Source organism: Falco cherrug, chromosome 7 (assembly GCF_023634085.1).
Source record: "Falco cherrug isolate bFalChe1 chromosome 7, bFalChe1.pri, whole genome shotgun sequence".
Lineage (NCBI taxonomy): Eukaryota > Metazoa > Chordata > Aves > Falconiformes > Falconidae > Falco > Falco cherrug.
This window is the reverse complement of record NC_073703.1, coordinates 66,787,394-67,020,636: the sequence shown is the minus strand read 5'-3', so window position 1 is coordinate 67,020,636 and position 233,243 is coordinate 66,787,394. Positions and strand designations below refer to the sequence as shown.

Sequence of the window (233,243 nt, the reverse complement as noted above, 5' to 3'; positions counted from 1 at the left end):
GGCGCCCTCAGAGGCGGAGGCGCAACGGCTTGCCCCGACCGTTTCTTCCAGCATCTTTGCAGAAAGGAGGAGGCTATGTAAGAGCAATGCTAAATCACCTGGAAAAAGCAGGGAAGTTAAAACACCGAGGAAAAACTGACTAACTGCAAAGCAGACACGCGCTAAACGTAAAGCAATTTAAAAAAGCCACTGAAACTTCAAAAAGAGTTGTTTTGAAAATGAGAGCAACATGAAGAGGAGAAAGCAATGCTTTCCACATTATCAGAAAAGATAAAATCCTTTCACCAAAGAAAAAAGAAATCTAACCTTAAGAGAAACAAGGTGGAATTATTGTTGCTACTTCAAGCAACCTACTCCAGTTACTGTTAGAGACAGAGGTTTACAATGGACATGGCACAGAGGTTCCCACACCGAAGCAGTCAGATCCATGTCTGACAGACATACTAAAAGCTGAAAAAGATCGGGTTAATAATAATTTAATTCTGGTTTTCTTCACAAACAAGAGTATCTCTTGCTATAAACAAATATTTAAAAGTAGTGAGAGAAAAATGAGATATTATTGTTTAATTCAGTGAGTCAGTAAAGACGTTTCTTTAATACTTTGCCTCAATTCCTTTATTTTTTTTCCCCAACTAAATGCCAATGTGTTCTCCTTCATGTAGATTTTGTGCATGTATAGGTACACAACAAGAAAAAGGTCAACAAAGTGTCAACAAAAATGTTTGTAACCTTGGGAGTGGGAAACTTAGAAAAGTAACCTACTCACAGTAGAAAATTAGACCGCAATCTTCTTGGATAGATAGCTCCCCTCCAGCTAGATCAGTTACCCAGAAGTTAAGAGTACAACACATCAGATATTATTTTGATCTAACTCCTTAAAAGTAATATGTCGGTTCATTAGCATGTGCTTCCTAAATATAATTAATGCCTGCAACATATATTTCTAAGGTGAGCAAATAATACTATTGCCCATAAAGAAATACAATATAAGTCCTGATCTTGCAGATATATGTTAGTGCTTAGATCTTGTGTGAGGAATCCCATCAGACACATTTATCCTGTTTAGGATAGGGGTATCCTTAGCGGTGTCCCACTGAGGGGACAAGCTGAAAGCACCTACCACAGAGTGCCCTAGACGACTTCACACTGCATTGCACGGAATTCCCTTGGGAATGCTGGCTGTTCCACACCCCCCTCAGTTATGTCCCTGCGACACGCTGCTCCTATCTGTAACTCCCCCTGCAGCCCTAAGAGCCACCACCCACCATCACTTTTTGGTGTCCATACTAAAGTGAGTAAATAGAAACGAAGCCACGGGCAGGTCACTGGATTTCAAGGCGGATGAACACAGGAGCTGCACACTCCACCGAGGCACAGGCAAGGGACAAGGTGTGACTCAGTGCTGTCAAGTCAGGCACAGAGCTCTGTAATTGTTCATCGCGTTGGTCAGCACTAAAGGAGGTCCCCAGTACAGCGTAAGCCAGGCCAGTTTGCTGGAGGCTGCTACCAGTATGTTCAGGCTTGCCATCTCTGAGCGGTGGGATCATGCTCTTTCCCAGACAAGAGCTAATGACAAATTTCATGAAGAAGGAAGTCACAAGCTAGTGCAGGTTCTCAGGGTGGAAGCACACCTATTTCTGGGCTGCTATCCCATCCCATCCAGTCCAATCCCATCCTGTCCCCTGTGGAAACTAGCCACACCATATTCTGTGTAAATAGTAATTCAGGGTCCGCAACTGCAACGTTACTACAGTGCTACCATCCACAAACCAACTTACTGGTTAGTCTGCCCCCTCATTGCTGCCCAAGACATCCTGGGGACCACAGACCGAGATACACAGTCTCATCCATCTATCGTACCAGTTGTGGGACACAAGTGTATCATTTCATAATACTCCAACGTCTTACTAACATCTGAGGGCAACTCATAAGAATGGGGGCCAAGGTCGTGGTGAAGGCTCAGGATTCTTTACTGTGTGCTCCATAAAATCCCACTGATCCTTCCCAGATCTGGAAACACCACCTCAGTGCCCACCCATCCTGCAGGGAGGCACTTGCCAGGATCTGCAGGACTTGCCTCCTTATTTCCTCTCATGCTGTTGTGGTTTCCATGATTTATACTGCTGTAGCCACATAGCCATAATTTTTAAAAATTAAATGCAGATACATCAGGGACTAAACAAAAATAAAAGTTTAGTGGAGTTAGGCTTGCCTTGGGTCCTCTACACAAAGGGAGTAATCAGCCACTTAATGAACTTCACCTAATGTGCTACACGTTACAAAATTCAGATGCTGGTACAGCTGCCTACAGGGTTTTCCCAGGATATCAAAATTCTTCGCTGATTTTCTTGTCCTTACTGCCAAAGCACCCAGCTTGTCCTGGGGACAGTGTATGCTGTATTAAAAATTGGACATTAAAATCTCAGTTCCTTTTGGCTGTGATTGACACAGGCTAACACAGTGGTGTACAAAGCCATCTAGCAAAACAAATCTATCACCGATGGAATCTCAGTTTTCTTTTGGACCAAGTCTCTTCGCTGTAAGGAGTCTCTTCTACACCTGACTTCCAGGCAGTGGGTACAAGCCATAGTTGTTTCATCCAGCAAACGACACTGCCTTACACTGTCCAGAGGCAGCTGGTCAACTCTGAGCAGCAGGAATAAAATTCTCTTGCAGCTTATTCTCTGTTTTCTCACAACCAATCTTGATGACCTAATAGAGCTCGGAGCACAACAGGGGATTCTTTACTTTTCACGACATGGCCTCGTTAGCAAGAAAGAGACTAGGGATGCGTATCCCCTCTCTCTGTAGGGATATCTCTGTAGGGATATCCCCTCTTTATTGGCAGTACTGCTGGGGTGATATGTTGCAATCTGTTGTGCATACTCTCTTGCAAATGTCCTCTCCTCTGCTTTTATTCCAACTCCAGCATTGTTTTTTGCGTATCCCTGTGTGTGGACTAAGCAAAGGAATAATAATTTTATTGGTGGGCAGATCAGCAGTCCCAAGATTTGAGTAATTTCAGTGGGTTTTCATAAACCAAGTCATACTCATTCATTTGGTGTACTGAAGGTATCCTTATGCTATTTACCTTTACTGATAGGCTACCTTGCATTAGCTACTCCATAGTAACTGAGTTTCAGGCTCTTAAACTAGAGGAAGGGTAATTTGTTTTGCTGCTCTTTCACTGAGGACAAAGTATCTTGAATTACCTTTTATTTAGTAGGAAAAAAAGCATGCATGTAGATATTGGTATTAGAAGCTTTGGCATGGGAACTGCTCTTTGGCAGCAGTAGTAATCCAGAAAGTGTAAATGGAAGGTGGGCTGTAAAAAAGAACAATGATCAGTAGTTCTGACCATATCAGTTCTGAAAAGTGATGGCATCTAGCAGTTCAGAGTGACTGGCAGCTTTCCACTCTGTGCAGTATATTAATACATGTTCCTTTTTCATATACTAAACAATATTAATGTATTAAAAGTATCATTAACGTGTGTACATCCACAATTATAAACATAATCCTAAGCACAGACGTTCAAAATACTGTATGCCTTGAGGATAGAGAAAAGAGGCAGTTTTAATCAATCAACATGGCTCATGCTCTGATCCCAATAAGCATATAGGAAAGATAAATCACTTGTAAATCCGCAGTATAATGCAGACTATTTTTTCCAGGTGCTTTTTCAAACACCCCTGCAGGTTCCTATTAATTTAAACACAGCAAAAATTGACAAGCATATTTTTCCACTGTTACAGACACTCCCTCTAGTGACAGCCACGGTTGCTCATTTAGTACCTATCTTCTCAAGCACTGCAAGGCTCAGAATTTCATTGGTTTTGGGGTGATTTTTAAAAAGTAACTTTATTCCTATCTGCCAGATCTGGTATGCTATCTTGGGTATCTTTGCACTGCTTATATGGTTTATACACAAATCAGATAAACCACAACAGGTTCTAACAAAGAAGCAATTAGCTCTAATTGGTGTTCCACATAAACTCCTTGAGGACTTACTAGGTATCAACAGTTAAATCTTGTAATATCTGTATGAGGAAGTGTTCAAACTGGGAAAATAATTCAGTAAAGAGTAGAATAAAGACTTGGGGTTTTTTTCTGATTAATCAACATGTTCAGCCATTCTAGACACTTGTAAGATATGCCAGCTCCTACCTGTTTCTGTTTCAGCTTCTGAAATAATTTCTGGTCTATCAGAAAAAACTACATTAGACATACTGCTTTGACACAGTACCATTACAAACCAAATGTTCAAATAGCTACACAAAAGAATGCTATTCTAGGTTCTTGAAGATTCATGTCTATATAACCAATTCAAGTTCATGAACAAGTAGTTATGGAGTTTTATGTCTATGTGCTTCTCCTTTTGCTGTATTTCATGAAAAAGCCATGAAAAAGCTGTGAAGATTGAAATATTCCATTCTTCTTCAGTTGTCTGAAGACTACATAGGAGGTACTGAATGTGTAAAGCCTTGTACAACCTGAGGTTGTCAATTGTAAGAGTGCTCAGAGAGAACAGTAAGATAAAACTATCCTTTGGACTTAAACAACTAGTTAAGCTAAGAACCATGAAAACTGTTTTCAGACAGGTATGTTTGTACCCAGAAAGGATTACAGAATCAGAGTCACAGAATCATCAAGATTGGAAGGGACCTCTGGAGGTTATCTGGCCCAAACCCCTGACCAGGCAGGGTCACCACAGCCAGTTGCCTAGGACTGCGTCCAGATGACTTTTGAATATTTCCAGAGATGGAGATTCCACAACTTCTTTGTGCAACCTGTGTCAGTGTTCTGTTACCCTCACAAAGCATTTTCTTGTGTTAAGACAGAAGTTCCTGTTCAGCTTATGCCCATTGCCTCTTGTCCTGTCACTGAACACCATCTTCATTACACCTTCCCTTCAGGTATTTATACACATTGATGAGATCCCCCAAGCCTTCTCTTCTCCAAGTTCAACAGCCCCAGCTGTCTCAGCTTTTCCTCACAGGAGAGATGTGCCAGCCCCTTAATCATCCGAGCAGCCCTCAGTATGTCAGTAACTACCTCAGCATGGCTGGGTACATCCCACCACAGCCCGTGGACTTATGTATGTTCAGTTTATTTAAGTATTCTCTTAAGTATTCCACCAAGGGTAATTCTTCCTTTCTTCAGACTTTCCCCTGGGGTTTTCTTGCTCCAGACTCTCCCACTGGTCTCTGAGGACTTGGTGTCCTAAAGGCCACTCTCACAAGCAAAGACTGAGGCAAAGAAGGCATTCAGTACCTCAGCCTTTTGCATGTGTCCCCTGTCACCAGAGTCCCTGCTTCCATTTAGCAGTAAGCACCACATTTTCCCCAGTCTTCCTTTTCCTTATGTGCTTACAGAAGTCCTTCTTGACATTGCTTGTCAGGCTGAGGCACAAAATAGAAGATAGTTGCTTTATTTACAATTACAAGACCTTTTCTTCCTGTCTACATCTATCCTAAAAAAAGAGCTCTCAGTTGTTTTTTTTTTCCCTCAGGCTTATATTGCCTGTGCCTCTTCATGTAAAGTCAGATTTCTAGTCATCTTTGTCTGATTTAATTCTGCTCTGCCTGCGTCTCTTGCATAGGCATCTAAGCTCAGAAATAACATAAGCAAAAGCTTATCTGCCCTCATAATTCAGATTTCAGACAGATCTTGCACTTTTCTTTGACTTGGGTCATGGCACATCCCTGCTTTGATATGGAGACCAGCATGTTTAATAGAGGAGCTTGGCTGTTTATTACAATGATCATAAATCAAAACTGGCTTTTAAGCCCACTGACTTAGGTGACAATTCATCTAGCCCACAGTGCTCCTCCTTCTTGTGCATCAGCAATACTTGTTCATAAAAGAACTCTTTTTCTGAGCCCAGTAAAAGATGAATTTTTAAGCCAGTTATCTATTTAGGGTTGTCTTGTCTTTTCTTTTTGATAGCCCTCTGAAAGAAGTACCTAAACAATCTCCTGAAATCTGCAAGAATAGTGGCTTGTCATGGATGACAAGTAGTATAGCATGAAAAGATACCACTAGTGATAAAGCCAAGGATTTAAAATTTTCAATTTAAGCCTAAACAAAAAAAAAATTAAAAAATTTTATAGTCTTTCTGCATTTTCCACCCTCTGGGTCTGTGTCCTCAGGCTCCCTATATATTTATTTATATAAAGTAATGGTTCATAATAATCTTTCCTTTTTAAAAAAAAAAAATGATCCTCCTTAAGTGTATGAGTCAAAGGCACAATAGCATTAATCAAGCAGCACTAGCCTTAAGTAGCAAGGCTACATGGGCCCCTCTAAATGCAGGCAATGTCAAGTAATTGTCTCAACACAGAAATTTAGATAACAGAATGCCGGGATATATATTTTTGATTTCATATAATAACATGAAAGCATTCTATGCTTGTAAAGTTAAACAACTTCTTTAGAAGTATGTCTATTAGTTTATTATGCATAGTTCAATCATTGATTTCTCATCCATACTCATTCCAAACTGAAGAGGTGTTTTGTAGCAATCCTATGCACTTACATTTAACATCCTTATGACAAAAGTAAACCAAGAAAATTAATGACAGTACTGTTCAATGTCAAAGAAAAGAGAATTACAGAAATATGAAGATACTTGTTAAAAATACTAAAAGGGGCAGACAAGGGAGTTACCTTACATGTCTGATGGTGAACCTTTAAGGACACCAAATTGCAAGCGCATACCTAGTAAACAAGGCTTTGCGAAGGAAGCCAGCATTGTTAACACTAGGATAAGGTCAGTTATTGAAAGCAATAAATTATCCTTCAAAAAGTTAATGTCTTGTTTTAGGGTAGAACACAAAATGTTCTTTCAAATGCTAGCAGGCTAAATATAAAATACGGTAAAATGAGCTTATAAGCAGTTGAGGTTGAGGAACAACTTACAAAACCCAAAACCTAATAATCCTTTTTCAAATTCAACAAAACAAGGAATGCTGCCAGACTCTATAAGACTAGTGGATGAATTAGCATATAAAAGGAGCATGTTGAGGAGATAAAGCCATAACCCAAAAAGGAATGCTGTTTTTTTTTTTCTATGGTTACTGTAGAAGAGCTTGGAGAGATTCTCAGACTGATATTTATTTGTGGACAGATAAATTCAACTGGAGAAAAATAACCAGTCAAAATCTTATTTATTTGGTGACTTAAACAGCAGGACTAGTGACTGTGGTGTACTTCTCAATTAATTAATTAAACAATTAACTGATTAATTAGTCAGAGGACCAATTAATATTATGCTAATATTTACCAGAGATTTTAAGGAAAATAAAGGAATTTTAGATTTATATTACAGAACCCAGAATGACAAAATCCAGAGTCAAAAATACAGTTTCAGCTCTGGCAACTGTAGAGGGTACATTAGTAGAAACTATAATAAAAAATAAAATTAACGGATGCATGTATAAATCCAGTGGTGGATGCTGTCTACCTTGACCTCAGCAAGGCTTCTGACACTGTCTCCCATAACATCCCCATACGTGAGCTCAGGAGTGGTGGGTTAGATGAGCACACAGGGAGGTGGATCGACAGTTGCCTGGACGGCAGAGCCCAGAGGGCTGTCATCAGAGCACAGAGTCCAGTCGGAGCCCTGCAGCCAGCGGTGATCCCCGGGTCAGTGCTAGGTCTGGTCCAGTTCACCTTACCCGGCAGTGTCCTGGCTGAAGGGGCAGAGACCCCTCAGCAGGGCTGCGGGTGGTACAGGACGGGGAGGAGTGGCTGATACACCACAAGGCTGCGCTGCACAACCTGAGCATGCTGCAGCTTGCAAGAGGAAAGGCCAGGGCAACGGCCATGCATTGGAAGCCAGGGAAGACTTATTTCTTCACTAATGCTTCAGCTCACAGTGAGGTAAATGATGTCATTGGATTCCTGTTCTGTGTCTCACCTGCCTTTAGAGATGAGGATAATGCCTCTCAAGCACAACCACAGATCACAGACACAGCAGCAGGGATCAGCAGCCAGTGCGTGGGCTGCTGGTCGATGCTGCCAGTGGGGAAGGGGGGTGGCTCACTCCCAAAAAGCGTTGTGACTGTATGGCGCATGAGCACGCTTGCTGCGTTAGGGACTTGTGGGAAGGTGAATGAAACAGTCCTGTGGGACAGGAACAAAGGCCGGCAGTACGGATTGTCAGCCATGCCTTGTTATTGTCCCTAAAGGCCAACAGTCACCCCCTGGAGCAGATCCCAGAGGCAATACAGGCATATTGGCATTAAAAAAACCAACCCACTGCGTTTACCTTGGACTCCAGCGCTCACCTACAGGGGGTTTGCAGACAAATATTCCAGCGATTTTAGGACTTTTGCAAGTTCTGCCCAAGTGTCAGAGGCCTAGGTGATGCTTCCTGTGATCGCTCGCAGCGCTCATACCCCTTTTCTCTCTTCAAGGCTGGGGTGGTGGCCTGTAGTACTTGGTCACTTTTACTGCAGACAAGGATGATAGCTACAGGGGATGCCTGGCTTAAAGAAAGAAGCAAAGTCAAGAGACAAGAACGGAGGCGCCTCCCTCGTACGAAACAACTGCTTCAAGCAGCTCGCACACTCCTCTAACCAGCAGAGCAGCCAGGTGCCCAGTCTCCTCAAAACTGCTTTGCCAGGGCAACATATTTTGTTTCTGCTCTTCACATCTATTTATCCGCGGCGTCTGTAAACACCGACATGGCTTTTGTAAAGATTTACTTTTTAAAACCGCTCACATCCCGCCCTGCTCACCCGCGCCCCGTGAGGCTCCAACGGCCTCCCCGCGGGGCGGGGCCGGCCTGCACGCTCCGCGCCTGCGCGCCCGCCGCCGCAAAGCCTCTCGGGAGTTGAAGTCCGCCGCGCCTGCCCTCCCTCGGCGGGCCGGCCGCTGGTGAACTACCGGTCCCAGGGCTCCTGGCGGGGGGGCCGGCGCCCGGAAGGCGGCCCTGGCGGCCCTGGAGGGCGGCTAGTTCAAGTTGCCATAGCGGCGGGGTGAGGAGCTGTGCGGGGCTGTTAGGTGTGCCCGGGGAAGGGCTCGGCCTCGCCTCCGGGAGGCGGGGGGGCCTCCGGTAGCTGCTGTGCGGTGAGGGCCTGGGGCGCGGGAAGTGCAGGGTCGGGGGCTGCGGCCGGAGCGGCGTGCGGGGCTGCGGGAAGGGCGGGCGCTGAGGTGAGAGGTGGGGAGCTGCGGGGCTCCTGGCGGAGGCCCGGCAGTCGGTGTACCTGGCGCTTCTCTGGGGCTGCCTTGCTGCCCCCTCCGGGGCTTTCGCCGCCCTGCTCGGGGCAGGGGACCCAGGAGGCCCGGAGGCCCCGGGGTGCGCTCCGTGTTAGCCGAGTGCGGTACGTGCAGGCAGAAGGGGGTTTGCTCCCCTGCTGCGGGCGCCACGACGGACCCGTTTGCTGTGCCGTGGTGCTGAAGGCGCCGGGAGCTGTCATGGGCTGGCGATAAAATGTAGCACCGGTGCCTGGAAGCGTGGTGGTGAAATGTCACCCTGTTGGATCCCTTCCTGGCTTTTGGCAAACCTCTCCTGTCTCAGTTACAAGCACGGAGGGAAAGGGCCTTTCAGGTGTCGTGTTGTCCCTTTCTGGAATGGCTATCGAAGTTTTTTTGTCGTGCTCAGCCTTAACTATAAGGTTTCAAACACGCCTTTAGCACTAAGGTAGTTACCTAGTGCAGAGCTAAACAAATAAAACCACCGGAGGAGTAATCAGGTTGTGTATACTGAGTTCATCTTTTGTTTAGTTGAGCTGGAGAACTTGTTGAGACTGTCAGCTGTCCTTCATGTTTGCTTTGCCCTGCAGATCTCTGAATGAGAGGGCCCTTGGTGAAACTGAAATGCCCTGTTTTCCACGGGGAGGGAAAATACTGAGTACTGATGTTCTTCCTCAGTGCAAGAAAGGTTGGCTAAACTAAAGAACCAGTAAAAGACAAATTATTCTCACTGTCAGGTAGGTTGTATGGTCATGTACTGCAATTGGTCTAGATTTTTGGAAAAAGTGATAATAGGCGCTTTTTTTTGTCTTAAATTAATGGGCAGACAGGCATACAGAATATTTGTACAAATTCCTACTTTACTATTATTTTAGTCGAAGATGAAACTTCTGTAATTCCTTTAAAAATGAGGATGTTGCTTTACATGAAACAAAACTTCTTCAACTTAAAAGTACTTATGGTTCCTCTTAGGTTGCTCATGAGAGCAGAAAGGAATGTTACTTAATCATAAATAGAAAGTTTTCTTCAGAAAAAATGCTCTCCTGTGTCTAGCATTTTCTGTTACGATTGCCTTGTTTACTAGCCTTTCAGTGATTTGGCCAGTAAGTATCTTAATGAGCCTATTTTTAGACAGTTGGAAACAAACCCATTAATCTTTTCTGCTGTAGATCTTAGTTTCCCTTTTGTTTTCTCCAGTGCCATAGCTTTTCAGTAGTGGGGGCTCTTGTGATTGATTTACTTCTCAAAATGTTTTCAGCAGATATGCTAGCTACTGTTTTTCGTTGATTTCTGTCAGTGCCTGTCTCTTTCTGACATTACAAGTTGCCATGCTTGCCCAACTAGGGGTATGTGTAGGGCTGTGTTCAGAGGACCACTCTCAAAAGAGTTTGAGAAATTTTTGAGATTTTAGCTTCCGTCAGCTGAGGTGAAATAACTAACCTTTGGAATTTTGCTGGCTTATACCATTTCATCTGGGAAAGAGTTAAAACAGTTTCTGTCAATTGAATGTTATGTGTCTCATTGTTCTTAATTTCTCTGTCTACTCAAGTATCCTTAAAAAGCCCTCTTTCACTACTGTGAAACTGGTAATGCCCTAAGTGATGCTATTTTTAGGCTCTCATCTTCCAGAAAAAAATGTGACGTGGTGGAATTCATAGTTAAGTCTAATCTTTCACTTTCACAATCTTTTGCACAAACATATAGCTTGTTTGACTTGCAGACAAGCTATGTGAATTGCATAACGTAAGGTTAGTTTTCTAGTGCTCATGGGATGCTACTTTGCAGTATTTTCCATACAGAGGAAATCCAACACATGCTTTTCTTCCCAGTTTGGGGGGAAAAGATAATTTTCTTCCTGTGAAACTGTTACTGGAGTTCTGAAGAGTCTAAATTACCAAAACGACATTTACCTTGACTTTGTAGTTGAGATAATATGACAGATACAGACCATCAGCTATTTGCTATGATCATTAAAATTAAATGTGTTAGAACTGTAAGGATGATAAGTCAGGAAAAATGTGCTGGTGTATAGGTCCATGAATAGATGAAGAGTAGATTCCGGTGGATTAATGTCTCAGGGTTGAGTTTTTGATTCCTAATAAGGCTGATCTTATGTTTAATTCTTAGTATGGCATTTAATGGGGTCTCCCCTTCACTTGATGTCTTAAAGATATTTTCACAAAATGCTTTGAAACTGAAAACTTTTGTTAAGCTTGGAAGAAATCGATCACTGAATCGGTTGCTTATTAGGTTTTGAGTGATTGTGCTGCTTGTCGTTCTTGGTAAGATCAGAAATAGATGTTTTACCCCAGAGAACTGACACTGCAGTTATAGAAAGAAATCAGAATTGCTCTACAACAGGTGATGTCAAACTTGTTTGATAGAAGTCTCATTTCATGCTTATTGGTGACACCTGTGGTCTATGTGCTGGAATATGGATCTTGCTGGTGTCTGCATGAGGCTCTAGTAAAGATGGAAGGACAAGTACAGCTTGATGTAGTAGTGTGCAGGACAGAGTAAGTTGTTTGTGTGTGTCTGGTTTTTTTTTTTTTACTGATTTATGGTAAAAATGAATGTTATTCCATGTTGTTATTTCTATTGATGTTTTATTTCTTTTAATCTGTCTTTGAAAATACCCCATATTTCCTGTTTCCCAGTGCTTAGTGTTTGTGCTTTCTCAGCCTCATTTAAACTTCATTTCAGCTGACTAGAATGAGAGGCACTGGAATAGTGAATCCTGATACTGGCAATAAAAATGTGCTTTAGTGACATAAGGGGAGGGAAGATGAGATAAATTCATCATTTCAGAAAATGTAAGAAATAGTGGTGTACCTGAGCACAGACAGAGTATGTTGATTTACTCTTCTTTCATGTTTGAAATATTTCTATCTAAGTCTGGGGGACGCAAATTTACAACCTTTTAAAAATGAAATATTAGGCTTTGGAAAAGCATCAAGTTGCCTCTATATAAAATACAATATAAGAATTGAATCTCATCTGTGGTTTCTTTGGGAAACTTCAGCTGTAATGGCTAGAAAAATGACACCTTTACTGTGCCTTTTCTTATGTTGACTAGGAGACCAAAGTATGCTCAAGAGTTTGCCAATCTATTTCCCCTTCCTCAAAGTAGGCTTAGACTGTCTCCCAACAGATACTGTTAAAACAGATCTTACAATGGTGATTCCATGACCTTTGGGCAAACTGTTGTTCTGTGTAATAGTCTAAAGAAAAAATTTCTATTTAACCTACCTTTTGAAGGTTATAATTTTAATCAGTTACTATATAATTTTACCATACCAGTCATAGCTGTCTGTAGCTTTTAATAATTTTCCCCTGTCTGGTGATTGTTATCCTATTTTACCACCTCTACCCTGCTGCTCTTAAGACTCAGTAATTCCCATTCTTTCCTCACAAGCTGTGTTTCTTCTGCCTGGAGTAATTTTTGAATTCTAGTCAAGTGAATTGCCCCAACATCAACGTAACAAACAGGTAGTCTGGGTTATGTTGAAGTAACATTGAATAAAAGAAATATTTCACAATTTACAAAATTACCCTTATTTTTACATCCTGTAAATCCATTGTTTTTCTTTCTAAAACATGATATTGTTGATGCATACTCAATTTGAAATACTAAAGTTCTTGAACAGCCTTTTCCTCTCTCTTCTTTGTCCTACCAACTTCTGTTTTCCTTGCTGTATTTGTACAGTTGGACAAAGTGTCAGCTGAAAACTTAGACACATTACATTGCATTATCAGGGCATTTAATGAAAATGTATAATGGATTCATTCTAGGGTCTCCCTTGATACTGCTCTCCAATTTGATGATTTCTGTTAATTGGTCTATGAGTTCTGATACCTAGTTTTGCTTCTATTTTAGGAAAGCTTAATTTAGTTCATGTTTCTTTAGCTTGTTTTTGTGAATGTCATGTGTGTCCAAGATTTATATATAAAAAAAGTGACCTCTACTATTTCTTCCCTGTTTAATAAATATAGTTACTCATTACTAGATTCTGTTGGTATCAAATCAATCATACGTTACGTTTTATTTTTTTTGGAAACAGATCTTTTGTTTGAAGCTTAAAATAGTCTTGTTTTATTTTTTTCCACATATTTAAATTAAGTTGATTAGTGTTTAACTTTTTGGCCACAGTTTTCTTTCCTTTCCCTTCTTTTTAAGACACTGCATTTGCTGCCTTCCATAAGATCTCCAATTCTCCTTGAGTCATTAAGCTACTGGTTCTTAGACTTGCCTCAGATTAATACTTGGAGTTGTCTTAGCTGGCGCTGGCCCATCTGAGTATAGCTTAGGGGCAATGGTTCTGCAGACCAGAACAACTGATGAAGCCCTGATGCTTCATCTACTGGATGTTTTGGAGAGAGAATTTGCTCTGACCTTGTCCCGGGTGCTGAACTCTTAGAAGCAATGAGACCGCCTGCATCTTTTGATTTAGTTCTCTCCTAATGGGCTCTGCCTCTTGTGTCTTGGCACTGCTTCGTGGTGTGAACAAATATAATAACTGAGGAGCAGTTGGAAGATCAGCTTCAAAGTTACATCCTGCTGACCTGAACCAGAAAGGCTAATGTAAATGTAGCCTAAATCTATGAAATTGCTTTGTGCCGGTTAGGGACTGTGCAGTTACAATCAGGGTTTAACATTTGTTACTTTTTCTGGTCTTCCTGCCTAGGTTTCAAGATACTAATGGCAGATTCATCCAGTGATTCAGACAGCTTTTTTAGGGGTCGAATAGGAAGGCGGCCGCCTTTGAGAGCATCCCACAACAAAGCTCGGAACTATGGTGCTGAAGAAGTTACAGAGAAGATCCATACTTTAGCAAGCACTTTACAGGTTGTTTACAAAATATGGTTTTAAAGTATTTATAGAGTCTGCAGTTTTGTAACATAGGGTTAAATTTTCATTTCTGAAGTTGTGGAAAATACTGTACTGATGTGAAACGCTGCTTTCTGTGCAAACTGAAAAGGTTTTGGGAAATTTATCACATTGGCTTTGAGCTGAAAGTGTGCCGCTTGTTACACTTTTCTACAGCTGTTATTTCAGACAGTAACAGAATGTTGTCAGAAACGATGACCTGTTTGGTAATACTGTTTATAAACTTAGCAAACTGAGTAATGCCAAATAATTTTTGTCAGATTCTCACAAGAGGCATTACGTTTTGTAGCAGTAAAGTTGCAGCCCCATCTTTGTTGTCATGTACTATGTAAAATTTCCCAATTCCTGATAGTCAATATGTAGGCAGTCAATTCCCTCATGATAGAGCTTGCAATTCAAATATTTCCTAAATGTGGAACAGCACAGTGAGAAGCAGTATTTGTAAACTTGTAAGAGACCAATACCTGCACAGGAAAAAGCGTCCATCTAATTCCTGCTTCTTTAGTGGGAGCAGCAGAGGAAATCTCTGCATTTGTTTTGCAAGTGGGAGGAGACATTTAGCTGTGTTGACACCATTTATTGTTTGACAAGTCAATTTTCATTCTTATCTAGCTGATGGTTCTGAATACCTAGAGTGGGTGGGCTGTTGCATTACCATTGGTGTTGAAGTATTGTTTGGCTGGCAGTATTATTATTCTTTTTAATATGCGAGAAGAGAAAAATCTACACAAAACACTGAATTTAAACTTCAGAACTTCTTAGCTGGAAAATAATCATAAACTAGGAGAGATGAGTTAATAAGTATGTAATCTGACTGTTTGTTGTTTTGTTTTTTTTTTTTTAAAGGAACTCTTCGGTATTGTCCTGTTTCTATCTAATCCCTTTCCAGCTGCTCTTCTGAAATTCTGATCTTAAGATAATTGCTTTTTATGGACTGCTTTTCAGCAGATCTTCTATCTGGTCAGAAGCTGCTCATGCAGAGACCTTAACTAATCTGTTTATTGATCTTCAGAAATTAGTTATTTCTTAATTTAATTCTGTTTTACAGGCAGGTAATGTTAAGGTCTTTGGATTAAAAAGGTTTTTTTCTACAAAGTGGCTGAAACTTATAAAACTTTTTATTTGAAGCTGAAGCCTTCCTATTATACTGTAAATGATTGCAGTGTTTGGTGGTGGTGTGGGTTTCTTTTGGTTTTTTTTTTCCCCTCCTTACTTTTAGCCATGCTGTACCTGTTCAGGTTCTGGTTAGTTGAGTAGGATTTTGAATACTTAGACCCTTTAAAAAGTGATGGTATTATCAATTTACTCTTCTAAACCAGGAATAATAAAGACAGCAGTGATGTTTGATTAGGGGAGGTTTCTGTTTTGACTTTTCTTCCTCAAACTTTTTCTTTAAGGATACCAACAGAAATCTAAGACATGTTGACCATTTGCTAGGACAATACAGAGAATACAACAAGGAACAAACTGAAGCAATAGCAACTGTAAGCAAATTCCAGTTTATCTTAACTTTTTAAATCTTTTGTGCTAATAGCATTCTTAGCTGAAAACTTGGTAGTAGTGGGGAGAATGTATCAAGAGTTAAGTAAATGGAAACTTTCCATATTTATTTGAGCAATCTAAATCAAACTGTAGTAATATGTTATATAATGAAACTGGGAGGTCTTGTAGGTTCAATACTTTTCTGGTTTATAAGCCCCAAATAGATTGCTATATTGTGATACTATCCAAATATAAGGTGTGTTGGTGAAATAGAGTATTAGGGAACATGTTTCTTTTGCATAAGTGATAAGATAAAAGCTAAATTATGACAGGCAATGAGATTGTCATTCTACTAGTGTAGGATTTTTTCCTGTCATTCTACAACAGGTTCTGAAATCTGTTGACTGGCTTTCTCTAAATTGCAGAAGGGGTGAAATTCTTATAAATATCAGTCTTCTACAACTTTGATATCAGGTTTCTAGACAAAGAAAAGAAATTAGTGCTGATAGGGCAAGGTTTATAACTTGGTAACAAACAAACTGCAGCAGGTGTTGCCTTGAAAAAGATATACATGAAATGTAGGAATAGGAAAATTTTTGCATGTGAGGGTAGAGTAAAAGAGAGAAGTAGTAAATATGTAGAAAAAGTGTATTTTCTTTAGACAGCTTGCTTTCTAGATCAGTGCACAAGCTCTGTGTATAGCAATTGGGGATATTATATGCCCCATAATTTTTTTCATTCTGCTTGAATGCTGTTTGTGTCTTTAAGCTGTACTTAGGTATTGAATTTGTGGAATTTCTGGTGGGCACTGGAACCATTTAAGGTTGTCTGTTTTTAACAAGTGCTGATACTAAATGTAGTTAAACTTCATTATTCTGAAAAGGTTTTCTATTGTGAAACATCAAGGTGAGTGAGAAAACACTCAAATTTAATTTTGACTTACTGTCCATTCTTAGTTGTGCTAGGTGGCTTTTGATTATGGCTCAAGTGTAGGAGAAGTCTAGAGACTCTAACAATCTCCTACTTGAGCTTTAAATAATAAACTGTTCCTCTGAGTTCCTGTTCCCTTTCTGAAGCGGAAGTTTCCACTTGCATAGAATAATGTGTGTATTTGGCATGTGGGAAGAAGTGGCTGGGATCAGGAAGTAGTGAATCTGTTTTTCTTCTAGAATAAATATTTACTAAAAACTTGAATAAATTTCTTATTTGGATGGTGATTTTTTTTTTCCGTAAGGATAGTCAAGCTTTTCTACCACATTAGGCAAGATTGCTTATCTAAGAATATTTCGCTCCAAGTGGGCTATGTGTTTAGGTTCTGTCAGTTATGTTGCATATTGTAATGTCTGACCCTTGAATTCTTTCTGATCTTTTCCTTAAAGACACTCCTCAGACCATTGTATAGCATATTTGCATTTATGAATTGGAGACTGTTGGGCTGCTGAGGGGTTATTTTCTGTCTAATTTATAAACTAGTCTCACTACCCCACTTTGAGGTGCCTGGTGTCTGCCTGTGTGTGTGTGAGTGAATGCAAAGCTTGCTACATAATTTACAGGGTCAGGAAGGTTTGCTGCTCAGAACTTTATTTCATTGTTGCTATTGTTGATTCTCTAGTGGTGGGAACATTGTACTCTCCATATGTTTCCAGAGCAATGTTACTCTCCTTGCTGGCCTTGAAGTTGCCATGTGATTTCATTATGGTCCTGGAGGACAAGAATGGTAGAGAAGAAGGTTCCCTTCTGCTCATTGGGGTGGGGAGGAGGGAGAGAGAGGGAGGACAGGATGTTTTGGGGTGGAGTTTTTTGCTTATGTGAGGTTTTGGAAAGGTTTAAAAGCAATTAGCCTTTGAGAGAAGTCTTTTGTTTGGGGGTGGGTGCTTTTTATTTTTTCTGATGGCACTGATTGTCTTTTCAAATAAATAATTTAAAAAAGAAATAGGAAAAGGCAAAAATGTTAGGCACTGTTTTGATGGGATTTAAAGAGCTTATACATGAAACATCAAGGAATGGAATTAAGACTGGTGAATACTGAGGATATTTTATTCAAATTTGGTGTTTTTTTAATTTCTCTGTTCTTCTGTCACTAGTCTCTTCACTCTTTTAATAATCAAGTTTGGTTTTTTTTTAAGAAAACACAAATACCTTAGAAAAATGATGTTGATGTAAATTACAACTCAAGATTTTGAAACAACTTTTTGGCCACGGTTCTGTTCTAAAGAAATAGACTTAAGAGTAAGGTGGTTAATTTTGGAAACTGTCATGGTTCTTTGTTTAAAAAAATAAAAATAAAAAAAACCCCAGCTGTCTGGTTTCATGTAGTAAGGATGAAAATGAGTGTTGTTAAGCTAAAGCATGCAAACTGAGAACCTGTAGCTTAATTCAGGTTTTTATTGCTCTATTAAAGATGCAAGATAAGTCTTTGACAAAGTCAAGTGAGATTTGAAAATTGAGTTGTTGCTGTTCTTTCTTTGATTGTCTGGCATTTTCATTATTTTTTTTAAGTTTTAGCCTTTTGAATACAAAAGCGATCTTTTGTTACATGCATGCATTGTTGTATCTTTTCCCCTGCCATAGCCTCTGTCTTTTTGAGAAAGCATTAGAAAATCTGTAAAGTTTTTGGTTTGAGAGTTTGTTGGCAATAACAAAGTTGTTTTAATAATACCATATAATGAAAACAATACTTTATAAAGATCCTAAGCAAGCATTGAAAGATTCAAAAAAGATTTAAAATAGTGTGTTACACTCTGGAGAAAAAAATATTGTCCAGAGGGAGATACTACACAGTGTGTATAATTCTGCAAGAATTAAGCAGCAGTTTAACCACTGTGTACAAGCCTCTGTTAGCGAGAGGAAAGGCGAACCTTTAGAAACTGATGTTTTGTGGATTGTCAAATAAAGGTGTGGCAAAAGCAAGTGGCTAAGAAAAGCTGTTATTAATTCATACCTATACTTTGCTTAAAAATAGTTTTGATTCTCTTAATGACTTTTTGGAAAAATGTTATTTTACGTCCTTTTTTTAAATCAGTATGTGATCATATTTCAGTAAATTGTAATTTCTCTGCAGTTAAAAGAGACATTGGAACAATCTATAGGTCAATTAAGGAGGCAACGATTAACCCGAAACTCTGGAATAAGAAGTGCTTCTCTCTCAAGCTTATACCCTAGTGACCTGGATGGAGAAGGAGTGTCAGGTAAAATACTTAAGGTGCTTGAGTGAACTTAAATTATGTCTTATGGCTCTTGTATGGGAAGAGGAAATTAAGAAGAAAAGCGTGTAAAGATAATGGTGTGAATAGTCTTCATTGATTACTTCAAAGAAATTCGGTTTAGAAGTTTAGATATTTGGGAGACCTGCATTAGGTTATGCAGTTGTTTATTTGGTGAAGTATTATAACTTTGTTATGTAGTCTTTTCTACTAGTATCCCAAGAGATCTGAAAGAACCAATGTTTCATTTAGTAGAGAAAATTCCTTGTCCACTGCATGAGTTGTAGGTACATATGAGTTAATGCTAAATCCAAAAGACATAGCAGCTTCTGAAGCTTACTTCACAGCAAAACAGAAAGTTAAAATTTAAGTGCATGTGTGGATGAACTTATGTAAGGCTCAGTGGAAAAGGAAAAACTGAACCAATGCATAACCTACTGAAAACTACTGTTTATGTGTCTGCAAATTCATTGTATTTCAGGAAAAGGTATATTTGAGAGGAGTAATCCTCCTAGAAGTAACATTTAATGTATTTTAGTACAAGACTCCAAAACTTTCATTTTTCTAATGTAAAAGCTGTTAAATACTGTAGTTTGAAGCTATAATGGATCCAGGTGGAAGAAAAGTTGTTGCTTGGACAAATAAAATTTGAGGGAAAAAACTTGCTTAGTCCTTGGAGGAACAAAGGAAACTTATTTCATACTCATCACATAAATGTATTCCCGAAATATTTAAGTTGAAGAATCCTGGGAAGGGCTAAACAAGAAGTATGGCTGTGCATTTTATGTAACTTTAGTAGTTGTTTTGCCTGTCATGTGGCCTATAAGGACATTGGTAAGGTGAAACATGTTTTTTGTTCAGCAAAATGAAAATTTTCTATATTTAGTTTTGTCTTCCTACTTTTTTTAAATATATTTATCTCATAAAGGGAACCGCCACTTCCTGCCTACTTCTCCTCTCAGGGATTACGGAGACTCACAAGGCGATAAACACCGAAGGTCTAGATCTGCAAGTGTTCGGTTTGTCAATGAGGCAGATCATTCAGACCAGGTACAGAGCACTAATGGAAACTGCTTCCCCAAACAGCCAATATGTGGTCACCAGACCCCTTGCTTTTACGTCAGATGAGGTTATTCTGATGAAGCTAAGAATGTTTCAGCTACGAAGCGTGCTTTCAATGTTATGTGCCATTCTTCATTAGGCAGTCACCTCTTGTTTCTCTGTGTCATGAAGTTTCATGCAAATCTATCACTAGAGAGAAAAAGATGCAGATGGTAGCGATATCAAAAGAAATATATGAAAACAATCTGTACTTTTTAGGCCGTATATGAGAAAACACATATTCAGAGATGATTTAGCTAATATTCACCTATATGCTGAAATCCAGTGTGGCTATAAAGGGGGTGGTTCTTTATTTAATGGCAGATGATCTTGGTGTGCCTGCTGTTTTCTTCATTGTGGCCGGGACTGCTTTTGAGCCAGCTAGTTTTCCATCTTTTTTTCTTTTCCTTCCATCTTAATTCTGGGTCTGACCTGCGAGTGGGATAATTTGACCCTGTACTTCAGGCAGATGATGCAAGGAGATGATGGGTATGGCAGTAGTAATTTTCATACCCCTCAACTTCTGTCTACTTACAGACTCTTCAGAAAAAATAAATTACTTTAATGGATAAGATTAAAAGCTTTCTACGTCCTACAGATAGAGGAGGAGATTTCAGTATCTGGTTTTGCTCTTTTAGATATAGTGGCTAAACCTGCTTGAGTGAATCCCTCTGTGTGTACTAATATGTCCAGGAGAAATGTACTATGACTGATATTAAAGCAGCTGACTGTAAGGTGTTCATATTGACTTTATTAAATCAGTCTCAACTTCCAAATAATTAATTTTAAACTTAACCACCATACGTTCTCTCAGTTGACTTTTTGGGAAGTCTTGAGTGCTACAGAAATTCCTAGACTTCTATTTAACCCTGTTCCATTGTCTTTTCAGTCTGCTTCTCCCCCAGTTCCTCCCTCAGGGTTAGTGTGGGACATAATCCCTGGAAGGAAATCATGTTATATGGAAATCTTACCTCCTAAGCTTCCAAAAGGCTTGGAACTATCTTAAACTACTTCTACATATTATATAAATATCTCAGAAATTTTATGAGTCCCTGCAATGCATACAAAATTCATAGTTTAAGTAACTATGTAAGCAAGTAGCTTTTTTCCTGTTTTGATGATAACTGCTAGTTTATTCCTTATTCTTGCTTTTAAGGGAGAGAATGTGGCTTTACTCCATCACTATTTTGTAAGAAGAATATAGTGCTTTGAGGAATGATGAACTAAAGCAGCCGTTGATCATGTCCGTAGGTAGAAATTGGTGCAGAGATAAAGCACTACTGATTAACTGAAGCTTTGGCATTTTCTTCTCTCTGTAACCACAGTGTCTTTATTCCCATTTTGATTGCTTTTAGCTAATGTTATTTTCAAGCTGAATGGGCTTTTAACACATTTGAGTCTTTCTCCTTCTTAGGCTGATTCTGAAAATATCTATATTTTTTTGAAGTCTTCTGGGTCAGGTTGAAATTTCTGGTTAGTCTCACAGCAGGGAGATGGTAGTGCCTGTGTCTGAATGTTGAGGGCAGTCAGCTGGGCTGTGCAAGATCCAGGTTTTAGTCTTGGACATAGAAGAAGGGGATATTATAAACCAGTTTTTTTTTTTCATAATGATGGTCCTGGCCACTGAGCTGTTGACAGCTGTAGGTTTGATTAAGATGGATTAACTGTTGCTTTTTATCCACCTGAAGGATGGATGACCTATTAATATTTTTATTTTTTTCTCTTAAAAACTTTGACTATAAAGTGGGGGCCTGCTGAATGGGGGAAAATGGGAGGTTTTACAGAGGAAAATAATGTGCAGGGTTTTTTGTCCTTTGGTGTTTTTTTCTTTTGATCTCTGAAAAAAGCATTCTAGTAGAGTATGTAGAGTCTTGGGCAACATAAAATACCTTTGCTTAGTGCTTTGGTAGTGCCTGAGTACATTAGTGTTCTGCTTGGTCACTTCCAATTTCATATGTCATCTTTTTATAGTAATATATATAGTTGGGCAGAACATAATTTTTTTTACTTATACTAGCCTTTATTAGCAGGAAATGTTTTACCTGATCAGATCTTTCAACTTGTTTTGCATTAGTTAAGAAGATGGTGCTGTGTCAGGTAACCACAATGACCAAGCTCTGAAACACACTAAAAAAAAATCATAGCTGGGAAACTTGGTTTAGCAAATAATGTACTGATAATTAAACTTCAATGAGCAAGTGCTGTGAAGTGGTGGTTGAAATTGAAGCCTGCAAGCCTCATCTACTTATCCGGGCTCATCTGCAGTTCATGGAATTTTGATATTTTGTAGGTTATTTTTTATTTATTTTAAAATGTGTTTATATGTATGTACTTATTTTTTGAATATCATAAAGGGTTTGTAATTCTTGGCTTAATTTGTGTACTTTAATTTACAGCTGCATTCTTTCCACCAGTCTCTTCGAGATCTCAGTAGTGAACAGGTTCGCCTAGGAGATGACATCAGTCGGGAGCTTTCAAGAAGAAATCGGTATAAACAGAATATAACTCCACCTGAAGAATAGTGTGGAAAATAATTGTTATACTTCTAAATAATTCTTAAGCCCCTTTGTTCTTTGGTATTTAAAAGAAATATTTTAGGGGGAGTGGGGGATTACACAAGTAGATGAAAGCAGTATTACAATCTGCTTGTTCCATGCCATCTTGTGCAGTAGTTAAAATATAAATAACACTCATAAGTTCTGATTTGTATGGTGTATGTGTCTGTCCCCCTTTTTTATGTATGGACAAAGGCTTGGGAATTTCTTTTATTACAACTTTGCTCCTTACTTGTTCTTGGTGCTGGAGTCTCTTGAGGGCAAGCTCTCATGCAGGTCATAATGTTTTTTTTTTTTAAGTATGTACTGTCTCAACATATGGTTCTTTGTCTAACAACAATAACGGGAATTAGTCTGCTAATTCCTAGTAGGAACTGGTACTGTGTAGAAAGACTGTGTGGATGTGTTTGCAATTTGAACTTGTTGACCTGATACCTAGTTTTTCAAACTAGATACTCTGTTATTTTCTCTTGAGGAATGGAAATGCTTTTTATCATTAATTTTCCACTTGAGGCCTGTCTCTAATTATACTAGGAATTTAAGGTTGTAGAACAGACTGAAGGAGCATTAAAAATCCAGCAGATTGTTACTGCTTATAATTATCACAATTGATACTTTTTTTTTTGCATTGTAGAATGTTGTCTTACCTATATGTTTTCTATGAAGGACTGATGCTGAATTAAGAAAAACTCTAGAAGAGTTGTCTGAAAAGCTCACAGAGTCCCAAAGACAAGAAACGGTGAGTATGACTAACATGAAAGGATGATTTATATTTAGCATTCTAAGCAGGATGTGGGCTTCTAATTTAATGTGTGTTGGTAGTCAGTACCACATAAGATCATGTTCAGATACGCATACTAATATCTAGGCTGCTGTAGGTTGTTATAATGTTACCCTTCCATAATGAAATCAGCAAAATGAGTTTTTATATTTCAGGGACTTGTTTAAGGTAAGAGTGTGTTACAAGTATGTAGTGAATTTTTCTTTTTCAAAATTCAGTCTTGGACAAAGCTGCTTTTTAACTTTGAACATTGATTTGAATGCTGTTGAAGATACCTTTTGAAAGATACAAGATTTCCCACGTTGTGATGATCAATAATACTGTTTCCTCTTCCTTCCTCTCTGTCTTTTTCAATCCTTATCGTCTGTGCAGCATAAGGAGAAGAGTCTCTTTGGGCTGCACTCTTCTCTGAAGGCTTTGTGACAAATGTAACGAGGGAGGCAGGTCAGCCATGATAGTCTCTTCTTTTTTGCTTCTTGTGTCTGCTGGAAACAGACTAACTGCAGTCTATATCACTTACATACGAAAGAGATGTGTTGATGGAAGGCAAACAGTGTATTGCTGCAGGAACAAGAAAAGGAGAATTGTGTAGGTAGTTCTTGATGCATAAGACTAAGAGTATGCTTTATGTAACTATTAATGTGGTATCAGGAGCAGTACTGACTTCTCAGAGCAAATGTTGTGCATCCTTATTTTCCCGTACATGATTCATGTTGCCCTAGAATTGCATGAATTGGTACTAAGTGCTCTGTCAAGAGCTTTAGTGATGTGTTTGTCACTAGTAACAATATTGTGGGCACAGACCACTTGTTGGCAGCAGCAGATTTAATAAATGTACTTGTGTGAGTTCCTGACTTTAGATGAAGTCAGGCAGGGATTCAAGAGGCTATAATCTATCAGTATCAGTTATACATTTGATATAATAGAATCTGTCAGTGGAGAAAGACTTGCCTTGTCAGCCTTCAAAGAAAAATATGACAGACTTCCTTTGTTAGAATGTTAGCTCTGCTTTCTCCTAATAGCCTGGTAGGATGAAATAAATTTATCTAATAAATAATTCTTGATACCTGCAAAACTCTGGGTTTTTCTTGTTGTGGCCTACTTGTCAGTATATTTATTCTTTTTCTCTTTCATGTACCAGGAAATTAGCAAATTCACTAAGTTTTAAACAAGATGTTTCTTATGAAAATAACTGCTACTACTGGCTGCGCTATAACTGTTCAGTGCCTATGAATGAGAGAAACAAACCTTCCTCTTTAACAAATGGGAAGGCTGGCAGCCACTGTCTTTTCATTAGTGAAAGAACAAACTAGCTCTTGTGACCTCCTATATAGCAGAATTTCAAGATTTGAAATTGAATGATACAACTTTTGACCTGAGAGAAGCAAAAAATGAGAGATGCAAGGTGTAAAAAGGAAGCCTTCTATGCTTTGTTAATGCTAAGTGGAATACCAGAAGAATAATTCTCTTAGTTGGGATAGAACATTACCATCCAATAAAATTATGAAAGATGAAGTGTTTAATGGCATTCTTTTAATGAAGACACAAATGCTGTAGTGAGATGGTTTTCATGTGCAGGACTAGTAAAGACTTCATCTGGAATATTCTGCTCACTGCTGAATTTATCTTTAGGAAGAACATAGGCCAAACAGAGAAGACTGGAGAAAGGAGGGGAAAAAAACAGAAAAGGGGAAAAATAAAGAAGGCCACTTACTGCTGGGGCTCAATTTACAGAAGAATTATATAGTTAGGGAAGATCTAGGCATGGATGAGGAATGGTCAAAAAGTGGTGGTTTAGCGAACGATTCTGGAATAGGAAGGCATCTATCAATAATTCTGCACAATACTAGTCTAATTACTTCTGGTTTGGCAGCTTCTTGGGTCTGGAGTTGATTTCTGTACTTGATAATCTCTCTGTAGGTTTCTTTTCTGGAACTTGTGTGGTCTGTTACAAATTTCAGATCTCTATCATCTTACTTGTCCTACAGCAAGGGGTTCTCTGGATAGATTACATATGGTGAGAGGAGCTGCCATTTCTGTGGCAGTTCGGGTTTTTTTTTTGGTTGTTTTGTGTGTGTTTTTAATATGTTTTTGTTGGTGTGTTTGGATTGGGTTGTTGTTGTTGTAGGGTTTGTTTGGTGTTTTTTCTAACTTAACTGCTTTTTCATCCCTAATTTTCATTGGAGGAGGTTGTTCAGTTTCTTCAGAGGCTTTTCAAGAGGATTCCCTTTCTTTCCAGGCTTAATCACTCATCATATCCAGGCAATTCCACACCACTGAAAAAACATAGTGGTAGCTACGTTCTGCTCTGCTTCTTTACCTGTGCTTTCTGATACTAAGTGTGGATCTTTTGCCCTTTTTCAAAGCCTAATGATCTACTGTTACACTGATGAGGCTGGCAGAATGGGTGAGGTGAGGTAAATGCAGAAGAGGGGATGTTTAGTATGGATGTTGATTAAAAAAAAGAGCTCTAATGGTGAGCATAGCAAAGCATGAGATTAGAGTGCATGTAGAAGCTGTGGTCTGTAACTGTAGATTTCTGAGATCCTTTAGTACCTGTCTGTTTTGGAATTCTTCTAATGAGATTGAATTCAGAATTCATTTCTAATTGGTTTAAGTGAGTTGGGTAGGTGGGAATACTTTATTCCTCACAACTGCCTTATGCACAGTTGTGTTGGGAACTTCTGTTCTTAGTGCCTTTTTGCTTTGGAGCGTGTGTTTATCACTTCCAATGTTGCCATCCTTGTATTTATATTCTACTGTATGATTCTTGGTGACAAACTGACAACTTGAAGTCTTGATAATTTGACAGGATGAGTTCATGATAGAAACATTCTTTTTAGCTCAGTATCCTTAAGCCTTCTTTTATGTAAGGACATATATCTAAATTCTTACGTCTGTACTGTTCAGTATGTTCAGTGCTGTTTGAAAATTGCCTGTATATAGATGTGTGGTGATAAAGGCCTAGCCATTACAGTTCTGAGTCAGTAGTTCAGAATTAATTTTTATTAGAGATTCTGGTTCTTAGAGCCTTTTTGATGCTGAATCTGAATACATTTCTAAAAGCCACACAATACGATCAATGCATGTTAAGTTTACCTTTAAAGTGAACCTTTCCCACCCTAGTATAAAAAACAGAGGACATCTGAGGTGGTGACACAGGCATAGTTGGATGCCTTTTTCAAATCAATCACTCTCTGTGGCCTTGTACTTGAGACTCGTGCAGTTTTGGTATAAAGACCACAGTTCTACAACTATTTCTATATCAAAACCTCTTAGCTAGACATATTGTGAAATTCCTTTTTTCTTGAAAAGAGTTGGGATGGTTGCTAAAGGAATGTTCAAACAGGCCTATAAACAACTGAAAGAATGTTTACTTACTTCATGGTTATATAAGATAACCCTCTTGGATATTCTTTTGCAGTCTCCTGGTATAGAAGTGCATCCCAAATAGCACAAGAATCTTAATATCTTAATGCATAAAAAGCTACTGTACTAAAGCACAGATTTGTTCAAATTATGTAGATGCTTAATTGAGATTGTGCCATTAGAAGGTTAGTGTAGGCTATGTCTGTGGAAAAAGACAGCAGTGTCAAGTGAAAACTCTTATGTGGCGTTAATGTGGTTACGATATCTCAGACAGCCAGTATTACTCCCAGATAGGGATTTATGGTACTGCACAGGTGACTTATAAAGTGTATATCACACCTATCATTTGCTGTGAGGGAAAAGTTTAACAATATTTAAAGTGACATCGGTGGAAAGTTTGCTATTTTTGTGGTTTCAATACTTCTATTTCAAGTCCACATCGATGATAAAACAGGTCATAACCAGGAAGGCAACAAAAATCTGTGGAAATAGATTTCAGTCAACCGGACTTGTGCACTAGAAATAACAGTGGAAAGATGAAAAACAGGAGGGAAATTAAAGAAGTAGGATGCTGGTTTTTACAGTTTAAGCATCCAGCATCTTCAGCAAGATTATATTTAGCTGTGTGATTTAAACACCACCCTGGTTTCAAACAGGACATTCTATTCTTTGTGTTTAATTGGTGGTGAGGGAACTTCCTGATAGCCTAATCCATTTGCATACATTTTGCTGCTACCTGAAAGCCTTACGCAGAGACACAGCTCTTAAGTGTCATAAGTATCATTCAGGTAGTCTGTGTTGCTAAAAATGCATCCTTGAAATCACATTCCAATATGTTGTGAATGCAATAATTTAGTGTTAGCATTTCATGTCATTATGTAGACCATCTGTATTCTTTATATTGGTCTTCAGTGAATCACTTGTCTCCACAAAGGCTTCTGGTAAGATCTGGAGGACAAGATACGTATTCTTATGGTAGAAATGTTGTCCTGAGTCAGAGTCATTTGGAATGAAGGAAGAGAAGTGAGTTTTAGAGTTTCTTCTACATGCACGGATTAATGAGTTAACACTTAACTGCGTCTAATTTTTCTTAATCCCCATTGTGTGTCACAGCCTCTGTGACAAACTGGGGAAGGTCAGAGAGGCTACAAAACAGGGAACACAATTCTTGTGGGAGATAATGTCTACACCAGTATAGACTGGGTAAATGTTATGTTGGGGGGAACGTTTTTAGGTGGTGCATTAACTGTCTTGTGGAGCAAATAAGCAGAAACATTCCAGAAGAAGAAAACCCAGTTATTTGTTGCAAACAAGAATGAAGCCATAGTTATCTGTATCTTGGTGCAATTTTTTTGAGTTTTTTTAACAGAATTTCATATACTGTTCTAATAAGCTTTTCAGTAAAATATGGTAATCTGAATATAGTCTAGAATACACGCACAACTGTCCAGATAGCTGTTTAGCTAATAAACTGTTCACTGTTAAAATTAGTTAATGAAGTGAATTTTACATGTTGATATTCTTGATCTGATTTTCTTTGAAGGTTTCATTAATTGTCTAGATGATGCAATATAGAGACGCTTGCTATGCTTGCAGATGGACTTCAGGTATGTTGGAAAACAGACCTGAAATCCAGTATCCAGTCTTGAATATGGCTTAGAGGATAGAACAGGGTTAACAATTGTAAAATTCAGCAAGGAGGACTAAAATTGTACTTCAGGAAAAAAAGTAATTTTAGAGGTAATGGAATCAATTGTCTAGGGAGTCTGTAAGTTTTCTGGGAATGCTTTTGAGCAGGCTGGATAAACTTGTAGAACGATATAGATATAAAAGGTCATGTGTTTAGCCAGGCAGTAAGTTTGTTACCCTTTGAAGCCCATTCCAGCCTTTTCTCTCTCTGCTCTGTGGACCGAGAATATGAGCTAATGATTTGCTATATATGCTAACTATAGCTTTTTTGATAGAAGTTTTTTTTTTTTTTTTTCCCAGTGAGTTATAAGTGGCATTAAAATCTTTGGTGGCTTGTGTTGGTTGGTTGGTTTATTTTGAAGAGGGTTGCATCAGTAACTCTGAAATTTTTGTGCACCTGACAAGTATGATGATGAACGTGTCTTTTTCAGTACCTTGTTAGAAATCAGGTAACAGTTGTATTCTGGAGGGAGCTGAAAGAAGATGCTCAGCAAATCACTTGTTATCTTGTAGTTAGTAAAAAGTTACTTTGTTACTCTTTCTGCATTAGTGATAATACGCAGTGAAATCTGAAGCAGGGATCTGAAGCTTGCCTAGTGCTGCCTTGTCACGTCATCTGCAGTACATGCGGTGAACTAGACCCGTGTCAGTGAGGAAGTCACTGACCTTTTGAATGTCTGCTTTGGGGGTGATGTTACTTTGGGATCTTTCATCAAGTCTGTTACACAATTATTTTTTTTTTCTCTGGTTACACATTTTTTTTTCTGGATAGTTGTAATGCTCTCTTGCATAAGTCTGCTTGAAAAAGATGTGTGAGAGCACTGAGAAAGCTTCTGCCTTCAAAAACATGTAGCCGAGATTATTTTTTTTAAAATGTAAAAACATGATTTTGTATCATTTGTGTACTTCAGATATATCTGGAGAAAAGGATGACAGCTGTTTTGCAGTTTTCAGCAAAGATATAACAAGTTTAATGACAAACTGTTATTTTCTGTTCCTGCTACATAGTATCGTTGTTTCTGTTAGCCAGAGTATTTTGTGAATTAGTAGTCAAAACAAATACAAACCTGATGTGGTGGGTTTTGTTGTTTTATATGTTAGTTTTTAGGAAGTAATTATTCTGGATTGTGACTGCAGAGATTTCATAGCTTACATGAAAGAGCATGCTTTGGCAGTACTTTTTGAGCATCCTCCTGATGGTTTTAAGAGAAAATCCAGAATTACAAATTGTGAGCTGACTTCATCTGGCTGTGCAAGCAAGGAATGTTTTCAAACTGATGTATTCTGTTTTAAAGAAAGACTCTTTCATTCTTTAAACCTGATATATATACTTGTGAAACTCAGAATATAAGTTTAACTTCAATTATGTTTCTGTTGCTACACAACTGTGGTGTTAATGTTCAAATTTTCTATCCAGACATATGCCTAGTGCTAGCAGAGTGCTTAATGGTGAAAGTACAGATGAAAACTTGTTCCTCTTCACATAAAACACCATTCAACTACTAGTTCCTGATATGTTTTTTTCTTTCTATCTAAATACCATTTGGTAATAGATATATTGCTTTCTAGTGATTGTTTAAAATAGTTTTAGGGTAGTGAGGAAATGATACATAAATATTTTCCTTGCTAATCTTCAACTTTAGTTTTATAAATTTAATTTGCTGCCCACGAGAGGGTGCTGTCTGCTAGCATCTTAAAACGCAAAAATGAAGTAGTGCTGGTATTGTAGTTTAAGACTGAATTGCTGTGTCTATAATCCAAACTGCTTTAATAAATAACGGGTGTTACTGTATTGGTTTTTACATGGATTCACAAAATATTAGGAAATAGTCTTAAAGGGATGTAATTTTGTGCTACTATAGTCATTCTTATGTATGTAGCTCTTGTTTACTGCTTTTCACTTGCAGATTTCATAGTGTGAGTCAAGCATTGGTCTGTTTCACTGGAATGAAAGATTCACTGGCTGGAGATGTGAGAGAAATGACTCTCCAGAGGTTAATCAGGCCTGTGGCAGAGAAGCTAACAGATTTTTGTATTGCAGCTTCCAGTCAGCACCAAACTTGACACTGAGGTATTTAGCACTTGAGTAGGACAACTACTGTAGAGAAAAATAGGCATAAACCTCAAGGAGGATATTGCTAGCTGGGTAGCAGTTCAGTTCCCTGCTTCAGTACTTCTCAGGTACTTGCTACTATAACGAGTTATTTTTTTGTGCCATTCTAAATCTTATTAAGTAGAAGTTGTGTTCTCTTTTCTTTCTACCCCATACTCTGTTTATGTCTTTTGCCATTGTTTTCTTAATATGTGTTAAAAGACATGCTAATTTCCCGCAGGGTGGTTTTTTTTCCTTTTGAAGGTATCGGATCGAGTGGAGAGAAGACTTCAGGAGCTAGAACAAGAAATGCGTGCTGAAAGACAACTTGTAGAAAGGCGCCAGGACCAACTGGGACGTATGTCCCTTCAATTACAAGAGGTATGCAAATGAAAACTTCCCGTGTATTGAGTAAGGAACCTGTGCTGCTGCGTTTGTGAGCCTGTACCTGTCAAATTGGCAAAAGTGCTGATACCTTTAGCACAGTCTTTTAACTCTTACCAGTCCAGGTCTGCTTGTTTTGGTGACTAGGTGATAACAAGTACAATCTCTGTTCTTCATGATACTGTCTTGTCTATGTTTAGGCCTCTTTGGTAAACGGCACAAACATTCTTTAAAAGAACCCACCCCCTATGCCCTTCCTCAAACCCAAAACAAATGAAAGAAAGCTGTTAGCCGGGTTGTCTCAATTAAAACATTTTGTTTTCTAAAATGTAAACTTCTTGCTTCCAGTGAGCAGTTTATTTTTAATTTATTTCAAGAAGCAGTCAAATGCACCGTAGTGGCCAGACAGCTTTTCATTGCTTTTTAAGCAGTTTCATTCGACAGCAGCTGATGAAGTATAAAATTTGTTTAGGAGACAAATACACATGTTTATATTATGAATTAAAATTGGAGGCAGCTAGTAGCTTTGTTTTGCTTATGTTTTAGGAAATGTATGAAAAACACATCTCTCTTTTTTGAATTTAACATAAGTGACCATATACCTGCTTTTTTGGAAGGCAGTTTTTTTATACTGTGCACTGATGTTGAGGAACCTTAGTTTAGAGGGACACTTTGTATTTGATGTAAGGCTAGAGACTTTTTCAAAGAGGTCATATTTAAGAAGATGCTTTTCTGATACAGGTCAGGTTTAGTAAAATGCTTGTAGTGCTTCTGCTGGTCTTGCAGAAAGAGTTACTGTCTCATTTGTCCCCCTATTGATGTCCTAATGGGTGAAAAGAACTAGAGTGCTTTATTACAGCTTTCATTGCTCTTTAATATATTTGCGTGAATTTCTAGATTCTTTGGTTGTGCCATCAGTCTGGTAGAGGGATGCTTAGTGAAATGAGTTGGTGTTATCTGATAGTGTTATCTGCAGATTGGAACAATTTTTTTTTTTTTTTTTCATAATGTTACCTACCCCTGCTCTACCTTTAATACTGACCCATAAGCTCTCGGTTGGCTCCTCATGCATCCCCAGGTGGGGCTCCATGCATTCCAGCTTGTCGTTGACACAAAGGGCGGCACACCTTCCTCATCTCTCCAGCCTATCCTTCCTAAAGAGCCTGTATCCTTCTATCCCAACACTCCCATTGTATGAGCCATCCCACTGCATCTCCTTTATGCCAATTCAAGTGAACGAATTAAAATGTTTTTCAAAGAGTTTTGTATGATTGGTTATGTGATCGTGAGCCCTCAAGCTGGATACCTTTTTGCCTAGTAGCTCATCTTTTGAAGTTCATACGAAATGAGTATGAAATACTAAGCACATCCCCAACCTCCCATTCCCCATAGCTTTCCAGCTGTAGATGAAGGTGTTTTAATTCTTTCTCCAGAAAATTCTATTTTGTTCTGTGCACGTTTTTGGAAATTATTTTTCCTGATGAGCCCTTTTCTATTTACAAGGTTTTTTTGACACCACTGTTCCAAACTTCAATATATAGTCCTCATTCTCAGTTTGCTGGAAAGCTTAACACCTATTAGTCTGCTTGGTAAACTTTTACTATTGGGAATTTTGCCAAGTCAAGATTCAGAGCCAATCCTGACTGGAACAGGCTTATTCCACACGGCATACATTCATAGCTTTTGCTACTTGGAGGAGAATCACATTCCTGGTGATTATCTTCACTTTTTAAAGCAGGGGGTCATATTTTCAAATTGTCCTTCTGGGTGTCTGATACCAGTTATGACTGGATTGTTTGGACTGGGCTCTTGTCACTGTGTTTGGAAATCCTAATAAAACATAATTACCCCTGTTGCAATGAATTATGGATTTTTCAGAAACTTCTAATGTCTAGCATGCATAATAGAACCTGGTGGTGTCAGATGACAAGTATAGAAAGGAGCTTCTTTCAATAGGTATTAGGCAATCTTTCTTTGACAGATTGCACAGGAATATGGAAACAGTATTGCCCTTGAAACAGATCTTGATTACATTCCCAGCAGCAACAAACAGTGTGTCCTTTTCTGGCTGTATCTTCTCTCATAGATGTCTTAACGGCTTGGAGAACATCTTTGTGACAGAGTTGCAACTTCCTGCGTGCCAGATGTCTTTAGACTCCAATGTTGCTAAGGTCCTTGGATCTCAGACCCTTATTTACAAGCTTCCATCCAGCTGTCCCATCTTCTTTCCCCATTGAATGTTCATATTAATTTGTCCTTTTCGAGGTGGAAAATGGTCTCACTTCTGGATAGTGTTTTTATTATCAGGAATGGTTCAATGTCTCTTGAACAGTTTGCTAAGCTCTTTAGCTCTCACGTTGGCAAACTGGACCACCTTGTGCCTTTTGAAAAACACTTTTGAGAGCAAAATAGTCTGGATCCTGTACACGCTGCCTTTCAGTGTACTATTGTCCTGAGAGGTGTGGAAAAGCTTTTTGAAGAAAATTATTTTGTTATGGAATACAGGATATAAAAGAAATAGGAATATGAAAATATCTAAGGAGGCAAAAAGTTTAGAACTGACCTAATCTTAAATTTAAAACCAGGAAAAAATGCCAATGCCAAAACAGTATGAGATTTGGGTGTACGAGATTTGAGTTTGAGCTGCTTTCAATTCTTTTTTTCTTGTATGTGGTGTTGCAGATGAATAGATTCAGTATGGCAAACCAAGTTGAATGTATAGTGTAATTTATGACTATGAAGTCTTTAAAATTTCTGAATATGAACAGTTTAAAAAGGTTCTTATTTCGACAATGTATTTTCAAGCTGAGTAGTAGGTGGCTTCTTGTTAATTTCTTCATTACTTGTGTCGATGTAATTGATGTATTTTTCATTTTCCTGTGTGATAGACAATTAAATTTGGCTTTAAAGATCTGTAAGCAAAGTTGTAAGAAAACCTCAATAGTTTGCACAACTTTTAATGTGTGTTTTTATCTCCTATATTTTGAGTAGGCCATTTCAGCAAAGCATACAAGGTGATTATATTAAAAAAAACCAACAAACCCTGATAAGAATAATTAGATTTTGTGTAAAATATCTGATGTAATTTTACTTTTTTCTTACTGATCACCCATCACTTGGTGGCATTTGCCACAGATTGCTTGATAGGTGAGAGAATTTTTAAGAATGGAGATTCTCAGACAGTCCTGTGTGAAAGCTTACTTATTACTTGACTGCCTTACAGTTAAGTATGACTACCGTGTGCATTAAGAACAGCAACTTCTTAACACAATATAAGACACTGCTGGTTTTCTTTCTTATTGTGAATACGTTCTTTCATGCTGCTTTGATACTCGGCTATTGCAGATACTATTCTCAAGTCTGCAAGAGTCTCGTCAGTGCACTCCTTTGATCTCTCATGGGATATACAGAATGATGCTGAAAAAGGTGGATCTCTTCATTCAGTACATCCATACAAGTGTGCACTCATGGAGATTCTTAGGGGACGTTGTAGATGAAAGTACTCTTGATTGAACACAATCAATATAAGGGAGAGGCTTGTTGCCTTTTTCTATAGCTTGTCTTTTTAATCAGCTGTTCCTCTTGTGGTGGCTTATATTTGGCCTGAAGTATCAGAAGAAGCAGCCAAGCTGCTTTCCAATAAATGACGTGTAGCTTAAGCTGCTGTATGCTAGAAAGAATGTACTTGAATGACTTTGTGTACTTTTGCATTGCCTGGTGAGATCCAAATAACAATTGCACCAAAATATTTAGTTATTTTAATGAAGAATGTTTCTGTGTAATTTCTAAGACGGGTTTTTTACTTTGCCGTTCTGTTTCTTATCCTTTGTAACTTGAATTGTGAGTTAGATTGACTGTTAGCTCTGTCAGTGGCCTTGGGTTTTGTGGTGATCATTGCGTGGTTGTAATGTTCTATTAAAGCCTTTTTATGTCCTCTTTTATGTCTCCAAGATACTTCCTAAGTAACATTACTGGAAGGGAGGGGAAGGTTTTGACAGCATTCTGAAATACCATTATTTAGTACAGCCTGAATGATTTACGAAGAAATGCTATTTAAAGCATTTGTGGCTATTTAATGAGACAATTTCTTCATTAGTTTGCCTGGTATACGTTTCACACCAAGAAAAATCAAATTTGACTTTTGGATTTTATCAGTACTTGCTGTATTGAGGAAATCTTGTGAGGTTTTAATGTTAATAGTTACAATTTTTAAAGGAAGGTGCAGTGCCCATAACTGACCGCTAATCGTCAGTATTTTACCACCTTGAGAATCATCTTCCTAAATCTCAGCTTTTAAATTTTATGTTTTCAGGGTCTAACTGAACATAATACATTTGCTTCAGTCTTTCTCTTGTCTGTCTTATCTTTCTTTTGTATGATGTGCAGACTTTCTATTTGTATTGCGCTATTAGTATGGTCATAGACTGATTATTAAACAAGATGATACCTAGTTGTATACTGACCATAAAGAAAGCTTGACATATAAAATTTTGCACCTTTAACATCTAAATTTGCATTATTTTTTTGAATCTTTAGTGTGTATGTGCTGCATGTAGGTGGATAAAAATTATTTTCTCTACATTTTTATGTATCTTCTGACTTAGTATGTATTGGTGTGTTTAAACTCTGTTTAGAAAATTGCAATTAACTGCTGTTTAATTTGCAGTAGCAAAAAAATTCATTCATATCATACATCTTCACTTTTTTCTGTATTCCTGATACAAATGCATTTCTGATTAGAAAGGAGAGTAAATATGCTCATCTGGCCAGTGCAACTGACATGTATACATGGGTTCCTTTAACAAACTGAATTTGTTGTGTCAACTAAAACCATGTTGAGATTCTTCAATACTTTATTTTGAACATGAAGACACCATCACATTATACTGTTTGTTTTCATTTATGCATCCATTTCCTAAGACAAGATCAAGTGTCATTCTTAAAAGATGGGCTTTAAACAGCGTTTGAATGCATTGGATCTCCTGGATGGCTTTACTAATTCCTGTGCTTGGCTTCCTGGATTTCGGTGAAATGAGTCTGTGTGTTCATGCTTTGCACACTTTAGGTGAACAGAATCATCTTTGTAGAATATTTTGAACCCACTGACTGTGGTAAGGTAATGACTATAATTATGTCTTAAGTTGATAACTTAAATAGGCCAGGAAGCTTTTTTTTTATATATACATGCAACTGGATATTTGGATTCCATTTGCCTCCCACTGCACATACTGTGAAGTGCAAGAGGCTGGTGGACATTCAAGAGAGAGTGGGGTAGATTGACAGGCAAAAGCATTATTGAAAATTCTCTTTTTGCATGTCTTTATCTCTGATCCTTTTAGACAAACTTAAACCTGATCTATGTTTTGAGCCATCTGGATGTTTTAATGCATGCTTGATACTTGCTCCTTGGCTCTGTGCTGTGCCACCTGTGGCTAATGGTTTCTGTTTAGATTCTAGTTTGAATGAGCAAGTCTCAAACCTATCACTGTAATATCTAGGTAGTCTGTCTATAAACACCTGATGGATATGTCTAGGTAACATGCTCAGACCCATGCTAGCTGCTAATGTAGCAAGTTAGGGAAAGAATTTTCACTCCGATTAGGATGTAGTACATTTTTGCCTTATTTTAAAATACAGTATGTGACTGGTCTGCTTTTGTGTATTTGTGCTAGTATGGATAAATCACTGATCAGTCTCACTTTGAAACAGCAAATTTCAGATTGTTGTCTGTGCGCTGCTTTCAAATAACTTGGTTTTACTTAAAAAAACAAAACCAAACAAAAGTCAATACCTAAACCCTAAGAAGAGTTAGTAGGCTTAAATTACAGTGGGAGTTATGATTTGATACTGGAAGTTTTTCAGAAGTTGGAAGGATTGAGACCTATTGTTAGAGGCCTCCACATAGTTTTCCCTCTATATATAAGGAAAAAAATACCTGGCTAGCAGGGAGTAAATTAGTTTGTTTGAAGTTTTGGGGTTTGATATACTATGGATGGATGAGATATGTTGGGCTGAGATATACCAGGTATGTTAGTATTCTAATACCGTCTTATGGTAGTGAACTCTTTAAAAACACCTGTAAGAACTGCTCTGCTGAGTCAAATCAAAAGTTAATCTAGGCTGTCAGGAGCAAGGGCCTGTTTCTGCCCGCGTAGGCAGGCAGCGTAACATCCAGCTGGTCCATCTCGAAGCCACGATGTGAAGACCTCTTTACATGGAAGTTACATGTTTTCTTGTGGCCTCCTCCGTGCCTGCCTCCTCCAAGGAGTCACCAGCCTCCTCCTGGCCAACCTGGACATTAATGCTTTCAAAAGGAGGATCCTGGTGTGGGAATCCTGTTGACTGTAGGGCTGTTCCTGGTCCTTGATCCTTCAGCATTGCCAGGCAGAGCACTCCTGGGCAGGATCTGCCCACTGCTTGGTAGCCAGCAGGGAGGAGTGTGTGTTGGAACCCTTGTCCTTGGCATCCCCTTCCTAATTCCCATTTTTGATATTTGACTCCCCCAACCCCTTCTTCGGAGATACATGAAATCAAAGAATTAATTGAATCTTTACATGGTTTTTCAATTTTTTTTTCTTTAATCCTCCCTTTTGTTAGAGAAATCTTACATAGAGAAACCCTTAGTGGAGGAAGAAACAAGTGGTATAAACCATATAAACCAGTGAGAGAAAGGTATTAAAAAAGGAGTACAAAAAGGAGGGGAAGCCTAGAATTAGCTTTTACCTATGCAGTTTCTGAACGGTCACTAACAGCTGATGTTTGGCTGTGGGTGACCAGATGCTTCCATTTCTTAATGATGTCTTGGCTGGTTAACTGATTGCCTGCCTAGCACCTGGAAAAATGTATGTTCCACATTTGAAGCAGTGTGCACGTGGTATGTTTAATTTGTTGTAACATCATATTCTTTTTGTAGTAATTTAACTCTGAGATATATATATGAACTGTTTTCATTCTTAAAAATGAAACAGAGGCTATTTTTATAATATACAGAAAATAAACCTGACCATAGTTGTAGTATCAGTGATAGGAAATACTGCATTTTTATTTGAAATTATTGCTGTTTAATAGCCTAAATATTATTCGGTAATCCTGATAAGTTGAAATGGCATATTAATTTCTGTGGTTTCTTCTAGGGACTAGGAAGCACTACTGATGCAGAGACGTACTGTATGCCTTCAATAAGGAAAACCTTTGAAAATTTTCTTAGTTTGTTTAATTCCAACCTAGCTTTAATATTTTCCTTATGATGCTGATACCTCTAACAAAATCTGCACATTAAAACATGCATTTTTGGTCCTATATTAATTATTAATTAATTATTAATTAATTCAAAAAATAAGGTTCACATACAGTTGACTGCATATAACAGAGCTTCTAATTTTGCTGGCAAAAATGAAGCTCTGTTGCAGTTAGTACACATCATGTATACCTAGTAGACTGTTCTGAACTGGTACTCCTAGTCATTCCCCCCCACCCCCAACAACAACAACAAAACTTATGCAATAATGGCATTAGTGGAAGTGATGATCTTTGATTTTTTGTTTATGTTGCTTTTTGGGAGCTCTCTACAGTCTTTTTGAGTAAAATGGGAGTGTCAGGTCTGTGTGTGGTGTTGAGTTTTACAGTTGGCTGGAATGATAGCTTTGAAACTGTACTGAATACTTAAAGAAATATCTTAAATATATTACAGTCTTACAGTATCTGATTATGAATCAGTAAGATTAAAAGCTTAATTCTTTATGTAACATAATATTTTCAGTGGCATAGTTATGATAAATGTCTTCCACAATCTCAGTTTTTAGTGTAAACTGTTTAAGCTGGAGAGTAGTCCAAACTATACTGAAACCCTTATGTTTCCTGTTGCGAGGGTGTAAGACTGAGATAAGTATATAAATCCATTTATTTTCTCCGCAAAACTACTTTTAAAAGCAAAACTTCTAAAGCTGAATGCCTGGCTTTGCTGAGCTTGATTAATATCTTGCCTTTTGTTTTCATACAGTGAAATTATTTCCCAATATACAGTGAAAAGAAAATGTTCCAAACCTGAATGAAATTCACTAATTATAGGGGCAAAATTCAGGGATACTTGTCTAAGGAGATATTCTTTTAAATGTAAAATAAAAATACCGCTCAAGAAGAACAGATTGGGGAAAAAGACATTTTTTTTCTGGACCGGCTATGTGTTAATTGTTCTGTGGTAGTTTTAGCAGGTAATGGAAGGAATAGATGTGCTTATGCTTCATTATATTGGATGAAAGTAAAAGGTGTATGCTAAGGTCTCTCATTGATTTGTGGCTGGTATGAGAACTGCTGGGTCATGTGGCACAGCAAAGAAACAAGATTTGTTAACAGTTGCTCAGATTCATGGCAAATTCTGTCAGTATGGCTAGTGAGCGCTCTCAGCTGGTGTTTCTAAGTGATATTTAAGATGAGCCAATGACACTGTTATGGCTTGAGATATCCAAATTTGTGTTATGTATGTTGCAAATTGTACGCTATTAATGACTGCCGTGTCTAATGCATTCCTTTGCTAGTGGTTGGCTGTGTTCCCCAAATAGTGTCGGTTTGAAGAGGGAAAAGATTTTTGGAATTGATAGTCAAAGCAATTGCATTTTTGTAAGATGCTTTAGAAAATGTATGTAAGTGTTTTTGGATACTTCAGTTTGGGGGTTGGGTGGGGAGTTGTCACAGGAGAAGTCCACATGGATTTATTTAAAAATATATATATATTTTTTTTCAAAGTAGAGCACATGCATGTTGTAACTTTTGATCAGGAATTTTTGAGCTGATTCTATCTTAATACTGTTATTCTAAGCATTTGTACAGATTCAGATAAAAATACCTTTCTCACTCTTTTGCCTTCCAGCACCACCTTATGGTAGTGTGTTCCTTAATACAGTGCATTGTATTTCATATCATGCATATTTTATATTAGAGAGTATATTCTTTTCACCTGATGCTTTCACAGCTTATCTGTAGGGGATCTCTTGAGCCTCTTAGACCATCATCTCAAAGTGCTTGGGGTCAGCCTTGGGCGGCTGGAGCTCTATACATCGGAAGGATGTTAGTGCTAGCTTTGACTTTGTATTTGGCCCTGTTCTGTGCATGGGTGTGTTTACATATGCATGGACTTATATTTATTTTTTCATAACAATATACATTGGCTCCACATGGAAATACTAGACAGACAGAAAGCATTTGTCTAGATCTTCTTTCTTAAATATTTCAGCAGATTCTTTCATTTTAACAGACTTACGAAGAAGACCTCTGTAACTTTTATAATGAAGTTCACAATGTATTTTTCCCCTCTAAAGGCTTTAAGGAAGCAAGATGCTAAAGCAGATGAAACAGAAGAACTCATGAAAAATAAACTTGTGAAATATGAAAGTGAAAAGATTCAAGTAAGACTTAATTTTATCCTTTCTTGTTTGGTTTTAAATAAGTGTGTAGTGTCATGTTACAGTATATGCTTCCTTTTTCAAGAAACCAGCAGGATAATATTTTCTTTACTCTTCAAGGTAACAAGGGGGTTTATTGCATCAGAGGCACTGTAAATATAGCTATGCTGAACTTCTGTCTTTCCTTCAAATTCTTTAGTTATAGTGTTACTTCTAACAACTCTTACATCCTGCCAGGCAGACCAGTTTATAACTTGGGGATTATCCTTGATTTCTTTCTCTGATTTGTCTCTGAATTTATAAATAGTCTGCTGTTGCTTATTTGCAGCAGCTCAAAAATGCAGCTTTTCTCCATCCCTGCAACTAACGCAGGCTAGTTATGTTGCACAATGGTTACTATTAATTATTCTTATTGAGTTATCTGTTTCCATATTGCTCTTTTCCTGTTCATAGAAAACCAGATTTCTTTTATTTCTGTTCTGGCACATACTTTTTCTAGCTTTTTTCCTCTTACATCAAGTTTAGCCTTTTTGTCAATACTTTCCAAGTCATACTCCTTTATGCTAAACCATCTATGTAATGTGTTATGTTACTTTCTCCATTCCATTAATGCTGGTCCTGTTTACTTTGCCCATTTGCCAGCCTCTCAACATCCTCTTTGAGATTGCTATCTTTGCAATAACAGTTTCCACTGTCAAAAATGATATTTATTTTAATGTAGATCTTTGTGATTTTTGAACTATTTATGGTAGAGCTCTGAAAATATTTTGTAGCTTTTATTTTCTGTGTTTTTTTTTTTTTAAATGTTCATCAGTTTGCTGGCTATTTCTGATTAAATATTTTAAAATTCACTTAATATTATTTTTTTAAGGAAAAATTCTAACTGTAGGAAATCATGGGCACATCAGTTTTTCAGTCATCTTGTTTCCAGAAAAATTCAAATATATCTTCTTGCACAACACAGCAAAACCACAGAATTTAGCAATTGCCAGTTGTACCAATGCATGTAATCTTTAACACTTTTATGAATGAACTGTGTAATAAAGGTGACTTCAAATGTTAAATCATTGTTAATTTTAATTTGAGTTTGAAGATATGTTTCAAATCCAGGGACAATGTTTTTGAATATTTTTTTCTTCCTTTCTTTTATTTTTAATCCAGTTAAAATTTGCTTTTGTACTTTTTTTTTGGTTTATACACACCACTTTGTATATAGAACATCTGTGATATAGAACATTGTACAAAATTTGCAGACTGTAAGTTAAATTCTTTTTCTGTAACTTAAATACATCAGGGATTTAATATAAATGAAAGTTTGCTTTAAAATTTTGGACAAATAAGAATATTCTGTATATTGTACTTCGTCTTAAATAGATGTTCATATCTATTAGTTTGTGCTAGAATTAAAGAGATAAAAACCACTTTTGTAATATGTTGTGTACTTTGCTTTTCATCATTTTCTGTAATGAAAGCTTGAGCAAGAATTGGAGCAGTCCCGGAAAAAGCTGAATCAATCAGAAGGCAGTAGAGAAGTTCTTTTGCGTCAGGTAACTGCTTTGACGTGGTGAAAATCCTAAAATTTTCATATTAGGCTGTGTCTGAGTCTTTTTTGCTTAATCTTCTTATCTTTAAGAGTCTAAAATTTGTGGATGGAGCTGTCATCTTACTTTTTCTGTTTTCCAAGCTTTTATATATATATATGTGTTCATGTACAATAATTATAGTAGTGGTATTAGTTATGGTACTTTTTATGTACATAAACACGTTATTGTAACTGCTTTTCATAGTATGCATTAGAACAATGGCTATCTTAGCAATTATTGTTATGCAAAGCACATGCTATAATCGGTGAATTCAGATACCTAGAAGTATTTGCTGTATTGGTTACTAACATGTTATAAAAACATGTGAAAAACCAACACCTGAAAAACTATTTAAAGTGTGCTCTAAACAATACCGGTTGATGCACATTGATTAAATCTAGAAGTTGCAGGAACCTGAACCATAGCTTTAGAAAAGTGTTGTTTCTCCTAAACATTTCTAATCCTTCCTCCTTTCAGAGGAGCTGGAGAAAAAGGTTTAAATAAATAGGGAGGGGGCAATTGGCATATTAATGTTAGCATTAGTTGTTTGACTTCTGTATCTAGTGGAAGTCTGAGTTGCTGTATTACTTAGCATTATATTCCATATACAGCAAGTTAAATTGAATTTAACTTTTGAATTTTTTTTAATGTCACATACCGATAATATGAGTTAGAGCAACATTCCTTCAATTCAGTTTTAGCGTGTCATATTTTATTTTCCTGTATGCAATATCATCTCTAAATGCTAGACTGTACATGGTAGAAAGGAAAAATGTAAAAGCTGTATGTTTCTTAAGAACAAGTACATTGTATTTTTATTTAGTATAATTTAAATATACAAATAAGCAATATATTTTATATTTTTTCACTAGCAATGTAAAAAGACAATTGCAATATATAAAATGGTAACATTTCGTTTGATCCAGAGAAATTTATGCTCATCTGTGGTCAACATAACAAATGAAAATGTTTTCTTTAATTTTGAATAATCACTTTGTGGTCTGCAATTAGGGAGTAATTTGTCTTTTTGTTTAACATCTGCAGTACTCTAGAGATTGATTTATAAATATACTTGTCTATAGTCTTTCTTGTTTTATGTAATGTTAAATAAGTATCCTATTTACTCTTTCGTTCTGTTTTTCATTAATCATTTGATACTTATACATGTGTTTTAGGTTGAGGATCTTCGTTCCCAACTTCTGAGAGCAGAAGAAGACCGTGTAGAGTTGCAACATCAAATTTCTCAGGTTGCTGTGCACCGCCAGAGCTACCAGGATGTACAAGGCGATGACAGGAGTATTAGAACAGGTACAACTCTCATATTTTGCACTAGAGGCCTGCAAATTAGTTAGCCTGGACACTAATTCTGTCTTTGAGTTTCAGTCTAATCCTTCTATTTTTTCAAAAAAACCAGCCATTTAACTGCTCAGCTGTAAGTTAATAAGTACTGGTACCTGAATTTTAAATAATAAGTAGCAATGAGAGTTAAAATTTAGGATAAAATACCATGATTTGCATGAGTTAAAAAAAAAAAAGAAGATTATTAGACACTATTTCAGCAAAGTGGATAGTGTTTTTACAGAAGAAAAACATTTGAAATGTTTCAGAAAAATTATTTTAAAACCTCACATTTCAGTCCATGTGCAGTTTAAATTCTGCCATCTTGAAAATCATATCAAAAGTCATTTATACAGCTGTTTAATAGACTGATGAATCTCTGGTAGTATTTCTATGGGGTAACAACACGTTCCAGAGAGGTTAAGAAAATTTTCCAGTATGATGCAGGCAGGGCTTCTGGTTGCAGTGTGTTAGAATTTCAGAGATGGAATAATGATATTTAGAAGGAAAATACTTTAAACAATTTCAAGATGTAATTGCATATTAAGTTACCACTTTAGCAAGGTCTTCACTGCATTGTTAGTTATCCATCTGTATTTAAACTTTTCAGACTTAATCAAAAAGGCATTAAAGAAAGTCTTTATCTTTCTCCTTATTAACATGGAAATGTATTAGTCAAGATAATAGAGGAACAGTGACTCCAAGTCCAGTGTGTCTGTGAATGTTTAATTGGTTTGGTAAATGACTTATTTTTAGATTTTCATACTTCACCTACTGAATTATCTTGCTTATTAAAATAGGACTCTGACTCTGTTTTACAAAACTCAGAGAGGACACTGGAAAATGGCTGGGTTTTGTACGTGGCTTAGCTTCAGAAATGTAACTCAAAAGAATAATTTTAATAGTTTTTCTCTAGTCATGTTAATGTATCTGCTTAAAGATGAGTTTATTTGCAACAATATGCTTTTCATGTTAATGAAAGCATATTTTAATTTTTTCATTTGTTATACAATTATGAATCAAAACTGTTGTAAAATTATGAAGAAAATAAAAAAAATGTACTGGAGCTGTTAAGATATATACACATATCATTATATCACTTATGCAGTTGTGTTTCTCCTTACTGTGTTATTTCTGTTTCTTCAAAGATGCGCGGGAAGAATGCAAATGGAAATTTTCTTTGCCTCTAGTAGTTGTTTATGACTAAAGGCCTTTGAATTTCTGGTTGAGGAAATTTAGGCTTACTCTCATCCAGAACTGCTGTAGTGGCAGGATTCAGACATAAAAGTCACACAGTGTGTAACTTCCAAATCAGGAGGTATTACTCTGGTGGGATAAAATCCTGTTGGCTTTAAAGTTTGTGGCCAAGTTTTATTTACACCAGTCTTTCCCCATTGTTTCTTCCATCCTATTTTATTTTATTGGGTTTTGTTGGTGGAATTTGGCTTGTTTTGGGGTGGTGTTGTCGGTTTTTTTTGGAGGGGGAAGAGAGGAAAACCCTTATAAAATGATCGAATAAACAGAAATACTGTCTCAATCAGTAAAAGGTTATGATATAGGTATAGCCATTTTTCACAGATAATTAAATCAAAATCAATAGTTACAGAATATTTTCAAGTAGAGAAGAAAATTGCTGAAAGAAAAATGAGAAAAAAATAATTCATCACAAGTTGGTGCTTCTACTGGGCTTATTGTTCTGTTCTCACTATCTTATAGTAGCTGAAAGATATGAGAGAGAGAAGCAAGAATTGGAGAAACATATTTTGGAGCTTAAAGCAAAGCTGAGTCATGATGCTGTAATGTCAGAAGTAGAAGAACTAAAGAGATGCGTAGAGCGTAAGGACAAGGAGAAAGCACAGCTTGTAATGCACATACAGGTAACTTGGTTTTTTGTTTTTCTTTTGTTTGTTTGGGTTTTAATTTCCCATATGTTTAAGGTAGGTGACATGCTGGATTAAGGAGTAACCTTTAACACTAAGAGTAACTATCATAGTCTTATTGGTTTATTCTGTAAATAACTTTGAAAGGTGATCCAAGTTTGCAGAGGTTTTCCTCCCCCATCTTGTTAATAAACCAAAAAAGGTAATTGCTATTGCCCATGAATTCGTGGTTTAGATTACTCCTTTTTCACATGTGCAATGAAAAGGTGATCTGATTTTTATCAGCATTTAGCATTAATAGTTGTTTCTGGAACTACTTTTATAAGTTAGTATTTACTTCCTTATTCCCCCTTATATCATACCTCAGAACTAAAGTTTAACTTCAAACAAACTGGGATACCTTGTTCTATGAGAAAGTGCAGAAGAGTAACAAAAATAGATCATAACTACTCTTTTTTTTTTTAACAATTAGATGCAATATAATAATAAGTATTAGTATTCTTATTTATGGTAAACTATTTAAAGGGATTCTCTGTGAAAAGAATAGCAGCAGTCTTTGACACTGGAATTTTAATTAAAAGACTTGAAGATGAAATAAGATATAAGGAGGCAGTAACCTTTTTATTTAAGACAGGAGACTTCTGTATTTTTGGATCTTGTTTAGATTTGTCATTGGTAGAATGATTCCTGAACAGTAGCTGTTTTCTTCTGTCTTTCATGACTGTCAGAAGAAAAGGGGATATTTTCAAAACCCTATGTGGGATTTCAGTAGTCAAGTACTTAACATTTGTTGTACATTTATTAAAGCATTCGGTAAGTCTGGTTTTGTATGTTGTGTTTAGTTTTTCTAATGAAGGTACTTTTCATTAAAATGGTGTTGCATCACTTTTGAAACTCAAAAGTAGGAATTACTTTTTTTGTCTTTTCATAGATTTACAGGACTATGCTGTTCAGTTTACTTCTGCTACTCTTTTCCCTTGTCAGCTTCAGTGCCTATTTAAATCAAACTAATATATCAAATTACATTTGGAAAAAATTGAGTCTCAAAAAAGTTCTTACATGCTTTATAAAAACTGATTATTGAAGAGGTTTAAAAAGACCTAGAGTGCTTCTATAGAGGGTAAGGCAAGCAGAACTCATTTCCTGATGCCCATCAGCATTTGTGTTCTAGCTGGCCAATACAACTCCAGAAAAACCTGTTCTTTTGTTCTGTGGGGCCTGAGAAATGGAATTACTTTGACAGGAGTTAATGGGATACAACCCCATAGAAAACAAAATATTTTTGAACTTCTGCTTGTAGAACATGCTTTCTTGAGGGTCAGAATGATGTTAAAATACTGATTTCCTGCTCTATGAAAATACTGATGGAAGAGTGCTCAGCTGGCGTCATTGCATTGCTCTGAGTTAGAAATCTTTGACTTCCCTGATTATCTCAACAAAAAATACTTTGTACTTCTTATCTGCTTCCCACTGCCATTCTCCTACAGAGGCAGTAACAGGAAAATAGCTTGTGTGTTTTTCCTTTAATGAGACATCAAGGAATGTAAGGATGTGAATTTCTAAACTTATGTACTAACAAAGCATTTTGTGAAGCCTGTTCTAACAGCTGCTCCTATCAGATAGTCTGATTCTCAGTTGGAAGTGACGAGTCATGTTTGGCTTGAGTGTAATTTATCTTTGGTTAGTTGGGAGGATGTAATTGCACTTGCTTCTGGTGTACATGTGATATTAGAAATTTCTTTTGAATTATTTTAATGTCATTGTTTTCCACAATTTGAGTTGTGTTTTACATTTAGTCCCTGACAGCTGCCATAAGATCACAGTATGATGTAAAACTGAGAGGATGAAAAAGATTATAATCACATTCTTAAACTAATGTTTAGAAGTGAGTTCAATCTTAAATTTTTTTCTATTAAATTTAGAAATTAATTTATTTTGGTTGCTATATTTTACCTGAGGATGCTTCTATAAAATCTTGCAAATGTATACAACTATTTAAAAAATATTTTTCTGCATGGAACTATATAGATATGGGGCTATAATAGCTGACTATGATGGCTAAGAAATAAACAAAGTATGGAAATTATAAAGATGCAGTACCCTGGTTTCTCTGTAAGGATGTTTAGACTCTTGTGAAATTGTTTGATTTACTAATGACTTCTCATACTAATTAGGTCAAAGTAGTCTTATAGTATTGTACAGTAGAGTGTAACAGTGGTCTGTTTGTTAAAATATTTCAAATTTTCTGAAGGAAAGTTATTGATTTGTTTATTTAAGATCAGAATTCATCACTAATGTAGGTCTTTCAGTCTTATGAAGATTGATGAAGATCTTATTCTCATTAAAATTTATTTTATGGCTTTTTCATCCTCTAAAGATGAAACTCGTATCCAATTATTTTCAATATATGAGCCAATTAAGATATCTGAAAATCAATAGGTAACACATTTCTAAATTTAAAGAGAGACTCTTACAAAATAGGAGGAATCAATACCTCTGCAGACCAGCCTCTGTGGAGTTCAAATGCCAAAATAGTGCTACAGATAGATTTAAAATGTACGGATGCTATTCACTTTGATAAAGTTTGTATTTAAAATCACATATCAGCTTTGGGGTGCGGGGAAGGTGTTCTACCTCTGTCTTTATTTGCGTAAAGAATTACCTGTTAGAACGAGTAATGGTTCAAGCTTTGGAAAAATATGGAGAAAGCATCACTTTAATAAATTTATTTTTTTTGCAATGTACCTTTTACTGAATGAATACACTTCCTGACTGATTGAATGTATGCATCTTTGATTATTCAGTTCACAGAATTTATGCTTGCGTGAAAAATCTAAACCTTCTGGATTAATGGTTCTTGATAGTTAGGTACAATATGATTGGCAAGAGATGCAGATCAGATTGTAATAAATAAATATTTGAGGTCTACATTCAGGAAAAATGAGTAAGAAATAATTGGGTACATGGTTTGGATGGCATTGTTGAAAACTCAGTGACAAGGACTATGATGACGTAGCATTAGAATCTGGTGACTGCGTTGCTGAGACGTAGGGCAGAAGAAAAAAGGATGGAGAAAAGTACGTATAGATCCACTTCAGTTGACCCCTAATTTTGGTGACAGTTAGTGTGGTGGGGTAAAATGTGGCTTTCTGTATTCTTATCAGTATAGACTGTTTGCACATAACTGATATAAGGCATGAGTTCTGTAAATTGTAGCAAATGAGAGATCCTCACTTGCCTTTTAATGTTCATATAAGTTTTAAGGAAAGTTGCACTGAATACACTGTGTTATGTTTTCTATACCTAGAAAGAATTTTGTTTTGCGCTTTGTGGTGATTTACTTTAAGTTAGGTGTTGAAAATGCAGGTCACAACTCTGATATGTAGTCAAGCTAGGGACTTTTGAAGTCCGAGCTACATGAGTTGCTTGAATGGTGGCAGAGGTGCATGTGGTGATTAATTTACACTTCAGATAAGTAACCGGGCTCTAACTGGAGAATGTTGTCCTCTTTCTCTGCCTCCAGTTTATAATAAAAGTTGAAAACTAGATTACGTGTTGGGATGTTGGATATGTAAAACACTAGATGCACAACTGTTTTACTTGGGGCAAATGCTGCATCTGGTTTTGAGTTTGTTAAACCCCTCTGTTCTGTGTCATCTCTCACCAGAGCCTGTCAATTGAAATGTCTGCAGTGCTGTTGCAGTCTGAGGGCTGATACAAACTAATCGGTTCTGAAAATATTTGCATTCATATCTCTGGAACATTAGTATGCTGTAACCCAGGATTTAGTAACTAATCTTAATGATGTTTTTTAAGTGTTCCACAAACGTAATTCTCTTTTATAAAAGTCTTCAGTTATTAAGGCCAGGAGGTGTTTGATGTTTTGTTGGTGGTGAATAGTTGGCACAAGTATTCTAATAACTTGCCCTTGGTTTTGTTAGCAGTGGAACTATGAAAATGCAGCAATAAAATTAATCAGGTTAGAAAAATTGAGACCCAGACTTGTCTTCTGTGAAGACGAAGAGAAAATGTGCCACAATCAGGTTTTTCTATAGTAACAACAGTGCAAAACATGCTAACAATTGCTGTACATGTATGAACAATACATTTCAACAATGAACTATTCTGCATATCCTGGGTTGCTCCTGTCAGAACCTCCATACTGTTGTAACATATATTGCAGTATATTGTCATGCTTCTATTGCCTCCAGAGCAGCTCACTGCGTTCTCTGTGTGATGGATCTTCAGCCTGCAAAAACACCAGGTGCTCCTTGGAATCTGGAGTCTTAATCTCATCTGCATGGAAATTTTTTTGGAATGACAGGTGCTTAGTGATTTGCTACTTGGAAGAGAAACTCAGATGTTCAAGGAATGTGATTTTATTTTTTTTCCTAGAAGTGTAACCTCCTGATATTGTTTTCCTTTGTCTTCTCACTCTTGTTTACTACAGTCGCAATTGAGAAGGAGAAAATTGGATGAATATTTAAAAAAAATCACCCAAACAACCAAAATAAAACACACACCCACTCTCCACAAAAAAAACAAAACAACAAAAAAAACCAACCAAAAACACCCAAACCAAAACCTCCCACATCTCTATGTTCCTGTCTCATAGAAATCCTTAAAATATTTAAATTCTGAATTACCTAGAAGGATAATTCCAGGGTAGGGATGTGAAAACTGGGGTATATTCTGCAAGGTCTAAAGTAAGCATCACTGCCAAATTCTCCTGCCCTAGCAAGATACCTAGAAGGATAATTCCAGGGTAGGGATGTGAAAACTGGGGTATATTCTGCAAGGTCTAAAGTAAGCATCACTGCCAAATTCTCCTGCCCTAGCAAGAGGGCAGCCTGCAAGGTCAGGAGGCAGCTGTACGTGGTGGAACCCATCAGTACATGTACTGACGTGGTTGGACATTGAGCTTGTGGTCCAGGCTTCAGGGATACAGAACTGAAGAGCATCTCCTCAGACACATTCCGTTGGATATGGGCCTGCTGGTGACTTCAAGGACCGAGTTTAAACATGTTCCCCAGACAAAGATGGAGACTGACATCTGCGATTAATTCCAACTTTTCAAGCACTAACAGGGCTCTGAGCACTGTAAATCTAAACAGGCCTGGGAGCTGGATTAAGGTTTAGTCAGTGGTAAGGACTGATGTTTCTCTTTGATCAGTTCCTTCAAATGCCCCAACTCTGAAGGCTGAGATCAAACTTACATTAGTTATGTTAAATTTTTGATTTATTTTTCTTTTAGTGGCACTTTCTTTATCTTCTGTGTGCTGTGGCATCCTAATGGAGGGTAGCTGCTTCCCCACAGGTAACACAGTATTTCACCCTTAATACAAATGAAAAAAACAACAAACCACCAACCTCCCAAACAAACAAACAAAAAAAAAACCCCAACCAAAAAATCACATAAACCCCCTGTGGTACAACATTTGATTATAATACCAGAATAGGTCCTCCCAGTGTCTGACCTAGCCCCTATCTGAGTTTCAGCCTGTGCTGAATTTAGTATTCTGTACTGCTCTGGCCACAGCTGCGGTAGAGTGTGCGTACAAACAGCTCTGCAAAGGGAACAGTCAAGCTATATGCCTTACCTTAATGATAACATTTTATGATGTATTGTCTGCATGCATATTTAGTGTCCTTTGCAACTGAGATTCTGTGGCTGAGGGGAAAATGAGGACTTAAAAGGCTGAAGGGAAACAGGATTGAGACTCCGACAGACGTCTGTATACAGAGGATGTAAAACATGATGGTGAAATAAGGGTACCTACACACTCCAGGTGTTATTTTAATATTCAAGAATAAGCATATGTACATCCATAGTAGGATGCAGGTATAAACATTCTATGCAAGATACTTTGTTATTTTAAGAGAAAATAGGTGGCTCTCAAGACTGAAGGCCTTGACAAACTTAGGAACATTAAACATGGTATTTATTAAAATTTTACATATTAAACCTGAAGTTTTTTGAAAATACACTAAAGTTGAAAACTGTGATGTTAAGCTTTTAATTTCTTTCTAAACAATCTTTACAACCAAAAATAACTGATAATTAAGCTAGATGCATAAGTTTGTAAGATCATCAGTATGAAATGAAGCCACAAGGTCATAACAGCACACCACTGCCAAGTACAATGTTCTTCCAATAACAACAGTAATTTGCATAATTATTTCTTACTATCAAAACAATCTTAATTCTAATTAAATCAAAATTAGGCATTAAAAGTACATGGTAGTGTAACTTGCTTAATGGAGCTGTGTTGTATTAACTCTTTACTATCTGCTGATAGTACAGTTCCATGAAAACTAGTAATCGGTTATTTTCTGAGCAGTGTTTGTCTGAATGGGGTATCGTGTTTAACAAGATATACCCTGCTGACCCTGTTGATTGTTATTTCTAATCATTAAATGACAGCCATGACTGTTACGATTGTTCTGATAACCTCCACATGTTCGTTGTTGTGAAGGGTTGCTTCAGATCAACCACAATGTTGACATGTATGCAGGCAGGTAATGACAAATGGCAAAGAGATTACTTGCCTGTAACTGCTCTGTTAGAAATGTTATTTTACAAATTGTAAACGATCACTCATCCTACTTTGTCCACAGAATGCCTAGAAATTGGGATTGTGTGTTGGGATTTTCCAAGGAACCAAAAAGCAGGTCCATAATCTTTGTTTCTTATAGACACGTGGACAGTGAGGTTTGAGGTGTGCTCTTACAGATACTGAAGCAATAAAAATCTCTAACAAATAGTGCTTGTGTATGTCTGTCCTCCTCGTGTGAATGTATGTATATGCCATACCTGGGAAGAGGCATTTACTTTCTGTGAAACCTACCTCTTTATGTGTATAGATAATAACTATGATTTCATACCTGACTCTTTACTTATTTTTATGATAGCCTGTGTCTGAAAAGCTGCTTATTTAATGTTGTAGATACCGATAGGGTGAGCCCTTACAGGTCAGACAGAATTTTGACAACTGCATACAGTACATTTGGGTGCCCTGTTATAATGTTATAAAAATGGAGAGAGGAGACCCACTGTTTCTCTATCCCCTTGCTCCATAGGGAAAGCTGCATGAAATGTTGATGCGCTATGCTGCTGTTTTCCACCTGAATCCAACTGTTTTGGGTCTGTGCTTGCTTAACTTTTCTAAGCAAAGCACAAACTATTTGCAAAGACATATCTTTCACAAATTGTAAAAGTAAAACATTAGAATTCACGTTTATATTGGCACATACATGTCAAAGTTATTTTTTCCTCCTCATGCAAATAGCTCGTGTTGATAAATTAGTTGTGCTTCAAGATAAACAAATGTTCCTATTTTTTCATTTTACTGTAAATCAATAAATTGGAGAGTAAGTTTTGCTTCTACATAGTGAAATAAATGTTTACAATTAATTGAACATTGCTTTCTTTGTTTAAGCTTAGACTCATTTCATTAAAAAGTCTGTGGGAACTGTAGTTGTATTAATGGAGTGTGTTCTCTGGTGGAATTATACAGAAATAACTATTTTATTTTTAATGATGCAGAGTTGAATAGTGCATCAATTTAGGCTGACATCCTCTGTGGTGTCTCCAGAAAGACATGAAATGGGAAATGATAATAGGATGTATAATGATATGACTGAAGAAATAATGATCCATTTTAGAAAAATCTGTGGAAGGGTAAATGTAATGCTGACTGTACCTTATCAGGATATTTTTAATTTCTGCTACATTCAGAATTTAAATCCTTATCTGTAAAGTAGTATTATAATCTGTTTTCTTTTGAAATTAAGCTCATTTTGATAAAATGTTGCTACTTGTAGCTTGCAAAGTTTTTTTTGGCTGGTTTTGTCTTATGAATCAAGAGTTTTTTATGAGGTTAGGCCTGGCTGTTTTGCCTGATGAGCTTGAAAAGGCATGCTTCAATAATACTGAGGCAGAGTATATGTGGGTGTTTTCTAATGTATAGAATTGTAAATCTAGAAAGACTTTCCTGTTTCTATTTTGCCACCTGTGTAAAATTTACTCCTGACTATCCTGTAATGTATTTATTGTTTTGTCATCTATATAGCACTTGTGTCTAAGCAGGAATATTCATCCTACAGGGAAGCAACTGATTGTCCAGTGGATAATCCTACTCCTGTTTTGCGTCATGGGTCGGAGCAGCAAGCTGGACTGTCTGTTCAAGTCTAGCATCAGTCTGTGTGTTCTGGCAGTATTGCAGTCTGTCACATGCAAGGGTGCACATGCAGTCGTCTTTTCTGAACAACTAATGCTATTCTCAAAAGACTGTGAAAATTTATTGCCTCCCAGGAGGCAATGGTCGGGTTTGGAGGGAGAAAAAAACTGCAGCAAACCCACAAAGAAAAACTCAACCAACAAACTGAAGCCACTCCTCCCACCCCCACCTTGAGGAAGGAGCTTTTTCTAAATAGTCATTCCATGTGCATCTGTGAAGTCACTTTTTTGCCTAGGGAAAGTATTTTTCTCTCGTCCATTCTGAATTGCACCCTGTTTATTTCAGGCTACGTCTCTAATTTGTTTCAGTTGGTCTGAAATCTAATCCTCTTCTCTAAAGTACTTCCATCCCTTGAAGCTTGATAGTATCTTTGACTGACTATAGAGCAAGCCTATTGAATTCATTTAAGTCATTAATGAAAATACTGAATGGTATGAAAGCAGTCTAAATAGGCCCAAAATGCAGAATACTAATTTGAAATTCTGTGTGATGATCTCAATAAAATTCAGTTTAGCTACTGAAGCTTCAATAACTGGTTTCTGAATATGCCCTTGCAGAAGGTACATGGAGGACTTTTTTCCTGACTTGCTGATGAGGCTGTCCTGAGAAATATCAGATTCGAGATAGACGTCGCTTGTTATCTTTAAAATATGTGGTTTCAATTGCATTCAGTATTGAAAGGCCAACTCACGTTGGCTCTAATACGCTTGCTACATTTTCAAACATCTTTGCACTTTCTTCTAGAAATATCTACCAAACTTTTGTGTTCTCTTTGTATTCATCAGTGCTTTCCGAAATGCCCTTATTAATCATGCTGTTTCCATAAAAGCAACCAGCATAAAACTGGGTAAAACTTAGCTCATATAGTATAGGTTGTGGTGAATACTACTCTTTGCTTGACAATTTTCTTTTTCATCTGTCATCTATTTATATTAATCTTAGATCTTACTATTTGCTCTATTCCATATTTGTCTAGCCTGTGACATATGAGGATCCAGGTCAATGATTCCTTCTCAAACTTAAAATAACAAGAACAAGCAGAAGAGGAACAGATGCAGAAAGTAAAATATGGCATGGAGTAACCATGTATTTTATATCTTGGGTTGAAATCCTTTACCATTGCAGAGGACATTCTATGGGCTAACAGGGCGTTTCCCTGCTAGTCAAGGACATCTCTTATGGTATTCATATTTTAGAAATTTGATTTAACATCACTGTATGCTGTTTGCTAAGTTTTCATATCTTATCTTTTTAGAGTTGAAATTTTCATATTTTCCTATGATGATTCCAGGTGTTAACATCAGACCTGGAAAACAGGGAGAAGCAGCAGGAAAAAATGCTGGACCAGCTGAAGGAGATAGAGAGTTGCTACAAGGCTTGTGAGAGTGGACGTAGACAAACTGAACTCCAGTCTGCTGAGTTAGCTCAACAGGTTGAAGAGAGCACCAAGGAAGCGGAACGGTACCTCGCTGAATTCAAGCATTCAGAGGCACTCAGGCTGGAGACTGAGAAAAAAAGAGAAGATCTGAAGGTGAGAGCACAGGAAACCATCCGCCAGTGGAAGCTGAAATGTAAGAAACTGGGTTGTGAGGTGGAAAAACAAAATGAAACTATCAGCCAACTGATGGACAAGAACAGTCAGGTAAGATTGACTGGGGTGCGTGTGTGTTGTACCCTTTCCAATTTTTTTAGAAATGAACTCCTTATCTTCATTTATGCAAGCTGTGACAAACTACTTTCTGCTTTAAGTTTGGGATGAAATTTTCTGGGATTGCTGTTTCTCTCCAGAACTGTGTTCTACCAGCACTCCAACAATTCATTCCATAGTGATCATCTTGTATTGATTAATCCTGGCAGTTGTCTGAGGCAATAAGGTTTACAAGCCTGTAAGAAGCTGGTCATCTCTCGCCTGGGTAAATGGATGTGTTAAGGAAAGGAAGAAAACCTGAGTCATCTAGAAATTCTGTGTGTCTCATAACAGACAAACGAGAAGCAAAAAGTAGAGGACAGTTGTGAGTAACAAGCGGGAGAGGAGTGCCAAAAGGTGCTGAGATTGCTGTTCATTTCAAGGTGTGGACAGGTCTGGGCAGTGACAATTGGTAGCACTGTCCACAGTAATGTCCTCTTTGTTACATAAGACTCCTTGACATGGCTTTTACCTCTTTTTGTGTGACAAATGCATAAAAATGCAGTCACTTTGGTTTAAGCTCCACTTAAGAAATGTTGTCGCTATTCGTTCTTATTTTTAAAATCATCAGCATCTCGCCAACAAGTTTGAGGTGTCACTCCTGAAGAAAATCTCTTTATTGGAGGATACATAATGTCAAATAAACTGTGCATCATTGTGGAGGAGAAAAAAAAACAGTGTTTCATATTTTCAATACAAAGTTGTAAACAGCTTCTATATGAGGATATAATCAATCTAGATGCAGCATTTGTGATAAGCTTCAGGGAACCAGAAGAACATTTAACAGCTTTGAAATATACAGACAATTAACATCTGAGACAAAACCCTATAAAAATAAATAATAAAGAAAGAGGAGAAATGGCAGTCTGTTGTCTTTGCTTTCTATTATAGGACTTCAAAGGGCTGATGGCAAACTTTCAAAACTGGATTACAATCAGCTTGCAATTCTATGAGATGTTCCAAATGTTTGCGGACAACGGGTGGGCTATAGAAAGATTGTTTAGGTTTCATTCTTTTGGAATTATTGGGATAATTTGGTCAGTCTTGCCTATGTGGTTATCCTTGATATTTGTTGACCGTGGAATCTCATGTTGTTGGCAATGTATTTTCTTCAAAGTATGGAATGTAGAGAACATACTTACACTGTAAGCAAGTTACTTATGGGGTGTTTTAATGAAATTTTACTGGTGTTATTTTAGCCAAATCATGGAACTAGAATTGCAAGACAGTTTTAGGAAGGTTGAAATACTGATTTATTTATTTATTTTCTCAGAAAAAAAGCGTGATGGTCATTACCCCATATTCTTGATTTATTTTGTATTTTGTTTTGCCATGCTTATTCTTCATGTAATTACAAATTATTTCATTATTTTTAATCTTCAATCTGTTAACCTTAATTGCCTTTTTGTTCTGGCTTATTCCAGGTAGTTTTGCTATATCTATAAGAAATGTGTACTGTTTGTGGAATTAGTGGAAGTAGTCAGTAAAATTCAGTGTAAAATTTATTTAACCCAGTTTAAAGAATCCAGTAGTTTGTGATACATCAGGAAAATCTCATGTTGTCACTTTATATCACCCTTTTTCCTGTGGTGTAAGTTGTGTGACTCATGATAGATGTACTGTAAATTCCTTCTTATTTTAAACAGAATGTTAAAAATAAATTATAACTTCAGATAAGTAGGTATTAGGAGTGGTGTGTGTAACATGATTTGAATGAAATGCAGTATTTTGTAACATACGTGTACTCGCAGTACTAATTTTTCCTGTCATTTAGCACATTTTCTAGGATTTTTTTAACCTGAAATGTATCTGTGTTGAAAAAAAAAACCAAAACCAACACAACCCTTAAGCTCCTTAGGAAAACAGTGAAAATTTATTATATGTGGCTGCTTTTTTATGTTGAAGATGAAGTCTTCGATTCTTGGCTTTGATGCATGCGTGAAAGAGGCTTTTAACTGCTATCCATTCATCTACTGTGTGCAGTTTCAAAATAGTTTAAAGTTTATATATTTCATATATAGTATTTTAGAAAATAAGCAAAATAAGTCAGCCTATGAAATGAGCCTGTAGGTAAGGGGTGTGTGACCAACAGTCCTACCTGTATTCTGTTGCCTTATTGTATTGCCTCATTTCCTCCATCTCCCTGTTTCAAGGAACCAGCAGAGACCCATCTCAATCTGCAAACAGGGTGAGAAAAGCAGGGGATTAACCAGAACTGTCCCTGCTTTGGAGGCTAGATCATTGAAGGACAAGTATACATTTGAGATCACAAATGTTCTGTGTCTAAAGAAACACTGAATAAATTTCAGCTGAGTTCATAACAACTAAAACTTTTTTATTTTCACAGAACAAAGTGTGCTAATGATTCTTTAGACATTCTTAATGAATATCCTTCCAACAATTTTCTTTAATTACTTTAGGTTGCACTTTTCTCCTTTCCTAGGTGCTCAAAGAAAAGGATGACCTCAGAAGTCAACTTCTCTCTGCTATACACCAAATAGAAAACCTTCGAAAAGAGCTGAATGATGTGCTTACAAAGAGAGCCCAGCAGGAAGAACTCCTCCACTGCAAAGAGGTAAAACTGAGTGAAATGAAGTCTCACCAGGTATCTCTTGAAGAAGAAATGAAAGAAGTTCAAGCTACTGTAAATAAATTGGAGAATGAGTTAAAAAAGCAAGTCTTTATACAAAATCAAATGCAAGCTGAAAAGGAGTACTTGGAGACAGAACTTGCAACTAGTAACTTAATCCATAAAAAAGACCAAGAAAGACTCTTAGAAATGCAAGCAGATGTAAAGAACTTAAGCTCAGTACGTGTGGAACTAACAAACAGAATAGCAGAAGAGGAGAAAGTCAAAAAGGAATTACATAAGAGCCTCTCAGATCTCCAGAAACAGCAGGAATCTAAGCATGAAGAGATGACTTCGGCTACAAGGCAGCTGAAGATGGAAAGAGAAGTTCACCAACAGGAGTTGGCAGATCTTAGATCAGAGTTACAGAACGTTAAAATGAAACATGAACAAAATGTTCAAGAGCTCATGAAACTCCTTAAACAAGAAAAGGATGATGCAGAGGCTCAGATTACAGTGCTAAAGGTACTTATTCTGAAGAATTCCAATGTCAGATTGGTTATATTTTGGGGTTTTTTTTGCCTCTATTGAATGATGAAGGTAATAAAGCATGGGCTTTAAAACATTTCGGACATGTTTTATTGCAGGTCATCATAAAAATCTAACGTTCAGGGTAAAAAATGTTAACAGTAACAGACTTAGGTCAAAAGCTTTTCTTCAAAAGCAGAGAAAATAGGTAAGTCTGTGACCAGAACAGAAGGAGCAATATGAGGCTGTAGCATTAATTTGACTTGATACTTTCTTCTTCAACTGTTATTTTTATAATTATTGTCATGGCCCTATTAAAGAACTTGCAGTATTTTGAGGATGATGTGTTTTTCTAAATGTTTAAATTACATGATGCAGAAATACTATCATTCTATCTGGAAGCATGTTCAGAAGGTGAATAATGATACCACTTGTTAAGATTAATTTTAATAGTTCTTTTTATTTCAAAGAGTTTTTAGAATTTCTAATTTCTGTACAATTTCTCAGAAAAGTGACTATGTTTATATAGTAAGTGATGAAATGCAGCATTTTATTTATGAAGAAACAAGTTAATGTCCTTAGTTTACATTATTTGCTCCTGATTCAAGGTTATGGCATTGGAATGAAAATGAGCATTTTAGTGGCTTTATAAAAGTCTAAATACAATTGAAAAGTTCAGTTGAAGTGATCTAAACTGCACAATTGTCAACAGTTGTATAAGCTATACATTGCACTTTTATTGAAGCAATTTTGATTACATAATTAAATATATATATTTAAGATGGTATTTTTTATATCCTAATAATAATTTGAGTATAGAGGCAGTAGTTTTCCAGATAGGTTGTAAATCACTAACATAACTTGAATGCATTTCTGAAGCACTATAAATATGCTTTCCACCCCAGCCCCATCAAATTAAAAATTTGCTCATGTCAAAATTCTACCAATTCAACCATAAAAAGCTATAAAATCCTTAATCAAAGCTGTAGTAATTGATGATCTACTTCATTGTAAGTAATATAAGCATGTTCACTTTCTTTCTTTTCTCACTAATATGCAACCAGTTAAAAATGCATATTTTCCACTTTTTTGCAGTTATGAATTGACATAACTAACCATCCTTTTCTAAGTAATTTAATAGATCAGTCATGACATAATAATTGACAATAATTCTGAAGCACTTGGTAACAAAGGTATTTAATGAAGATAGCAATTAAAAAGAATCTAGATGGTTGTTGGTGGAAGGATCACTAAGATCAAAATGTTTTGACAGCAGTGCTTAACACTGGGGGAGATTTAAGTTGTAATGTGTCAGTGTTATTTAAATGATCTGGCCAGATACATATTGTTCTTTTGACAATGACATTAAAATGAAGACTGTGCATTTAATATCAAGGGGAAAGAAGGAAAGTATATTTTGTATGGTAGTAAACAAAAAATGGGTAGATTGTGAATGTGTTGCTTTTATATGGAAAGGTCAATCTTACAGTAACGGCCTTGATATTGGTACTGGTTGTCGTATCTAAAGAGAATATTTACAAAAATCTTTTACTACTTTCATTTCCAGTGCCATGACTTTCCCAGAACCTTTGATATACATACTTCTATTTTTTACAGCTTTGTGTGTCTGAAACACAGAGAGGGCTTGAGGGAGATGAGTTTTGTAAGGTATTAGGGTAGGCAGCTTTTTTTAGGAGTACACAAAATGATAATGCAAAACATTCCTTTGATTCAAAGACTGTAAGTGCAACAAAACAGATAATCGTATCAATCTGTAGGAAGATATGATGAGAACACGTCATTGTGCAGGTGATTTGGTTACTTTTTGTCTGAACTCATCATTACATTGCAATGGGGTTTCACTGTTATGCACATACTTTTCTTTCGAATTAAGGTAAAATAAAGCGTTTTATCAAATTGTATTGAAATATTTTGGGTTTAGGGAAATCCAACATAAATGTGTGTTTTTACGTATTTTTTTTTTTTTTTCCAGGCTGGTAAGTTTTTGCGCTCAGTAACCAATTGTCTTTTACTGTTTAGGGTAGTAATCTTGATGTTGTTTATGCCTCAGCCTTGTCCAACCTTTGTAACTGCTTTTGGGAAAGAATATGTGCAACACTGTTCAAGGGTTGTTAATGTTAAAGTCTTAAAAATAAAGATCAGTTGGGAGAGACTTGGGGAGTAAAAGGAAATTTCAACACGTTTATTAGGAACCAAAGGCTTACACTTAACTAGAGGAGGAATTCTGAGTTACTTTCAGGACATCGAGGGTGTAGAGCAATGTGTTTTACAGAAGCAACTGCGGCAAAGATTGTAAGAAGTGACTTTTGATCCTTATTGTTCTTCCCTCTCTTGCCTCCTCTCTGTGATACTTTCTGCTTCATTTTTGTCTGGCTTTCTGTAGTGCTGCACTGAATTGAAAAATTATGAGGTAGTTCAGGATTTTTTGGGGTAGCAGGGAAGGTACCTTAGGAATCTTGTATGTTGCAGCCGAACTGGAGAAGAACAGAATTTTATATGAGATGTCAGTACTGAGAAGGATCTTACTGTTTCAATACTGAGATTCTGGTGCTTAAGCTTTTAATTCTGTTTATGCTAGAACATCCTAAAGGATTGCCAACTAATATCCCTATAATGTCTTTTTTTCATTATTTAAAATGATAGATAAATTAGACATAGGAAATTAAGTAGTTTGCTTAGTGGTCCCCAGTCAGCTACGTGTTCAGAACCTCTAAATCTGTCCCCTAATTTTACTACATGCCCTCATTTGCTTTAAAAACATCCTTGTTCTCTTAGAATAATAAAATACATAATGTCTTCATGCCTGACAGCACTTTCAAGTATTAATCATTAATGTAAAATTACTTGGAGAAATGTATCTATACATATAAAATTGTGTATATATGTGTGTTTCTTTCTTAATTATTTTCTATGCATATACCAAGTGGTTGTAGTTCTTTTTTTCCTGAAGATTATCAGATGTGGAAAATGGGTTCAGTCCAGATCAATAAAATTATGGTCACATCTGCCTTATCCATACTGAAATAAATAAAAATTAACTTTCTCCATTGTGTCTCAAAGGTAATATAAGTGAGGAATTTGGCTCTTGGATTGTCTCCATCTGCACAGGCATTATAATACAATTACCTTTAATAGGAGCTGAAAAGTTGATTTTTACAAGCATATTCACAAAAAATAGGCATCGCAGGCTTGTTTTTTGTGTCCGTAAGTCTTTGTGGATGTAGGACACCAAAGTTATTTCTCAGGGTTGTCCTTTGGAGGAGATTTTGTACTCTGGTTAGCTCTGATGTCTAAATTAACTCATAAAACTTCTCTTCTTACCGTTCTTCCCCATAAAAGTTATATTTATAGTGTAATTGGGCAAATAGAATTTTTGCTTTTCCTCGGGAAGGAATTTACTCTGCAGGTTTATTTTTGTGTGTAACTGCATCTTGCAATTCATCGGATATGAAGCTGGTTTTTAGTATTGTGTGTGTAGTTTCCTTCTTTGCTTTATGTATTTAGTTTTTTAAAATTTTCTAGATATTCTAGAGAATTTCTAAAATCTGGCTGTTTCAGTCATTTTTTCTGCTGGAAACCAGTGTACTTTATGCAGTCACCTATTTATTAGGGCTTTCAAGGCCCTTAACTATTTTCTTCATTTTTCTCTGCTATGTTTTGATGAATAGCATAAACCCCACACAATTCTAGAAATCAAAATTACCAAATCTTTGCAGATATGAATTTAGTATTAGGTCCTGAAATGAAATGATAGTTTTGGGCTTTCTGATTCCAAATTATTTCAGTAATGGAAAAGTTGCATAAGTACTGGGCTTCTTAAGGTGATGTAAGCTGATGAGTGTAGCAGAGTGGAAATGCAGAATCTGAGACTTCTATTTACTGCTTTTAAAATACTGTATGGTTCTACAACTCTGATACGTGTTTTCCATGTTCAGATAAGTGATTGCACTTAATGTAACTTAAATGTAAAAAATCAAATAGAATTATCCTTCCGTATGGTGTTTTACGGATTTGAAACTACAGTCTGGGAATGTTTTCAAATAATCCATATAGTGATTTTGTAATCTATTTTCCCATTACCATCAGATGGAACTTTTAGAAGAGAAAAACATAGTCAAGACTCAGTGTCGACAACTGGAGAAGATAAAAATTGAGTGTGATAAATTGACAGAAGAATTAACCCAAAGTGAAGAAGAAAATATAAAACTCAGGCAGAAATGTGAGTTTGTAAAAGAAGAACTGGAGAAAAAGGTAAACTTGTCTGCTTTTAGCCATGATTCGTCAGACTTTCTGCTGATAAATACCTAAAATAAGTGATAAATTATAGAAATAGATGGTAAACTTAAAATACAAAAAAATACATGTGCATATTAAAGAATATACACAGTCATACTCTAGTACACAGTTTCTATATAAATCAAAGGCAGCAAAAGTGCTTTGGCTGGGACATGACTTGTAGCCCTCCAAAGATTTGTTAATACTATTTAGGAGTAGAAATAAAGTCCTGTTGCCTGCCCTCTTTCTAATGTAGGTAACCAACAAATGTTTAACGAAACACTTCTAGTTTCCTTCACATTTTCTTACAGTTGCAGTGTAATTATTCATAATTTAGAGCTAATTTGAAGTAGATAAAGAATGTATGCATGGTAAAAGAAATTCTAAATAACTTGATGACAATTATTTTCTGCTTGAATGTTTAAAACGCAGCAGCTTTTTTTAAGATGTTCACATCCCTTTCTTGTTCTGGCATTGTATTTCTAGAGATGGACATTGTCTGCCAGCCCCATTCTTGTTCCCTAGTGTTCTGGTTATTGCTATTTAGTATCAATACTAATTTGCAGTCTCACAACCTGGAATTGTCAACCTTTCTTTTAAAAAAAAAAATATATAGTGATAAATGCAAAGTTGCTAAATAATTTTATTTTGTATGTTTTCTCGAGTTCTACTTTTTTTCCGTGACTGATTCCACAGCATTGCTTTTTGATGTTTTTCTTAACATGAATGTGTTTTACATTGTGCTGTTTTTATATCTTAAATTTCTCTTCCTGCAACACTGTGAATTTAGATAAGTATTTCTGTATATGGAGAAGTTTTACCTTCTGCAGTGTAAAGCACATACCTGTCAGTATTTGACTAATTGATATTAAGAGAACATTGAAAATGATTGCCTCCAATCTTTGACAAGTGTGATTTCCTAGATTAAAATTGAAGAAAACAAAAAATTGTACATCCTACAGTAAATTGCTTATACATTTTTTGTGCTAGCCTTGTCTTTAAAAAATAGATATTTTAGCCTCTAGCTGGAAGATTCTTGCTCTTCTATGTCAATTTAGTAATTTCTTATTCTTGTGAAAAGAAATTTTTAATATAGGCATTTATATTAACATGAGATAAGAGGTTTGTTCATTCATTTCACATGGACTGCTGAATACTTGTCAGATAATTCTTCATGAGCTCAATAGTTTCAAACTATTTAAATCCAGTAAGAAGCCCATCGATGTTGTAGATCTTTTGTGGCTTTTCAAGTTTTTCAATTTAATTTTCAATTTGTATTTTGTTGCTATAAATGAAGTGTACAACATCATTTAGGTGTTGAGCTTAAAATCCATCAGGCTCATTTTGAATGTAGGTAAAGTGACTGGAAATGCTATTAGCTCCTTTTGTCATACTGCTTTTGTTTTCAGCATATACCGACTGCCAGTCAGTATGCTGTGACTACTAGTGGTCAGAGAAAAATGCTGGGGAGGGGTGTTTTTGTGTTTTGTTTGTTTGTTTGTTTCCCAAGTATGGAGTAAAAAAAGTGTTAAACCTGACATTTTTCTTAGCTTAAGCTAACATGAAGTGCTTTAATTGTCATACTAATAAAAAATAGCTTAAACGAAGATTCAAACTGTGGGGTTTTTTCTTAGGTTGGGATTTTAGCACTATATCTGTTATTAAGGAAATGTGGTTGTAGGAGTGTACATAGTCTTCTGTAATCAGTTGTAAACTAGCTCCAACCTTACCTAATACTGGGAAGATACAGTTTTAAAGCTGAGATGATCTTTTGTCTCTAAGCTGAAAGAAGCTTTTAAGTGCATGATCTTGTGGTCTCAACCTTTGAAGGTAAATGCAGATGGAGAGTTCTACTTGATTGCGTTAATCAGTTAAGAGAATTCTTACTATTGTGGTTTTATTGTGAATTATCAGAAGGGGTGCTAGGATGGGAGAAATCATGATATTACCTCTTGAGAAATCTCCTATTAGCTGTCATATTGTGGTATTGCAGAAGCCTATTGTGTTACAAAAGAATTCTCTCTTTTCCTTTTCCACTCTTTGTATACATCTAATGTCATTCTGTCCTTATGGAGAATTATAATTCAGAGAAACAAAGGTATTACAGAAAGCTTGGTTTTTAATATTTTTTTTTAATCGAAGATAAAGGGACAGCCAATAGTGGTAAAATTTTCTGTTTCTTTTCCTTTCTTTCTGTGCACTTCTGAGTCATTAGTGACTTCATTTCTCCTGTAGGCTCTGAAAGTAGAATGTTGAGGAATGTTGGCACGCTCAGAAAATCAAGCAGATGAAAAATAAAGGAAAAAATACTGAGTTATATACTGTTTTAGTCATGGTCTTTGGGAGTGAACTTTGGCATGTGATGGACGCATTCAGTGAATAATAAGACAGAATAGAATACTGACACGGGAAGCATATATAATGCAATCTCATTACCTTCAGAATACTGATCTAGATCAGAACTGCTATTTCAACTCCCATATGGGTAATGCAGAAATACTAGAACCTGTGCATATTAAAAATTCTGGTGATTCCTTCAGTTTGAAGTAGCTACTGTCTAACTCAAGTATTTTTTATGAATTAAAAGAAAAAAATCGGGCTGTTTGAGGTATGGCTTTTTCACATTTGAAGGGTCACCTATATTAAAAAACCCACCCATTTTGCTAATAGACATAACACCTAGACTTAAAGGTGGCTGTAGCAAAGTGGGTGTCACTCTCTTCTCCCAAGTAGCAAGTGACAGGACAAGAGGAAACGGCCTCAGGTTGTATCGGGGCAGTTTAGATGAGATAGTGGGGAAAAAATCCTTCACTGAAAGGGTGGTCAAGCACTGGGACAGGCTGCCCAAGGCGGTGGTGGGGTCACTATCCCTGGGGGTGATTAAAAGATGTGTAGATGTGGCGCTTACAGACGTGGTTTAGTGGTGGACTTGGCAGTGATAGGTTTACAGTTGGACTTGATCTTTGCCAACCTAAATGATTCATTCTACGATTCCATATGTCCCATTGACAGAACTCGTATGTTAGAAATTACCTGGCACCACAGTGGTGGCTCATGAGAGCAGTATATGAAGATTTACAATAAATACAGTTTAAACAGTTGCACCTTGTCATTGCAGGTTCATAATTAATAAACTTTCAAAATTATTATTCTTCCTTTTCTCATCATTCTGAGTGTACTTGCAGATACTGAAGTATGCCTGTAAAGTGTCTACCTTTTGCTGCATTACATCCTCTGATCTCAGCAGCAAACAGGTGTGAACCAATTTCACTTCTTCTCACAAGATAGTTTTGTTATATTAATTAAAATGCATAATTCAATATATTGTATAACAAAACTGCTGCTGAGTTCAGTTTTATGTGGTGGCTCTATTACAGATATAACAGAAGGGAATCTGAATTTTAAAAAGATCTGTAACATTTAATGATCTTTCTGACATTGGAAATAAATGCTTTTCTCAGTGCCAGTTGCTCAGATATTCTTTGAATACTTCACCTTTGCAAACACACTGGCTGGCAATACAGGTTTCCTACAGGGGTCTCTTTGTGATGGCAGAGATTAGATGCCTGTAACGGTTCAGGGTAAAAGATACTAAGGGGAGTATTTGTGGTGGGACCTCCTCCTATTCGTGAAACAGAGATTTCTAATAGAATGTCTGGTTTTGACTCTGAAAATAGTCTCTGTGATTGTTGGGTTTGCAATTGGTAGCAGTTTCTTCATAACTGATATACAGGAGAGTAAGGAGAATCAAGAGAGGAACTTACGAATAGTGTTTAGGAGGTATTATTTTCCATGGCAAGGAACTGAACTCAGTGCATGAGTGAGTATAGTGTGTTTGAAAGAGATATTACTAATGATGTATGTTATATCATTAATGCAATAATTTTTTTGTGTTATTTTCACTCACTCCAGGATAAGCAGATCAGTAACGAAGAAGATCATTTGAGAAGGCTGGATGAGGCCAGACTACAGTTTAAGGACCAGCTGCGTCACTTAGAAATAGAACAGGAATCCATTCTCACCATGATAGGAGGTGAAATTGATGCTGCTTGTGAGACTTTTTCTCGGGACTCCATGGAGAAATTCAAAGTAATTCTAACTTCTAAGTATTCTGTAGATTTTGTTATTTTGTTAATGAGTGTTTGTGGGAGAACTTGTATGTATTGTTGTCTCCTGTCACTTAATTGGTATAAACAACTTATGGACAACAGGATTATGGATATTTAGCTGGTACAGATGTATATTGCTAAGTATTAGAATGGGATACTCTGAAGATCTCCTCACATGTTAATCGTTACTGCTTTCTTTTGCCATTTTTTTTTTTTGTGAGAAATAGATCTTCTTTTGTTTACTTGTATGAAAGGACCTTACATCAGCCAGAATTTTGAAGCAGGTTTTCCTAGGCCACCTCTTAGAGGTGGGAAGTCCTCAAGAAAGACCTAAAAGGCTCTTAAAATTGGGGAAAAATAGAAGAAAGGTTTTATTAAAATTCACTTAAATGCTTTGTTTTTAAAGTAAATGCTTGAAGCGAAAAGAGTTTATAATGCCCTCTTTTGTGGAGCGGGTCCTTATATCCAGAAAACTCAGACTCAAAGTTTCAAGAAACTTGTAGCTTGCTTGCTGTAACTTTTTTTCATTCTTTTACTACTACTTCTGCAACCCTTGTCTCTCATTAGCCTTTTTCCTGAGCCCTCTCATTTGCTCCCCAGGGGCAGAACCCTCTCTTCCTCCCTCCATATGATTCTACATGACTAAACCTCTTAAACCGACATTGTACGCAGCTGAGAATAAGGAACACAAACAGTCTGACTGAGCTTGTGGCCGTACTCACTGGCTTTATGGGCACTTAAAAGTGCCTGATGTGGTGGCTTTTAGCCTTAGCTGTGACCATAGAGCACGCTAAGATTTTGCCTTTTTTGTCTTGCTATTTAAACAGAGTGCTTTCCGCTCTGCGGTTCTTGGTTACTTGATTAGGCTGTGCTGCTTTTGAAATAGAAAATTTTCCACATTGACACTGTAAATCTGTTATATTTTTAATATTTTCTCTTTGTTTTAGTTTCTCTTTTATCTCCTCATCTGTTTTGTTTAAAGGTGGGGAGAGAAGTCACTTCATTTCAACCTTGTAGTATGGTTGTGTCTTTTTCTTCACTTATCTATGGGGTTGGTATGTTGCAGCCCACAAAAAGCTGAGAATTCTAAGGAAATATATCTGACAAACAAGCTTCCTCCTCTCTATCCTAACAGATAAGTCTTTTTTTATTAAGTCTTTGTGATCTGCTATAGTTGCCAGGTATTTGGTCATCAAACCATGCCTTCTTGGACTTCCTTCCCACCTCCTGCAGAGTTCTTGTCTTCTGGATAAAGTTTTGCTGATCTCTGCTTTCACAATTCTCTTTATTTATCCCCTTTAGCTGTTTATCACTGGCAAAGTTAAAACAAATTTGAATCTGATTTTTTTGACTAGACAGCTAACGTGAAAACAAATGTTATACATTTTTGTGGTTTGTGATCTGAATATTTTTTTTTTTAAAGGTAAGGCGTTTCCTTTGTTATATTGTTCCTCTGCCCAGTACTTTAGGTATTGCCAAGGTTTCTAGAAGTTTTCAGACAAGCTCTTTTACTTCAAGAAGTTGCCACTGCAGCTGAGGTGGAGCAGTGGGGAATTTGATGGATAAATAGCTGTGTTCAGACAACTTAAACACCAGGCTTAATCTTCCCAGATGGCAATGTACTGGATTTTTTTATAACCACTGCATCCTGGTGTTCTAAGCAAAGAATTCCACATGTATTCTTCAAATTTATTTTTCCAATTAGTCTTTTCTTACAAGAAATCTTACGCTTTCAATAACTACACTATTCATGCTTAAGCTATCACCTGAATACTGCCTTCTTTGAATGTGGTTGCACAGAATGAGGTTTGCTGCCATGGAAGTCTCAACTTTCAGGTAGGCAGTGCTTGGTGAACTCATGGTCAACATGCCTACTAAAGCCTTTCTTTTCAGCTGTGTCCTTATGTGGTGATAACTGCCACTTAAAACGTGTATGTACGTAATTAGATGGTGCTGTTAACTACACTGAACCAATGACACTTAATAAAGCCCATAGAAATACCTCTTAAAGAAATACTCTAGTCACAAAAATTATTGGACCAGGACTAAAAGTATATGAAGACTCACTGAATTGCAAAATGTGGTAAATTAAAAACACCCCCCACCCCCAAACCTTTAAATTGGAGAAAGGCACAATGTAATGATCATGCGATAGGATTGCAGGAGTTAAAGGATGAGCTGGACATAAGGTTAATAGTTTACTCTATTTTAAAAAAAAGAGAGTTGAGAACTGTTTGAGACTTTTTTTCCCCCCTTGTGTATCAACTCATACAGTGGAAAAGAAAAATCCATTATCACCAACTTTTTAAATAAGTAATGTGAAAAGCATGTGTAGAAGTACCTGTAAAACAAGTTTAACATAATTCCGTTTGAATACAGGAAAGACACTGAAGTACTAATGAAGCATTTCAGCACATTTATCTTCTTTTTATCCACTTAACGAAGATGATAATTTTCTTTTTATGCCTATCAGATATTCAAAGCAAGTGCTTTGTCTTTTTCATGAAAACACTAAGGCCATCATCATGAGGCATAATGTAAAGATTTTGGGAGTTTGTCCTTTTTAACTTTTTGATAAAACATAAAACATGTTGCATTTCTGTGGATATAGTGGTAATGATTTTAATGACTAACAACAATTGATTCTTCTAGTTCTGGTTTACGTGCAGCTACTGTTCTGCTGCATGGAGGAAAAACAGTTGAATGACTTTGAAGTTTGTCTTAAGAAATAGAAATTTTAAATTAGAGTCTGGTTGCATTGTTTGGAAATATTATGATATTTGCAAAAAAGGATATAGTTTCAAACAGAGTACACACCTTGGATGCAGAGATGTGTTCTGGGAGTGTTTGAAACACATAATCGTAGTGATTTTTGGGAGAAGACTGCAGATTATTATTGTTGCAACTGAAGCTGTATCTTTAAACAAAATTTGTATTGGTGAGTTTCAATAATTTGCTTTCAAATGTGACTAATTCACAGTTAATAGTTCTATTAAACCATTTACAGATGCAATTTCCAAGCTGGATTTTTAGAAAAGAATAATTATTTGATGAATTTCCAGTAAGCAGGAAAGATGATCTCTCCTTTGTGTCTACTCCCCATTTTTATGCCTATTTCTTTCTCCTTTACTATTCCATAGGCAATATCACTTACACCAATGGTGCTGAATGATCCTCATCGCTGGTTAGCAGAAACAAAGGTAATAGTCAAACTGAAATGTACTGAATAAGCTAATGTCAAACATTTATAATCATTCGGTTGAAAGTGTGTTTGAAAAGGCACTTCAAGGGAAAAAAGAAAAATATAAAAGCATTTCTTTGGCAATAATTCTGGTATTCCCAGACTTTTATTTCAAGTGATGGAATAATTTTTCAAACTTTGCTATCGACAAGAAATAGTTGTGTCTATAGCAAAATAAATAGCAATTCTGTTTTTTACAAAAAATGCATTGAAGTAACTGCAGTGATAGCCTTTAAATCTGGTTCAATTCTTCTGAGATGAGAAAAACATGGGAACGTAGTTAGCAGGTTAAGTTTCTCTTACAAGTTTATAACAAGGCAAGAAATTGATTTAAGTAAGGCTGTTATTTATGAAATTTAAAGGATATTAGGTTGGATTCTCAGAAAATGAACTATTTCCCTTCCCCCTTTGTTTTAAGTTTTTGAATTCTGTAATGTGGGTGCACACATACATGAAAACTTCTTCAAAGTGATGACTGGTAACTTATAAACCCTCCCTTCCATTTTTCAGCTTTCCTCCAGCTCCCCCAACTCACATGCATAAACACATTTCTCATCCAATATCTTTGACAAGGAGTAAGTCTCTCGTGATCAAAGGAGATCACAAGAAACTGTAGAAGACATGAATATTTTTTTTTCTTCATGTAAAAAGGTCAAAGCCACAAGAGAATTGACTTAAGGAAAAAATGCAGCTGTGTGCATGCAAGATAATATAAGGTTATTGATGATGTATGATCTATGTAAGACTTGTAGACTAAGAAAGACTGACACTATAGATAGCAGAGATAAGATCTGAATTAAAGCAGAAATGTTATGCAGGAAGTATTTTCTTTATTTAAAAAAGTGACACTGACATTATTAAAAAAACCTTTCAAAGAGCACCTAATAACCATTTGCATACATTTCTCACTTTTCTCACTTAAGTGTCTTTAGTTACTCGAGGAAAGTCTAATATGAACAACTACTTAAAATCACGTGTGTTGCCACCCCCCACTTTTTTCCCTTCTGTTTTAAATGGGTTGTGTGAAAGCATTTTCTTTTACCACTTCTAGATTTACTATACTGACCGTGACATATCTTATGAGCTCTCTTCCCTGTTTTCCTCTGCACAAACCTTAAATATTAACTTTTGCTAACCAGAAAGGATCGATGTCACTTTTTTTTTTACATGGATAAATGCTTTAAATTCTGTCAACATAGAAGAGAGAAAGGTATTCTGAAAGGAAAGAGTATCTCTTGGTGTCGATGTATGCACTAATTCAATGTGAATTTCCATACCTACCCTAGGAAATTCATGCTCCTGGGTAAAAACAAAATAAATCTGTGTATAGCTTCTTCACATACCGTTATCAACTAAAGCGTATCTGTCTTTTGAGACTCCTTGAAGGTCAATGTGTGTTCTCTTAATATATCTAAATGTCCCCTTTTATCAGTAGTATCATTCAGTAATAGGTACAAATGAGTAATCTGTGACTCCAAAGATAATTTGATCATTTAACATTTGTCCTCTTATTTTGATTAGAATTCTTTACTTTTTATTGTCCCATTCTTTTTAATGTAGACTAAGCTTCAGTGGCTGTGTGAGGAGGTAAAGGAGAGAGAAAGTAAGGAAAAAAAGCTGCGATGCTACTTACTGCAGAGCCGAGAACAGCTCAAGCAGTTTACACAGATGAAGGAGGCTGAACATCAGTCTCTCTTTAAACAGATAAAAAAGCAAGAAAAACTTCTGGAAGAAGTTCACAGAGAAAAAAGAGGTATGTTGCTGGTTCCATTTTTGTTAATAAAAGGGAGAATGAATTTTAAAATTCTACTTATAATTCCTGTGGCGTATTCAGATGTGTTTTATCAACTCGTTATTTGGTAACAAACTCTTAATTTGGTAACATGCTAATGATAAAGAAGAAAACAGGTTTTTTGTTTTCTCTTGCTGACAAAAAAGGCAAATGGAATCAACTACAGTTCAACCCAGTACAATGGCTGAGTAACACATGAGTTTGCAACACGGACGAAGTATATGGAAGTTATTTTTCAACTGTACCATCTGAGGCATTCCACAAGCCGGGCAAAGAGGAATTATATAAGAGTCTGAGGCAGCATTGGTAATGCTGCTTTTATCTGTCAAAAAGAAAGAGCCCAAAGCAGTGCCAAGTCCTGTGCAGTTACTCCCTTTTGCTTCAATTTTATGTACAAAGAACTTTGGCAAATTTTCTTCTCATCCCTTCTGTGTTGCAAAAATGAAGACAGACAAGCTTTGGTTCTAACTCAAATGAATGGCATTGTATCTGGAATACCACATATGCATAATTCTCTCCCTCTTTTGACATGTGATTTTCACTCTGAGCTGGTGTGTGCCAGACTTGGTGCTAGCATACATACCATCCATGCTTGTCATGAAGGGGAAATACTAATCAGATTTTACTGGGTGGTGTAATTGTTCTCATAGGGGTGGACCTTGCTGTCCCCAGCCAAGAGCAATCTTGTAGTTTCAGTTCAGGTACTTGTAGTTTAGTATTTCATAGTTTCTTGAAGATCAGCTTTGAGCAGAGTGCTTTTAGGAGTAGAGAAACATGCTTTCATCATAAGCTTATTATTCTGGAGTCTCAGGAAGAAAGGAAGATCTTAGTCTTTCATTATTCTGCTTTTTGCCTGTGTACAAGCTCATTTATATTGTTACTTGTAGCTTAAATTAACACATTATTTCAATTGAGAGTATATAGTAAACCCAGAGCATTACAGCAAACTTGGAACATAAACAATTTACAGTGCATCTTTATTTTCACCCTTAAAACCAGATATATTTTTTTCTGCTGTCTGAAATCAATACTTTTGTTGCTATAAACAATGTTGGAGTGGATCTTGTTAAATCCAAACTTAGGTGAAGTGTAAAATTTTGAAGTGTTGGCTTGGAGACTTGATACTGGTCAGGCAGAATCTGTGCATGTTGTTTGAGTCGAGTCACTAGCATTTACAGTATGTTCATAATTTATTTGTGAAGTGTTATCTTCAAAGGTGTATCTTATTTACTGTCATTACTACTTGCGGAAGACAACTCTGCACCTTTACCTTTCTGATGTTTAGAAGCTTTCTTTAGTTTCCAAGAGGAGGGCCACAGAAATGCTCAGAGGGCTGAAGAGCCTCATCTATGCAGACGGGCTGAGAGAGTTGGGGTTGCTCAGCCTGGAGAAGGGAAGGCTCCGGGAGACCTTACAGCAGCCCTTCGATACTTAAAGGGGGCTTGTAAGAAAGATGGGGACAGACTTTAGTAGAGCTGTAGCAATAGGACAAGGGGTAATGGCTTTAATCTGAAAGAGAGCAGTTTTAGATTATATATTAGGAAGAAATTCTTGACTGTGAGGGTGGTGAGACACTGGAACAGGTTGCCCAGAGAAGCTGTGGATGCCCCATCCCTGGAAGTGTTGAAGGCCAGGTGAGACAGGATTCTGAGCTGAAGGTGTCCCTGCTCATTGCAGGGGCCTTGGACTAGGTGACCTTTAAAGGTCCCTTCCAACCCGAACCATTCCATGATTCTACAATATTCCCATAACAGTAATAATTAGTGGTAACTTTCTAGTTATTATTGTTTAAAAGGATAATATAGCTTTTAGAATATAGGTCGAATAAAAAGGATAACATAGCTAGTGTCAAAAAGAGGTCGAATAAAAAGGATAACACAGCTAGTGTCAAGAATTAAGTAACCAAAGGAAATAGAGTCGGAAGTTTTTATACGAGAACAGAGGAGGGAGGAAATGTTGTATGAGGTTAATTCTTGATTTTAAGGCTCAATGTTATCTCAAGACCTGCACTAAGCGTTTTGGGAATTTTAATTCTCTAGTGCGTGCACGCCATGTGTATGCTTGCTCATACTGTTCCTTGAAGTTACTGTCTCAGCAGAAGAGCAAATTTTTTAATACTTCAGGAAAGTGTGGATAGCTGGGAATCTTAGGTAGAGCTAGAAGGAATATGACATCAAAGGAAAAAGAGATAAGTGAATGCATGAAAATGATCACTGAGAAAGCAAGCTAATTGACACAGGGTCCAGGGATCAGAATTTCCATTTGAAATAGTGTCTTTGGTTTCACTTCTTTCACATAAAATTTTGTTGGAGGATCTAGTTAAGCCTGAAAAAATGGAAGGCTGCATGGTGAGGAAATTGTATACTGATATCTATAAGAGCTATGGAGGAGAATAAAGTACTTGTACTGAAAGTTTGCATGTAGCTAAACCTTGACAACTATTAATATGCCTTATGGGTTGATACAGTCTATAAATAGGGCTGACTGTCATCTGGTCTGTATCTTTTTATGTAGTATGCTGGACTACTCTTTACATATCGCACTGTGTCGTGGTATGATCTTTTTTTGTATTCTGTTACCTCAATTTCCAAAGGAAGGTGTCACCTCTCAGGTTTTCTTTTCTTGTGTTGTTTTTAAAAAACTCTTTTCTTGTCTTTATTCAGGACTTGGTGCTCATAATTATTTTTTTTTGTCAGACAGAATGAGTACTCTTCAATAATTTTGTTTAGTAGTTATTTTGTATTTAGATTGATGTAGTCTCAGATGAGAGTAAACTTAAGTGTAGTTATAGCTTCTGGTAGCTGACAATTATTGTTGAAAATATTTTGTGAAATATAGTAACAAAACCAAAACAATAGCAGAACAACAACAGCCATAACAAAAGCATTTTTGTATTTTGTAGAACAATGCAGGTTATTTGGTTTACAAGAATAGTAAGATCCTGTCAAGATTTTCTTCTTCCACTTACAAAGAACTTCGAAAGAGAACATGCTCTGAAGTTTCAAATTTGAATGTTTCTATTGTTAGCCTTCATTTGTTTAAAATGATACTGCCAAGACCCTGGTATAATATTAATAATGTATTAGTGCTCTTATATTTGAATAATTATCTACTAAGATGATCTCCCTGAGAGATGCCTTTTTTAATTTAAGTGCATAGGAAATAAAGCAAACCTTATTCAGTTTTTAATGTCATTGTAGCTAATTTGGTTTAGGCTTTGTGGAAAAATTCGCAGCCTGCATTTGAATTTCAAGCTATAGGCAAAGTTATCATGGGAATTATTAAACTGAAAAGAGTGGGAAGAAGTAGTGCTATTCACTGAGCAGAAATAATAGTATGTAATCTTATACCTTCTTTTTATAAGAGCCATTCCTTTGTTCCCTACAAATATGCTCAGTTCCATTTGTTACTTGACATAATACAATTTCTGCAATTCTAAGTAAATTGCTCTCTTCTGTCTACTTCTAGCGGTGAATGCTGGTTAAAAGTAGGTAAGGAAAAGAAAATAAATTACATAGTTGTTAAAGTTTTCTATGCAACACAAAATAATAAACATGCTTTAAAATTCCACCAAACTGAGGATGAGAGATAAGACTAATAAAAAGATGAGAGGATGCTGACAGCACAGGACAGTGTTAGGTTTAAGGCCTGGGGCCAGGATACATGTGCATCCTGAGGTTTGTCCTGGTTTCAGCTGGGACAGAGTCAATATTCTTCCTGGTAGCTGGTGCAATGCTCTGTTTTGGGTTTAGGATGAGAATAATGCTGATAACAGTGATGTCTTCAGTTGTTGTTGAGCAGTGTTACTAAGTTAAGGACTTTCCAGCTTCTCGGGCCCTGCCAGCGAAGGCTGGAGGGGCACAAGGAACTGGGAAGGGGGCACAGCTGGGACAGCTGACCCCAACTGGCCAGAGGGGCATTCCATACCATAAAGCCTCATGCCCAGTATATAAACTGGGGGGAGCTGACCAATGCACCTGCTTTTTTTACATCACTATATAAAAACTAACTAACATTGCTTTATAAAAATTATGAAGAAATTCATAATATTGTTCACAAAGATTGAACAAAGGTTTGAGATCTTTTTTATTAATGCAGTAAGAAATAGGCAGGTTGACTTGGTATTCAATACCATTTTCTCGTGCCACTGTATTAAATGATAGTGCATATGACAGTGTGCAATAACAGACTTACAATCTACATGTGATTTCAATTACTTTTTTCAGTCATGTCAACATAGATGGTCTTTTTAATTTGAAAACTCTGGCCTTCATTACACCAAATCGGTTCTGTTTCGTAAGTTGGTGGAAGGTAGAGGAATATTAGAATGCATAACAGACGTTAATGTGAGTTTTGAGTACTGTTATTCATGAATTGATACATGAAAATGTTTATAAAGATATATTGTTTTATTTAAAAAAGGAATTTGCCGGAAAAAATATGGCCATTTAAATTTATTGGGCAAATACTCTTATGTGCTGAATGAAAACCCCAGATTTAATTATGATGCAACTAGTATAATGTAAACATGGGAAGTGTTTAATGTATAAATGACTTGAACATGAAAATTGGAAAAGCTGCTTTCCAAAAGGGGAAAAAAAAACCTATTGCTAATAGCATTAAAAAAAAAAAAGTTAAGCTGAAAGGAGAAAGTAATGTATCAAAATGATAGAAAATTTAAATTAAGAAGACAGAATGATGGTTGGCTTTTGTTGCTTAAACATGGAAAATGGAAGAAGTACTTACAGAATGCTAAGACACTCAATAATGAAATGGGGAAAACCCAGGTGCAGGAATAAAGCAAATGTAGGCAGAGTGGATTTACTCTGGTTGATAAAAAGACCCTTTACTTATTTTTTTTAACACCAAAGTATACTTGATGATGGTATTTAATAAAATGGATTTTCAGTCAAATTTGGTCAAATGGATGAAAATACTTTTCTGCTGCATTTGGAATGATGCAGATTTTAGATGGAACATTTGATCAGAAGACTGATTCTGTGAATACCCATGCATATGTTTGACTGTTCCCACCAATACAAACCACTTGCCTGAGTAATTAATATAGTCTAAAAATACTTCATTAATTTAAGTTTACGTAAATCAGAAATTATAAAAGCAAGACAGAGAAACCATGTTCCCAAGAAATTAATTTGTTGATTTGCCTTCAACAGATTGGTTATTATAGTTTATTGATGGTTTTTGTGGGGGAAAGGATAAAAATAGAGATTTATGGTGGACATACCAAAAGTAGGTAGGATGAATATTCAAACTGCTCTATTGATGGATGTTTCAGGAATTTTGTTTCTTTTCCCTTCTTCAATGAAGCATTTGTAAATATCTAGGCTTTTGAATCCTCCTTAGGAATTTCTGTAGAAGTGTTAATATGATCACAGTCCTACCTGTGGGTGGTAGACGGGCTGTCTACAAGGTGTATTTGTCAGAATTACAAGTAAGCTAACATAGAGATTTAGGAATTTGAGAATAGTGAATGAAGGAACACACAGTAATGTTCTCTGTCTTGATAAGCATGCCATCCTGGAGACTTTAAGAAATCCAGCAGTCTAGCAATATTTATAAATACCTAAGAACTGAAGGGTTCTGATTTCAGGTTTGCAGATCTGTACTTTGGGTACAGTTTACTGCTAAACAAATTATTTATCTAGCACACCACCCAATGGGATGTTTCAGTTAAGTACGAACTTACGTAAAAATAAAGATTTCTTAGATTTCTTCTCCTGAGGTGATTTTGATCTCATAATCAAACTCATTTTAATAGCACTGCACTAAGCATTCAATATTTTAACAAAGTAGACAAAGGTCTGAGGGAATAAGAGGTATAGTCCAATTTCTTAACCAAGTTTCATTTGTATTCTGGAATCACTGAGCATGCTGAAGTGTTCTTACAAATCTGTTTCAAAATTAGTTCAGATCACTAGAATGATATGATGATAAAGAAATGTTTGAAGGTAGGAAAAATACTGTCTTCCTGATTTGTGCTCAACACCTGGTCAAAGTTCTTTCATTTATCCAATTTTGTGTGGTCTAGCCAGATTGAGTAGTCTGAAAAACTTACACAAGTCGGTGGAATTCTATACGTGATCCTGGAAGCATCCATTGGTCTCACAGACTTAGATTTGCTCTAGATGCTGATTGGTTTAGTCAAAAGAAAGTTTCAGCTCTGTCTCTTCATCAAGAGCAGAACATAATTTTTAGAAAACATAGTCAAGAGTTTTGCTACAATTTTATTTTCCATAAGGAAAAAAAAATCATTAGTAGTAAAACCCCTTAATTTTTTTTGCTATATCCACTCCCTCTGAATTTTGTAATCAAACTGTCTTGTGTATAGTTATTTTCTCTTTGCTGTATGTCTGAATTCTTCATTTCTGATCAAGAATGATTTTAGCATTTTGTTTTACCAGCCTTAGCTCAGCAGGATAGAGTCAACCGCTTGGGAGCTGTTGGAACATACCATGTTAATTTCAAAAACGTATGTTGACTAAGTGAATAGCATTGACTATTGCGCTTAGGCCCTGACCTTATTTACCAATACGTGGTAAAAATGTGTGGATCCTTTCTTGATCTTTCCATCTCTGTGTTTGTAAGATTTCATTAGCTTTGACCACCTCTGTCCGTGTGTCAGAATATTTATAATCTTGAATTTAGTTCTGAAAACAGCTAATTCTGTGTATATATAGTGTAGTTAGGGTAACTGATTAAAATAAAAAGCAACATTAAGCTGTAGCAATCTTTGTTTGTTATTGCTTAAATCCATCTAAAATATTACAGGCATTGTAATTTTGTCATCATTTTTTAATTGAAAGTGTTAAGAGTATGTGGTTTTATGTAACAGATATTAAATGCTTTAATATTTACCTTATATGTAAAAGTACATATTTTTCTGTTACATTAAGGCTCACTTATACCCTTGAATGAGTACAGAGAGGAAACTTAGTATAAATAGATTCTGGAACATAACTCTTCCAAGAAAATCTTTCTTGTAATATTGAAATGTATAGAAGCTAGACATGGTGTCATATAGCAGTGGGAGGTGGAGTCTGCACAGTTCTTTTATTTCAGGATAATATACTTCTACTTCAGAGAAGACATGGAGAGTCAGCAAAGAAATATTGGCTAGCCAAATAAGACCTGACGTATTTTGCAAGGCCACATTCTTTTTTTTTAGTAAAGTAATGTTAGTAAGTTTTTATATAGTGATGTAAGAAGAGCAGGTGCATTGCTCTGATATACAGACCTTACACTGATTTTACCTCAGATATAACTGCAAACACTATTTTAGATAAAGTCCCAGGTGATGCAAGCTATATTCTGTACCACTTCTCAGCAACCATCCTCTGTAATCATATTTAAATTACTAAATTTTTAGATTTGTAGATTATATATATATATAATACATATTATACTGCTAAGTAAGGCTTAAGAAGGTAGTTATTCTAGTCCTGAGCTACAGTAGACTTATATGTTAAATGCTGTTGTCACAAGCACAAATCTACCAGGCAAGTCTGTGGTGGTATGCTTTATGCATTATATTTATCATTCATTCTGTTCTCATTCTAATTACATTCATTGTCATCAAGCATCGGAAGAAAAAATATTTTTTGTGCACTGTCTTAGATTTGAGGATAGAAAATCGAATTTTAGAAGCCTTACATGTTTAGCTGTTTTCAGTGATATTGTCATCTGTTAATCATACAGCTGGCTACTAGTTTCATCACTTGTGAAGGTAAAGAAAGTATATTTTACAGATATTTGGTAAGTGATCTCTGAAGCCAGACATCAATTTATTTTAATTTTGGGAGATTTAATTTTTTTTCCTCATTCAGTCAGGATTGTTTATTTGACTGCTGTGGAAAATGTAGATTCAAAGATCTGTTACATTAAAGTAGATTTGAAATGTAATTTGAAATGAAAGACTTTGTTTTGACAAAACCTTATCTTCCAAATTACTTTTTTTTTTTTTGTTAAAGCAACTAAGTCCAATTTTTGTTTGAGCCAGTAACACTAAAACAGAAAGTGTAAAAGTTCAAAATACATAGACAGTGTATTTGCACTCCATGTACTGCACTGAAATTGAGAAATCTTTGTTGCTTAAACTGAGAAAAAGAAAAGTAGGAACCAGTGAAAATCAAAATATTGCAATATCTTTCTATTATAAACTCTTATGTTTAGTTTAATAGTGAAGTGCATGTACTGTTGTGAATATAACTTTAAGCCTTGTTCTGCCCTTTCAGCTTTGTTTGTTATCTTCCTGTTTGTTTTCTTTTTTCATATATTACCTCATACTGTCCTTGTATGACAACACAGTCCTTTCCAGACAGCAAGAAACATCACAAGGTATTTTAAGGTCATCTCTTATTGAGCAGTGAATTGGAACATCAAGTAGAGAAGATTTTTCTTACGTAAAGGAAGGAATCTGAAGGGTTTGAGAGAAACTTCTCCATAATACTTGTTTTTGATGACAAGTTTCAAAATGCATGAAGTTGAAATAGAATTACTATTCAGATAATTAATTTCTTCTTAATAGTGTTCTTGCCCTTTAAATAATGTTTGGTTTTTTTAATGTGATGGGGGAAGGAGGAGGGAGGACTTCTGAGTTATTTTAAACTTTGCCAAAATGAACCTGCATTCAGAGTCTTAGAGGAATGGAAATAAGCCCAAATCATTTGGAAATCTTACCTTGTGGAGTTTGTTTTTTTATTGGAAAACTGGAAATATCAGTCTGGACATGCACTGCTCTAATTATCTAGTATTTTATGCATCTGTTTTCATTTGCCATTATCTTTTTATGCACTTATAAAAATATGGCTGCCATTGTGGAAAAAATGAAGGTAAGAGACAGGATCAAATTGTAGCTAAGATGTTTGTAAGACTACCTTTGATTATTAGTTTTTCTTTCTGAATCACCTACTTTAAATGCTTATCTGAAACTTATGTACAGATGTATAGTTTAGTAAGCATGATGTGTCCTTTAAACATTAAACTGCAGAGTTTGTAATGCACACTAACAGTAAGAGACTAAATTTATTAGTTTTACGTCTTGGTTTACCTACACTTACTGGAAACAAAAATCAGAATTACAGAAGTAACCTGGAGGATGGGGATTTAATATATATTAAATAGTTTGAATATATTATTTAGTGTTTTCTTGCTGTTGTGAATTATGAATTTCTTTTCTTTAAACCAAGCTAAAGAGCTGATGTTCTAAGAACTATTGGGTTTTCGGTTTTCTTTACAGCTGTTGAAATGATGGCACAGGAGTGTATATAATCACAGTTATACCTGGACAGTGCTTTAACACTACATAATAAAAGAGAACCTTTTAAGCATTTGTACAACTTTATCAGAACTCCTTGACTCAGCATGGAAGGCATTGTCATGCTTTCAGGTTATATAGTGTTTCCATACTAAATCAGCATCACTGATTTACAACTGTTTTTGAAAAAAACCAAACAAAAGAACCCAACCAACGCAGGCACTTTCAAGCTTGTGTCTTGAATGTAATGCTTTCCTGAGAAGTGCATAACGGAAACATGCTGTCTGTCACTCAGTCTTCATTAGGCATAAATAGCATTCCCAGGAAACTCTTTTAATATCTGTTAGAGATGCCTGTTTAATTAAATAATATTCTGTCTTACAGGAAATGAAACTGAGCAAAGGGCTTTATGGTCCTCCCACCTATTGCCATAGTCAAAGTCACTTTAGTCTAAAATACTAATGAATCATGTTGGAAGTTTGAGCAGAAATGAATAGAAAATTACTATCTAAGATTTTTTGATATAACAAAGCTGTTGAAATTTTAAGAAGTATTTGAAATCTTGCACATTGCTATATTATGTATTCAGCATCTTTTAAAATTAGAGCTAACGTTATGTTTTTGCCTCGGGTTTGTCAGACTGTATTAGAATATGCATTTCAGTGTAGTTCATTGGTATGTTAACAGCTTTTTATATCTTTTCAGCTGACAGGTGATTTTAAAACCTTTTCCCACCCCCCACCCCCCCAAAAGTGAGAGCTATTGAATATTGTGTATTTGGAGGATTTGAAGTAAAGTTCTGTTTCACTACCAAAAAGTTTCTCACTTGAGAAAAACTTCAGTCTCCAGTAAAATCAACTCTTAATCTTGACTGTATACAACAAAATAGTTTTAATTACAGAATAGGCATTACAAATGAATCCTTGAAAAAAGGAAAACAAGCTGTTTTTTATCTTATATAAAGATTAAATCAGCGGATTAAATTAGGTGGTTAATTAATCTGTGCATTTTTTCCTTGTAGTGGTTTAAGTATGACAAACTGCTAGGTTCTAATCAATTTAATGAACTTATTACTCTGATTAGCATCTTCAAGGTAACAACTGGCTGTATCTGAAATTCAGCTTTTCATTACTTTTTGACGTGGTCTCTTGGTTTTGGTTTTACAGAATGGGAACTCTGGTATTATTAAATGCTTGATGGCTTTTGTAATTGAAAACATTTTTAAAGGATTTTTGCCTTTTGAGTCAAGCAAGGCAAGCAAATTAACTGTATAGTTCATACAGTATCAGTGATTAGAACAATAAGCTGTAAAGTGTTTTTTTCCAAATAACAAGTCTCTGTCTGTAATTTATTAAAAACCCACTTGTAATAATGGACACACATTTCAATCTTCTTTATTGTGGGCAAAAAGGGTCACAGTATTTTTCTTGTCTGGATCTTTTATTTATTTAGGATAAGGTCATAAAATAGGCAAAAGTATGCAAATCATGCCCAAGACTATTTTATAAAGGAATCCAGTTGCAGGTTATTAAGCACTGTTATTAAACATTGCTGATGTAAAATATTGGTTTATTGCTAGACAGAAACAATAGTTGAGTTATAGAGATAATGTGCTTCCTCCTGGTTATTTAAAACAAAAATAAGAGTGCATTGAGGATAAAGCTGGATTTGGTTTCCTATTTCTCAGTGTAATTTTCTAATTCTAGACCACCTTTCTACTCTGAGAAAAATTTTTTTGAACACTAGACATTCATATTGCAGTATTTATTTTCCAGTATTTGACAAACACCTTTGTTCAACATTATATACATATATAAATCTGTTGAGCAGAAATATTTAAATGTAAAATGTATTATGTTAATTCTTGTTTCATCATTCTAACACTTCTAAGTATAATTTTGTTGTGGGGTTTTTTGTTTGTTTTTAGTATATCTTGTAAATTGAGATGCCTACCCCTAGAGAAAGAAACAAAGTTCAAAACATTAGGAAATGCATTTATTAGAAATATATATGTACTTCATGCATACAGTCATACTGCATCAGTGTATGTTGTACGTACTTCAGCTGCCTAGACAAAAAGTTTGTCCTGATTTTAATTACAGTTGACAACTTGGCCCTAAAACGTTACTTTCTTGCTTAGTTTGAAGCTCTAGGAACAGCATTTTCTGAAAAGAATGTTTGAATGTTCTAAGTATGGAAAAACTTTAATTGGCAAAGTGAGATGACCAGACAGTGTGCTGTTTCTTGCAAGAAGCTATATCAAATGAAAAATCCCAATGAAAGCATTTTATTCTAATGCAATGAGCTTAGATTCCACGGCACATATTTTTATAAAGGAAGAGTTCGAAGGACAGAATTAACTGAGCACAATCTTGAGTATAATGCAAAGATTATAAAATTGCCAAAATATTGTTTTATAATTTCAGAATTGGAAACTGAAGAAGTTACGGTTTTAAGAGATATAATAGAACCTTTTTGTCCCTCAGTAGTAGTAATGTTTGCTACGAAGAGCTGTAGCGCTTTTTGTACAGTTGTTGTAGTTATGCCTATGACACGTATTCTTCAGCACAGTACTTTGGCTCCCGTTACCTTATTAACAAATGCTGTGACTTTCAAGGGAGCTGAGTTTAGAATGTTTCTTTTATCTTGAGGAGGTATGATGCCAAGGAGGCAGGATCGTGGACAGTCAAGCATGTAGTCTGCAAATAACATAAAAGCTGAATTTTGGTTCACATCTCAAGGAGGGCACTGTGGTGGCTTTGAGCTCAAGCAATGATAGTTTCCTGAGATCTTGAGTGGAACCACCCTCCCACAAAGAACTCCACTCCTATGATGCTGTCAGTAAAAGTATGCTTTCTAATTTTTAGCTAATACTTAGTGGTGAGATGTCTGAAGTAGTATCAAATAAGCGAAACCTTAAGATCCAAAGACTGTACTGCTTAGTCTGAATAGAATTCAATGGAAAAGAATAATTATTCTGAATTTTGCCCATCTATCTTTTTCTCTTAAGCTGATTATTCTTTTTCTTTTGAGGCGTTCAAAGATGTAATCCATGCTGAAAAGTGAGAATATAAACGTAAAGATTTTGTGCCTGGCTTTATCACCCCTTTACAATCTCATTACATATTAACTTCTTCTATTAAGAGATTCTAAAGGACTGGTAATAATCTAAAAAGAGTAATCTTAAAATTCAAGAAATTTTGAAGGAAAAAAATCTAAATATTTTTTTTGCTTACAGAGCAGCGAAGCAAGCTTAATACTCAGTTTACAGGAAAAAATGTAGGTAATACTTCAGAATTTATACAAATTCAGTAATGGAGTCTATATCAGCCTGCTGTCAATCAACACAAGCATTTAATTGCATGAAGTACTGTTAAACTGAGTCCTATTTTGAGTTGTTGAACACAACTAAGGGTACATTAGCAATTGCATATATAGAATCCAAAGAGAGGAATAGTGGCGACAGCAATAGTATTAGTTAAGAGGAGATCTGGGATATTTTGAGATAAGTAGGAAAAAATGACATTCCTTTCAAAAGTTAATCTCATGGCTTTAAAGAAAGAAGCTTTATCATAGTTACCAGTTTTAAAACTTATCAAGAGGAGAAATGGTAAAAGTCTATGTAACTGAGACTGTCAGAGGCTGCAGAAGTCTTTTGCCTTTCAAGTCCTTGAATACATGCCCAGATAGGACTAAGGGAGAAAGTGGGTTCTGTCATGATCTTATAGCTGTTTGCTGATCCACAGTTTCCCTATCAAATCCTTAATGAACATTATAAATTGCTGTTTTTACCAGGAACATATTTAAATTGATAAATTTAAACTGAAAACTTAGTTTTTCAGATGCCTTGCTTCTGTCAAGGCATGAGATGTGTGATGGGAGTTGGAGGAAGTTTGCATTGCATAGCTTCATGTCAGCCTTGTGTTCAGGGAAGGAGGAGCTATGTTTTATTATTAAAATGGCTTCTTAAGTAAGAATAGAATGTAAGAATTCTACTATATGCATGCTCATTTTTCTTAAAAGCTGGAGAAATATTAATACTTCATTCTTGGACCATAAGACTTATGTACACAGCTGAGTTTAATGATGTTGTACCATGGACTTTTCATGTATTACTGTGAAACACATGCTGCTAGGAATCAAGCAATAGAGTGGGATTAAGATCTGACCTTTAAGGTTGGAATGTTTCTAACTCATTGTAAAAATATTTCAAATTTGAAAAAAAATCAGTTTTCTATTCTTCCCGATATATGTATTGTACGTGTAGTATGTGTGTAGCGTAACACCTCCTGGCTGACTCCTGATATTGTGGAAGATTTCATTGTGTGAGTGAATAAAAACTGGAAGTCTCCTAAGATTTTTCTTTTTTGGCTGTTTTAAAAATGACTGTATTTTAAAATCTGATGTTTACCATACAACTGGAACTCCTGTTTTGATCTGGACTTGAAACACTTCAGTTTCTGATTTCTAAAAGAGCTTGATTAAACAAAAATAATTATTTTGCAGTCTAATGTAATCAATGGATTATGCTTTTTATATGGAAGGAAATTTTGGTTTCAAAATAATTATTCACAATGAAACTGCTATTATTACTACTAAATGATGAAAATTTTCATCCTTACTGTGATTGAGAATCAATGGTATGACTCTACAGGTCATTCAGCTATAGATTATGCATTTTTTCATGTGCCAACCTGTTATTATCAAAAGGATGTGAGTTAATGTAAAACACTTTTAGTTGACAGAGTAGAATTTCTTATTTCCTTAAATGGTGCTGTGCAGAATAAGTATGATTTAATTTAAGCATTTTATTTGTTGCTACTCATCTTTTAAAGGTTTTCTTAATTTCTCTTTTTGTTGCTTGGGAGTTAAATACTCAAAGTTGATCATGATTTGCTAGCTTGTAATAATCTAACTGTATGAGTAGTGCCGTTACAGTATTGGACAGATGCAGGAACCATCCTGTATCTGGGTTTGGAAGAGATGTTGGTAACCAGTGTCCGTTCATTGACAGCGGTACCAGCTGTAACCAGGGCATCTTGACAGAGCTGTGTAAGTAGTGTGTGGTCATCAGAAGCTGTGTAGCTGCTTCCTCCATCTGAATCATCACTATGACTGCACAGTTGTGTCTCCAGGTCAAGGCAAAGCAGTGTCAGCTCTCTAGTACCTTAAACTTTGTTGTGTATGGTCCGTTCTGTTCTGATGTAGTGCATGTGTAGACTGGCTGCAGGTTGCACATGGGACTTTAAGAGCAAGGCTTAGGAAAAGGAATAATCTGGGGCCTGCAAGAGACAGTTCTGTTTTCTTAAGGACATTGTTTTAAAGACTTTGTTTGCACTGTTTCAGCAGAGCAAACAGGATCCAACAGGAACCGAATTTATTCCAGAAGTAGTTCTAATACCATTGTCCTTCAGTCGAAGTATACCAGTTTGCTAGTATGTAAAATATGTATCATGACAGCAGCAGGACAGACATTTCAAGGCACAATAAAAGTTCTTATGCAATGGGGAAAAAATCTCAATACTGATAAAGTTAGTCCTTTGGGAGAAATGAACTTTGAGGATCAAATGTGTATAGAAGCAGAGTTGTGTGTTACATTGTAACATGCTTTGGGTAAAGAATAGGGCTGGAAAAGATGCTGTCAGAAAGCTTGATATACTCGGAGAAACTTAGCGTGGTTAATTTCAAAGAATATTTTGAAACTAAAAGTTCCCTGTGATTTGTATTTTATTTTCATTATTCTGTAGATTGTCATGCAGGAAAAAAATATCTGGTCCTTATGTTGACTAAAAGACCTTTTGAAATAAATATACTGGTAGTAAAAATGTAATATTGCAGCAAAATGAAATTATGCTGGACAAAGGGGAAAAAAATAGAATCCACAGAAAAGGATACAGACTTTTGGCTAAAAGAAATAAAACAGTTTCTGGAAACCAGATTGAAAAGTTGGTTTTGCTTACTTTCTGGCTTTCTGAAAAAGGTAAGGAACCATATTTTCACAGTGCAAAGTACTATTTTAGAGCTAGGGCTTAAACCTTTACTTTCAGGCTCAGGAGCTTTAATTTGCTGTCACTGTGTTTTGACTTATGCAACATGAAAAACACAAGGGTAGAGAAATAGAGCCATATTTTAGGCAAGATTGCTAAAGGATATAAAATCTTACGTAAGTAGTCTGAATTTTCAACACTGAGCATACATTCCGAGACACCAGTTTTCTGTACAGACTTCCCAAAGGGCGTGAGCAGATCAATGCACACTTTAAGCTATGTCTCACGACAGTTACACCCTTCAGAGGCATATCCGGTTTGCTGTTTGCTTGGTACCTCTCCATTCCTGACTCTGTTGAGAATTTATTCCTAACCTAGGAGACGATGCCCCAGCTATCAAAAGCACTTTTGAGGTTTCTGCTTGTCAATGTATTTTTTATAAATTATGCTACAAGAGACATTTATCATAAATCATATAAAACATTTTATAAGCTTTATAAACTTCTGTTTGTTCCTAGCATTTTGTTGAGACTAAACAGACATGCAACTATGATGTAAATAGATACAAGAATTAAGTGTAGGATATGCAATGTGTGCTCCCATTTATAGTGGCATTTTTGTGGGATTCTGACAGTCATTTTGCCTCTACTTTGCTAAATGTTAATTGAATGTCTCTACCTGCAGAATTATGTAGTGTTAAGAGAGTGGGATAAGCAATTCTATAAGAAACATAACTCATGTGCAGCTCTTGTCAACGTCATAATAGTGTTTACAATGTCTGTGTAACAAGTTTATAATGTTTATTATACTGCTCGTACTGGATATTCATTTCTCCATGTAATCTCTGTTCTGAGACTAATAGCTGCTTACCTTTTTACTCAGTGAAAACAGCCTTGTAAATTAAGTTTTGTTGTGATCAGTCTCTAGAAATGAGATTGATCAGAAATAAAAAGTCAAGTGTCAGTTGAAAATGGCATATACTCCAATGCACACAAGAAAAACAAAGCTCTGGTGTTGCTATTCAGTTTGTTAAACCGGGAAACAAAATTTATGTTTATATGCCTTGCGCATGAGAAGCAATGGCTAACTTAAATGTTTAATTATTTTCTTAATATTCTTTTCTCTTTTAAAGTATAGGAGATTTTTTCCCTCCAAATCTATGTATTAAACGTTTTTCCCTGAAAAATTTACTGGAATTGTTATATTTCCTGCACATGGCTACATGGAGGGAATAATAATTTATTGCATTTAGATACTAGAATTTTCAAAATAGGGTTTTAGATATTAAGTGAAATGTTTCCAGTCACTGAGAGTTAAAATGTTTACCAGCATGAGTTGGTAATTCTCATTTGTCTATCATCAGTTACCAGGGGCCAATACACAGGATTGTCCCACCAAGGAAGAAGCTTGGAGTCTATAGCGGAGAAAATCAGTAACGAGTTACCATTACGGCTTTCTTCGTAATTGCCAGAATACGGTTTCTTGTATCTCCCTCTAAAGCACCTGTGGGGAGCTGGGGTGTTCTATAACTGCTAGTTGCATTATATTGTGGTTTCTAACACCTGCCTAATTACAAAGGAGGACCTTCCGTACATTTGGGGAGGTACTCTGTTTTGCAGCAAGACACGCCGACCTCTGTGTGTGTGTGTGTGTGCTGGACTGAAGGAAATGTTTTCTTAGAAGCTGTTTGGGTCTTAGGGCCACCTGGTAGAATTAAAAGCTTTCTTGCAGCACTTATCAAGGACTGAATCCCACAGAGCTATAACTTTTGTGTGCTTTACTCTTCTGACAGTTTATTAAAATGCCTAAGCTGCTAAAAGATCTCTTTTTTTTTTTTTTTTTTTCCTTTTGTTTTTTTCTGAGACTGGTAGGGAAACTCAGTTTCAGGACCAGTATCTTACAACTTCCTATGTTATCTGCTGTCCTTTGCTGCGAATGTTGCAAATAGACTGTTTAGCTCTGAACTTCAAACAACCCAATTAGGAAATACGCTTCTAAGCTCCAAAGAATTACTCATCTCAAGTAACAAGTGTCCTTGGCTAGAAAAGCTTTCTGTTTTGCAGCTGCCAGCCTCCTTTGGTGTGCCCAGTTAATTCCCTTTAACTGACTTGTACTAGCTGCTTCAAAAACCTTGATACCCTCAATCTTTGACCCTTCCTTAGCTGTTAGGTCCAAGATCAGTTCTGTGTACTTTTGCATTAAGATTTGCAGCTGCCTTCCAGATGCAGCCAAAAGGAAATTTGCTGATATGCATAAATACGGTTAGGATGATAAACATCAAAACCAGAAAAGCCTAGGATATTAAGACAGAGAACTCACTGAAGAAAGTGGCATTCAATTTCCTGGTTTGTCATTTCTATATGCCATACCATAATTTTAATGTAGCTGCTCTGCCCATAAACATATCAACATAATTTTCTAAAACAAGAAATGACAAATTATCTTCTCAAGCTTGCACTTGGTGAATGAAAACAAATTAAGTTGCAATTTCTTTCTGTGTATTGCTGGAAGATTTTATTCATAGTCAGAAGGGAAATGTTTCTCCATTCGGGAGTGAATTGTAACAATTAAATATTGTATGCAGTGACAAAACAGAATCATCAACTGTATTTTCTGCTTAAAGTGTCAACTATTCTGAAGACCTCACTTTGAGAAGATTTCTTACTATATTTTTTTTTACATATTGCTGATTCCTCCCTCCTTCCGGGTTATTTAATAGGGTGTCTAATCGAAACGATGGGAGAAAAAGCCATTGGTCAGTTAGCTTGGGTAGATCTGTGCTATGGACAGAGGTGTGATTACAGCTCACACAAATCCAAAATAATCATGAGTTAGTGGGTCAGACTGTAGTTTCCCATTCAACGGAGCCATTTAATGTCACTGGAGACAAAATTCTTGCTTCATTTCTCTCACTCCCATCTGTGCTAGCTGTTCCTTCCCATGTTTCACGCCTGCTCCTCATTGGACCCCTCTATAACCATATTTTACTCACTGTTAGCCACCTAGGACTATCTGTGGGTTTTGCCAGTATGCTCTGTTCTCATTGTAATGACCAAAATTGACCCTTGTGAAGGTCCAGGTCCCACATTTTTCTCAGGACACAGTAAGCAAGAGCAATGCACATCCAAAGGCAGGAAGCAAAGAGACTTCCATGCCTTTTTTGCAAATGCCATCTCTGAGGTGAACTGACCACATCTGGTGGAACTGGAGCACTTAGTGCCAGCACCATTTCAGCTGGGGTTGCGCTAGCTTCTGTTGGATATGAAGTAGGAGTAATCACGTGGTCGTTAGTACCCTTAGTAGCTTATTTAAAGCTAACTCCTGTAAGTAAAGAACTTCACTGTAGTATAAATGTAGTATTAGACTGCTAGGGTAAACATTTGCTGGCTTCTCAGCAGCCTTTTGTAAAATATGAAGTGTTTATTCACTAGCATTGTAGGTTATATTTTCTAAAAATAATAATAAAATCTCTTCTCAAGATCTATTTATAATTGAAACGCTTTTGCCTCCATTCCAGTACTAGTTGGCAGTGGTACTGCTGCATGAGTAATCGACACCTACATGCATGGTAACAGTTGCATCTCATAGTAGATCAAGTCATTATTGAAATGGCATTTTAGGCCTTAGGAGCACTAATAATAGTCACAAAATCCTTAATTCTGTACAAGCTGTGTTTAAATCTATTTAAAAGAAGAGTGGCTACACCTACTCAAGGCGAAGCTTGAAATTATTGTGACTGATGCTCTTCAAGATAGTACCAAGCACAAGATACAGACTTTCTTTGAAGTGCTGTTGTTTATCTTGACTGTAAGACTTTTTCATCTAGAGGAGATTCTGCTTCTCACATACTGTCAAATTCACATTCATGCAAATTTGTTGAAGAAAAAGTAGTTACTTATCAGACTATTTTAGAGATGATGTCGATATGGTTTCTAACAAGTATTTACTGACTGGATTTACAGTGTCTTCAGCTAGCACACTTTTGAAACAATGAAAATACCCATTTTAAACCTCTGCAGGAACAGAAATTGTGAGAACAGACTTACATGAAGCAAACGCGTACTGACCCAAAGAATGTTATCTTTAAAAAAATCCTGAAAAAGTCACAGAACGCAAAAGTAAGCAGTAACTGCTGGTTACTGTTGCAAGCTACTGTTCTTCTCTCCTATACAGTAAGCGTGGTGGACTGGTGTCAGAGGGCTCTCTTTTAGCACAACGTGTTTGGTTTGGCTTTTTGTTCAATTACTCGAGCCAATGACTGGTGGAGTTCAGTCTGTTGGTAACTGCAACTAACTGAGTAGACGGTTGCAAAGGGCCAATGAAGTAGGTTGTTTCTCATTCACATTAACATTTTCATTGTGACTTGTGTTATCTTTGAGTTTCTTGAGTGTCAGGTTAATGCCTAAATTCAGTGGATCTCAATGATCTATATTATCTTTATTTGTAGGGTTTTTCATCTTATTTTTTCCTCAAGACAAATACTAAGTGTGTGTGTGTGTTAATGAGTTTTCTTTGGGATATGTATCTTTTAGTAAGATGAAGTTTGAAACTGCTTTCTCTTAACTTATATGTTTTAATTATTACATTTAATGGTATTAAGCATTTTGTTTGCCATGAAGGAAGTTCATCTTGCACTTAAAATTTCTGTCTTGTTACCTCTGAGTAGAAGACATAACCCTGAAGCTACAATGACCAGAAGAATTCCACGGTTGTTACAGTTCGAGGTTTGGATTTCACGTTGATTGGAAGTGTTGAAGTGCAGTTAACAGGACAACGTTCCTTAGCTCACATAAGAGAAGGGCGCAGGCAGTAGCAATGCTGGGTTCTCCTGCTATATTCTGTTGGGTTTTCATCCTTGAGTGTATTGAATGGAAAAAAATGTGATATTGACACTTTAGCCTTCTGGTTTGTTTAATCACTGGTATCTTTATTAAGATTTTTATGATGAATGTTGACAGGTAAATTTTTACCCAGGACATAAAGAATGTTACGAGAGTGGATCACAATTATTAGGGGTGTTTTCATATTGATTTGAGGATAGATTTTCATCTTAAACATTGCCTTCTGGTTCCTGCAGATTTATGGATATAGGTTTTTTAAGCAGATATTTAATGTGTAATCAGGAAATGGCAGCATCCTGAAACTCCAAACTGTTCTTGTACAGCCAACCAAGATATTAATTAAAAAGAACTGGAAAAATAAAATTTTGGCAAGTACATTCTTGGTATCTGATGTGTTCCATTTTAATTTTTGTGGCAGAAACCATGCCTTTCAGATAAACTTTTGCTTTACTGGATCAATTTTCCATGTTTTTGTTCAGTTTTTTTTTATTTTACTGTACCATTTTTGACATCTGTAGTTCTTGTTTTCAGGCAAGAAAGTTCTGTTTACATTATTACTTTATTGTGAAATATATATATAAAATAAAAGTCTAAGAAATCATTAGATAGAGGCATAAAGAGAAATTTAGCCCTTAGTGGTTTTCTCTGTCAGTAGAATTATGGTATAGTAAAGGCTTCAATTAAAGTTACCAAATAAGATGGTGGTGTTATCCTGCAGCAGAGGAACCAGAGTAAAGTCCATAGCACAAATCACACTGCAGATCTAATACTTTCTGCCGCAGAAAAGTGGCTGCTTAGGATTAAGAGGAGTTGGTTGATTACTGGGGCTGCCAAAAACTGAAATACAGGTGGTCTGACTTTATATGTTTTTACATCTTTGTATTTACTCAAATCTTCCCTAATGTTTTGCAAACAGATTTTCTATAGCTCTACTGCAAACAGGTTTTCTATAGCTCTGCGGATGTGGCTTGCTGATTTCTCAGTGCTTCGGAGAGTTAACTGCTCCGTGCTGCTGCCCCAGCTGTGTTGATTTTGGTGTACCATCTCGCTAGATTCTAGAGGAGACCCTGCATTCTATTGTGGCTGGAATTGAACTTGCTTATTTGGACACTACTTCAGAAAACAAACATTACTTGGGACAGCACCTCTGAATTTATAATAGTGGCAGCTGTTTAGAGAAGATATTCATAGCTCTAGATGGCAAATCTCTATAAAGAATTACATTGCCATACGGACAGTTTCTCTTCCAGATAGAAAGATGTGTTTGGCGTTCCTCATAAAGATTAGTTGGTACACATCACTAATGACTCAAGAGCCATAGTAAGGTCTCTAGGTATGATCCACTGCTTGTAGGAGAGCTGCTCTTTGAATAATATGCCACACATACTTGTTTGGTCCCTCTACTGTAAATTCATTTTTTCCTCTCTCTCTTCCCCGTTCTTCCCACCCTTTTCTCTTCTTATAGACATTCTCATTAGACCTTGCTTTTGCTTGAACTTTGGGTTTTTTCCACTTAATTCATGTTACATGACGTATGCAGCTTGACATAAAACAAGAAAGAATTTTGGAGTAAGAGGCCAAGAAAACATTCCAGATTTAGGAAAATTGAAGGCCTGTATTGAAAAAATTCAAATACTGAATGCTGACTGTCAGCCATAGGTCTGCTCACTCCAGGAGTGAGATTGTTCTGCAGTACAGAGCACTGGTCTCCAAACCTTTTTGATTGCATACCCCTATCAGTAAAATGTTTTTAAGCACACACCACTAATATATGTATATTTATTGATAATGAATACACATATAATAAATATACATATATATTGGTAATAAAGAAATGTACACACCTTTGACAGTGTAACACCACTGAGCTAGATGACTGTTATTCTGAGACTTGGTTCCATTATGAAAATGTGATCATCTTTGATTCAGAATAAGACATTTTATTACTTCAATGTTAGTCTTCTGGTATGTCCGTGTCACTAAGTGTTTCTTACTGAAACTTACTAGAACTTGCTAAAGTATCCCAAAGGAAGCATCACTTCCTAGATGTTGTTCTTTGGTCATTAATTAACTAGAGGTTAACCCTAAGGTCCCTCAGGAGCTGTTTGGAATCTGCTGCAGCATGTCTGCTGGTGCGCAGGAGTCATTCAAAGGAAGACAATGGGTTGATTACTTGCAGTTGTTCTTCAAGATACGTTAACTATACATATATTCACAACCCTCTCTCTACTCTTCCTGCAGTAGCTTTCAAGTGAGAATCAATGTAGTCCAAAATAAATATGGTAAGCATAGTCTAACATCATCTCTCTCCCAGCGAGTAAGTCAGGCAGTTTTTAAGACTTAATGAAATTTTGTGCTATCACCCTTTTGCGTTCATAAGAATGTCTTTTGTGTGGATTTCTGTGCACTTTTTAAACCTTGCATCAGCTCTGTGAAGATAGGAAAGTACTGTCTTTAGCATTTTTAAATGAAGCACAGAACATTTCCCAGGAAGGTACTAACATGAGTGGTAAAGCCAGAAATAGAACTAAAAAGTCTTGTGTAAGCATTAAAAAAAACCCCAAAACCTCATTGTTTTGGTAAAGGCCTCTTAAAAACGCTTAAGCAGAAAAATGCTTAAGCAGCACAGTGGAACCTATAATTTTTTGTTTGATAATATTGTAATATAGTTTTCTGAATGTATTGAATCTCGTATTCAGACAAACTATTCTAACACAAGCATATTTAGACAGGAGAAGGGGTTATAGCAGCTGGGCATAGTTTCTTGTATACTTAAACATTTTATGTGAAAAATATACGTATATCCACTCTTGTCTTCCTTACACTGAATTCGGAAGTGCATCATTAGTAGTTCGGCTAATGGTAGGTACAGAGAGAGTGTAGAACTAATGAGGAGAATTTAGAACATCTTGGGACAAAATGAAAAGTTGGAAGAGGTTTTCTAAATAAAATGTGGGAGATACTCAAAATTAAACTACCTACATCAAATACGAAACAAGATGAAAAGGAAACAAAGAGAAATAACATTGTGAAACTAAGGAAGTAAATTAGAAGAAAGATTTATACATGTAAAGAAGTCTTTGATAGTCCAGGCATCATGTTTAAAACAAAGGAAGCATGGGGTTTTTACACAGTACGTGCTTTAATTATAGAACTAGTTGCAAAATGTTCTGGCATCCAAAATAAGAAATAGGTTCAATGAAGAAATAGTGTAGTTCATGGAGGTCAGCTAGGTTGTGGATGGTCCAGATGCAGCCCTTTTTCTTAAGAATTCTCTCAGCTGCTCATTGCAGGAAGTTGCCATTAAAGTAAATAATATTACCTTTTTCCTGTCCTGCCTCTTAATATCCACTTGTGCTTACTGTCTGAAGTGGGACCTAGGCTGCATGATTTTAGGCCTGATCCAGTAAGATACCACTAATTCCTAAAAGTGTCGTAAAAGTCACAAGCATGAGTATGACTTTAAAAGAAAATTATCGGAGACTCTTAAGCTGCACTTCTCTGTTGTCCCTAACCCGCCCGCCCCCCCCCCCCCCCCCCCCCCCCCCCAAATGATTACATTTCCCTTCTATATGTTATCCTTTTCCCAAAAGCAATTAGCTAGACCAGGCCAGCACTGGAGATGTGAACATTTGAAAGTTGTGCTACAAAATACCAAACTTGCTTAAGCCTCTGGGGATAGTAAGAAAATACGGTATGTTATGTTTCCTGCGTAGTGGTAAGTCTTTGGGGATCTGAGCAGTGAACTGTTTCCTTCTCCCTTAGCTTCAGATGCCTTTTTTCCGTTCTCTGTTACAATTGTGGGTACTGCTTCAGCTTACTGCAAACAAATGCACCACTGTAGATTTAAAAATCTGCTTTGAAGTTCCACAGCAAAAATAAGTGTATACCTAAAGGGTGTTGAAAGAATGAATTCATTAAAAAGAACTTCAAGGTTTTGTGTAAAGTATATTCTTTTGAAATATTGACCATGTTACTAAAGACTACAGTAGCTAGTAAATTGCTAGAACTTATGAAGGCAAAGAGTATGGGAAAAGGGAATCCCTTGTTCCTTTGAGTTTGAAGGTCTTTTTACAGGTGGATGAGAAAATTATTGATTTAGATAAACAGCTGTTTTAGTTGTGGTGATGATGTGCACTTGCATTGATTGCAGTGGTGGTAACTGAATTATAATCTTTAAAGATAGTGGAATGTGTTCAATTTTAATATAACAGTTTACTAATGGATTGGAAAACTAATCAGCTTTAAAAATCACTTAAGGCTTCTTATGTTTAGCAGAAGCTACAAATAAAATAAAAATGCAGTGACTGTAGAGTCTGGAGGTAAAAACTATTAAAAACTTTAAAAAACTTGAACATAATTCTAGGACACCCCCCCCAACTTTTGAAATTTCGCATGCTTTATCTTCATTCACTAAACCTATGAATGCAGTGGGGATAAATGAGCAGGATAGAAGTATTCTATATCTTACAGATTCCGTATGTGGTATTTAATCCAAACAGTATCACCTTTGACTTCAGAGATTTATTTATTTTGTTAAATCTTGCTTGGGATTACATAAACACATTCTGAAATGCTCCTTATTTATGGGCCTTGTTCTACACTAGCAAAAAATTAAGGTTCTAAGAAACACCTGTTTTTCTAGAGGTCTTTTAGGGTAATAATGTGTTTATGTAGAAATTGCCTTCAACGGCTTGCACGCATGGCAAGTATTGTTTCAATTAGTTTGAAGCAAGTCCTGGGACTGCTGTATCTCAGTTGTTCTAGTGCCAGGGTGATTTGTGGTGTCTGGCCTGATGGTACAAAGGTCCAGCCTCATTGAAACATCTTGTAGTATTGAGTGTTTCTGGACCATGACTGTTGGCATGGTACTGTGAGGCCAGCCACCAGAATCCTACCAACACAGGTACAGCGTGAACTTGTGGGTGTTCTGTCACTACTAGCCATGAATATATTTATTCTAAAATGTTTTCCTTAAACTGGTTCAGTTAGAAACAGCTTAATTCACTGCTCAAAAATGTCCAATTCATTGTATGAAGGGAAAATTGTAAGTGGTATAATATGTAATTCAACTTTGCTATGCAAGTGCGGTGCAAGTGATTTCTAGCTGAGAGAAACTGGTTTACTCAGCTGCTCAAAAATTCCTTCAGACTTGAAGGAAACCTGCTTGGCTGCCTTGTGCATCTACAGGAATGCTGCAGTATCTGTTCAGCAGCTTCGTGGGAAACTTACCCAAACGATGACTGAAAACCATGGGATGAGTATTTGAAGTGAGAACGATAGGAAAGGCTTGAAATAAATACGCTGCAACTTTTGATCAAAACAACTGTAAAGATAATATGATCAGGATGTCTACGTGATTTCTTAAGAGTTTGCCATATGCTTGTGTAACACAAAACCTATATTTCTAGGGCGCAAACTTTGGGAAATCTGAAATAGTTTTGCTACTGTATAACTGAAAGCTCTGGCTCGTGTTTTGGAGAACTGTTCTTAGCTCGATGCAAAAAAACATTGGCAATTTTCTCCAAACATCCATTCTTTTCTGACAATAACCTGGATTTCTTGTTTTAATGCCACACAGTAGCAGTATTTTGTGTGCTGTTTGAGTTGCTATATAGTTTCCTGTGTCATCTGCCGCTGCTTCAGAAGGGTCAGAGTCTTAAGTCAGATCTGCCAGCAGGTTGCAGATATCTTGGATATATTTGCAGTGCATTAGCTATGTACACAGAACTGGATTGAACTCCAAATGCCAACTTCAGAGTCATCTGAATCACCTTTTAGGGTTTTTGGCTGTATGACTAGATATCTGTAACCATAACAACTGCTTTTGTGTACAGTTCTGTATTTGTGTGTTCCCCTTTGCTAGAAAATTTTGTGAATTAGCAGGTACCAAATTTAAATTCTTAGTGGTGAACATACAAATCTGGTATTGATCCAATGTGTTGAATTTTTGCTGGCACATCAGTCTTCACAGAATGTGGAGCAGAGTGTGGTCTATCACTATCTTTTGTTTTTTAAAATGGGAGGTCAAGCAGTATTTAAAATCCAGTTCCTACTTATTAATGAATGAAGGCTATTCAGTGTTCTTTCTCAAATCTGTGATTTTTAATTTAAGTTCTCGGGAAGTTGCTTGCTCCTAGTAATACAACATCAATGTCCTGCTTCCCAGCTTTGTTACTCCCAGCACAGAGGTAAAGGAGGAGTTGAACTGCTTTTTTAACATTTTAGTTGGTTATTGGCAGATTAATGGATTAGCTAAGATAAATAAGATAGTACAGCTGTATTTTACTCATTCTAATCAAGTCATATCTGCTTCTAAATCTATTTTCTGATATTTTTCACTGGCAGTGAAAATTACAACTGATGTGTGTGTGCGCGATAATTCTGCCTGAATAACTGCATATTTTTTCCCCCCCTGACTTATGTGAAAGTTATGATGGAATATAATATCTTCATCTCCAGGTTAATATTTGCGCTATTTTGCAACGTGCTATGTTGTTTCAGTATCAGGCAAACTGCAAAAGATAATGACTCTTATGGAATGTTTTAAATCATAACCGCTCTATTCCTGGAAGTTTGATCAGATAAATCTAAGCCACTGTTGTATAACGGCAAGGACACTGAGTTGGTGTTCACTGATGCATAGCTAAATGAGATAAAACCTTAGATGATTTGGAGTTTAACCACAGTAAATAATTTTTTTGAAAAAAACCTACACAGAAGTATGACCCTAATTTTGCAGACTATATGCTGAACTTCCTGTTGATTTTGAGCATTATTAAACAACTGAAACGTACTTGTGGGGTTTTTTAATAGTTTCAGCTTATAGCTCATTGTACCATTGTGAGCTTCATATTGAGGTAAAAATAAAAGAGGAAGTTGTTGATTTCTAAAAGTAATGTCTCATGTTGTCTTTTTCCATGTATTTTTCTTTTGGGAGGATCCATCGATGCCTGAAGGTGGCTTTGTAATGCTTTTTGATTAATGCTGATTCTTCTAGACAATCTATAAATTGATGTGTTCTGCGCCCCATGAGAATAATGATACGTTGCTTTGAAAAAAACCCAAGAACCCTGTGGTTACATTAAGCTTTGAAAGATGATTGTAGCAGGATTGTTCACAAATGCAAAAACTCATGCCGTTGTGCAACTTCCTTTAGGAAAGAATGTTATAATTTGAGAAACTCGGGCTGTTCACAGGATGAATGAATGGAGCCTCCACTAGAGCTAGTGACCATCATTGCTATATTACAGACACAAGGCATTCTCTCTCTGAAATTTATTGAAACATTGTTTTCCGGCACTGAATATGTAAAACATGTTTACACAAGAACTTAAATATGGGAAGTATTTTACAAATTATAAACCCATTAAACAGAACTTTTCAGTTCTGTTTAAAAGCAAAGATATTCTGACCTTAGCAATGTTTAAAAGAATGATACAATATACTGGGTTTTATTGGGACTTCTTGTATAGCTGTTTAATACATGTTGCTTTAATTTTTTTATTTTTTTTCGCTTTAGCTTTGGAGAAAACATGCTATTTTTTTAGATGGGGTACTAAGTGGAATCATCAGTTCAAGTGCAGAACTTGGTTCTTAAATATATGGTTGTAAAGGGTGGCTCGGTAAAGCAGGTATATACTGCCAGTTCAATAACACCACTTCAATACCTACCTGCCCTTCTGGGGACGTTTTTATGAACATCCTGCAGGACAGTCAGTTTAGGCAGTGGTACGATATAAAGTAAATGGATTCTAGCTATCCCTAATTTCAGATGCAGAACTTTCAAATGTGAGGCCATTAGCAGAAATAAGCTCAATTTACCTTACATTTATAAAAGGTCTTTGAAAAGAACCTTGTAATAACATTCTTTTCACTTAGAACAATCATGTCTGTACTACAGAATCTCAAATACTGCTTTAGAATGGAAAGCAAAATGAAGCATAAGAATCTTTTTTTCGTCAGATGGAGATTGAGGAAGAGTCTTTCTTTTCCATCCCTTTCTCATAGACTTATTCCTCCCTTCTCATTTTTGTTAAAAGCTAATATTACAATACACATTTTTACCGACTCAGTTACAATACTGGAATATAACCAAAGAAAACATATAGAGCAGCCACTTTCCAAACCCAAATTCTTGCACTAACTAGTGTTGATGGCAGCATATTTAACTCCAGTAATTTGTGGCAGTTGAATGACTGTACTGAAAAGCATACCAAAGAATAATCCAGAAAAACATGGATGTGCCAAAAGAAAGTGAAGAAACAGTCATTTTATTAATTTTTAAAAAGGATTTGAAAATACTGCATAGGCGCTAGGGAGAAAGAACAGCAAGTCAATCTCTCTGCTTGTGAGAGAAATAACTGAAGTTTTTGTACGTGTTCTCTACGTCACTTTTTAAAGGACTGGTGCCTGAAAATAAGTCTCAAATAATCTGTGTGCTGTCAGAAATGGATAATGAACTATGATAAAAGAGGTAACAGCTTAAGGTGCTCACAAGGAGGCTTCATAATGAGAGAAAGGAGAAAGAAAAGGTGAGAGAAATTACAGCAAGAAGGGAAATTCATGTCAGTGGAATATTTTAAGTGGTTTCTGTTGTAAATCATTGAAGCTACTCTTTAATAACCAAACTGCATTTATCAGTAATCTTTATTTCTTAAGGAACTATACACAGGTACTTTCAGTTAGCTGTTCTGTACTTGGATGCTGAGGGAATTAACAGTCAGAATTCAGTCCTGTGAGCTTGTCAAGGCAATTTCATAATTTTCCTAATTGCTAGCAAACTGGAGCATATCTTGATTCAGAGTTGGTCTCTGGCTTAGTTCTTCTCATGCAAAACTCACGAGTGAGCTTCTGATAGTTAAAATAATACTAAGCCTGCAGCATGTTTTTTGTTTTCCCTGCTCTCCGTGAGGTTATAACTTTAAAGGTTTCCCAGAATTCTAAATATGATGCAGTTGATCAAAACCATAATTTTAATCATAAAAATATGTGATTGAAATAAAATAGAAAAGCAACTCATGTGATATATCCCACGGAACTCTAACAGAAATTCATTTCTAACATGAAATGTTGCATAAGTGCATGTATGTGCCAATGCATATAATTGTCACACAAGTGAATGCAAGATATTAGCTTTTCATGGTGTAAAGACCATAAGAAAATTTTCTAATATTTTTATTACAGTGAACTGGCTATTTCTGTTATTGAAATCGTTCTGGTTTAGTGAGGGAAGGTAATTATTGTGATAATAGTCAAAATTGTCTACACTCATTTCCATAGGGGAATGTTACTTGGCTGATAAAAAAGTAACCTGGAGTAATTTCTCATATATAATTGCATAGTTTTGATTATATACTTCTGTTTTAATCTATTTTCAGAGTGAATCTCTCTTCTTTTTTTTTTTTCCTCATTCAATTCTAAAAATACACCAAAAGAATTGATTTAAGCATAGGCAATTTTTCTGTGAATTTGAATGCACTCGAACGCTTCCCCCTCCCCCGCCCCCCAAGTCAGACTGTCGTCTTATGGCTGGGTTTTAGTCATCTCAACAGCCCATGATTTGAAAAAATCCTATTACTAACATGCTTCATCAATTAATCAGCTATAAAGGAATGTTGTGAAAGCTGTAAACCAAAAAACTCACTGGCTGTTTTACACAGTACTTTTGCTATCTTGTGGCCTGACAGAAAGTTGAATTTACAAGTTCCATTTTTCATTTTACAGAGCTACTAGAGAAGACCCTCAGAAGAGAGGAAGAAATGGGAGCTCTCCAGGTATACTTTCTATTTAATTAACTTGCTACGCTTTTTGTCACCCTTAAAATTACTAAGTTGCATTACAACACTATGATTTCTCCCTTGTATCGTAAATTCAGCTTTGGAAATATAATCAGCGAAATACAGCCCTGATAGCTAGTACTCACTGCTGAGTTTCTGCCCGCCAATTAAGCTGCACATTAGAGAAGATTAGTCAGCCTTCTCCTATGAGTCATTAAATCTAGTCCATCAATGAAAAGAATGCTGCTTTTAAAGTCACACTGTATATCGAAGGTATTCTGTTGTGTTATGCTGCCGGCTTCACTGAAACTGTATGCGAGTAAGAGCAGTGCAAATCTGCATTCAGACCTGCAAAAATGCTTTAACTCAACCAATGAAGTAAAATAGAGATTTTCTGGGTGTGTTGCTTTATTCTGTATATCTGAATAAAACTGAAGGTAAAAGACTTTAAGTATTTTAAATTTCTGAAACATTAAATGTCCATAATCACCTTCCTGAGGAAGAAGGGACCAGCTGATATATGATAGGACTTGATACAATATGGTAAATCCTCATTGTATGTCATCTAGCACTAAAGCTGCTTGTGCTAAGCGCTTTAAATTTGCACTTAGAAAGTAAGAATTAGCTTTGGAATATTATTTAAGCATTACAGTCAAAGAAAACATACTCTTTTGAAATGAAAATGGCTAGGAAAGCAAAACCAAGCTGGAATGTTTAAATTATGAGGCTTGGGAGATTTTTAGGGAGAATAGTGTATGTATTCTTCAGAACGCAGAAAGCAAAAAAGAAATTTTTAACAAGAAATTACAGCAAACAATACCCAACATGAATATAAACAAAGTTTAGGTACAGTATGAAGAGTGTATCAATGAAGCAGCATTCTGGAAGTGTGCTGGAAGCAGGACATTTATGTGGAAATTAATAAAGATAAAGCTGTTAAGGAAAATCAAATTATGTTTTGACTGGTGCAGTTTGTTTGAAGATAAGCCTTCCCTTCTGTTATAATAAATAGAAGGCATTTTGCAGGCTAGAGGTATCAAAAGAGTTAGTGTAGAAACAGTTTGATCCAGTAAGAAGAGACAAGTTGCAAGTCCCACAAGTTACACAACACACCAATCCAGCTGTTTCCTGTTCAAACAAAAATCTTGGCCTGGCTTTCTGGCAGCTCGAGTTCAACAAGGCTGAGCGCTCGTCTGCGCAAGCAGTTTACACAGGTGCATATCTAGTTACATCAGTGTAAAAAGATCTCCTTTCATGTGAAGCAATTCTGCATCTGCTTTCATGTGAAGCTCTGTAGTTGACAAATTGTTCTAATGATGTTACTTCTGATTGAATGAGGAGTAATTTTATATTGCAGAAAGTTGCATCATAAGAGTGTGTTGTGGGCATATATGTGCTTGCCTGTATTAGTGATGGTCTGTCAAGTTCCTGATCAAGTTGCTTTATGCCCTTCCCTAACTGGCAGTTCTGGTTTCAGTGTGTGACTCGTACTGCTCTGGCTGCTATTTTTGTATTCAAACGCTTGGTAGCAGTTTTTTGCTCCTTCAGATGCCAGTGCTTTCACCGTCAAAGTATTCGGCAAAACCATCTATTATTTTTCTAGATAGTATTATGTCCTGCTTAGCCAATATGTCTCAAAATGTACCCGGGTCTGGGATCCTCTGTCCTTGTGATGCTGTGTTCTAAAGTGCGGTGGCTGAATATGTACAGCTTTGCTAGCAAATAGTTGTGAAAACCAACTGCGTGTCCTCCTGACTGAATCTCCCCAACCTGTTGCATCTCGATATATAAAGCACAGGAAGCAAGAGGAAAGTGAGTTTCTTTGAATATGGAATTTCCTGGCACACTGACCCTTTTGTTAACCAGGTGGTATGGAATATTTGTTTCTTCTGAGCCCCAGTTCAGCAAAGCATGTGTATAGTTGGTTATAGCGTATTAATGCTTTCATTGAAGCAGATTGCTAGAAGGTGATTGTCAAATTAAGGACCAGTAGCAAATAAAATAGTATTCTTTGCCCCCAAGGCCTACAGTCCTTGGATAGGTTTCCTGTGGCGTTAGTCCTACCCAGACGACCTGGTTTCTGCTGAACCAAGGACTATGTTGATTGTTGTTGGTTTTTTTGTCTACATGTTTTGGTATCTATCTTAATGTACACAGAGTATTATATGTAGTATTATATGTAGTAAGCTAATACTTGATGCATTTTGTTTGCAGTCTAAGCAAACCCCATGTGTAAACCATGTTCAGGGAACAGGCAGACAGAAGGGCTGTGCGGTTTGGATGATGGACAGACAGTTGTAAGCAGTCAGGTTATCGTGGCTGTAGGACTCGTTACTGGAGCCGTGAATGCTGACCGTAGTCTTAGAAAAGCCAGACACATGAGGAAATCTGTTGGAGATTAGTGGGGAAATGATGACTGGGGATCCCAGAGTTTCTTTGCCATGTCTTTGAAGCAAGTAAGAATAACATTCCCCAGTGCTAAGGGTGTATGGTTTTTTATGCTTTGTAGTTTGTTCGGTTTTTGAGGGGCCACAAAGAGCACCTCTTGTTAGTAATCATTGGAATCAAGTACAACTAGTGCTTCTACAACGCCATCAGTTGAAAACCACAAATGACAGACAAAAAATGTTTTATGACGATTACTTCTGGAAATATTGGGCTAGTAATTTTCACGTCTTCCTCTAGTCAGGGAATATGTTGGACTGCAACTGGCATGATGAAGATAAAATAATACTTCATTAGGTAGAGGGTAAGAATCTTAATAGCCACATCTTTTTATGTGAGCCTGACTCATCTTATATTATGTGTCAAGATGAAAACTATATGTAGTATACGTGGTTGGTTGATACAGGACAGGGTATTTTGAGAGCTAGGAGGCTGACGCTTTGGGTGACATCACTGTATTCTTGTTTTTCATTTTGAACTTTTTGCATACTTTTGACTAAAGTTTCTATGTTATACCTAAATTTATATGAGTTTATGCGGTTATATATGAGAGTTCATATATGTTCTAAATATTGTTTATAAGGACATAGAACATATGCTTGTTCTCTGCTGTTAACACGTGCACTCATCATAATACAATTTTTAGCTTGTGAAGAGCCTAGATCACTTTCTACATTCCCTTTGATAGGCACTTCAAGAATATAACCTCACTTCTTACTTAGTTGGAAGAAAAAAGGCTCTAATTAGAAGGTTTTAATCTTTCTTTTTTGTGAAAACTGTTCCATGGTACAAAAAAATGCATTCGTGAAAACAATATGTATAGATAATTGCAATATTCAACTGTATGGATGTTCTCTGGGAAAACGTTTAGAAGCCATTTTCATTTGCTTTGGAATTAGTGGCATGCTAATGTAAATTAAAAAATATTAAAATACTGAATCTTATTTTGAAAATATATTGATAATGTATAAATTATCCATGGTAAATTTCCTAATTGGTCACATGCTGGTCTTCAGAAAGTTATCTGCTGAGATTGTAAGAGTTTATTCAGTTTTTAGAATTTGGCTGCTAGATCATGTGCCTTTATTTTAATGAGTCATGTTGAAAACACTTATTCTACCATTCATCCTACTAATACATTCACTCTACGACATTTGTTTGCAAAGTATTTATTTTTAACTGAAGAAATTTATATCTGAACTGCTGTTCACCATCGCCACATATTTATGGGATCTGTACACACCATTTTTTATAGTCATGAGTTTGGGGTTTGTTGCAGAATCTTTAAATAAACAAGAGGTTGTGTAACAGCCACTGCAATTTTATGGAGGACCGAGCATCTCAAAATAAATATTTTTGAGTTTTTCACGGTTTTTTTTCTACCATAAGTTTGTTCTAATGTGCTGAAATACTCAGTTTGTATCTCAGACCTGCTTCCAAGAAAGAATAAAATCTTTAATATTTAATACACTACCTTTACTGAATTTCACAAACATTTTTTTGTCAGAAAGCTTTTGCCTATGCAACACTGTAGTTGGAATCCCCAACTACCATGCATTGTGACGAGTACTAAGCAAACTTTTTTTTTTTTTGCAGACATGTCAAAGTTTAGTATTCTAGAGCTTCATATTATCCTGGGTTTACTAATAAAAAACTAAAACATACGTGAAATAAGTCTATAGGAAATCTGAGACATATATCTGGGTTTTTTGATTCCTACCATTAACAGTATGATCATCTAACAGTTGGACTTGACGATCTTAAAGATCTTTTCCAACCTAAATGATTCTATGAATCTATTCTATGATTCCCCATTTTGTTGTTTTTTTTTTTTAAAAAAAAACTTTAAAAATTGCAAGTTTAAATTTTGTCTTATTTTTTGAAAAACTCTCTACTTTGATTCAGAGTCCTATAACTGAATGTGATTAGAGGGGTACATTTTTTTCCCCTCTCTGTACATTTGTTTTATTATTTATCATTGGTTTATGCACAGGGAGTTTCGAACCACTGTGTATGCAGTTCTAACATCAACCAGTTTAGTTGCATCCACTACAGGCAAAATGTTAGCTTTTTTTCTTTCAACAGTTGTATTTTGGTAGTGTATTAGATTTCTGTTCAACTTATTTTGTGTACATTCCTGTTTTCCCTTTAGATATTTCCTTGTGCATACTTTCCTGAATGGTCTGCTTGCTTTTTGTACGTCTTCAGAATCAATCAGTCTTTTCCAGCCACTATTTTATTTCTTTATCTTTTTTCAGCCTCACTTGATGCAGTTATTTTTCTTAGAGTATATTGTCTCACTTCTGCCTATGGTTTAGAATTTTAGTCAGTTGCAAGTATTGCAGGCAGCTGATGAAAACTAACCTCATTTGTACCCCAAACACCTTTGGGAGAATAGGCTTTAAGTATTTCACTCAGCTAAACTGTGTCCTCTTCAAATTATATGAGTAAAAGTTAGCACTCTAGTAATACAAAAGACAATGGGTTCACAAAAATATTTAAGTACACAATATGTAAATACTGTTTTTTACACAAATACGTACATTCATTCAGTTAGTAAACATAACCATTATTTTAAAGTTTTTCTAAGAAGTAATAATTCTACAAGTGTCTGTAACTCATTTCCACCTAGTCTTAAAAAAAGTTGAAAAAGACTTTCACATTCTTGCAAATGGCAAGAACTCTTTTCTAGTGTAAGAAATTTTTAATGTACCTGTTGCTACCAAAATAGTGAAGTCAGTTCAGACTTGTCTGATGGTCTTTGGATGCTGCAGGAATAAATCCAGATTACTGCAATCATTTTTACCTGTTAGGGAAGGATAGAACAGGAAAACCTGTAAGGGTTCTTAGCCTAATCAAACAGAAAGGAAAAAAATAAAAATACTCTCCCATACTTTCAAAAAGATAATATTTGAGCAAGGTAAGAGTCCCTGTAATGTCTTAATGGTCAACACTCTAAATGTGGGCTCACCTAAACAGTTGAATGTGTGTTTTTGCAGATTACTTAAAATATCATAACTCGTTAGGACCTAGTGCCAGAGTACATGATCTGGATTTTTACTAGCTTAATATTTTCCTCGAAGATACTCTAGATGGAAACAGAATGTTAAAGTATACACAGTAAACATAAATTCTGGGTGCTTTGGATTTTGTGCTGGATTAAAACTGCACAAGTTTATTTTATCTGCATTTTATTTTTGCCTGACATTAGGCTTTGACTAACGTCATCTTGTTATTAATAAAACATTCTTCAGAGCTATTTCTGGATAACAGAATAATGATATGGAATTTACTTTTTAGTTTTCTAAGGAAATGCCTAAAAGAAAACTAAACCAGATGCTAACATGACATGAACTCCAAAACATGCTAGAATTACAGTCACGGATGATAAAAAAAAGAAATCAAACTTTGGGATACATGAGAGTAAAATCAATGATACTGAAAATCTAAAGGTACTATTTGAAAAAAATCAATTCAAATAAAAAAAAATATCATGGAATATTTTTTTTCAAATTCTTTCTTTTCTTGTTTCTGGGACTTTTCTTTGGAACAAATTTCTAAGTAAGATAGTATGATAAATGAGTCAAAGGTCTGATTAAGTACAGCAGTTCCTATTCAGTGAGTTTTTTTGCAAAATACCATGCATCTGACCAGCAAAAAACCAAAATTAATCCTTTTCATCATTGTTCAACTTCAGTTGCATTTATATTATTTACTTTCTAATGGGATCTTGTACTTTATTTTTAGGAACGTATTATGGCCTTAGAAGTGGTAAGTTTCTTAAATTAATTTCCAAACCAATCACAATGACATTGCTGATTATTGTTCTAAATGATGGAAAATATTATTTTTATGTACTTTAAAAAGAAAGATTGCGGTTATGGGGTTTTAACTGTCATTTTACTTCTAAGAGAAGATGTTATAATTTTACGCTGCACCTTTCTGTGTAGGTTTTTACTACAGTATTTGAGCACCAATTAAATGAAATACAGTGTAATGTGGCAGGTTTTCTATACAGTTTAATCCTCATCCCATCCCTGGGAAGAGAAATGTTGTAGATTTGAGCCATACAAAGGATGCTATTTTCCTACTGCGAACACCTCTGATGGTTGGGGTTTGTGTAATAGGTCTAATCATTTCAGTGACTGTTAAGTGTGCTTTTTACATATTTGTGCTGGGATGTAGAGACACAATCTGCCCACGTCAACACCGCAAATAAAAGCATGAAGGAATACCATTTTGATGATTAATTGCTATAATTTAATGAGATATTAATTTGGAAGGACAAAAGCCTTTGTGCATATACATGCCATGAACGCAGCTGGATTATCCAGATGTCCCAAGCTAGTAAGCCTGTCGGGTGGAATAGCTGGGATGGGTATGAGCTTGCCGTAGCATTTCTGTACCATGCTTCTTTCCTCTTATGTAGGAATGTTCAGTAAGACATCACATGGTAATATGTATCAGGTCCATTGTTTCTTTTTATTGGAAGTCCAGAAAATTTCATCTAAAGAAAACAGTACCGAGACAGTACGAAGGCTGCAAATATAAGCTTTTTAAATGTGCTTGTGCAAATTATTATTTTATCCTTCCTGGTTGTCTGTGCATCTCTGAAAACAGCTTCCAATTTCAAAAATATATTTAAAATACATTCAATATGTTAAAAAAATGCTTGCATTCACACATAAAAGGCCCTTTGTAAATCAGAGCGCAGTGCTGGAAGTCCTGCCCTGTGGGAGTAGGGAGCTAATGCTGAAATTCAGTGTCCTGGCACTTCACAGAGTGCTCTGTGGGTGTAAAGTGTTGCCAGGACATTGGTTCTCTTCAGGAACATCTCTTATTCATGGTTTGCTTACATGACAACCAGTCAGGCATGCATCCACTGCCTTCTGTTTCTCACGAACCATGAGTTAAACTCCCTGCAAATGCCCTGTCCGTTCTGCTCCCAGAGTCGTTTTGACACAGGCAGAGGGTAATTGCTTGCAAACAGCACAACATCATGCAAATTCAATCCATATTTTGTGGCGATGTTTGCCTCTATTTTTTCTGGAGCCTTTCCACTTTTTCTACTTTTAATGTCTCCTACTTGAAGAAAGAAGATTTGTAAGTTATTGTTCAGATAGAAGAGGAAGCGGATCATCTTCATCAGTAAAATATGATTTTCTTTCTTAATGCAAGTTGAGAGGTAACACCTGAATGAATCTGTGGTGCTAAATCCTAGAGCTTGAAATCAATCACTGCTTTTGTTATTGCTGCCGTTGGAGAAGGTGTAATGTTAAGCCCTGAGATTGCAGGCAAGAAAAGTATGGTCATCGCTGAGGCTGTTGAATGCTCCCAAGGCACTAGTTTTACTTTTGCCATAAAGTTCCTCTCTGATATCAGGCAAGTCACTTAAATTATTCACAGACTGTTAATCGCTTTGTGTTCCTCATTTTCTGGGTATCTGACTTTGTGACTTTTGAGGCCTGATTTTCAGAAATGCGGAGTTTTAGTAATAGCTGTATTCAGTGGGAGCTCCAGCTGTGTGTATTACTAAGTAAACTCAAAAGTTGGATGTTAGATACTTGACAGCGAATACTTTTAGTGATTCTGACCTTTATATCTCTGTTTCAGTTCTGAAAATAATAACGTTCTCTCTCTCTCTCTCCTCCCTTCCCCCCTTCACTGATCTTAAAAAGAAAATACACAGAGTAATGCACAGTCTGAATGTGTCAGGATGAGCTATGACAGAAAAGCCCTTAAGCAAAAGAATTAATGAGGCTTGCCATTTAAAGGATCCCTAAGAATCCTTACATTTATAGTGTGTATGTCAACATGGCTGTATATTTCTGCAGCATTTATAACAATGAGTATGTAACAGTTATGCTACTCATATATTTGTATAATTTTCTTATGTCTTATTTGAGTGCTCAGAGTGCAACATCAAAAAAGTACAACCGGTCACACATTTTGTGACTTGATTCAGGCTATAGAGGATGGAAATGTAATAAAAACATAAAATATTAAATTCAAACAGAATACTTAGTGAAAAAAAAAAGTTTGTTGTGTGGAAAAAGCATTTTCTTAGGGGAGTTTTGACAGAAAGGTGGCAGTTTGTGAGATTCACTAAATTAAAATACAAAAAGGGGCAAGAGGGGAAAAGCTGGAACACACACACACAGAGGCTGTAAAAATTGCATAAGAAAGCATCAACTCTCCAGAGCTGTTTTTAAACTGAGACCACAGGATGGCTGGATTAGGAATCTCATCTGCATTTTCCTCTACGGTATTCTTATCCTGCCTAATACTGGGAGGAACTTGCTCTGCACAGGAATAGATGTTCAGTGCAGAACTCTGAGATTTGCCACAAGTGTGAAGCCTCTTGCAGCCACTTTTCAAATTGTTTCTACCTTGCACACGCCTTTTTATGCAACAGAAAAGACATACATCTAAGAATAAGTGCATTTTTTTAAAAACCTTTAGATTAAGATTTTAACCTAAACAAACTGGTTTAGGCAGTGACCTGAAAACTGTGTACATGTAGGGATTTTGAGAGGTATATTTGGCAGCCCACTCTCCTCCCGTTCTCTACAATCTACTCATTTCTGCTTCCTGCACTTGCCAGTAAAATTGTTGTAGTAGCCACATGATGAACTTGGCAACTTCAGAAAAGAAAAAAAATTGGGAAAGAAATGCAAAGGAACCCAGCAGATTCTTTTCAGAGCTCTGGGTGAATAAACTTTCCAGGCCTAACTTAATCTCAGTGGTTTTGTGAGTTGCACAAACTAGGGGGTTCCCTTGCATCATCTCTGAGCACTGCCAGCTCCTTCTCCTCCCAGCAGCCTGAGCTGGAAGCTCCATCTCCTGCCCATGACTCATCCTGTCTGCTATACCCGACAGTTTCTTGGATCTTCTTTTTCCTTACCCAACTCGCTTGATTCCCAAGGAAAGTGCTGTGTTACCATCCTCCCTTAGGACGTGGCACCTGGTCTGGTCACTCCCTTAAGGAACCCAAGAACAAGTAGTGTACCTGTCACATGAAGCTTTTGTAATTTTTGGCTCATCTTCAGTTGGATCAGTTCTGCAGTATGAGTCAGTAGATAGGTACGCCACTTCTTGCTCCTGAAAGGACAGGAGTAGAAGCTGGAAGGTAAGAAGGAAGAACAGGAAAACTTAGACTCACTAGTGGGTATAAAAGGATCTGAAGAACCAAAGTGTGTTCTAGAATAATCCTTCAACTTGTGAGAAGTGCCAGGGGAGTAACAAGTACAGGCAAATCTGAGGTTTTGAGTACGTAGAGATTACGTGTTTTGTTTGGCTCTTTTTGGTTTAATGCTGTTTAATAAATTGAATTTAATTACTACATAGCTGCTAACAAGTAATTTTCCTGATTACATAGTAATCAATTATGTAGTCTGATATTTTGCCAGAATGAATATGATTGATCTTTAAATTAGGTGATTCATTGTATTCTTGAGTGTGGCTTAATTCTTACATAAATGATTTGGCTCTATGTTATTTGTCGACAAAGTTGTATGGTTTTCTTGGGACAAAGTCTGTATCGTACTCTCAGCTGCAGCTGCAAAGGGAAGTGTATCTAGTTCTCATGAAGAGCTCAGGGTGCGTTGTGTAGGTGCAAGCTGCTGCTGTGCCATGCCTGTGACTTTTGTGGGTTTCTGTAAACTACATCGTGTTTGTGAGCATAAGCTGCCAGTTGGATTCCTCTGCCTTAGTAGTATTAGTCTGACATAAAAGACTGGGAAATTTAACTTGAAATAACCATGTCCTGAAGCTATTCCAGTGAATGCATGCATTCTGCATCCTTTGATCAATGAGACAGCTTGCTGCTTTCAGTAGAGAACCCAGGAGTGAAGTTACCACTTCCTTAGAATACTTGGATCAGACTTATCTGGACATGATTCAACTTTTTGTTACAATGTCATAAATCTAGGTTAACTCCAGTAAAGCTGTAAGTATTCTGCAAAATTGTTATTTAATATGAATTTCCTTTTCACTATGAACACTTCTGTATTTTATTGTAACTCATATTTTATATTCATGAAAGTAAGGTTATGAATACCAGTCAAACAAATTTCTGTCTGCACGTACTCAGCAATATAAAATCGATGAGATTCTTCTACTCCGGTAGCAGGCTCAAATTTGCATTGCTTTTCTGATTTATCACCCAATTTAAAAGAATTGGAAGGGTGGCAATGCCCAGCACATTTCACAGAAAGATTACGCGACTGCCTGACACCATACATCCTAGGGTGCTCGCCCGCGGTGCTCGGTGTGCCTTCCATCAATAAGGAAATCTTGCTGGTAGCTCTTGAGATCCCTTTGTGATACTTTGTATGTATGAATGTTTAGGAAATCTTGAATCTAGGGGTTAATGCTTTCTTCTCCCCTTGGTTTGCTTCTGTAGTGTCTTGCCAAAACTACCATTACATCAAAGGCCTTCTGGTGCTCCTAGAACACAGCCATTCTTTGATCTTATAAAAATGACCGGGAGAGGAGCAGCAGCCTGAGATCCTCTGTCCTGCCTGCCTCACCCTTTCCTTTCCTTTCATCAGCGAGCCAGTGTGTCCCTTCCCTTCGCTGGGGGTGGAGAACTTTCCCAAGGTTCCCAGAGTCCTTCCTTCGCTCACTCCCACCCAGCGACTTCTGCTGCCTGGTGCTTGCAGCCAGCTGTTTCCTTTCTCCCGATGCTCACCTTCGCCTTCCCTTCCTCCTTGATGTTGCCTTCTCCCCCACATACCTCTGGCTCTTGCTGAATACACTCCGCCGCTTATCCATCCTCTGCCCCCAGCTGTTTAGTGCTTTACTTGTTCTTTTAGCTTTTTGCTAATACAGCCACCTCTAGTTTTCTTCCACCAACATTATGGTATTTTTTTGCTGTGAAAGGATTTATTTAGCTCTTAAGAGTATGGATCTGTAATAATTGCGTTTCTTTCCCATTCATGCTTATTTCTCACTTTCTGGCTAATCCTGAGATTTAGAGTGGGAAACAAAAATGCTAAAATAGCTTTATAATATTCTGCACAACTGTTCTGATTCATGGATTTCATTTAAGGCTGCGTACTTGCACAAGGTCCACAAACTAAACATATCTATGTATATTTCTAATGTCGCCACTCTAATTCCCCTTCCATCAAACCCTGATTTATAGCATTATGTTTAAATTACTCTCTATTAAAAATTTTTTTCACTATTTTGCAAAAACGAATTACTGAATTAATGTAAGTAGTAACATATTGTTACAAATATATATATATTGCGTTGAGGCTTTGAATACTAAATTTACAGATAAGCTTAATCAATAATATCTCACTGTGTATTTATTAAAGAATATTTAAAATATTGGCCTAAGAATTTATTGCTAAATTGCTTGTAAGAGGCAGGTTACAAGATGTAGGTTACTCTGTAAATTGTGTTAAACTGCTTGTTGCTTGGCTGTCAGGATGGCCGTTTTATACATAAAACGGTGCATGTCTAACAACTTGGTCTAATAACTTTATAGTTTCTCCAACAGTGATATCAGTAATATAATACATTACAGAATCACAAAGTGGTTGAGGTTGGAAGCCCCCCCCCCCCCAGGCTCAAGCAGGGTTGCCCAGGGCCAGTTGCCCAGGACTGTGCCCAAGTGGGTTTTGGATATTTCCAAGGTCAGAGATTCCACAACCTTCCTGGGCAGCCTGTGCCAGTGCTTGTTCACCCTCACAGTGAAAAGGTTTTTCCTATGTTCAGATGGAACCTCCGGTGTTTTAGTTTGTGCATTGCCTCTTGTCCTGGCACTGGGCACCGCTGAGAAGAGCCTCGCTTCCTCTTCACACCCCTCCCTTAAGATATTTGTACATGTGGGTGAGATCTCCCTGAGCCTTCTCTTCCCCTGGCTAAACAATCCCCACCTGTCTCAGCCTTTCCTCATGGGAGAGATGCTCCAGTCCCTTAAGGAATGTTCGCTGCCCTTTGCTGGGCTGTCTCTAGTATATGTGTCTCATCGTGGAGAACCCAAAACTGGACCCAGCGCTCCAGATGTGTCTCACCACGGCTGACTAGAGGAGAAGGATCACCTCCCTTGACCTGCTGGCAACGCTCCTCCTAAGGCTGCCCTTACGTTCTCTAAGTAGAAAGCTCCTTTCAACATGTGAAGATGTGTTCCACATGTTGCAAATACTGAACATTTTTTCCAGATTTTAATAAACCAAAATCCTCTCAGTTATCCATTAGAGAAAGTTAAAAACTCAGGATAAATCTTTATTACAAAAACTAGTTCTTTATATATCTGAAGTTATTTCTCTTAGTTTGACTAGGAGTAGTAATATACAGCGGTCTTCACATTCATTTTTTTCAGCATAGTATGTATATGTATGTAAATATATTTAAGGAGTGATCCTATGTGTTCCATCTGTAGGATTCTCATCTTTCATCTGTGGCATGTGTGTCTATGAATTCTTCCGCAGAATACAGGATGCTTAGAACTTGACAAATAAGACATAGATATATGTGATAAAGCATGCTTTTTTGTTTTATATATCACAAAACAAGTTAAAAATTTGTTTGACAGTGGACTATTGGCCAGAATGTTCCTAATGTCCTGCCAGGTCCTTCATTTTACATTTAAGTGGTTTATATTTGATCAAATTATAACCTTAGGAACACAGGCATCAATTGCACCTATTGATGCTATTGATTTTTTTCTGTCATTGTTGTGCATCTTTTGATTAAAATGGGGAAATTTATAAGACAAATTATGAAAATTTTTTTCCTACTCTGAGGCTGGTTTGCTGTGAATCCTTGGTTCAATCACTTCTCTTTGTATTTCTATTTTTGTCAGTTGTAAAACTGAAAGATATTTCCATTTTCCCATGAAGGCTGCATCAATTGTATTTTTGTAATGCTTTCTGGAAGGGTCAAGGAACTACTAGCATACCAACCATTAGCAAAAAGTATATGTAAAGATTTTTAGCCTGCAAAGCTTCATAAAGTTGAAGATGTCATTCATGAATAATGACAAGGAAGTCTTTATACCTTTAATTTAAGAATGTGTGTCCACTAACATTGCTTTACTTTACAGACTCTGCCTCTTGTGTTATATTTCTTTTAGTTTCCTGTAATTATGTCTGGATGTCTTTGATCCAAAGCTTAGTAGACGATGAAGAATAGATTTTCAAAAACTGGTCCTGTGGACCCCCAGTAGTATTCAGAGCACTACTAGCTGGTGATTCACGGAGAGCTGGCTTGCCAAAAGACAGCACTGCCTCCTCCACATTTCCAGCTGCTAGTATGCATCAAACAACTAAAAATTCATGAGACATTTCCCTAATATTTTCCCATGTAAACAATTCCTGTAGTTACCACTACAGGGATGTTATGTGCTCATGACTGAGAGAAGAGATGGCCCATGTCATTGCAAACTGGGAAGGAAGCATCCATGAAGCTCTCTTAATGAAAGTGTGGTCCGCCCCACGCAAAAACAGCTGGGGTCTGTTAAAGTTAAAGTTCAGTTAGTTTGACGTTTGCAATGCTTAACAAAGGTCTTTCGTTTTCATTAGTGTAAGTGTAGGTTTTGCTTAAAACCAAAAATTGTACTGGTTAAAACTTTGAAACAAGGTAGTATAGGAGAAAATGCCAATTGACCTGCATGTTGTGTAACTTGGTAAGTTCCTATGTGTTTCCTGTCTTTGTAAGGGTAAATTGATTTCTTGATATGCTGAAATCATCAAAACACAGGTTTAATTGAAGTACCAGTATACACGGAACCTAAAGATCCAAAATATAATTTTGTTTTCTTTTCCTTCCGTACATGTGATGTATGCCACAGAATGTCCCAGCTATCATGGAATTTGCCTGGCATGTGAAAGTCAGCAGAGAACCTCAGGGCTCTGAAGTAGAACTACACCGTGTGTAAATGAAGAGCGTATGCTCTGTGAGCCTAGTGCTGGAGACGGAAGCTGACGATGCCTAGATTTACAGATGTTGACAGGGAAAGCAAGGGGGATACCTTTAGACATGCTGGGTGCATCCCATTCTTGCTGTTTAAGTGTTTCTACATGCTAAGGCCATTTAAAACAGAAGTCGTGGTAGGTCACCTTTAACATTACATCCTTCATCTGAATTGTGAGTAACTGCCTGCTGACATGCATTGCAGTCAGTTAAAATTACAGTTGCATTTAATCTTTTCAGGGTTATTCTTTGGGGATTAGCTAACTGGTACTTAAGTCAGCTCCGATTTTCAAGAATATCTGTGTAACACAGATAGCCATTTGATTTCACCTGCCTCAGAAAAGCACTGTACTTGAAAGTCAATGGAGTTTGTTTTCTGGTTTATATGTTTTCAGTATATCCTCTATAAAGGCAAACTTTAGGAGAACTATATACAAACCTGCTTTGATTTATTTGCATTTAGCATTGCAGCTTTGAGACTAAAAATAAAATGTGTGTCTGATTTTGATTTGGATCTGTCTCTTGAGACAGCGTGAAACTGTCTATCACCAAGAAAACATCAGTATAGGAGGATTAACTGCTCACAGGCAGTTTAAACATCAAAGTGTTCGTGTGAAGTCATGGAAAATGAGTAATTTGTTTTATCGTGCTCTGTGAAAACAGAAACACCCCTTTTCAAAGTAAATAACCTTTATTTTAAAAACAGAAAGGTTAATAGCACTCACTCTATGGAAGAGACTTCTGTTAAGTAAAATACCATTAATACTGCTCCAGTCAGTGCAGTCGGGGTTTCGTCCTCTTATCGGTACCATCAGTGCCCTGTGTCAGTACCTCCTGTTCCCTGTTAAACAATGAGCAGGCAGATGTGATTGCTCTCTTTAGGATTATTTGTATGCATTATGGCACACAGCTTTCCAATTTCTGGGAAAGAAATTAACAGTACTTAATTGCCCTCGATGTCAGGTGCTTCTAGCATCCTTTTTCGCATTTTATCTGTGCAGCTAAATCCACCTCTTTTAATATAATGGAGTGTAGTCATTAATGATACAAGTATGGCATTTGATCCACATTGAGAAGGTTGCTGTGCATTTCATTAAATTACCAGACTAATTCTGTGGGCCAACTAAAAGCTCTTTCATCACCTTTCCCTCCCATTCTTCAACATATTCTTTTGTTGCAGTCTTCTTTATTGAATTTCCTCTAATGAACTTGGTTTTTTTTTTTTATTTTTCTGTTTTTATTTTCACATCAGTACCATTCTTTTCATTGGCTTTATGAGAAGGCACACATTTCTGTCCCTGAAAATGTTAGTATGTGAGTTATCTTATTCAGATCTTCACAAACTGCTCAGAAGACTGGGAGAATTTTAGAATATAAAAGGAACCGTTCTGGGTTAAGACCAAAGGTCAATCTAGCCCAGCTATAGTCATTGCAACAATGGCCAAAATGAAATGCTTGGGGAAGGGTGTATGAACAGGACTGATGTATATATTGTTTCCCACTCATTCATTCTGATTCCAACCATTCCAAGCTCAGAGACTTCCAAATTTAGATGTAGTTTCTGTGAATTTGGAACCCTTCCATGGTCTTTATCATTCATGAACTCACCCAGTTTTCTGCTTAAACCCATATAAAATTTTCTATCGTTCTGTGACTTCTGGTTTTAGGCAAATTGGTCATTTTTCCCCTCAGGCATCTGTCTTCCTGGCTGAAGAGTCCTGGTGTTTTGAATCATTGTATTTAATAATTTCTTAGATGGAAACAGTGCTCCATGGCTTTGATCGTTCCTATTGCTCTTCTCTGACCTTTCCTTGTTCCTATTCTGAAATAGAGGTCCACAGCTGCACTCAGTACTCAAGATGTAAGCACACTGTAGATTCATGTTCAGGAATAATTATGCTGTTTGGCTTTTTTTTTTTCCTTTCCAAATTATATCCAGTGTTTATTTTGCTTTTCTCGTGGATGTTGAGCACTTGAGTTAGCAAGCTCTTGGAAATACCTATCATTACCCCATGATCTACTTCCTGAGCAGTAACGGTTAACTTAGAGCCCATCATTTTGTGTATGAATTTAAGTTTAAATTTAGGAATCTAGAAAAACCTTTCAGAAATTCAAGTAACCTGTATCATCCTTTATCCACTGGATTCTTGATGAAACCAAAAAACCAAGGGCTGAGTATGCATATAGCCCAAAGGCTGGTCGTCTGCTTTCAAGATTACATTTAATAATGTGACTAATGAGGGCAAACTGAGGCACAGCTGATATTGCCACCCCACCCCCCCACCCCCCAAAAAAAACACCAAAAAGAAGAGTATATTATATGTAGGAGGTGTGTATGTATATGTATATAGAGAGGGTGTGTGTATATATATGTAGGAAATACTTGGGGAGAACAGATGATGAGCATCTTAACTCCATTTACAGACAGTGTTGACATGAGGTCTTGGCATTAGAATTTAGAGAAAGAATTGAAAAATGGGATGGCTTAAGGCATGGGCTTACACTTGGGGCCTGAGTTCCTTTTGTGCTGAAAACAGATCACAGGTCATTTTTATTAAAACGGGGCAGGGGGGAAGCAAAAATCTTTGTAGTTGGGAAAAAAGTTTGCTGTAAATTGAATATGCTTTATAGGATGCTGGGGAGCCACACCATTAAATGTGTCCTGTGTCCCAGGCAATTTCATTTCAACTCTGTGTGACATCTCAAATGTGTGTTTTTCTGCAGTTTGTAAGTAAAATACTTCAGCAATATCTGTTAGGTCATATATACCATAAGCTTAAAATGTTTATGGTTTAATTTATTGCTGGACCAAGAAGAGCGATTGAGGGGTGTTTTGATTTTGGTGTTCTTTCCTGGAAGAAAGGATTTTATTTCTGAAGGGATAGGGGAGTTGTTGGTGTTCAAAGTAAAAGAAACATTGTGGGCATGTGTCCACCAGATCTGTGTGATCCTAGGATGACTGCCGAACATTAGGATTTGGGATTTTGTTTCACATATAGTTAAGACTGGATTGCTTTGGTCTGTTGTCTCTCTTTCCCAGCCTTAGAAACACACGTGCAGACCAGTACCAGGGGCTACTCTGAAAGCAGCAGCAAACATTGCATCTCACCATAAATTAATGGAGTGGAAAATCAATGCTTTGATGAACATAAGGCCATTGGAAATGAAGCATGAAATATGAATGAATACCTCTTTACTGTGGTAAAAGTGAAAAGGCTGATACTTATGAGAGGAAAACATTAGAGATTGATAGATACCTCTAGGCAATTTTGCTTCCAAGGAGAGATGTATAGTAGCATTTAAAAAAAAAAAAAAAAGAAGTATATTATAGCTATAAAATCATTTCTACCCTATAATCTGTGAAAAACACTTTAAATGCAATATCTAGGCCTCCGGCCTAATTGCATCCTAAAAGTATGAAGAAGAACCCATTTTACACATTATTAATATGTAACTGTAAGTTCTGTAATTCTTTCTGGTAAAGAACCAGATAAGTTACAGGAAAAGTAATATTTTTTTTTTTTCCTCCTTATAAAAAATCTTCCTGGGGGATTTTTGCAAGTAAAAAAAATGTGATTGCAAATTAAATTACACATTAAAATACAAGAATTCTTATGAAGATAACACAATAAATTAGTTTTGCTCTAAACACAGCTAGTGGAACGTGAAATCTCCTTCCTTTCTCATGCAGCAGGTGCGAAAGAAGAAAGTACTGTTTTCTTTGTTAGAAGAAATAACCTTTTATTAATTCTGACTGAGTTTTGCAAGTGATTTGCCTTGTTCAGTGGAAGTCAGCACAAGTATGCGCTTTTCTGTCCTTCCAGGCTTTTTCCAGCATTTGCCATGGTCAGTGGTCAACATTGCAATTAAGGACCTTTTCGTACTGAGTCTTCTCAGTGCTGCCCAGTTCAGGAAGTGATTTATCTATCTTTCAGGCATAACTTCCTATATTTAATCTTCTCTAAGTCCTGTACATTTTTTTTTAAATCTAAAAAATTAGTGTGGTTTTGTATAAAATAAAAGCAAAAAAGCCTTATTTTCTTTTGGATTCATACCTAAGTTTTCTCCACCTTTTTTTCCTGTCTCATTTCTGTTTTCTTGTTCTCACTAAATGACTGAAGAATCTTAGTTTTTACTCTGTTTCCCTTTTGACAGTTCTTCCAGTACTTCTTGAAATCTAAAATATCCTTCCTTACTGGTCAATCCTTTCACCGTTTTGTAGGCATCTCACTCTTCCTATTGTTCTTGAAGCAATAATTCATCCAACCCTCTTGTAAAATTCTTTCCCCTTACCTGCCCTGATGGTGGTGTTACTGTTCTAGCACCTTTGACTGCTTTGTATTCTTGTTCTCTTCTGTGCTGTGTGAAGAGTAGAAATTACCCGTGAAAGAAGGGCCAGATTTGGGAATTCCTGAACATTTTTCTCCTACTGCATCTTGCATTGCTACTGCAGAATGTAGCAGTGGGATGAGAGCCCTTTCTTAGCTAAGCACACAGTCTAAGGGTAGAAGTTTATTCCTGGAAGGTGGGTTGTATTGTTTGAACCTCGTTGGCCTCAGAAGGAAAAAGAATCCAAACATCTGGAGAAATTATTTTACCAGGTGGTTGTTTTATAGAAATAGGTCCTAATATCATCAGCATATTAACTGCCAGTACAAATTTTTCCTAATTACAAAAAATCAGAGAAATACTTTTACATACATATTTTGGCTTACATGTAATTACAGAAACAGAAAAACCAGTCTCACATCCACTACCTAATTTAGTTTATTGGGACTGAATATTGGTTACAAGTTCAGTCCTGTGAGATGCAAGTGTGTCTCATTGTTTATGAAACTAGACCTTCATTTGTTATGGAAACTATATTTCTTAGGATTTTAAAAACTGAATGTTTGGAACTGTTAGGAAAGAAGCAGATAAGACAGAGATCATTGCTTCTAAATTGATGGTGTTAAAATTGGTGGTCTAAATCGAACTAGAATAGAACTAGAGAGGCCACACAAGACATAAGAATGATCAAAGGTATGAAACTTCTTCCAGGTGAGGAACAACTAAGTACGCTGGGACTGAAAAGACACAGAGCTTTTCTAGTTAAGGGCATGTTTATTCAGTTTGCACAGAATTTACAGCACAATGATATTTTACTTCAGGACTGATTAGTTTTATTTCTTTTATGGATTTTTGCTTTAAATTGCCAGGGCAGTAATATGGCTAATGAAATCTGGTATTGGTAGATTGCATACCAGGGTAACAGAACTTTATCCCAAGAAGCGTGATTTATAGAATTGTGGAGGAAGTACCAATGGTTGGTCAGAACGTACAAACAGTGGGGTTTCTGCTTGCTCTTCAGCAAACAGTAGAAGGGGCAGCCTTTGAGAGAAGCTCCAGAGGCATCTGGCTGATGTTTACTCTTTATGCGTGACCAACCATCTTTCTCCTGTGCAGAAACCCCAAAACATGATCTTCATTTTCTTTGGTTCTTTGCATCTGGCTATAGACCAGTGTTTTTGTATCACGGGTGTGGATGTGAAATCTTGTTATTGAATCCAACCTCAACTCTCACTAGAATGGCAGCTCATTTGCAGCAGTACTTACTGTATGCCTAAACCAAAAAATATGAAATTTGATTTTTCTATATTTAGCTGACTGCTAACTGCACATATTTGTATTTAGAAAAAAAAAGGATGTCTCTACTATGTGTTCAAGTACAAATAGATAAACATGAGTATAGATCCATATTTATGGTAAACATACTTTACTCCCTGAAGTGCAATAAAAGAAAATTTCATTTTGAAGACTACATGAACTCCAAAAGTGTAAAAAAGTATTGTTTTGCTCAACAAACTGGTAACTGTTCTTGGAGATTCAAATGAAAGAAACTGTACTGTGTGTTTTATTTTGTCCTTTTCCCTTAACAGCCTGTTTACTGTTGACCTGTTTAATTTACAGGCGCATACATACCTGTAAACCTGTTTCCATAGGTGTAATAGGTTTTTAATGGTTGAGATGGCTGAAAAAATTGATCAGTTTTTTATGTTTTTTCTTGTGTTCTGTTCTTTAGAGTACTCGAGTAGCTCTAGACCATCTGGAGTCTGTTCCTGAGAAACTGAGCCTGTTAGAAGATTTGAAAGATACTGGAGTGAGAAAGTTTTCATTTGACTCTTTCAGTAGTTTTAAACTGCTTTAGTTAATTAATGTCCTCTCCATATAGGTAGATAAATCAGTTAATAATGTATTTTAAATGATGTACATATTATATAGACAAAACCATACAGAAATTTATTTTCCTGTTTATACAGATTTTTTGAGGTTATAAAATTAGTCCTAATCAGTAACGCTACTGAAGTGCTCTATAATGTAAGCAAACATTGATAACTGGATATAATGGGTTATATAATTTATTATATCCTAACGACTGGTTCAGAATATTTGTATTGAGCGATGAATTCTGATATTACTTGTTAAAAAATGATAATCTTGTAATCAAATTATGCTAGTTATTTAAGTATTTAAAGTAATGAGTGAAAATAGGTGAACTTTACAGCCTTTTTGTTGTTGTTGCTTTGACATAACGCTAGTCCTTGTCACTTATTTTCCCAGTATCACTGTCAAATCAAGGTGTGTTTCTTTGGACAGAGTGGGACATACTGACAGTAGTTGTGGAGTACTATCAAGAGTAATGTCTGAAATTAGATCGTCACGGCTAAATGGCTAAACCACTGTATTGTTTTTACTTTCCCTACATGACGTTTGTGGCTTACCAAAAAAGAATTTGGGACTTCATTGCACCATATAAATTTTAAATCGGTATTAAATTACAGATCAATAAATGCATAAAGATTTGCAGCTTTATTTGCTATATAGAATTTTTCATCCTAAGGCAGTCATGAACATTTCAAAATATACTTGTTTGGAAGATTGTTCATTCTAAGTGTTCTTGCACGAGGTCTTGTGTTAATAATTGTACCCTATTTTACTGTGGTCATCATCAACAGAGGAAAACAGATGCTGATTGAAATGTTTGGGTTGTTTTAAGATAAACATTGTTGGGATGTATAGTTTTAACCTCACCTTTTAGGTATCCCCAAAAAACCTTTTTGCTCTGACAGAGGTTAACATTTGCCTTCTGCTTCCAATGGTTCGGCACTGCTGAAGGGAAAGATTCTGTTCTCAGCTAGGCAAAGCAGAAGCTTGAATGCAGGGTTTCTACAATCTGCTTCATGCTTGCACCCTCTTGCTTCCCAGGAAATGACATTGTCATCTTCTGGTTTGCTGTAATTATCACTTAGTCAGCATTCATGAGATTGGAACCCGAATTCTTCAGTTTAATTTGAACTCTGCCCTCCTCTCTGATGCTTAGTTGTTAAAAGACTGACTTCTTAAGATGAGTCCCTACCAATAGCTGTGTATTGTTTAATAATAAATTTATTATTCAGGAAACCTGAGTTTTATACCTTAGCTGTGAGAATGATGTCAGTTTGGAGTTTCATTTATTCTTCTATCTGAAAATAATACATTTGGGGTTTTTGTACAATAGCATACTTTAATCTCAAGTGGTATGCATGAATGAAGTATTTCAAAGCCATTCATTGCTTTCCACTGCTAACAAGTTCTTTCCTCAATGTTTTCATAGGAAGGGAGAAGGAAAGAGGAGGTAAATCTTTGATAATGCTTCACAAGCTGTCTGGTAGTTGTAGTCATTCAAGTGAATCATTAGCTGGTTCAGTGAGAAGCGTTATGTTTTCCTATTTAAAAATACTGTTTCGTCCATATCCTTAGAACAATTTTTTCTTTTTGTCAAGTGCTTGTTTCTACAGTATTGTCATTAATTTTTCACCATTACAGAATTTATTTGTTAGAAGATATGATATTACTGAATTTTGGAATGAGCTAGAACAGATTGTTCACCAGCTGAGGATGAGGCTGTTCATGTTTTAACTTATTTTTGTTTTAACATTACTTTTCTTTACAGAACATTGTGCATTCATATGGCCACTGTATTTCAACCTCTGAAAGTTAGCAATTAATTCATTCTTGCTATATTGAAATTCCTTGGTGATACCTGTGTTTACAATAGCCAGCCAACATCTGTTAACTGCTTTTCATATTAAAAAAATAATTCAGATTTTTCGATGCATTTCTAGGAGGCCCATTGCCGAAGGGAGATGATTGAAGAAAGGTATACAAAGTATAAAGAAATAGTGAGTTCTCTACAGCAACAGCTGGAAGATTCAAAACAAAGAGTCCAACAATTCAAGGTATGTGTGTGTACTCCACTTTTGTTTCTTGATTGCTTTCTATTAGCAATGTAAGCTTATTTGATGTATGTTAATTCCTAGTGAAAACACAGACTAAAATCACACATGAATGTTTCTGTTTTATGTAGCTGTCATGGCTGATGTAAAATTCGATGACAGAAATCTTGCCTTCATTGTGAAGTGCCATGGATACTTTCCAAAAATCTTCAAAATTTCACAGGAAAGTGTCTTATTACTGCTCTGGCAAATTGCTGGCTGCAGCGGTTTTATTGGTTTGTTCAATTCCCTCTTGTCTTTTCATGTAAAAGATAAATATAGAAACCTGTTTCCTCAGTTAAGAGGATGATTAATTAGTAGATTGGGTATAGTGATTTTTTCAGTAGCTGATCTTTGCATTATTTACAAAAGATACTGTATGATGGCTATCTCATGCATAAATGAAATCCAGGCAGAGGGGAAGCGATTTGCTAAAGGTCACTCAGTGGACTGATAGCGGGGCTGAGCATAATTTCCTAACTCCCTGCAACACAAATCCAGTGCTCTTGTTTAGAAATATTGCCTGTAATGAGTTCACCTTTCCAGCTGTTATCACGCTTCCTTTCTCTTCGTATTAAGCTTGTTTGTGGTCCTGTGGCTTCCCACCGCATGCTGGTGCGATAGCAGCTTGCTTTGGCAGAGCTGCAGGTTCCGATAGACGTCATTGAAATAAGTGATCGGAGCTGAAGAATAGTGCTGGTATTTCTGCTTCTTATCACAACCCAGTCGAGGTTCTTTGGCAGTCAGTCTCCCCAGTGGCTCTAAGCAGCTGAGCCCAACATCTGGGATCACACAGCATGTATTAAAAAAACTTTCAGCTGTTTGTGTTCCCCACCTCCTCCATAGTGGTCTTTCTTCTGTAAAATGAGGGCATACTTGCCAGTAGGTCTTTTAAAAAGTGGAAAAGGTGAAATAAATAGAGTATTTTATCTTAGTAAGTTGCTGTTGTAAGAAGAAGGTACTAAACTACTTGAAAAAGCCGTCTTGCTCTTCGGTAAGAAAGAACTGAAAGGAAGAAATGGGGTAGATTCACTTTCAGTCTATTCCTAATGGTAATCTTCGGTTCTTAAATTTCTCTTGCCTTCACACAAGAGTTACTAATTCAGTAGCTGTTGAAACTTGGATAACATTGAAAAGCCAAGTGGAATGTGATCAGCTGACGGTAGAATAGAAAATCGCACTAAGCTGACTGAACTTACTGAGCTCACAGGATTTGAACTCTATATTCAGAATCCAATATAAAGCTGATTCCAAAACAATATTTCCTCTTTCTTTAGACAACAGAGAGCATTTAACAGCTTCCATTTAGTTAGGCCTAATTGGGTTTTTGCTTGACATATGGTACTGTCTGCTGTCACGGTTGTTACAAATAGAATAGAATGTTCAAACCCAAGTAACAGACGGGTTCTAATCTGATTTTGGTTATCAGGCTAGCTTAGTTTAAAAAAACCTTTTTAATGCTCGCCTTTCTTACCTGCCTTTGGAACTAAGTCAAATACGTTGTTTAATTTTTTTTTATTTTACTATTTGTCATTTGGGAGTCTCTAAAACTGATCGGTGGAAGAGTGTAGGCTTGAGGACACCAAGTTTCGTTCTTTCTGATAGTTTTGATTCATGCTCTGTACGCAGTGTGGTGCTTCTGCTGATATCTGGTAGTTGATAAGAAAACACGTGTTTTAAAAAAAGGGGTTCTTGTAAAATTTTTACATTGACTATTTTAGATAAAACTACTTAGGCAATTAATTTTTCTTCTCTGTTATGATATTCTTTCTAGCCTTTCTCGTAATACCTTTCTTTCAGCTTGCTTGCCAACATTTATCTCAGACAGGCATTATCTAATCCTGTGCCCCAGCCTCTTCATTTTAAGGAGCTAAAATGAAACTGAAGTTAAATGTTCCCCTAAAAGCGGTTATTTTCCATCCTTTCTTATGATTTCGTTCTTCCCTACTCAGTCTTCCTACTCCTCTGTAGTCTTGTCAGATGGCTGCAAAATACCTGTTGCTTAGGAGCCCAGGAAAATCATAATTGCCGTTTTGTATGTGTTAAAATGTAAGATTTCCAGTCATAATGGAGGCCAGAGGCTGGCAGAATACCTTCCAGTACAACAATCGTGATTTTTCAACTAAGAAAGCGCTGAGTGATAGTAGATAAAGAAGAAGCTGGGGAAGGGGGGGGAAGAAGGTAAATATAACTTATAAGAATAAATAATAGGGAATACCAACTGAAGCAAAAAAGCTAGAGTAAAACTAAAGATAAATGTTATGATGGATAGATGCAAATATTTTAGGACAGTTTCCCTGCCATGAACAACTGACCATCTAGTCATCCCAGCACATGGATGTAATTGTAAATGAAGCACGTGAGAAAAGGCACGTTCTGCAGGGTACAATGGCTATGAAGGAGAGCCATCCTGTATTGCAGATGCTGGTAGGAACACCTTGCTTGTTTAAAAGTGCTGTTCTACAGATAGCATTTCTCAAAGCAGAATGAAAAAACAAAACCATCTTTTATTCTTTAAAAGCTGTTATTGTGCTGTGTACACTTTAGGTATTAAGTCTCATCAGCACATAAGGGGATTAATATGTATAATTCCCATTAGTCTTAATAGGACTAAATCCCTCTTCAGTGATGGGACAAAAGCCCATTGTATCTCTAAATTAATGTTGAATTTCATTTTGTTTTCTGTTTAGTTTTCAAATCTTAGTATCAGCGTGAAAGATAAATTGCAAGATGTTTTAACAAAATTCCCTGAGGCTGTTTATGATAAGAATTCAGTAGCAAAATTGAGTGTTTTATGAACTGATGCATTTGTGCATTATTATCTCTTCTCATTTCAAGAAACTGAGTAATTTGGATACCAAGCCAAGCTTTTAATCTTATTTTGGAGGGTATTGCAACTGGGGACTACTTGCTGCAGTGCTGGTAAAGATTTAGGGAGGTTTTTGTTTAAATGGCCTTTTCAAAATTATCTTCTTTTTTTAGCTTATAGATCAAATGACTTTACTCACCAAAAAGCTATGCTGTATGGGTCTATCCATAAATAGTAACACTGTACTTCAGGCTTTATTAAACGGTTTAACAAAAAAAAAAAATAATGGGAAAGCAACTTCAGGTATTTTGATATGAGAAATCAATGAAGTTTGAGTTTCCTCAGTGGCAGGGAAAATTGATTCAATTTTTATTATTACTTGTGGAACTTCAGTGAGTTAACGTGGACCATTCATTGATGAGGAATTCATCATTCACTGATGTCTGCCCTGCTGCTGGGCTTAGTCCTGGACTCTGAATGTGATGTCAGTAGGAAAGGGAGATTTTTTTACAGTTTTTTGTAGTGACAAAAACTTGCAATGCTCTCAACGCTTTTCTCAAGGCAAAGCAGTTTATTGCAGAGATTTTGTGGTGATGAAATGGACAGGAAATTCAGAAGCAAATTAATTTGAACCTAACAATATTGAGAGTTCTAAGAATCAATCGTGTGAATTCACAGCACATACCTGTATGTGTCCTATTGTATGGCTTTTGTTAAAGTTTACAGCTGCTTGATATTAACAGATAAAAATTATTTTATTTGGCTGCCACAGGATATGAAAATGGATGCTGAAATTTCTGATTTAGAAATGGCTGCTCCTGCTTCTAGTTGGCGAACGCAAACCAGCTTTTTGTCCAGCTCAGTGCTCTCAGATTCAGGTTGTAAGTATTGTTTCACAGAAAAAAAAAAATAAAAGTAATATATATTCCTCTTTTTAAGCTGTTTTACTTGAGAGAGTACTACTACACTCTACTTTTTGACAAAAAAGTGCTAGAACCATCTTGAGTCCTCCTGTGTTTTAGCTGTAGATAGTGGATGGATGCCTTTGTCTAGGAAGTACTTTGTTACATCCCACTGATACTTTTGGGTTTTTAAATTGGAGCATGCAATATATTCTGTTTGCTATCCAAATCTATGCCCAAAAAAAAGGGGTGCACTTGGATTCTGAATCTCTGCATGAAGAGTCATACCTGTGTAAGCTGTGCATCTTTTTCAGGCACAAGAGACATCCTCAGCCAAGGATTCTTTCCCAGATCTTTCATTTGTACCATTTAGTCTCGTGCTTGTGTAGCCATTTAACACTGAAAGTTGAATCGGTAATTCTGCTTGTATTCAGTAGTTGTTTTCAGCTATCCTTTCTGTCCCCTAGTGTGTATACGCGTGGTGTCATGCAAGGCCACAGGATCTCTGACGCAGCTAGGAATGCTCAGCACAGGATAGGATGTGTTAGATCTTTAGCAGGTACAGGCACACGTTTGCATGAGTGTAAAAAAAAAAAAAAGGGGGGGGGCGGGGGGAGGGTTTAAGGTTTGGTGGTTTTTTGAGCATATCAGCATATGGATATCAGAAAGGATATCACCTTCCATTTCTCTTCAATATAACCAGTTTGTGTACCCGGAACCTATTCAGTAAGTTGCATTTTATGTAATGGAAAGTCCTATTTCAGGCTTCAGCGCACGTTCAAACCTTTGCATCTCACAGTGAGTGCTGCAGTACGTTACCACTCCTCAGTAAATAGTCCTGAGTTGATCTGAGAGGTTAAAGATAATTGGTTTCTTTTCCTTTCAGAATCTGTGAGTTGTGATGAATATCTCTTTGCAGACCATACTGAACAGCACTAGTGGGAATAAAGCATATGTGGAAATGCCTCCACCTCCTCTGTACTTCAGGAACAGTTTCCCCTGACTCAGAGTTGTTATTTTCCCTAACTTCAGCCCCGTCAGTCTTGCAAGTCCAAGTACAGCTCAGCTTGGTTGGGGCACAGAAAGGGAATCCCGCGCACCTCGCAGGCATGTTGCATAGGTGGCCCCAGCAGCCCTGTCAGCCTCAACAGCTCAGCATTCTGCTGCAAAAACCTGCTGAAATGTAAAGGGTGCAGCATACTTCTAAAATATTACAGTATCTTTATATTGCTTTTTATTGTTACTTCAGTGTGTTTTAATCAATTTTAGACAGTTGTCAGAGAAATAGGATCCATACAATCTGAATATCAATCTGATGAACCAGTTCTGGGTATTTATTCTCCAATTCAGCTGTTTTTTATCAGCACCAAGCTTTCTGGAGGTAAATAAGTAAGTGATAAATGAAAGACTACTCTAGTGATTCAGTGTTGATTGTTATGAAATAGCTGCAGAATCTTCAGCATTTGAGGAAGACTCCTTTTGAAACTGTGTTCAGGCATGGCTGAAGGACTTTTTTTTTTTTTTTTTTTTTTTTTTCCTTGCCTAAAACTTTTAGGAAGATATTTTCCATGATCTTCATATTTCATATTTTCCAAATCCCAGAATGGTGCTGAGAGTGTTTTCAGTTTTGTTGTTTTGCCCAGATGCTACAGAACTATTTTTAAAAATAATGATTTGTATTTTTTTGCTTTTGTAAAAAAAAAAAAAATAAAGACAGTGATTGTGTTTCGCTTTTTCCTATTTGTTTTTAAGGGAAAGGAACTGAACTCTTTCGAGTTTTAGTTTCTTACTTGTATTCTATAAAAATCTATTAGTCAAATTTTCTAAAGGCTAAAAAGAGAAGCAGGCATAGAATATTTTTCCTATCCCTGATTTAATTTGACTGTGATAGAGTGAAGGTGGCATTCTTAATTTCTCACTTTGCTGATTCTTTTCTCCGAAGAGTTAATGCTATTATATGTTCTTTATGCTTAGTAAGTAAGGATGAGAGCAAGTCAGGTCCCCGGTGAAGATGCCTGATGTCATTTCAGATGTCCTAGAGTATGTTTCTAGCTGTCATCCCGGGAAGTCATAGGTTTCCCGGAATTCCCATCAAATCTTGTGCAGCCCTTTGTGGATATCTGTGGTAGCTTAGAGCACTAAGATATGTGAATTACTCCACAGACCTTGGTGAGCGAGTAAATGTTTTACCTTTGCGCTGCACCTGGTCTCCACCAGTCGAATGTGTAGTTTGAAGGTGTGTCTATAGCTCTTGAGGATAGTGACAATTCTGCAGTGGTAACTATTAATGTTAAGGAGCTTTTCTTGTAATTGCCAGTAACTGGCAAATGATACAAGCAGCTACTTCAGTCATGTTAGTCACATAAACGCCATGAACTTTTAATTTCAGTAATGATATTAATTAGTTATAATTTGAGACTTTGACAGTGAAGTATAATTTGAGGTCTTTTGCTCCCAAACCTCTGTAGCTTTTAATAAATCTACCAATAAATGTCATCAACTAGTTTCTGTGATTAATTTATCTCCTTACTTCTTCAGAAACAGAAGAATGGACTTCCCTCCCCTCCCCCCCCGCCACCCCCCCCACCCCCCCCACCCCCCAGTTACCTTTTGGAGCAGTTTGCAAGCCTTTGTGACAGTAACATTTCCCACTGCATCCCTCTTAAATTCATGAAACCTTACAGGTTGTAGTCAGTAAGTAGTACTAGAAGCTCCCTTCCCCCTGTGGGTCTCTTAGGACTCATAGAAAGCACCAGGGAGGAGAGTGGATGAGTTTGATATAATTTATCTGTCAAGGCGGATCCTGGGATTTAAGTTTAAAATTGGTTGAAGAAAGAGGGACAAAAAGTATGAAAAAATAAATACGGGAACAACAATCTGCTTCCATACACATATTCGGTAAAAAATTACCAATGCAGCAGGCCGTTAAAAGGAAAAGTAATGAACATTAACATTCTGTTTTATGTCTGGCCTTCATGTTTCTGGTATAATTTCTACAATTGTAACAGCTTTTCCATAACAAACTATTTTAAAGTTGCTGTGGGAACAAGCTTTTATTTCTATACCCATTTTCTTAGAAAGGAAGAAGTTTAACTGAAAAAATAATTTATACAAAGGAGGGTTCATTAGACATGGTTTGCAGTCTGTATTATTATCAGACCCAAATGCATGGTATGAAAAGTCACTACTAATTGCTATCTAAAGAATAATCCTCAGAAATTGTTTTTCATGGCCACTGTATTTTTCTTAAATGTTATATTACAAAAGTCCCTAGAGTTACACATGCTCTGCATTAGCTGTGTGAATTGCGTCCCGTCTTTCTCTTTGTACAGTTCATCACTTCAAGGTTTTAACCTGGATGGTTTCCCAGAAGCTATATGGCTTTCAGGCTTTCTATTGTTGTTGGGAATTTATGTTCCAGGGCTTCATAAGCTGTGACTTTACGGAGAAGAAAAAAGCCACCAGTTTTCCCAACTTATGTAGATCACAGTCTTTTCTGACCCTTTGGCTTTGGTGACACACAGCACTCTTGTGTCACATATACATATGTCACATATACATACTATACGTGGTATATAGTATGATTGATGTCATGGTTGAAGAAAACCAAATTGTCCTGAATGTTGGTTTTATTGGTGTAAGAATTAACTTTTGCGATGTATCTGATTTTATCCCTCCATGTATACTTTTTCATAAGTTCTTAAGACAATTTGTATTGACATTTAGAAGTAAGTAACTTAATTAAAATGATATTGTAACATCATGATGCTGTGGGACACCATTCTAGAACGGAACCTTCCAATGCTGCCCAAGGATAAAAACGTGGAATGATTGGAAACTTGACAGCATCACTTTGAAAAATGCAAATGGATTAATTCAGCAATGAATTTTCTTTTATGATTTTTCACTTTTCTTTGAATACTGACTACAGGAGGTACTGTTGAAGTAGCATCCAGTAGCATAGTTTTGGACCAATACTGAAAATTTTATGCTGTAAAATGTCCCAAACACAGTGATGTCATTCTCCTTCTAAAAGTGAAAACACCTCACTCCTCCTAATCAAACTGTGATGACTTGCTCCCTATTAAATAACTTTCAGTTATATACTGCTACAGTTTTAATAGACTATTAAAAAATTGCACTCTGAGTACTTATTACAAACAATCAGGAACAACTGCCTTTCTTACATGCTTATGATATAAGGACGGCCATTAGAAGAAGGGTCTGTTTTATAAGCCGATACCTACTTTCTTCCCCTTAATTTCTGCCTCATGTTAGATAATTGCTAGATGTCTGGATATTTGGATTTTTTTCCTCCTGCACTTTATCATAAGATTATGTCAATTAATATTGTCTAGATTTTGATGCGATAAGATGTATTTAGAAATAAGCATTATGTATGCCGCCTGCTGTGAAGGTGTATACGCAGTATGGCATCCTGTGAACACCTCCCTGTTCAGTGACACTTGTTGGCTTTAGTCCATGCTATTGAGAAAGAAATTCCTTTGGGAATTTTCCGAGTGGTTTCTTTAGTCTTAATTAAACAAAAATGCTGGAAAATTAAATGGAAACTAAAAGTTAGTGAAATTATCAACTTTAAAAAAAATGCAGCTTACATTTATTCTGTATAAGAAAGCTCTTGGCCATGCCTGTATTATATAGTATTAAAATCTATTTTTCTAGAAAAATAAGTTTTTCAATTCATAGCATTAGCAATATTGAATGTTTATGAATATAATTTTACTTGTTTAAATTATACTGTATAATGAAATACACACTTTGTATAAACATTGATGGTCAGTCAGCAAAGGATAGGTGTTTCTCTGCAGATGTGTAATTACTTGTTTTGTTTTTTTCTAGCAGTTATGAAAAGAATGGCTCCTTTTGATACGAGTGCCACCAAGGACGATTCCATTAACGTTGCTGTCAGTGAAATTAAGCTGCAAGCAGAAAGAGGGAAGCAGTAGAACATTTTTCAAAAAACATGCCAGCTTTCTCTGTGGTAAATTCCATTCTGCTCTTTTTTTGGTTTTGAACAGCAGTAATTCCATCTGATACGGGAGTGATGCACCCTGAATGATTCAGCTATTGCCAAACACTTGAATGAAAGAGCACCAAGAGTGAGTCTAATGAACTCTTGAGATAATTTATGCATCTTGTACACCAAAGGTTTTCTGGGATTATGCTGTTCTCTTGTATTTGTTTCTGCAGTTGTCCTAAACTAAATTTATTTTATTCCTGAAATATTATGAAATGAAAGACCCATGACATTAATCTTTGCTATGAGCTTATTTACCACTGTACAGGAATTGTTCTTACATTTGTTTTTTTATAAAATTTAATAATACTATTACCAATGAAAAAATATTCAGAAACTACCTTGGTCCTAATATTTATTATGAAATTTATTATACAGTGTTGTGCCTACGCGTTTGTGATCTTCGGTTTGCAGCAATCATTTAAGCTGTGAAAAATATTAAACAAACCCAAATTTCCTCAAGATTAGTGGAAATTTGTATGATGACTTCAGGTTCAGCATATATCTGTTATAAGCTGTTTAGAATTATTCTTCTAAACAGTTTTATCGGGTGACATCTGGTTAAGGTGTTTAACAGCACCTGAATCTCACCCATGCTCTGTATTAAGCATGTTGAAGGACACTGCTGTATGGCTGTGAAAACTTTTAATAACAGGGTTTAATGACCACTTACTTATTCTGTTTCATCTCTATTAGAAGAGATGTGTCACACTGATTTTAAAATGTTATGGAAATACAATATTGCACAGTTGTATTTGTTCAGATATCTTAATTCAAAACAAATTGGATACAGTGCTGCGTTACTGTGGTTGCAAAGTGCACATCACAGGAGAATTTTCTGTTGTCAAAAGAAATGCAAACGTTTCAGATAGTCCTTGTTTTGCTCTCTTCTCTAGTGCTTTTGTTCGATCACTACCAAAGTGCCTTAAATTTTGCCAAATCTGTCAGAGCACTGTAGCAACACGAACACCGTGGAAAACATTTTGGTTTGTAGACTTCTTTCATACTTAGGAAGCTTACATCTTCTCTGAAATATTATCTTTTTTTAGCACTGTAGGTGTCTCAGACATAGAATCATAAGAGTATCTCAGGTTGGAAGGGACCCACAAGGATCATCGAGTCGAGCCCCCTGGTCCTTGCAGGACTGCCTAAAGCTAAACCGTGTGATTGAGAGTGTTGTCTGGACGCTCCTTGAACTCTGCCAGGTTGGTGCCATGGCAGCTTCCCTGGGGAGCCTGTTCCAGTCAACGACCACCCGTTGTTCGGTGAAGAACCTTTTCCTGATGTCCAATCTGATCTTCCCTTGACGTGGCTTCATGCCATTTCCACATGCCCTATCGCTGGTCACCAGAGAGAGGAGACCAGCCGCTCCCTTGCTGCTGCCCCCCTTGAGGAGGTTGCAGAGTGCCCTGAGGTCACCCCTCAGTCTTTTCTTCTCCCAGCTGAACAAACCAATGACCTCAGCTGCTCCTCATGCATCCTTCCCTTGAGACCTTTCACCAGCTTGGTCACCCTCCTCTGGACACCCGCTAACAGCTTGGTGTCCTCCTTACATTGGGGCTCCCTGAGCCGCGCACAGTTGTGCTTGATGCACCCCAGGATATGGCTGGCCCATTTTCTTTACCTTTTTTATGTGTATAATGCTATGCGTTGTAGGGCTGGCATTGGCTTTTCACAGACATCTGGCACATCTGCTCGTTCAGAAGGTCAAGAAAGCAAAACAGTGCCATCCATCGCTGCCGACCTCAACGGCAATGGCAGGGCCAAGGCAAAAACACCAACAAATAAACTTCCATGCTGGAGAAGGCAGGACAAATAGAAACCTGCTTGTGGCCTGGTCGGCAAAGAGTGTGGATGTCATAAAGCAGTGTTTAGCTCCAGCCCCAGTTCCCATAAACTAAACTTACTTTAAGTATATCCAACACTTGTAATTTATTTTTTTAATTAGATCAGAGCACAGCTGGAAATATGGCGTTTAAAACATTTTAGCTGGTTTGTCGAGTTGAAACATTAAAAAATTGCAAAATAAAATGTCACCAGCTTGCAGACTTTATGGTACCTACAAATTATGGCTAAAAATATAGAAAGGTCATTTTAAAATAGATTATGAACCATTAAATCATGTTCCCAAAACACCTCATGTTGTAATGAGGTCTGATGCATGGATTGCTGATGGATTCATGTCTGCCCAACCCACTTTACTGAAGCTGAAATTATTTTTGAGGTGAAGCACCTCTTGGTAAATGAATGGGGCTTTAAGAGTCTCAGCCGAGAAAAATAACACAGAAAAATAACGTCCCCTCTTCCTCCTAAGGAATTTGTAAAAATCTGGTTGTGGATTGCTTTTACCATTTTATGTATTTATATGTTTTTTCCTCACTTGTAAATCACAAATCTGAAGTATGTTTCCTTAGAACAGTATCACTGCTGCTTTACGGTGTTAGAAAACTAAGGATAAGCAGCCTGAACTCCTTTGTTATTATAACATCAAATACTGAATCCATTTGCAGGACAGAAATGCCTACTAGATGAATAATTTGGCTTTAGGACTTTAAATATGCTCAGTGCTTAGTATATTTGGCTTTGGCCATGTGACTGGGTTTTCAGCAGAGTTTTATATCCTTTTTTGAAATTTTATACAAGGGCTGGGGGAACAGAAGGGAAGAAGTCAAACAACAAAACAAACAAACAAAAAAAAAAAAGGAAAAAAAAAATTTTAATACGTAGACTTCTGGACTCCAAAGTCAGGAAATTCTTTCTTAAATTTACCCTCTTGGCATGGTAGTCCAGATAGCATGTAATATTTGTCTCGCTTCCACCTTTGATAGAGGTTCATATTACAAAGTGAATTTTGTTTCCTTTTTACTGAAGGCTAAAGTTCCGTTCATGACATTATGTGAAACTGTCCCTTTGTGGTTTAAGAAATAATATTTTTTCCATATTGGTCTGAAATATTGTTCTTCTGACCAGTTTCAGTTTTTAAAGTAGAAAACCAGATAATTTTTTAGTAAAACATTTTGTGTATTTCAGTTCTTTAAAACTGCTGTTCCTTCTGGTAATCAGATATTTATTTTTTTTAATACTTTAACCCTTTGATGATGTGTTCCTTATTTTTTGTCCAAAGCAGTAGTTTTAAATAATCAAAAAATGTGATATCACACTAAAAATGGTAGTTAATTTCTTTATTCTGTTCAGCATTTGGTAAATCAGGCAACTTTATATGTATGTACTAAGTACATACAGATTTAACAAGCTAATATCAGGTGTCCGTTTCTTTTAATTCTGTCCTGAAATACAGTGGTTCTATATTGCATGTTCTGATCCGCACTGCCCCTGTATTTCAGCATCAAATATCTGTCACTTGAATAACCTTTAAATATTGTGCCCTTCAGTTCCCTAATGTTTTACAGTAGACTTAAGAGTACTTATTTTTAATTACTTTTGAGCTGGTATTTACTAAGTATTTGAAATAATTTATTTTTATTATGTAATAATGTCATCCTGAGAAGAAATGTCAAAAATAAATCTTAGTTTAGGATAAAAATAAAATTTTACAGTGTGAAAACAAAGCCATTTTCTTACACTTCTCAGTTATTTGATGGAAGCTAGTCTTTGGTGATTGGTTAAAGTATTCCTTGAATATTCAAACCTCTGCCACATTTTTACTAGCTGTCCCACCAAAGTAAATAAAGAAGATATATTAAAATTCCTTAAAACAAAGAAAATACTATTCTAAAATCCACTTTTGAGCTAAGGAATCTGCATGTCAGTTCATCCCTGGCTTACAAAACATAATCTCTGCAGTGTGTAACACTGAATGGATTTTTCATGAATGAAAATGCCAATATTACCCTGAAAGGGAGCAAGTAGGTATTTTTGTAACACTGATAGCACTTTTAAGGCTAAAAATGAGTAGTGAATAACGTTCTCCTATCTACAACATGCGGAATTTATTCATGAATTTGTGTGGAGCTGCTAGTTACAGTCAAATTTTACTCTGCCTCTGTTAAACTCTTCATGTTCAAAGTGGGTTAGTAATATATTTATCTCTGTAAGCCCTGTCTTCAACTCGCAGACGTAACTGATAGCGAAGTTAATGTGAGCTGCAAGCCAATATCGGGGGATGCAGCCTTGTCAGAAATGGATGTGCATGAGAACGTCACACAAATTCCTGTGTTTTTGATATAATTGTAAAATTTAGAAGCAGATGTAGAGGAAAACTAGTTGTAGAAGGAGTGGGAAAAAGCTCATGATTAAGCTAAAATTTCAGAACACTTTTATTCTTGGTGCCTTAATTTAAAAACTGCTTTAAGGCTGGTATTTACATCTAAATAAGTGATCCCTAAATAAGATTCCATCTTGGATATATTTTTGTTTTTACATACTGAAATACTTTCTACTCTAGCACAACTCATCTCAACGCTTTACTGTGAGCATGTCTAGGCTGTTTTGCTTTTCTATGTAAAGGACTAAATTAGATTTAAATCTGAAGAACATTTTAGTGCTGTATACAGAAGCACAGCAGAGCAGAATCTGATAGCTTTGGTCTCAAAAAGTCTGTAAACTAATGCCTCCGGGAATGTTGACAACAAAAATGAAAGAGATTGCTGTGGTTAAAGTACAACAACATCCAGCATTTATAATTTGTGCTAACTACAATAGCTCTCATGTTTCTAAAGCTAAAGTTGCACATCTGCCATTTTTTAGGCTGCAAGAATGAGATTTTGTTTTCTCTTGCCTTCATAGTGGCAAAATCTGCAATGTCATGAGCCTTGTATGCAGCAGTGATATTTTTAAAATTTCCAGTCATTTAATTTAGGTACCTACTTGGTGCTATTTTGAACTAAATATTTTTGGAACCCAATTGTGAACATGTTTTCATTAAAGTAACACATTTAAATACAAGAGCTGCATAAAGAACTCTCTTTTAGGATAATTCTCTCTTTATTTAGGGACTTGGCTTCTTAGTAGGTGTTTTGCTTGAATAAGTACAGCAATTGTTCCTGAGTTGTCCATTATTTTCATCTCAATTTAGACCAGAATTTATTTGATCTTAAACTGCTTTTCCCATTTGCCATCTATGCACTAGTATGTCAGAAGGCACACCATCATTTCTTCACTTACACTCCACATTAATAATTCTGGTAGTTGATATGCCCAGGGAATGTCATTAATTTTGAAGGCAGTTATTTCTTATAAAACAAGCTCCTTCCATATGAATTCTGCCACTTTTACTTGTTTACGAAAATAAAACGTACTTGGTAAACTGACTAGCATCCGATCACATGCTGCCTGTTTTTAAAGATTATCTCACAGGCAAAAGTAAATGTGTCTTACTATGTTTGTCTACGTTTTCTAAATGCTACCATTCATTCTACTATCAGTTTGTAGAGGAAAATAGCAAAGGATAGACTTTGCTGCAATAACCCTGAAACATTACTGATTCCAGGCAGAAGAAGAGGCTACAAGTAATTTAGGAGATCTGCCTGAGAGCTTAGTTTGGAACCTCAGATCCCTCATATTACAAAGTATATTTCTTCAGTGTGTCAATATCAAATTGCCCTTAGTAGAAACAGTTGCTGGCATCTAAAATATTGCTGAGAAGCGATGCTGAAATTTTCTAAAGATGATCACACAGTATCATTCTACAAATGTGGATTTCTGTGCCATTCTCGTTGTTGAACAAGCATTGAACTGGGAAGTCAGCCCAATGTATGTTTTGGCACTAGGCTTTTCACAGAAACCACCAGTGACCCAGTTTTGTACTTAGTGTGGAGAACGATGAAGATGAGCTGCGTTTTACCGCTGGCCAAGAGAACAGTTTGCATCTGTGGCATAAGCTAGTTGGTGCGTGGAGCTCGGGGAATGCCCATTTTTATCCAAACAGCTGCGACCATGAAGACATAGTGTAGCTGGAAAAAAAAATTGGTACATGTTTATACTAACAGAACGTCAATGAGTCCATCAGAAACCACGGACCTGTTTTGTTTCTGCTGGAGACGTCTCCAGTGCAGTCTGAAAGCTAGAAAATGCAGAAACCTTAGTGTGAGGTACATCAGCAGTGAGGCTCACTAGCCACAGAATGTGAATCTGGTAGCATGTTGTCCATTGGTTGATTAGAGGTCCGTAAATTAACAATAGACAGATCAACAAAGTTTAAAAAACAGTGGGACAAATTATTCTTATTTGGTAGCTAAAAATGCTTTGTGAAAGCAGAAAAATCAAGTGTCAAAGTCAAGAAATGCTTCATTTTTCCGGAATGTGAGTAATTTCTTAAACTAAAAAAAAACCAAACAAACAAAAAACCCAAACCAAACCCCACCAAAAAAATAAACAAAAAAACCCAGCCAAAAACTTAAAAGAATATTTTTCTTAAAAAAACCCCTTAGAGTGACAGCCTTTGATAGACTGTCTTTGAAACTCTTGAATATATTAATCGACAGACATCAGTCCCACTTCATGTCATCTCTTATTATGAGAGACTTGCTCGGTTTGATTTAGACTTAATTATGTCCCACACTTTGGGAAATTCTCTTATGTGCGCTATGCACTGAATGCCAGGCTTGAAATAATTCCATTGGAGGTGGCTGATGTGCTACATATGGAGTGCTGGATGGGGTGATGTGTTTTAACAAATAGATCAGATGTTCGAATTTCAGCCTTGGTATTACATTACCAGAAGAAAATGACAAATAAATAAATATTTAGACTGTAGATAAGAGTATCCATGCCATGTATTACTGTGGTTTTGAAGGTTAATTGCTTTTGAAGCGGGAATTTCTGCATGGGCTTATTCACAAATTCTGATTTTTTAATTTTTACTTTTCCTTGGAGAGTGTAGAAAAAAAAATGGTAATCACTTTTGAGTTCTGGAACGCATTTTGTCATTTTGTGTTGCCAGTTTCTATTTAATTTGGGGATAACTAAAAAAGCAGCTAATTCTGATACCTCATTACAAGCACTTCTAATTAAGTCAGTTGATGCAAGAGTAATTTTTTCTCCAGATCTTTTGTTTTCATTTAATTTGAATAAAAATACAGTGTTTCTTGCATTAAGTATTCTAAAACTGCTGCAAAATTACTCTTGTAATCTAGCATTTAGGTTGGGAAATTCTAAAATTCAGATTGCCCAGGCATCTTACACACGTGACACTGAACTTTTCCTGGTCACCTATTGCCAGTGCAATACGCTGTCAAGTGACCTTAAAGAATCTACACAATTTCAGTGACTTACATAGATGAGGATGTCTCTATACTGGTGTGAAGTCAGAAAGGTCAGTTTAATTCCTCTAAACCTTGTTGTTTTACCTGTTAATGTAATGGAGATAGACATACTGGAATGGAATTCCTCAACATGCAATTATTTCTTGACATAAAGTCCTTGAAAGACCTTTGCCAGTAGTTTAAGCAGGGAATCCTGCTCCTGATGTAATACAACAGGCTGCCTGACCACGTTCCCATGGAAGCTCAACTTAGGGGACATCCATAGGGACGTCTGTGTGGAAAAACAAGTATCTGTCTTGTCTTTGTTAAATTTTCATCTTATTTATCTTCCTTAAATTTTGATCTTAGCAGTTTGATTTTGTGTGGTTGTATAAACGTGCTGCTGCTTTTCATTCCTGTAAAACACACCAGAGAAGGCAGCACGCTGAAGCAGACGTCACTGTAGTACCCAGGACTAGTGCCGTTTCCTTCAGACTTGGTTGCTGACGTGTACAGGTGTGTTCAGCCTTCTTCTAGCCATGTAGACATCATCTCTAGTTCCGTTCATATATTTACGTATCTTCCTTACGGACACGCGTACCCATGTTCATACACTGTAAATCTTTACCGGTCAAAGAGAAAATTAGTCCTTTGTACTTGGGAATCCTGTCTAGGTGGAAGCTGGCAGAGACCTCATCTCTAGTACCAGTGGAGTGATGATTTCAGACTGGATTTGACAAAAAGGGGTGAAGTATTTTCTCAGCCTACTTTTTTATTGCAATTTGGAGGTTGGCAAGTCTACAATATGCGGTGGTCTGGTGAGCAACAAATATTTACTGAACAATCCATGATCTTATAAAAATAATTTCATAGAAAACTGTAAACATTTGGAATAATTTGGCACTATCTCATTTTTCTATTTTAGTTATTTTTTCAGAATCTGAGAAATGGGGTTTTGAGTTCATTTGGGCTCTTGTATAAGTACTTTTGTTTTTTTCAAGAAGACTAAACCAAACTTAGTTATATAATGAAAACCACTGTACTTCTAAATGCTGACAATACAAGCTTATGAAATTTGCAAAATTTGGAAATGTTGCAGCTCTTTATTCCACTCTGATGTGGGCTAATACAGCTTTTTCAATGTAATGAAACCTCTTAAAGGAGACCCAGTTCATCTGTTAAGGTGTGTCGACTGTATTTCACGTTCACTGCTAAATGTGTTGTTACACATCAGTTTTTCAACAAAATCCAGTAATTTGTTGAGTACCTAAAATGGGAATTTTCATGTGTAGGGAGAAGCTAATTATATAATAAATTTAAATACCAGCACTATTGATAGACATTTTAACAAAAGACTCACAAAATGAAACCAAGTTTAACTGTTTGTTGGACATTCTCTAATGTTGGGGTTTTTTTGTCCTATGATATTTTTGTTCCAAGATAGCTTCCCAATGTGTTTGCATTCTAGTGTTTCCATTATCTGCCATCTTCAGGGAGGACAAAATGGAACTTACTAAAATGTATGTAATGAATTAAAAAAATATTTAATCATGGAATCATTTAGGTTGGAGAAGACCCTTATAGAGCATCAAGTCCAACCAAACTACTGCTTGACTATTATTTTGCGTGAATCACATGGATGCACATAACGCTACATCTACGATTTGCATTTTTCAGAACACCTCTTGCAGGTTTAGGAATAAAGCATTGTACAAGTGTAAAATGAGAAGCTTGTTACCATGTTATTCCAAAACGCAGCCCTCATCAACCTGATAGCTTGCCACAGAGTCTGCAGGTATGCTTAAATTTGGTTAAGGCTCTACCTGGAAAGTTCTTAGGTTAATTTAATGTCAATATTGGTACCTACTTTCTGCAGTCAGAATATAAAATGTTAGCCAACGAGGCACTAATAAAACCATCAAACTTAATTACTTTTTGCTGACTTGGGACTTACTCCAAGCTATTCCTGAAAGCAAGGTTGCAAGTCTTTATTGCATCTTAGGAGATAGTACCTTTGCAGGATCAAAGTTGCTAGTTGTAGTCGTAATTTAAATTATAACATGAATTGTTATCATTTTTGTAAGCTAACAAAATAAATTATTTTTCCAAGCAGTGCACAGCATCTGTAATCATTTGCCTAACACTGCCAAGCTTTTGTAAAGACCTGTTTTATGTAATTGATGTTTTTTGTCTCAAATATAGTTGTGTGATGTGAATTTATGTTGTCTGATTTTGCTTTTTAACTTGCCTCTAAGAACAACAATGTCGCAGCACTCTCCAAACTACCGGCTGCAATAAGGTCTTTTACCATCTCATACCAACATACTCTTTGTGCCAGTCCCTCTGCTGTCTTCTGGTCTCTCCTCCTCTATAATTTCCCCCTTTTTTTTAAATCTTTTTTCTTTTCCTTTTTAACACAACAATATGCTTTCAGATTTTTTCTTTATTTTCTTTCTCCTACTATAATATTTGTTTCCAAACTTAAGATGGTAGTTTCACAGTGAGAATCACTAGTTTTCTACAAAAGTGTGTGTTTAAAACACTTGTTTAGGTAAAACATTTGTTTACCATTATGGACCAAAAAAATAAACCTGGCAACGTATCATAGCGTTACAGTAGGGCTGGGTCTTTACATCGGCCATGAGTCACTGGGTGCTTCCAGAGATATCCTTGCATGGGCCAAGGCTGCTGTGCCTGTGACCTTACGGAGTGGGATCGAGATTCGTTTGACTGAGCTTGGGGTGGGACAGAACACATGCGTCCGTCTCAATGAACCTGCTGTTGTAGTCAGCAGAGTACCTGGGATCTTTGGCATCGTTCATCTCATCCCAAAGTAAACACCCGGGCTACGATCAAATGAATTGTGGCGAACTGCTCTAACTATATTGACTAGGTCTCTGTTTAGGAAAAAGGGAAAGCAGGCAGCTACCTGGCATTATGGGCACGAGTCAGGTGGGATTCACCACGTCCACCTGCAGGGTGGGGTCTGTCCATGTGTGCTTCATCTGGATTCCCAGGTAAGGGCTTTATTACCTTAAATAAAAGACAACACTGGAGTCAGTTGAACAGGATGCAGTTAAACATGCAAAAGGGATTGAGCCATTGCAGTATTTAATGGAACAAAAATCCTTGTTGCTGGAAAGTTCCACAGAGCTAAATTTCTATGGAAGCGTTTAATGGAAAAGCAAAGCCTTGTGTTATATTTCAAAACACAAAGTAAACCCCAAAATAAAATATGTGTTGCATCATTCCATATAAAGAAGTTTTCTTATTCTGTTTTCTCACGATGAGATGGCCAAACTAGAGCTTATATCCTGAGAAATCGCTCATTGAAAGCCTGTAACTATTTTGCTAATTCAGTTCTCAATTATATATTCTCTTGCCTTTTGGAGTTAAGGGGTTTTGCATGTCTTTTGCATAGTTTTGTGATCTGCAGTTGTGTTATGGCAAACATCTTTTTACCATTTTTTTCACTGACCTTGGTGCCTGCAGAGTTGTTCCTTTCACATATTCTCACTCCTCTCTCCAGCTGCTGTTGCTGCACAACAGTTTTTTCTCCTTAAATATGTTATCCCAGAGGCACTACTGCTATTGCTGCCGGGCTGGGCCGTGGCCAGTGGTGGGTCCATCTGGGAGCCACTGGCCTGGGCTCCATCAGGCACGGGGGCGGCTTCTGGCAGCTCCTCGCAGAAGCCTCCCCCGTAGCCCCCTGCTACCAACACCTGGCCCAGCAAACCCAATGCACATTAGTATGTTGGCTCTAATTTTACCTGTAAAGCTAAGTTCAGTAAGGTTGAACAAGCAGCTGATGCTTGACAGCACCCTGTAGCGAAGTCAAAAGAAATCATGAACTTAAAAGTTTTCATACACACGAGCAGTACGTGAATAGGAGTAGTCACTGATGCCACAGAATCAGCATCGAGGGCAGGTTTTACTGTGAATGTTTTATATTTGATTGGAGCGGATATTTCACGGAAGTATATTTTGAATGTATTCTTGCATTAAAAAAAAAAAGTTGAAAGGAACATTTAGTCACTAATTGCATCTTTTCATTGCATGTAAAAAAAGTGTTCTTTGGCTCCAGCTGCTGCTAGCCCACTGCTAATCCCATTTTCTGGAGGTTTAGGGGTAAGTTGGCCTAAAACATACTAAGTTGTAATAGCTCTCAGCAGTTATTATTTAAAAAAATACATAAGGATTTTAACCATCATTTTTCTTGATAGACTTCTCGACAGTTTTTGCCAGCTTCTGTGATTTAAACTGGAAGTTCTGGCCAAATTCCAATTTAATTTGTTACATACACTTTTTCTACCCTCTGGCATTCTGTGGCAATATGGAATGCTTTCTTCATATCCGTGTGGCCTGTTTTGCACTGCTGTTCTCTGTGAGAGGAAGGATAGATCAGGCCAGGGAAATGCGACGGAGAACCCGAGCGATATGAACTGTCCTGCTCTCCACACCTGACGTAGGTATGTAACTGTCCCATCTCTTTTGGACCTGATTTCTGAAGCGTAGGGCCATTGATGTGGCTATAAATCTGTAATTTTAATATAACTATATAATATACCCAATCTAAAATAAAATCTATAATTATATCCGTTGATCCATGGTTTTAAGTCACATTGCTTATATATGAGTTATATGGTCTTATCAGTCGTAAACAATGTAGAGAAGGAGCTTCTCAGAATCATAGAACAGTTTGGGTTGGAAGGGACCTTTAAAGGCCATCTAGTCCAACCCCCTGCAACAGGCAGGGACATCTTCCACTGCTCAGGTTGCTCAGAGCCCCGTCCAGCCTGACCTTGGATATGACCAGGGACAGGGCATCTGTCACCTCTCTGGGCAACCTCTGCTAGTGTCCCACCACCCTCACTGTAAAAATTGTCTTCCTTATATCTAGCCTGAATCTGCCGTCAGACCTTGGCGTGTTGTCCCATGGCTTGTGACGGGCGAGCCTGGTATTATCCCCCTTTCCACCTTCAGGTCAAGTTTAAAGCTCTGTCGATCAGCCCTGCTAGCTTGTGAGCAAAGACCTCCTTCCCGCTTTGGGAACGACAAATCCCATCTGACTCCAGCAGGCCTGGTGCTGTGTAGACCATCCCGTTACCGAAAAAAAACCCCAAATTCTGGCGGTGACGTCAGCCACACAGTATTGCAGTTCCACTGTAAGGCACAGAGCCATAGGAAACCTGGCTGCATTAATTCCAGAACCGCTTGGATTTCTTACACCATTTGCCCTAAGATTAATTTGTAGTTGGTAATGTGTGAATATGAATATGTTTTCAAGTGGTTCGAAAGAGAGGGGGGAAAACCACTATCCAAACAAGCTATTATTTGCAAAGTCTTCCCACTGCTTCTGAAGGTCAAATTTCAAGTACAAATCCATTTTGTTTTGGTTTGGAATTTTTTTTGTTTGATGTAATGTATGTTGGCTGGTATTTTTACCTTGCAGTGGAATAAAGAACAGCTTCAATTCTAAGATACTCGGTTTTGCCAGATTTTTTTAAAGAAGTAAAGATTTTTTTAAAAAAATAGAGGAGTCCCCTGAATGCACTGTAACTTCTAAAATACTGTACATTTACCTTGCTTTTATCGATTTCTTAGTGATATTTAGTTCCCATGCTTCTTATTTCCATCTGCAGCTTGCAATGGACACGGTGAAAGCAAGGCAGTTACATTACATTTTAAAATGTTTTTTAAGGTTAGTGCTTAGTTGAAGTCGCAGGTACTGCTAGAGACAACACGATGGCATTTTGCTGGCACTTTATAAAAAGAAAGAAAAAAGAATAATAAATAGTCTTAAGAATCTGTAATGAAAAAAAATTGCTGGGAGCATCCTAGTATATGGGGTTTGCATTACTCAACCACTCAAGAACTGGGATCCCACTGCATGAAATACCACAAAAAGAAGCAATCTTACTACAGGTGCCTTTAAAATCTCTTAAAAGTAGAAATGTATGCGCAAATTTTGTATTAGTATGGTTCAACTCATCTTTCCTAAAGAACAGGTTCTAGAATTCTCCCAGGAGTCAATAGATATGGAAGAAAGGTATTTCAAAACTCCGGGAGATTTGGGATGGGAATCAGTGTTAATTGGGGCAGTCATGGACCGGTGGCTTCAGCTGGTCATTGGTCATTGGTGTTCTGGGCTATAATAACGGGGCATCTCGTCATTGCTTCTGAAGGAGGTACCAGTCTACAGCTGCTGATGGAGACTTCAGCATCCCCCGACAGCAGAGCTCTCGTGATGGCAGACAAATACCCTACAGGCGCCTTTACAAGTGAAAACAAGAAGTTTATTCCAGTCTCCTTATGGCTACCTTAAGAATATGTGATCCTTAAGTAACATTGGAAAATCAGCAGATACTGTCTGGAAAAGGCTGCTTGAAAATGACTGGAAGCACTAATGGTTCTCCAGAAGACAGGATGACTATGAGGACAAGTTAATTGACATCTTTGATGCATTCAGCTATATGGCTTACTGCTCAAACAGCATTTTTCAATGAGTGAGGAAGGTAGGTTGTTGTATAATGAGTGGGCAAATTGGTTTAACGAGGATTTTGGTGGTGGTCTCAGGACAGCACATTTGTTGTGTCCTCAGACAGAAGCTCCAGCTGGCCCTAGGTCGGTGTGTGGGCCCCACCTTAAGCTGGTTTTATAAGCCAGGGACCCACTGAACTATGAAGTGGTGTTTCTGCTTGGCCTGGCCCCGGGTACCTCGAACTCAGATAGGAACTAACCCGGAGTACAAGATGGTGTCTATGGAAGACTTCTGAGAACTGTGGAATAATAATGATAGGGAATGCTGAAAACTGAAATTTGGATTCTATCCCAGGAGCTGAGAATTCTGAAAGTCTGTCTACAGCAAATTTTGTCATAACTTGCAAACAGGCGATGATCTGTGTAACACTGAATCTGGCATAGGCTGACGCAAGCAGCAGCAGTGACTGAGGTGCATGCTGCTTGTGATTTCCTTACACTCCCTTGGACCAAACTCTTCTATGACTTTGTGAAGGGACGGTTCCAAAAATTCTCCCCACACCTACCCTCTCTAGAAAAGCAGTGCTGTTTCTCTTAATTTATTGTAAACTCTGTTTTGTGGTAGAAATAGAATAAAAAGAGATAGAAATGTCTCAACCTTCGAGGCACTCACTGAATACAGACATAAAATTTACCAGCATAAGTCAAAGTTAGAATAGGTTTTCAGATTTTGTGGCCAGGTTTTTGGTCACTTTTTCAGAGTTCCTGAGAGTTGCTGTCTTGGCATCTCATCTGCTGATCTTACCCTCAGGGCACATGTAACTTTCCATTTCCCAAATCCTTTTGTCTTGTAATAGTCATGCAGTGGGTCGCATTTGCTTTATTTGTTTGAGTTAATATAACATGGGTTTTTCTTAACAAAGAGAGATCAGTGGGGTCAGGGACCTTTGGGGAAAGGCAGGAAGATGACTCCCGAAGGAGTAACTGAACGAGCCTGGGCAGAGAAGTTTTCAGTATGTGGGGTGGGGCTCTCGGGGAGCTCAGCAAGAGGCGAAAATAGGACATTGCTGAGAGAAGGAGGGAACAAGACACCGAGCCAAGCCTGAGAGGTGATGGAAATAAACATTCCTGGGGACTTAGGAGGGACTGTGCATCGTTTGCTGCATCTCAGAAAACCACCATGTCGCTGGTCTGAGACCAAGCCTGGAAGAAAGGACTTATTTGTGGGCAGGAGGAAATTTATTTAGAGATCTTTTAATCTTACTCTGTTTTACTTAAACATTTGAAGATTTCTCTTTTTTTAGAAAAGATAATTATTCTAACCTGTGTTCTGACAATGCCTCCTTTTTCCTGCTTAAAATCTTTGTAAACTTGGAGGGGGAATTTGCTCTAGGTTGGTTGTTTCTGGTGATCCGCTTTCCATCCCTGGTTGATTCAAGGCCTCATATTTCTGTGTTTTCAAGCTCTTTTTTTTTTTCAGAATTCCATCTTTTTTCAGGGCAGGCCAAATCCTGGAGCAGTACAGAAGCCTCCTGCCCAGCAGGATTATGTACATGCACCTGTCCATCTTAATTCCTTTACTTGTTCCTGTTTGTTCTCTCCCAGCCATTCTCATCTGTCCCCTAATTCTCCTTCCAGCGTCCTGTTCTTAGCCTCTGTCCTTGGAGAAGCCAGCTGCCTCTTTCACCACAAGACAATTAACTAGTCACAAGTTCGTTAGAGATTTTTTTTTTCTTCTGGATATCACATCATTACTTAACATGCACATAATCCCTCTAGTAAGGAAGCTTCTTGATAATCCAGAGAAAGTTATATACTCCAGCTCCTTTGGAATCTTTCTGGTTAGGTTCACAAAGGAAACCTTTCTTGCTCAATTCCAGCTGTTCCACATGTTCCACCACTGCTAGCTTGAAGTATCTTCATGCCATGGCCACAGCTGGCACTGAATGGCAGTAACCCCTGATTTAGCCAACTTTCATTATACATTTATTGGCAAGAACTGAGCTCAGAGCAAACCACCCAAGGTTTAAGTGCTCTGTTATAGAGAAAAAGTACCTGGGTGCAAAGTAAAGCAATATTCTTTGGGGAACGTAAACCCCAAGAACAGCGGCACCATTTCAAACAAAAACTTCATCTAATCTAGACTCCTGCCTCCCTGTGTCAAGGAACAGTATTGAGATCTTTGCAAATATATCATGTAGTTTTAGGGGTGTTCTCCTAGCTTCTAACAGTTTTTGTTTCACGGAGTTCCTGAACCTGTGGTGAAAGCCTTGTATAATAGCTTTAAGGTTTCTTTTTGCTTCCATGAAGTGTGCTAACACTTTCTGAATCTGTATGAACTTAGAGCATCCATAAGATCCTTCAGCAAAGAGTTCTGCTACTTAACCATGCAGTGTGGGTGTAGTCACCCTTTTGAATATGCCTCCTGTAAATTTCTAATTCAAGTGACCTTATTTTTACTATAGTAAAAGCAAATTTGTCACCTGAAGACATTTCTGTTATCATTAAAATGTGCTTTTCCAAAATGAATGCAGAAAATAAAAGGTCCAAGTTGTTTCTTTCCTGGTCAGTCTCTGCTGTGGCTGCCTGATAGGCTGCAAGTGCTTCAACAGCAAGGTGCCCATCTAGATGGGAATTTTTTAACAAGGAAGAAAGATGTGTGGGAGTTGTTAGTTACTGGAGAGAGGTTGGACCCTTCTGGCTTTATTCTGAGGCTCTTGGAAGACAATTTGTGAACCAGAGACCCCATCACCCTCATCAAGGAGGATCTGTCCCTTAGACACATCCTAGTCTCAGGAGAACACCATTTTTTTTCCTGAGGAACCAGGACTGTTCTGCTGGGCAGATAAGATCAGCGAATAAAATAGTGTGACTAGCTCATTTAGATGCTCAAAGGGAAGGAACGGACAGGAGACACCCGGGGCCTGGCAAAACTGCTTTCTTCAAGGTGGAGTGTCTGAATGAGGTTGGGGACGAATGACGTTCCCTCCAGCAGCCCAGGCTAATCAAGTACGTCACTGCAACTGTGACCTTTTTACGGAACAGTGGGAGATTGCTATTTCATAGTGGATTGTTGTTTTATACTGGAATTCGAAGCCCATGTAATCTTTGCTGGATCTCAATGGACTGCCCTAACGTGGAAGGCGTTACCCTTTGTGAGATACCCCAGCGTGCAGGTGAGCCTACAATGCACCCATCGTTTTGTTCAGGCATACACAAAGTGGAATCTGCAGAACACCAGCCACTGCTGCACACAACTGGGCTCTTAAACCGGCACTCATCTCTCTCTGGAAGCATTTTCCTCCTGGTCTGATCCTGAAGGGTCCCAGTTTTTTCAAACTTAGCAGTTTGGGGGGAAGTCCATTGTTTTGTGGAATATAGGAGTGTTTTTCCTTAACAATTCTGTGGCCACTGGAGTCTTGGCCGACTGCTAACAGTGTCTGTGCCACAGGCAGGGGAGGGGGTATTGCAGGGAGGGGCTGTTCTTCGCCACAGTCCGTGCTGACAGCAGTGTCCGCCGCTGTGTCAGAAGGACCCATGTGGGTGACTCGAAAGGGATTGTTCTTCCATCTGTTGCAGTACCGAAACAATGCCCCAGCAGGATGCTGGAAGCTATACGGGGGATGAGATGTAAAAGACTGCTTTTCAATGCTCCATTACCCTGTTTAGTGTTTGCTTGCCTTCTCCATTGTGTATTTCATGAAGTTTTAATTTTTATTTATTATATTTTTAATGCTGCATGCCAAATACTGTGGGTGCAAAGAAGATGGCCAATAAATAAAATAATCAGTATTATGCACGAGAATAATTTTGTAAAAATCGGCCTCTCGCTTAGCGAGTAACCTCAGTGAGCTGGTACTTCTGCAAAATGTTTTGCTATTCACATTGTTTCTGTAGCTTTTCTTCTCACATGCCAAACCTGTAATTAGATCTGCCCTCTTGTTTCTCATGGCAGGTAAGGAGAGAGAGAGACACTTTTAACTGCTGTCTTAATTTCCAGGTATGTGCAGTGCCTTAGCCAAAGCAGAGCTGCAAGCCTGGGGCTAAACCAGGAAGAGTCCTGGTCCCACATCTCCTTGCTTTAACTGTAAGACTCTGCAGTAATCTACTTAAGGTCTTTATGGGTAAAGTTCTTTATCTGCACTAAAAGTGACATTAAACAGTCTAACAAGTTGCCTTTGTTAGGAGGCTAAGCAGAAAGCAAGAGCGCAGTGGCACTTTTTTCATCAGAAAATGTAAGATATTTTTCTGCTGTCCAATTCTGAAATTTTTGAAAGAGAACTGGCAAGAGACTTGAGTTACTTCTGTAGATTTTGCATTGCTAATTTTAAGTCCACGTAAGTGAGCAACTGGGGGGCATGGCCATGCCAAGCACAGAGAAGAATTAGGTATCAGTTAGGGGAATTGGGAGCAAATCAACATGGGAAGACCTTGAAAGAAAATGCACAAGTCATGGAAGGAAAAAAAAAATACTTCAAAAGGCAAGAGTCTGTGACTGGTTACAGCTGTCAGGAAACATCAGTCCTGCTCCCAATCTTCTTTGCTATTTAAGGAAAGAAAAGAAATTTGAAGAATTTAATTTTAATTACATATAATAACACGCTGGGGAAGTTGAACATGCCAGGGCCTACCCTGTATCTAATGTTTCACATAATTTGCCTGCTGCCCTGGCTGGGAGTTTCTATACATGCCTGTCATGTGAACGGCAGTTCCCCAAGGCTTTGGGATTATTCTGGTTTTGTGCCATAACACTCTGTTCCCATTGCTTTAAACCTGTTTAATGAATCGGAAGCTGGATTGATTTAGCACTTGGGGTACCAGCATAAAATTAATGGTTGTAATAACTTTTTCAGATCCTATTGCCTTGTTCTCCCTGTTATCTTTGAAGAAATGTGGAGAAGAACAGTAGGCTAAATGTCAATATAACTTTGTGTCATTAAACTGCGGAAACTTAGATGCACGTGAGGGGGTTGGGAGCTGGGTGTAAGCCCTCCCTCCCAGTGAAGTCTGCAGGTGGTGTGAGAGCAGGTACATTAGCTGCAGAGACATGCAAAATTGCTTCTAAGTTTTGTTCACCTTCTGGCTAGGAGGATGTTCTCTCTCCCCTTAACAGCAGTGACAACAAAACAAACAAACAAAATCAGGGGAATGGCCAAGGTCTGCCCGAGTAAGAGCAAATACCTTTCTTACCTTCTCTGGTGCTGCCTGGTGTCCCACTGCCCTGGGGGGAGCTCAGAGTATCACCCACGGTACAACCTGGGCACAGGATGGGGACCTGGGGGCGCAGGACACCCTTCTGCTGCTCTGCCAAAGCACCACAGAGCCCCTCTGTGTTTGCCGTGCCCCTGGCTCAAGGAGAAAGTTTGGCTTCATCTGTTCTGGCAACCTCACAATTCCCGTTCTAAGCCCCTGAAATGGAGCCGTGGTTGTGTCACGTGGCATGCGTGGTGGGAGAAAAACTGGCTTGGAATCAACGGCATGAAAATCTCAAAACACAAGTGAAGCTAAAGCACTATTGAGCACGTAAATGCTGCCCTTGGCATAGGAGTGGGAGAGAAAATCAGTGATCAGGGAAGAAAAGGTGTTCCGGGAGCATCAAAAGAGTGCCATTGGGATAGATGGCTAAGAAGGTCACCTGCCCCCTCTTGGGAGAGCTGTCTGTGCCTAAATTTACCCTGTGACCGTGCATGCAAGGACAAGAAAGTACTAGACTACTTCCTCTGGAAATCAAACATGCTTTCCAACCCTTTCCACTCTTGACGCTCCCTGCTGATAAAAGGGAAAGGCAGGAGTGTAAAGTTTATTGCAGTGCAAACTGATAAACTAGCTATATACATATATTAAATATATATATATATATATGAATTTTCACGAATAGTACTATGGATTTTAGAGTCTCAGGTTACTGACAGCACAATATTAATATGCTCCAAATACTGGGTTTGCCATGGAGATTTAGTACATTTACTGAACAGAAGTCGCGGTGGCTAAACAAACTCACATAACCCCGGGGGTTTAGGTAGGACGTTCTCTCAGCTTCAGCTGTTTCGAACGTTGGGTGTTTATTTCCTTTAATGCTAGTCTCCAAAGGTCTGCAGTTCAAAGGGGGAAAAAAGGCTGAGCATTTGTGCTTGAAAAAGGCTGTGTCTGTTTATTCTATTAGTGATGGTTATCCAGGCACTTGTATCATTCTTCGTATCAGACTTTGACACTTGGATGTCTACGGTTGGGTTGGCTGCTGGTTGCAAATGGCTGTTGTTTCAGTCATTGCTTGAAACACTGGAATGAAGCCTGAGCCTCTTGGACATTTTAAGTAGCTGGTTTATTTGTCTTTCCAAAGCAATTTATCTAAATAGGCCAACACAATCAAATTACATGGGATTCTAAATACATTCCACTGCCCAGTCTGACATCTTAATTAGAACTTTTAAAAAATAATGATTACCTTTCGGCTCCCAAAATTTCAAAAACCTTTCCTAAAAATTGGCCAGTGAATATCACTAACAGCCACACAAAGCTATTTGTTTTTTAGAGTTGATCAGACTTTCCATTGGCACGTATCCTGGCAAAAAAAAAAAAAAAAAAAAAAAAAAAAAAGCTGCAAGGAGGAATACAATTTATGCTGGTTCAAAACCACAAAAGCAGAGACTCACTGATAGTTCCAGTTATGATCTTTATCTTGCATAAAACCTTTCTATCCACCTTTGTCTAAAACAGTGCCTTGTAAAGACATTTCTTTTCCAATACAGTGTAACCTAATTGGGTTACACAATATTGTGAGTAATTTAAAATACCATGATGATTGCATTGCCTTTTCCACACTGCTTCCAACTGAACTTTGTTTCCACAGGGACTGTGTGAGTGGAGCTATTGCTGTTAAGTGTCACTTTGACTTTTTCTGCCTTCATCTATGGGTTGCCTCGTGTGCCTCAGAGTGGACTATCACCTGTGAATGAATGAGGATAAATACTCCACGCTACTCAGAAACACAAGGCTTTGCAGTGTATGAAAGACAAACAGCATCAGAGCTAAGAGGTGAGGATTTAGCAAGATGCTAGCGAGCATTATGACCTGCCTTGGTTTTCTGAGGGTCATTAAAGTAAAATAAGTTTTAGACACCTTAAATACCTCTTAGATGCATGGCCAGCTGATTTGCACTGGTCTTTAAAAATAAAAAACCCAGAATTTCAGCATAGTTATCAGAATTGCAAATGATTCTTTTAGTATTTTGTTCCAGGTGTTCTTGTTTGAGGAGCTAGATACTGACCTTGACAGGTGGACATTAAGATAGTTGTATGTGACCACAACTTATATCAAAACTCCATTGCTCAAGGTAAAGTGAGCACAATTTACTAGAGATTAAATTTTATGAAATATTAATTCAGTTAGCAGTTTTGGTGCATAAGAACAAGGCTGCATTCAGTGGAAATTAAATTTTGGAAGTTTCGCTCCAGCATGCCAAATGCACAGCATTCCCTAAGAGACCCCAGCACCAAGAGCTGGGCCTTCAGACAGCTTCAAACCCTGTTCATGGCCACTTTCATTCCAGGTGACCAAAATTAACCTAGTCTGGCATAAAACCCCCTGAAAAGCAGACAGCTGAGATGCCAAGTCTCAGAACCAACTGCTTTGCCTACAGATCCTCTTGCATCGCTTGCTAACGTAGACACAGCCTTTGTGACTTTGGGAAGTTTCAGCTACTCTGTCTGTGAGCAGTTCTTCATTTGAAGTAGTTGGCAATATTTGCCTTTTCCTTGAACACCACTTTTCACCTTCACAGATAATGTGGTACTGTTTGATTGCAAACTATCTGAATGAAAATAGTGAGCATCAGAAATTTGATGCCGAGTGTGTAAAGACCATAATACAAACCAGTTCCTATATTCCTGATCTGCTTGTTGCAATTCCGTGATCATACTTCTTGTCTTGCATCAGAGATTCACGTTCAGTTTCCATTATCACAGCTAGCATTGAGCCCAGTACTTCCCATTAAAGTTTCAGATTGTTTTACAGCATAAGATCATTTGAATCTTATAACAAATCAAACAATATACAGAAGAAAAAAGATCAGTACCACATATTTCTGAGATTTCTGCCTTGTAGTTTAGTTGACCCTAAAATAAGTTCAAGAGACAGCTTTTTAAGCACAGTGTCACTGGTTTTGGCTGAAATGTGTTCTCGTCCTGCCTTAATGCAGTCGTTCTCATCTGCTTTTCTGTCTCTGTACGGAGAGGCTAGAGGACTGCTGCCAAAACCAAGGGCAGCTGCCATCCTCGAGCCATTGCTGGTAAAGTGTGAGCAAAAACTGACAACAGGAAGGATGGATGGGTGGGTGGGTGGTGGATGGAAGTCCAGCAAACAAGATAAAACTATCAAATACTGAGGGATGCATATAGGAACCTGTATGAAACAGAACAGAAACAACAAGTCAGAGGCTTGTTTGTAGCAGAACTGTAAGAGAGATGGCAGCAAAAGGACTGGTTGAGGAGACATGAAATCAGAATTCATCAAAGGCAGAGTGAGAAAATGGTGCTAAGTGGGAGAAGACGGAGAATGTGGGAGGATAGAGTTGCCATTGCAGAAATTCACCTTGGTCACCTAAGAGCAGTGTCTGCTCTGTATACGTACATTTTGCGTGTGCAGCAGTTCTAGTAGCTGTGCTGCTTGCTAAGGAAATAATAGCCAGCTGGCAGTTCTAGGAGAGAAATTTAGAGATGGAAAGAATGATATCATAGTAAGAAGTCTTGGCTAATGCCAAGAACAAAGATGTGAAACAACAGGTAGGAAAAATTTCACATTATCAGTGATGCGAGGAGGGAGTATCAGAGCTAAGAAAAATATCAGTGAAAACTGAAGTCAAATAAGATGCAAAGAGAAGCAGGAGGTTCAACCTATAATATATGATCCAAGACAACATGTCTCAAAGACCAAACAGAGCATCCTGAAAACACTGAGATGACCTAAGGAAGAAATACTGGTTTTATTAGGAAGAGGAAAAGAACAATTAGTTTCTTATTTGCCTTCCTAAAAAGGGTAAAAGGACAAATAGGTTAAGATATAAAGAAACACTGCAAACATAATTTTGTTTACTGGCAAACAGGTAAGTGATAATGCAGGTTTATGAGTAACGGGTCAAAACAGTTTGCCAGCTGTTCATGGAAAGCTTTGTGAGAAACAGATGAAGTTGAGGTATAGTCAAGGTGTAGTCAAATTACGGGACTTTAAGCTCTTTTCAAATTCTGGCCATCTTAAAAACTTCATAATGCTTGAACTTGAAATCTTCTTCAATTCAGACATATCACAGTTTCAATTCTTGCAAGTTGTTTTATAATATCAATATACATATTTGGCTTACTTTTTTATAAAATAAAGCCCTGTAAAAAAAATCATAGCTCTAAGGAGCTAATATCTATAGTGGAGTGGATAATTCATTAGGATGAGTGACTCAGCAGAATTGGTGTAGTTGACTTTAGATGCCTTCATGTAAAAGTGGCAAAATTTTGTTATTTATAGCTTGAGATATTCTGAATATTGTTATCAATTGTTTTTCACATTTGTACTGTAGTATAAATGGCAGGATATTCTTGCATTATGAAGTAGTAAGCTTTGAGGAGGAACTTGAAGGTGGCTGAAAAAATGGCTACATATGGTTTAAATCAGAAACAGCCATCTGAAGGGAGAAGTAATAAGCAAATCAGCCAGCCAGCTAAACAACAGAATACAATTCCTGCTAAGTCTTTGGCACAGAAGTGCCCTCCCAGTGCCCCAAAGCATCTGGGAAATGAGTATGGCATTCAAAGCCTGACAGATGGTGAGAGCATCCTGCCTGTGCTCAGACCATGCCAACTGAGGATACCTGGTCTTTAATGGTCAGAATTGCACTTGAATGCAAAAAACTTTTCAATCATCTTAAGTCTGAGACCATCCAGATGAATACAGTGTCTGGTAAATGTAGTTTTACTGGTTTTGATGAGAAACAGAACTATGGTTTTGGTATTAGAACAGAACACCAGAGCCTTCAGAGTGAAAATTGAAAGCCTCTCTCTGTGAAGCTGGATTGTTTTCGGATCCTTAGTCTTCCTTAAATGATCCTGGGTTAGAAACTGTGTGTTAATGAGATATTAACTCTTTCCCAGACAGATTTTTAATGGCGGATTCTGCCAGTCCTATTCCTTGTGAAGAGCAAACCAGAGCTTCCTTGGGGCAGGCAACACTTGATATGTTTTTTTGTCATTCCACGTGCCATCTGAGAGGGAGGAATCCTGGAACTTCTGAATGTATGTGAATCAGGAATAGGAGTTTTGCATTTATTGCCATGGAAATATCTGACATACTTTGCCTTTGTGAGTCAAGATCTGGTGAAGAGAATGGAATCTAAGTCCAAACTTAATGTCTACATATGATAAAATACAGGGTTAAAGTGTGGCAACTGAGAAACTGTCTCAAGGAATTTCTACTGATAGAGGCTGGAGAACTGCCTAGATGGCCCAGGGAAAGCAGCAACAGTAGCAGGACATGGCCAGGTAGTCCAAGTTGAATCTGTCAAACAAAGCTCACCTACCCCATACTGATGATTTAGGGTAGAGCCTCAATGGAGAAATCCCACATGTGTTCTCACTGTCCCTGTTTGTACATATGTACACCTGGGATTTCAGTGAGCAACCAGTCTCTCTCCAACCTGTCTTTAATACCAGTGATTCGACAAATTGCTCCTATCCTCCTTCCTCCACCATCCCAGTTGTCATCTTCCAAACTGAAGAGTCAAGAGGACCCTACTCGTATGGATGCTTTGTGGATCAGTACTATTGTCCTTCTCTGGCAACACTGTTAGTGCATCCTTTTGGAGATGGGGAAACCAGAACCACATCACTGATTCACATAATAGTGTAAAGACACTTCTCTAATAATTCTTTGTATATCAACTGCTCTTTAGCCACAAGTGAATTTTAAGACAGTCTCTCAGCAGTATTGGCAGATTACAAGATCTTTCCTGGATGGCAATAGCTAGCTCAGGTCACATCACTTTATTTGTGAAGTTGGAATTAATCTTTTTTTCCACCTGTGGCACTTTACATTTATATAGATTGTGTATCGTCTTCTGTTTCTTTAATACATGTAAGTTATGAAGTCCTTCTGCAAGTCCTCTTCAGCACCTGACTAATTTAATGAACAAACTTTGTAAATTAATTATTTTACTTTCCTGGGTAATTTATTAATATGTTGACCAGTACAGATCTCTGTATAGCTTGGTAAATGGTCTTTGTTTGTAATGAAAACTTTGTATTTACTCATACCTCTGCTTCCTATATTCCAAACATTTTATTACTCAAAAAAACCACTGACTACTCATTTTCCTTGAGAGCCTTTGGTGCAGAACCTTCCTGAAAGTCTTTTGGAAATCCAAATGGACTCCAGTCAGATCTCTTCCACCTACATGCTTCCTGATTTCCCCAAAGAACTCCAGCATGGTTGTGAGCCGTGACTTCCTTTACCAAAGTCATCCTAATATTTCCCCAGGGTATAAGATATATCCATGTGTTTATCAGTTCTATTCTCCATGACAGACCCTATCAACTTGTCCTTTACTGATCTCTAACCGCCCAGTTATCCACTGGAATACCAGTTAAGAATTGGCATCACCTTCCCATTCTTAGGTACCTAGATCATATTAAGCCAGAGGATGCACAAGAGCGTGTAGCTATTTTACTCCAAATTTTTTTAGTTGTTTAAAAGTTGTTTCCAAAGTTTATGTCTGCAGCCTGGTATTTTTGAAGTTAATTCATAAGAGTTAATTATTTTGCTGTTGGTGGTGGTTTGGTTTGGATAACATTTTAGTTTTCTGCATTAACTAATTATGTTTGTCATCTTCCTACTTAGCTGTGTTGGTATAATTTTGCTTCTTCATAAGATTTCCTAACAGGTAGTATGCACTTACCGTGTGCATCTAGTAGGGCACCTTTAGATGGACACCATGATCCTTGAAAGGATTTAACTCTCTTAGATGTTCCCTTTAGCTGTGTTTAAAAAAAAAACATTCTTGGTCTTATCTGTTTCTCTTTTTCGAAGGTGAACACAGATGTGTAGTCTTTTTTTCTTCTCATTTATGGATACTGAATCTAAGCATGTTAAGGCTGATGATGCAATTCTTTAATGGTAAAGATTTTAAACCTGGTCCTGAGCACTACCGAGCAACAGCCCAAGGACTGCTTCTGTCATGGGATCCCTAATCACCCACCCCGTTAACCATTTGTTGACTGTATGTCAAAATGTAGGACCAGTGTCAGAACCCAGTGTGGTACCCATTCTATGAACATGGAGAGTGCTGAAGGCTATGGCTGGCCCTTGCACACACCATCAGTGGTTACTGGTGGGGGAGCAGCTGACACTTTTACTTCTTTCAGTGTAATGGCTTACTGTCACTTACAGTTCATAGTGATGCCACTTCAAGTTCATAGAAAACATAAAAAGCTTTGCTTTGTAGCTATAGCTACAGAAAAGATAGACTTCCAATATTTCTTTAATCTTGAACAATTTCTTCATTCAACATGAATTAAAAATCCATTCTAACTTTACTGCTGATGTCTAATATCAAACATGAATTGGTTTGTAATGCTTTTGAATACTTTGCGCAATATGTAGTTTATGAAAACTGGAAAAAGATAAAGGAAACTTTTTCTTTAGTTCTTCAGTGAGTTAGCCCTGCTTCCAGGGAGAGAAAGCACTTGACAGCGCTGTCACGAGTTGGAGATTTTTAAGTGGAATTCAACAACTTGTAGTTGAGAAAAAAGATTAAAACACTTTAGATTTTGGTGAGCACTTATAGTTTCTATTCCCAGCCCACCTTTGGAAGCTCTAGTACTCTACCAGCTTTGCTATTAAAATTATTCCTATGGATTGCTGTTGAAATCAGGCTACCTTCTAAAAATTACCAAGACAATGCTGAATATGAAAAGGTTTTAAGTTAAGAAGCAAGCATTCCTTTCCCATGATTGTAATTCTTTTATTGGTTAATATATGCAAATAAGGTACATGTCACTCATAGTATGTGTACCTTTTTTCTTAATTGCATTTTCTTTCTTTAGCAGGAGTCTACCAAAAGTTTATGGAACTGTTAGAACTTCTCACCAGCTCTGGTTTCCACTGTTCGTATGTACCTTTCAGAACAAATTTGGGAACTGGAGCTGCCGTTGTGGCCAGTGGCCGTGCCTGAGCAAGTTATACTCAAGGACCCCAAGTTTGCTATCAGTATAGCTACTAACAAATCTGAGATTTTGCTGACTCTTCCACAATCAAGACTGTAGGCTGAATAGGACAGTGAAATAAAACTTTTATTCATAGCATGAAAAATCATAGCTGAGACCTGAAAAAAATGGTGGAGAGTTATTGGTAGGGTGCAAAGGTACTTGTTGTTTCATATTCTGTAGAGGACTTGCCCTATGTACTTCAGGTGGTATTACAACAGTACACTCTAAAGTAGGAAAAAGATTACTACATAACTTTGTAACAGCAACACTGAAAAATCAGAGATTTAAGGAGACTAACACCAGTGTGGCAGAATCTGGGTACGTTTGTTTGCATTCTACAGAAGAAACCGATTTTACAGTTTTTGGTCTCCAGCTATATTCTTTTTAAGCTGCAAGAGTCTGGAGCCCAGTCTTTCCTCTTTGCTTGCTTTGTGTGGAGAAGCTTTACCATTTTAAACGAAATAAATAAAATAAAAGCTTGGTTTCTGTAACTTGTAGGCCAACCTCCGTTACCTTATGTACTACCTAAGCTCACAACTGAAACAATAGTTGAAATGAAACCCTGAATCTGAAAATAGCTTTTACTGCGTAGCTGGTAGGACACATCCTGCTTATGAGCATTGTGTTTAATTTGCATTGTTTTACACCCTGTAATGGAAAGGAGTCCATAAGATCCTGGAATCTGGACCACAGTGTTTGCTTCCATTGTTGCAGAACTCTGTCCTGCAGAGGCAAACGCAGCTGTCATCTTTGCTTTAGTATTAGCCAGTGCTCCTAATGACATTTTAGAGCTGCAGGCACCGTTTTGAGCTGTGACTGCAAATTGTTATTTGGCTGGTAAAAATCACTAGGGAGGTGTTAGAGCCATTGTCTGAAGTTTATTTTTTAATGCCTTCCATCTAAAAAGGCAAGGCGCCAGTTTCCTCTGGGTCCTTTTTCTGGGTTTCCTTTGGCTTTCCTTAATGGAGAACCATCTTCTGATGCTGACAAAAATCTTCAAATTGCCCCTGTTTGAAATTTTCACTCTCATTTAAGACATGGTGTAGGATCTCTCCGGTAACATGCGAGTTTCACATATACGACTATGTGCTCACTGATACGCTCCTGTTGAGGGAAGAAAGAACCTATGCTGAATATCTCAGGCTTAGTACATGCCTTTAATATCAGTTACCTAAGGTGCTCTTGGTGTTTATCCAGACCTTGACAGGAGTGATCAGGGTCCATTCTGAAGAAGAGCATGTGCTGAACATCTCAGATTTAGCACATGCCTTTAATATCGGTTGCCTAAAATGCTCTTGATTTTTATCCAGACCTTGACAGGGCTGCTCATCATCCATTCTTGACTATCGCTGTTCATTTCTTCCTCAGTATTCACAGGGAGCAATAGTGCACAGCTGCCCCAGTGGGAGTAATTTGACTGTTTAAATATGAAGTTCACAAAAATATTTTGTCTGGCTGCTGCTCTGTCTTCTCATCTTCCGTACACTACGTGCCTTCCTAGGCTGTAACTGCAGTGCGTTGCTGTCCTTGCAAAGACCTGTGTCTTGTTGTGAATACAGTGAGTCCTGGTACTGGCAGAGACCTCAGGAGGATATTGCAGTCCATATGCTAATGTATTAATAGCTATTCATTATTTTTCCTCATATTTAGCCAAAGTGGGGAGGGGGAGGGGGGAAGGTTAGTGTGTTTTTTAACATTAGAAGGAAAAGTATAGATAACGTGTCCCCATTTGGAACTTTTTGGTCTTTTAACTAGGAAGCAGCTTTACTTACTAATGTAGTAAGGTGGGTTGCTAAAGTAACCTTAGCTTCCCTGCTTTCACCTTTACCTGTTAGTAGGTTCAGTATGAATCTGTGAGCTTAACTGCTCTGTGTGCAAGGAGTGCCCAGTCCAATAAAACATTAATGAGCGACATTTATGATGGCATCCAAGAATTTCAAACTGTGTTCTACCAAAGGTTACTTTACTAGCCAATCCATCCTTCATCTCCTTTTCCCATTGACAAGGAGTTAAAGACATCAATCAGTTACAGAAATGCTGGTGTCAGGACATGTGAACAGCCATTCCTTGTCTGACCAGTGATCCATGTAGCCTACCAGCCTGCTGTGATACTGCCCAGCAGGGGAATCTTAGAGAGGAATGGATCGAGTGAACTCGGTGTTCAGTTTCCCTTAAGTGGTGGTTTAGAAATAGCACCCAGAGCGCTTTTAGCCACGATAATAGAGCTACTTCCCATTAGCCTGTTTCCTGAACACTTGTTGTTTATTTAGTGCTCACATCATGTAGCAATGAATTCCCCATGTTAATAGTGCGTTGAGTGAAAAATTCTTTCTTGTTTTTGCCTTAAACCTGCTGCCAGATCACAAGTTTTACTTCCCCAGCCTGGAATGCTGTGAAGAACAGGAACTGAAGAATCCTACCCAGATCCAGTTAGTAGAAGAACAGAAGGTCAAGGCTAAGAATGGCCATGACTACCAGACTTCATTTTTATTGCAACAACACTTGCAAATGTCAAGGCCCTTTTGTGCTAGTAGTGGTACAGACTTCTGAGAGACAGTATGATGCAAAGAATTGATAGTTTAAACAGAAGAAGCTGTCAAGGTGGAATAAGGAAAAACCAGGAGTTTGGTCCTTTCTGTCTCTTTGGAAAGAGATGGAAAGTCACCATTACTGCTGCTGCTGCCCAGACAGTAAGCTGAGAAAAGTGCACAGTGTCCTCCCACTTCTACTCACAACCTTCTTCAGCTACTTTTAGCTACTCCTACTTGCAGAAGCATTGGCTATTAGTGGCAAGCACAGCATCAGCTCGAGGAGGCAGTGATAAGTAGAGCATAGGGGAAGAAGGTGAGCAGGAGGCTGGAGTTAGGGATGCAGATAGTGATAAATGTAAAAAAAGTCATGCCAAGCCAGACCAAAGATCCATCTAACCCGGTGTCCTCACAGCAGCAGGACTCGTATCAGGAAAAGAAGCAGAAGTTATGTAGTGGAGTCACAGGGTAAATGGGCAGTGGGGCAGTGGTGGCCTCACATGGCCTGAGCCTTATTACACCAGGATCTCTGAGGAAGGGATGATCATCGAACCAGCTGCTCCCTCCATAGGACCACAGTAGCGAAGAACATAGACACCAAGGTGACACGTATTGATTGCTACCCATGGAAGCAAGCAGCTGCAATGGGCAGGAGAAGGTAGAGAAGGTTCCAGATCAAGTATTCAGTGAAGATTTATAACTACAACTACCTGATGCCCACAGCTATTCTGTTGACATTCCCTTGTACCAAGCTGCTGTCAGTAAGGGTGCATTCGGGCATCAAGTACTAATATGCAAAGCCGAGTATGAAGCTGAGGTAAAATTTGAGGATGGTAAGAAGAAGCAGTTCTTCCAGAATCTGCAGTTCTACATTTGTAGCATGGCTGCACCAGTGGATGTCTCCAAACCAAACCAGAAATAGTGACCTGTAGCAGGTGGCAAGTGCATAGGAATATTTCCCCAGAATGGTCTCTTCTCCCAGCAGTCAGGAATCTCCACATGCCTTGAAGACTTGGATGGATTTTCCTCCTTGGGTTTGTTCATTCCCTTTTTGAGTCTGCATGAAATTTATGTCCACAACTTCCCGTCGCCAGGAGTTCCGTAGCTTAAACAGCACAGCGGTCAAGAAGTGTTTCCTTCTGTTACTTTGAATCCTAGCCCTGATCATCTTGCTGGCTGTTTGCTCATTGTTATATCAGAAAAGACACTGAACAATCGCATTCCACTCTTTATCTTTTAAACCACTAGTATATTTCAGAATAAATGGTCTCTGTTCCAGATTGAAGAATCTTCGTTCTTCTGGTTTGCTTTCTCTACCTCCAGTAATACTACTTGTCCTGTTTTGGTATCTTTTCCAATTCTACCTTATTTCTTTTGGGAAAGAGGAATCAAACCCACTTACAATTCTCATGATCCCAATGTGTCAGGGGGGTTATACAGTGGAACAATCCTGTCCTCATGATTCCTAATATTCTATGGTCTTTTTTTTTTTGACTGTTACAAAGTATTGAGATTGTTTTCATCATTTACTAAAACCTCAGGTTTTTCATCCTGCCCGGTAATAGTCAGCCCAGAGCAAGAGTTTACGTGTAAAGCACAGGTTGGTTTTCCCCATATGCATTTATATCTAAGCTGAATTTCAGCTGCCATTTCTTTGCCAAGTCACTCATTATTATGGGGCTTCTCTGAAACTGTCTCACTTCTTTGAATAGTTTAGTGTCATCACCATTCTTTGTCACCTCAGTATTCTCTCCCCTTTAATTAATTTATGACTACACTGAGGACCTGAGGTCCCAGCACAGAACCCTATTGGACTCCAGTGGCTTTTTATTCTTAGGCTCTGTTTCTGATCTTCTAAACAGCTCTTTATCCATCCAAGGACATTTTGCCATGTTGTTTAGATTATTTAAGAGTCTTTGGGTGAGGAACATTACTGAATGCCTTCTGGAAATACAAGTAGACCATATCAAAGGGATACTCCTTGTCCACATTCTTAATTGCAACTTCAGAGAAATTAAATCAATTTTTGAGGCACAATTTTTCTTTAAAAAAAAACCCAAGAAACAAACCATGTTGATTGTTCCCTATTCATATTTATCCATATGTCCATTAACTTTATTATGTAGAATAACTTCCACTAACTTGCCCAGAGGGTTGTGCAGCTCATTGGTTATGTCTTCCTTGAGTCTCTCTGGAACTTCTGAAAAAAAATTGGCATATTGTCCATCTTCTAGTACCAAAGAAATTTTTGTGCAAGAAGTAGTGCACCACAATTAGTGCTTCCCTATTTCATCTTGAGTTCCCTTAGAGCTTTGGGGTGAACAGAAGTTGCTGATGGCTTATTATTAGTTTCTTATGTCTTTTGCAAGTTTCTTCCCATGCCTTTTTTTTTTTTTTTTTCTTCCCTTCCCCTTTTCTTTTTGGCTTGCCTTCCTATGCTTTTTTCACTTAACATGCCAGCACTTGAGTTTTCTGAAGGGTGCTTTCTCACTTTAGAAGCTGACTTTATCTTGCTTTTTAGTCGTGCTGTCTTTCTTCTGCTCCTTCTTAAGTCTTTCTTTATGTGTGGTACTACTTTGTCCTGAGGATCCAAGAAATGGTGGCCATTCCAAGCTGGAGGAGGAAGCTGCTGATAGGGAGGGTGGCTGTGAAGCAGAACGAGGTAAAAATTAAAAAGGGGTGCAGAGGACAGGAGTGTGCTTCTAGTGACCAGGCCACTTGATGTGGCTCTATAGGAGAGCAAGAGCATGTTACCTACACTTCACCAGTGCAGTTGGGATGGACTAACGGTCATGGGATTTCGCTAAAAGGCATACAGGATATTTACTGTAGAGCAGAAAATTGAACTCAGATCTTTAGAGTTGGGGACTGTCACACAGCCAAAGCACCAGATGGATCTGTCTTACTCTTACAAAGTGCCATTGCTAGGGTGATCTTAATCCCATTAGCAAGTCAGCATTTTCACTAGCACAGTGGCTTAAATAATATTACAAATGAACTATAAAGAAGGGAAAGTAAAACCAGGGAGACCAGTGCCAAAAGCTTTCAAGGAGCATGCTTCCTTCTCAAACAGTTGACTGGTTGCTTCAAGAGGCAGTTGTGGGAAAAGAGGATTAAATATGGGAAATACAGGAGATGCAACTGGGGTGTGTATGGCTTCTCTTGAGAAAGAAAACAGTAAAGTGTGGAAGTCTATGGGGAAGAAACAGTACTTTGTTCTGTTAGCTTAAGGTGTTAAAAGACCCATGTCAATATTTTTCTTTATTCTGAGGATTTAATTTTGCTAGATGGAGATAGTAGAAAGACAGGTGTAGAATGAAGGGAAGAAAATATCAATATGCTCACCTCATGAATGAATTTTTTTTTTTTTTTGTAATGGAACTGAAAAACACTACTTTTATATATTAAATTATGGTACCTTATACAAAGTCAACCAATGAAAAATGTTTATTGAGAGAAGTATTTGTACAGACCTGATTCTTAAATATGGCTACGCTACCTACTGATTAAAAAGAGGGACACAACTGAATACTTTGCTTCTGTTCTTAGTTCTGGCACTGATTTGTTTGTAACCTTTGCATGTCACTTCGCATGTCCCAGCCGTAGAAATAATTGGAAGTTATAATACAACCTGAAATATTTTTACAGTAAGTGCTTGTAACAAGCTGACCTTTAGATTGTTGGTGTTATAAGTCCTCAACATATTCAGCTTTCAGTATATGTTGTTTCTTTTTATTTTTAGTTCCTGCCTTTTCAGAAGTTATTCTTTATATGAGAAAAAACTATCTGGACCCACTTTGACTTCCATGGTCTATTCCTCCGGGAAGTGGAAACCACCAATTATTGTTTTAGATTCACAGTGGGGGGGTTTATGTACATTTCTGTTCATTCTGGCATAAATGGGATGTGTGTCTGCTTTTTAAAATATTTCAATAAAAATAAATAAAGAGATTTAGAGTTGTGTGCTAATATAAATGTTGTGAAGTTAAAGACATTAAACTTTTAGGTTTAGTACAGAACATTTAAAAATGCCTTGGATCCATTGTTCAGTTTTGGATCTCCTCGGAGCACAGACTTCAGTATAGGAATGAATACAAAACTTTGATACAACTCTGATATACAGAATTATCTTCAAACCCTTGCTGCTGTGCCATCTGTGCCTCTGCACAGGACTCTGTAGTGGAGAAAGGAAGATGGAAGAGAAAAAAAGAAGGTACTTCAGGTAGAGTGGAGGATATTGAAGATTTATTTCTTTTTTCCAGTTTTAGACCTAAAGTATATGGCACTTCTGAACTACCCTTCTGAATATTGCTTTTTAATTGATACAGTAACTTTACAATGATCGGTTCAGTTGTGAAATGTGGTTTATTTTGTAATGAGGCCAGCTGAGCTGGTTCTGGTTTTCTGTTTGCAGCTTTGAATACAGATTTCAGAAGCTCTTTCTTGTCTTGTTATTAGTTTGTTCCTGAGTTTGTAGACTGATTACACCATTTTATGCGCTACCAACTTGAGTATTATGAATTTGTATTTGTAATACCCTTTCAAAGTTACCCATCTTCAAGCCATCGGAAGCACAGAAAATAATTTTACAGTACCCAGCAACATAAGATTATATATTTGGTTTAGTTTCCATCATTTCCTTGCCCTAAACCTTGCCAGTGTTTTTCTCCCCTGCTTGGTGTGTGGCGATTTCATGCCAGGCCCCACATTTGTTAAATAACGTCCCTGGCCTCGTGAAAGTGATAAGCGAGTACTGTGAAATGTTGGGACGTTCCAGCTTTTCCCAGTTAAAATATAAGACCTTCACCTCTTTCAGTGTTCAGAATGAGAGTCTCTTGAATCTATTCCAGTAATGTAAAAATAAATAAAAAATCAATGCTTCCTGGAATATAGTACAAAGTTTGGAAGAGCAGTGGAGATAAGATAAGCTTCCTCTGTGTGAAATCTTTCCACCCTTGTAAAGGCTTTCCTGTGTCGTGAATTTCCAGTGAAAAGATTAGCAGGAACTGATATAATGTTCTGAATGGAATGGAGTAGATCCCTTTCCCTATTCTCCTTTCACCTGCCACACTAGGGACGGTGCTGTTCCACATGCTGAAGACCGCTGATAATGCGGGGGTTGGAGGCAGCGGAGAGACAGTTGTGTGGCCTTAAAACTCTGGGACAGTACCTACTGCTTCTGCCAGGCAGAACACACGAGGGTGGTGTTTTTTCTCCAAAGCTTCTGACACAAGTCAAGTCTCTCAGATTAAAGAGACAGTGGACCTACTGTAATAGAGAAACTCTTAAATGGAGGAATAGTGATGCTGCTGAAAAAAATGAAGATGTAGAATAAAACATCTAATATAATGACCATGAGTTGAAAGGGGTGCTGCTGCTGGCATTTTGGATGAGCTCCCGACAGAAAAAAACCTAATATTTAGTCTTGTCTATGGCTATCTATCAGGAAAATGTGTTGCATCATTTGCCTGCTGCTTCCAGGTGCTTAAAAAAGCTCAGTGGTTGTTCCCACTGAAACTTGAGTGCTGTCCAAATGTTAAAATAAGTCTCTAAAAAGCTCGGTTCATTCTAGAAGGCCATGCCCTGTGGGACAAGAACCAAGGCACCCACTGCCCAACTGTGTCACTGTCACTGGCACTTCCCTCTCAGTTTTGCTGGCACAAGTCTTTGTGGGACCACAAAGTAAACTGGATCAAGGGCTGAAAAACACCCTCCTTTTCTGCTGGGTTATTTTGAAGCTGGGTCATTTCCTTAATTCAGTTTAAAATATGATACCACAAATAGCTGGGCCAACAACGGTGAAGGGATACTACACCACTGTCTAGAAATGAGTGTTGGAAATGAGAATATCTCAAGCTTCGTTATTTCTAAATGGAAAATTTTATTCCAGTCCACCTGATTGCTGGTTAGATAAAGCTATTACACTGTTGAAAGACCCCAGAGGGGATATAGGCACCAATGTCTCACATGCACTGAAGTTCATAGCCTAGAAAATTTTGACAGCAAAAGGACACACTATGACAACTTTAGAAAAGCTGTGCATGTCTGTGAATAGTTTGTGTTTGATTTTATTCCATTACTTTCAGTTTTTATTCTTCTCCCACACTAAAAGAGTGTTCTTATTTCCTTTCCAATTTCACTTAATCAGTAATATTTTTTTAAATTTATTATACAAAAGAGACAGTTTGATTAAATGCCGGAAAATTCAAATTATAAAAATATGCGTTCTAAATAAGAAAAACTACAGATGCTCTACAGACATGTAAACAGTGGTCCCTTCTCTAAAGACTTTAGAATTTGGAAGAAGGCAAAACGAATGTGATAATTAGAGATAAAAGCACAACAGAATGGATAGTTTTGTGGTCAGATTCTGGTAAACTTTATCAGGGCGCTGTATGGTTAATCCATCAGAGAAGTAATTCCAAGTGAAAGAGTAGCTTGGAGCTACATACCATCTGAGTGACTGTGAACTTCTTGACAGTCATTCTCTTCTGTGCATTGGCTGTGAGTGGCCACAAGTTCAACCATCATCTGAAGATGGTGGGAAACTGAATGGTGACTATAGTGGATTCCTGGTTGGTAGCAATCCATCTTTCCAGATCACAGTACAATTACTGCTGGGTCAGCAGCGTCAAAAGGCAGAAGGCCCAGACCCCTGTTCCACCTGTCTTGCCTTAAAGAGAGGAAACAATACCAGCGCTGCAAAAAAAAAATATGCAACCACTCCAGGCCACATGTTGATGATTCTTGCTCAGTTTTGAAAGTTGGTGGTGGAGATACATGCTGAATGCCTATATTTTCCTTATGTTTCTAATTGTCATTGTTTTTATTTCTCAAAATACCCAGCACTCTTCCAGGGCAGGGAGCAGGCAAGAGGCTGCAGAGGAAGCTTTCAGTTCAGCTTCCCATGCCGTACCTGTTCTGTAAATAAGAATCCACTCCTTTAGGCAGACAACTTTCACTGGCTGAATTTATTTGAAACTACTCCTAGTGTTTGGGGTTATTGGTTTGTTTGTTTGTTCCCCCCCCCAATCTGTATAGCAGATGATGTTGGAGGGAAGCATTATGAAACGGAATCTGAACTCATCTTGTGAGGGTTGGTCCTTCCCACCTTATCCTCACTTCAATTAGCACAGCTGGGGTGTGGCACTAAGCAGATAATCCCCCCTCTGGCAGTACAGCTGAATGCTGTTAATCTTTCAAGTTGTCTTTATTTTATCACTCTCATTCTTTAGCTCTGCATATGCTTTGATAGAAAATGGAGTACATTGCTAGTGGAAGGAAAGGGTGGTTTTCTTTTATCAGCTGAGAAAATTGATCCTGGGGAAAAACATCGAGTTGTGATGACACTGATTCACGTACCAGCTGAGGTATGAAATGCAAGAAACTTCTTGAATATATAGATATTATTTCTTCCTTAATAACCCTTTAAAAAATACTAGGGGCTAACTCAAATTACTGGTGGTTTAAGAATACTGAATGTGGTACAATTTTAATTTATCTCGGTCTTGTTTATGGTTTGGCTGTTGCTACATGTGTAGCAGCAGGAGGAACCAGTCTGGTGCACCCGTGCCTACCAGAAAAGTCCCTCCTGCGTGCAGGCACACGTGCATCTGTAGCAGGGAATTGGCTTTGAACAATAAGCGTGGAGTAGGTATAGCGAAGTGCAAACTGCTTCACGGTATTTCTTCCTTCTCGTTCACCTTTGTCCTTTTCTTCTTTCCCCTTCTCATATGTTGCGTAGTATTTAAGCCAAATCCAAATTTCAGTAAGTACTCCGATAAATCTCAGCATTGATAATATGTTAATAATTATGTCTGTAAACGTGTCTTGCTCGTACAACGTGTAAGCCAGTGGTGTTCAGTTCTGACAGGTTTCTGGATGTACTCTAAGGACTAGTTATTTTTGCAGAATAGCTCATTGCATTCTGATTTTCCTCAGGGTTTTTTGTTTGTTTTTTTTATTGTGCTCAAACTCATCTATGCTGATGTTGGCTCAAAGAGGCAGACTTGTCCAATGCTAAAAAACGGGCTTTTGAGATGAAAGGCTTTTAGTCAGAAATTTCCCAGATCTGAGGTCTTTACCACAGCCATTCTGCAAAACTTGGGTCTGATTTCCTTGTACAATGAAACATTTTTTGTATCCCTTTGGCTTTTTTGAGAGACTCTGAATGTGAACAAATGAAATTCCTCTCCATGGTCTCTTACTTGCTTGAGTGGCATAATCAGCTTTAGACTCAATGAAAGCTTAAACCCTTTATTTATTTTTTACTGTCAGCTAAGTGACCAGGATTATATTAAAATTTTCACCAAAAATGGAAGCAAGAGCAGAAAATAATACAGATGCAAATGTAACTAACCTTTCCATTGGAATTTCCTGATTTTGAAAGTGGTTTACCAGACTTGGATCAGATTTTGAAACATTTATGCCTCTGTATAACTTTGTATATACATGGATAACATTAGTCATTAGATAAATGTCTGCAGGAACATAACAGCGTGTTCACTTTATTTTTTCATTTAATTTTCAAGATTCCTTTTTTTTTTTCTTAAGAAGTGTTTGAAAGTTCTCATAAAAATACTCCAAGTACTATTGCCAAGGGTGAGGGAGATCAGTAGGTGGGAGCTTCCCTGAGACCCATTAATCATTAGGAGCCCCAAAAATGCCATGGAATGATGGCATCTGACTGTCCTGCTCTTCCCTTGCCCCTCACCCAGGATTTCTGGCCAGGCACTGAGTAGCGGGACGTGGGAGACTAAGAGCCCACAGAAAGAATGTTGTAAGGGGAGAGAAGGACCTGAGGCATTTAAAGTGTTAAAAGAAAATATGTTTGTCCATGCCTTGGTGGCTGTACAGCATGGAAAGATTTAGTGTAGCACGGGAAGACGAAAAGCTCGTTCTAGCGTAACTGGGAGACCTGGATTGCTTGGGAAAGGGATACTCTTTGCTCCTCTTCTGAGGACAGCAAAATTCAAGTAGCTTTTCTCAAATGGGCTTATCAAGTTCATTTAAATTAAAAATCAAGTAAACCCTTTTATCTTTTTGGCTAAGAATAAGCTTTGGGGAAAAGTTAGTCCCTCTCCTGCCTCCACAAAGAAATCCCTCTGGCAAAGATGGGATCATTTGAAGAAGCTGACTAGAACTGAAATGTTTTACAGTTATTTTCATTATGTGTAGCAAAGTGTATCACAGGTCCAACTTTTCCAGTACTGCAAAATGTATCTTTTGACACTCCCTTGTCTCAAAACTTCCTTTAACCAAGTTTGTCCATGCCTTGGAAGATCTCTTTTCCCCTCACAGCGTGAGCAGCATAGGAAAATCCAGTCCCCTTCCCTTACAACTTACTGCTGAAGCAAGAAAAACCACCTTGTTCCTTGCTCTGGGATCCTCAGGTGTTCAGAATGACCCTTTGGAGCCATTAGTAGCAGGTGTTAATTGGAACAATCTCTTGGCTGCTCTGATGCTCTCTAGGGACAAGCTGGGGTTCTAAAGCCATATGTGTGCATTCGCTCCGGTCCCCCGTGCCCAGCAGTACAAAATGCTGCTTGGCCACAGCCCAAGAGCCAGATCTGAATAATTAAAGCAGGAAGTTTGATGTTCCGCATGTCAGGCTTTATCGTGCTTTCCCCTTGCACTGATTTTTTCAAATGTATGAATGGAGTTTGTGTTACCAGTTAGGGATCTCGGCCAGGAGTCATGGTGTACGTTTGCTTCAGGGTATTGCCAATAATGAACAAGGAATGGTTTATTTTTCTCTTTTAATTAAGTTTCTTTAAGGCTATTAAAAAAATAAAGCCACCCTCATACTTCTATAATCAATCTGTATTTGTGCCTTTTCAGCATAATTTGGGTGAAATGGGACTCGCTGGGGCACTCTTTCAAAGTTGTGACTTATTTTTCACTCACTGTCGTTGCCTTGGTAGTTAGTACGCAGCTATTTAAAAAATAATTCATCCAAATTTTGGTATATTTCATCATACTTTCGGTACCTTCCTACTTGATTCCGCTGTCTGCCCTTAGATAATCAGAATTTAGTACCTGTATTTGGCCATCCAGCATTTTTTGCTTTCTCATAGAGGTACCAAGGGATGTCTCTTACACTCCATCCTACAGTGATTGTCGTTTGACTTATTTCTGGGCTCTGGCATTAGGTCTTCTGACAGAATGATCAATTTTAAACATGAAAGTCTGGGCTTGCCTCTTCTACCTCTGAGATGAACCTTCTAGAAGAACTGTCACTGTGGAGCCTAACCTTTGAGGTGGGCCATGAGACAGCCAGTGCTGGATACTCTTACCCTGTAAGATTTCTAAATATCAGCCTAGGAATCTGATAACAATCTGCTGCTGCTCTAAGGAGCTACTGCATACACGGAGTAGCAGCGGATGCATTCCCTTTGTGACCAAACTCAGAAAACGCCCTAAAATAGTTGCCCGGTGACAGTGCATTACGTTTCTAACCTTAAAATCTAAAGCCATGTATTAAACCTAGTCAGAGGGTTTTCAAGTTCTGTACAGGTTTTCTCAGGGTGTTTAGAGAAAGCTGAGTAGTAAGTTTTTCAGCTCCTGCCTCACATTTGTCCTGTGTGTAATGGAACTTAAAGTGCTTCTGTGTGATGCAAACCCATCTGGCGGAGAGTCCGCAGACGTAATTCCAGGAATGCTGCTGCACTTTGTAGGCAAGGCACTGGCAATAAAATACTGCTGATGAGTATTTAGGTGAGCTTACGCTGGCGATGCTGTAATAACAGAGCAAAACACATCTTAATGCTATATATCAAACGTGCCAGAAATGTGGTAATACCAATGCCGTGGGGTGCTGCTTGTGCTCCTGGTGCAGGGCTTTGCCCTGGGAACGGGCACGGGGAGGTTCTCCCACTGTTCCCACGTTTGCCAGCGTGTTTCCCAATGTGGCCAAGCACACAAAGCCCATCGATGCACTGTTTGGCTAGGGAAAACAGCGGAGCAGGTTGTGAATATATTTTAAAACAGGTAGTTCACTTCAATGCCACTCCTAACGTAGAGTAAGCGTCACAGAAGAAAAATTGAGCTGAAGAGGCAGGACTGTAAGGTACCCACGGATGCACATAGGTGATGTGCAGAACTGATATTTATTTAAGTACCAAATAGTTCCTGCCCTATACATCACCCCAAGTGGGAAGGGCTGATGTGGGAAGCAATACCGGGCATAGGGGTTCCTGTCCGGACTCTGCTACAGCTTTAACACATGGAAATGCTGGAAGTTGCTGCATTTCCCAGTTTCCATTTCTCACCCTGTAAAGGGAAGGGGAGGCGATTTGCACTTAAGGAAGTTTATAAACAGTGCAATTTCATAATAATTTTAAAAACATGTTACTTTTTCATTTTCTATGACCATGGGTTTTTAACAACAAAACTAAAGAAATTGAAAAAGTAAACCTTGAGTTTTAAGATCATCTTGATAATTTTTTAAAGGTTAGATAATGGACAATTTTTCACCAGAAAGTTTTATGGAAATTTTTAAGTCACTGTGTTTTGAGGTTTTTTAATTTTTTTTTTTTTTGAGCAACACATAGAAAATGCTGACACAAAAGACTACTTCTTGTGAAAATTTAGTTTCAGTGGCAAAAATAATTTTTCATTAAGAATGTTGCTGTTTCTCTTTTAATTGGGGTTTGCTGTAAGCATAAATTTACTACTTTTGGATGGTTTTTCCCCCCTAGATATAAAATATCAAATAAAAGCAAGCTGTTTTCTTCTACCATATAGTGTTTGGGACTTTCCTGCTTTTTTAAAAAACAACAACATTCTTTTACTGAACTATGCAATAGAAGAATATCAGGCTGTACTAGAGACTAACAGCATATCCAGTGCAGGAGCAGACAGCAAAAAAAAGCAGTAAAATCACAGTTGTTGAATGACCTTAATCTTAACCTTCTCCTACTTTTTTTTTTTTTTTTTTTTTTTTTCTTCCCTTTCTTTGCCCATCTACCATGAATGCCAACTTTTCTGTTGGAGTTGGAGTTTATATGGTTGAGTTCTAAAGAAGATCTCACAATGAACTGCAGCCTTTTTTTTTATGCCCTTGTAATGTTCACAACTTTTGATTACTACTTAGAAGAAACAGTTGTGACCATTTGATGATAAATCACTTACTGGCATGCAAGGAGCCAGTGTGTTTTGCTCCCACTCATGGTGTCTTTCATCTTCAGAAACTTTCTGCACAGAAATATTTCTTTCTGACTGGAAATTCAGCAACCTTGGTGGCATTTTCCTTTTTTTTTTTTTTTTTTTTTTTTTTTTTCTTTTTATTTCTTTTAACAAGTATGCTGCTGAATTGATGTTGTAGGTTGCAGGGACAGTGAGATGGAAGTGCTGGATGCTATGTGGTTTTGCAGGCGCTGATCTGGAAGCAGGCGACGACGGCTTTGCTGTCAGTGGGCTCGCAAAACCTGGCTAGCAGAGCCGGGCTGTGCCGTCCCTCCCTGTCCTCCCCTTCCAAGGTGATCTTTGGTTTGCTGAGTTGGAGTACCTCATCGTCACATTCCAAAACCAGCTTCGAAATGTGTTCAACCACTTACGTTTGTTAAGTTGTGCTAAGCTAGCACATGGATTTTAAAAATTTTAACTCGCGTTGTGAACTCACGACACTCATAAATCCTGATGTCCTTAGCGACTAGAATCCCTGGAGGACAGTGGTGCCCTAAGATTTATGCTAACTTTCCATGGGACATGCTCTCGTTAACCTTGAGGAGGCCATTTCTGCAGTCTTCTGAGGAAGGAGGCCGTGAGCTGGAGCCATGGGCAGCAATAAATCCCTCTGATATGCACAGAGACTTGGGACTGGTCTCCCTTTCATTCCCTTTTCACTGATGCATTAAGCGGAGGGTGGGAGGCGACCGGGTTTCCCCGGCAGAGTGATCCTTTCCATCAACAGCTCCCTGTTATGTGTCATCGTCCCACATCACGTGCTCTCACAGCCGTATGCATGGAGGTTATGGCAGGGAAGAGAGAGAAGGGAACCTGCCTGCGTTGTGCTGCAGCAATTCCCAACCAACATCGGGCTTTGGCAAAGCAGCTGGTCTAGATTAGAGCAGCTCTTGGATTGCTTTCATCTCTGGAAGGGCTGGGCTGGCAAGGAACTGGCCTCAGGATAAGAGAACTGCACTGGCTTTTTATGGACCTCATCTCAGCCTCCTCCTTCATTCCCTCTAATGAACAATGGCACAGCTGAGAATGAGGCCACACACAGTCTGCAGAGTTGCTTTTCGTAACTAGACCTTGGGAAAGATTTCCCTCCAATACAGAATTTCATGGATTCTCTTTGTGAGAGTTGTGAAAATAAACAAACAAACCTAGTCTTGCAGCTGGAATGTTTCTGACACGGTGAAATGAATTTGATTCCCCTGCTTGGTGGTATCCCAGAGGCATCGCTCCCTTCTAGAGGGCCGTGTAACAGATACCCTGATGGTATCTGAGCCTGTTCAGGTGTGGTGCTTCCAGTCAAGTGTCGGCTATCAGGAATAAAAACATACATTGAAGATGAGATTTTTTTTGTATTTGTTTTACATTATTTTATTTTTGTTGGATTAATAGGAATTTGACCATCAGAGCTTAGTGCTTCATGGATTCCGTCTTCAGGAGGTTACCAGCTGTGTACCACAGATTGCCCACAATAACTGCAATTGCTCAGCATGTTTCCCGCAGTTTTTCTGAGCTGGATAGGCCAGTTGTGCAATATTGAAGTGACACTGACAAATGGTATAACTTGATTATTACACCTTGTTCAGGCATAGCAAGTGGGTTTTTGTTGTTGTTGTTTTGGTTTTGTTTGTTTATGGAGGGTTTTTTTGGTTGGTTTTTTTGGTGTGGTTTTTTTTTTTTTTTGTATTAGCAAGAATCTATGATAATTTCATTTGGTGTTCATCCCTTAATTTTCTCTGTTTAGAATTACTTTGCCAGCTGGTCTGGCAATACAAATGTAGTATTTCCTTTAGTGTGTATAGTATAGAATTGCATGCCCCCACTTCTAGGAGTGAGAAAATACATGTCTCCAGAGCACATTCACAAAAGAACAAATACAGTGTGTTGAGTATTTACTAAATGTGAATAGTGCCAAACATAACTCTGTCTTTTGTAGTCATGAATGCTACTCTAGTCAAATAAAATGCCATTAGTAAATAAGAGGAGGAAAAGAGGAAAACAGAGATTTGGGTATAAAATGTGTAGAGAGGTTAAGCATAAGGATCTATGGGGTTGGCTCTCAGCTTTGCTTAAAGGCTCTTCAGCTTTATATGTTATAGTTTTCCCTCTGTCAAACTGGCACACGTGGGTTTTATGCAACCTGTCCATAACCAGCAGTAGGGTTATGGAGCAGAAATCGTTAAAGAAAATCACAGGATGGATGTGTCTGAAAAAAAGATGGATGCAAAAAGTGTGAGGCTTCATGAGAAGGACCCTGAGCAAAAGAGGGGGGCGGGAAAGTGATTACACACACACACATTCATTTTTTAAGTCCACAGAATGGAACACCTCTGCAAAATGGCAGACAAGCTCCAGAGAAGAGGCAAAGAGAGGTGGGTGGCACCGTGCAGGTGGCAGGGGGGAGTAAAAGGTGGGATCGCTTCTTTCAGCATCAGTGCTCCATCAGAGCTGCTGAAATAGCTATTGAAAGCTCAAGTAAGAGCATGTGAACACATCTCAGGCAACCGAATGCCAGTGCAGAGCTGTATCCCTTTTCCTGTCCGTGTATATCCAGGTCTGGTCACATCTCTTTCCAGAGTGAAAAAACAGCCAGAAACCACAACATTTATTAATGTAATGCCTTTGCAGGATGTCTGAAAGAATTTCCAGCTATGATAGCTGTGATTTGACCTTCATCTGTTTTCCATGGCTTGGTGAAAAGCATGATTTTTCCAATACTTTCTCCTTTTTATTTGTGGTCAGGCCAGCAGAAAGATTGCACCTTCAACTTCCTGTTTTAAAATTATTATTTTAAAATGTTTGGAAGGTGATGTAATGTGGAGAACTGAAGTAGAGAACTTTTTCTCAAGAACTTGAAAACCATACTGGATACCAGGAACACAATGTGTACATGAAATACTGGTTTCAGGAGCCACGAGGGAGTACCAGATAATTAAAAACGATTACCTGGTTCATTTGTAGATATGTCCATAGGCACTAACAGAAAGCATGAACTTCAATGAAGCGACTCATTTTAGACCCTAATTTACTACTGCTGCAGTTTGCTGTTATCTAGTCTTAAATCTGTTGCTGGGCAAAAGCAATCACCACTGTGGCTTAAAATTCTTATACATGTGGTAAAAATTTATCCCATACCAACCCCTAGCCTCAAATAAATCGCACGTGCTGTAAGGTGTTCTGTTGCTGACATACTAGTTACCTAACTGCTGTTGGGTGACTGAGGCGTCCTTCTCAGATGTTTTTATATGATGGGACAGGGATGGCAGCCTCTCCCTTGCTTATGATTGTATTAGAGCTGTTTTAAAGTTGCTGGTCACCAAAAAGATGTCCTGATGTCCATACCGAGGCCTTTAATAAAGATTAAGTGTGACTGCATGGCTGTGTTAGCAGTTAATATCATACCTGAGTGAAAAGCTAAAGAAGGCCCTCAGGAAGCTTTATTCTTCTCTTGCTGTTCTTAATACTCATCAGTGCCATCCCTCTGAGCCCCACAAAATGCATCTTCAGTATAAATTAATAAAGACTTTCAACAGCTCCATGAAGCACGCAGTACAGTTACCTCCACATTTCTGATGAAGGCTGAAACACTGGGGAGCAAATGGCTTCCTAGAGGATGCCTGAGATGCAGACACTGTCCCGTCTTCTTCCCCTGTGATTTAACCTTGTGGCCTGCATCTGCTTTTCTGTTGTGAGAGTCATTGAAAGTTTGAGGCAAATCCCATTAAAATCGGCTTGAGCCGTTCTGCTGGCTCTTATCAGGCTCTCTGCTCTTTGACGTTATGGTAACGATGTGACCCACGGTTGACTTGTAATTACACACTTGAGAAGCAAAGAGAGTGAAGCTGAGTTTTGTTTTTTTTTTTTAAATAAAAAATTCCAGTAATAAGTTGACTGAATAGGGCAGGATTTACTGCAGCTGGCCAGGACTAACGGCTGTGAGTATTGTGGTGGCTCTGAGTTTGCTCTCTCTCATCTGAGTGGAAATTCTGAGGAAAAACTGACTCCACCAAGACTGAAGCATACTTCCTAGTGGGAATAAAAGTGACCATGTGATATGGGGATGTCTGTCTCTGGGCTGGGAATGCTTCCAGGCAAGGGATGAGGGGCCAGCTTATTGGAAGTTTGGGTCAGGACACACAAGCGGCTGCTGAAAGGGCCTGTCTGCAGTCATCTTCTGCACATCCAAACAGGGAATCTTCTCTAAGAGAAAGAGGGTTTCTTTCCCATTGTGTTTTCCCATTGCTGCTCTTCCAACTCGTTGATTAAGTGAGCAAAATGTGGACCTACTTAGATGTGATGGTGGCTCTAATCCTTGTGAGGTGGTGGGGATGCCCACTGAAAGCTCCTGCGGCTGGGCGCCGTGTCCTTCCTTCCCCCGTGACACGGGGCTGGCTGCTGGCGTGTGTGCTGCCTGCCCTTAGTGGGGGGGAGCTTAAACACAGAGTTTTACCAAGAGTTATGTCCTGGTGTGGATGGATCCCACCTTCCTCAGCGTAAAAGCTGCCCTTGCCTAAGTGCTGGGTGAAGTTCCTTTGCCTAGAAGGTTAGAGCGACTTAAAAGTTGCCATGAAACTTAATAAAACATTGTTAAATGTGTAAGTCTCTGGTCTTCACCTTCATCCACTGTACGTTCTCTATAACCAACAGTGGTTACGCTGTAATGTCTGGATTTCTAGCACTGTTTTTTTCCCCCTACAGGTGAAAATGCGAACTATGCAAAGGCTGTAAACTTTCCTTGTAGATTTTCAGGTAAATGAGTGTGTGTGACATGTCTCTCTACTTCTGGTGTCACCTAGTAGTGCCAGGTCTTGTTGGCTGAGGTACTGTGCCAACACAAAAGAGAGAATCCGAGTGCTTAGATATTTACAAGCCCTGTAGCTATTTATATGTTTATAGTAACTTTGTATTCTGTCTCAGATCAAGAAGTAGCTTTGTATTAAAATAGAAGCATCAACCAACAAAAGAGCATTGGTCTCTTTTGTGAGGGGCGAAAGAGAGACAGAAAAACACGTGTGCACATCCATACACATATAGGGATAAATATTCATGTACCTTGATAGGCCAGTACTTTGGAAGTATAACAGTGTAACGGCACCAAATAACCTAGAAAACACCTCTGTGCCCCATGCAGTACTGTATCTAGGAGGCACGTGAATACCTGGCGTATAGAAATCTCCTCCAGGTGACTTGTTTGTGCTTTTACATGAACAAACAGTCCAGTAGTCATGTTCATGTACATGTTCATCATTATGAAAAGTAGTAGATTCTTCTGCTGCTTGAATCCAACAAAAATGAACATTTGGATGAGGACAACTTGTATGATTCAGATGATAACATTCTGAACTCCCACTCTGATTTTTTAATTATGTTGGCTTTCATTGAAAATGGTACTGTGTTATAGGTTTTTTTCCCCATTGTCTGAATTCCTTGTACATAAGAATCTCGCTTAAGGCCAAGTTCAATGCTCGTGAAACTCCAGAGGTTAATTTGGCTCATCATGCTATAGGCAATTATTGTATGGATTTTTTAATCTGGTTTCTTCCTCTACATTTTTTTTTCTGGTTGGGCTTTGTTCTTGGACACATTCTGCTTTATTATTCTATTGTTATAATTCAGCTCAAATTACCCTCTCAGAACTGCTTTTGTTTCTGATTTTCATGGGTTTAATTCAGAAAAAAATGTACTTGGTATGTTACAGTGACTTTTGTCACTAGGTCTTTTAGATATTAACTCATACATGCTCGTAATGCTGTGAAATAATTAAAAAAAAATTGCAGACAATATCAAAATTGAGTTCAGAACCAAGTAAAAAAACAAATTCTGTAGTTATATAACCCTAGATACTTTTTCATTTAGAAAGCTCAGTAAGAAATCTGGCTTTAATTTTGACTTGTGGCTCTTGTTGGGGCTTGTTAACTTTATTCATGTTTCTTCTTAGCCATGCAGAGCTTCCTCATTTTTATATTTAATATTAATACTTTAATTGCCAATAGCTGAACAACAAATAGCTACCACAATATGAGTATTCTGTTTAGGATTTCTGTTCTGTGTAGTAATCTATTAATATTTAATCTGAAAGTAAGAAAGCAAGAAAAAGAATTGTAGGGGATTAGCACCCTTATTTCTCAGATTCCAGCAAGGTAATTCCTTTCTTTTAAAGAAAATCTTCTGACAGATAAAACTACCAAGGAAGAAACAAATGACTTCTTGAAAGTCATCCTGACGATGCTCTGCTTTCCTCAGTCATTGCCATCTGTTGTCTAAATGACTTTTCCTCACAAACATGGATGGCACTCTGTTTGTGTCTTTTTGCTTTTTAATTTGGGACAAGGACCCTCTTCTGAAGAAAAAAATTACAGAAACCATTTTATCATCCCACTGGACTGTCTTTCACATTGTCTAATCTAATAGTGTTACTTCTATTTTTCATGGAATACACTTGGAAATTCCAAGGAATTATGTCATTTTGTTTCCCATTTTGCTGCTAATGGCTGCAGAACTGACACACACTGTACATTCTCACAGAAACTATTTTCTTTTGTCATTGACCTGATTTAACAACAAATAAAATAATTATTATTTTTCTTACATTGAGTATGAATGGGAAACTTAACAGCTCAGAAAAACCAGCATCTTGTGTTCTTTTTGATACTTCTTCCTTAGTCCATTTCTGTGTAACTTCCAATCCCCACATCCTCAGCAAATACACAGCACATCCTTCAACATTAGAGTTTTTCCTTGAAATTTGTCTCACACATATTTTTAACTTCCTTTTTTATATTTTGTAATATATACTCGCCACTGAGCAGGGACATCTGTGGCGCAAAAATAACTTGTACAGGAGAGCAAAGTCTTCCTCCTGAGATACCAATAACCTCTGAAACAGCATGGTCTAAACGTATTTTTATGGCCTCAACCTTCCTCCCAAGGTAGAACACTTTCTCTAATCAACTAGCAGAGACTGATTACCTGCATCTGCTCCTAATCATGCAGGTGTTAATAGCCCTGCAGTTGCATAGTATTTTCTCCTTGTCTTTGCTTTCATTTTGCAATGGTGCATGCTACTGTTGGAAAGAAAGGTCTTTAAAGATGTGATGTAACTTGGGGTAGGCAAGGAATGCCTGTGTGTTGTTCGATGCCCTTGCAGTACTTCATAACAGAAGTTATGAACGGTTCATAACAGAATCTGAATTAACACTTTATCTGGAAAGGTGCTTGGAGGATGTATAAAGCTGAACGAGGAATGGACAATTTTTAAGTAATACCCTCTGAAGTCTTCTGATGTCTCCTTTGGATTCTCTCTCAATGCTAAATGAGTACCACTAACTGCAGCTCAATAAGTGGGCTGCACTCGATGTGTTGCCACAGGCTGACGAGGGCAGACAAGAGGTCAGCCTGCTGACACTGCCGGGCACGCAGGTGCTGTGTTACTGTGTCATGAACTCTGTCTCTGCTCAGGACTTTGTTTGGTTTGTAAATGCTGGGTCAGAAATGTGCACCTATTTAGGGGATGTATGTCTTTGTACTAGGTACACTGAGGGGGAGAAGAGTGTACCTCAATTACGTGTCCCTAGAATTCCTTGGAAATGCTTCCAGACCTGAGCCGTGGCACTGAACATGTGAAGGCAAGTTCAGTTTTCCAGCACATACTCCATATAACTACGCTGAAGCCAATTGCACTGGACTTCTAAGAAGGGACTTAAGGGGAAAGCTGGGTTGTTATCATTTGGAAATATTCTGAGAGTAGGTCTATAATATCACTTATCTACCGTGCCCCTCAAACAGTAGCAGTAAAGAGTAAATTATTTTAATGGTGAAACAACATCATCGCTCACATTATAGTCTCTGGGCCTGGGTCATCATGTTTGCACCTAATATGTTTTTGCAGCGTGATAAAGGAAATAAAACTTGTCCTAAAGTACTTACAGAAGACCAAAAGGTGAAAATAAACAGCAAATATGATATTTTTGTAGTTTGTTTTACTTAGCCTTCCTCAGACTAGCATAAGTGCTGCAGTTCACAATCACTGGCTTTTTAGTGCAGTCTGATACTTTTAAATTTAGTATTTGTCTAAGGTCACAGTGCAGAATTGTTGCATAATTTCACTTTTTTGTAATTAAAATAAGTTGATTTTGAAACTTTTTACCATGAAGTAAAATTCTACTGTTCAGACCCCTTTTCAAAAGACACACAGCATGATCCTCCCCCTGTCAGTTACGTTATGGAGATGTTGTAGGCGCCAGTGCCAAAAGGCATCCTATAGCAAAAAGAGTTGCTGTTATCTCTGCAGGGCACACCTTAAGGAGGCGGACAAATCTGCAGCAGTGAGGATTACGTGGCAGGAAGGTTTGCTTATAACCATCAGTGAAAATCTCTGGAGCCAGTTAAAGCTGGGAAATTTTTCCCTTGTTAAAGAAGTGCCTCACTTGTTAAGGCACCTGGTTTTCTGTCTACCCCCAGGGAGAGCTGCCCCATGGGTACATCTCCCACTACTCCTGGATGCGGCTGTGATACCCGCTGCCTCTCATCTGTCCCTCAGTTCAGCCTTTTTGATCTTCCTGCATGCGGAGGGTCTACTTGGTTTCCTCAGCAGTGCCATATGCCTGAAAAGCTCTAGCAAACTCAGGGAAAGGCTTAGCATGAAAATGTGGGGGGGTAGGGGTGGGGGTGGGTGGGGAATCTCAAACAGCCGTTTGCTTCTTTTAAGTCTCTACAAAAAAGAAAACGAGAGTTTCAGGTCCCACCCTTAAACAAGATCCAGGCCTCACTAGCAGAGCCAGGCCTCATTTTAAAGATTATTTGGCAAAAGAAACACAGACAGGGAAGTTTCCTGCAGCTAGTTTGTTTGAGTGGTGACCTTTATCTTTCTCCAAATGAAAATGAAAACTCTTCCTACGCTGCATGACCTCTGGTGAGGTTTAGTCAGTTGCATCACGATGAGACCATGTTATATATCAACATCTGTTTCTACTGTGTCCCTTTCCCATGTGTGTCTTCCCATGTTACAAACTTTTCCTCTCTTTATTTTTCTCTCATGTTTTTGCTCCTTCTTAATCCTTAAAAAAAAAAAAATAATTACACCTCATCTGTCCTTCTCTCACCCAGTAGTGTGACAGTGAGAAGGAAGCTGTATGCACAAGAGGGGAATGAAGACACTTGCTTTTGCTTTTTCCCCAGCTTCACAGTCATCTTTTGCAGTTTAACTAGTTACCTCTGCTGGAAGGGACCTCGGCAATGGCTTTGCCAGACTGCAGGGCTTATAACAGGCTCCAAATTAACTGCCTTTCAACACTGGCGTAGAAAGCACAGCTTTACATGTGTTCCTGATAGGAATGGGTCAGGGAAGGACTTTTTAGATGTAGCTGGTAAGAACATTGGCTAGGAAAATGAGAATGAATAAACTTTTAGTATGAAGTAGCATGCCAAATTCAAGTCAGAAATTTGATCTTTTCCCTGCATTCTCTCTCTTAATCTGGTTCTTTAGTTAGTTCTTCTTTCCAGTAGCTGTTTCCCTTGGAAAACAGCGTGCTTGCAAAAGCTCTCTTTGTGTAAAGAGCTCTGACTTCAGCTAGTATTTCTCTGATAGCTGACTAGGATATAAAATCCTCAAAGTTAAACATACCGTGCAGGATACAAGCACAGCGTGTATGATTTGAAACCAAGTCTTAAAGATGCAGCTCATGGAAAATACTGGAACTGATGCTCAATGGCAATAGCATTGTTACTTACCATTTGTGATGTTCTCAAAGCTACACCTTTAAGAGGGATCTTAAGATTGTAAGGACCTTTACTGCACTGTGGTTCTTCTTTAGGTACAAACTATTCTATGTGCACATGACTTTTTTTTCTTAATTGTCCTTTTGATACCTTTTTCTTGCAGATGAGGCCCTTTCGTGCTTGTCATGTGGAGGCCTGTATAGCCTCTGCTTTTGCAACAACAGCCTGTTGTTCTAGAATCTGCCCTCTAGCCATGACAAATTTCTGAACTGGTTTCTGGGAAGGCAGGGGAGAGAGATTCCTGAGCTGAACCAGCAGTGCTTTTCATTAGTATTGACAGATAAAGACAAGGACAGCACTGGAGCTCACTGGTTGTTGCTTTGTTATCCTTGCTGGACAAGGGCTGCCTGTCTGCTTGCGTAGGTGCACAGCACAGTAAAACCCCAGTTCCAAGAGAGACTCTTTGGCACTAATACGAGATGAGTGGTTAATAGTAAATCTCCCATGGAGTGTGACTCAGCCTCAGTAGTAAGATAAGCAGATGGGACAAAATGCGTCTTTTCGGTCTCAGGTTTATATATACTGCAGATTCTAAGCTGAATTCAGCCCTGAAGAATGACATCCAAGCAAGAACATTTCACCAGATCAAAAGATTCATGAATCACAAGCAAGTCATGTGGAACTGAAGTTAGTATCTAGAAAAATGACTTCCTAAGGGTCAGAAAGAATCCTGTGAAGCCCTGAGTTATATGGACAGATGTAACTTACAGATAAGGTAACAGTAAAAAAGAAAATGCTTTTATGATTCCTTGAGTTGGGAAATTTGGGTCTAGTAAGGGTCCTCTGTATGTCTGATGATAGCCAAGAGCATGTGCAATACTACATGTGATGATGAGATTTACAGAAAACAAGCATATGGGAAATGGGATCCCACTGCAGGTGCCGGCTGGAAAAACCTAGAGCGCTCTGCAGAACTGCCACCACAAGTACACTGCAAATGCAAGGTGAACCCCCGTAACTAGGGGCTTCTGGCAGCCTTTAGGTTGTTCTTCCCGGTGCTGTAAGAATTGGTTATAACCCATTTTAAAAGCAAAGGTGTAGAAAAGCAGCCTATGGAAATATTTGCTTGCTTCCAGTGTTCTGCATAACACAAGCGGGTGTAAGGGGTAAGCCCCCTCCCTCTGCAATAGCATGTTAACAGTAGAGGAGAAACATGACACAGACTGGTTTCATCCTCTTACATCTTCCTTGTACCTCAGGAACACATTCATGTGCAGTGGGGAGAGCTGAGCCCAGAGCTCTAACACAGCACACATTTGTTTCAAGATACATCGTCATCAGGAAGCCCAAATAAGGGGACCCATTTTGCCCACTTTCACACCCATTTCTAAGACTGTGTCTATCCATATGAGCAGAAATGTTAATGTTTCTTAAGATACTTCCCCCCCCCCCCCCCCCCCCGCCCTTTTTTTTTTCTCCCCAGGAAATGCTCTTACCCACAGCTTAAGTACCCGTGGTTGAGCAGCTGCAAAGAGGTAGCAGTCTCAGCATGACACAGCTTTATTCTCACGGGGCAGAAATGCTGAGTCTTGCTATTCAAAAGGCTGTAAAAGGAAAACTGCTTAATGTAGAAGTGGCAATGCAGCAACCTTCGCTGTGCTTTTATTAACCTATGTGCACCTACTTTTGGCAGAGACTACGCTGCATCTAAAAACTGCTTGCAGATGCTTTTCGGGGGATCTAAACCTGCCCGTCTGGGTGGCTATTTTGAAACGGCAGCAAAGACTTGAATTATGCTGCAGATTTCATGCTGGAAAGGATTCACAAAAGGTCCATCCTCAGTCTGCTGAAGATCTAGAAAAATTCTGGCTTAACTGGCCTAGTGTTGGGGAACGTATAGAGGGATTTCCATCTAGCAAGCAAGCAAAGGTACATCAGAATGAAAAGAAAACTCACATCCAAGAAAGAACTGGGGAAAAATTGTAGTTTTCTTCTCATCTTTTTAAATTAGGCCTTGGGTGAAAGCCTGAAAATTGAGTGTCTAGAAGGATTAGGAAGTAAATGTCTTCACTTTTTAGTCTCCCTATTACAAGATTATATCAGAGTTCATGATGAGTTGTTAGGGTGATGAAATACCCAAAGTTCAAGGCACTGAACTCCTGCTGGTGGCTATATTTGGTAGTTGTTAGTCTGGCTTCTTATAGTGGACTCAGAAAAATGAACTGTTCTGACTTAATCCTTTCTCCTTGGAGTGACCAGCGATTCAGAGATTTATATGATATCTGTTTACCTCTCATTAGCTCAGTATCATCTTTCCATGTTTTCTTTCCATATGTCTGCTTGTTTGTGACAAAGGTACAAATAAAGAATTAATGCCATCTCTCTTTTCCCATCCCACTCAGTAGTTTTGCACCTTACTCAATACCAATGATTGTGAAATTTCAAACAATGACCCATCAAGTTCATTCTGAATGCCTGAGGCTTCAGAGAAAGGCAGCACGCGTGTCACATCTGCGTGCCTTTGGTCCATGGTTCAGTACAGTGGCTTCTTAGGAACACAGAACTGGATTTCATCCCTGATCTTTGGTGATTTGCTTAAGCAACAATATGTGAGATGTTATTAACCCTCTCTTAAAGTGTAGAACTATAGAAGCTCGTGACATGAGTGTTTTCTTCCCAGTCCTCACAGTAATATATCTCAGGTACTTTCCAATATGTGTCTGAAACAACATATTGAGCAATTGGGTGTGTTATCTATTGGGAAATGTTTCTCTGCATCCCCCTCAGTATTTCACATATGCTTTTCAGCAAGGAAGGCTATAAGCTAACAGTTTTACAGAGAGCCAGGAGTAAGAGATGCTATGTGGTGAGAGTCATTCCCATTTAGATTTCTTAATAGACAACTTGCAAAACTCACATTCCTAATGCAATACTACTGCTCCTGTCCAATTCATCCCCATGTGCCTCAGAGTTTGGGTAGGAGGAGGCATAGATGGGCCATAATAAGGCTTTGTGAACACCAGTGGTTGCAGTGCCTGGGCAGAGGTGTGGGTGGGAGACAGGACGTTACAAAATGACCTTCGATTCTCTCCATCTGAACACCTGCTTTGGAGACTTGTTCCATCAGGGATGCAATCCGAGGGCCAAATATGTGACCTACTGAGATGGCCTACAGGGGTCCAATAGAACTTTTAACCCTCTTTCATATAAGGGATGTTCCAGTTTTATGCTCCTGCTCTAATATTTTTTTTTATGTAGATCGGGATGTCCTCCTTAGTCACGTGTGCCTTTCACACAGTTCTAAATTCTACAGATCTTGTGATCTGTTATAGCCTGAGCTCCATAGACGTTATTTAAGTTGAGACAACTTGTCACAAAATTCTTTTCCTACCCTGTATGAGACATGAAATCGCACGCTCCAGGGACATACTGAGGAGGGAAATATCTTCTTTACTTTGCGTTAAATTTCTTGATTTCTGTTCCCTTAATGTAACTATTTTTGATGCAAAGCAGCGCAGGAATGAGAATCTATACAATTTACCTTTACCCTTAGTGATCTTAAGGGTACTAGAATTACATGTTTGAAAGGTTTCTTGAAAATTTCTGTCCCTCAGATATTTTCTGCCTCGGCCAGTTTGCCAAACCCAGCCGCAACATAAAAGGAGTGATTGGAGACAATACACTTTTCCTTTTGACTTTTTATTTGGCCATATGACTCAGCAAGAGTTGTTAACTTGAACTCCAGATAAATGGTGTTAATACACTTTTAGAAATGTGCAGGGGTAGCCCAAGCTGAATCAGCATTCCGAGTGCTTTCTGTGACTCCTGATTTCCTGTTGATTGCAGGAAAGTGCTACGGGAGAAAGCAAAGCCAGTGAGAAAGTGGTAGCTATTTCATAGCAGGAGCAATGGCAATAGTGTGTTCTATGAAACTGTTCACCTTCCTCATCTTCTTCCTATGGCACATTTATACTTTTCTTCATGTTGTCCTATCCCAGAAGGAAACACTTCTTTTGCAGGAAGGTGTGTTTTGTTTCTCTCTTCGAGTCCTTTTGTTAAATGTATTTAGGTAAGCTGTTCATATCAGACATTCTCTATTGGCATCTCCTTTATGTGTCCAGCCAGAAGTGAGATAGGATTAGCCTCCACGGGTTGTAATGTACTTTTAGAGCTAAAGCTGGGGCTGGGAAGAAGTGCAGTATTTATGTGATGTAAACAAGCAATAAAAGTCAGCAAGGCAGAAAGGATCATTGGGAAGTTGGTCACCGAAGTCTAAAGAGGAAGCCTAGGAAAGCATTTATGTGCTCCTAAATCCAGTCACGTTTAGGGCAAGAGTGAAGTATGCAACAGCTGCCAGATGTGGCAAAGGAAACTTGGATGTATGTAGCTTATAGCCCCTGTGAGGGGTACGCTCAAAAACCAGCATAGATCTAGCCAGAGACAGCAATCTAGCATAGTGAAAGTCTAGTTACATTGTCACTACAATTTTATTGTGAGGTCTGTCCTCAGATGTGAGGGTGACGTCTGTTAGATCAAGCCACCTGATCTACCTATGCCTCAGGCTACTTTTCCATGAAGGAGGTGGCAGTTTATGGGGTTTTTTTATTTACTTTTTTTTTACTTAAAAATGCTTCGAAATGTACAGCGGTGAGGCAAAAATTGCTAGAGATTCATTGAACTGCGGCAGAGAACAAAGTATTTTCAAAGTATGTGAAGAAACGGAGCATCATGTTCTCACGTGGCGTGACCTGGAAAGGCTCCAGCTGATGTCAGTGGATCTGTGCTGATCTGTGCATCAGCTGAGAGTCTGGCCCACTCTTTTTGAAGAGCATTTCACAAATGGATGAAAAAGTAACATACAAGACGTCTGCCTCTGGCTGTCCTCTTATTGCTGGCCATTGCTCAGTCCTTTCAGCACAAGCTCTTCCTGCTAGAAGTACCCAGTGCTCCAAGCAGCAAATGGGATGCGGAAATCATGAAAAAGCACCACAATCAGAAGTCTAGCATCTGAGAAGCTGTACTTTTGCAGAATTTCCAGCCTGTTGGTAACAGTCTTTCAGGACTGGCACGCTAACAGATTTAAATGTGCTTTAATCCGCTTATGTAATTTAAGCACCTCTGGGAGTGGTGGGCATTCGTTAGGTTATTTGTTATGGTGGGAGTTCTATCATATTGAGCCAGATGCTGCTTTCCATGAGATATGCTATTGTCCCTGGCCCAAACTAAGCTGAATAACTCCATTAAATTCGATTAGGTTATAAAATAAGTCTCTGCTATGTGTTAAAATGCATCAGAGCACATCCTTGGCTCTTCTAAGCTCCTGAAAAGGTTTCCTGAATGTAACTTTATCAGCCATGCTACAGCTGACAGTTTTTCCCCTTCTTTTGATATTACTTTTGACTCTTTCTACATCATTACCTATCCTACAGACAGATGCTCATAACGGCTGATTTAGCTGAGAAGGAGAAATACATTGGTGTGAAATGGCTCAGAGGTCTCCTTTATTGCTGTACATTGCAGAAAGGTATCCAAATTAGAGCAAACTTGATTTTGAAGGGAACAAAGAAAGATGATTCAACTCTATGCTCTGCATTATTTACTCTCTCACCATTTGGTGAATTAATGCAGGGCTATGTTGCTGTTAAGTGTATATTTTGCAAACATTGATCCAGTCCTGTGTTTCTCCCATGTCCAGATCACCCTCGATCTGAACAGGAATTTGGAATTTACTAGGAATGCGAATGCAAATAGTCATAATGCATGTGCTCCTCTGACATGGGTTACAACTGAGATAAGACCAGCCCAAAAGCTTTGTATGTGTAAATAATGTATACAACTGCAGTGTTATTTTTTCCTAGTTCTTTTCTGAAACATTTTCTCTACGAGCTCTACTTCATTTATTTATAGTTGAAATTATCATCATCTGCCAGATAGGCCTGAACATTGTTTTCTGTCTTAATTTCTCTGTTGGCAGGTTAGTTGTGTCTTTGCAAAGCACCAAGCACTGTTTCTTTGTGGCTTTGTGCTCTGTGATCTGTGCTTGAACCAGTTCAGCTTGATTCTCTTGAACTGACCGTTTAGATTGCAGCCAGTTCCCAAAGCCTGTATTACAACCCAGACTCGAGCGTAGCCTTTTCTTTACCTTTTGCTGCTCTGTATCCCAGGACCAGTTTGGCATTCTGCTTCCTGCTACATTTCCCACATGCCCTATCACCTCTTACAGTCTCTGGGCAGGTGAGACCTCATCTGTCATACTGCCCACCTAGGCTGGGACCCTGGTATTTCTGTTCCCCTGTTCATGAAGGTTCTGGGTTCTATTCACATCCCTAGTGCCGCTTCCTGTAATCCCTATGCTTTCATTTATTTAAAAAGTAAAATATACAAAAGACAGCATGCCAAGTCAGAAATCATAAAACACTGTTAAATAATGTGTCCTGCAAGAGCTGCATGTAGGCTTCTGTAGGTGTTCGCAGCGGCAAAAAGCATTGGGTTCAAGTCCTATAAATCCTTTCTTAAAAGAAACTTTTATGGTTTGAGCACGAGCCAGAGCTATATTCTTTTTTTCTGAGTCAAAGAAATAAAAGTATAAGTTCTTATGTCACGTTTTGAAAATTACTCTTCTCAACTGGCAAACATTCAGGCATCTTTTAGAACATGAAATGATAAAATATTTTTATGGAGTGGGAAGGAACAGAAAACCCCGCAAGAAACATGATAACCACATATATCATCTGTGCAATAAACTCAAAACTAGCAAATGATTGCACTGGAAATTTGGCCAGCTTCAGTGTTCCCAGCTGCAGCTATCTGAAATGAAGCTGAAAGCTGTCAGAGTAACTCTGAACCTCTCAAAATCCACCTGTAAGTCCGGACAGGTTTAAAAAAAGTGATGGCCACAGGGGTGCGATTGCCTACACGACTCTTCCCAAGCCCTGCAGACAGACATCATTGGATGAGGAGCTCCAGAGTCTGGCGTCCCACTGACTATGAAGTTTAGCTCTGTGCTTTCATCCTGTGGTTGGGCATGGTGAAATCAGGTCTCGGCCACCCCAGTTCTCTTAGGTTCAATTTTAAATCAATTGGGTGCTGTCTGCTCAGCAGCACTTTGTTAGTTTAGCCTGGACCACTTCTAAGCAATCTCCAAGCAGAGAACATGAAGGGGAGCCCACCCCTGGATGGAAACCAAGCTCCCTGGAATGGTGTCCCAGACCCTCAGGACGTGTGAGCTTTGCCTTCCCTCTTGGACCCGTTTTGTAACTGCAGGCTGATGCTGATAAAAACAGGATCATGTGATTAGTTCAGCCCCTGTCTTGTGCAGCCCTTGTGCTTTCTTCTTGGCGGCAGGTTCAGCAGTATTCTCTTATCATTTATACTGCTGGAGTACAGATAAATGTAAAAAGAACAACAACTGCAGTGCATGGAACACATGGCTGACCTGGCATTAAACTTCAGTGGGGCCCTAAATGTAGTGGCTTCATCTGTTAGACCGTTCTTCTCCTAAAACTGAAGAAAGTTACTCTGCTGGGGAAGTGAGGGGGTCCGATGCCACCCCGTAGCCTGTGAAAGGCAATTAAAGCAGCGCTCATCTAAAGTAACTAGATTCAACTATGTCAAATACATTCTCTTGGAGTCAAGCTTTTAAACCTCTCAGAAGTTAAATAAAAATGTTTATATACACACATGGAGTTTTATCCCATGCATCTGGAGCCAATCAAACACTTCCTTAATGAAATGTATAATGACAATCCAGGGACAAGTTTTAAAAATACACATACATTTTAGGAAACGTCTTTGATGGAAAGCCAGTTTTCCAACCACTGGAAAACAACAAACGTTATCTTCTTAGCCTCGAAGGTGGCACATGATTTAGTAAGCCATTTTAAATGGGGTTCATCAGCTCTGAAAGAAATATTCTCAACACTGTTACTAGATTTACCAAGGGTGGAAGGCAGGGATGTTACTGAAATGCCTAACTCGTTTAAGACTAAGAACAGTTAATGAGCTCCTGACATGGGAGGTCTTATTCCAAGTAATTTCTCAGAATTCCTGGAGTATATTAGCCCTGGTCTGCTCCCACTGGAGTAAAGGGAAACACCACCGCTACTCTGTGTGAGAGCAAGGCTGACCCATTATTTACTACCTTATGGCAGCCAAAGAAGACATAGTATTTTGGGTTTCTTGTGTTTATTTTGAGATTGCAGATGGAAAGTTAGAGGGTTTGTTTCTATTTTGCTGTTGTTTTACGTCTAACAAAATGCAAACATGGGTAAAATGTAACATCCAAGATTTTATTTTTTAAATCTAAAGGCAGAAAACTCATCAAGTATGCTTTTGGCCCACCTAAAAGGAGAAGAAATGTTGTTTTGACATTCCTTAACTGTTCTGATGCTGAAAACTACTGTGATTTCTGAACAAGGCTTTACTATGAATAGATTAATCAAATGGAAGATATTCCATTGCAATGTCAGAAATAACAGTTACATCGTACCAGCTGAAGTCTGGTTTTTGTGCCATGTATCAGGTTCCTTGGGTAACCTTGAAGAAATGTGATTAAATCAATACAAAGGGAAGCAACAACAGGACTATGAAGAGAATATAACAGACCTCAGGGTAAATCTTGTTTCCTTTTCAAGGTGTTTTATTCTACTAACGCCTCTCACAGTGAATTCTGCGGTACTTACCAGCCCAAATTTGATTTCTCCTGAACAGAAATTCACTGCAGCTAAAAAGCTATGGCATGGCAGTAGCAGAGGTAGGTTTGTCTGTCTTTGCCAGAGCTTTCCTGTTCTTCTGCATGTAGTTCAGGTGTTGAATGAAGCACCAGTTTTCACAGTGTTGTCATTATTTATCGCATGTGTGGATCTTTTATCTTGAGACATCTTGAAAGGACACATTATTTTGGAAAAGTTGCCTTGCCACCCCATAATAACCTAAGCCAATGTAAATATGTCTTTTGAGGAACATCCAAATATTGCCGCTCATATCTGCAGATCACTTAATCCCCAGATGTTAGGTAACTCGCTAATAAAACAGGTAATAGAAAAATCAGAAGAAACCAATTATGAAGTCTGTATTTATAAACCCCTATAGTTTTAGGGGCTTTGTGTTGTTAAAAAGCAGTGCATATGTTAAAAAAATATTAAGTGATTACATAAACCAATACAGAATACAATTTTATCATAAGGGCCCTAATGCAAATTCTGGTGTGTGGCTCAGTAGCAGAACAGGCAAGTAGATGCTGAGAAAGTGATGTATGCCATTACTGAGCCTGAAGGGGAAAATACTAATTCCTTGCTAAAGCGTGTCCGTGGTAGGAAAATATTTTTATGAAGAATAAATCAAAACTATTTACAGAGCTTATAACTGAAGAAAGGCACAGTTGTCATGACAGAATGGAAGAGCACAAATTACCTGAGACAACACAGTTCTAGTGTAGAACACAAATGGGGTCATTTGGGAGTGGTCCTAACTTCAAAAGTACTCCCAGCATAGGAAGAACAGCTCAAATGGACCAAAACAGTCATGGATGATGAGGTCTGAATGGCAGACACGCCTGCTGACATTTTTCTATCTGCCAACTTTTTATAACCATATAAACAATCAGCAGGTGGGGCAAACACCACAATTTCTACTTTCGCCACCCACAGAAAAAGTTGCTATGTAGGAAGCTCTGAGATTCTGGTGAGCTTGGAATGAAATCCAAAACTAGAGCCCTGACCGCTTGTGGTTACCGATGTTTTCACGGCACTTCTTGTGTGAGTAGGAGTGTTGACACCAGCGGGTTGGTGTTGGGGGGGGGGGGGGGTCAGCACGTTCTGCTGACCTGAAAAGCCTCAGTGCTCTTTCAGTCCTGTACAATGTGCTCATGGACCAGAAACCCTTAGCTTGTGCTTTGTGCATGTAAACAGCTGCAAAGTTCCAGCTTCATGGTGAGTAAAGCAGGGACTGACATGTTGCAAATTTTTTAGGTGCTTACCAACGAGATACATGTCAATTATATGTGTGTATATATACATACGTATAAACTGCAATATGGAAGCAAAGACACTCAGAACTGTGTCAAGCCCACAACTTACATGGCCTGCATAGCTCTTTGGATCAGTTTCAACATAAAAAGTCCAGTGCACCTCTAGAAGGATATTCAGATGCAGATGCTTGCTCTAAGGGGATGGAAGAGGAAAAATACAATGGGAAGTTGGACTGGTAGCCCAGCCCCATTCACGTTAATGGCAAAAAGCCCTATGTTTTAAATAATTTAGGATATTGCCTTTAATTGGCTCCGGTTACACAATCTTCTGTTAATGTCTTTCCTCCCACGATTTCTCTGAAGGAATGTGCTTTAATGAGAAAATGTTCTGTCCATTTTACTGAAGATGGGGTGCTAGCCGTGAAGACAGTTCCCATAAAACTCACCATGCAGAGGTGGATTAAGCCACAAACATCGGGGTCAAGGGCCCCAGCTGCTAGAGTCCTGTGATTATCACAGAATTCGATCTTCTGTCTTTTGTTCGGGGGGGGGGGGGGAGGGGCAAGACTTTAAAACTACAGCTACTGTGTAACTGAGGAAGCAGTGTTTGAAAAAAACAAACAGCCCTGAGAGGTATGAACTGTATCTTAATAGAAAACCAGTTCCAGATTCATTGGCTAAATCACTGCAACAACCCTCTTCATCTCAAAATGTGCCTTAAAGTCTTTTGCATGCATACATCTCTGCCTTCCTCCCTCCCCCCTAAATAATAAAAATCTCAGAATTTAACTGAGGTGCTTCAGCTTAGGCCACCTATGGTGGATATTGGCTCAGAGGTCAGGACCAAAGTCCTCGCGCTCCATTCTGTGGACACAAGAAATAGCCAAAATTTTCCTCCTGACCAAGCGCACCTCCTGATCCTACTCTGTACACCTGAAAGTCGGGCACGTGGCAGCTGTCACTGCTTGTCCCAGGCAGTTAAGCTGCCTGCAGAAATCCCTTGCAGTGAGCTCTCCTCCTTCCACACCCCAGTTTTAGAGCCTTGGCTGTGAGTGAAAGTAATTGCAGCCAGCAGTTTTGCAGCAGTTGAATCCAAGAGGCTTTTTTGGGGGATTGTTGTTTTGTTGTTGTTGTTTTTTTTGGTTTTGTTTTTTTAAGGACTTGTTACTTTAGGATATTTTGTCTTTATTTAATCTCTTCTACTTGCAGAAGGAAGTCTTGTCAGCAATTTTCTATAAAGGGAGATGGGAGACTCAAATAGATGGTTACACTAGGTTGTCACTGGGGGCCTGTATGGGTTTAAGACACAATAAAATAGAAGGATTAGCCAAAAGTATGTGTTGCTTCATGTCAGAACCTTGTTACATCACTGAAGGGCTCGTCTGTGGGAAGAGCCTGACTTGAGCTCTGGCCAGAAAGGGGAAATGACGGGAAGTCCTTTTGGTGTGAGGGAAAAAGATAGGAACAGCCACATTGTCCCTCTATGGAGGGTGGGGGACTAGAAAGGTGGACTTTGCCGTTACACCTCACTAGGAAAAGAAGCCCAGGAAGGACAGTGAGCCTTCACCAATATGATTGCAGAAGAAAGCAGAGCCGCCTTCTGTGGCTGTCCTAGGACACCAGGCTGCCCTCTTCCAGCCCTGCTGGGTGCTTTTGATAAGCAGTTCTTTTTTTTAACTCCCCACAGCAAAATGTTAAAGCATGAGCATTGTCAATTTCTCCAATAAAAGGGTGAATCAGCGGATCTTGCTCTTCAATGAGAAGTTTGTATGCTCACATCTGCATACGCGTGTGTTTTGGCGTTTATATAGCACAGTTGGCATTTTGCTGCAGAGATTAAAAAGTTAAATACCTGTAGAGAATTTTAGGGTACCTATTTTTATCCAGGCACCTCTGCCTTTTCTGCAAGCACTGCACATAGCAGATTACTGTTAGGTGAACTTTCAGCATGAATAGTAATTTCAGCAGCTTTCTTCAGCAAGTTGTAACCTCTGCATCTGCTTAATGGATTATTTTTTATAAGGGTCCTCAAGATCTTTCTGCAGCCTCTCCCTGGTGCATTTTGGGATACGTCCTCCATGGTTCTTAATGTCAGCCTATTGGCGTATATACCCTTGGCATATTATATATGTAAACACATACGCTTTTAAGTCACTCTCCTGCATTTCCTCATGCACATATAGCTCTACCAAGGGCTATAAAGGCACAGATGGCTTTGTGCTGTTTCACTTTCAGAGCAGCATGTTTATTCTTTTGAACATTTCATCAAGTGAACATTGTTCTCTAATGCTGTTTCTTGAAAATTGGATGTCAGATCAAACATTTGTATGTGAAACTCAGAAATCTGAGCTGACACCTGAGTTCCTGAAAACATGCATTGCAATTTTGCTTTGCACAGCTTAAAAATTTGAAGCCACTTAGAATCCAGTGAAGGGTGATTCTGATTTAAGTTCTCTAGTTTCCTGATGTAAGGTCAGGAGGGCTCTTACTTTTGAATGTATCTTTTGAGAAGACTGAACAAGTTTTGTTCCCCAGCACTACTTGTGGTTAGAGAGCAGTGTGCAGCACTGCAGGGATTCTCATTTGAAACGGCTTTGTTTGAGGTGACCATATGAAATGTGTTGTGGTACTGGACCAAAAAGGTGCTGTGTAGGATCCTTCGCCAGGGATATGCAAATGCTTTCCTCCTGCTCAGGCTTTCTGTGGTAGAATTTTTTGTGTAAATGTAGTGAAAGAATGACTGGTCAGTGGCACAGAACAGGACTTCGATATTGATTGGCGTCGCTGTTGCAAAACATTTAGGGACCGTGTAAGAAACAGGGTCAAATCAATCTACATGTGTTTACTCAGAAATAAGGCAGTGGAAAAATTTTGGGAAAAACCAATCAGATCTCACTAGAACATGATGTTTGTTAAGCACTGAGCCATACCAAGCTGCCCTTGTCTTCAACAAAGCTGTGCCTTTCCCAGCTGTTTTAGTTCTGAAACAGTGACAACAGGCAGACAATGAATATTGAAATCAGTGGAAATTCAAAGCACTCTACAAAGCAAAATATATTTTGCAGATTTAGATCTTTGTTTACCAAAATGAATAATGGGGGCCAGTAAAACCCACGTGACCACAGCTTTTTAATGTAAAAATATGTGGGTTGTCAGTGTTTTTACCAATGTAGTCCTCAGATCCTTAAAAATAGATACATTTTTATCGTTATATTGAATGTAAACATGGGAATATAAGGCAAAAAGACCATGCTTTGCCTATGTCACCTAGAAAATTGAAAAGCAAAGTGAGCTGGAGTCAGCCTGCCTTTATTGCTCATCCCAGGGAACTAGGAGAAGCCACTGCAGGCAGCAGGCAGAGAGCAGGAGACGAGGCTGTTGTATGGCTACGTAACAACCGTCCCTTCCACTTTGAAGGCTGTGGCCCCTTTATTTTCACCTAAAATTACTTTGTCTCACCCTGGGAGATACTATCTTTGATACATTGTTTTTGAAGCTGGTTTTAGATGTGAAAGTGTATAGATGACCTCTGGCACTCTTCTGGAGTGACAGCAACTAAAGGTTGTACGTGTACTGGCAATATAAGCAGCAAGATCAATAAATTGACATGTGTGTCTCAGGTTTAAAGATTGTTTTGTTTAGATTCACACTGGAAATAAGAGCACAACATAGTTTCTATTTCTGTGCCTAAATGTCCTCCATTTCAGACTAGATTCTAACATAACATTGTGGCCTCAGAGCTGTCTCTCGAAATTTTGCATGATTCTTTATGGCTTTTTTTAATGAGGATGCTTTTTAATCATGCCTGTTGGCACATGAAACATTAAGTTTTCTGAGAGAAAGAATGTATTTCTTAAATATCTGAAGTTATGCTGTTTTAAAATCAGCTTTGAGTCTGGAAAAAGCTGTTTTGTGAGGTTTCCAGAGGTTCCTGCCAAAATGCCATGAGACCATTATTTCACATTTGCTTCCAGATTTATCTGGAACCCAGAAGTGCAGACACAACACAGAAAAGCTGGAAGAAACAAGAGTCCACCAACCATTTCTGAACTTTCAAAATGAATTATTTCTGGTTCAGTCTGAGAAAAACACAGAGCTTTGGGGAGGGAGGAAGCTGACTTTATTTCCCAACACTTTTCCATTCTAAAGCAAAGCTTCTTCAGATTAAAGATCAGTTTGATTATTTAGAAGATAATTATCCATTTGCTGACTAAACAATAGCTTCTTCTGTTGAAACGAAACAATAGTTTCTTCTGTTGAAGTCTAGGCTTAAAACATGGTCCTATTCAGAGAAATGACAGAATAATTGCCATTGCCTATGTTTATTTCTCACCAATATCAGAAAAACATGCTCCATTTCAGAGAAAACAAGAATAGGAGACAACACTCATAAAAATAATTAGTATCCCAGCGAGCAGGACAAACAAGTGGGTACGTCCGGGTGAAGTTCAAGTGTTTGACTGGAATGAGAAGGAAAAGCAACTGAATCCCCATGTTTCTCATGCCATCTGAAAGCACTGTCCATCAGCCAGGTACCTATTTGGGGCTTATTCTTTCTCTGGTTTTGATCAAAGCTTCCATCCTGCAGGGAAGCTTTTGTTGAAGCTGTTCTACTTTTAAGAAGAGTTTCAGTTTCAACAAGTAGGCATTTTTAAGATGAAACACTGTTTAACTGGGAATTTCATAACAAGCTCCACTTGCTTAAAGGTTGCTTCTAGGGAGTAGGATTTTTTTTTACTTCCTTTGCATCATCCTTCATTAAAAATAAAAAAAGAGTGCTGTTCTTTGGGCCAAAGCCTGCACAGAATTAAACCTATTCATACTTCAACTGGTTGAATTTTAGCTTAGTCTAACATCCCAGGGTATGTAAGCCACATCATCCAGTGGAGGCACACATATCTAAGGGAAGCACAGCACAAATTACAGGTCTGGCTGAACTGCAAGGGATCATTTGGAAGACAAGTACAAAGTTTTTGTACTGACTAAGAAAATTGTTCGGGATCTGGTAAAGTGATCCTGACAAAATGTTGCAATTTATCTGCTTAAATTCCTCTTTCATAAGTACATACATATGTGCATATGTATAAGAGTACGTGATATATAAACAGGATTTTCTGCCAGTAACCTGCTCATCATCTGTCACATACTGGCAGCCGACCTTATGTCCACTGAGAAAAAGGTTTGGTCCCTGTGGGGGATGTGTGCACGTGGAGGTAAAAACCACACTCAAGTCTTATTGGAGGAGGGTGATTCTAACGCTGCGTGCATTACTTCATACTTCAGGTATGTGCAAGTCAGATACCTGCTGACCTGAAGCAGTCGTGGTCAGGGAGCCCGGCATGGCTTCCTGCCCACGGCCACCTAGCAGAGCCTAGGACAGCACAGTGTTCCTTTCCTAAATTGATGTCCAGATCTCAGTGCTTCTCTAATGCTGGCCAAAGACCACCACTACCGTGACTCCAACGCAACGGAGATACCGGGATGCTGCAGAAGAAAGTCTGCTTCTGCCCTGGACCTTCTCTGAACTTTCAGGGAGATTTATTACAAGAAAATTGATTTGTGTAAGATAAAATACATTTTAATTTCTGGAAGCGAAGCCAGTTTAGACATACCTTCTTTTTTTTTTTCCCCATGTAAATTAACTTTTTGTTAGCAGCACAGCAGCAGACAAACCTCAAGGAAATTCAAGCTCATTTTTGGTGAAGCAGAACACAATTGCTTGCCTGCTTCTCCAAACAGTGTGATGCTCCTAAAATTAAGTTTTTGGCGTATGCCCCAAATGCTACAAAGAAAGCATTTCCTGCAGTATTTTGGTGCTCCTGTTTGGCTCCAGCAGGAACCAAGAAATGTAGAAGCCATTACAGACATGAAGAATAGTTGTAAATAGTTTGCATTTGTAAAGTGGTCCAGATACTAGCGATAATGGGCTGTGGTTGCAGTGAGCATGGTAAAATGGCTCCATTACAAGCAAATTGCTTCAAATGAAGTGGTGAAAAGGAGATAAAGACATTAATTACATTAGGGCTGGTATACTTTGAGCAGAAGCGTAGCTGCCTATTAAACAGAAAAGGCTGTTAATTCAATCACTGAAATAATTTAGTACGAAATAATGCTAAGAGACTTTCATTACCTAGAGCTTAGATCTCCTTAGGACTGCAGAAAAGAGGGATGGGTGGTACAACATATCTTGTTTTGTCCCATTGTATTTTACACACAGAGACAGAGAGTCAAAGACAAGTAAAGAATTTAGAGAGGCTCCTTTAACTCATGTAGTGACTTCCTCATGACAGTTTAACAACTCCTACTGTTCTTAAACATATTTCACCCTCAGCTACAGAATGATCTAAATTTTAAGTAAACATGACCACTTTTGTCACTTATAAGTAGAAAGGTAGCAGGGGAGGCCTGGGGATGGCTGGCATGATTTACTCTGTTTGGAAAATGAATGTAGGCCTAAACATTCATGGAGAGGAACAGATGCTTTCACTTTCAGTGAGGATCCTTGACAGCATTAATTGAATTTGATAGTATCTTGGTCCATACATATTCTTGGGCTATACACTCAGTTGGATACAATGCATGTCAGTTTGCTGCGCCAAACTTGCAGTGGTCACTATCTGTTCAAAACACGTGGTAGTTAGGCAATTACTAGGGTGACTCTGTTGATAGAACAAAAGATAAATTCAAATTTCTAATAAAAGTAATTGGGAACTCTCTTTCCAGTGACTTCTATTGCATAAGCACCTAATTAAGACAACCAGGCTTGGGTGCTATTGTATTAGATGCTAAAGAATAGCCAGAGATACAGTTTGTGCCTTAAAAACTCTTGCAGGCTCATAAAGGAAAGTATAAATTAGTACTGACTTTTTTAACGGTAATATTATCCTTGCATCCCAGGAAAATCAAACAAAAAATCACATTCCTGCAGTACTCGTAAATCAGTAAAACACAAAGCTGAACTGAACAACATTTACATGACATGAATCACAAACTGTAAAATGCCCAATAAAATTTCACAACGTACCTGTGGAACAAGTTTTGCAATGTGCAAATAACACAGATTCCCCATTACCAGGAAGAAAAAAAAAAAAAGTCTTTCAATGTACACAATACAAATTCTACAGCGTACATGAAAAACAAGTTCTACCATATGCATGAGGGTTTGAAGAATAAATAGAATATCTTAATATTCACTTAAACCTGAAGTGACCCATTGCCTCATGTTGAATCGGTATTTGGTTTTTGTGGTCTTTCATTGCCTTGGGGTTTCATTTATGAAGGTGAATTAATGTGAGAATTGGGCTCTTAAATTAAGTGTCATACCTGTGACCTGAAACGCCATGAAAAGTCTAGAGCTTACCTTTTATTAGTCCCATAAATTGCCCCCTGACAGATTCATGAAAGCTTCTGAAGAGCAGAAATGCAAACAGAAAGGAATATAAGCACCTGAAGTGTAGACACAAATACTCTGTGCTAAGTATGTATGCAACATACACAGTGCAAACCCATGGCTGATCACGGCAGCCAGAGGAAGGAGCTTCCAACAAGAGGAAGGTCGAAACGAGCCATAAATGTTTACAAAGCAAATGATCCAATAAATACCACATATTGGCTTGCACCACATAATTTTAGGCGCCTAAATGAGATGTATTAGGGTCCTTTTAGCCTTTGCTTCTCACACGCAGGACAGCTATGTGGATTGGTGCACCATCCTGGCACATCAAACAAAACTGATAGCTATGATGCATACGGGATAACATTTCTTTCAGTGTCTTCCATCTCTCTAGCTGTTGGGTTTTCAGAAAATGCATGGAGATCTCCTGTTTCAGAGAGCTGTAATCTGTGGTTGGTTTTGGCTGTAAAAAGTAAATGTGTTGCAGAAGTTACAGGGAGAGGGAGGGCAGACAGGCAGGCAGTAGCATGCTGTTGGAGGGTGTTTCTTTTTAGGAGACCGCATAAAATAGTACTAAAGCAACAAACAGAAGATAAAGATGGGGTAAACATCCCTAAACATAGTGACTTTAGGCCAGCCTGAAAAAAAAAAAAAAAGAAAAAAAAAAAGGTTTTTAAGCACAGCTACAAATAATAGAAATTTCTACAGTTTTATGATACTGTCTACAAAATAGAGGGTGTATAAAGGAATTGACATGGCTAGCATCAGTCTATAAGCTAACTACCATTGCCCTTGAGTTTGAAAGATTCATCTCCTCTTAGTTATTCCCTGTCAAATTTATTTGAAGTACTTGGCCTTGCAGCTGTGGAGGCACATGAATGTTGCTTTATCCATAGAAGCCTCTGGTCACAGAGAAGTGTCATGACACAGTCCTAGTAACAGCAGAAGTGTGCAAGAGCTCAACCTGAATAAAGAGGCATGTATATTTCTTTAACTGAGGCAAAGTGAGCGATGGAAGAGTAGAAAGAGAAAGAAAGGCTGGGCACAGAGAAAGAAACAGAAAAGAAAATGATAGGAATAAAGATGTGGAGAAAGCAGAAACAAATAAGACATTTTACTCCTAGGCAGTCAGTCCCTCAGGGGGAGTGTTACAAAGTAAAGAATTTGATTCTTGTTTAGGAACAAGCATACAGTGGAGAAATACCCAATTTCTCTACAGCTGTGAGAAGGGGCATCTGTATTTTTCCATCTCAGGCAGTTTCCATGTGACAAATTACTTGGCCACAAGTGGTGGAGCGCACAAGCCCATGTGGCATCCAGATGAGCACTGCTGTATGTTAGGCTATAGCAGCTTGGTACCCCTGTAATATTATCAGTGATGTGCTGCTGTCACTGCTGATTACATTGTGCCTACTGGAAATCCTCAAGATTAGGCCAGAGAAAATTAAATCCCTGTTTTCTGTAAAAACTATAGCTTCTTTTTGGGAAAAGGTGAGAATTCATTAAAGAATGACAGGCTTTGCTCTTCTCAGGTTTCTGTGAGGTCCAGTCCATTTACATTCAGGAGCCAATAGAAAATTATTATGTATACATAATCTTTCCAGTGCTGCTTATTAGTGAAGTAATTTGAGAAACTGATAGTGAATGAATATTCCTAACATGTAACTAGGAATCAGAATCTTGTACCATATTCCTGTTCCATCTTTCAGTTTTCCTGCGTGGCCTTAAAATACACTCTCAGATATATTTCTTTGTTTCAGTCACCAAAGGAGACTCATATGTTTCAAGCAGGGCATGCACTTAAGCGTTTAGTTGAATTAGGGTCCTTCAGAAGATTTCCTACTCTCTGGGAAAAAACCTGATTGTTTAAGCGTTAGGCCTTCAAGGCCTAGTCTTCCAAGAAATTCAGGTCTGAATCCTGGCCTGAGCTGGCTGAATCCTTTTATGTTGACCAGACCTAAGACTGTGGAAGATACTGGCTTCTGGGTGAGTGCTGAGCAACTAAAATGGGATTTAGAAACCAAAAGAAACAGCAGCAGAGAAAGCATATCACAGTTAACAGTTTAAAACTTTCTTGGGGCATAGTCATGGAAGGAAAGTTATTATCTGCTTCTGCCCCCTTTTTCGACTTCATCAAACCAATTTTCAAGATGAGAAAATTGAAAGCTGTGTGATGGCACTAGATTTTGAGGTGCCACAGCTGACCATGAAGCCTTGACCACATGGTGATGGTGATAAAATTTCCCAAAAGTGCTGTGTCATGCAAGGTAAAACACAAAGTTTAACTTCAGAAAAGTAATGTCTGGAGGAAGAGTCAATGGTATGGTTGATTGGGAAGTGCCCATTGGTTTTGCCCATCTGAAAAGCATCCTTGTTTAATGTGATGGCATTTCTGTAACCTGATTAGAAGACCTGAAAACTATCAAACATGCCCTGTGTCCTTAACAGCCTTTTTGCTTTTCTTATACATTGCATAAAAGCTGAAGTTACTTTCCTGCTGGCTTGCACACGCTTTGGATTATTTTCGCCAGTGATTGGATTTCTCATAACCTAGTCCTTCGAAGTGTCTTTTCAGAGTTTGCCAAAAGGTTTACTAGAAATGTTATTTCTTACACAAATCTCACCTCCCTTTGTTGTGACTAAGCCCTCCTGAAATGCTATCTGTTCTGCAGAGCATTCCTTCTGCAGCCGTCACATGTCGTTGTGTTTGCTCGGTACTTACTGAACTGCGTTGTACTCGCATATGCTTCTCAACCGGTTTTTTCAAGGCAGAGTTTCTGTTCTGTCCTGGATTTTTTTCCTTGGTTGTTAATAACTTATGGTACTCTATAAATGATGGAAAAGCTCATAACAATCTTGAGTAAAAGAGATCAGCCAAGGAAAAAAGTGAATAATATAGCACTTCACCAAGTGTTGGTATAAACTGAAATGATGGTATGAAATAAGTCAATAAATCATCTTGCAGTGCATTTCAAACACTTTTGTTTGCCACCTTGAGTAAGCACACTTGCTCAGACAGGTCAGTCCTGGGATAACATGGGGTTTTTCTAAGAACTGAAGATTTCCCTGATATGTACAAGTACTCTGTAAGGTTAAACTGCTATATCCTCCTTCACCCTTACCATCCCTTTCCCCCACCTCACCACCTTATAATTGCCTCCTAGCACTGTGTTCATGGAAATACTAGAACAAAGATTACACAGCTCTGAAATTTCAGCCAAGGGGAAACTCTGCCAACAATTCTTACCTGGAAAAAAAAAATGCTTTTCAGAAAGAAATAATCTAGAATTGCACAAATTAATTGGCTACTCTGAGGCATAGTTATTTGGCATAACATGTTGCTCTGGGGAGCTGTTTCCAGGTACACTGTGGAGCAAATCAAGCCCTTTCTTGTTTCTGGGAGTTCCCTGTCCTTGCCATGGGATTGCATTAAGCAGTCAGAATGCTGTGGTCAGTGGCATAATTGGGTCCGGTCCCGGCAATGATGGGAATTCAGCCAAAGTCTCTGAAGGAGAGAGAAAGGGCTCTGTAAACAGTTGTAATTGGGTCTGACTTTGAAAAAAATCATTAATGGGGCTGTGTTTTTTCAACTGCTAAAGGTACTCTTACACCCTAACCCCCCCTCTAAATGTCTGTGTTGTGTGCCTATTCTTACCCGTATGTCTATATAGAAGACATAGGTCCCTTCAATTCCATGTTGAAGAGACAGGTTGAATCCGTACTTTTTTCCCCACACTTTCTTATCTCCTTCTTCTAGTATGAAAAACAGAAATACTGCCAGAAGGTAGAAGTGTTAAAGATTTCTACTACCCAGTGGGGCAGCCCCCCATATGTAACAGGAGAACCATTGCAACTTCCCACTCCCACTGTCACTGCTGGGGTTGCGTGTAACTCTGCTAACCAGGTTCCCCATCTGCTGCCTGAACATTCTGCAAATACCTGAGTTGTTCTCTGCAGGACCTAAAGGACAGAGATAGCTGCAGATAGGCAAGATACCCAAAGGAAATCAGTCATATCAGATAACTCCGTTGTGAAAGAAATAAGTAGAAGACATGAAGAAGAGCTGACTGGCTGGGAAAACAGCTAGCTGTTGGGAAGAGGATTGCATCTTTGGTGTTTTATTTGGTAAGGCGGGAATAAAATGTCTTGTATATATCCATATGCCTTAAAGAAATTCTTGGTGTATGAGAAAACAGGATGAGCAAGGCTCATACATGGTTTTTCACTTGAGGAATTTCTTGCTCAAGACAGTGAAAAACAGTGCTTAGAGCATGGATGCTGCTTCCTCGTTCTACAGCTGAGTTTGTGCAGCATTAGGCAGGTTGCCCACTTGCATCTCTGTGGTGTTTGCCACATTTTCATCTTTTTGGCCCAGTGGATGGCAGCTGCAGCAACAGGGAATAAGTTTCTTGAAAAGTCTTTGTTGCCTGTAAGAAATGACTCTGTCAGATGAAGTCTACAATGTGAGAGAAGGGGAAAAGACACCGGAAAGAATGACTTGTGTGCCTGAAAGCTTGCCTGCTAGTTAGTCTGACAAACATACTGACTTTGTCTACAGACTCAGTTCTAGATAGATATAAACAAGAGTCATGGTGTAAAAGCTAATGTCAAGACAGAGTCTTCTTCGTATGAAAAAACCTGGCAAAACTCAAATGTGAGAACCAGAGCGTAGCCCTACCGTGTCTGTGCTGGCTTGCACCCAGCACAGAAGGCACTCCAGAAAGGGGCTCTACAGATGCAATTTAACTAAATAACTTGCGTGAGACTTGGTTGTGTAATCTATCTAACGATCTGGAGCGAGTAAGTTGGATATTCTCCCTGTGGGCATGGTCACGGACACAGAAAGACAGCTGTATTTTTCAAAAGTCAAGATTATTGCTCAGCTTTCACACAATCTGTACTCATTAGAACTGACACTGTTTTCTAACTACTGAAGAATAGCAAAAATCAATGGAGCTGGGGGATTGCTGAAATAATGTAATACTTTTAAAGCCAGACCCATCCATATTAAGGAGAAAAAATGCAGTAGAAGCAATGCAATCTAAGAATTATTTTCTGTATAAACTCAACTTGATTTCTCATCCCAAAGTTCAGGGATGGACTTGTCCAGCTTTCTGGATATCATTTTGGCCTCATCTCAGCATTGTCTGAATGCTTAATAGTGCTTGGGAGTCTTCATGATGCTTATGAGGCAGGAAAAGTATCTGGCTTTCCTTTTGTGTTAAGGAGGAAAAGAAAGATAGGTGAAGTGAATTGCCAAAGGGCGCGTAAGTATCTGTGCCAGAGCCAGGAATCAGGTACAGGATTTCAGAGTACCAGCCCAATGCCTGAACCAGCAGAATGTTTTTTCAGGCCCTATCTATTGATGCACTACATAAATAGGTAGACGTGTCGTGTAAAGATTTCATACTGTGTGTTTGCTCAAAGCATGGGTGTTTTACGTAATTGCTGTGACATTATTGGAGCAGTCCTTGGTCAAACACACACCAAACTCACTTCCTTGAAGACCATTTCAGTGCTGTAATACGCGAGGAGAAGTGGCTCTAATATCTTCCACCTTCTTGGCCCTGATTCAGGGTCAAGGGGATATTTCCAACGGTTGCTTTTTTCAACAAAGAATGTTCTGAAACCCCAGGCTGTGTGAACTGAATAAGTGCTCAGAGCACTCACTTCTATAAGAAGCTTGCTTGCCTACTAAGCAGTTCCCAGCAATGTCTTTGGCTGCTGGCTATTGTTATTTGTTTGTACTGTGGCAATGCCTAGAGGCTTCAGTCATGGATCAGAGCCCCATTGTGCTAGGTATTGTAGAGACACAACAAAAAGTCTTTGTCATACTCTTAAGGAAAATCTGAGGTGGGTCTGGGAAAAGAACTTTCTTGAATCCAAAGTCCCAGGGCCAACCTCTAAGCAGTTTACTGCACTCCAGACTTTGGGTTTATCCTTGGTTTTTCTCATCTGTATTTTTTGTTCAACACAGATAATAAGTGAACTCTGAAAACACAATGGAAATGCAGAAAATTGATGTAGTTACTTTGTTTCTCACTGCCCTTTTAAACAAGTAGCCAGACAGTGACTGACAGAGGTACCTTGGGGACTCTGTTGCCATCCTTGGCTTGCTCCATCCTTCGGCTTGTTTTGTCCTGGTGACTAAAATGTATCCTGAGGCAGAAATGACACTTGCCAGAAAACAACCTTTTTCTGTGTGTGTTTCAGATGTGTGTATTATCTTTCTCCTAATAGTATGCCATTGCTGGGGGTATTTGCATGACAACAGGATTTTTGCTCCTCAGTCATTCATCAGTTGCTGGCACTTGAAGTCACATTCCTTTCTGTATCACATCACACTTAGTTGCTGTGGATACTGTTGTGATGCCACAAACAGAGGATTAAGGCTTGCATAGCCCTTCCTCTCCTAGAACAAAAGGTTCTGCTCCTGAATGTCCCATCTGCAATACAGGCAGAGCAGTGAGGGTCACTGAGGAGGGATGGTCTTGAAGATACATGAAATCCCCACCCTACACATGTGGCAGCGATGTGCTTATCACCCCAGAGGGCCCTGGGTGAATAGAATAAGGAAATAAACTTGCATTGAAACTGCTGAAATGCCATACCTACAAAGTCATGTTAGGGCCCCCGTGGCTGTGTCTTACTAGGAATTACTCTAGCATTTGTCCAGAACTTTGGCTTTTTTTTCTTTTCTGGAAGTCCTCTTTACCTCTACTCTCAAACTAAGAATGAGAAGTTTTTCCAGGTTCTGGAAACGCTGCTTATCTGACATATGGGGTAATTGAAGCCACAGTCACAGAAAGCAGATCTGGAAAGTCCCTTGAGGGGACTCTTCATCCGCTGGGAAAACATTGTGTAGGGCAAGGAAAGAGAAGATGATCTGAGAATGTAGGTTATATTTTTCTGACCCTCAAAAGCAGCTCTGTAGGAATTGATCCTATTTCAAAATCCACAGTCAGCTAACAGAAATGAAAAAACTGTTATATTTGTGGCAAAATAATAATATTAAGGATCATGATAATTCTCAGAATAATTCAGCATTTAACACTCATAAATCTTAGCTATTTTAATTTGTATGCTTATTAATTAAACACCTTTATACCTCATTTTTTGGTTAATTATTTTTAATATCCTTATGCCTAAAATAAAAATGGAACTAATAGATTTAGCCACTGGTGGTGGGCTTGTTTCATTATCCTTCTCTGTCATGGATTAAAAACTTGAGAGAACAAACATTTGTCAGCTGGAATAAAGACTTTTTTTTGTTTCCTTTTTGTCTTCTGAGATGCATTCCAGACTTTCAAAGAAGCCACAATAAAGCTTTTATTTTCTATTTATATGCTCATACATTATTTTCATTCATGTATCTATAACCAGATAAACATTCTGCAGATTCACATGGAAGCATAATCACTTTGTTCTTCTTTTGGGATAGTGACGCATAATTAAATACATGCAGCTGAAAGACAAAAATGTGGTGTTGAGACGGTACTGCTGCAGTGATGGAAACAAGTTCTAAGGTCATCAAAGCTGATAGGAATGGGGACTGTGGAAACCAGGTTAGTGTTCTGGTGCATCCACAGATGTATCTTGTATCAACTGTATGAGTTATGGCTCATGTTTTGTCCTTTGGCTTCAAAATGGGGATATCAGAGGCTTTTGTGGGGAGTAACATCTATCAGTGACTGTAAAAAAAAATAAATTCAGATAATGTGATAACACGTCAGTATCAGGAGAAAGAAGAAGCTTAACTAGCACCTCGCTAGAGATTGATATTCTGGTTAGAAAGAGCAATGGACTAGTGGTCTGAAAGCAGCCAAAATCCAGCCCTTTGCTGTTTACATAATGAGCTAACTCACAGTTAGTATTTGTTGTGAATCGCACAGTGAAAGAATTTAATTTAAAAATGCCTTTTTGTTGAGTCTTGAACACCTTGTCCAAAATGTCTCGTATTTAACAAACTTCCAGAGAATTTGAACCTGACCTGGATTGTGAACCTGGCCAGATGAAATGCTGCCAGGCAGTGTCTGCAGCTCGGGGTTAGGTAGCCACGGGAGCCTTTCCAGGGCAGGGCTGCGTGCTCCAGGTCTGCAGCCCAGCTGGACTTTGCCACCCTGCTGGAAGGGGTCTTGGGCTCCTATTGTGAAGCCAAGACTGACAGGGCTGGAAGTTTTGGAAAAGGCTGATTGTATCTGCAATGCAGGCATGTGCCGCAACTCAAGCACGAGCTGTAGGACTCCCCTGTCCGTGGCAAGGCAAGCCCCTTCATGGCTTCTTGTTGTGGGCCAGGGGCGGGAACAGAGAAAAAGGTGTTGGATTTGCTGTTTTGTAAATCCCTGCCTTAATGCAAAACATTTCCTTCCTGGGGACAAATCATCTCTTCAATAAAAACGTTGTATTTCTTACAAGTTCTGTCAATGTTGCTGCAATGTCTGAGATAATGATTGTAATCAGTGCTTTTAAGGTGTCAGCAATGCGCATGGTCATATTAAAACAAAGTACAGTCTACATAAAACTGGTAACATGTAGCAAGTGACAACTGTTTCTAAAATACTGTGTCTACAGTTTTTAGAGGTGTCTTTGTTTAAAAATATGATTTACCCATGCATTTTTAAGCAATTTAAAATCATTACAAATTGGGTGGTAAGAAAAAATATTTGTATTACTTCAGGTTTAGTCACTTGCCTTCAGGAATAGGATAGGCAATTTCCCTGAGTTCTTTGAAAACTTTCTATTAAGCAATAAGCTCTCTTTTTTTCATGTGATAATTTTCCATGTCACGCTTCAATTTTACTGGAAAGGAAAATTTAACTTGACTCGCCCAGTCCCTGTTGCACGCTGCACTGCAAAGGAAAAGCAGCTGTTTTTACAAGACATATCTCAAGCAAGGTGATCTGCCTTTCCATGTAACTCTTGTAAACGCAGTGCTGCTACTTCTATAAAAAATGATATTTTGAAATAGATACATCCTTGAGATATGTTGTAAGGTGTTAGGAAATTAAAGTCTTAGCCAAACTGAAGATGCATTCTTAAAATAACCTGTAGCATTAATGGCTTCTGTAATATTTTTTATATGGAAGATAGATCTGCTAAGAGTATAGTAAATGGCCTATCAAGAACAGGACATATTTGATCTGAAATTTAAAGTCACATAATTTTTCAGACATTTCCCTTTCCTTAATCCTAAAATTTGCCTGTGCTACAGGAAAGTTTCATTAAAATTGACCATAACAGGTATGAAAATCCTTGGTTTCAGCTAGCCAGAGTACCTTGCGACTGCTGTCTCTAGTACGATTCCCATGACCTAGAGATTCCTTCTCATGGGGTATCCCTGAAAGAGGTTTCTGGATGATTAGACTTCAGAGCAAACCACCCATCTGGATTAGCCTATGCCATCTGATCGCACTGCTTGGAATATCAATTTCATTCCACAGCTGCAAGCTCAGGAAAGATGCTTTTAGAAGCAGCACAGAAAATGCATTTTCCAAACACATTTGTTTGGACTCTTGAGCTTGTGAGAAACCTAGGAAGACAATGGTTTCAGTGTGGCCCAGGCAAATATTGTATTTGAAAAATCAAGATTTTCACTAATCCAAAGTCCTTCATCCTGGGCAGATCTTTGTGAGTTTGCAAACCTCATAGCACATGTCATTGTTATAGTGTAATGAGTTATATTTAGATAGAACAGTAATGCTAAAAGAAAACATAAACCAGGTTGTTATTTGGCTAGAGGGGATGGAGATACTCATGTAGTACATCTACCAGTGGTTGTTCTCCAGCCATTGTTGCTGCACTTTCAGCAGCTAAACTGCCATATTTGTGTTTCATTTTGGCTGCTGCTCTGTGTAACCAGTGAGTGAGGACAAGACCCACATAGTCTGCTCTTGGCTCACCTTGTAGGCTGGTGCACAGGGTGCTGCAAGCAGCCACTGCGTTCCCGGGGTGTGGGCGCAGAGGGGACCACACGCATACCACTGCTTGCTGTGAGAAGACCATGGTCTGCACGGGAGAGGACAAGGGCTGCAATAAACAAGTATAAGTAGAAGGTTTATCTTCTTATTTCCTGAATTTCTGTAAAACTAAGAGACCAGCTCTGAGCAACTTACACTGGTAAACTGTTCTCTGTTGTGAGCAGTCTTGCTGGCTTTGCTCAAGGAGGAGTTTCATACTTTGGCCCTGGTTTGCACAGTTAAAGAAGTCTGGACATTTCCTAGAAATCCGAAGATTTTTGGCTACTAGAAACACTGGAGAATTCCCCATCCTATGAAAAACCACAGGCTTCTCCAATTACAAATATCATTGAAATTTGCAATTAGAAGTTACAATTAAATAACATTTCCTGAAGGTCACTGTTCCCAAAGACCTGTTTTAAACTTGCAGTAATTATTTGCAGGGGAGGGAGGATGGGACTGAATTGTGAGTAGTTCCATTTCTGTGGATTATACATTGCTATAAGTGAAAGAAACATTATGCCCAACTTGGGCACACTCTTGAAATGCAAAGTGAAGTATTTGGAATAAGAAAGGCATTTCTCAAATGGCTTTTTCATCTTCTCCATCATTCAGTCCTGAAGTGTTCAAGACACATTGTCATCTGTCAGACTAAACAGAGAAAGGAAAGCATTATTCAATTCTTGAAATATTTCAGTGCCCACACGTCTTAAGTTCTCATGACTTTTTTTTTTGTTCAGCCACTTGTGTCAACGATATTATCTATTCAGAGAAGTATGAGGCAATAGTATAGAATGTTAAGCTCCATAATGTCTTTCATTCCATGTACTGCCCCAAACAAACACTTTACCAAGTTAAATAACATAGCTGCAGAATTAAAATATTCCAGAGGGAGAGAAAGGCAAGGAAAAAGCCAGTGTTTTCAGCTGAAAGTGGAAAAGTGATGGTAGCTTTTCAGGGCTGTTCTAGGATGCAAACAAGGATGGTCTTGTAACCTCAGTTTTTGTATTTCAAGGACTTTGTTAGGGGCAGGATGCTTAAGCAGAATTTGGAAAAGGGTATTTCCAAGGCAGGAAAATGGGGCAGAATGGCATTTCAGTGCTATTTAATCCGTTCAGATCCAACCTCCTTTCACGTTTGTTTCTGATTGGATCCAAAACTTAAAGGGATAATGTTTTCCAAACTAGTGTACATCGGTGTAACTCATTCATTTTACAGTGTCATGTTGGTTTATATGAAGCAGAGATGTGGTAGATCAAGGAAGTGAAAATATTAGGATTTTCTGAGGGTTTTGTAGTTGTGAGCTAAAACTTTACTAAGAGAGCCTGTGAGATTTTTGGTATTCTTGGGTAAGATATTAGAATGTACTCAGAGCTTAGCTTCCAGCACTAATCTGAACTTCAGTTCTAGTCTATCTTAATGTTAATCCAGGTCTAAATTCTACCTCTTTAGTGCATTTCTCTCTCTTTTATCTTGCCCCTACTGTATGGATACAGTATACAAATATTGTCTCACTAACCTGTTTACTGATGAATCACTGACTTGATAGAAATATATAGGACAATAAGTACAAAACCAGAATACAGCATAATTACATCAAAGTGAAATCTTTGGCAGCTGGGTGATGAGAACAGTCATGAAGATAATTTTTAAGTCAGCACTGCGGTCCCATAAATGTCACTACTAAGTGCCATAGCTCTGTGCTTTCCACAGAAAGTTGTACATAATCAAAGTGGTAGACTCCTTACAAATATCAGATTAGTCACATTCAGTGATTTACAGTAGATTTGTCATCCTCATGAGAGCCATCAGCTACACCTTTTCTCTTTGACGTTTGATAGTCATTAAAAAGGTACCTCTTCTATACGCAAAATATGTATGCTTGACTTTGATACTAACATGAAATTATACCGAGAAATGCCCTGAAGTCTTGATGCCTAAAGAAAGAAAAAATGTGTTTTTATAGTTATCTGGACATTATGAAACAACACTGATGAGACAAACAGGGTGTAAACTCTACCCCCTTTGTATATTGGAATGTATTTTCAGTTTTATACTACTAGCACCATTCTGTGAGTGAAGAATATAAAAGTTATGTATAAAACAGAAAAGTTCCATTTGCAAAAGGCAGGCTAGGCTATTCTTTAAGACAATTTTTTTAAAATAGAAGAGACAGTATAGATGAATATATTTGTTTACATTTAGACATGAAATAAATCTTCACATAGTTCCAGTAGCAAACATTACACTCCTTAAAAATGTCTTCCAGTAATTTAACAAGTGTGGAACAGCAGTATTGGTAATGGTATTTAAAAGTTCTTAGCTACTGCTTAGTGTTTGAAGTTCTGCAATTCTACCTCTGAATATATGAATGTATTTGTTGAACTATTCTATAGTTTAATCAAAAACAAGTACTTTTGAAATAACAGTCTTGCTTTGGAAGAATTGCAATGACTGTAAAAAAGTAATGACAGCAGCAGCTGGCATGAGTCTGAATGATACTTTTTAAAGAAACCTGGTGTGGGAATGCCAGCTGGTCAGCAGATTGCATGACCTCACTTGAGCTGGCTGCTAGAGGGATATGCAACACAAGGGTGAAAATGAGTATTTCCTGCTGCTTTACCCTGTAGTATTTGCCACAAATACCATTATCACAAGCTTTTTTATTCTTATTTACTCATCCTTTCAAATATTCAGGGAGCTATAGAGCTAAGCTTAATACTGTTATTAAAATAGACTATGAAGTGCCAGCAGACTAGAATCCAACCTGTGAGATGGTCCGATAATCTCCACTTACACAAAGAGAAACAACCACGATAACTAGTGACTCAAATTAGGTCCAGCTGGACAGCTGGAATCCTTAGGTGAATTAATAATTTTCTGAGGTACAAACCAGAAAGCTATTTCTCTTTCTTTTGAAATAAGTCATGAATGCCCCATGGAACTGGAAATAACTGATAGTCCTCTTCATGTATAACCTCATTTGTTTTCCTTTTAACAGTCTCAGAAAATCAAAATCTGACACAGCCATAACCATTCTCAAAATGTGAGCTAAGTACTCTGTGCTACACTGCTCAAGCGGAGTAGCGCAAAGGAAGCCAATTCACCCTCCTACATATTATGGTGTATAGATATATAATGACAGCATTCTTTAACTAAAAAAGAACTTGAATTCTGTATTTTGCTCTATGCGTGTATCCATGTACAAGTAGTCATACTTTTGCACTGAGCATCCTAAGAGCACCTTGTATGAGGGTTGGATTTGTTTCAATGTCCACCATGTGACTTAATTTTTGCAAACTGATTCACTCCTAAGACCTTTTCTTCTACAGAAAATGTAATTTCATTTAAGGACATAACAATGGAAATATTTGATAAAATCAGGGGTTCAGCTAGTTTAGTGTCATGTCTCTAACAATGGGCAATTATGGCTGCAAAAAGAATTCCAGAATAGAGCCAATGTACAGATATTTCTACATTGTACCTCTCCAACGTTCTGGGATTTCCTAATGAAACAATAATATTTCTCTATTAGAAATATAAATTAGGTACCTATTACCTAGTATGTGAGCATTTGCCTTATAGAAAATACATATATCCAGATAAGCGTGTGCACACATACGTAGCTGGTTGTTGTTGGAGTTTTAATATGTATGTAGACACTTCACATTCTACTGCCAAAGTGACTTCTTGGTTCACTTGGGCCATGGCAGTATGAAGGCCTACTATACATCGTGTGAAATATGTGTATGTAAAAGTTGTACTTTTTGCCTATTGAGTATAGCCTTGTCAGTTCAAAACAACCAGCCTTCATGCATCAGTCCTCAAAAACTGTGGTCACTTGAAAAAACACATGACTTCATTATAAAAATTAATAAAAAAATTTGGAAGGGAGATTTTCATTGTCTTCTGAGCCTTAGGCATTCATTTGGAGAACATATTTTGACCTTTATTCCCAGGAGATTTAAAATAAAAATTAGTTTCCAGTTCTTGAGGTGTCATCTAGCCACATCTTCAAATAACCTGGGCCATAAGGAAAGTACCAAATATAGCTAGCATTGACGCACCGAGTCATTTTTAGGTAAAAAGCTTCAGTCAGCTTTCACAGCCACTACTACATTCCTTCTTTATGATGCTTTAGAAGTTCCAGACAGAAGAGGAAGTGCTGAAATACTCGGAGAAAGGCGCTTCTCTGCCTCAGGATGGAGTCCTGTCTGGAACTCTGTGTGAACCACTCTACCACAGAAGGGAGATCATCCTTGGGTGAGACTGATTCTGGCTTCTGCAAACCTATGGCAGCTGAAGTCTTGAGCTAAGATGCAGGGCAATAGACTCTGACCTTTTGTGTGCATTCTTCCCATAATAATACAATAAAAATGCAGACTGTTATTTCTGTCTTGCTAAATATCAACTGTGAGTTTGAAACTGTCCAAGATCCAAACCAACACACTTTCCCTAACCTAAAAGCTAAAAGTTTAAAAAGTAGGCAAAACCCACAAGCTGGAGATGAGGGATAGGAGTGTGTGCTACAAAAAGAGGCACAGTATGGCAACGCTGGTGGGAAATTGTATTTGTGAGTTGGGAAGAAAATGAAAGTTTTCAAAGACCTTCTAGGAAAAGGCAGGATGGGTGGTTTGGGGATGTCAGAAAACTTTGACAGCCTACAGGTGGGGGTGGCCTTTAGAAAGGTTAGAGTATGGGTTGAGGGAAGGATCCAAAGAAGAAATTGTCACTGCTGACTTTGCAGAAAGCATGAGGTAACAGAGGTCAAGAAATCATGGCAGAGGAACAAAAGTCTTTTCACTTATTGAAATTGAAGCATGGTTATTCAAGGAGAACAGGTGACAATTCCTGAGGAGACATTCAGGAGACATCAGTGGGTCTCCTGAACATTTAATCCTCGCTCACCTGTGTACTTACAAAATCAGAGTGGGAGGAGAGCTCCAGGGTTAGTTCAGCAATTCTCTTTTTGGCATGAACCTGTGCTTGTCTTCCAGATCATCACAGAAACTTATTGAGCAGTGTCTTGTAATCAGTGACTGTACAGAAACTATCATAGTCCTTTCTGATACTTCAGATACTTCAGTGTCTGCCCCAAGTCGCAGCACCTGCTGCTACTCAGGTAGATAAGCAAAGCTCTCTGTCATGCTGACTGAGCTTTTCCTATCCACTAAGAAACACTTGCATAAAGTTAACGCAGAGCAGATTATCTACCTCGCAGATATCTGGAGCTTCAGAAAGGCCTGGAGCCCTTCAGTAGCTATTTGGTTTGGTGTCACCATGGTCCTTGTAAGCCAGAACTGTAGTCTCTTCTCCTCCATCTGGAGCACCCTCTGAAATGTTTCATGTCACTTCATTAATTTCATTTTTTTGCTTCTCAAAATATCTTGCACTTTTGAAAGCACTTCTGAAAAGCCTGAATGGTGGACTGTGTCTCGTGGTCAATAGTAACCCAGATAAGAATTAATAGGCATGGCAGACTTAAACGGGTTCGATTGAAGTCAAGTCTGTCAGCGCAGCACATTGACATACCAAAAAGATGAAGATGTAAGTTATGATGTATCTCCCGTGTGTCGGAATTTTTGGAGCCTGGAATACTCCAGGAGAAATATTAGTGGTGGCTTCACTGTATTTCATTCTGATGCATTATCTAGAAATCATATTTGAATATAGCATTTTTGAAAAGTTAACAAATGGAGGTGTTTTGCTCTGTGATGAAGAAATAATAACTTGAGAAATTAATTTGTTGTAATCAGCTCCTTTTTGATCACAGACTTTAGATGTAGATGACATCCCAGTGTGCAGAGCTGACTGCCTAGTTCAGGTGAGAAACCTAAACTTAAATCTCCAACATCCTAGAAACTGTAAGTGCTTTCTTTTCTTCTTTCTCTCTCTTTTTTATGACCAAGCATCAGAGGTTCCTTTGAGGATTTATTTTTCTATAGAATGTGGTAATATTTTACTGTATTGTGGCTTAAAATAAGTGTGGACAAAAATGAGATATGATTTATCAAGTATTTTTAAGATAATAGAACTTAACCCGTAAATTTGGGAAGTCACAGCTGTGCATTGTGCCAAGCCTGACAAAACTAATGGAAAGCAGTTTTATTTTCTTCTTGGTCATCCATCTTAAGTACAAATGCTCCTATCTGTGCTAGTGTTGACACTGAAAATAGAATAATCATGATTTTAAATAGGATTTTACTGCAGTGAGAATCAAATCCAGTATTGTCAGATGACTTTGTGCAGGAAGCAATTAACTCTGCAGAGAGTCTGAAGTGACTACAGACAGACTTGGAGAGAGCCAACAGAACTATAAGCAAAATTTTTGTCTATCCATAACGTTGATTTTGGCACAATGGGAAATGACTGAGCAAGGGCAAGAATAGGAAATAGTCAAACTTTGTCAGCTGTTTTTTAGTATTCTGAAGAGGCCTGTGAATAAATCAGCTAGAGAGAAAAAAGCTCCCTGTGTGTCCATGAAATTACCTCTCATCGGATGGTGAATGGTGGCTCGTCAGGGGAGTGAAGGCTACAGCTGAAGGCAGGACCAGACTGCAGTTTGGAAGTCGATCTCAGTGTGAAAAGCAGGGAGATGGCAGGGAGTGGGGTGGTAACAGCAAAATTGAGAACAGCATTATTGACACATTGAATACTTTAATCCCTCCTGTGAAAAATGAACACACAAGGCACCGGGCACATACTCTGGGGCTGGGACTTTCTTACTTTTCAGGCTAGAAATAGATATCCCAAGTTTATTTCTTGTTGTCTTTGGACTTGGCAATATTATAACTTGCCAAGCAAGGGACATCTTTTTGTTGCTCCTGCCACCTTCTCCACATTCACCTGTGGTGATGGCTGAAAGGGTTGACGCAGTCAAGCAAAAATATTTCCTATGTTCTTGTTTTGGTTTCTAGCTTTAAAGTTGCTCCTCCTTTGTACCCTAAAGGAAGCAGACCAACAGAGAAGTACGTAAACAGCCTCAGGATTGCCAGCTAATAGAATTCCCTCATAAGTTAATGAGAGGTTGGGCACTCGGGTGAGATCAGCTGTGGCTCTGCAAATAGTTTTTTTCTATCTATGTGCAGTTTTTGCAGGTGTACTAAGACACCTAAAAATGCATGATTTTTTGCTTTGTTTCTTGCATTCACTATTCTGGCATTCTTTTCCTATGAGCAAGGACTCCTTACAATTTGGAAATTTCAGTTTTAGAGCAAATATTTCCACACTTCTTTATTATCTGGTAAACACAGTCCTGAAAAAGCATGTGTTTATGAAAAAGCATGAAAAAATAGTTTTGGGGTGGGACTGAGAATTGTGGCAAAAAGAAAACTGAGAATTTTTTTAGAGATAAGAAAAGACACTAGTACCTTTTGTGGAAATCGTGCCTTTGAGAAAAAAAGATCCCAAATGTTTTCCAGTCTCCTTCAGGTATAAAGCGAGCTAATAACTTCCTTACACAAAACAGTTATGCTTCCTTTCACAAGAAAGCCTATAGAAGAACTTTGATTTTGACCAAATAAGAAGGGACACTGGTGCTTGCCGTAAAGCATGTATCCTGTAATACAGAAATGGGAGAGCTGCAAACAGAGCCTTTTTCTCTCCACAGAGATACTCACTTGGGCTCAGTTCTTGCAAACATGATTCGGCAGGTATTTACCTTCTGACGCATGAATAATTCAGCTGAAGTCAAGCTCATATGTGATTCCACAAACCCTTCTTGGAAAAGTAGTCATTACTGCTGGGAATATTCCATGGAGCTATGTGTATAAGGGCTACCTATATTGAGAACGAATGTAGGCAGTGTTGCCAGGGAACCCCAGGCGTTTTGAGAGTGCACGACAGCAAGAAGAGGCTGAAAGGGTCTGTCCTGTGCTGCTTACGTTGCAAAACTACACACTGTGGATTATAATCAGCCCCTTGAGGGCTGCCAGCTTATCCTGCCCGCATTTCACTGCAAATCGTCCTTCTCTGCTGGGTGTGTAGCTGCTGTAACCCCACTGAGGTAATTTTACCAGAGCAAAGATGGCAACTCTTACAACAACTTATTTGGCAAAACACCGTTGGCTTTATGGTGACAGTAATTTTTGTGCACCCAGAGTCCATCTGATTTAGTCTCAGATGTTTTTAAAGATTTGGCTACACCATTAAAAGTTGTCAATCAGGTCGATCACTTTAACCAGCTATCTTTCTGCTCTCAGTTACTGTACTCACAAAACCATCCTTGCATAAGGGTCAGAATATTGCTATTTATGTCTGTCTCTCCTGTTGCTTTTGGACCATGTCACAACTTGTTTTCTTCTTTTCTCACAGCTTCTTAAAAATCAAAATTCTTGTCTTTGCCCTCAGGGCATTTCTTGGTTTAAACCTCCTACAGATGAGGACAGCTGTAGCTGCTATTTAGGAAGATGGCCACACAGCTCAAAGTCTAGCACTGCAAACTGCTCTTTGCACCTCACCTTACCGTCATGCTTTCACCTCCGCCTGACCCGTCTGTGCATTTCTCTCACCACTTTTTCACTTGCTTCTACACTAAAACGTAGGATGTGCTTTCTGAATGAGCCAAAAGACCACAATACCGACTCCTCTGTATTTTGCTTTTGCCGTATACAGGGCTTTAGTCAATGGATACAGCAAAAGGTACACATAAGGATTTGTGAACACAGTCTAAGCGTTTGCTGGCAAGTGCATGGCTTAGTTTTTCACTGTTGTGTGGTTAGCTGGCACGGCAGACCTGGGCTTTCCTTTGTATGTGGATTCTTCAGACAATACAATGCAAATTAACAAAAAGAGGCAGGAGCATGAACTCACACAGCTTTGGTCTCATGCCTCTGTTGTTAAGAAGGCTGTACCCATAGTTTTCAAAGACAAAACCAAATAATTGATGTGGGTGAGGAAAACAGCGTACCTCCTGTTGTGGTCACTAATTTAAAGGCAGGAGGAGGGAGGTGGGGAGGAACTAGGTCTGCCTTAATAGATTCCTGCCCTGCCATCAAGGCTCCAGTTCCTCTGCCAGCCTTCACCTTCTGCAACAAGACAGTACTGCTCCACAGCAGTAGTGTAGGAATTAATTAATCAGCCATTGTTTGTGGCATTCATTTCTAACTGCTAATGAAAAACAACAGAATTGTCTCAAATCTGGCTGGGATGAGTTTTATAGCATGTTTTGATTCTATTTCAGTAAATTTAATAATTTTCTATTTTGGTCAGGCTGCTTAGTGAAAGGGAAGTAGGTGTGCAAAGGAATTTATTGAAAATGCTTGGTAGGATAAATTCATGGAAGAGCCTGGTATGAACACTAGCCAGGTGTTTCAAATTCTAGAATAAAAACTGGTCTGGTCAGTGAAAGTGGAGAGCACGATCACCTTTAATAGAGATGACCTGCCCCTTAGGCAGTGGATAAACTCTATTTCACCTGTGCTGTTTAGGAGGCGGGAGAGAAGACAGAGGCACATTTTCATTTCTTTCTTCTATTGAATTGGCTGTTTAATCCTTTTCTTAAAAAGCAGAAGTAATTTTATTTTATTTAAACTTTTACCTTAATTAAATGAAAAGCAGAACTGCCTTGCAATTTTTTTTTTTTTTTGATTGGTTTGGGTTTGGTTTTTTTCCTTCTCCTGAGGTAAGATACCAGAGTAAAGTTATATATACAGAAAAGCATAGATGTTCAGCAAATAGGAGGTGTACCTCATCTTTATTTTAGAAACTTCAGCAATGGACTCCCTCAATAGGCATTAATCTGCAATACCAGATAGGCTTAATACTCTGAAGAGTTCAGGTAAGTGTTATAATATTTTCAAATGGTACTGGATATGGGAGATCAGATCTTACTACTTTTCTCAGAGGTCCGTTCTTTCAGCTAACGGTACAGAAATGAGTTTTGAATGAGTTTTTATGAGCCTTGAAATTTGACTGAACCACACAGTGTTGTTCCAACTTTAAATGCCATGAGAGGCTTCCAATGTGTGAAGGGCTGACAGCTGGGAGTGTGTTTGGGTAGTACGTTACAAAGATCTCAGGGAGCATGAAGAGGACAAGCAAGGTGCACGCGTGTGCTGGTTGTTTTTCGTTGCATTCCGAAGTTTGTTTGGTTTATGTGTGGTATTTGAGCTACTGTTTTGTCTTCTGTGTGTAGAACTTTAAATTTGTGTGAATACTGCCACTGGAGAGTTACTCCAGGTGCTAGTGTTGTCCCTGTTTTCTTAGTGTGTGTCTCAAAAATGCATAATTTCCAGTACCTCAGTGACATAGGGGAGTACTGGTATCCCCATGTTAAGCTTTGAATTTGTGCAGCTTTCCAACATGCCGCAGTCTCTCTGTGTCAGGATCAAAATGAATTCCACAGGTGTTGGATTCAAGTTCAGCTCTGGCACGATCTTCTACTGTGTTGGAAAGGGAGAGATTGTACTTTTCCTAATCCAGAATTAAATTTCTTCTGTAGCCTAGAAGTGCTGATTAGTTTTTAGCATATGAGCACAGTGCAGGATAGATCCTTGGCTGGTGTATGTTGGCCTGACTGGGCTGAAGCCACGGAGCTATGAGAGCAGCTGTGGATCTGCTGTACTGCATCTGCTCGGTTCCATTGCAAGAAACCACCCCCCTTAGTACTATGAATCATGAACCAGCTCTTAGGGAAAACCTGTGAATTCTAAAAGCTGAATCCTTGGTCTCTTTAAATTTCTTCAAGTATTGAGCTCTGCAGCCTTCACTTCAGCATCACGCCTTAACCCTTCTCTTTAACATTCTTCTTTTTCTTCAATAGAGTAACCTTCCGAGCATTTGAGTTGGCTTCCAGAAATCTGGACCTGGTCCTGGCCTTACCGCAGGCCCCTTCACTCAATGCTTCAGATTTTCTGCTCGGTGGGGTGTGGGTTTAGGGCTGTTGTCCTGGTGGATGTGGGTGAAGGGACTTTAATTTATCCCTAGCCCCAGTACTACTAGGATGCAACTATGAATAACCCCATTAATAATATGTATGTGTGCGTATACACACGCTGAGTCTCTCGCTCACAGTGGTGTCATGATTTGGGCATGTGGAAAGAAAAATAATGATAAAGTGTAATAATTTAGCACTTGACAGGTTGAGGGGTGCTATCTCTTTGCGCAAAATCTCACAAAATTGTGATGAAGTACCTAGGCAGGGAAGGGACAGTGCCCTGGAGATTGTTTTCCATGTGTGTTGGGGTGTTTTGTTGCCTCCCCCTCTGTGTTTTTCTGTTCTTTCTGCCACTGAAAAAATTCTCTTAACCTTCCTACCATTAATTGGTGCATATGCAAGTGATTTAATGAAAGTAACTTCAATTATGCTGGAAACAAGAAATAAATAATATCCATGAAAACAATCATTGTTCACATTAAGAAGACTTTAGCAGTAGCCAGGATCCACAGATAAGAACCATACAGGGAGCAGAACGTAGCGTATATATGCTGACAATTAACAAAAATTCAAAATGCCTTTAATCTCACAATGCAATCACCTGACTGTCAGTCAAATCTCTGCTTAAGCACTTTTTATTGAATCTGAAGAAAGAAATTAAGTGAAAACTATGAAAATCTAGAAGTGACTGCTAAGTCAAGCAGGAATACGCTGTGGTGGTAGCTGCTGTGGTGGTGGTGACTGTTGTACTAGATGAGGACTCCTTTTGTGTTGGGTGCTGCACAAACACTGGGTTCAGTAGCGAAGAGAAATTAGGCTTTAAGGTCTTCATGTAGATTCTTCTGTCCTCCTTTCACAGTGCAAGTGGTGAAAAGCAACAGGAGTTCCTTCTTGCAGCTCCAGAGGTGAAGGAAGAATAGGGGGCAGAGTTATACCAAAAATCTTAGCAGTGATTTTCTTTTTTTTTTAAAAAAAAAAGTAATTCGGCAGTTAATGAAACTTAATCTTCTGTTTTTACACATGGAAAAAAATAGATAAATGGATAGAGGCCACAAAAAGAAATGAGTAAGACACATAAACTAAAGCCTGTCAAGACTAGGATTAGACCTTATCTCCTGACTCCCAATTCCTTGCAGTAACTAGATCACACTGTGTGACACCAGTCATCATGTGTTTTAGTTGTCCGTTCTCTGACTGATTAATGTTGGGGAATTAAAGCATCAACATAGTTTATCTTGACTCAGTAGAAACAATATACTTGAGTCTACACGGTTCCCTCTTCCCTAGAAGTCTGCGGTTCTTAATTCCCAGATAAACTGAAAGACCTCCTATAAACATGAACATTGTATACTTTTCCATATTTAAGTGGTAGAAGGAAATCCCTTAGGCTGTATGATCAACGCCTGGTTTGCCTGCCCTTTGCAGAAGCCTGAGTATTCAAAGAAAAGCCAGTGCTTCTGCACAATACTGGAAACCAGACATTGCTTATGGACTGCAATTACCCCAAACATTTTTTATGGAGTTCAGTGGCTCAGCTTTTTTACAGCAGATGTTGTCAGCTGCAGGTTGTTTCACCACGGATATTCTTCCTTACCCCCCCAAAAACCCTATTCATTTTATCCTTAATGTCTCAGCCATTTTTTGCCAAGAAGGCTTTTTAGTTTTTTATCCTTCACAATGGGACATAGAATGGTGTTGAAAGGTATTGTAGCTGGCATAGCCTGCAGGCACTGTGAAGCTGGGTAGAATACTTCGGCTCTTTCTCACTGTTTAATCTTGGCTTGCAGTCATACTGAGTTATTAAAAACAAAACAAAATGGAAAAAACCCAACCCACCCAAATATTCCAACTTGATTTTTATCACGAAAGGGATTCTGTGCCAAGAAGACACCTGGTTGGTTTCAAAGCGCTGTTTTCCAACATAGCCAGATATTTATTTTTTTAAGGGCCATGGTGGAATTTTGAGTTCTGAACTTCATGTGCATCTCCACAAACAAAGCAAATATATAAAAAAAGCTTTTAATAATTGCCCCATCCCAAGATTTCAAGGTGCTGACAAGAAGGCACAGTTGTATTAGCCAACTGAAGATTTGGAATCTTCCTGAGCTGTTATGACTTTACCTTTTCATCGTCATGCCCTGGAATCTTTACTTTTTTGTATTTCCAGTGTGGCTTCAGACTTCTGCCTGGTGCTTACCAGATCTCTCTTAGTTTATGACCTTGAACATTTGGAGACAAACTCCTGAACTTGCCAGTTCCAAACCCTACGATTATGGCAATGATGCAAGAAGTCAGGAGCCAACTGGAAATTCAGTTGCAAAACTGAAATTCAGGACTACAAGCATCTCATGAGCCCAAAGAGGCATTTCCAGCAAAAAAGCTTGGAAGCTGCTATCCTAGTCTGTTAAGAAATGAAGCTGTGGCTGTTGGTTGCTGTTATTATTGGCTAAATAATGACAACAGGCTGAACACTGGAGAGTACGTGGCACATAAGGTCCCAAAGTGATCTTGCAACAGGATGTTTTAGCTGCAGCCCACTGGAGTAAGAGGGGTCTCAAAAGAGGTGTCTACAGCAAAATGAGACTGGAATAACTGCCCTTCAGTGTTAGGTTCCTGCAAGAACATCATGGAGGCTGGCTGTAGGCTCCTTACCTGGTATTCCAAGTCAACTGTGGATGTACATTACATTTAGAGCAGCCCTAAGGCCCAGGCAGTCTCCAGCTTTCTAGTCTTATCTCTTCTGAGGGCTTTGGTACAAAAGGAAATCCTGAGAGTCTCTCCTACCATAATTCTGATGTTGTTTATTATAGATGCATATGGGATTTGGTCTGATTTCAAACAGATTGAGAGCAGGCTTCTGGATACTGGGCTGGATTATGGGATAATCCTGTAATATAGAAGATTCCTCAAGTGCTCTGTCACATAATGTGGTTATAATCTCTGTAAGCAAGGAGTATGTTTGCATAATACATATCGTAAATGAGGACTCCACAGTATAAGGTTCTTTGCAGCCTTTTGTTACTTATTCTTTCCATACCATAGAAATCTTTTCCTTAGTTCTCCATGAAATTCATGCTGACCAGGATCTGGTATGTATTGGCTCCAAGCCTTTTCATTATACCATTAAAATGTATCTTTTCATTATCTCATCCTAGATAATATCTTGTTCTATCTGAAAAACTAAGCAAAGTTGAGTCTGGATGGTATCTGGATTGACACCTTCCAAGAAAACATCACTATCACACAGGAAATAACACTAGTGATTCAGGACAACATTTTGACTTTTTGATTTGAAGTACTTCAGATATAATAATAATAAAAAAAATCTAATCTTTTGTATTTTGAAGAGGTGAAAAAGCTGAATCATTCTCTTCAGCATGAACCCTGAGGGTTTTGGTTTTATAGTTGTTTTTTGGGTTGGTTTTTTTTTTTGGTTGTTGTTGGGAATCCTCTCTGTCTTGTATAAATCATACTGTGTTGCTTTCCTCTTGCCCCGCAGCAGTCCTAAGACTAGTCCATAGTGGCTCTACCTGAGCCTCTTTGTTATTTGCGTGTAGGATGTATTTGGTTATAAATTCCTTGGCCTACCACTATTACCATTACTGCCAATATACCAACATTACACTTCCTCCAGGACACCGTGCATGCAGAAGACTACTACGTGTATGACTAACTTACTACGTGTATAACTAGCTACTTAAGGGAGCACAGTAGTGAAGGCAGATGGCTTCTTTAATATGAATCACCTTTGCTGAAGAAAATGTTGCTGCCAAAAAAAGGAAAAGGCTTTCCGTGCTGAGAAAATTACTTGACCACTTGTAGGAGAAGTGGAGGATATGGATCAGGATGGGTGGGATGCTCAGGGAATGAGATTTAAAATCTAAATTGGAATCAACTCTGCACTGTCTGTTTTCCATAAATGTTACTGTTTCCCTTCAGATTTCATATTTGCGTCAAATGGGAGATGTGAAGATGAAAGTCTTACCCACAGCCACAAAGTGAGGCAGTGATCACTTCACATTATTTTCCTAGTTTCCTGATTTTGCTGCACTTCTGAAAAAGAGTTTAGTTGTGGTTTGGGTTTTTTTTTCCCCTTTCTGTGCAATTTTAGGAGAGGTTTTGTTGTTCTGAATTAAAAAATAACTAAAAGGGTACTTATCCCATTATAAATGTAAAATGCATCTAGACCAGTAGGGCTCCTCTCCTCATCACAGGCTTTGCAAAGTTGTCAAAAACCCTACTATGATCTTTTTGTGCTAGTGGAGCAACACAAACTGGGCCAAGACAAGACTGACCTCAGATACAGTTCAACTGAATTTGGATTACAGACTTGCATGGTCCAATGCACACTCTTTGCCCAAAGAAAGATTTAGAGTGGATGTTATACCAGATGGTTGTGCTACCATTCAGAGGGACATCAACAGGCTGGAGAAAATGGGCCTGCGGGAATCTCATGAAGTTTAACAATACCCAAGTGCCAAGTCCTGCACCTGGAGAAGAAAAGCCCTGTGCACCAGTGTGTGCTGCAGCTGACTGTCTGGGATGCAGTTTGACAGAAAGGGACCTGGTGGTCCTGGTGGACTCCAAGTTGAACAAAAGCCAGTGATGTACTCTTGCAGAACAGAAAGCTAACAGCCTCCTGATCTGTATGAGGGAGAGCATTGCCTGCAGGCCAGGGGAGGGGATCTTCCACTGACCCAGCACTGGTGAGGTCCTGCCTGGAGAGCTGTGTCCAGCACTGGGCTCCTCAGTACAGGAGGGACATGGATATGCTGCAGCAAGTCCAGAAAGGGCCCCAAAGCTCATTGAGGGATTGAATCGTCTCTCATCCAAGGACAGTCTGAAAGAGCTGGAACTGTTCAGCCTGGAGAAGAGAAGGCTTGGGGATGGGGATGGGGGGAGAATGTGTGTCACACTGTCACCCATATCCACATGTTAAATACCTGATGTGGATGGGGTAAAGAAGATGAAGCCAGACTCTTTTCAGTGTTGCCCAGTGACAAGACAAGAGGCAATGGACACAAACTGAAACACAGGAAATTCCACTCCAGCAGAGGAAAAAAAAAAAATATTGTGAAGAAGGTCAAATACCGGAACAGGTTGCCAGAAGAGGCTCTGGAGTCTCCATCATGGAGATAGTCAAAACGTGACTGTGTAAAACCCTGAGCAACCTGCTTTAGCTGACCCTGCTTTAAGCAAGGGGGTTGGACTACATGATCTCTGAGGGTCCTTTTTAACCTCCACCACTCTGTGATTCTGTGTAGTTGTCTACAGGTAACTGAATTGTATAAACAGTGGGGAAAACTAGCTGCCATATTTTGCATTCCTTTGCAAAACTGAGGTCAATGAAGGGACCTTTGAGGGAAAACCATAGAGGTTAAAAGCCTTTTGAACCCTAGAGATTGTTGGCTTGTCAAATCCCCTGCCTGAGAGAAGTGGCAGAAGTCACATGCCTTGAAACTTCTACCAGTTGAGACAATCCTTTCAGAGTAATTGTAGAGAACAAGCCTATTTTGGCATAGAGGTGGACTACACAGGTCTCTGTCTGTGCAGGCAAATTTCTGTGATTCAGATATTGCAACACAAAGGGACACATGTTATTAAAGCAGTATATTATTTGTGTTATGTGGATGTACTTGTACGTGACAGTGACTCAAAACTGCAGTTTAAATGTACTAGGGAAAAAAAGAAGTCGCCATTGAGGGGAGGTGACTTGCTTTGCAGTGTTGTTACCCAGAACAGTTTGAGCTGGCCCTCTTACATTCCAGGTCATTTGAGGGATTTATTTGGGTAACACAAGTGGGCTGTAGGAAAGGAAGCCGGGTGAAGCTGGGTTTGCTGCTCTAGCTGTGCTCTTCCAAGGTGCCTGGAATGCTTATGCATTCCTTACATCTCTTGCCTAACTGCAGGAACTGGAATTAGAGGGTTTGTTGCTGTTCATAGCTTCAAATATACCTAAAACTCTTAGAGAAAGCTGGGCAGCAATGGTTTCCCAGCATACTGGAGAATTCACTCAGCTGTTGCAAGGGAAAAGGCAAAAGGCCTCCAATTTTAGCAGCAAAGGTGTTTTCCTGCTTACCTGCTGTAGCACAAAGAATTACTTCTTACTGCATGGCCCCTCATTAATTTTTAATTAGTTGCTAGTCAACTCTTTAACTCAATTCACTCTAATTAATTAACGTGATAAGAATCAATACCCTAATATGCCTATTAATACAGATGAGTGGAATCAACTTTGCTGTACACCTGTTCTCGGTAATCTGCGCAAATACTAGTGAATTATCATTGCCTCTCAGAAATAACATCCACAATGACATCTTGTTATTCCTTGTTGCTGGCAGATAGAAGCTCATATTATCACATTGCACAGGATGCTTTGGAAAATACAGTCGCTGTGGCTGTGAACTATGGCTGAACTTCATACATCTTGAAGAGACAGCTCCAATTTGCTTGTGACCCTAACAGGTCTGTCTGAATTTATGGCCTGAAATGCTATAATATAAAAGCGTCTCAGAAATATCACTGTATTAAATATCTCTAAGGTCCAAAGGGCAAAATCACAAGAGAGAAAGCAGAAGGGGACTCGAGTTTGATGGCTGTGAGCTGATCCTCTGTACAAGGAATAATTCCCCTGAGGTCTGCTCTGGCTCACTTAAGGTGATACAGACCACCCATGACAGGGGGCATCCACAGCCAGATGCCAGCTGTTTTTAACCACAAGGTTCTTGCAGGAGAGGTGCTAAACTTGCAACATACCTGACCTTCATCACAGGTTGTGAAAGAGGACGAATATGCAGATAACGTAAGTTTTATCTGGTGAGAAATATTAGACATAACTGCCAAATACAAGTGATCTCTTCTCAAAACTTATGTAGATTTGATTCTGTTTCTCCATGATAAAAAGAAAAAATAACTGCGATACTTGTATTCATTTAGGTCTGATGCAAGTCAGTATCTACCCATGCTGTAGGATGGGGATGATGAGACATTTAGGCTTCTTAGAAGTCAGCAAGTCCACTGCCCATCATGAAGTAGAAAGAAGGGATTAATGTTTCCCATTGGGAGCATAAAGTACAAGAACTCTCCCAGTTTGACCCTTTCTCAGTCCCATTCTCTTGTAAAAAATCTGCGGCTTGTTTAAAATCTGTATTCCAGAGCTTAAGCTTTGGTCCTCTGAAAATGCTGTATTAATGCTCAAGCCCAGAGCCCCTGGCATTTTGCATGTGCTGGAATAGGCAGATCAGAGATCCTAACAATAGTTTCTTACTCAGGCTGTGGTTGCATGAAGGCTGCTCCTATAAAGGTATGCAGACAAGCATATCTCACCAGATAAAATTTACATTATCTGCATATTCGTCCTCTTTCACATTTAGTGTTCTCTACCAAGAAAGTCCTGAAATCAAATAATTTGAAACCAAAAAGAAAATCGTGGCATGGCTTAAAGTACCTTTCTCTCATCTATTTTCCTGAATATCTTTGTTTTTGTTAGAACATGCTTGATCTCCTGGTATAAGGTTTCATAATTTTAAAATATAGGAAGTATCCAAACAAACATGTATAGCAGAAGAAAAAGAAATTCATACTAAAACTAACACCACACCTTCAAAAAACAACTGTTTTTCTACTGAAAAAAATCCCAAAAATCTAAACACACAAAGATTTGTTGGAAATATTTATCAGGGCCCATTGGACTTTTTAAGTCAACATTAACACTGTTCAATACTAATGAGATGGGAAACAAAGCATCAGAAATGGATAAAATCATGAACTTGATTTTGGTCTCAAACATAAAACTTCAAGCCCAGTCCTTTTTATGCAGACAAGCTATTCCACCAAACACTTTCACCCAGTTTTGTTCAGCCTTACAAACAGCATATCTTGGTTTCCAAGAGTAATCCAGAATTGCTGATTATTTTTGGTATACTGTTTCTCTCGTTTTGTAAGCACTGCCACCTCTAATTTAGACTCTTCTCCTGTACCATCTCCAAAGGAGAACATAACGTGTCTAAGTGGTACGCTCCCCTACCTTTTCCATAAACAAGTTTATAAAGTCTTAGATGCAAGCAGCAATTCCTTGTTCTTTCTTATAAAATCTGCTGACCTGAAATCAGGACTTTGTTGCTCTTGCACACTTACGGAATGCCAGCTGCAGATAGGGTATGCTCCCAGATAGCTGTGTATCACCTTGGAGAGCACAATATGAAAAGACTAATATAACTCTGAAAAACAAAAGGATGTTTTATATAAATTTAATTAAAATATCTTCAGAACAGATTGCTGAAAACGGTAAGGAAGACCAATGGAGTTCAGTAGCCAGAGGGATCTTTTCCTGCTTCTCAGCAGAGAAGTCAATGGCTGGCTGGTCTTATTGTAGCACTACAGGGAACAGTTAGGCGCAAAATTGTTTTTGCACCAGAAAACTTGACTTTGAGAGATTAATGCTGTACAGATAAAAATTTAGTATGCTTAAAAATGAAAAGTAAGATGGAGAGGTGCATCCCAAGTCCGTGTACATCTGTTATGAAAGGGAAAAGTGAGTCAGAAGAGGGAAAGATGGAAAGTTGTATGGGGAAGGAGACTGAAAATTTGTATATCAGGTGACATGGTCTTTAGCTGTGAGAAGAAGCTGAAGTGTATTCTTGTTTGCTTGCTGTGTGCAGCCCTGACGTCTTGGCCGGTACAATGGGGGGTATGGCAGCTGGCATGCAGCTGTCACCCTAGAAGAGCAGCTCCTAGCAAAGTGTAAAGAAACAAGTAAAATGAGGCTGTGAAAGTCAGTCGGTGCAGTGTACTGCCCTTTTACTGGCAGCCTCCTTCATACAAGGAACAAAAGGGAGGTCTCCGATAGGAACCGCAGCATTTCTCTTGATGGCAGGTGGCAGGAGAGACGAAAACAAACCCTGGTTTTAGAAATAGAAAGGTGTGGTTTTCTATCAAAAAAAAAAAAAGCTTCTTTGTTTTATAGCTATGAGCACCCCAGCTGATGTGAAATGGAACAATTCAGGAAAGACAAACACCTTCTTAGAAAGCACATAAATATTGCTAAGGTGAAGAATAAATATTGACTGGTGAAGTCAGTGGGACTTTTTGCCCAGTACGTTGAAAGGCTGAAAACTCTGGAATAAAGAAAAAGAGAAAAGGAAAAAAGCTGTGATGTATAATTTAGGCTTTGATCTTACAGCTTTTACTTTTTTGCAAGTAGCTTCACAGATTTCTGAAGGCTTATTCCATGGGGCTAAGCGTTATTTTTCCCTAAGCTTAGGATGCAGTGTTAGTTTCTTAATAATTTTCAAACATAAAGGTATTTGGGGCCATATCTTTCTCTTGTTGAGGTAATAAGCAACACTTCTCACTTATTTCAAGGGTCCTTTAATCTTTTCAAGGCCTTTTTAATTAAAATGAATTATTTAGTATTTGTACAGCACTTTGAAAGTACACAGAGCTACGTAAGCGCTAAGTGTTGTTATTATTATTCAACTCATTATTATCTTTTACGTTTCCCATAAAACTAGCTGTGACTTAGCTGCTAAGCTCCTTAGTTCTCAAGGAAAATTAACATTAGAAAATGCTTTGACTTCTTTTTTTTTTTTTTTTTTTTTTGTAAACCATAGCAAATTACTACTGCTGATTACAACAGTGATGATATAGTATGAGAACTAACTGAACCAATGCAGAGACCAATTGTAGCTACACTTTAAGAAACTGTACACTTAGGGGTTGACATGCTGAACTTGAATGTGATGCTCCGATTTGCAAGCATGGACACATAAAAATGACTTGTCCTTGCTCTGTTCTTTCTACAGTCACCAACACTGATGCACACCATGCATATAATTAGATAAAAACTTGGAAAATTTTAAGTAGACACCTGGCTTGTACTGATGTCAATGACCACAAGAGGTACAGGGCAGTAGAAAGTCAAAAGTAGAAAGTCTTTTCTACAAGGCACATGTATTTTACCTGTGTATACATGTGTCAAGAATGGGACACTTCATCTAATGCTGTTATAAGAGACTGGTTTCTGTACAAGTGCAAGATGCCAGCTGCATGTGAAAATCCATGCTTTTGAAGTGTCTGTGCTGGCCTGAATAATTTTTGCTTAAAGTATGTTCATGCTTCAGTATTTTGGAAGATATTTCGAGGTGATTTTAGGGGAATGATCTGATTTTGTTGGGAATAGTTTAAGAAGGAAAGAAATTTAACTTCTTTCTTGTGAAATTAGGACCTTGCTAAGGTCCTCAAACAGATGCTCTGCCAAGTTGCCCCTTGAATAGGTATAGTAATAAATATAAAAGTATACCACTAAATATGTCAATAAAGCTGCTTTTTTTTTTTTTTTGTGAGTGTATATATAACTTATCCACATACTCTTTCAGTGTTTTGATGTGAACAAACAATTTTACTATAAGCAAATATTTTGAATTGATAGAAGTGGGATCAGGTGACATTGTGGATACCTCTAAGGTAAACGCTGCATAGCATTATGTAGGCTACAAAAATACTTGCCTAGCTCTTAGTTATCTTTTGGTTTGGTTGTAACAGAAGGACCTGAAGAATACTTAAGCTCTTGGAATTTTAAAAATAAATTTATGGCAACAGATTGGATATAGTTTGTTTTTTATTTCTTAAATTAATAGTGCTAATCCTACCTGTACACAGTGAAGATGAAGGCACTTTATTCACTTGCAATGAGACCTCATAAAGAAAATCACATAAAATCTTGATAAGGCTTTTGGTACTTTGTGTGTAAGGGAATAACAGGTTACTGTCTAGATAACTCACAGGAAACAGCTCAAGATATAATTAAACCTTACAGGTGAATGGCATTAATTTGTGTCTCTGCTGTACAATTCTTATTACTTCTCTTAGTAATATCTGACACTTATACAACGTCTTTCATCTGAAGATGTAAAAAGGACTTTAAAAAGCTCACTTAAGTTTCATAAAAATCTGTGTGTGATATAACTCTTTAGGTAAGATAGATATATAGGGAGACC

At 38.1% G+C, this 233,243-nt stretch overlaps 1 protein-coding gene and 1 long non-coding RNA gene across 9 annotated transcripts; one reads left to right on the top strand and one right to left on the bottom strand.

The window, feature by feature from the left end:
- Window positions 1–3,201: 3,201 nt before the first annotated feature.
- Window positions 3,202–8,754, bottom strand: LOC114015716 (uncharacterized). Its single transcript, XR_003559786.2, has 2 exons — window positions 8,273–8,754; window positions 3,202–5,402 (listed from the first exon to the last, which is right to left on the bottom strand). It is a non-coding gene; the product is annotated as an uncharacterized LOC114015716 (long non-coding RNA).
- Window positions 8,755–8,907: 153 nt separating this feature from the next.
- On the top strand, window positions 8,908–142,121 carry CEP128 (centrosomal protein 128). Of its 8 annotated transcripts, none has more exons than XM_055716221.1 (25): window positions 8,938–9,075; window positions 9,792–9,938; window positions 13,887–14,047; window positions 15,487–15,573; window positions 18,633–18,759; window positions 19,703–19,824; window positions 22,272–22,363; window positions 23,097–23,169; window positions 30,626–30,742; window positions 40,060–40,146; window positions 41,616–41,690; window positions 42,902–43,034; window positions 44,781–44,941; window positions 54,476–54,826; window positions 57,315–57,965; window positions 62,076–62,240; window positions 66,177–66,353; window positions 69,514–69,573; window positions 71,175–71,367; window positions 101,235–101,284; window positions 107,480–107,503; window positions 121,722–121,799; window positions 123,805–123,918; window positions 127,536–127,644; window positions 132,526–142,121. In XM_055716221.1, exons 3-25 carry the CDS (start codon window positions 13,901–13,903, stop codon window positions 132,630–132,632), a joined length of 3,300 nt encoding a protein of 1,099 aa, XP_055572196.1. In that variant the 5' UTR covers window positions 8,938–9,075; window positions 9,792–9,938; window positions 13,887–13,900; the 3' UTR covers window positions 132,633–142,121. The 8 variants fall into 8 exon arrangements, with proteins under 8 accessions (XP_055572198.1, XP_055572199.1, XP_027660588.2 ...); XM_055716222.1 differs by having other exon boundaries at window positions 8,942–9,009; XM_055716223.1 differs by lacking the exon at window positions 9,792–9,938 and having other exon boundaries at window positions 8,908–9,009.
- The last annotated feature ends 91,122 nt before the right edge of the window (window positions 142,122–233,243 follow it).

Excerpts from the sequence above, each read along its gene's own strand:
- CEP128 (XM_055716223.1), top strand. The coding sequence starts at position 13,901 with ATGGCAGATTCATCCAGTGATTCAGACAGCTTTTTTAGGGGTCGAATA. Across the intron at positions 14,048-15,486 it reads CTTTAGCAAGCACTTTACAG|GATACCAACAGAAATCTAAG; the intron begins GTTGTTTACAAA and ends TTTTTCTTTAAG. Across the intron at positions 43,035-44,780 it reads TGACAGGAGTATTAGAACAG|TAGCTGAAAGATATGAGAGA; the intron begins GTACAACTCTCA and ends ACTATCTTATAG.